The sequence below is a fragment of the Clinocottus analis genome, unplaced genomic scaffold (genome assembly GCF_023055335.1).
Source record: "Clinocottus analis isolate CAN_PGR_092001 unplaced genomic scaffold, fCliAna1.0.p SCAF_24, whole genome shotgun sequence".
Classification (NCBI taxonomy): Eukaryota; Metazoa; Chordata; class Actinopteri; order Perciformes; family Cottidae; genus Clinocottus; species Clinocottus analis.
The window spans coordinates 6,999,186-7,247,500 of record NW_027175976.1 but is presented as its reverse complement, the minus strand read 5'-3'; the positions used below and the strand labels follow the sequence as shown (position 1 = coordinate 7,247,500).

The following is a 248,315-nucleotide window of genomic DNA, read 5'->3' as shown; positions in this document are numbered from 1 at the left end:
CCGTCACCTTTTTTGACACGGGGGGGGCGGCGACGTGTTCGCCGCCGACGCACTTGGTCGCGATTAAGAAGAGCTGGATTGTTACAGCATTCTGTTGCTCAAAGACGTGGACTTTCCCCTCAATGAAGGGCGCAACCATATGAACATTTTGAGAAAACACGGTTGACTACGCACACACACACACACCCCCTCACACGCATACATACAGTATAAGCCCTTAATCTATGTGAACACACTCTTTGTTGCTGTCACTCAATGTCATTTAAGCAAGTATGAGCACCAAGTAACCAAGTCTTCCTCACTGTCCCTGCCTCTGCTTGACAGAGAGCGGTATGGTACAGACAATGCCACCTGCCAGTTTCAGTCACTATAATTATAGCTATCTGCTTGCAATGTGTGTGTGCGTGTGCGCGTGCGTGTGTGGGTGTGGGTGTGTGTGTGTGTCTTAGTATTCCAGTGGAGAAGAAGAAGGCATCATCTTTGTCACTGAGCCTGATTGGAGTCACGAGGGGGCGGTGTATGTGCGCGTGTGTGTGTGTGTGTGTGCCTTGGTCTTCCTGTATGCGTGTGTGTATGTGTGTGTGTGTGTGTGTGTGTGTGTGCATGCAGTGATTCCCTTCCCCTGCCCCAGCTGTCTCCTTAGCTTTAACAATAGGCCTGGTAACAAAGACGTGGCCTTCAGCCTCCGTCATGTGATACGAGTGGTCTGCAGCCTCTCAGTCAGATGACCCGGGCTATTGTCCTCTATGGGTGACACACACTTGCACACGCACACACACACACACACACACACACACACAGCACAGAACACACACCAATCCAAGGAAGCAAAGCACGCGTGTGAACCAACACACACAAACTGCAGTGTGCGGCGATACGAAGACACACACACACAAGCACATAGAAGAAAAAGGAGAAACACGCGCTCATGAGATAGTGAGAACACACACACACACACACACACACACACAGAGAGACGCAATCTCAGGACGCAGACCCTTCCTCTCGGTCACATGCAGTCGGAACAAAGAGAAACTTTATTGCCATTGTCTTGGTGACAGTGAGATCAGTGGCTGATTGACAAAAGAGCAGCTGAGAAAGGAAACATATTGCTGATGTCCTGGAGGAACCTCCAGGCTCCACTTCTACCTTCGATTTCACGCTGAAAAAAAGGCAGCTGGCCAAAGATGTGAAGCCGTGATGGAGAGATGGAATTATGTCTCTAAAATGGACGTTTCTGGAGCGACGGGGTGAAAGACTCCGAGATATATTTATGTGCGGTAGCAATGTAGAGGAGCAGAGATGAAAAGAGTCCCGCCTCCTTTCCTGAACAACTTCAGTAAAAACGATGTTGTATATTAACCGTTTGGTGGAAAGTCAAGGTCAAGGGTCAAAGGCCTGAGGTCAAGTCCAAGACGATGACAAGACGATGTCGCATTTGAACATTTTCTTCCGCAAAGCTGAGAGCAACTTCTTTCATTCGCCTCTTTATCAGATATTTAAATGTGGTGACCTTTTTATTTCTGACGTTCCTGTCAAAACTCAGGACTTGAAGGACTGAAGTTGAGTGAAAATCCTCTTTAATCTTCGGCTATCTTGTGCTCCACCACTCACGGAGCCTGTCACGCGAGCATCATCCGTTATCGTGTGTGTGGAAGCAGGAAACAGAAGCTGATGCTGCAGGAGCCCTCAGATAGACAGAGGGAACACACACACACACACACACACACACACACACACACACACACACACACAGTTGTGTGCTTGTGTCTGTGTGTGTGTGTGTAATTGGAGTTTCAAACCAAAACACCAATGTTTGGACACAAATTAAGGAGTGTCCTTTTGATGTGTGAATCGGTGTGTGTGTGTGTGTGTGTGTGTGTGAGTGTGACCTAACCAGAAAAGCCAGAGACGGCTCCGCCCCCTTTCCCCCCCAGATACATAGAGGTTAAAATCAGATCAGAATTCAAATAGAGATGGAAAACACATGAATTGTTCGGCCACGTGAGCGAGCTGAGCAGAGATTCCTTCCTTATTTATTTAATCACTCAAACAATCACGTCTATCTGCACAAAATAAAATGACACAAATGGACCAAATTATGAAGGAGAAAGATGAGTGAAAGAACTGTTCGTCATATTTTCCTGCCAGCGCGTGTGTGTGTGTGCGCGTGTGTGTGTGTGTGTGTGTGTGTGTGTGTGTGTGTGTGTGTGTGTGTGTGTGTGTGTGAGACGAAAGCCAGACCTGATAGGGAAAGAGAGGCAGAGTGAGAGAGGAGAGGAAAAAGGAAGCAGATGCTTGTGTGTTGGCACAAAAATGACCCGTCAGTCCACACAAACACAGACACACACACACACACACACACACACACACACAGGCGCCGTCCGCAGAAGGAGCAGTTGTCTCGATGATAGAAAAATACTCCTGACCAACAGCAAAGTGGACCTGGAGGCCACAGAGCAACGCGGCCTCCGAGTGAAACATCTGCAACCAAAGATTTGAAAATGATCAATAATGAAATGACAATAAACGAGACGTGAGCTTTAAAAAAAGAAAAAAAGAGCGATTTACAACACACTAAACCAGCGTAGACACACTTGAATAAATATTGTCAACGTCTCCGATGTTACTGGAGGGAAGGAGGGAGAAAGAGAAGGAACAACACACACACACACACACACACACACACACAGCCTCCTTCTGTTTGTACACCTTGAGAATCAAACATATGGTGTTTGTACAGTGCCTTCTTAAGAGCCTAGTGTGTGTATGTGTGTGCATGTGTGTGTGTGTGTTTCCTTTTGTGCGAGACGGCGGGTGAGGATGGAAAGGAAACAGAGCGCAAAGGCAGGTGGAGAGACGTAGGGAGAGGTGGGTGAAGTCACACCGCCCAGACGTCTCCATCCGCCGCTCGAGTGGAGGAGAAGAAAAAAAAGCAGTAATCCTTAAGGAGACAGGGGAGGAGGGGAGGGAAGGAGGGGAGGAGGCAGGTGGAGATGGGAGAGGGTCAAAGAGAAGAGAAGAAGGTGAGTAACTGTTGATAGAGAAGAGGGGAAGGTGAAGAAGAGGGGAGGAAAGAAGATTTAAGGAAGAAAAGAAGGCGTGAAGTCTGACTATAAATACGACAAACATAAAGTACGGCAGCATCTCTGACTCGCCACGAGACGCATTTTCTGAATGATGAGGGCCGACGTTCCACATGTAACTTAAGTCTGCGTTAAGTTTGATTCTATTTCGGACGCGTTAAAATGGGACAGTGTATTCAAAGAAGAAGTAACCTACTTACAAAGGACTCTCCTGTTGTCTAAAAATAAGTTTGAGTGCAACACTGCCCTTTGTGCTCGCGGTCCGCGCCGTAAGAAACGACTGAATTAGCAAAGCGGACGTCACTGTTGCTAAGTGCTCGGCTGCTTCCTGCCGATTGGTTTGCGTTCCTGCAGGTGGCGCTCTTCCGCGTGTCACTCGGACGGCGACATTGCCCGAAATGCTTCTGAGAACTTCTCACGCGTTTTCAGACGCTCGGGGAAGTTTTGCGACTTCCCACGCGACTGCGTTTCCAAGAAGAGACGGGGGAGAGAGGAGCCGACGAGGAGGACGATGAAGGGAGCGAGGGAGGATGAGAGGAAGGAGGGAGGGAGGATGAGAGGAAGGAGGGAGCGAGCGAGGGGCGTCCCAGTAGGCCTCTTTGTTGGGCAGCGATGTAGAGATTTACAGGCTCTTGTCCTTCTGTGTGTGTGCGTGTGTGTGTGTGTGTGTGTGTGTGTGTGTGTGTGTGTGTGTGTGTGTGTGTGCGTGTGTGTGTGTGTGAGAAGAGAAAGTAATTGAGCCTCCCTTCATCCAATATTTACCCACCAAACCGGAGCAATCATGCGAATTATGTTTACTGGGAACCAAGTGTCTTTCTTCCTCTTTATCTTGCTTTCCCTTTTCCACACTTTCCCCATTCCTCCCTCGCTCTCTCTCTCCTGGCAACTAGACACCATATCAAGATCCAAGCCAGGAGTAAATGACACACACGCGCGCGCGCGCGCGCACACACACACACACGCACACACGCAGGGGAAACAGGCCCATCTGTATTGATGATGGCCTAATTTAGATCTCTTTATTGGACTGATTTACGATAGCCAGACAAATCTGGGCATCTGGACGCAAGTGTGTGTCTGTATGTGCGTTTGTGTCTTTGTCCAGTCCAGCTGATACCCCGACCGGACGCACAATATCCTCCCTCCCCCCCCCCCCTGCTTCGATTTCGTTTCCTCTCCGGCGTCACAGTCCTGCGCGCCGGTGTAGCGATGGCGCGCGCCACCCTGAAACATTTCTCTTCTTTTTTTTTTTTTGAAACACAGCGATCATCATGCTGAACAAGGCAGAAACACTCCGGCGGCTCCGGGACAAGGTCACTGACTCTCTCCCCGTCTGTCTCGCTGTGTGTAGAGCTTTTTGTTTCGCAGCTCTTTGCGGTTGATATCTCAATATCTCAATCGCAAAAATAATTAAACGTAAGGGCGAGCATGAAGCAAGAGATTTCCCTCAATCAAGGGAACCAGATTGACGATGCTTCAATTTGGAGATTACACATATGGAGGGTGGAGTTCAAAGATGAGGAAAACTCACTTTAATTCACTAAAATGAGACTAATAGTTATGGGAAGACGTTAAAAGGAGTGGATGTGTCTTCTTTTTTTTACGCCAAAATGATCATTTGTGTATCAATTGTTCTCCAGAGTTCCCTTGAATCCTTGAAGAAAGTTGACTTTTCCTCTCATCGCTCCCCGCGAACAGAGAAAGAAAGCAAGGAGGAAGGTCTCGATCCATTGAAGTAAACTAAAAGCATATCTCCTCCGACGACACCTTGAAAAAAAATAAGATGTAGCACTTTAGTAGCACTTAAATGGCACTTACGTGCAGCACTTTGTAGTTTGGCTTTCTTGAGGAAATTGTACTTTCTTGATTCTTGTTGTTCTGAGTTTGTCCTCACGGCTGAATGCACTTATTGGAAGAAGCTTTGGATAAAAGCGCCGGCTAAATGAAGCGTAATGTCATGTAAATGGGGGCCGCTGTGTTTCAGGCGATTTAAATAGGCAGGTTTTAGCCAAGATGCATGTTGGGAAGTCGTGAGCACGAGACGAATGAACACTTTTTCGAAGATTATACTGCACGAGGTGTGCGAGAGTTTATAAACGGATATTCAACATCAAATATAAAAGTAAGAACAATAATTTAAGGTAACAGGAAGTGAGTGATTGAGAAAGAAATAATCCTTTTATGGGGAGAAGTATTCCTTTAAGATAAATTTGTACAACGAAAGGATGAAGGGAAGTAATTCAGGAGGGAGAGGACGCCTCAAAGACACATTTATCTTCAAGATCAAACACAGGTTTCAACTTTTATTTCTCCCAGTGGGCAAATTCACAGAAACTATTAAAAAAAAAAAAAAAAAAACGCCGCTTGACTTTGGGGATCTCTGTTTTTTTGTCCGGAGGTAAAACAAAAAAAGGTTTCAAATGTTACGGCGCCGGCTGAGGTTTAATGATCCAACATCTCAGAAGACAAACCAGCAGAGAGACGATCTTGTTTGATCTCAGTTAAGACGGTTGAACTTTGACCTCTCGGACCCGCAACAAGGGATCATCAGTGACATTTTATAAGCGCTCAGGTGTCGTTTCACCTCCAAATGAAGCGGTTCAGAGGATCTGGCATGTTTCCAACCCACCATGTATCTCCTGTAACGTTGAATCTTTGGTGTGTGTGTGTGTGTGTGTGTGTGTGTGTGTACAGTAGTGTCTATAGCAAGACAGTGACAGAGGGCCTCATTGAAATAACTGTGGTCTCAAGGGGCCGGCTAAAAAGAGAGAGAGGGTAGGTGAGGGGAGACAGAGTATATGAGAGTCCAGGGAATCATTTAGGCTCTGTGAGTGTGTGTGTGTGTGTGTGTGCGTGTGTGTGTGTGTGTGTGTGTGTGTGCATGTGTGTGTGTGGGGTGATTCATCCGTTCTGGTAGCGGCTAACCTTGGCTTGTCCTGCCATGCGTGACGGGGTTAGACCCAGACGGCACTCTGTCGTCCTCTAGGTGTGTTTGTGTGTGTGTGGGTGTGGGTGTGTGTGTGTGTGTGTGTGTGTGTGTGTGTGTGTGTGTGTGTGTGTGTGTGAGAGAGATAAAAGAGAGAGTTTGTTGGGGTTTATAGGAGCATGCACCTCGTCTGGAAGAGTCAGGCTCCTGTGTGCGCTTGTGTATGTGCGTGTGCGTGCGTGTGTGTGTGTGTGTGTGTGTGTGTGTGTGTGTGTGTGTGTGTGTGTGTGTGTGTGTGTGTGTGTGTGTGTGTGTGCATCTGCATGCAAGAAAAAGAGACAAAGAAGAAGAAAAAAGAGAGAGAGGTTGTTTCGTGTCTTTGTATGATCTTGCCCCCGGGAGAAAGGGCAGAAAAAAGAATGAAAAATGTGTGTGTGCCATTGTTCAGCTGTCAAACACACAGTATAAAACACACACACACACACACACACACACACACAGACACACACACACACACACACACATAAAGCCTTGTGATGACAGTATATTTATGCCTGCATGTGGAAAGGACAATTGGATCCCTGCAATCCCTTCATTCTTGTTTAAACTCTGCGACCCCCCACTTCACACACAGACACACACACACACACACACACAAACACACACACGCAGACGTACAAAGTGACAGATTCCAGACAACTGTTCACCTGCCATTGTCAAGGACTGAGTGTGTCATATGTCAATACATGTGTGAGCCTGCGTGTGCATAAGGAACTCCTGACACCAAACAAACGCACACACACACACACACACACACACACACGCACACACACACACACACACGCACACACACAGGGGGCTTTTAAGAAAGGGGAAGTAAATTTAGGGGAAGTTGACAGCTGAGGAAGAACTTGGTCCAGGAATAGTAATCTACATCACGGACACCTGAAACACACGAACACTTAACCAAAGTCTCGCTCGGTTTCAGTCACAGAATCACTTTTTCAGAAGCGACTCGTCTATATTTGAAGATTCAAACTGGGATTTTACACACAACCGAGTTCCTCCACAAAGAAGCACCACTTTAAAATCTCACTCTGATCAGAAGGGTCTTTAACGTAAGTCTGTCAGCATGAAAAAGCAGTAAAACGTGACTAAAAGAAACTTAGAAACCCAGTAAAAATGATTAATAGTGCGGCAGCTCTCGACAGAATATTGTGTTGCATCTAAAAAGTGTGTGTACTTATAGCGCTGTGTTGTGTTGTGCGATCCTGTGTGAAGTCGTCCCAGAATAGCTGCAGATTACTGAGCATGCTTTAGGAGTGAGATGCTCTCCAATCAAACGCTCGTACAGGAAGTAACAGAAAGAGGAAGCTGATTGAAACTTCCCCGTCAGCGCAGACAATCACATCCCGCTCTTCACTCACGACTTTTCCTTTTTTTTTTCTTTCTTTTTTCCGCCCTCAGGTTCCCGAACGGTTTCTGGAGGTTTCCCAGGTGACTCTCCGCGAGTTCTTCAACGCCATCGTGGCGGGGAAGGACGCCGACCCGTCCTGGAAGAAGGCCATCTACAAGGTGATCTGCAAGCTGGACAGCGAGGTTCCCGATGTGTTCAAATCCCCAAACTGCCTACAAGAACTCCTCCACGACTGAAGGAGCGAGGAGAAGAAAAAAACCCTCAGAGGGCCGAGAGGAGAGCGCGGGAGAACGTTTGACGTTCCCGACGCAGAGACTCGGGGTGGTTCTGCAAAAACTGCCCTCAAAATGTTTTATATAGAGAAGAAGAACGAGGCCGGGGGCTCGAACTCAGAGTCAAGTGGTGGGACTTTTATCAATGAAAGCAGACGCAGTGAGATTTGACTGAAAAGCTCCTCCGCCTCCTCTTTCTCCTCCGCTTCGCCGGGATGAGGAAGACGACGGATTCAATTCCTCGGGGGCGAACTCAAAATAAAGATGATAATATATTAAGAAAAAAAAAATCTTTTTATTGTGGATGTTTTTAAGTTACATGGACATTTTTGAGGAAAAAAAAAGGTGATGTTCCTGTATTTTTTTCTCCTTTGTATAAGCTTACTCTTCTATAAACCCTCAGTCACTTGCATAGATACAAACAAGCACACACACACACACACACACACACACACACACGCACACGCGCGCGCGCACACACACCTCTTGAATAGGAAAGCACAGTAGCGTTCCCAAATCCCCACCAGCTGGACATGAATAAACTTAGTTGTTGTTTATTTCCCTTCTTTTGTCCCCTCCTCTTTTGGCTCCTCCCTCTTCCTCTTTTGACTCCTCCCTCTTCCTCTTTTGGCTCCTCCCTCTTCAAACTGTTCTGAGACTTACTGGGTGTTTGTTTTGACCGTGTGGCGCTCCCTGCCCCACCCGCCCCTCTTGGATCATGTTGCATTCAGGCACCCAGAGCATCGAAGACAAACAAAAAATAATAAATAAATAAACATGCATTTCATTTAATAAATCTCAGATCTCGATACTGCCAATCAACGACAACAGATCACAGCATGTATGACATGCACTGCTGTCACAAGGCATTTAGGTCATTTATTTTCAATATTAACTTCTTTTGGACGCTTTTTTTGTCCATTATGTTTCTTATAAAAGACTAAAAGTCTCATTCACATCAATGTGTTGACAGTATTGTTTATAACAGCAACCAAACTATTAATAAGTTTCTCTCTGAATGATGCAAACGCAATAATAATCCTCCACGATGCATCTTTTATCTTTTCACGAATGGACTCAGACACTCGCACAGAGGATTTTTTAACACTTCTCTCAACACTTGATGATCAGACGTTCTTCAAATTGAATTTGTGGATTCAGAGTCGTCGAAATGTCCGATTTTCATAATACAAAATATGTTTTTCTCTTTGCTCTGGGAGGCCGAGGGGAGCAGCTGCAGCGGCCGGGTCACGTGTGAAGTGTTTAAGGTTTTAACAGCAGAAAAAAAAAAAGACATAGGACAAAAATGCTGATATTTGTAGCTTGTATAGATGTAACAATTACTCTGATATTGTTATTATTTATAATTGAAATAATTATTCCTATTAATGTTATTCTGATGATGATTATTATTATTAATGCTTGCTACAGATTTGACCAGTGGTTTTACTTATCGTTTATCCATCACACTGCAACATGAAATAAATTATTCTTTGAAAAAAATAAAAAAATGTTAAAAAAAAAAAGAAAAAAGTGTGCGATTCTGCTTCTCTGTTGTGTGTGTGTGTGTGCGCTCTGCGGAGGTGTGGAGGCCGTCGACCTGCAGAGAGTCGCCTTCGACCTAAGCGGTAACCAGGCAACGTGATGGCCGCTTCGCCTCGCTCGCCCCCCCCCCCCCTCCTCTCTCTCTCTCCGGGTTGTGTATAGGGGACATGTGATCCCTTGTTGTTGCTGATGAATTGAAAAGAGGAGCGCTGTGTGATTATTGTCAGCACAAAAGCCTCAAAAAGCTGCTGACGCCTAGATTAGCCAGTACAAAGACGCAGGGACAGACAAACACAAAAAGACATAGGTGCAGACTCACACTCGTACACACACACACACAAATAAAGGCACAGGGACGAGGCCCGTCTGCCCTCGTTGCCCTTCCATCCTTCTCCCTCCTCCACATGTCCTCTGCTCATCCTCCCCTTGCGTCCTCTCCTATCTCCTCCTTGCCTCCTTCCTCGTAGGTTTTTATTTCTGTCCTCCTCTCACACCACTTACCTCCCTAACACACACACACACACACACACACACACACACACACACACACACACACCATGCCCTCTGTGTGTTGGCGCCCAACACTAACTGGCATCACACAATGCCAACCAGCATCACCAGCATGAGATAAAGTGCCAGCACTCAATGTGTCTCCTCCTCTCTCATACAGGAGATGACAGCAGTGTGTGTAGAAGACATCTCTACACACGCGTGAGTGTGTGTGTGTGTGTGTGCTCAACCTCAAATACAATCCCAACAATGACACAGTGGCATTTATGTGGAATAATGCAAGATTCAAGTACAATTCATGTAAAGTCAGAGCGTGTGTTGTAATAATAATAATCCAGTTTACAAAAATAAAGGAAGTTACTCATTAAAAAAAAAGAGTTTTGTACAATTTTGTAACGAATCACACAAGAGCAACACTTGAAATGCTTTTTGTGATGCGCTCACAAGTCTCGTGGAAGCAAATCGACTGAAACCACTACTATACTATACACTATACTCCAAGAGGAGGTTTCAAAACTGTTATTGCGTAAGTTGGCCCTCAGGTTGGCCCTCAGGTAGTGTCCCTTTAAGAGCTCCAGGAGGCCTCCCACAGTGCAGGTGGAGAACAACAATTAAACGTCTGTAAAGTTTGTCTCTAAGTGCTTTGAGGAAAACAAAAGGCAGAATCATGATCATCTAGTGCAGCGGGCCTCCACTGCCAAAGCTGTTCATTAGAGCAGGGGAGGGGGGCTGAACAGGAGGTGGGGTCACACTTTGCTCTGTATGATCACACACACACACACACACACACACACATGCGTGCGTACACGCCGTCTGCCTGTGAAAGCACATCTGAGCAGCGTAACAATAAAACAGCTGTGTTTGTGTTGGCCCGCTGATTGTTTCGCTCTCAATCGCCGCGCCGTCGTACGCACAGACACACTCGCGCAGACGCGAGCGCACTCGCGCAGACACAAACACACTTATTGTCCTCCGAGATGGCGCGACGGCGATACATCTTGGGTAATGGCCGCTATTATCATGGAGTAGGGAGAGAGTTTATTACGGGGGGAAATGTCTCCTCAACACAACCCTGATAGCTGTAACTGTCTTCTCCGTGTTAACTGCTGCTAAATTGGACGGTGTGTGTGTGTGTGTGTGTGTTGGTGAATGTGTGTGTTCACATCCATATTGGTGGAAGGATGTGATGGCCCAGGATGAGGCACAACATTATGTATGTAGCTACAACAATAGCAATAATTGCTTCCTCGTTACCAAAGACTGCATTTTTTTTAATATAACTCGGCTTATTGGTTTGAAGAATAGTTACAGCGACTTGTTTTCATGCTGTTCATGTCTTTTTCTGTGTTTTTGTTCATAAGAAGCACGGCAAACGCACACAGTGTTGATAAAGATGGGCCTCGCCTTGTGTAATTTCACAGAGATGATGAGTTTGTGAGGAAAACTGAGACCGTTATTCTGCTTGATCATCAATAAATAATGTCAACGACGTGAATCTAAAATGACTCCAGGGTGAAGCAATCATTTTGTGTTGTTAAAAGTACTTTTTTGTTTGATTATTTGATGAGTTGATCTTGATTTGGAGTCACTTCCTGAGTCGAATCTTCTCTATGAGGATGTGCAGCTTTTCTTTTGCCTTTCATGAGGACGTAAAATATATTTTCGCTTCTGTGCTGGCGGCAAAACTTGATCATCTATTCTTAAGACATTTTACAGAAACATCTGGATTAATTGATAATCTGCTGTCTCCTGAACTTTTACAATGAATTATAAGCATGAAGGACAACATTTATGTCTTCATAAATAACTGTAAATAAAGGTAATGCAGTAGAAAAGTGCATTTATTTGCCTAGGCTTCCTGCACAGCAGCAGATTCAGTCCCGTCTCTCGTCGCTATTCAACATGGTTTTCATTGTGTTTTCCAGCTGTGTCGGTGTGTCTGACCTCAGTCTGACCTGTTGGGGAGGTGAACTCCGGTCCAATTATCACTCATTCAAACGCATCAGCTTTGAAAACATCGCTCAAATAAACGGCTGATTGAATCGGACCATCGCCGGCTGCAACGATCACCGTTAGCTTGTTGAAACAGACTTTAATCAGCCGGCGCTGCAGGTTTATTTGCATCGGTTCTTTAAGATGGCACCCAGGTGGATGAAGCTAATTGTTGTTTGGAGCAGCTGCCCCGACAGCGTTTTCACTTCCTTCTCGCAGCGCTCCGCATCCCTTCGTCTCTCTATCAGGTCACGCTCCCACTCCACCTATTTCCTTCTCTCACACACACTCCTACACAAAAATCTACCCTCCCCATCAATCTCTTTATGACAAAACACTTCTACGTGTCGTGGAGTTAGCATCTGTTCTCCGTTGAGTCGCACTATTCGTCCTGTTTCCACTGCATGTATCCATCTCTCCACCCATCCTGAAGTCAAAGAATCCATCCTTCCATCTTCTTTTCTCCTGCCTCCTAACTGATATCAATTTCCTCCTCCCTCCATCCCTCCTTCCATCAGCGGTCTGTTCGCTAATCAAACACCATCTGTCCTTCCATCCCCAACCTGTCAGGAACAGCTGCCAGCCGCTCTCTTAACAACACTTTTAACAACCCCGCCGCATCTTCCCCCGGCCCGCCGCCCACCGCACACCACCGGGGCGGATGTCTCCGATTGAGGGCCGCCGCCAATGCCGCCAATGCCGCCTCCTTTACGGGCCCGCGCCGACACAACAGACACATGTGCGACCAGCGTGCGTACAGAAGCATGTAGCGTAGCCGATCAGAGCGCATGAGGTGATCAGGGTGGAAGGAACTGAGCGTGAGAGCAGAGGGGAACAAAAGGAAAAAAGGGGAACCGTTAAAGTTTTGAACTTCGACTGGCCTCTGGTTGAACCGAAGCAGAGCCGTCAGGAGCCGGCAAAGAAAATGAAATCATTCCAGAGAAAGAGGAATAACGAGCTAGCAGAAGGTATAAACGGAGAGATAAAACAAAGGAGAGATGGCGCTCGGTAAACGAGTAGAAGTCTAAATAGTGATCAAGGGAAGAATCAGCCGCCTGCTCAAAAAAAGGGTTTGCAGCTAATGGTGGAGAGTAAAAGCTCCCAACACAAACACACAAGTACTGTACAATCACCACACACACACACACATGAGAATACAATCACCTTAAACTCACTCACACATGATAGTTTTCTCACACATTTAATACAATCATCCCTCACAGACACGCATCACAAATATAATCACTTACCAGTGCACGTTTACACACATATTTAATACAGTCGTCACACACACACACACACACACACACACACACACACAAACTGCACTGCTGTTGTCGAGAACATGCCAAGACATTTTCAAGTGTTATATCCTGAGGAACTTCCCCAACCAATCATTGGCACATGGGCCAGATGTTCACTGGTGCTTCAATGCAATGTTCTCCTGGCAAACACACACACACACACACACACACACACACACACACACACACACACACACACACACACACACACGGTGTGCAACACTGGCTGGCATCTTTTTCTCGCTCTCCCTTTACGCATATGAGCATTTGATATGAGCCCGAAATGCCAAGACTGCACTTTTTCATCACACAAAGGGGAAGGACAAGCAGTGTGGAGGGGAGGAAGAAATAAAGGAGGAGAGAGAGAAGCCAGAGACAAAATGAGAAAGGCGTGGAGGTAAAACGCTGGAACACGGGAGTCAGGAGGCCAACGGCAGTGGAGAGGAGAAGAAAGAGACCGCATGTGATAAAGACAAATGGCTGAACATCACATCATTAGTGAAAGCAGCAGCATCCTCGTGCCTCATCATGCCCCCTAGTGGGAGAGCTCACACCCGGCGTCGAGTGTGTGCGTGTCTGTAATGCATCTCCTTCCTGTTCCCTTTTAAATTAGTCAGTTATAGCACATAAAAACATTTCCCTACATGCTTGTCACAGAGCGCAGAGTCGCTGACAAACAGGAGGCGTTTTTTGAGAGAATCAGGCGCCAACTTCCAGTTCTGGAAAGTGAAGCCAATGCTGAACCTAAAGCTGCATTCTCTCTCCTGACCACCAGGGGGCGACTCCTCTGGTTGTATAGAAGTCTATGCTTCATGTGTTAAAGCTGCATTCTCTCTCCTGACCACCAGGGGGCGACTTCTCTGGTTGTATAGAAGTCTATGCTTCATGTGTTAAAGCTGCATTCTCTCTCCTGACCACCAGGGGGCGACTCCTCTGGTTGTATAGAAGTCTATGCTTCATGTGTTAAAGCTGCATTCTCTCTCCTGAGCACCAGGGGACGACTCCTCTGGTTGTATAGAAGTCTATGCTTCATGTGTTAAAGCTGCATTCTCTCTCCTGAGCACCAGGGGGCGACTCCTCTGGTTGTATAGAAGTCTATGCTTCATGTGTTAAAGCTGCATTCTCTCTCCTGACCATCAGGGGGCGACTCCTCTGGTTGTATAGAAGTCTATGCTTCATGTGTTAAAGCTGCATTGTCTCTCCTGACCACCAGGGGGCGACTCCTCTGGTTGTATAGAAGTCTATGCTTCATGTGTTAAAGCTGCATTCTCTCTCCTGACCACCAGGGGGCGACTCCTCTGGTTGTATAGAAGTCTATGCTTCATGTGTTAAAGCTGCATTCTCTCTCCTGACCACCAGGGGGCGACTCCTCTGGTTGTATAGAAGTCTATGCTTCATGTGTTAAAGCTGTAATCTCTAGTGAACATCACAGGGTGACTCTTCTGGTTGTATAGAAGTCAATAGAAAATGCCTTCTCGCTTGATGTATTCACTCAGTAAACATGAGTTTATGTTCTCAATGTCTGGTTTCAAGTCTTCTTCAATACAGCATGATGTTCATTTAGTAAGTTCGAGTCCATTTAGAGCCAAACAGACCATAACGTAAGCTTTAGGTGGTCGTCTATATCTTATGAAATATCTTATTCAGTGTTCGGTTGAACTTTGTCTCTTCTGGTTGCAAAAAATAACAAAAAACAAGATGGCGACAGACAGAATTCAGAGTATACAGTTCGTTGACTGAATGCGAAAAAAAGAGAAATTCAGCTTACGATTTAGCGGCGCGTTAACAATGCATCCTTTTATCCCCACTGCTTTAATTTAATAAACAAAAGTCTCTTCCAACTACAGAAGAAAAGAAAAGAAACAAGAATGGATTTATTCAAAGCTTCCTGTTTCTCGTTGCTTCAAATAATCCATTCAGGGAAAATAATGTTTTGAGGTCACCGTCATCTTTTGTTGCAGTCAATGCTCTTCAATGAATACCTGATACGCGTCGCTCAATAGGCGCGTAAAGTCATTAAAACAATTGTATTGTCAAACACCAAAGCAGTGAAAAACGCTGAAATATTACTCGCCAGTTTAGGAGGATTTCTTTCAGTGAGAGGAACATGCAATCAAAAGGCACTAATGTAGATTTCACATATTACCCGGCCTCATAAAACCTGGCATTAGCCACTAAAATCAAAGCTTTCAAACGTCATATTCATCAAAAGCATGTTTTTTTGTGTCCTGAGGGCAGCGACCGGACGCCCTGTGATGATATAATTCAACCAGCGGAGAGAGGAGACTTGTGGTGAGGAAATCAATACCGCCTCACACAGGGCGGATACAGGGGGCTCACACACACACACACACACACACACACACACACACACACACACAGACGCACGCTTACAGACGGACACACTCTCAGCATCGGCTCGGACACACATGCACTTGAGGGAGTGTGTCGGCCACGTGTCTCGTGTCCAATAAGGGCATTAAGTCCGTCAATAAGAGCCTTTCAAGAATAACAGGGGTTCTCTCAACTGACACACACACACACACACACACACACACACACACACACACACACACGGACTAACTTCCCCCTCTCACTTTGTCCTTTAACCAGACAGAAATGGAGTGCAGCTCGGGGCCGTTCCAATTTAATCCACATCACCTACCCCTCCTGACTCGCTCTTATGTTTCCTCCTCTCGTCGTCGCTCATCTTTTCTACTGTTAATTTATTTTGTGGAACCATGGATCAGCCCCCGTTTAATACCATAACGCATTATGAACATAGTTAAACTGCTTGTAGAACTGTGTAAATGTAGTTAGAAGCACTCATGAATATCCTTAATGCTCCAAATAATCACAGCACATTATGAGGCATTTCATAACGACGTGAAGTATCATAATGCTTCATAATCTCTGTTCACTCACCGGCAGCTTTATAGCGTTTTATAAGTCCCTATATGTCTTTTTTTAAATGCACTATAACCACTGTCATAATGCATTATAATGTGATTACATGATTAATAAAATTGTTTTGTGTTATTGCAGACTTTACTTGAAGCAAGAAAACACTCAGATTAACATATAATTAAATGATAATGCATAACAGGCATTAAAATGCATTAAAGAAAGATTATAATGTATAATAATAGTGAGTATGTTAATATTAGTCCATGTTTTCATTAGCAATTAGAAAATGCTTTGTAATGTGTTGTGATTATTGTTAACAAGCATTGTGAATATGTATCATGCTTATAGATTGAATAATACAGTGTCATAAGCGTATTATAACACATTATAGGTTCCTTTGAGACAAAGGCATCCTAAAATGGATCAGATTCCAGGAAGGAGTTGGCTTGACGAGTCTTATTTGATTCATTTCTATAATTGTTGAATGTGTTTAATGTAAGAAACTGGATTAAAAAAAATATTAAAGGGATTTCATGAAATACAAAATATAATTGAGCGTAAATGTTGAAAAGGCTGTATGAAAAAATCTGGGTAAACTTATACGGAACCTCGAGGGAGATAGGACCAACTAAATGAGAGGCAGTTTTGTTAATGCAAAAAGACGTATTTGGACCTGAAAAGAGCAGCGAGGTCTGGCCTCGGATACAATGGCGGCGGCTGAATATCCAGCGTCCTTGAGCGAGCCACCGAATCCAGTTCAGAGCCGCTGCTCTGAAAGAAGCCCAAAAGAAAAGAAGTAGCTCCCTTCATGGATGAAGAAAGCATCGCATCAGGAGAAGTTAATGTGATGGCGGACGGTAAAACAATATTTCAATGGAGGGAAGAAAAAGAAAATCCAATCAAAAGCGAAGCATTGTTGTAAAATAATAACCCATTTATGAAAACGTATCTTTAAATGTCAGAAATTCTGAGGTATTCTGGGTCAAACAACTTCAAATGCAGCACAGCCGCTGCTCAATGAGCGAGGCAACAATAGCCAATGCCAATTTTGACAAAGCTAGTAGCTGCGCTACCAAGTCGCTGCACAACCAAGTAGCGACACAACCAAGTAGCTACACAACCAAGATACAACCAAGTAGCTGCACAACTAAGTAGAGAGACAACCAAGTTGCTGCACAACCAAGTAGCGACACCACCAAGTAGCTACACAACCAAGATACAACCAAGTAGCTGCACAACTAAGATAAAACCAAGGAGCTGCACAACCAAGTAGCTACACAACCAAGTAGCTACACAACCAAGTAGCTGCACAACTAAGATACAACCAAGGAGCTGCACAACCAAGTAGCTACACAACCAAGTAGCTGCACAACAAGCTGCACAACCAAGTAGCTACACAACCAAGTAGCTACCAAGTAGCTGAACAACCAAATATCTACCAAGTAGCTACACATCAAGTAGCTGCACAACCAAGTTTTCTGATGCATTACAGAAATAATTCACCGGATGAAAACTGAATGAATCAATGGACTAAAGTAACGAGCAATAACTGCGCCGAGCGCGTCAGCTTCCATGGTTTGTGAGGACTGAACCTCATTCAGGCCTCATTTCATCCCTCTAGCTGCCGTTCAGAGACCGAAAGCAGCGTTTAGCGGAGGGGAACTCTTTCGGCAGCTCGTGCATGAATCATGTATGCGACTGAAGACAAAAATGTGGCACGAGGAACAGGTGTGTGTGTGTGTGTGTGTGTGTGTGTGTGTGTGTGTGTGTGTGTGTTTATATGTTCTGAGACTCTTAAGCTCAGTGTCTGCGTTGCCCTATTGTTAAGACCCCAGAGTGGGCCAAGGAATTTCATTTATCAAGAAATGGATAGGGTTCCTAGAAGAGCCCTCTTCAGACACACAAACACACACTATAAATAACCAAATGACACAGCGAGCAGAAGAGGAAGAGGCCGGTCGCGTTTGGATCGTAAGCATGCAGGCGTGACACTCGGAGGAAGAAAGAAACATGAAGTTCTTCATAAGTGACAAAAGAAGTCACACGGGAAGAATCTGAGGCCTCCCATGCACGTCTGACCACACACACACACACACACACACACACACACACACAGACTCGAAATAAGCTTGTGCGGTGCCTTTGAACAGGCAGTGGTCAAGGTTCACTGGCAGGTCAGCTCCACCGAACATGGAAAATGAAACACACACACACACACACACACACACAAAGACACTTGTGGACAGCTGTCAATCGGCAGCTAAGCAGGTCTGAGGTGAGGCGACGGGGCCGACGGAGAACAGCGGAGAGTTTTATTGGGGTTAAAGCGAGGTCGAGCTCTCGGGGTGGCACGTGAAACGATAAATCAGCGCGCCAAGTATCTCGCGTGTTTCGTGCGCGCAAACATCCTCGAGCACCCATTCTTTTTGCGGTTACTGACAGCGCTGTGACACGCTGAGGTACGGGAGAAAGATAAAAATAAAAGGCGGCACGGTAAGCGCGCCAGTCATTTTTTTGATGCGTTGTTTGGTTTGAAAAATGCCAGGTAATAATGACAAGTGCCCCGGAGGATGTTCGACGTTACATTACGTACGGTTGGACCTCTTTTCTATCACTTTCCAGCAAGTTTGTGACAAAAATCAGACAATAAAAAACAAGGATCTCTTGAAATGACGACACAAATTAATCAATTAGACGTTGTTTATCTGTAACAAGGGTTTTTTTCCTCCACTCAAAGCCTCTTTGCCAGGGCGTCACACTGTGGGCTGCATGTTCACATGAAATGCTCTTTTGCTGCCCCCTGCCTTTCCCTGCATATGAGCTGGAGAGAGAAAAGTCAGGGAGGGAGACCGAAAAGACGGGATCTAAGCCCCCAAATAAGGATAATGGAGCCAAACATATGATGGTAATGAAATGTGATGGAAATATTTGAAGGATTATGTTGCCGTGGCTTTATGGATTCGCCACAGATTATTACTCCGGCGGACTAGTGGAAAGAGAGTGGAATTGAATGTTAGACTGGGTCAAGTTGTTGACAGCTGGAGTTCTCGAAAAAAAACAAAAAAAAAACAGAAACTGGAGGTGTACGTTCTCTGAATAAAAGGAGAAGTGGAGCAGAGACTTCTCTCCAGACGATGGAGCCCTAAACTTGACCTCAGATGACCCTAATCTATCCGTCTGTGCAGATTAAAGCGATGGGGACAAAATTCAGAGTATGTAACTTGTAACTTCCTATCCAAAGTTACGGCTTCTTCAAGCGTGAGGCGTCTTCTGAATTTCACACTGAAGGAATACTTAATAATTCAGATTTTGGGACGTTGTCCCCCTAAATGCACTGGATGTGAGTGAAGGGATCTTGTCAGGATCATTTTTGCTGAACATAATACAACATGCAGTTATGTGGTGGACATCCAACCAAGTCTCCAAGGTGAAGACCATCACGAGCAAGAACACAAGCCGGGAATCACAAAGAAATAGTTTCAGAAATATAATCTGAAGTAAGCACTTGGTGACCTGAGGACATAATCTCCCCAAAGACCACTGGGTCTTCCTCTACTAATCCTACTCTTCCTCATCCTCTCTTGATCTTCAGACCACACACACACACACACACACACGGACACACACACTGCTTCCATCTATCAAAAGACATAAATACTCGGGTTAACTGGTGCTCATGGCTCCAAATGTCGGACTTGTTTTACTCAAATGATCTTGTAAAAGTATCTCTTTTCGCTCGCTTACTTTCCCTTTAAAAAGAAAAAAGGTACATTAAGACGATGAGCAGTTGGAGCGACATATTGACACCCTCCCCTGTCTCTTCTATTTGCAACAAAACAAGATGCCAGTGGCCAAAATGCAAGATGGCGGCGTGCAAAATACCGAAACTTTCGCAAAGAAAACTAAACTTGGCTTTGAACGAGTCATTTTGAGAACTAGTGAATCAACAAACGCTGCAGATAAAAGAAATGGGAGCTGATACAGAGAAGTTTGCACCATAACACACGAGCTTAAAGAACACACGGCGCCCAATCTGCCTTTAGAAAAGCTCCTCGGCTCTTCAGATGGTTGAAGAAGGAGAGCAATAACACAAACTGACAAACAAGATGGCCGCCGATGCGCGCCTAAATGGAGTGGATGGAGGTCCCGGCTAAGCCCGGCTGCGTTTCACCAGGGGAAGGTTTTCAGGGGACACGCCGAGCCGATATTCTCTGATTGAATGCAGGACCGCCCCCCCACTCTTTTGTCATTACAACAGTTTCTCCTTGAGAACTAAATCTACTTATGATTGTTTTTACGCGTCTTTCCTTATCATTTTCTTTAATTCAAAACGACAATCTGGACGTCGTAATCCATCATGGATTTAACATTTCCCCATACGCCGCGCCGCCCCTCCCGGAGCCAAATAATCGAAATGGTTTAGGACTCGGGGACCTGACTCAAGGGGGATAGAAAAGAAAGGCGGATGAAAAAGAAAAGGGGGAAGAGTGAACGGAGAACAGCAGAAATGGCAAAGAGAGAAGGGAGCCGGAGATGAAGAGACATGAGGGAGAGGAGGGGGAGGGGCGGGTTCAAAGAAGTCTCTTATTAATCAAGACAAGGAATAAAACCAGGTTGTAATATTCACAAATGGTGCCCGAGCTGTGTCCCCCCTCCCTTCCCCTTTTTGCCTTGATAGTATTAGGAAAAATGAAAACGAAATCTTTAGATTAGAAAGATTGTAAAAATTGAATTACGGCGGTCACGCGGGGGCCGAGTGGATGAGCGAGAGCCAAATCTTCATCTCGGACAGAGAGGACGGGGGAGAGGGGAGGGGTGAAAATGATGAAAAATGAAATAGGGTATATCTGGAGGGGGGAGTTGAAGGGAGGGAGGGAGGAGAGATAAGAAGTCGGGGTCATCACCTGTGTGATTCGGCCCGATTTTCTTTCAATCCCCCCAAATCCAACAATCAGTTTAAGCTTCTACCGCACGCCACCACACAGATGATTTGGGGTTTCTGAAGATATGACACTGCGTTATAATAATGTCTCTGTACATGAATACATATCCATCCGCTAGACAGCAAACAGGAAGCAAACACGTGGCGTTGACGCGGTGAGTCGACCGCCTGACGGGAGAACCCTGCACTTTTTCAAGCAAAATAAATGCATTAATTGTGGGGATTTGCTGCTTTTATCGGCATGTATCATTTTAAACTGAATGTCAATGGGTTTTAGACTTTTGGTAAAACAAAGAGAGACTCCTGAAGACTTCACCTTGTGCTCTGGGAAGTTGTGGAGGACATTTTTCTTCTTTCATAAACTAATCGAATGACAATTATCTACAAAAGTGTCTGAGCGTCGCTCAATTATATATATTACCCGTGAGTGAGTTAAGTGTTTTATTGTCTGTGTACTGAGTGTTTATAAGAACTGTATCACATTTATCTGAATAAGGCAAAGAGCAAAGGAATAACATGGCCGCCCCTCAAAATGCTTTCATTTAGATTATGTTCTTGTTTTAAATATATATATATATATATATATATATATATATATATATATAATTTAATTTTGCATAAAAAAGGAGCAATGAAAATAATCCAAGGATGCTTATACTTCACCTCACTTCACATATTACTCATTTCAGACTTGCTGTGTTTCCAAACAAATCAGAGACGAATGAAATGAACAAAAAGACTTTGACCAGATTTCTACTCTGGAGTGAAAAACCTCTTCAAGGAGAAATCCAGCAAAACAACACTTAATATTTCATATTTAAAAGGCTTGAAGACATTTATTCAAATGGATGTGTCTTAACAATTCAGTCCAATTCAAAGCAAAGACGAGCAGGAGTTTATCCTTGACCTCACGTGTCCTGCTGCTTTAAAACCCAACTCCTGTTTGAAGGCCAGCAGCGCCCTCTAGAGGCAGAACAGAGTGATGCGTGAGGGCTCAAACATACACACAGGACATTCATTTATTAATGTATTAATCTTCAGGCCCAAAATCACACAGCCCCAAAACCCAAAAATGAATAACCTGTTGTGTCAAAGACAATGTAATGTAGGAAGTTATGATCATATCTGATGTTTCACCACAGAAACGGTATCTTTTAAGTCCGTATATTTCTTTATGTGAGGGCTGTGCACTTATACAAAGAAAATAGAAGAGAAATAGAAACATAAACCCCAACAACGTAGCTAGGATTTTAATTTAAATAGCAAAAACCTTTTAATATATTTCTTATCTTGTTCCAAAAAAATGAAAACGACATAAAAAATAAGTCAAGTCCCATAGCCATGTCATGCTGGAGACACCTGTCAGACTGCTGTTTGGATCATTTCCCCTGAATGTTATTTTCATGACTGAAAAGTAAATTATGTCATTTGTGTCTTTGTGACATTTAAAACATGTACTTTTATGTTTTAACCATCAGTATGACGTTAGAAGGTTAAATCTCCTCCTGTTATATTTAGATAAAGTTGTATTTATTTCTTCTTGCAGTTCCTGGTCGTGCCCACCAGGTGTCCTCACAGTCCAACTGTTACTTCACACATAGGAGCATTACAATGGCCCCGAGCTACATTTCTTTAATTTGTCATTACATAACACGGTTACTGCGTTGATGTCTGACACAGTTAGCCCTAGACTGTTTATTGCAGGTAATCTGGGACTATGAAATGATCATTTTCCAGCATTATCATCCATAAACTGACAGATGTCGCCATCTAGCATCTGTCTGATTGCATCTTTTGTGTGTTTTTACAGAAACTTGCGAAGATCCTCATTACTGTTCTTTGTAATCACATTGCTGTGCTGCTGCATCTCATGAGAGAGAGAGAGAAAGAGAGAGAGAGAGGGGATTAAAGCTATAACCACCAGGGGCCCTCAGTGATCTGCAGTGATCCATCTCTGGAGCTGCCAGCACGCAGCTCAGTCCTGTTATTCACAATCAGCTGTGAGCGGATGCAAAAGCTATTCCTGTGTTTTGTCACGCAATCCCAGCAGCTATGTTCAGTGAGTTCTGTTTTGGGACGCCGCAGACGCCATTTCCAGGAGGCAGCGTCTGCAGGAATCACCGCGCGGCTGATTGATGCGCTCGGACTTCCTGCGAGCTCGTTGAGTGACAGCGGAAGCAAAGCCAACAATGAGCCATTACCGCATTTAATAAAGCATGACAGCTCCAAAATACACGGCTATTTCCATCAATGTCCGCTGGCTTTTTCATTCACTCTCCTCATTCATACCGAACGCTACAACATGTTGAGAGAGAGGACTCCAACAGCAGCAGGAGGGTGGGACGGGGACAGATTGGAAAAAGCTCAATCCTCATGCAAAAGACAGATTGTAGCTCCACCAGAGGGACGAGTGTTGTCAACATCACCAGTGGAAGTGGGTTCTGTCCCATCGGGCACTGAGACCTGCACGCAGGCTCTTATGTAACGGGCTGAGCGAGGCCTCGGGAGGCCACTCCAGCAGAAACACAAGGGGGAGTCGACCACAAACCACCTCATTCAGTGCTTTTCGCACGGATTTGAACCAGCAACCTCCCGGGCCACCGTCTGCTCTTTCCCGCTGCAGACCTGTCTGATTTATCGCTGTTTGCTCGGCGATGAGCGTTTCAATGATTCCTCCCCTGCAGGGCGTGGAAGCTGTAAACCCGGATTAATGGGTCATTAGGAATGTACCGTTTTTTTATCCTTCAAAACGAATAACGCTTTGAGTCCTCTCCGCACAGACTGAGAGAAAAAGAGATTTGTATGAAATTAATATATAAATAAATACATGATTCACTTGCACATACATGCAGAGAGCATTACAGGCATCTCAACTCATTTCAAGTGAGCAATAGTTTGAATTCAATGTGTTTTTTTCCTCTTTATGTTCTGCACTGACCTCAATAATAACTTCATGCATATGCATGTCCTGCTTCTCCAGCTGATATCATGTATTTTGTAAGTTTATGTAACCCAACTGGCTTTGTTCTTGTTTACTGTCTTTGGCTTTATTAAATGTTTGATGAGATAATGTCACTATTCAGCAGAAATATCATCCAAGTTGGATTATTATGGAACACACAATGGCGTTTAGGAGTGTGTTGGGATCTTCACAATCTCTCTAATAATCTACTCTTCTCATAAAGTCACATATTTTTCAGAATTACAGCAAATAAGTGCACAATTGAAAAGGATGATGTAATGCGACAGTATTCCTGTGGCGGTGAGACATGATCGATGCGGGGTGATGGATGGAGTCTGTACTTTAACGCACTGACACCAACAACATGAGCGGCTCATAAATCCAGAAGGTTCTCCGGGTTCAGATGCTGCAAAGAGGTCCTGAGGGACCGCCAAGATGGCCGCTCGCTGACAGCTTGCAGGAGAGTGCAAAATATCGCCGCGGCAATTAGTCAATTAGCCAGTTGAGAGATGATGAATCGTTTCTCCGGTTTCATCTTTTGTTACGATGTCAAATGTCCTATCTTAATGTTTTGAGCAGCAAACTGAAGACATATTAAATCATACTTTTTCCACCAGATGGAATAAAGAGAATGAAACAAGCAGCCCGAACTTACATAACACCAGTTTAGTGTTTCTAATACGATGAGGCGATGACACACATTCTCCTTTCTCCTGCTGTCCGTGGGGACCGACTGCAAACTACCAACCCGATGAACACACACTTCAATCCGCATCTGTGAACTCAAGATTTGAGATTGGATTCCTGCAGATCTCGTTAGTGTACAGACTTTTACAGCTCAACCTGCAACAGCGATAATAATCCCAGATTACCGCCCGGCGAAATGCATGCGTACTGCCCCTTTAAACGGCTGAAACTTGGCTTTTAAAACAACAGATCTTTTCTTCCATTGGCACCACCGAGCTCACACACACACACACATAAACACACACACACACACACACACACACACACACACACACGTAGGCACTTTGTATTTCCCTCACGTTTCCCGAGTCAGTCGTCGGTTTTGGAGAGTGTGAGAAAGAGAAAAGTGAAGAGGAGAGGGAGACCGAGTGTGTGTTTGTGGGGGGGTGAGGGGGGGTCTAACCAACTGGGAGATTGCATAACGCGATTAGACCGCAGGAATCTGAGAAAGAAGTCCTATTGTTCACAGCCATGTGAGGGAGCGAGAGACCATGTGACACCAGGTCAGAGGTCAAACACACAGGAGTGAGGCGGGGAGACGGACGGCGATGCCGGGGAGGAGGCGGGACGTCAACGTCCTCGGCCCTCCTCCTCCACCTCGTCTCCCTCAGAGAATCAGAAAGACCGTCCCTTCTTACTACCGAGACATCTCCCGACTACTTATCTCCTCGTTTATGGTTCTCGAAAAGGCCACTCCCGCTGGTAAAGTTAACCCCATTAAAAACCTCAACATCGGTCTCAAAGACGTCCAACCGGGCCCTAAAGAGCAGGCCGGACCCCACTGCGAGTCTGTACACCATCACCTCCTTATTATCCTGTTCCTGTCCTATTAGCTCCGAGACGGGCAACACAGCTCTAAAAAAAAGAGGTGAAAAAAATGAAGAAACAATTTCCCCATGGGGTGGGATATAATGGTTCCTTTGGTATGTGCATCTGTGTGTGTGTGTGTGTGTGTGTGTGTGTGTGGCCTTGGGTGAAGAGCAGCGGGATCCGACCTCCTCCGTCTATTAATAATTAAACTTTAATGGTCACTATAGCCTGCGAGCCTGAGAGAGGAGGGGGGGGGGGGGGGGGTTACGCCGCACAGCAGAGAGAGAAGAAGGGACCGTGAGAGGGATGCGACCACAACCGGCGACGGGGAATTAAATTAAAGACGGTCGATCAGAAAAAGTCGGCGCTCTTTCATGTCCTCCGCAAACACCCGACGCCTCCGCTGCAGCTCCGTCGGTCTTCTGCCGGCGTGAAGAGAAACACGATCGTCGACCGATAACAAAATGCAATCTGCACACAGCCTCCAGTCTGGTTTTGGATTTTATAAAAAGGGGCTTTCAAGTCCAACAGTGAACTTATTTCACCCGGGAAAAGCAAAGATTACCACTATCGAAGAAATGGAACAATAAAGTGTCCTGATACAGACGAAGAGCTGCAGCAAGCAGAATATTTTACAGATTAATGCAAGCAAATGTCAGAAAATAGACAAATGATGTATTTAAATGTTCTTTGTCAGTCCAAAACCTAAAGATATTGAGTTCAGTGTGATATAATCTCCGTATTTGAGGGCCCGAATCAACATTTTCAAACATTTTTGGATGAAAAAAAAGATACTTCAGTATCTAGTATCGAGATTAGTTGATTATGAAAATAGTTGGGGATTATTTTTCTGCCCATCTCAACTGTACGCGGACGTAGAGCTGGACGACCGGGACAAGGGAGGCCTCCTTATCAAGAACCATCAGAACAAAAACAAAAACAAAAAGTCAGTTTTCTCAAATGCTACGATGTGGAAGAGGAGCAGATCAAGGCCCAGAACAAAAGCAAACCACGGATCAGATGATGGGTGAGGCGATGCCAGCTCGCTTGACTCTGATGTGAAGCAGCCTATCTGGTCTCCTCCTCAGACCTCAGCTCATCTTAGCGTAACGCGCTCCGACAGCACGCGAGCTCATCGGCTGTGACGAGCCGGCCAAACTAAAAAGTCAAACTTCAAATGAAAGTTGCGCAACGGAAGACCGACAGTCCGTCTCCCTTCCCTCTTCATAAAACACAATCACATCGTGCAGAGATGTTGACAGGAAATCCCAGCGCACAGATTAAGTGACACTTCGGAGACAAAGCAGAACTAAGTACGAGGATCCGATTAGCGCGGGACGGTGTGACAGATGAAGCTGGAGAAAATATCTGAAGCGTCGTCCATCATCATGGTTTTCCGTTCACGTTAGACGAACCAGAGCCGCTGCACCGACTGTCCCATCATGCATCAGGTGGTCACATGACATGACACACGAGTGAAGGAGCAGGAAACGAGGGTCATTGCTTCACCTTGTTAGCATCTAAACACTGGAAGACATCATTTGAAAGGACATAAATGCCCCCCAAAAACGATATCTGGATATGTTGATAATCAATTTTCACGTTTTTCTTTGTTGTGTTTGAGCACTGGAGGGCGGGATTCACGGCGTTTTCCTCTGCGTCTCGGCCGTACAGCCGCAGCAGTGAAGCCAGACACGGCGAGGCGGCGCTCGAATTTATGATTTCATCAATCTGCTCCGGCTAGAGCCGACGTGAAAGACATCGCCGGCGGCGTTGTCGTCTGAATATCTCCGCTTCCGCTCGGCCTGGCTGCGGAAGAGGCCCCGTAATGGCCCCTCAGAAAGAACGTCACGTGTGTTTCCCCCCAGCAGAAATGAAAGTGCCTGTGCGACTTGTGAATAATTCATTCATAAAAAGAACGATCCTCAAGATGAGCGGCGAGCGGCACAAACTGCAGCTCTTTCTTTGGTTTTTGAGAAACTCTCTGAAGGCCAAACGCATTGTCACACGGGGAGCAAAGAAGAGTCGACGCTACGCAGACGTTTCTGTTTCAAAGGCATCGGGATTGTGTTGGAGGTTCACACAACAGGAATACAGCAGCACGCTCTCAGCCAACAGCTGACTCTTTAATGGGAGCCGGGGATGTTTTCACTTTGGCAGATTTACTTTTTCTAATGGCGGGTGTCTTGTTTTGGAAGGAAACTCTTCCCTTTAGAGCAGGACATTAGCCATCGGTAAATGGATTACATTTGGAAGGCATCTTCCCCGAGCAGACAGCTGGACAGCTCCGATGCTTCACTACACACACACAGACACACACACACACACACATTACAGCAGTCTAATAGTCTGTCTGCTGGGTGTTTTCCCGCTGATGACGGACTTTTCTTATTTTTTCCTTCATCGCGCTGTCGCTCCTCCTTTGCTGTCATTAATGATCCAACCTTAGGGACACACACACACACTCAGACTCACACACACACACACACACACACACACACACACTACATGCCGCAGCATCTTCCTTTGACTGCCTTTCACTGAACATAGACCACAGTGATACGAGGTATTTTACTCTTTTTGGAATATCATTATGTTGATTATGATCTAATAAATATTCAGCACTTTAAACTGCAACTCTAGATTCAACTTAAAACACGCCGCTTTCTTAATCGCTGCAAAGCAAGCGTGAAATGGGATCAATCAATAAATTGTTTAATCGCGTACACATGGAGTGTCAGGATCCAAGTGGGGCATAAAACACAGAAATATTACAGGCTATAACCCATTATTTCCATCTCAAATCATACTATTGAACACAGAGCTCCTGCGTCAAAGCACAGAGCACTTGACATCCAACCCGGGGACCAAACCCTGACAATTGGAGGTAATTCTTGAAATAAAACTTGATTTTCCCGCTGCCTCGCTGAGATGACGTGAACAGGTGATTGACTAGGTCTCAGTGCGCCGCATCCCTCGTTAACATGCCCATGAAAACGCTCTGGATGGATCGTCGCCTCACAAGCCACTGCTCGAATGCAAAAGTATTTTACCCTGCGGAGGAGAGGGGGGAGAGGCGGGTGAGTTAAAGTGAGAGCTGAAGCTGTGTGTTTGAGCAAAGGAAAAGGTGCACAATGCTGCAGAGACAGACGAAGGACGGGAGAGGTTGATGATGAAACGGAGTTTGGACTAAAAGCCCATATCATCACTACTTATTCACGAGGTTATGGCAACCGTCAACGCACCCATCCAAACAGAGCATGCGTTGAGGGATGCTGCAGTTTTATTGCCACTCTTCTGTTCTCTCAGCCCCTTTTAAAGAAGTCAGGAAAGTTTACTCAGAGGGAGTTGAAGCTGGAGTGATAATCAATGTTATTCACCATTTTGCCATCAGCTTGGTGCTCTGCAGTGCACCTCTGCAGAGAACAGCTCAATAAAACAACATTTCGCCCAAAAACAAACCACACTGACTCCTGACACTCCTACACTGGAATCAGCTGTTGTCATGAGCTTCTAGTACTATATACACACTGTATGCGTGTGTGCATATTACCCCATTTGAACCTTGGATTAATATGCAGTCTGTATCCGAGTGTGTTGATTGGATTAAGGAGAAGTGTATTTTAACACAGAACTCATTGTAATCAGCCGCACCACCTGCAGGCGGCCTCCTCTTTCCACCTCCAGCAAACCTGGCAAAAAGCTGTACATGAGGAGTCTCGTCGGCTCCGCCCACCTCATTTGCATAGCAGGATACAATCACAGCGCACGTGGAGTTGACGCTACGAGATCGCTTATTTATAGCAAGTGGAAGCGCAAAAGCCTGTGAACGGGAACATGCGTGTTTCTGCGTGTATCTACAAAACGTGCATCTCTGCATGCTCATGGCTGACTGTAGTGTGTTGCACTGTATGTGTGCGTGTTTGTGGGTCTGTGTGTGTGTGTGTGTTGTGTGATCAATAAGAGCTTAGATCTACAGCGGCAGGTAATCAGAGTGATTTATCTGTTAGAGAAACAATCAAAGGCGCATTGATCAGCTCTGTAAAATACACACATGGACATGCACACACAGACAGACACACACACACACACACACACACACACTCTCTCCATTGTGAGCCAGTACAGAACATGTACTTTATGTGCTGCAGTGGCTTCCATGTAATAATGCACACACACAACCTGAAGGTAACTCAGATGTTTACATACTGATGAGCAAAACATCTGTGTGCATGTGTGCATGTGTGTCTGTGTGTGTGTGTGTGTGTGTGTGTGTGTGTGTGTGTGTGTGTGTGTGTGTGTGTGTGTGTGTGTGTGTGTGTGTGTGTGTGTGTGAGAGAGAGAGAGAGACTCAGCTGCATCCTTCACTTTGCATTATATTTTTCATGCATCTATAATTCAGCCCACATGCATGCAGGGAAGGCGTCAGCTGGGGGAGGGAACGCTCGTTCTCCCTCGTTCATTCGGAGCGAACGAATGTGGAAGCACATACAAGATTTACAATATTATGCATCCGAGAGAGAGGGAGATGCTACGTTACAGCAAAATATTCATCTCATATCATCAGGCTGTCGGCACTGCTTTCCAGATCCAGAAGCACTCCTCTTCAATAACAGATTGCCCGCAGTCGTCTCTGAACATTAATATTTCATCAACACGTTCAGGATGTTGTTTTTTGGATCAGATTGAGAGAAATCAGAAGGAAAACTGCAGATGGAAACAGCCCAAAAAATGAAAAAACGACAACAAGAGTCTTCACTTTATCCCCGCCAGCAATGCACTGAGAAGAAAGATCCTTTTCTTTTGCTTTATTGAAGTAGAAGCCACGAGATCTAATTTACGATGCCGCATTAGGGAATGCAATCGACAAATCCTTGATATGCTTTTGGGAGAAAGAACTGCTCTATAAAAACAAATTACGAGAGCTAGATGAATGCATCAAAGACGATCAACAGTCACAATAACTGTATTGCTGTCTGCATGTATTTACATTTCCAAAATGTTGCACAAAGGGACCTTCAGACTCCATCTCTCTGAAATAATGTTACGCATTTTCAATTTTTACTGCTCATGAATAAGAATGGAATGCATGTGCTGTATGGTGCTGGTTGTATTGCTGGTTGTGTTGCTGGTTGTGTTGCTGGTTGTGTGCCATAAAATAGACAAAGAAGGAAGAGGAAGAAGAGGTGCGTACATTTACATTTCTTCCCTCCTGGAAGTTGATTACTTTCCTTGTGCACCGTCAGAAAGATGTTGACGATGACGTGGAAGAAGAAAAATGGATCCACAGGACCGAGGTGGCTGAATTCCCTTCTGAGATGGAAGAAGAAGAAGTTGGAGAGAGAGAGAGAGAGAGAGAGCAGCATGAGGACGAGCGTGTGTTCTGGGTTTGTTACAAGTTTCTGTCTGCCTCGGCGTCACCCCGCGAGGGGATTAATTAGCGTAATCAGACTGAAACTCTTTCACGCTTCTCCGAGGTGTTTCTGCGCGTGCGTTTGAAAATAAACAGCAGAGCGCCATCGTCGGGGAGCGAAACGCGGGAAAGGTTAGCCACGGTCAGACCAGGGATCTGATCAGAATCCTCATCATCTAATTTTGTGACAATATCATCCTTTAGTCGAGGGGGGAGGAAAAAATGTTCCAGGTGCAACAATTCGGATTTGCCGAAAAGGTTTCCTGAACACATCCGACACATAATCCCCACTCCCAGATTGAAAATGAAAAGCCACCACTGACGTTTCACGGTTTCATGGTTGTCGAGTTTGAAATGAACAACATATCTCGTAGATGCAGCGTCCTGTGCTTCTTTGCAGACATATCGATCACTCAAAAGAGATCAGCGAGAGGTTAATCAATAGAATGAACGTTTCGAAGGAGAACTCGTGGGTAAACACTGGAAACCGAAGCGTGTGAAGGGCGCTGCTCATAATCAAAATATGGATTCGATCTGGCGGTGTGGTAGTGAGGCTGCAATGGCCACGGTTCAGGAATGTCAATAAAACAAAAAGAGCCGTCTCTCCGACTCCACTTCTCGACGCCGGTTAATGACGACAGCCTCCATTTCGCCTCACATTCTCTCGGCCGATCTCTCTCCGCATAATGAAGAAGAGGGAAAACACTGCTTACGGGTGCGAGAGAAACACAGAGATCCCATTAACGGCCATTAGAGCGAACACTTATGTGGCACTTAATGGTCCTACTTCCTGCCCCGCTTCAGACGGTAACGATGGAGGTGAAGAAGGAGAGTCGTGATCGGAGAGAAAGAACGTCGACTGAAATGAGAAAGAGCAGCGACTCTTTCTTTAATTTCCAGGGCAATTACGAAACTAAAACCACCAGTGTGTCGTTCCATCAGCCTGAGCCAAACCGTTTTGCTCATTTCAGACATGTTTTTTTCAGAAATGGAGCTCATCTTCCATTGATTTGTCTCCCTCTCCTCCCTCTCTCACCCATCTCTCCCCTAATACCTCTCCATCATCCTGTCAGCTCCCCTCCCTCCTTCGCCCATGCACGTTCATTTTTCTCTCACTCTGCCATAGTTGTTGTTTTTTTTCGGCCTGGCACATTTTGCTTGTTTTCACGCCTCGCTTCCTCTTCCTCCTCCTCGACCTCGCCGCCGTAATCGTCTCATAGTGTCGCTGGCCGTCTTAATGCTGCTCTCCCTCTGATCCCCCTCTTTCATCCTCCCTCTCTCGCTCTCCCATTCACTTTATCCATCCATCTCTCCACCCCTTGTTATCTATTATTCATGAATCTGGTTCAGAGGGAAAAAGGGAATAAAGATGCATCTGCAGCTTCAAGAGGTCCTCTTTGCCAGCGTACGTGTGTGTGTGTGTGTGTGTGTGTGTGTGTGTGTGTGTGTGTGTGTGTGTGTGTGTGTGTGTGTGTGTGTGTGTGTGTGTGCGTGTGTTTGGCAGGACTTTTTACCGTTTTTGAGCAGAAAATACAGTTTGAACAATATTAATAAAGATGGTTAGACAATTTGGTACTAAGTTGGGTGATTAGGGGATGTTTTACACAGCATGAAAGCATGTTAGTCACACTAATAGCAAGAAATAATCAAACAGTACGCAAGATGTTTTATACCGAGGCGAATAAAGAGGAGGAACAAACAGTTAACGTACAAGGAGGATTTATTAAGACAGTAAATACTAGTTTTATTTTCTGTTTCCCTACTTTTATGTCTGTTTACCTCTCATGTCTGGGTGGAAGACAAACTGGACAGTTGTTCAGGCGTCTGGGCCTCTGGAGAGTTTGACAAGCAAAACCATAATATTGACTTTGGGCCGCTTCGCAGCAGCTAAATTAAACTCCGCAAGGAAAACGAAACCCGTCACAAAGAGATTACAGGAACAAATCCCAATTTTAAATATAATATTTAACTTCCTGCTGACGCAAACTACATGCAAAGCTTGTACAACAAAAGTAACACTGTAATTCACTTTATTAATGAAACAACAAGCAGCGAAGTTTGCACAAACCCCTTTTATTCTCGTCCCACACGTTCCTCTCCTCCGCTCTTTCCGTTTTTCCCTTCACAATAAAAGCCCCAGAAATCAGACATCAGAACACTGCTTCCCACAAAGCTGTTCAAACACGCAATATAATAACTTACAGTTATAACAAAACATGTCAAAACTATCCAACAAAACACACACTGCACACACAAGAGCACGAGCCGATCAGAACGAATGATATTAACTACTGTACAATACCGCAACTTTTTTTTCCTCATCTTTGACTTGTGCAGCTGGCGTGTGGATTATACATTTAGCCGCAGTAGCAGAGACATAACGTGCAAAATTCACGGCGGCGGCGGCGGCAGCGGCAGCGGCAGCAGCAGCGGCAGCAGCAGCAGCATACAGACTCACATCCACACAGCTTGGTGGGATCTATCAGCCAGCCTCCACTGCCGCTACAGCGCGGCTAGCCGAGCGGCAGGCGGCTAGCCGAGCGGCAGGCGGCTAGCCGAGCGGCAGGCGGCTAGCCGAGCGGCAGGCGGCTAGCCGAGCGGCAGGCGGCTAGCCGAGCGGCAGGCGGCTAGCCGAGCGGCAGGCGGCTAGCCGAGCGGCAGGCGGCTAGCCGAGCGGCAGGCGGCTAGCCGAGCGGCCGAGCTAGCCGAGCTGCCTCCAAACCACTAGAGGCCACTGCAACACAAAAACAACTACACAAAAAGCAGAAAAAAACAGTTGACTCACCCAATGTCGTTGTTGATCAACAACATCCTGATGTTGATCAATAACAGTTAGGAAGTGCTCTTCATGGACGCCAGTGAGGAACCTCTCCATAAGAAGAGGCATAAAGTCCAGTTCTACTCCTCCTTCAGCCAGTGAGTGTTAAAACACATAAAACACTAAACATAACTTCTATTATGTTTCAGCATGAACTCTTCCTAATTCAGCTTGGTAGCTTGCGGTTGTGTTGACAGAAGTAATTCTGGCAGGCTGACCAATCACAACGCATGTGAGTGGTCACGTGGGCTCTGTGACCAATCACAATAATGCAACATGATAGCAGATACTAAGGCTAGCTAGCTGGCAGTTAGCATGTCGTTTAACGCACGATTCCTGCATAGAGAAACAACAGGTGAAATCTGATTGGATGAGACAAGACAGGAGCGCTGACATGAGAATATAAGATAATAGGGAAAAATAATTGATACATTTAGTTTATTTGTGAAACACAATTTAATTATTTTATATATATATGTATTTATATATATATATTTATAATAAAAGTTGTATTATAAAACTTTGTGATTGTGTTTAGGCCAGCAGAGAAGGCTTCGCTGGCCCTGACGGCCCGCCACTGGTAATAATTCTCCATCTCAACATTGAAACTGTTACTTTAAGCCCGAGTGTCCCCTAAAACGGGATGGTGCTGATATAAAGTCACAAATAAATATAAGTATATATATATATATATATATATATATATATATATATATATATATATATATATATATATATATATATATATATATATATATCAGATTAAAGAGAGAAAAAAAAGGGCTTCAATAATAGACAATTCACATGTACATGCTCCATGTACAACTCAAACAATATTAAAAGATTACGATTATATTCATAATTCGCTATAAATGAGCTCTCGCGGCACGTTCTTGGACCAGAATTGTCGAAGCAAAAAGCAAATGGCATCGAATAAAAAAATACTCTCAAGAGCAACATGAAATCATTTCCAACAAGTAGACGGAGCCTTTGATAGATTATTATGCCGACTGTACCCGTGTTTGCATCCTGCAGGACTCGAGGCGGTTTCTGTCCCCCGTGACACAAACTGACACACACTCACGAGTCCGACCGCTTTCAAGTCGTTCATTCATTCAGCGACACACCATCTGCCAATACGATCTGCACAGACAGACTCTTTGATCAATACGACTGAGCGGCGCTGTAACTGCAGATTAAGCAGGATTGAGAGTGTGATGGACACACTCGGCAGAAACCTTCATTTTTTTGAAAGTTTTCTGTCAGCTGCACTGATTAAACAACTTTTTAATTATTTGTTAGGGGCTAGTGTAGTTTTAATTTGAACAAAAGTATTTTGTTAATTAAATCAATTAGTCCGGCCGTCAGCAGCTCCATTCTGTCCTTTTCCTGAAATAAAAATCCCGAAGTGTATAGCGTCTGTTTCATCTAACCTTTTAAGTATTATGTTCACTCTTGAGGCCGTTTGAAGCGGCTTCAAAAGGAGCACCAATCATTCTGCATTCGATCTATTCAAAGTGCCACGCGAATCTGCTTTTCAGTGGCTAAAAATAGCCGTCATTCTCAATGAGTGTCGGTAACGGCATAAATAAGCCAACCTTTGAAATGACTGAATAGAATTTAATTAAGTCGTGCGGGACAAACCAAGTCCGTCTTCAACCGATATACAGTCATTTTGTTTTGTAGCCAGGCGATGAATGAGGCAAAAACACTTTTATAATACGTGAGAGATAAGATTTATTGGGGCAGCTTCATCATTATTTAAAAACATTAAAGGCCACAATGCAGGACTACTGCCTCGTGCTGGTCTATAACTCTTATTTTAGGGCACTTTCAGGCCTTGAGCACACATTTGTAATCCAAATCTTCTCCGCCAACTGGTGCATATTTCCCAGAATGCCTTTGGGAAAGTTTGGCCACATCTCAATGCTGTATAAATGTTGACCTGCTTCTCTGAAATATGCTGCTTTATGGGTTTTCGGACATCAAGCTCTGCTCATCTCCTCACCCATCGGTCTCTTATGTTTTCTCATATTTCATATATCTTACAGCGCTAACATGCATATGTAAATACTCTACCCCTCTGCCTGAACTTACCGTCCTTTCCCAGGCGACGCTGTGCTTTCTGGTGCTGACCCCTTTGTCCGAAACTTCAGGTATAAAACATTTAGTTGTCAATTACAAATGTGTCGCAGACTGCCAACTCTGCCTTCTGTCGCTGTGATAACTCCAACGAAACTCACAGAAAACAGATGGCAGCGTTGGGAAAGGCAGGCGAGGCCATCTTCTATCGCACACTCAGTTGCCTAATTTGATTTTTCTCTGGCTCCCGGCCTCTATTAGGCCGTCCCACCAGGACCATCCATTTTGGATTTCTTTCAATATCTGTATCATCATCTTTCAGCCCCCTTATTGACTTGGTCGCAGGCCTAATCCTCATGTCTTGATCCTGAAAAGAAACACAGGAGTATTGAAAATAGTCTTGTTCCTCACCACATATGTTGATATTAATTAATAAAAGAATAATAAACTAACAGTAAGCAAGATATTGTGTTTCTTAACTGCTTGATTTTTCCCCTTCTAAAGTGAGAGCAATTACTTTCATTTAATAAATATGGACAGTATGCTAGTTTATATAACATCCATATGTTGTGAGAGCCTTGAGTCCATAAGATAAAATAAAATAAGCCTTTATTCGTCCCACCGTGGGGAAATTGCTAGATTACAGCAGCAAAAGACAAAAAGAAGTAACAGTCGTAAAACAGTGAACAATCCACAAAATGTTTCATTTTAAATGTATTTATATTGCACCAGTTGACGTAATTGAAGTGGTCAAAGTGGTTGTGTGAGGTGTTTTGTGAGCTCAGCTGCTTGTGCAGCCTGACAGCAGCAGGAAGGAAGGACTTCCCACACTGGGGAGGAGTCACGGTGTTGGTTTTTGTGCGTTTGTTCCTCGAGTCTGGATCAACTTCTCCCAAAGTACCAGACAACTTTAAGAATATTCTAGTTTGAAATGAGCCCACTCTGCACACAACGTTTCTTTTTTTTGTGGTTTGCAGAGCCCAAAATATTTGGCTCGATTCCCGCCGAAAGAAAAGGAAATGAAAATCCAGCATTCCCACCGGCTCTGTCACATCCTTAGACGAGGCGCCGGTACGACCTGAAGCCAGCGAAATGAAGTGAATTCATCAAAAGCAATCATTCACTGTTTCTGCACCGACTTAACAAGTCTACACGCCGAAGTCTGCTTTCTCAAACGGCGGCATGACTTTTCAATTTGGCGGAAGGCCGTCGAGTTGTTGTTGTTGTTGTTGTTGTGCCGTCGTCTGCGGAGAGACTCCAACTCGTTGAAGGCGTGTTTGCAAGCAGATTCAGCTCCATCAACTCGCAGGCTGAGGGAGGAAGACAGCGGGGAGGCGGTGGGGCGAGCGCTGACATAACGTTGCGAGGCAGGCGAGGCCTGCTGGGACTCCCATGATGCCTCTCGGTTCCTCGTACACACAGCGCTCACAGCTAGGTGAGGGCTGCCGCTATAAATAGCTCTCTCTCTCTCTCTCTCTCTCTCTCTCTCTCTCTCTCTCTGTACCCGCCACACCCGCCCACCGGGCTGCACACACTAACACACCCGTGCATAAATGTATGCGGCGGCACATGCGTGCATGCGAGCAGCCAGACGTGAACACAGGTAGCCGCACACTCGCACAGGGGGAATGATTTCCTCTCCTTCCTCTTCATCCCTTCATCCACGCCTCCCTTCCCCCTCTGGACGCCTCTCCATTGTGCTTTCTCTCACCCTCCATCTCCTCTTGGCAGCGCTGCTCCTTCTACTACTTATCATATGCTCCGTAGCAGATGGTGGATATGATAATTACCAAACAGTAAGCAAATTAAAAATGCTCTCTCTCTCCCTCTCCTTCTCTCTCTCCTTCTCTCTCTCCTCTCTCATATGCTTTGGCCACCTCTGACAGTCTGACAACCCTGGAGACAAAAATGAATGTCAGACGGACATTTCTCAGTGAGACACTTGCATGAGATAAAGATTAGAGATGTTTTATATCTCTTCATAATCACAGAACTGCAGCAGCTCTTAAACAAACCAAACCCCGTCTCAACAGACAGAATAATACATCCTCCCTTCCTTTCCCCTTTTTCCTTCCCTCCCTCCCTCCTTCCCCCCATGTCTCCTGATGTGCTCCTCCTCCTCTCCTTTGTTTCACTACTGTAATAACTGCCCTATGTTGTGGCCCTATGGTGATGTAATACCTGCAGCCATATAACTAACACATGCAGCTCCAATATTATTCATTTTAAGCAGAAATGCCAAAACTTATCTCATGAAAGCGTTTGCTGACGTTCTTATTCTTCTATGGTCGGCACGTTGCATATGTTTGGGTTTTGGTTCAGCAAATCTAAATTGAAATGTGTAAACTCGGGCCCACGTCAAACTTTCATGGCATTTTTGGGACCCTTGAATCAGCAGGTCAATCAACGAGGGGTCCTAAAGTAAAGCAGGAGTCGTCTGGTCACAGAAAAACTGATAAAGAAGAAGTTAAATCTTAATAGGTTTTAAAATATATTGCTACAGTGACCTCCAATGACATATATTTTGCAATGATTTACAGTAAATATTAGAGAGAAAGATAGATAGATAGTTTTTCATCCCCTGGGGTAAATGTGTTGATATTACAGATTTAGAGTAAATGGACACCTGCTAACAATCAGAAACACGTGTGTCTGTGTTGTGAAGATAAGAACAATAATCTGTCTTCACATGTACTGTTAAGAAAAATAAAATACAACCTTGGTGCTGGTCATCTTAAAAGTCAGAGCGTTTCATTTACTGTCATGAGATGCGTTTGCATGTGAGAATAACATATAGATCCTGTAAATGTGCATTCAAACGTGCGGACTTCCATGAACAGTGTGTCATAGTCGAGTTTCCACACACACACCTGTCTGCACCCTGGAGATGACAGACGCGCTACATCATCATTGCAACATAAATGATGGCGTCCATTAGCCTGGAGGTGTCACTCTGCCCCCAGACACATGCTTCCCACCAGCTCCTCCTCTTCCTGCTCTCCTCCTCTCTCGCACAGCCTCCGTGGACTCCTCCGACTCCTGCGGCTGGATTACGATTAATGAGGCCATCGTTCATAATTAAGGCAAAAAATAATGCCTCGTCTCCTCGCCCGTCTTCGCTGCGCTCCAATTTTAATGAAGCTCTGCGTGGAGTGAAGCGCACCGGCCGGGAAGAAAGATGGGTTTTTAAATCGCTCCCGCGGACATATTTGAAGATGGTTTCAGTTGAACAGACTCTCGCTGGAGCTTCGTGACACAAAGGCGGCAAACGGTAGCGCTTACGTCTGGAAGTGAGACTTCGGCCGACCTTTCAGCCTCCTATATTCTCTCCCCCGCCTCCTTTTCCTTCAGTCTGTATGGCTATATTTCATTATTACAGCTAACACAATGACTCTTTTGTCTCGTGTCAATCCCGAGGTGTGATGACGTCCCCCCCCCCCTCCCCCCCCTCCCCCCCCTCCCCCCTCCACCCCTCGGCCCTGTAACCATGACACATGAACACAGGAGACGTGGTGTGTGTGTGTGTTTGTGTGTGTTTGTGTGGTCCCCGCAGGCGGCCTGGCCTGTAAACCAACCGCTCATAAACACACATCTGTCTCCACACACACACACACACACACGCACACATAGTTAATGTGCACTCGGCAGCACCTGACGGATGGGGCCGGGTGAGTATTTATGACTGAACACGACCACGCAAAGAAAGAAAGAAAACCTCTGCGTGGACGTGAGAGTGATTGTGTGTAAATGGGATTTACACCCACTCAAATATATATAAACAATTAGCTTTCACACAAATATGAGCGCTGCCTGCCGCGCATGACGCAGCATCAGGACCATCAACATGCATTTTGTGTCTCTCATGTCAATTTGTAGAACTTTTAATAATATTCATACAAAAGGCTTTAAAGGAGCTAAATAACTAAAACATTTTAGAGTCAAACAATAAATCAATGAAACCAATAATTGAATGAATCAGCAACTTCTTTATTCCAAATGTTTTCCAAATACAGATGTGCGTGTGCAGATTTGCCGCGTTCCTCTTTCATGTGGTAATGTAATAAATCCTCTGCTTGCAGCTTCTCATTTGTTCATTTTTCAGATTTGAAGACATTAAAGGAAACAACAACAACGCTGAAGACTGTTCTGAACAAACTTCAACCAAAACAAATAAACAACGGAGCTTTAATGGAGATGAATTAACGCAATTAAAGTTTATGAGCGGGGGCTCGTGGATTTTACCTCTTTTTTTTTTCGAAAAGTTGAAGCCGTCTAGAGAGATGAGTTCATTATTTTTGATGAAAGAATTCAAAGATGCATTATGATTATTATTATTACCATGCAACACACGGGGCCGTCCCTTCTCCACATAGACCCACATCCTTCATCCCAGCCTCAGCATCCTCCTCTCCATCACCGACTCAGTGGGCTTTCGCTTCCTGTTACATGTGATCTTTGATCTGTTATCTGCTTCGGACCCCGCGATTGATATCAAGAAATGACGCTCAAATCTGATTTCATCTGGGCTCGCCCGGGCTCAAGTGGCCATTAAATCGTATTTTCTCATCCCCCCCGGTGGCCTCTAACCGAGTTTGCTGCCTACTACCAGGAACAAGACGGGTTTTCCCAAAACCTTAACCCTTAAAGCCGCTCGCACAGCAGCTGCACGCAGAATGACGACAGCTGAAAGCGACTCTAACGTGTCCATCGTGGATCACCTGAAGTAACACTTTACCTCCATTGTCTTCACTTGCTTTTACCATGTCACTAACTGAGCCCTTGCACTTGAGAAAACTACAGATGTTTTCATGCGCTGGTGGTTTTTCCGCAAGATGCCAAAAATACAATTGTTGAAAATCGTGTTTTAAAGGGAACAGCCGTGACGCTGCGTCACTTGATGCAGAAAACAATATAGAAAACACAATAAAGTGGCATTTCCTCCTCCCCAGATCTGATTCTTCGGGAGGTGACCGCTTGATAAAACATGGCCGCCGAGCAGAGGAGCATAGTTTCAGCCACAGTGGGCTGTTGTTGCCTGTTGGGGAGCGTTCTGCATAGTAATCACTGACGGGAACCCCGAAGCACAAAGACCTCAGAGGACAGAAGCAGGAGAGACAAACTGCTTCCTGTTGAACCCAATCGCCTGCATAGAAACACACCGCTTAGAGTCGATGCCAGCCTTAAACTCGTGCATGTTCTGCCTCCATGTATCACGTGCTTGGTTCGAATAAAAAAGCACGGAAGAAGCTACGTTTTATGGCACGTCGCTGTCGTCCTGCTGTGTCAATGAATGTCTCTCATGGAGCTTTAGACACAACGGGGGGGGGGGCAGTGTTTTTGGGCAAAATCAAACACCCGGCGCTTATAGAAACAAATCATATAAAACATCCATATTGTTTGAAGAGCGTTTGTTCTGCAGGTTCTGGTTCTACGCGTTCCCTGCTTTCCTCCTGCTCCTGGCTTTGTGTCCAGTCCAATAAGGACCACATTGTTTTGATGCCACCAGCATCACTACTGGCGAAATGCTCCACTACCACACACACTACACACACCACACACACTACACACACTACACACACACACACACACACACGTCTGCAGCAAAGAGCAGGCGTATCCATGTGTGTGTGAGAGTGTGTGTGAGACCTAGTTTGACCGTTTTTAAGGGCCGATGTGCGTGTCCACGTGTGTCGCTGTCTATCTGTGCCCAGTTGAACGCATGTGTGTGTGTGTGTGTGTGTGTGCGTGTGTGTGTGTGAAGTAGAGAAAGAGTTGGCCGAGGCAGTGGAAAATGTGCGAGCCAGAGACGATGACGTTGGCAGCGCGGAGAAGGACAAACTACTTCCTGAAACATCTATTCAACACTTTGACTAAACACTCTCCAGCAGACCTTCTTGCTCTCTCTCCGTCTTTCTTTGGCTCCGGACGTTCCTTTTTTTAACTCGTTGTGGTCAATAGGGAAGCGTAAAGTATAACCAAATAGAGGAAACAAGATTTTGCGGTTATAGATTTGCAGCAAAGAAACATGAAATGGTTGAAATCTCATTTGCCTCTCTTGGTGAAACCACATTGTTATGATTAACATGTCCAAAGAACACAAAGCGAACCCTCTGGCCTTCGATTAGAAACTATCATTTCAAACTAAACACCTTAATATTCAACTTTATACTGAATTTGGAAAAGAAAAAAAGCATCCGGACACTCAAATCTTTGCAAAAACCTGTGACCAGCGACCTTCTTCAAGATGAAGACAGGAAGCCTTGTGATCGTGTCTGGACGCGTTTTCCGTGTGTTTTATTTCCCATGAGCATGCATTAGTTCCTACATCGTACTTTGAACTGCACTAACCTATTATTCTTTGCCTCCAGTATCTCCAAGAGTCAAAGGATGATGAGGATGAACATGTTCTTACATTTTATTACTCCTGACTGTTGGGGGGGGGGGAAAGAGATCAGGACAAAAAGATTCCCTCAGGGAGCTCCACGTCCACCTGAGACGAGGCGCTGCAGAGCAAAACTACGTAATGAAACAATAATAAAGGTGGATACGCTGAGGCTACACGCCGGCTTACTCTGAGCTGTCACAACGATTATGATGTTCATGCTCCAAGGACACACACACACATGAACACACACACACACACAGAGATGCACACAACGGTCATGCTCATCATTCGCACGCTGCTGTAATCGCCCGATCCTTCCCAAAGCAGATGCCCCCCCGCAGCAGCTCAAACACCGGGATAAACACACACACACACACACACACGCACACACACACACACACACACACACACGCGCGTTGGGTTAGGTAATTAACAGTCTGTAGATCTAAGCTCGCTTTAATTTAATCAAACCAGCCAGCCTTTCATTTCATCCATGAGTTTGCGCAGCAATTTACACAACAAACACTTTTTTTTGTCATCTTTCTTCCGCTCCATTCATCTCAATTAACCGCAGATTTGACATTTTTATCAAACCCTTTTTTTTTTTTTTTTTCCTGTCGGGCGTCGGCTCTTCCTCTGAAGCCTTCATAATGAAACACTGCTGCGTCTCGTTTGCTTTCGCTGTGGGCAGACTGTGGGTGGAGACGGTTTGTTCGGGCTCCTGAGTTGACATCACTCACGGTTACTGACAGGAAATAGAAAAATCAAAATACATAAAACAAGGAAATTTAAAGCAACACTGCGTCATTACCCAGACCGCTAACAGCGTCAGACTGACACGATTAATAGTTCAAACGGTACTTATGCTAAATGTAAAATGGCCGAATAATTGGGCGGATATATTGTGCGCAACAACTAACCTGTTCCCTCTTGTGTTCGGGCGAAAGTCTTCCCCGGGGGCCCGAGTCCTGACTTCAAGTTCCAGGAGAAACCAACTGGAGGAAGCGGGGAAGTGAAGGGATGTCATTGCTTTGGTTGGTTAAATAAACTATGATTTTAAAGGGTACTTTAGTTATTCAAGGTATAAATGAGAGTACATTTCATTTTGGGGTTGGTACGAGGACGTAAATGTTTAGCGCACGTATTCTGGGGCGGAGAGACCGACCTGTTGAGGGGTGGTCTGATCCAATTAGTCCAACTCAGGCTCTTATAAGGGGCTTAATCTGTTTGCATCTGAACGCTTGGACTCCAGATCGTCTCATTTATCGTTCCTCGGTCATCGTAACGCTCCTGTATGATGAAGTCTGTATTCATTCTGCTGTGACAGGTAGATGCAAAACATCTAAATGACTCAGATGCAACACGCAATGTTTTATTATACGTTTAAATGAATAACCACAAACGTGTTCTTCTTCTTGACGGACCCGAGCGTGAAACCAACAGCTCGAGAGTCTTCAAAGAGTTGCGTTTCTTCGTCTTCTCCGACAACATAAAGTCAAGCTCATTAGCGCTCAGCGAGCCGGAAAACCTCACATCAAGTCATGACGCCACAAAATGAAAGGACCCAATTCAATTTCAAGGTTCTGCACGTCGACGGAGGACAAAATACATGTTAGTCTGTTTCAAAAGGCCGAAGCCATGACCCACGGCGACGTGTGGGCGGGTCTACAGACAGACTACCGGCGTCAACGCCGTCACGCTGAGGTACCGAGATGTGTGTGGAAACTAAAAGCAACAAGCGGCGCACGCGAGCCAGTCTCATCTCGTTCTAGTTCCTGGACGGTCCGTGGAGACCGGTGCCCTCTGAGTGTGCCCTAATTCAGCCCCACGCACGAGAGCCCATCACAGCCGTTACACACTGCAGCCCACAACTTCATCATTAGAGAGATTTCTTTTCACGCCACCGCAGTTCCTGTTTACTATTTCTACAGCTGTGACATGCTTTATTCATCTGTAAAGTTTCAGAACGTGTGCGCGTGTGTGCGTGTGTGTGTGTGTGTGTGTGTGTGTGTGTGTGTGTGTGTTGAGAGTAGACAGCTGCAGTCGGCCAAGACATAACTTCTGCCTGAGGCCAGCCTCCTGCCTCTTACCGAGAGAGAGGGAGAGATTGAGATTGAGAGAGAGAGAGAGAGAGAGAGGGAGAGAGAGAGAGAGAGAGAGAGAGAGAGAGAGCAATGGGGATGGAGGGAGGAAAAGAGTGCAAGAGGATGGAAAGAGGGAACACATTTCCGTAACTCGGGTCAGCCCTCAGGAGACTGAACCACGGAGAAAGCCACCCCCTCTGAAACACACACACACACACACACACACACACACACACAATGTCACACAAACAGTGACGCGGGGACAAGTGGCTGCTTCTTTGCTCTCGGACTCATTTTCTGGCTCGTTGGGTCCTTTTAGAGATGGTGGGCAGCAGCCGTTACACGAGTCGGCCTGTAAACTGGACGCTACGAAGTCATAAACGTCTATTTTATTGCGCTATTGCTTTTGGCTCGTGTCCGCGCACACCTCAGATAAACGGGGCGTGTGTCTCGGGGACATTCCCGTGTGGATTTGAACTCCTTCATGAAGTTCCACGGTGGCCATTTCAAAAGATGGAAACCTCTGTTTCTTCTGGGATAAAGACGCAAGAAGGCACGGACATTAAAGCCGCCGCCGCCGCCGCCGTCTGCTCCATTGACGCTAGCTTGGCCGCTAGCTACCCAGCTAACTCCACTGAGCAGTTTACGGCTGTGTCAATCTTTCTTATACGGCTGCAAATTCAATATATCAGGGCGCTTCCAGCCTGCAGAGGACATCCATGACCTCCTAGCAGGCTGAGGAGGATCTAAACAGGCCCACTGGAAATAGGATTATTCCAACAATCATCTCGTGAACCTCGAGGCTCCGAGAGAAGTCGGAAAACAGTTCAGGATAAAAAAATAAAATTTGCACAAATCACTCCAATCCAGTAACGTGTTTGACGTGTTAATTTGTGTTGTGAATTATTTGCACCAATATATGTGGTGGTGATGACGTTGGTTCGCTCAGACAGCGTGTGCTCGTGCCTGAGCTGGTGTGTGTCTCAGCATGTGGCATCCTGCCTTTATAAGGAGAGGAGACGGCTTTATCTCGCTGCGACGGGTGCAGAGGTGACGGCACGCTGAGCGCGGCTGTCTGCAGCGAGGCTCGTCCTCACCGGGAGACTGTTTTGTGAGTGAGCTGTAGAGGTCTCCAAGGCTTCATGCTAGGCTATGCTAACGGGCTGCAGCTCCACATCACATGGGCAGAGGGTTCACAAACTACTGACTTGGCTGCAGAAGGTGTCTGATGTGATCTGTTGAAAAGCACTCAGAGGAAAAACTAGTGAAGCTCATGACGGAGATTTTAAAGGCTTTTATTTTGTAATTCAACCTAACAATGTCTTGATTGTCTCCGGGTGACACGTTGAGGTGGTCTACGATCAATCTGAAGTGGAATTAGTTTCTAACTGTGTGTTGTAGACAATGCATCACACGTATAGTATGTATTCAAAGCAGAAAGTCTCATTTAAGTGGGATTTCCCTTCTAAAGCAGCTCGATGCTGTAAAGAGCAGCAGACTGCGATGCTACAATCCGTTTATGTTGATCATCGAAGACACAGGCCCTTATAAGGCCCGTTTCTGCAACAGCATTCATGTACAGGACATAAATGAATCACTCGGGGCTGAATAATGAACAAAAACTTTCATGCAGAAAAGTGGCGGCACCGGCTCCTGCTGCCAGCTCCAGAGTGAAGATATTAAAAACTGCGCTGCCATGTGCCATGTGCCGGGGACGGGGCAGGGAGCAGCGCAGCAGGCACCGCCGTGTGTGTGTGTGTGTGTGTGTGTGTGTTGTTGTTCTTCTTCATGAAGTCCACTGAAACCTGCTCGTCTGTTATTTATGGCGAGGTCACATCCTGGTGACCCGCCACGCGGGTCGGTAATGGACGTGATGATGTTAGAGAGGGTTCGACGATATCAAATCTCGTCCTCTTTATGTGATTATGTTCATAACATTAGACACAGTGGAGAGAGGGGCCGGGCTGCAACACAGGAAGAAGACTCGCCCTCGGTGCAGAGCGGTGCTTCAACACAGAGGAGCGGCGGCAGCAGAGGCACATCGAGGGGCCGGGGAAGCCATAACTGATGGAATATAGATGCTATCATCCGCCGCGTGACATGCAATGCATCATGGCGGCTGGTCAGAAACATGATGAAGCATAAAACTGAATGATGTCATAGGAATTTGCAGAGAAAAAGCATATTTGAAGGTCGTTGTGTCGCAAACGGGCAGAACTCGTCGTTCCTAAACACAACAACAGTCGTACAGAGTGGGTTTTATTTCGAGCTTGATAATGATCTCATCATCTCTGAAAGCTTTCTTGAAGATATCGACGGACCGCCGGAATCGCCACGAAGAGGCCGACAGTGCCGCGGACTCCGACTGTTTAAGCCAGGATGAGAAAACGTAACGCGGTCCAGGAAGTCCAGTCGGAGGAGGAGGAGGAGCAGCAGGTGTGTTCGGGGGGCGTCCCAAAGGCCCGCACGGCGTGGTTCAAGCATGGCGTCAGCATGCTGCAGGTGCGCGAGGGGAAGAGGCGTGACGTCACTTCCGCCTCAAGCGTCAATGAAGCGCCGTGACGCCATCGGCGAGGCCGATCGGCTCCCATGAATACCAGGACGGGACCGATCCGACACACACCGGTTTCCAACCGGGCACGAATGGAGAAAGAGATCAAAATGGCCGACGGCTCTTTTTCCGCGTCTCTTTCACCGCAGACTAACCCGGTCTGAAAGCAGCCAAGCGCCGCGGAGGACCGACGGGAGCCGAGTTACCGCCGCGTTGTCAGCACGCAAGCACATGTACAGAGCGAAGGCTTCTCACACACACACAGACCCACACACACACACACACACAGACACACACCAGAGATCAGAGTGTCAGAGCTGTCACCGGGGTCAGTCGGGAGACGTGCGATATCTTGACAGAAGTGAAGTGTTCACTGACACAGAAACACACGCAACACACTGAGGAGCCTCCCAGCCTGTCCCCGTCTGCCTGTGTGACAACGGGTGTGTGTGTGTGTGTGTGTTTAAGGATGTGTGTGTCCTTTCTGCTTGAAGGCCGCCGTACAGCTCCCAGCAGGAGAATGGAATTAAATCCTTGTATCTGTTTGTTTGTTTTCTTTATTTTTCAGATGATTTCAGCACGAATGGGGCTCTTCAAATCTCAACCTTTTTTTTTTTAATTTCCTGTTGCTTTTAAGTCTGGTGCTGCGTTTGAGGCTTGAGGACAGCAGCTGCGCCTCGAAATGTACATATTTCGAGCATAACATCAGTCCGAGATGTTCTGCGAGTGCAAGTGTCTCGACGCAGCGACAGTAGCGCACACGTGCTGTTGCACACACTGCAAACGGCGAGAAGATGTTCCCTTTAATGAGCCCCGGGACGCGTCCTCGCCTGCTGCACGAGGACGGAGGACAGGTGTCCACGTTGGGTCGTTTGCCAGTTATGATGTCGAAAAATGATGCAAAGTTGCAGAGGAACATGCGCAGGTTTGTCCTCGGTCTGCGAAACGTGTTTCCTGTTCTCAGAATCTGTCGTGATTTTGCTGCTGGATTGTCTTTGTAATGTCGTTTGTGCGTCATGTGAAGCGCTCCTGTCACCTTTAAGGTGATTAAAATAGTGATTTTTGGAAGTACTAGGACAATACAATATATATATATATATATATATATATATATATATATATATATATATATATTGTCTTAACCTATCGTGGCTTTAAATTGCTGTTGAAATTGTTTATCAGGTAAATTAGAAGGTGAAAAGTCCATATTGTAAAATAGCAGTAATATTTTAAAGTTGTCCACGCAGACTTTAAGTCATTAGATGTCTTTAAAGCTATTATTTATTCTTTGTTTTGTTTTTAAATACTTTACAGACAGACACAATCACATAATTGAACATAAAACAAGTTTTTGTGTGCACACGTCTATGTATTATTGCACAAGTGTGTATTTAGTTGTAACTCCTTCAAACATCACTGAAAGGGAGTAATTCCACTAACTCGAGTAGCTTTTCATCACCACTGGAGCTTTTGCTTTCTACTTTTTCTCTCTTGCTCTTTTTTCTCCAACACAAAGATCACACATGTGAAAGTGTTGGATTCATATTGACTCCTCTCTCTCTCTCTCTCTCTCTCTCTCTCTCTCTCTCTCTCTCTCTCTCTCTCTCTGTGCCATTTTAAGGTAGCCGACTGCTGAGTTTTTCGCTCTCCTCCCTGTGTGTGTGTGTGTGTGTGTGTGTGTGTGTGTGTGTGTGTGTGTGTGTGTGTGTGTGTGTGTGTGTTGGTATCTGGACTCGGCCGGCAGCGCGTGGGCGATCAGAGACCGCATGCAGTCGCTGCTTGAATCTCTCCGGCTTTCAGCGTGATGGATAGTGGGTCGGACGCAGCGGAGCCGCTCGGTAAACGCCCACCGTGTCCTCGGCCAATCAGAGCCGGGCCTGATGCTGCAGAGTTCACGTGAGGCTGCGGTCCATCGCGCTCAAGTTGCAGGATTGATTCCGACTAACTTCATGTTGTAAACAAGTCTGGGTTTGTTTGTGTTGGCGCAAATAAAAATGCTAAAAACGCCATCGAAGCAATTCATCACGAGTGTTTTATAGCAAAACAAACGTCGACGACAAATATACACAATATTGGTCTGAGCATACAATCTGCGCCGTCGGTCGCCCTCGCCAAGATGGCGTTGTTTATTATGTCAGGAGCTACAGAGGAGAGAGATGGATGCTAAATGTGTCTGCGGCCTCTAAGCTGATCGTCTGTCTGCAACAGATCAAACGCGACATGAAAAGATGTGTACAGGATGTTGGCATATTATATCAATGGTACGACTATCAAGCTGCAGCCCAACGTGTTCCTCTCTTCAGGTTAAAACATAAAAATATGATCAAGTATTTGACAGAAAACTTGGCAAAAGCTTTAAAAACACAATATATTAAAAGTTCTCTGATGTTTTCATGAACCAGAATATTCCTGCAGTAAAGTTTTTCTCCATAATCTGGACTGCAGGAGCTGCCGATGTGTTGCTTGAGAAAACAAAAGAAATCTGCTCTCCAGTCACAAGACACACACACAAAACACACAATAAATGAGCACAGGAAACGTTTGTGGGACCTGACTCGAGCGCATTTTTATTGAACGTTTACAACTGTTAAAAACATGTATAAAATTGGTCCTGTTTCAGAAACAAGGCACGCATAGTCATGTCGATGTTCAGTGTTCATGTCGTTATTAGCATTATCATTTATCAACATCATCATCAGCACGTTCCATCTCAGTATTTGTCTAATAGTAGTATCAAGCATTCCCTAATATAAAAACACGTTCCAATTTTTTTTCACAGAGGTTAAAATTGTATTTCCGAGCAGCAAGACAATATTCATGCAAAGACGGGAGTGGAGGAGAAGACGCGAGCTGACGGGACCGACGGGTCTTTAATAGTAGGTCTCCCGTTCCACCCAACCTGGACACGCAGGGGGAGAAAACAAACACACCCGCGGGATTCAGAGGCAACTGGATCATTATGCTTCATTAAAAAAGCATGCAAACACCGTATAATGAGAGGAGATTTAAGGAGAAAGAGGGGGGTAACAGCCTCACGGAAGGTAATTACCCACGAGGGAGAGGAGAGAGAGAACAGCAGAGATGCAGAGAGAAAGGCCGGGAAGAAGAAATGCGCAGAAAAACAACAGCAGAGGGAGAGAGAGAAGAAGAAGAAGAAGAAGAAGAAGAAGGAAAACACAGGAGAAGATAATAAAAGCACCGGGTTCTGGACTCACCTCCTGGGCTGCGTCTGAGGATCAGCTTACGGATTTCATCATAGATAAAGATGAGCAGGGAGTACGGGAAGGCGCAGAACCACCAGCTGGGCCTGGATCACACACACACACACACACACACACACACACACACACAACAAGAGATGAGAAACGTGATCCAGTGCCCCGGGCCTGGATGAGCAACGTGAAGTCCGGGGGAGTTTGCACGATTACAGAGCGGACTCCGTGTGCGCGGTGGATTGTGGGACTTCACGCCGACTCACTTGAGCGGGTACATCCTGAGGGCGACGTCCATGCCCGGGCAGTAGGAGAGGAAGGCGGCCAGGGCGGTCTCCTCGAACAGTCCGAAGATCAGGATCTTGTTCCTGAAACACACACACAGGTGGAGGAGGGAGGGGGAGGGGGGGCAATGAGGACTCGGATGTTTTGGGACATTTGAAAATCGGAGACATAAACAAGCCAAATCCAAAATGACCGAAAATAGCAACAACAACAAAAAACGCTCGACACTGAGCCAAGCGCGCTCTCTTCCGAACAGGAGGCGTGGCCTTCAAGTCGGCAGCGGGTTTGAGTGGCAGAGAGGAGACCGGGAGGAGTCAGATCTACACACACACACACACACACACACCGGCTGGTGCCTCTGCACTCACTTCATGCCCTGCTGGAAGACGGAGTTCCTCCTGGTCTTGCAGACGATCACGTCGGCCCACTGGACCACGACGATGCTGGCGAAGAAGGCCGTGTGGCAGGTGAACTCCACGATCTTCCTCTGCTCGTAAGTCTGGAGGGGGGGAAGCGCACGCGCGTCAGGGACGGTCCGGACCCGCCGGCCGGCGTCCGGACCGTCCCGCGAGCGGTACTGACCCACTGCTGCCCGTAGCTGTCCTCCAGGTCGTTCAGGTACCGGTTGTCCCAGTTCACCCGGATGCCCAGCAGGGTGGAGGGCAGGAAGCCATTTTCAGCCAAGATCACAAAGTAGGTGAAGAAACCCGCCAGCGCCTGGATCATACCTGCGGGGAGGAGAGGATTTTTTTTTCGGAGGGGGGGGGGGGGGGTTAATGTCGGAAATGACGCCGTTAATTAGAATTTGAAAGATCAATACATGATGAGGGAAACCAACTGGCCTTGAGGTCTTTTGGGGGAAATCTTATTAAATGAGGAAAGGGAATGACAGAACAATTTAATTCCGGTCTTTTGAGGACTAAACCATGTAATTAGATCAATAAGTAAATATATGCACGAGATTCACTCGTCTTCTGAGGGATTTGAGGCTTAATTCAAATGAAGACGATTGAATGTTGAAATTGTTCCGCTGAATAAACCACGAAGCCCCTCATTATATTATTATTAGTTCAAGATGCAACGACGAAGAAGGAGACAAAGCGCACTGTAGCAAGCGGCTCAAGACGCTTTAGGACGAGCTTAATCCTTGAATAACAATTCAAAAAAAAAGGTCAAACAAACTCTCCCTGGTTTTATTACCAAAGAGGGGAAAACCACAGGCAGAGACGCAGCTCGGTCACCACACACACACACACACACACACACACACGCACACACACACAATCAGTATGAGCCTATATTTGGTGCAGGCCTCTCCTGGTTATCTTGGACCACGCAGATGCTGAGCTGCAGAAGAATCACTCGGTACGTTTGGACTTCTAAAATGGAAAAGAGAGGCGAGCGGCCCGTTTACCGATCTGCCCGTAGGCGATGCTGATGAGCCTCTCGTTCACCAGCTTGTCCGTTTTGGGGTTTCTGGGCTGTCGCTTCATGATGTCGCTCTCCGCCGCTTCGTACGCCAGGGAGATGGCGGGGACCTGGGGGACGGGACACGGGCGCCATTTTGAAACTGCTAAGATGAAGTTAAGACGGCTAAGATGAAGATGGAGGTGGAAATTCAGCCTCTGATTCTAGATATGAGCCATTAAAATGTTGTATAAACTGAATAAATCCATATTGATGTGCATTTTTGCCTCAATAACTTGAGTTGTAACAAACGTTTGGATACTTTCACCACACAGAAAGGCAACTTTGTCGCCGCACATGAGAGCGTCCTCACCATGTCAGTCCCCAGGTCGATGCAGAGGATGGTGACGGTTCCCAGGGGCAGAGGGATGTTGGCGATGATGAAGAGGAGGAAGGGGGTGATCTCGGGGATGTTACTGGTCAGAGTGTAGGCGATGGACTTCTTCAAGTTGTCAAAGATCAGACGGCCTGATGGCGAAATTCAAAAGGTTAATATGAGCGAGGGCAAATCGAGCAGTGACACCGATGCTTCTCTGCATTTTCCACATTTCTGCAGGTTTAAGAAGTTAAGCCCGTCACCTTCTTCCACTCCGGTCACGATGGAGGCAAAGTTGTCGTCCAGCAGGATCATGTCGGCCGCCTGCTTGGACACGTCGGATCCAGAGATGCCCATGGCGACTCCGATGTCGGCCTTCTTCAGGGCGGGGGAGTCGTTCACGCCGTCGCCCGTCACGGCCACGATGGCGCCCTGCGGACACGGAGGAGAGCGGCGTTGAGGGAGAGACGTTGAGGGAGAGAGAATTAAAGCACGAGTGAAGATGAACTCTATTTTCCAAAAAAAAAAAAAAACTTGAGAGAAATCACTCCTGCGGTTGAGTGACATTTCCATTTTCTTTGCTCTTACTGTCACACACCAGGGGGTCATTTCGGGTGTCAGAAAGGTTTCAGGGCGGGTTTGCTCTACTTGACAGCGCAGACGGGCCGAGATAAAAGTGAGGAGGTGAAACCGAGCTGGTGTTCTGGAGAAAACATGATAATCAGAGGATTCTGCTGCATGCTGATGACACAGAGGGGATTTCCTTCAGAGGAAAAAAGGGGTTTTAAAATCATTCGGTATCTTTCCGGCTGCGCCAAAAAGCTATTTTTGCACGTGTCCAGATGAAGGTTTCTGCATGAAGACGAAGCTACACATGTACACACACACACACACACACACGTAAATCCTCATCTATAGTCATTGTGTAACTTAGCTGGCGGTCAGTGAGCAGGTTTTTGTTGATGGACAAAAAAGGTGAAAATACACTTGAATATAACCAAAAGTGATGGAGAGACATTTTCAATGTAATCTCAGTAATTCTCAGACTAAGTGTAATTAAGTTGTTGAGTTCATAACAGGAAATGTCCCCAACAGGTCCTCATTAAACCCCTCCCATGGGACACGCTGGAGCACATTGTGCTCATCAGATCTCAAGTTCTCCATCATTTCAGCAGAGATGCATCATGCCGTCAGGGGTTTTGGTAAAGATTAAAAAGGCCAAGACATGAAACGGACACTGTGTCAGAAGGATATCACGCTCGATGAGGCGATAATTAACAAAAACATTTATATATAAATAAATCCAGAGTCCAAGTCCAACACCAGACGAGAGTTCGCTCTGCCTACTGATTCCCTCGTGAATATTCATGCGAGGTCGCAGCGTGACAGACGCTGCGCTCCATTATTCTGCCAACTTCAGTCAGACCAAAGCAATAATCATAAATAAGCATCGAGGACGGGGATAATCTAATATGCAATCCAGCATTTACATGAAACGGCGTCGGCACACACGCTGCGTTTGTGTTCAAGTTTTCCAGTTTGGCTGCACGGACACACACCAACGCCTCTCTGTGTGTGTGTGTGTGTGTGTGTGTGTGTGTGTGTGTGTGTGTGTGTGTGTTCCTACCTGTCTCTGGCAGCCCTCCACAATGATCAGCTTCTGCTGCGGGGAGGTTCTGGCGAACACGATCTCGGTGTGGTACTTCAGGATGTCGTCCAGCTGCTCGGACGCCAGATCTTTCAGGTCCCCGCCGTGAACGACGCAGGCCTTGGCGTCTCTGGAAAGGGAACACGGAGGCGTTACAAAAAAAAAGGGGGACGCTGGAACGCAGTTGCACCAGATTCACCAGCAAAAAAAAAAAAAAAAAAAAAAGGGGGGCCCAGAACAGGCTCTTGGGGTGCTCCGGGTGTCTGCACCTTGGGTTGACTTCGTTGACGGGGATGTTCAGGCGGGCGGCGATGTCTTCCACGGTCTCGTTGCCTTCAGAGATGATGCCCACGCCCTTGGCGATGGCCTTGGCTGTGATGGGGTGGTCACCCGTCACCATGATGACCTAGGACGAGGGGAACATCGAGCCTGAGGATTGAACTCAAACTCTCCCGTCTACCAATATGAGGTAGAGGTGTATGAACGATAAAGGAACTGTCTAAATCGTGCATTCATATTGAACAGATCCGCTCCATTGTTTTATGGGCTGCACCTTGATCCCGGCGCTCCTGCATTTGCCGACGGCGTCGGGCACGGCGGCGCGAGGAGGGTCGATCATGGACATGAGGCCGATGAAGCACAGGTTCTCCGTGGGGAAGTTCACCTCCTCGGTGTCGAAAGCAAAGCCCTCTGGGAACTGGTCGTCGGGCAGGTTGAAGTGGCAGAAACCTGGAAGGGAGGCGAGAGAAAACGTCGCCCAAATGAAGCGATCTCGGCGCCGTTCGTCAGCTCCTTAAATCTCAAATCACCGGCTGCCGTCCGTCCTCACCCAGCACTCGCTCTCCCAGACCCCCCAGCTCCAGGTAGGCGTTCTGGAAAGCGTCCTTCATCTCGTCGTCCAGCGGCTGCTCCTTGCCGTGCAACAGGATGCTGGAGCAGCGGTCCAGAATCCTCTCTGGGGCGCCTTTCATCACCAGCAGGTGCTTGGACCCGGTTTCAGGTTGGCCGTCTTTGTGGACGGACAGCTGGGCGCACACGGGGAAGAGAAGAGTCAAAGCGTGTGCTGCAGAGCAGACGATGAACCGTGCATCGCTTTCTTGACCTTTAAGCGTTTTCAAAAATACTCGCGGAGGAAATAAAAACAGACAGATCATAGATATGAAGGGGAGTCTGTTTTCAACGATTAGCAAAATATCATGAGGAAAGGTCACAAAGGTTTTACTCGGAGGCTTCTTCTGAGATCATCTTCACTTTGTGGATTTACTGTCAAGGCGAGGAGGAAATAACAAGTCGTACAAGTCAAAGCGCAGGACATTCCCGCGCAATGGAACAAACACAACGGTGGGTTTTCGTGTATTAATGACGGACGACGCTGCCGTCTCGCCCCTCGTTCCGTACCTGGTACTTGTTCGTAGAGTTGAACGGGATCTCGGATATCTTGGGGCTTTTGTCTCTCATTTCCTGGACCGAGCCGCAGCACAGCTCGATACACTTCAGCAGAGCCGACTCCGAGGCGTCGCCGGCTACATCTCTCTGGACCGGGGAGAAGAGGAGGCCGTTAACCTCGATGAAAACGTCACCTTCAGTTACTCAAAAAAGCCTCTCGAGGACTCGAACGAGGACGTGACGCCACGCAGGGCTGAAGGAATTGAAAGTTATTTCCTCCAACCTTTTAAAGGAGTATTGTACGCACACCATCGTAAACCATCACACTTGGCCTTTGACGGAATAATCTCAAGCGTTATCGTCCTATTTCAGTGACTGTGGGTGCGTCGATGTTTTAGCATCGAGGCCTGCTAGCGTCAAACTTTGAATAAAAAGTGAATATTATTTGTGTATAGTTTTGCTTTTTCTGTCCCGTAACCGTCCGTTCAGCGTGGAGGCCGGCGAGAATAACATGTAGAATAAATGATACACGTGGATTTTTTTGGAGGTAAAATACTAAAAAAATAAAAAAAAAACAGCCAGTGGTGCAACTCCCTCGCTCAGTCGACCCGCTTTGCTGCGGTCCAGCCCAGAATAATGTGTAGTGAGAGTGAATGAATGGTAATTAGAGCCGTGATGCCACAGCCACAGTTACAGGTGATTAACACACACACACACACACACACACACACACACACACACACGCTAACAGGTTGTTAACACAGGGTGGAAACCAGAGACCGGGCTCCAAGGGAAGCCTGAGAGCCAAGAGACGTGCGTACATCTTTGTGTGTGTGTGTGTGTGTGTGTGTGTGTGTGTGTGTGTGTGTGTGTGTGTGAAACAACCCCGTGGTTACAACAGGTTTCCTCCAGGGAGAGAGGCGTAAGCTGGAAAACAAGCCCGCTGGGCTGAGGGGAAAACGTCTCCATGAAGTGTAGAAGCGTCACATTGAGATCCTCCAGAAGAGCTGAAGTCACATGACTGACGCTCGCTCAGGCTCCTGTGCTTAGTCGGTCCAACTTGTGATAAACTGACACAGTACAGAGTGTGTGCGCGACGTTGTTATTGTGCGTCGCCTCCCAGGAGGAGTTAGTGTGATTTGTACGAGTCTCTTGGACCTCATCAGATTCAAACACTTCTCTTCTCTTAAGCGCACTTGAACAGGTGCTGGCATGACTGGAAATGAAGTGAAGCCAATATCAGTACGAAATAAATAAATACAAAGAACAATAGTGAAGAGGAACACTTGTTTGGTCTTTTACAAACCGAACATTCAAAATGAGTCAGCTGGACAAATCCCGCCCACATCGTGAACCCACAAACTAAAGAGTAGAGAACAACTAATGGGATTTACTCACCAGAGAAGGAGAAACACAATACCGTCATTAATGTCGTGCGTGTCCTGCCTGTGTATGTGTGCAGTAGTCTTGTTTGGTGTGTATGCATTATGTGCCTCTAGTGTTTCATAAATACATCTCCAATGAATTAGTTTTGTGTTATTTAAAAAGGTATTTTCAGGCCGCCACGTAAAAAAAATAAAACTGTCCAGTGACAGCAGATGCAAATTAGCCTCTCTGGCTAACTCTGGCTCACTGACAGTTTCACTGTTGCTCAGTGAGCATTCGTCCCCGTGAAATAAACCCATAAATAAGACACCTTCAGGATGGGAAGGCCGGACTGCTCGGCCAGGAACACGGCGCGGTTACAGAGGCCGGCGACCCGGGACAGGGCGTTCCAGGTGGCGGAGCTCTTGTCGAAGGACGTCCCGCTCTGGTTCTCCGTGGTGTCGGCCTCGTGGATCTGGTTGTCGAACCACATGTGGGCCACGGTCATCCGGTTCTGGGTCAGGGTGCCGGTCTTGTCGGAGCAGATGGTGGAGGTGGAGCCCAGCGTCTCCACCGCCTCCAAGTTCTTCACCAGGCAGTTCTTCTTCGCCATGCGCTTGGCGGTCAGGGTCAGACACACCTGGAGACGGGAGAGAGAGGAAAAACTCAGTCTTTGCATCAATATAATCAGAAATGAGACTCGGGGGCGGAGATGCTGTTGGACTCACGGTGACGGTGGCGAGGAGACCTTCCGGCACGTTGGCCACGATGATGCCGATGAGGAAGATGACGGCCTCCAGCCAGCTGTACCCGAGGATGAGCGAGAGCACGAAGAAGGAGACGCCCAGGAAGACGGCCACGCCGGTGATGATGTGGATGAAGTGCTCGATCTCGATGGAAATCGGGGTGCGTCCCACTTCCAGGCCGGAGGCCAGCGTGGCGATGCGACCCATGACGGTGCGGTCTCCCGTGCTGATCACGATGCCGCGGGCAGTTCCTGGCGCCGGGACGGGGCGATTTCAGTTATTCAAGCACAGAGGGGTACAGACTTTAAAAAAAAAAAAGAAAAAAGGGTCGCGGCCCGTCTCGTACCTTCCACGCAGTTGGTGGAGAAGAAAGCGACGTTCCTGGTCTCCAGCGGGTTGTCGTTGGAGAAGTCCGGAGTACGAGTCTGAGGCTCGGATTCACCGGTCAGAGAGGAGTTGTCCACCTGGAGGAGGGAGAAGTACACCGTGAATATAACAATGGATGACGGAGCGGCTGATGGAGGAGCACGGGGAACAAAGGGGTGACGTGTAACTCTCGGGCCGTTGAGTTTAGTTCAGGCCTCAAAATAAGTCTTGTGAGATTTTAAAAAAAAGACTTTGGAGGTACGGACCTTGCAGCCGTGGGCGGAGATGATCCGCAGGTCGGCGGGGATCCGGTCTCCGCCCTTCACCTCCACCAGGTCACCGACCACCACCTCCTCGGCGTTGATGTTCTTCTTCTCGCCGTCGCGGAGGACCAGGGCTTGCTGCGAAGAGACATGACGGAGACGCGTTACGTAAAGACGGAGGGGGAACCGACGGGGGCTTCGTGTTCTGGCCGATTTTAGCCGCCGCCGCTAAACTAAACGGTTCGATGAGGGACGTGCGGGCACCTGCGGGACCAGGTTCTTGAAGGAGTCCATGATCTTGGAGCTCTTGGCCTCCTGGTAGTAGGAGAAGCAGCCGGTGATGATGACGACAGCCGAGAGCACGACGCCCAGGTACAACTGCGGAGCAAAGAGGACATTAAGAGGAGGGGCCGCCACCGTCGCTCTGCTGCCACGTCCACCACAAGGAACCTTTTCCTCACGTTGTCGTTGGCCGGCTCGTCCTCCATTGCGGCCTGGATACCGTACGCCAGGAAACAGAGGACGGCGCCGGTCCACAGGAGCATGGAGAACCCGCCGAACATCTGGAGGGGGGCGAGAGAAAGGACAGGCGTGAGCCGCTGAGCCCCACATGCAAGCGGGCGGCCGGACTGAAGCCGGCGAGAGCGCGCTCGCGTACCTGTTTGCAGAACTTCACCCACTCCGGGGTGGTGGGGGGAGGGGTGAGGGCGTTGGGCCCGTCGCGGATCAGGATCTCGGCGGCCTTCGCACTCGTCAAGCCCTGACGTGGAGAGAAGATGCGAGGGTTGACAACCACGTCTTAAAAGAGTTAACGTGTACGGGTTGACATTCGGGGCGGGGGGGGGAGAGATATCTTTATTTGCTTTTTCTTGTGGAGATTCAGACGAGAAGGTCGAGACATTTCATGTTGGTGCCGTGAATATGACGCCACGGCCGGCGGCGTGTTAGCGTAGCTTAGCACATAGACTGGGGGGAACAGCTAGCCTGGCGGACGCATAAAGTACGAGTCCTTGAGTTGAGCTCGATACCGTGGACGCTTTGATGTAACGGCTCTTCTAAAACAAAACAGCATGGCGATGTCTGAGCTTGTGTGACTCAAGTCAGTGTGACTTTCACGGCCGCAGGTTCAACACACTCAAACACACACGACGGAGCGCCGCCGCCGCCTCCTCGCCTCACTCACGTTGTTCAGGTCCGTTCCATATTTGCGGTTGAGCTCGTCGAGGGTCAGCTTGTGATCGTCCTGCGAGGACACACGGAGAAAAAGAAGGCGCGAGTTCAGTGTTTGTGTGCGCTTGCATGTGTGTATCCACATCACACGTGTGTGCGTGTGTGTGTGTGTGTGTGTGTGTTCAATAGGCCGGTGACATTCACAGCTCATTGTGTGCCGAGCTTTCATTTTCAAATGACCACCTTTCACGAGGTCGACAGAGGTAGGAGACCGAGGAGCCAACAAAGGAGGCAAGGGAGGAGGAGAAGGAGATGGAGGAGGAAGGATAAAAGGGAAATAATAAGGAGGGAGAGCAGAGGGAGATTGCGGGTGAGCGAGACATTGAGACAAGAAAAGCGTGAAATGAAGTGAAGGGGAGGAGAAAGTTGGGGAAAAAAGAGAGTTTCACATGAAAGGCGGATGGCGAGAAGAGGCACATGAAGGGAGGAGGGGCCGAGGGAGTGAAACCACCACACTAGAGGACGGGGTAGTGATCTAGGAAGCAGGAGACAATCAGAGGAAGAGCGCCTGAGGCCAGTGGAGAAGAGCGAAGCTGAGACACTCACCATATCCACCTCCTTCTTCAGTTCGTCCATATCCTTCTCTTTCTTCTTCCCCTTCGCCTTCTTCTTGCTGACCTGCTCCGAGGTGGCAGCCAGCTCATACTGCTCGCGTCCTTCCTGCAGACACCAAAGAGAGAAACATTGATGAGGGACACGCAACGCAGAGATGGAGACCAGGCCACATGGGCGCTCCGCCGATCCGCTGACATGTTTTAACTCGACTTTTATGGGCCTGAAGATGTAAAATGACCACGGTTAGTCAAGAAATATTCACATTTTGCAACACGGGCCTGCGTCACGTCCGATGAAGACTCAAAAAGGACTTTTTTTTTTTGTCACGTCGCATCTTTTTTTGGAGACTTTTGAGGCACCTCGGACCGGATAAGATGGCCGCGGCCAAGCGGAGAACCGAGGACGCTCTGTGGGCCGCAAAAGCGAAGAGGGAGACGAACTGCCGCTGACGGAGACAGACGAGGCCTCAGCTTCAGGTCGCGAGATCAGAAGTCCCGTCGGGCGAGCAGCGAGGGAAGGAGAAGGTCTTGGATCGCGTCCCCGTGGGTCCGGAGCCATCTGTCATCTCGACGGGGGATCCGCTCGTTCAGGCTTTTCTACAAATGCTTTTGTTTTAGTCTCAGCTCCAATCAGCTGATCTTGAATCCAGACTGAAAACTCTGTTATGTGTTGTTGTTTTTTTGGGGATTCTTGATTTCGATCACTCCCGGCTGCTTTTCACCGTCACTGAAGGGTTCAACGAAGAAGCCAAAGAAGGGAGGCGCGCACCTCCTTTGGACAGTTTGAAGATACGGTTCGTTTTCTCTTCTGGCGAGGCAGATAAGGCCCGAGGGTGAAAACAACCCTGAAGGCTGCCGCCGCGATAGCGAGGGCGAAGAAACAAAAACAACAGTCTCCACTCCTTCACCGGCTTCTCCCGAACGAAACCCCGACAATGAAGCGGCTCAGCCGGAGCCCCGAGGAGCGATAACCGCAGTCATTTACTGCTGATCGCACTCGGGGACATTTTGTTGATTTTCACTCCGACACAAATTCTCTCGCTGTCGGCGGGAAAAGATTTTAATTAAAACGGGATCTCACAGACACACGGGCACAATCCTTTATGTGTGTGTGTGTGTGTGTGTGTGTGTGATGCTCCTCTCACATGACTTCCTCTATGGTGTCATCAGCTGGGAGTGACTGCCAGTCTCGCTCCGCACACACATCCCTGGAGCAACAAAAGGTTGCGTCTTCCAGACGGCTGACGGCCAGGTGTGTGTGTGTGTGTGTGTGTTTGTGTGTGTGAGAGCCGGAGTGATGGAGAGCAGGTGAGACAGGGAGGAAGAAAGGGGACCAGAGACAAAGTGAAATTGTAAAGACGGGTGACTCTCACAGCTCAGCGCTTTGCGTCGTCTCCTACGCAACACTGAATAATTCCCCGGGTCAGTGTGTCAAAACACACACAACCTGACTTTATTCCGCCGCGGTGTCCTGACGGCCAGCGGAGCCACACACTGAAAAACTCTGATCATAAGGTTTAAACACAGACTTACATGAATGTAATGTCGTTGTACTGGACCACTGAGTCCTGCCGCGCGCCGACGTGTTGCACCGTGACAATGAAATGGCAACACAACGCTGCGTGCTCACAGTGAGTCCAGGGGCGGACGTCGAGCGGCGCACACGGACCGGAGGTGCGAGGCCGCCGGCCTCAAAGACGACAAACCGCTTGTCTGCAGCGGCCATTTTGGAAGCTGGGCCCTCCGTCATGGAAATATGCTAACTAATATTGTTTTTCTGCTGCGTTGGCCTTTTTTTTTTTTTTTTTTGTTGAAAGCTTCCCATGGAGTCACCGGAGCAGAGTGTGATCCCTGCACATGTTGTTATTGTTGCCCCCCCTCCTCCTCCTCCTCCTCCTCCTCCTCCTCCCCTCGGCCGGCCGGCGAAGCTGGGAAAACACGGAGCCTGGTTCTGGATCTCTGCGGCCAGATCTCACCCGCTGGACCCCCGAGGGCCCCCAGGGGGCCCATCTGGCCCGAGGCGAACCATTCACAAACAAGAGGTCTGGAGCACGAAGTCGGAGCGCAGGCTTTATGTGCGGCAGACGTGAAGCGGCGCTCTGTTCCAGCCTCTTTTGAAGTGGGCTCGCTTATGAGCTCAGTATTTTCAGATTTGCTACGCGAGTGGAAACAAAAGTATTTCCCTCCTCTTCTTCTTTTTTGTACATCAGGTTTCAGACGTGTCCTCAGTGAGTCACGGACTCAGAGACTCCGTGCACTACTGTGTGGTCTTCAAAGTCTTTTAAAACATGTTATATTAGAGACTGTAAACAGGAAACGATCATTAAAATATCTGTATTCAGTCTATCGGAGTCGTTTAAATGTTGTTTATTTGCTACAAGCCGTGACAGGTCGCTAGATGTTTAATAAAAAGCAAACTATTCAGAAATATAAAATATTCTACTTTTTTAAAGCCATGCATTTGAGAAAACAAAAACTGACGATGCAAAGACACTCTCGTCTGAAAATGTGCGCATTAAAAACGACGTCATTACTGAAGTGCAGCTCCTGAACACGATGAAGCATCGGAGGACGTCTCCCTGACTCGCTGCTCGGCGTCCTGAAGAGTTTGCACGCTGGTGCGGCCGGCACATCTGCGAGAGCCCCCCCCCAAAAAAAAAAACACCTGGCAGCTCAAGTGCACCACTTCAAGTTACCAAAATAAGAGCGGCGAGCACATGGCTCTGAGTCCATGACGTCAGAAAGCTGCCGTGCTGGGCTCGGGGCCGAAGAGGACACATTTCCTCTGAAAGGCCGCACGGCTGCGCTCAGGACGAGCGCAACCGAGCTGCTGATGACACGTCTCCGCCCTCGGTGTAATAAACCATGGATGTTCACACACTGTGCCAAGAGTTTAGTGCCATTAAAGCCCCAAAACGTTGCACTCGGCTGACATGTCGCCTCGCTTTTTTACCATTAGTTTGTGGCGCTCGGTGACTTCCGCCCTAATAATCCAGAAACATCTGCTCCGAGGGAGAGTCGTGCTTCACAGGACACTGCTGCGGGAGAGATGCTTTCAGAAGGTCACGCTGTCGTGACCCTTCTGCAGCACGGGTCCCGAAACTCTTTGAACATCCTTTTTGTGTTCTGCACCCGATGCATTCGAAATGGGCTTTTTTTGCTTTGTTTGTACGCGGCACTGTGTTCCACATGAAGACGACTTCCTCCAACAGGAGACGAGGAAGTAATCCCCCGACCTTAAAAGAGAAATATATATATATATATATCAAAAGTACGAGGCGGAACAAAGGGAAGAGGAGGGATGCTCGACAGCGATGATGTGGCAGATGAGAAACACACACACACACACACACACACACACAAACAGAAGCCTACTGGACACCGAACAATGGCCCTTTGTACCACTTCCATTAAATCCGCATCAAAAACACAAACAAAAGGCTCAAATCTTTCCATGAGACTGTTAAGACCACGAGCATGTGGGCCACTGTGTCCCACCGGCGCTGCATTGGTTTTTTCCCCCCCTTCGGGCCTAAATGGAGATTTGTGGGGGAGTTTCTGAAAATGGACCGACGGCCAAGAAGCAGAACTTGACTTTAACGCAGCTCGTTGCGGCGCGTTCGTGCGTTGGTCAGGACTCTCAGCTTCACGGGCTCGACCGGTGACGACAAGTCCAAGACCCCGATGCAGCAGAGCGGCGGGGGATGAAGCCTTTTCAACGTCGGTGAAGGAGACCTGAATGGAAAGGGAACCGGAACCGCGCGAAGAGAAAGACGAGAAGAGAAAAGCCCGGATTTGCGCGAGAACCGGACTCTGAGAAACCCTTCAGATCGTTGAATGAGCGATTCTCTCCGAGTAGCAATCAAACCCTGAAACAGGAGGCCTCTCCCTCCTCCCCCACAGGCCTCCACCCTCCACCCTCCACCCTCCCCGCCTGGCAGAACAACGACCTCCGGGCTCAAACCGACATCAGAAGAGAGCGTTCGGTCAAGCGGCCGCATATTTTAAAGCACACACTTTTTTTTTCTTCTTTTACAGGCCGGGTGAATTCCTCTGAACCCCCCCCCCCCCTCTCCCCCGAGTGCCAGCAGGGTTTTTTTAGCCAGATACACAAGCTGCTCATTCAACTGTGCCGACACACACATGCGCACACACACGTGCACTCTCCTGGGACTTTGCCCGGTTGCTACCAGCGACTATTGCCACACCTATCCATTCAGATCCGTGAATGGCCGGTCAAGTGCTGGAGCCCCTCCTCTTTCTGCCTCACGCCCCGCCTTCCCCTACTCCCTCATTTCCTCCTCCATTTCCACCCGGGTTTTCTCTCTCTCTCTCTCTCTCTCGCTCTCTCTCTCTGCTGTTGAAAGAGTGAAAAGAAAGTGTGTTAATTTACACACTGACATGTTTAACACTCCCTTCACGTCCTGAGCAACTTCCAGCAGAACAAAAGTGAATGAATGAATGAATGAATCAGTGTGTGTCCTTGTTGGAAACCTTTTTCTTTTTTTTCTTTTTTTAACAGCCAGCCAGAGTGACGCACAACACCGCCGACCTGCGAAATGTACAAGCCGCCACCGTCGAGCTCGTCGGTCACGTGACACACGTCTGGACTCAGTATCACAGACGCAGGCCCGTTGAACACGAGCGCGTCACAAACAAACGACAACTTCTTCAAAAAGCTTCGCGACCGCAGGATTTTCCTACCGATTATCCATTAGAAGACAACAAAGCCACGTCTCTGTTCCTCCCTCAAATATCAGACTGATAACATGAAGATCTATGGAAAGATCTTACATAATCCCCCCCCCCCCACGGATGTGGTTACGTAATTCTATACAAGGACTCTTTGTGATAAATTGCTCTCTAAATGGGGAAAAAAACAAGTCATTGAAGAGCTGAACAGGCAGCTCAGAGACGCTCTGGACTAGAATGAATGAACCAGTGAATCAAGCCCCGCCCCCTTCGCTTTCAGGCCTTTAGCCACACCTCCATGACATTAACTGGCTACAAGTTACAGCTAGAAGTTGCATCACTTCCTCCAACTTCCTGTTGTCACAATCACACAAACAAACGAGCCCGAGGTTCTGCTTTCATGTCCCGGAGCTGGTTTACGGCGTGACGTCCCTTCGGCTGCCGGGAAATGTCACATTTCCTCGTGGAAGAGAGTCGCATGGACGGCAGAGGGATGGGGGGGGGGGCGGTTCTGGAGTTGGATGTCTGCGATGCGACTGTTCCACTTCTGCAGAGCGACGCAGTGAAAGTTAAAAAGAGCCGTCAGGGAAAAACAAAACGCTCGGCTCAGAGCCGCTCCACCGGAGACAGAGAGAGAGAGGGAGAATTTCTGAAAGAGACAAGAGCGTCGGCGAAAAAAAAGCGAGGGATGAAAACACGGCACAACGACGAGGCGAAGGGAAAGAAAGGAGGGAAAGGAGGAGAGAGGGAGTTCGCTGTGTTCTGTCACAGACGAGAGGTGGCGTGTGACAAAAGCCCCGTTAATACAGAATGACTGCCGAGCGGAAAGAATGTTAAATCCCCAGAGAGGGAGAGAGGGAGGGAGGGAGGGAGGGAGAGAGAGAGGGAGAGAGAGAGGGACAGGGTCAGAGAGGAGGAAAACAGGTACAAACACAGAGAACAAGAGGGAAACAGACTGTAAAGAATGGATGTGAAGGTGGAGTGGGGGTGCCCCTTTGGCTGAGGTGAAAAGTGGCCGAGGGCTGACATGCCAGGTCAGCGCAGTGGGAGGAACAGTGTGTGTGTGTCTGTGTGTCTTTGTGTGTGTGTGGTTTGTGGTCGAGTGTTGCCATCTCCGGCCGCTAAAGAGATAAACCCTTCGTAGGGGAATTTACCGTCTGTTTTCTCCTGCTAAAGACGGGCGACGTGCAGCTTTTAGAAGCGGTGGCTCTTTATCGGCAGGTGAGACGCTGCCTGACCTCTGACCTCTGACCCCTCCCGGACGTCTGACCCCCCGCTGCGGGCCGTCAAACTGTGACGCGAGACCTGCAGACGGCTGCGAGGCGACGATCTGCAGAGGCAGCAGAGCATGTCTCTTAAAAGCAAACGCTGTTAGAAATGAGGCAATTAGGGGGAAAAGAGAGAACTGTTGATTCAGGTGAGATTATGAAATATTTAGTTGGACTCTCTCTCTCTCCCTCCCTCCCTCCCTCCCTCCCTCTCTCCCTCCCTCCTGTGGGTCTCCTGCGAGTCCGACAGCTGTCTCTGCAAATCCCGCTGTTTTATATGTTTTAACTTCCATATCTACGGCTTATCAAAGAAAAAAGAAAAAGAGATATTATCCACTAAAATACAGATAAACAAAGACATCTTTATTAAGCCACTCCCCCTTTTCCAAAGAATCCCTTCATCAGACTCCTCTCCATCACCCCTGGGAGCCAAGTTGCTCAATGGTGGCAATGCGGCAACTGGTGCCTCTTCGCTCTCCCTAATATGCCCCCCCCTCCCTCCCTCTCTTTCACCCCCACCTCCTCCCTCTTTGAAGCAATCAATCCCTCCTCTCGGCTCAGTCTCCCTCCTCCCCGACCGCTTATTGCCGTGTGCTGCCGACGTGATGAGAAAACACTGAGAAGCATGATGTCATGAGGGGAGAAAAACAAGACTCTTTTCATACCTGCGCTCACCCTCACTGCCCTGATGCCTCTCCATTACAACATCTTCTCCTCCTCCTCCTCCCCCTGCGTCTCCCCCCTCCCTCCCTCTGCACCATGGAGAGCTCTGTGGCGGCGATGAGCTCCTCCAAGTTCAGTTATTTGTTTGTGGCAGCACTGAATGTAAAAGAGGAAGAGGAGAGGACGACCAGAGGGGGGTGAGGGAAGGAGGGGAGGCGCGGTGGGGAAGAGGAGGGAGGTTGGATGGGGGCAGGGCATGGCTTTCATCACACATGGGGAGGAAAAGAAAATCTGCAGCAGCGAAGAAGAAGAAGAAGCGGAGGACTGTAAATGAGACGGTCATGGAGAACGAGGGGAACGGGAGCGAGACTGAATGAGCCATTCTGCTTCACATCTCCCGCCAGATCTCTCTCTCTATCTCCATCTTTCTCTCCCCCCCACCCTCCCTTTCTCTCCCTCCGTCCAACTCTCCATCCCTCGCAGGCTGAATCCATAATGAGTGTTTCTGTTGCGCAGCATGGTAGGGTGTGGCGACGACTGATATTTCATACACCGGGGGTTCAATTTCATCCCTTTCAATTTAAGTTTGGTGGAAAATCACAGAATCCATTTATGAGTCTGAATCGTCCTTTATTTTGACAGGACAGCCTCGAAAGAAAGCCTCTTGTCAAAATATCATACTAAATAGTGGCACTTTATGATAAATATGGCACGTGAATGAAATATTTAACAACATCAACCACAAGAAAAACCTTCGTCTGAAAGCAAAAGAAAAGATGGAGATCTTCCTACAAAGCCTGGAAAACCTTCCGTTGCAAAGATTAAAAACCACTTTCAGGCTATTTTCATGAAATATGATATATTCTAAATTAAATATGCATCTGTCAATGATGGATTACTGCTTTTTGGTGCTATTTATTTTATTTTTATGACATAATAACAAAGCTCTGAAATGTGGTGATAAAAAAAAGCTGTAAAAATACATTAAATTGACATTTTTATTTGGTTTATTCCTGAATTTCGGACCAACTAATTGACATTTATCACAATGCATTAATTCTAGTTTGGTCGTAAAAATAAATAAATAAAAAATAAAAAGTGTGAGTCTAAAAGCAGCCATACTTCTCCCTAAAAGGTGCGCAGATCTCATTTTAAAGATAACTTGGAGATACTCGGTCACAGAGCTCCAAAGCTCACAGCAGACAAAGAAGAAGACGAAGAAAAAGACGTAGAAGAAGAAGTCGTAGAAGAAGAAGACTTAGAATAATACGTAGAAGAAGAAAATCGTGGGCTGGACTTTTAACATGTCCTCCCACTGTTTAGCCATTAAAACCAGCGCACACAGCCGCTCCAAGGAAAAGTGACACACGAGAGGAGAAACATGTTTAAAAACGGTAAAACACTCCCGTTGCGTGAGGAAAGCCACCTCACATGTGAGGAAATAAAGAATACAAAACAAAAGAGCGCATGTTTTCATCTGTTTTGGGGGTTTACATTGGAGCAGAAGTAACGGTGAAATGACCCCCCCGGCACGCCGTTATTTTCGCCATTCACACGGGCTTTTCCTTCCGCGGCTAATTCCGTTACCCCCGGAAAACTTTGACAGTCCGGGCGCCTGAGAGCCTCCCGTTATGTAACCCGGTACCGAGCCGTCCGGAGCAGTGGAAACTTCTTTCCACGGACTTCTTCTTCTTCTTCTTCTTCTTCTTCTTCACCCCCTCCCCACCCCCCCCCTACACCTCCCTGCCAGACGCGAGGGCAACGCGGAAGTCCTCGCAGTACTTTTCACACAGCGGCGTCTTTTTGTGGCGAAAGAAAAACTTCACACATGTGAGTCTCCAGCTCCATCAGCATCGATGCGAGTAAACCACTTGTTTGAATGGTAAAGTTCAAATCCCGCTTCCCCCCCCCACGAGCCGCACATCTCCACATGAAAGCACATTAGTATCAGGAAAGAGAAACAAAGACAACGTTTATACTCACTCCTCGTCCCATGGTTGCTAAGATGTGGACTTAATTCTTCAAGTAAAAGTTGAGCAACGCGAGTCCACCTTAAAAAAACATGTGCACCATAAGATATTACAGCGAAATGATCTCCCTGGATGTGTCCCGTTATTTTTATTTTTTTTAATGTTTTTTAATTTTATTTTTTGGGGGGTCCAACAGAGCACGTGTCACTCCTCCAGGACACACATCCGAGCTCGCGAGCCGCCGCGCTGCTCCTCCGATACTTATAGACGGCGTTCCTTCCATTGTGACGTCGACGCCGTTTGCCATGGTAACCCCACGGATGGAGGCGGGGCGTTCTCCATTATTGGGCGTTCTTTTTCTCTCTTTCTCACACACACACACACGCACACACACACACACACACACACACACACACACACACACACACACACACACACACACACACACGCACATACACACAGCATGGATGGGTAACAAGATACACTGATTGGAATCGAATACAAATAGCTAAAGGATCAATAATTGAGATAATATTACAGGGAAACACAATGACATCATTGTAAATGAAACAGATTGAAAACAGCTTGAGAGAAATAACACACTATTACCTCCCCACAATACACAAAATAACATCTTGATGTTAATCTCTGTGTTGAATGTGACATCATGTTTTTATTTCCCTTAATTAAAGGAATATTTTAACATTTTAGGACACAGTTAGCTTAGCGTAGCACAGACTGGAAACAGCTATAAAACTGACTTATTAACGTGTTTGCATCTTTGTTTGTTTAATCTGAATTCAACAAAAGTATTTTTTTTAAAAATAAAAACAATTTCTCCTGCGGTGGTCTGGTTGCATGGCAACTGCTCCAAGCTTGGAAGAAAAAAAAGTTTTGGCATGATGCCAACATGTCGATTTAAAAAAAACAAAAAAACTTTACTTTTGTGCATATGCTTGAAACAAAGTGTGAGTGAGTGGAAGTGCTGATAGGTGTGTTTTGTACCCTTCCACACGCACACACACACCTCTGATGCGCTAATGACTCGGGGCGTTATTGACACACAGACAGTTGGCGGGGGCCCCCTTTCGATCCGGAGCCCTCTGGAAGTCTCCCTCTATAGCGGAGGGGCCCTGTACCTTGTTCCACCTGTCTTCACTGTTACTGGGGCTGCAAATACTTGCATCGCTGAACCCCTGCGAGCTCCAGGAAGTGCCCTGACCTCTCAGACCCCCTGTGGGGATGGAAGAAAGGATGAGGGAGGAGGGGGCTTCCATGCAGAGACCCCATTGATTGTCACATTAGCGCCACGCTAGCAGGTTTAGCTGTACTGTACCAGCTCCTTAACGCTTTTTATCCCACAACACAAATGAGAGATCAGGTCATCCCTGGAACCACAAACACCCAGCGACGCCGTCAAGGAGAGGAGGAGCCTCGCCTTACCTGCACCCCACCTTTCAAACCGCAGCAGCTAAACGTGAAAATCCCCCCCCCCCCCCTCTCCACCTCCATTGTTCTCCTCTCCTCTTCACCGGTGATCAGACAGGACGAGTTCACCTTTAGAGCGCTATCGCACCCCGACAGGTACACCGTGTCACTCACTGTCCAGCTCCCTGTGCGTTCTCACGGGCCGTATCGGTTATCAGAGCGCTCTCCACACCGACCGACAAGACTCGAGACGGAAGATTTCCCCCCCGAGGACCCTCTCCTCCGTCGAGAAAACGCTTTCGTGATAAAACACGATCACAAAGAACACGCGGAACAAACGAAGACCTGAGGTAAACAAACGGAACCACAGGTGGACCCGACTTCACAGACGGACACACAGCAACCAGCCCCGGCATCGTGGAGCAGTGTGTGTGCAGCTTACACACACACACACACACACACACACACACACACTTTCAACCACACGTGTGTGTGTAAGCTGCCACAACAAAGTATCCACAGCCTATGTTTTGTTTTGGTGGGAGCATTCATGTCCATGTGTGTGCGCGATCGTGTTGCCAGCGCCGCGCTAAAAATAGCCCAGATTTTATTTAGATGTTGGGAGGGAAAGAGAGAGAGAGAGAGAGTTGCCATAGCAACAGGCACGTTCAGGGGGCCCTGCATGTGAACGTTAGGATGAAGGTATGATGAAGTCTGTCTGCTGCCTCTTCCTCCTCCTCCATTCATCTCCACTGAACCACGTTATTATCGAGATGACAATTAATGGGAGGAATATGAACAAAAAGCGGCTTTCAGCTCACAATGGGATGATGAGCGACACGTCTCGGAAATACGCCGATATTGGCCGCTCTTTTGCTCTCCCATCACGTTACTCTCTCTCTCTCTCTCTCTCCTCCGCCCCTCTCACCAGCACCCTTTGCTGTAAAAGTCATCACCTGTGAACCCGCGGGAAGGGAAGGCGACCCGGATTGGCTGATTTCTCGCCGCGACGCTTTCTGGTCACATTCTGCCTGCGAGTGTCTCCTAAGTGTGTGTGAAGCAGGCCATCTGTGACCAGGTTGGTATGACGATGCTGTGTGCGCACACAGACACACATCAGAGGGGTTGAGGGGGAAGGGGGCGTTCATGATGACCAAGGTAAACACAAAGTGGATAGCGCTAGAGTGGGCTGAGTTCATTTTCACTGAGGGCCTCTTTGCATTCGCGGTCAACAAAGCGATCCATCGCTAACGCCATTGTGGCAGACTCTTGAGATCATGGACACACACACGCACACACACACACACACACACACACACACACACACTCATTCACACTGCTCTGACATGCTTTTCCTTAATATCTGTTTGGTAAAGAGAAAATCCAGGTTAAAAAAAGTGTCAGATAACACTGATTAATCAATCAATATCAACTGATTTTTATTGGGATCAGTCAATCAATCCCATTTGATTTAATTATCTGTTTTTTCTAGATGTTGTACGTCGTAGAAACGTCTAAAAAAAGCTCATAGGCTCTGCAAAGTGTGAATGTTTCTTTCTCTCTTCATCCGGTTGGTTTTATTCTGAATGTTTGTCCTCCCTCTCTGTGAAACAAACAGGACTCCAGAACTGAAGTTTAGGAACCGTTGAGGTGGATAATCCCACCGCACGGGTCACCGGTTCTGACTCACTGGTACACATCTATTAACCCTTGAAACAACATCCTGCATCAAATCCCTGAATAGCTGTTTTTAGCCTCCACGTGTCAAGAGAAGCCACGACAACAGACGTCTGAGCCAAAACAAGACAAATTCCCAACTAGCATCAGTGTACAATAATACGGAAATGTTTTATTGTGAACGACATATACATCAAAATATTCTTATTTCATCCATGCTTTGTGTTTTTCGAGGTCTGACCTCAACCGATATCAGACAAATATGTAACATGGCAGTAAATAACGATGAACCACTGACTGTGTGTTGACTCAATAGTATGTCTCCATCTCCACCCAACCTGAAAAACAAGAGAGACAGAGTGAGTGACAGGCTTTTTCGGGGAATGTTTCACCCTCACATTTGCAGTGTAAATTCTCCGCATTGGCTGGAGGATGACATCATCACCCACTCGTGTTGACTGACAAGTTCAAAGGGAAAAAAAACGGGATCTGGGAGTCTAGCGGGGATCACGCAAATGATGTCATCGGGCCTTACTTGTGACTAAAAACGATGATATCAAACGACACTGGGAGCTGTAGTTCGGGTTGCGTCATTGGATGTGTGGACAGTCACATCATTTAGCGTGGTGGCTATTATTGAGTCTATTTTTCCGTCTGAGCCCCGAGGTCACGTCGTATTTTTAGGTCCTGAAACACTCGGAATACTTATGAAACTCACTGGGAATGATGTGTTTGTGTACAGCAGAACTTGAGTTAGCAATGGTTTAAAAATAATCTTTGGGTCGCGCATGCGGTGGAAAACCTCTCTTTGTAAGACTGTTTGAGCACGTACACTGTCAACTAGGCTTTTTTTGGACCAACAGTTGGGCTTTTCTGTTTGCTCGTAGCGCGTTCTTCACCGTGGACGGGCAACAGGATGCTCACTGATCTGCGCTGCGGGGCTCAGATGCTAACAGACCCCCCCCAGCACTCTCCCACAGACGCAGCTGCGACAGAGCCGACCCCGCATGCAGGTTCTGCTGCAGCACCGTGGGTGGAACGAGGCACTAACAATGGCCGGGGTTGAGGGTTGAAATCCCCACCGGGGGCCTCGCCATCTGCCCGCAGTTCACTGGTCTGTGCGGAGGCGCGGTTGCAGGCAGGAACGGCCGACACGTGCGCCGGAAATAGACGCATCTTCGCGGCTCACGCTACAAGCTGCTCACTAGCGCTGACATCTAACACACCACTGCTTCTGCTCTCCGAGTTGCTCATCAACCTGGCATGGGCTTGCAATATCAGGAGGGGAGGAATAATCATCCATATCGCTATAACGGTCTTTTAATTATCTTATGGGCCAAGAAAAATAGCTTCGTCACGAGGCATTTTCAGCTTTAAAATGGTGCATTTAGCACAGAATCAGATTTAGCATTTGGAAAAAGTAAAGTACGTAGATAACCACGTGATCATCCCTCTACATTCAGTTCCAAATACAGAGAACAGAAGCACACATGTGACAAAAAAAAGGCCTTGGAGTCGGCCATTTCTTACCGCCTGGGTTGCGTCTGAGGATATATCTTCTGGCTTCATCGTACAGGAAGATGAGGAGGGAGTATGGGAAGGCACAGAACCACCAACATGGCCTGAGGTGTGACACAGACAGAGATGTGATGTTTCATTGATTCAATATTTGAGAAGCGAAGACAGAAACAAAAGAAAGATGAGACAGAAATGGGGACAAGTAGATAGAAAACAACTCCCAGACCGTAGGGAGAAGACAAGGTTATTCAAACATCAGCAATCACTCAAGAGGAGAAAGGTGAGTGGGCGGGTGAGAAGTTTGAAGAGACAGAGGAGATGAAAAGGTGGCCAGGAAGAAAGGAGAGAAGAGGAAGACGCAGAACAATAACGAGGAGAAGGAGACGAGGAGACTTCAGCTAATGATCTGCTTTCTGTTTTTTCTCTGTCGGGCAAATAATCTCATTAGTACGTTGCTGCTGCTTCATTCTGCCTCTGAAGTGGGAATTACCGGTGGCACTAGATAAAGTACACATTTCTTTAAAACAACATAATCAAGATGAAACAGCACTTCTTCATCGTGGGAACACAAGGGTAAACCACGTCACAGCACTGGCTGCACGGATTGACGAGAGGCTTCTGGGATACGCAGAGAATGCCAATAAATGAACAGAAAACAGGATTTCATGGATTAACACTTTAATAGGGATAAACTTAACGCACATTGTGCTTATGAATTCGCCTGTATGCATTAAAAGAAACATGGAAATTGTTTTAATTAGGGTAAATTCACCGTAATGAGTGAGCGAACGAAATCCTAGACAGAGTGTGTGTGTGTGTGTGTGTGTTTTACTCACTTGAGAGGGTACATTCTGAGAGCGATGTCCATGCCCGGACAATAGGACAGGAAGGCGGCCAGAGCCGTCTCCGCGAACAGCCCGAAGATGAGGATACGGTTCCTGAGAAGCGAAGAGTCACCACAGTTACAACATTTTTAATATGTATTAACCTTCATGATTTCACACTAACTCTAAGGAATACAATAAGTATAATTATTCTGTCAGAATTCCCTCTAAGATGAGTTTTTTTTATTGACTCTCATGACGATGGAAAGCCTCTCTCCAGAGACGAGCGACCGTCTGAGGAACTCATTACGCTTCGACAGCAGGGACCAGAGTCTAAATAAAGTGTTGGGGACATTTTACCCCCTAAAATGGCCCTGTTTGTTTTTTGCGGGCGGGGGGAGGGTGTACTTTCTCAAAGTACAGGGACTTGCATGGTGAAATTTGCAGAGATGGCCATCACTGATTGGTCAAACACACACGCCATCGCTTCTTCAACTCATGCAGCACCTCATGAATAAAACTGGAAGCACTCCATTGATTTAGGAGCATTTGAGGAAGAGGGGAGAGCTTTTCTCTTCGGTTTCCCAACTCATTTAGAAGCAGACGAGAAAAAAAAAGGGACGGCGAATACGTTCTAAAGGCACGAATAAATAACCGACAGACAATCGGCGGAGGATTTAGCCTTTTATTTTGCTCCTCATTACAAGGTGCATCATTAAGACTACGCGGCAGTAAATGTCGTTGCGAATCTAAGACGAAGTGCAGGCTGCGGAGGTGCTGCAATTTATTGTGTGAGGGAAATTCAAGTTTGTGCACGTACTTCATTCCCTGCTGCAGGATGGAGTTCCTCCTGGTCTTACAGATGATCAGATCGGCCCACTGGACGACCACAATACTGGCGAAGAAAGCCGTGTGACACGTGAACTCTACGATCTTTCTGCGCTCGTACGTCTGGTGGATAGATAAAAACACAAAGAAACGGTGAGCGCGAGTCCTCGAGTCCCAGAGTGATCGTTCGCTTTCGGCTCTTCATCACTCACCCACTGCTGTCCGTAGCTGTCTTCCAGGTCGTTGACCATTTTGTCGTCCCACAGCATTCTGATCCCCAGCAGGTCGTATGGGAGGAAGCCGTTTTCCGCCAGGATCACAAAGTATGTGAAGAACCCGGCTGTGGCCTGCATCATACCTGACGGAGAAGAAGAACTTTGAGGGGTCTGTTTTAGACGGAGCGCTGTCCTTCAAGGCTCCGCAACTGAGAAAAAAAGCACCAAATGACGAACAATCCTTTGCGTTTACCGATCTGCCCGTAGGCGATGCTGATGAGCCTCTCGTTCACCAGCTTGTCTGTTTTGGGGTTTCTGGGCTGTCGCTTCATGATGTCGCTCTCTGCTTCTTCATAAGCCAGGGAGATAGCAGGGACCTGGGACACACCAAAAAATAAAGAGGGTTAAGTATTTTTTCAGTTGCTTTTATCGCGACTTTTCTGTGAGAAGAAGGACGTCTGTCGTGCCGTCGCTCAAAGAGCTCACCATGTCAGTCCCCAGGTCGATGCAGAGGATGGTGACGGTTCCCAGGGGCAGAGGGATGTTGGCGATGATGAAGAGGAGGAAGGGGGAGATCTCGGGGATGTTACTGGTCAGAGTGTAGGCGATGGACTTCTTCAAGTTGTCAAAGATCAGACGGCCTGATGGCGAAATTCAAAAGGTTAATATGAGCGAGGGCAAATCGAGCAGTGACACAGATGCTTCTCTGCATTTTCCACATTTCTGCAGGTTTAAGAAGTTAAACCCGTCACCTTCTTCCACTCCGGTCACGATGGAGGCAAAGTTGTCGTCCAGCAGGATCATGTCAGCGGCCTGCTTGGACACGTCGGATCCAGAGATGCCCATGGCGACTCCGATGTCGGCCTTCTTCAGGGCGGGGGAGTCGTTCACGCCGTCGCCCGTCACGGCCACGATGGCGCCCTGCGGACACGGAGGAGAGCGGACTTCGGTTAAACGACAACCAAAATCGGATTTTTCTGGAAGCTTTTAACCCCAATTTGTGCCTGCGTATGTTTCTTAAATCCCCTGTGACGCTCACCTGTCTCTGGCAACCTTCCACAATGATGAGTTTCTGCTGCGGGGAGGTTCTGGCGAAGACGATCTCCGTGTGGTACTTCAGCACATCGTCCAGCAGCTCGGCGGTCATTTCTTTCAGCTCGCCGCCGTGGACCACACAGGCCTTGGCGTCCCTGGAGGAGAGATCACAGCAGCGTCAGGACAACAGCAGTTATCCCACATCCTGTTTCTGAGAGGAAAACTAGCGATGGGGTATAATCATGGAGGAACTCATGAGGAAACAGGAAGTTCCTTTAGAAAACAACCCGTGACTCAAATAATGGCATCATCAGCAAAAAGATCTCCACCAGAGCTTCACTTCAGACAATGAATACTGATGCAACATATTATCAGTCCCATGGTGCAGGAGAGTGTATTAGCCCCAGAAATAAAACATTATGCGTATGTTTTGTATATTTTTTTCACACGTTTATTGTCGATTTTTCTATTTTATTTACATTTCTCGACTGTTTCAGCCCTTGTGTTTATAATTTATCTTCCTATGTTCACCATCCTAATACTAAATGAGGACGAGTGTGTTCCTGCATGAGGATTCTTCCCACGGTGACAGTATTTTTAATGTATGGGTTTCGGGACATCACTGCAGCTGTGTACTGTGTACTCACCTGGGGTTGACTTCTGAGACTGGTACATTCAGGCGGGCGGCGATGTCTTCCACGGTCTCGTTGCCTTCAGAGATGATGCCCACGCCCTTAGCGATGGCCTTGGCTGTGATGGGGTGGTCACCTGTCACCATGATGACCTGAGGGAGAAGGCAAGTATGAACACCAGGATGCGGTCGTGTTTTTGGTCTTGAAATGACGCGCGCTTGCTGCACAAGTATAAAAAAAAAAAGGACTCACCTTGATCCCGGCGCTCCTGCATTTGCCGACGGCGTCGGGCACGGCGGCGCGAGGAGGGTCGATCATGGACATGAGGCCGATGAAGCACAGTTTATCCGTGGGGAAGTTCACCTCCTCGGTGTCGAAAGCAAAGCCCTCTGGGAACTGGTCGTCAGGCAGGTTGAAGTGGCAGAAACCTGAGTGAGGCCAGAAGAAGATGCTTCAACGCGTTAGCTTTCCTGCGCTGACATTTAAAAGACAAAAGGGTGGAGCTCTAGCATGGAGATGCGTCTCACCCAGCACTCTCTCTCCAAGTCCTCCCAGCTCAACGTAGGCGTTCTGGAAAGCGTCCTTCAACTCTTCGTCCAGGGCCTCCTCCTTGCCGTGCAACAGGATGCTGGAGCAGCGGTCCAGAATCCTCTCTGGGGCGCCTTTCATCACCAGCAGGTGCTTGGACTCTCCGGGAGTTGTGTTCTTGTGGACGGAGAGCTGTGGGGCAAGAGGAAGGCTGGATTTTAAACCCCATATTACACTGGATAGAACTGAAACCCAACCACTAGAGGGCGTAGATTGACATTTCCCCTCCATTAGGTTTTGGGGGATTTAAATCACCTGCACGGACAGGTTGAACAGATTTAGAGTCTGTGGGAAACTCTGTGGGTTGTTTACCTGGTATTTGTTGGTGGAGTTGAAGGGGATCTCAGCAACTTTGTCGTATTTGTCTCTCATGCCGCCAACAGATCCGCAGCACAGCTCGATGCACTTGAGCAAGGCTGCTTCGGAGGCGTCTCCGGCTACGTCTCTCTGTGGATTCAAGCAAAGCACAAAGAGTTGGATTACGTCTTTATTTACAATATAGTGCAAATGACAGAGATACTAAAAGGTTGCATACACAACAAAAGTTGTGTTTATGATTTGCGTCATACTATTTATTGTATATGTACAAGGCTCCAAAGGTTTATGAACGACAACAAATGTGTAGAAGAACAGAGCAGGTGGATAAAAGAGATGAATTCAGACCTTAAATTGCAATGATTCATTCCACAAAGAGACGCGATGAAAACAATCTCTTCCAAAACGATGCAGTTTCAGACAGAAATGCACACGCCAGTGCTCATTAAGGAATAAATCAATAGGCCTGTCTGGCCACTTTTTGCTATAGCTGCAGCTATATATTTCTAAAAGACCTTTAATTATGTTGAGAGTTTTTCATAAAGATTTGTAGTGCAGTCTGGCTGCATTTTGTTTCCCTCAAAGTTTCTTGCCAAGTCATATTGCCAAGTCGCCTCCCACACAGACACCGGGACTCGTCTGGGGACTGTATCAAATTTAACAAAATGTTTGAAGGAGGGAAAAAATATTCCATGAGGTGACGGGAGAAGATTTGTTTACAAGAGAAAGACAGCGATACCGTCCGCCGCTCTTGGATTAACTGAGACTCTTTTGCGGCGACCGAAATGATCGAATTAGAGCAAAATGTTTCAGAAGAGTTCTCGAAGGATATGAGCTTTTTTTTTCACCTTCAGGATGGGGACGTTGGTCTGCTCGGCCAGGAACACGGCGCGGTTACAGAGGCCGGCGATACGGGACAGGGCGTTCCAGGTGGCGGAGCTTTTGTCGAAGGAGGCACCGCTCTGGTTCTCCGTGGTGTCGGCCTCGTGGATCTGGTTGTCGAACCACATGTGGGCCACGGTCATCCGGTTCTGGGTCAGGGTGCCCGTCTTGTCGGAGCAGATGGTGGAGGTGGAGCCCAGCGTCTCCACCGCCTCCAAGTTCTTCACCAGGCAGTTCTTCTTCGCCATGCGCTTGGCGGTCAGGGTCAGACACACCTGGAGACGGGAGAGAGAGGAAAAAGCATTTCAGCTAATAATACTTCAGTCTTATTGGAAATGAGACTCGGGAGTCGGGGGGCGGAGATGCTGTTGGACTCACGGTGACGGTGGCGAGGAGACCTTCCGGCACGTTGGCCACGATGATGCCGATGAGGAAGATGACGGCCTCCAGCCAGCCGTACCCGAGGATGAGCGAGAGGATGAAGAAGGAGACGCCCAGGAAGACGGCCACGCCGGTGATGATGTGGATGAAGTGCTCGATCTCCTTGGCGATGGGAGTTTTGCCGCCGTCCAGACTGGACGCCAGGCTGGCGATGCGACCCATGACGGTGTGGTCTCCGGTGTTGATGACGACTCCTTTGGCGGTACCTGGGGAGAGCAACGGATCGTCTCCATGAGTCGCTCTTTCGCAACTTTCATTTGCGTCTCAATTGGACTTCAATCGGGGACTTCTGCGATGTCTCTCTGCTCGTGCTCGTACCTTCTACGCAGTTGGTGGAGAAGAAAGCGATGTTCCTGGTCTCCAGCGGGTTGTCGTTGGAGAAGTCCGGAGTACGACTCTGAGGCTCGGATTCACCGGTCAGAGAGGAGTTGTCCACCTGGAGGAGGGAGAAGTAGGAAACACCGAAGATAAGTGAGAGTGACAGGATACCTGCGGGACGACTTAATTAAAAAACTAATGACTGACATTGTTGTCGAGTGGGAAAATAGAAGATGACGCATATAAACTGCAATAAAACAAGTGAGGAACAAGTCGAGCAAGGCGAGAATAAACAACAGGAAGTAAGCTGATGCTTGACAACCGCACGTGGCTGTCAACAGACAGTTTGTCTTTCATCGCGATAGACTGAACTCGTAAATCATGAGTTATTATGTCTTCGTTTCCACTCGAGCGATGTTCATACTCCCAATCTATTAGGATGCATGCATATTTAATATCTAAAGTGCTGTTTTCAAGCCACTGCTCCAAACGTGAGATTAAAACGAGACTTTGAGGTACGGACCTTGCAGCCGTGGGCGGAGATGATTCGCAGGTCGGCGGGGATCCGGTCTCCGCCCTTCACCTCCACCAGGTCTCCGACCACCACCTCCTCGGCGTTGATGCTCTTCTTCTCGCCGTCACGGAGGACCAGGGCTTGCTGCGAAGAACAACGGGGAACTGTGTTTTCAGGTTTCAATTTTTCGTCACGGGATCAATACACACTTTCGTTCCAGACAGCGAGAGATTACACGCGATTAGTCGCGAGGAAAGCGAGGGGAGAAACTCACCTGTGGGACCAGGTTCTTGAAGGAGTCCATGATCTTGGAGCTCTTGGCCTCCTGGTAGTAGGAGAAGCAGCCGGTGATGATGACGACAGCGGAGAGCACGACGCCCAGGTACAACTGCAGGAGAGGAAAGAGTTATTCATCTTTCTGGGGGGGTTCACTTTCTATCTCACGCTATCAACGACGCTTACGTTATCGTTGGCCGGTTCGTCTTCTGCGGCGGCCTGGATACCGTACGCCAGGAAGCAGAGGACGGCCCCGATCCACAGCAGCATGGAGAAACCACCGAACAGCTGGAGGACGCCATAAAAACAAACACGTTTCAAGACGTTGCCGACCACAGACAAATTTGCATTTCTAAAATTTGACTACGCAAAGCAGGCTTGAGTGGCGCCTCCGGCTGATACTTTACAGATGAGAAGAAGTGACTCTGATACTTAACAGATGAGAAGAAGTGACTCTTACCTGTTTGCAGAACTTGACCCATTCAGGCGTTGTGGGGGGAGGCGTGAGGGCGTTGGGGCCGTCTCTCAAAAGGATCTCTTTTGCTCTGGCGTTGGAAAGACCCTGAAAAGAGACATAAAAAACAGGTTTGACAGAAGAAATAGCGAGTGTGAGCGGTCATGTCAGTGTAAACTCAGGAAAATAATAACAGAAAAACCTGCGAGTCCTGTTTTTTTTTGCTCCGTTACTGTTACTGCTCTGACAAGTTTCCATGAGTTTTATTTGCTCAACACATACCTCGCCATTACTCGAGGAGGTGGTGGATTTGAGTTTGGAACAAAAACCATCGGACACCACATCCAGTGGAATAAGGATCTCGGTAATCTCACAATTACAGCTTCCTCTTTGCACAAGTCTGTGTAATTAGAGAGCCAAACGTGCAGTGATAACAAAGGGAGACGAGAGAATCGGGCTGTATCTCTGCTATAAGGGAGCATACTGCAACGCGGTCGTGGCGATGTTTTTCTAGCAACAAAAAGGTGAAGAACTAAAAGTGAAGTGTGGCTGAAGATCTGCTTGGAGGAGGACCAGGAGTGCTGCAGTAAAGGAGTCCTAAAACCAGGAAATGAGTTCTCTTTTTCTGATTCCCTCGTCTCAAAAGTCACATTTTGGTTTAAATGTCTGTAATTAGCACACTCTTAACCGATTTAACATCTTCTTGCGTCAGTAAAGACCCTACCAGTGAATTCTGGAGCTTTTACAGGCGGTAACAAGTGGCTTAATGAGACTATAAAACGACATCACTCAGAACACGAGTCCGCCCTGAGCTCAGTGCCGGTGCCGTGAAGTCACGTGACGCTTCACAGCCCGTCGTTAGCGTTTTACTTCTGCTGATTGCTTCCAGTATCATGCACATGTGTTTTTTCCGCAGGGCTTATTTTCTGCAATAATCCAAATGGAGCATTCCCATTGGCTTTGAGTCGAAGGCGAACCGGCGCGACGCTAACTTCTGCGGTTGGCCGACAGGAATACGCAGTCAGTGCAGCGCTCTGTGGCGCCGGTGTGCCTGCCTGAATGAAGTCTTTGTTTGGGGTCAAACTCAGACAGATCAGATTTCTGAGGATAATCGGCATCAGTCGAGCATTTGGCCGGTGTGGGGCTCTGCTGGGTTGTGTAACGGGATTCTGCGTGACGGCGACCACGGTCCAAACATGGTAAATTACATTTTGCGTAGCAGTCCGAGTCCCACCCCTCCCCTCTTTTTCAGCACATATGTGACATTTTTTGATTCCTTAAAGGGCCAGTTCACTCTAAACACAACTTTTTCCTTTCCGCCTCTCGTGGTTCGCAGACACGCAATAGTTTGTGAGTCCATCTATGTTAATATTGTCCGTTGCATAGTGCAAATCCCAAACTATCTTCATGAACTGGGGATGGAGGGAGGAAAATATTGGTTGAACTGACCCATTAGAGTCATTTCCACACTAAATATCTTCATGTGAAAGTGCGTTTGACCTCAGTTTGTGCTGCCAGATCTTCCCTGGCCTCGGGCTTATCTGTGGCTCACACATCCTCAAAAACACACAAACACACACTCACCCTGGATAGGTCAGTTCCATATTTTCTGTGGAGTTCATCCAAGGTTAACTTGTGATCATCCTATGGAAAGAGGGAGAGAGAGAGAGAGAGATTGAGAGACATTTTTTGCAACGAGCTGAAAATCCCTGTCATTTTAAAACCCCGCAGGTATTATCTCCTTTGAGGATTAAACACGTGTCCCGTCAGGGCCTCCAGAGGGAACATAAAGATGACAAGGCAAAAATCTGAACGGGATTACGTATGCATGCCGGTCCATACAGTGCGAGGATTAGCCAAAAGCGGACATTCAAGTAAAACGAGAGTCGGCCGGTGATTGAAAACTCGCGGCCAAACACCGGCGCTAAGCCGCCATGAGCTCGGCTCATCCAGACAGTTTGCTGCGAGCAAACAGTCCTCCGAGCCCGAACGTCAACGTCAGTGGCGACAAAAGCAGTTTCTTTTGGATGATTACATCGGGGGGAAAGTGCTGTTTCGGGTAAGTAATTGATCGTAGAGTTTATCGTGTAGAAAAAGGGGGGTTCATCCGGTCGCAATCTCGTTATTTTAAAATGCAAATTCCAGCGGCTCTGCAAAGGAACAAACCAGAGAATCGAGCACATTCATGTGCCTACACTGTTTGTTGGATAACACCCACAGCGAGTGAGTGAATAGAGATTCTTGCAGCGTAATTTGTATGATCTGCAAAGATATCTGACTCCCACCTTGCATTTTTGGTCATACTGTGAGTATTGTGCAGGAGAGTGAAACACCCACAGTAGAGATGCCAATGGGTTTACGCACATACGTGACACATTTTCCAGTCCAATACATAATTTTTTCTCCCCCAGCGACTATTTTCCCATGAAATAAAAGCTGCACAAGACAAAATATACATCACATAGATGTAATTGTTGATGTTTTATAAGATTGAACCGTTCTATGAATGACGTTTGTCTAAAACCAGACGCTACAATTCCTGATAGACGGCCGCTTTGTTCCCAGTCGTTCGTCCAGCGTGAATGAATGAAGCATCAGTTCACGCCCCTCCCGCCGGTCCCATTGTGTGTTTACATTGCCCTCTCAAAGGTTTCACATCCACTGTTGGGTCCCGTTTGAAATCACACATTCACATCATGCTAAATTGTACACGGCGTCGTCGTCGCATGCAGTCTTCCTACCTTCACACTCTTAAACGACCTGGAGGAGAAAACGGTGCAGTTGTCGAGGTTTTGCATTATAATGAGCCAGAAAAGTACCGTGCCCAATGCGTAGAGGATAAAGTGTGATCACGAGTACCTCCTGACCAGAGAAAAGCATGTAAAATACACCAATGTGCCATCAGTGTCTGATTTAATAGAGAATATATACAATTTAGTTTATGAACGTCCACTTATATTTGATTGAATATGTATTCATTAATGTTACTTTAACATGTATTTAAAACCTCCAGGGCCAGAGCACTCAAACTCCACTTTATTCTACATTTGGCATTTTCTGTTGGACTTTGTCTCATTTTATAAAAATCCCTGGTTGCTATATGTTGCCATGGCAATATTCCGGCTGGACTTTGACGCCTGGGATAATTGCACAATAATGATTAACGTGTCGGCTCCATGGAGACACACCTTTGCACTTATGACAGTTTTACTCCTTTTCCCAAAACGCTATTGTTGTTAAACCGAGCTCCAGATCTGAAAACCTGGATCATTCATGTTTGAATCAAATAAAAACCTTTTTTTTCCCCGAAGACACGACGTCCACAGTCGGGACTCAGGAGACGCTCAAGACACCGAGCTGTTAATTGTAGTAAATGATATGCTAAGTTAAGGAGGTTATGGCGTGCTGGCGATACCGTTGCGATGGCATTGAGATGTCCTTCAGCGGCGGCAGACTTTGAGATCTAGTTAAGACGCGCCGAGGACAATAATCATTAATATGTCACCGAGATGGGAATTTTATTACCTAATAACCTACAGTACTCCGTGACCTGCTGAGTGACATTGGGAAGAGACTGTTGCCTAAAAGCTGCACTAATTAAAGAATTCATTATGAAACCAGGCAACGAGCCATCACTTTCAAATACTTGTGTTTTTTTTTTAAAAGTTACTTTACTTTGTAGACTCACAGCATCAGTCAACCTTCACTTGGTGACCTTGTGAAAGTCAAAGAGCAGCGTGCATCTAGAACACAGCACAACTACAGAAAACGGTTATTACGCCTTCATTAGCGTTATTATCGAGACATTTGAACAAGTTCACGTGCCTCTACTTTGGGCTTTGAGGTGAACTTGAGACCTGAATCATGCTCCTTGTGAGCTGACCTTGTGAAGGACACTATCCTCCAATATAGAAGAGGCTTTGTCCTCCACGAGACATGTAATGAAGTTTGTGGAGGAGCAGCTTCAAGAAGAGCAAATGTGAACAATTTGCTTTAATAAAAGGCCACCGAGTTAACGTACAGTGGGCGGTACGATGTCATTACTTCTTGCAATGTATTGGGGATGAACTTCATGCAAGAATGACTCGCTGACCTTGGGAAATGACCTCTGCCGGCCACAGATACAGGCCGAGGGGGGGGAGAAAGCTGACAAGAGTGGAAATTAGACAACTGTTCGACACAGGAAAACCACCTAAACCTCCACGCGTGCAACTTAACAACTCTGCACATTTTTGAGCCGACAGTGCAGCTGAGAGCGGTTTCGTATCTGCACGATTGTGTCTGGAGGTAACGGCACATGATCTGAGAGTCAGCAGCAGATTAATAGGTGTTTACCGGCTGCAGGAAAAAGGACTAGTTCGTATGCTTTGAGAAAGACAATAATGACAACAGAGCCTCGGCGTTGGAGACTAATCTAGATAAGCCTAACTTAGAAGTTAAGTGCAGCTGTGAACTCCGTAATAACATGTGACAGCACATGCAGGCGTGTAAGTAGCAATCTTCACGAAATACGGGACAGACAAGCTGCATCTCATGTGACTGGCCGCGAGGTCAAAGCCGAGGTTTGTCTCGGCCGTGACCGGCGCAACTTACAGTGGAGAGTGTTAACGCGGCCTGAAGAAAGCTGTCATTAAACATGAGGCAAACAATGTGCGCGAGAGGACAATGGTTGGTTCAACAAGGTCAACGCCTGCTCCTCCCGGCTTGATTTACAGCAGTTACAACACTTTTAAAAAGTTAAACATTGCCTAACAGAAATAGTGCTTATTCAGACAATGACTGACTGTTTTTTTCTAACTTTTCTTTGTGTACTCACCAGGTCAACTTCTTTCTTCAGCTCGTCCATATCCTTCTCCCCTTTCTTGCCTTTCTTGCCCCCGCCATCCGAGGTTGCCGCCAACTTGTACTCATCTTTCCCTCTCTGGATTGAAGAAAGTGAGAAAGAGCAAGCTTCGTGACAAGAGCGAGCACATGTGGGGAAGTTTTGCTCTCGAGCTTCCTCTTAAGTCGCGCCAGCCGGAGCGCGGAGCAGTGTCAACTTCTGCTGTTCAAACACGCTGTAAAAACGTGTGTTAATCATTGTTAGGAGGATTGTGAATGACTCTCATAAATATCCCCAATTTTGAAAAAAAAGAGAACTTTGAAGAGTTCCCGAGAACTGTGGACGGAAAAAAGTGAACGCATGCACAGCACATTTCGAAAGTAAGGCACAAAGGTGCCTTCGGGCTATTCACAACTGTCAAGCCGAAGCAAATAACGTGACAAAATCTTGCTCTGGTCTCAGAACTGAAAAGAAAAAACAGCTTAACCTCAAACCTAAAGACTCTAGAAAAGTCCAAAGCATGTGACACAGCTCCAATACTTACTCCCAGCCCCATGGTCGCAACGCAAGTCTGAGAACACTCAATCCAATTGTCTTTTTAAATTGCAACTTTCCTACTCCGCCTCTCTCTCTCGCTCTCTCTCTCACACTCTCTCTCTCTCTCTCTCCTGCTCTCTCTCTCCTGCTCTCTCTCTCTCTCTCTCTGACCTCAGTCCTCCGCACTCTCTAGAGCCGAGAAGATAGGCTGCTTTTCATAAGCATACCTTTATACCCACAACCGGCTCACCTGCGGAGGAGGAGTTTTGGGTGGGGGAGGTGGGTGGGGGAGGGGTGGAGGGGAGGTGGCTGGAGGGTGGGGGGGTTGGGAAGGGGTAAAACTGGACAGGTGAGGTAGTAGTGTGAGGAAGGGAGGGGGGGTATTGCAGGGAAAGGGAGGCAGTATGGTGGAGGAGGACTCCAGGAGAAAGGGGAGGGGTGACTCTTACTCAACTTCCCTGTTTTGTTCTCAGCGCTTCCGCTCCTCTTCTCTCTCTCTCTCTCTCTCTCTCTCTCTCTCTCTCTTTCTCTCTCTCTCTCTCATTCAGTCTCTCCCCTCAATCCATTCCTCCTTTTCCATTCAGCTTCACCGCGACCTTTACATGCAACAGGTGAGGTCGGTGGTTTGGAGAGCCAGACGTCCACGGCCCCGCAGAGCGAATCCCTCTGGCTCTGCCTCGTGTGTGCCAGGTTTACAGTACAAACAGGCGCGAACGAATGATGACAAAATAAAGTAAAATAGTGAGGGAATTGAATTAAAGGCAGTGAAAAGCGGAGCTTTTTAGGTGAAAGTCCAGCTTTGCGGGTGAGTAACTGCACAGGCGTTTGAATAACAAAGACGCAAAAAGAAAGGAGAAAAAAAAGGTGAGAAGCTGATTAAAACCTTTTTCCCAAGAACCCGTCGCTCATAGCCGAGATAACGGCAGGAATGCAAAGGGAGGAATCCTTCAGCCGTCTTTGTCTCTCTGAGGTCAATGTGCCCCGTAAGAAAACAGCCCTGTAATTGATTCTGAAGTCGTTCCCGCCTCATAAAACCTCGGACCTGAACGGGAACGTCTCTCGCAATGCTAAATGAGGTCGTTGACCCCCGACAGGATTAATATATGTTAATCAATCCGGAAAAAAATGCACGGAAAATCCGATTGGAGACCCAATTTGCGCTAAAGAGTTCAGTTCATTTGGGTTCCTCGTTCAAGCTTGAGCACGGCTCAGCCGCTGCTAAACCAGGAAATGGATATCAACGCTTGTTTAATTGGCCGAGCTGATCCACTATCAGGAACCCGGAGCCCCACCTCGGTGTTCCTGCGGCCGAGCAAAGCCATAAAGTTGAAGTGAGAGAGTGTTGAATGAACGACTGAGTTACGTGTCCTTGAGCAGACAATGGGATTTCTCAACTGGGGCCCAAATAATTATGGCCTGTATATTTGTGCAGGAGATCCACTAGACAAAGGCTTTATCTTTTATCTATGGCTGCCACCTGAGCCCGTGACCCTGAGGTCTCTTACAAAACCAAGAAGTGGCTTTCCTGTTCATTGAAACTTGCAGAGGAGGAGGAGAAGGAGGAGGAAGAGGAGGGCTTGTCCTTGCAGGCTGGCTGTCTGGCTGGAGGGGCCTGCTGGATGTGTTTGTAGTAAACTTCCTACTGTTTATAGTCACTAGACTACGCAGTGAGGAGGAGGGGGGTCGAGGGTGTGATAATACAAAGATGAGGGGAGAGAAAGGAGGAGGGGAGATTGTAAAATAGGAATTCTCATAAGCTGGAAATAAAAAAAATGTAAAAAGATAGACAGTGTGAGAGGCAGGGAGAAGTTTTTCGCCGCGTAATAATGGATGCGGCTCATCTCGCGGCGCGCAGCCAGTGTATTGAATTCAATTTGTTTCAAAATCCATTCACGAGGAGAAAGAGCCCTGTGATGTAAGAGACAGAGGAATGGAAGAAAGGTTGAGAAAACCCCTCAGGGGACAGTTCAACCCGAAAATAAAATAAAATCCATTTACCCCCTCCTCCACCGGCCCCCACGGGGCCGTGTAACCACTCAGATAACGTCGGTGTGGCTCGCCACGATACACGACAGACGCCCGTGGAAACTGGTTTGTGGTGCAGTTCGTTAGGATGCAAGCTAGCAACACGCGCTTCGCTGCCCATCGTGCGGCGCCGTAGGTGTGTGTGTGTGTGTGTCTGTGTGTGCTCACCCACTTTCAACACCTGTCTCTGCAACCTCACAATGACACACAGGACCACACCCTTCTATGCAAACACATTCACACACACACGCTTGTTGAGAGTGTTTACACTTTCGCTGGCGGGCTTTGTCGCCGAGCGCGTTTAAGTCTTTGGGAAAGCGACCTCCCACGCAGCGGCGGTGTCTCTCCATCTGCATCGATAAAAACCAAAGACGCAAACCGTAAATTGGGCCTAAGTGGCTCCCTCGAGGGTTTTTATGCGACTGACGGGGGTTTTGAGCTCCATAATTAATGCAGTGTACGTTCTTGTTTAACCCCAAACAATGCTCTGACACGCATGAACAGATCGGCAGCGGAGACGTCAACATGGCCTTTTGGGATGTCATTGTAGTGGGAGCACCAGGAGTAACGTGGATATTATCAGAGTCAACATATTAGTGAGTAAACTATCACTTGAAGGCCACATTAGGGCCAGATTCTGCAGGAGAACGGGCGCGCTGGAAGATAAAGTAAAGGGGCGGTTGACATATTTCCTGACCTTCCTCGAGACATTGATCATTAGATTTGGGGAGGTTGTGTCCTAAACCTCAGCAGATAACAGTATCTATTTGACTCACAGCTGAACACCACTAGCGGTGTGAGATTGTGTGTGTTTTTTTGTGGCAAACCGCCCTTTAACTAAGACATCGTACCGCTGTTTCTCTTTCTTCTGACATTTTTTTTACACCAGTGTCAGGCGTTATTGAGCAATAAAGTCATTATATTCCTTCTGGCTTCAGCTGGCTGAACAAAGTGTACATTTAAATGCTTCCCTTGGCTGAACGTGGCGCACTGTAAATGTTTCACTCGGCTGCAGGTTGCAGGTTGCCCTTGTAGTATTCAAACTGTCCTGAACTTTGCACCGGCTGTGACGTAGAGGCCTTTAAAAAAAAAAAAAAAAGTTTAATAATCAAACCGTTTGACAGAAGTAGCACTGATTGACACAGAGGAGACACAAATAAACACAGCTGGAGACGGTCGGCGTCTCTCCAGACGGATACATGACGATTCCAACGCCGCCGACAGAGATTACGTTGACACCAATAAGCTGTCTGAAGTTTATTTAGCAAAGATATAGATGAGTTTATGGATCCTGCTGGTCTTATGCTGAACATACAACTAGTTGCAAACATTTTCCATTGCGCAGAATTTTTTAATATTTTTAACTAACAACTCATTTCTTATCCCCTTTTTGGATTTCACTTCATTTTTGGCAGTGAAAAAAAAATCCACATGGTGGAGAATATTGGGAAAGACAGCAGCGCGGAAGTGAATAACAAATTCCGACCCACCCAGCCGCGTGTTCCTCATCTTACCGAGCTGCCAGAGTTCCCGCAGCACACATGCTGCATCGTCACAAGTTATTTAAACAAAGACGTACTTTGAATTCAAAGTATCACAAGGGGACGTTTTCTGGGGTTTCTCGCCGGAAAACGTGACTTTATTCGCGGCAAAGTGTCTTTTGACGGTGCACATCTGTCTCATACGGACCGTAAGATTTGTGGATTATTATTTTACCCACAAATCATTCAGGCCTTCATCCAACGATATTTCAGTTATGTCTTATATTGAATTGAGAGAAAAGCAGCAGGCGTGACCCAGCATCACTCCTCTGAAACTAAAGCTTTAAAAATAAATGACAACATTAACGTTAGTGCTATTACTGTCCTAAATTCTGGAGCGATGGCTGGTGGCACCTGCAATTCCCTTAAGAGCTTCTCTCTGACGCACACTTGTGTTATTGCCAGCTTAACGCTCGCCGGGGCCAACGCCGCCGTATTAAGCACGCCGGCAAACCAGTAATAGTTCCCTTTGGTCGGAGAGCCAAGAAACTTTAAGAGCATCACAGTTCCAGCTGCCCAAATAAAGACTTCACACACCTGCTCGAAATTCCCAGCCCAGGTGTTTGAGTCCGGCCGTTGACTCTTAGCGCTCAACATCAATCTCAATTCTGGAAACGGGATTTCACATTTCTTAATGTTCCTATGACGCAACACAACAAAAGAAAAGACGTCCTCGACCCCGAGAGTCCTCCTCGTCTGCTACTGTGGATGTCTGTGTCCTTCTTTTGGGAAAACACGTCGGAGGAAAGTGACAGAAAGTGAAGACGGTGCGCTCTCACTGAGACCGGCCGGCCTGACAAGGACAGAGGAGGAAAAACAAGTGGCCTCCTTGATCTCCTACCTCCTCTCCTTTGAAGATAAAGGAACAGGACTTAATGTGAAGAAATACAATGACAACATTAAGGAGTCAAACAGAAACTGGCTGAGTCCCATGACCTACTCACTCTGCATGGTTCCTTGAGGAAAAAAACACAAGTATTTGTCCTTCAAAGTAAAATTCACCACTGTAGAGTAGATTATGTTTCATATTGTTATTCAGTGGGTTTTATGTTCCATCTTATGTAATGCATTTAATGTCACATATTTCATCTTATTTTGATCTTTTATTGTCATCTTACTCTATCTTTTATAATGTGTTTCTTGTGGACTTTGTCTCAATGCTGTTAATGTTGTCAGTAAAGCACTTTGAATTATCGTGTTGCTGATATGATCATCATAGAGCACAGTGCCGATGACACATAACGACGCACTTTAGTGGAGATAAATCACACAGCGCTTTAAACTCACTGGGGAAGTTTAACTTTAGGTAAAGATGGAAAGGAAAAAAAACTTTTGACCAAAATAAAATAAATATTAGGTTTCTGGTTTGAAACAACGAATTAGAGATTGACAAAAAAATATATGGTCTGTCTCTTTAAAATCATTTAAAAATATATCCCTACTATTATGGCATCATTTTGGCGTTTCTATTAGGGAGCTTTCTTTCAGAAAATTAAAAAAAAAATCACAATTAGATTCAATGACAAATCCCAGGCTGCTCAGGGAAATTATAACTTCAGAAAACACATTTCTTTTCTGTGAATTCTGCAATTGATGGGCCTGAAAAACAAAAGACGAGACAGTAAATTGCACTTAAATTATCATAAGTACACAATAATTAGGAAAGATGACAACCAGGTCAGACTTTGCAAGAGAGAGGAAAAGAGACACACAGCAGAGTGTGATCTATTTATAGGTCCGAACATTTGCCAGAAACCCCGTTCCTTCCAGGCCGACTTGTATGAAAGAGAGAGCATGAAATTAGACTTTTACATCAAAGGAAAACTGCTGTTGAAGGAGTGATATCAAGGATCCGAATCAGCATCAACATCTGCAAGAGATTAGACAACAACAGCGAACATTACGGCATGTGTGTGTCATGGCAGAACTGCTCCGTGGTTTGGGTTAGTTCCTGCCGGATCACATTCCTCGTAGAGGCAAAGCGCCGGTGGCGAGCAAATTGGATTTGTATTCTAGTCACTTTCAACCTATGTGAGGATGAGAGGGATCCGATAATCGCTGAAAGATCTTTGCATCGTTCATTCAGACCACACACACACACACACTAGAGACCCTGCACATCCCTCTAATCTGGCGAAGGATTACAGCCGCAATTAGAGGAATGAGAAAGTGAGACGAAGGGAGGAAGGCAGAGACGGACGGGCCGGGTGAGAGATATGTTCTTCCCCATTTTAATTATAGTTATCAGTATTATTGTATTCCCAGACTGTTCAGGTCACCGTTAAAGCTGCAAGCAGGTATTTAAAAGACTTCTGCCACTATTAGGTCTTACTTGTCAATAAAATAAGTTATCAAACGCATGTTTTTGAGGGTTTTTCCTCTTTAAATGTATCCACAATCAAGGAAAAAGTGTTAAAATATCCTTAATTTGGTCACACGCAAATATCAGCTGCCTTAAAATATGAAATATTGTTTCACAAAGATAGTATTCATGCATGATGTGAGCAGCAGAAACACAAAAGGTGAATTATCTCAATATATCCCAGTGTTCAGTGTTTACTCTGCTGCAATATGTGTCTCTTAGCCGAAGCACAGGTATGACAAATACGACAAATATGAGAAATATCAGAGCAGAGTATTTACAAGCGCTCTGACACAGAACATCTCCTGTTGTGTGAAGCTACAGGCGACATTATCCAGAGTTCGACAAAAACCTGGAGATATATATATATATATATATATATATATATATATATATATATATATATATATATATATATATATATATATAAAATCCGGAAAAAAATATATCTTAAACTATAAAACGTCTTCATTCCACAAATAGATCAAAAGAAAGAACCACGTATCCCCTTTTCTAAACTAGCACATTTGTCCCTCTGCAGTGGAGAAGTAGAGCACATAGAAAAGGAGTGAAAGAGTGAATGAAAGGATAAAGAAAGAAAAGAGTGACTGTAGGCACTGCCAGCCTGGCTGATCCCAAAGCCTGGCAACGGCAACAAAGAGCCAGTGTCTCCGCTCACTCCGTGTCTCACACACTCGCGCATGAATACTGTACTGTGTGTCCACTGCGGCACACACACACACACACACACACACACACACACACACACAGACACAAAGGTTGCCCGTAGTCGCACACACTGAAATGACCCCCACGAATGTGAATATTATTTTTTTCCTTGTGAAAATCAGAAAAACTGCACCCAAAAAGGTTTTTCTGTGTTTTGAAGGTCAAAGGTCAACGGTCAAGGCGTTGAAAGTCTCCCTTGTGCTTCACGACACTGTCATCAAGAGAAATCAACGTCCACGGCTCGGGCCGTTCTGCTGAAGTGAGCGGCGTTAAGCGGTAACTTGTCATTATGAAAATGCCATAATTGTAAACACGCCGCCACTGGCTCATTTTGGTTTGGCCGCCAAAACAAAATGACTGATAATGGATGCTTTAATGGTTATAATTACACAACAACAAAAAGGTTTTGCCCGAAGCTGAAGAAGTTTATTGCTGAGTAAATTAGTTGTGTATAACAGCTCAAGCACTCAATTACCACATCAACATCAACACAATGTCGATAAGTCACAAGAAGTGAAATAAATGACCTAAATAAGTGTGACAACTGGAAAAAGTACAGTGTGTGAACCATGTGACATTCAAGCATGTTTGGAAATGCAACATAACTGAACACTTAGTCACTTCCTCCCTGTCAGCATCGAATGTCGTCTGAATCACAGCGGTGGGACTTTGTGTGCACTGAGTGAGCCTTTCAGAATAAAAGCCCTGCTGCCGGTAACTGCCATTCCCTGAGCAAAGCTGTTTTCACTTCCCTGACAGATCGCAGGACCTCTGCTCACTAACTGGGTCAAAGGTCACCGAGCCGGTGGAAAGCTTTCCTAACTAAAGATTTAATGGTTGACACATATAGATAAAGAGGATATTGAGAGAAAGATGTTTTTGCAGTGGACCAATAGTTGTGGTGTTCTTGTTTCCCTTTGAGTTTATTCCACACATATTCTACAAATTCTGCCTGAAATATTTGGTATTTTGGAGTGTGTGGAGGATAACGTAGCTACGCTGAAGGTTGTTTGAGGCTCCAGAAGCACAATGAGTAGTGGAAGTTAAAGAGAAAGAGACATATCGAAGAAGGGGGGGGGGGAGAGAGGTTTTCATCTTTCCACAAACATATGTCTCCCAGGTTCTTTGAAAGTTCGCCTGCTTTTCACTCGTTCTTCACGGCAGCTTCCTCACCTTCACATTCACCTCCACATCGCTGAGCTGAGAGAAGCTCAGAGCACAAGGGGGGGAGTCAAGACGAGTTGAAGTTGGAGAGGGAGGAGTCGGAGAGACAGGGGAGGAGACGAGGAAGAGGAGGAGTCCCCTCACATGACGCTACTGGCATGTCTGCTTGTCCTTGGAAAGGACACCGGCGTCTCACAACAAACGCGTTCTTTGTCCTTCTATCGGACCCAATCTGTCTCGCTCTGTCCTTCGTTTGTCCTTATCTGTCGCCCTGCGCTTCTGTCTTTGCACTTTGGCAAACTTTTTCATGCTGCTGAAAAGTTATGGAGTGACACAACGGAAGGATTTGTGTGCACGTGGCTGTGTGTGTGTGCTTGTGTGTGTGTGTGTCAGAGACGAGCGACAACCCCTTTGTACTTTGGAGTTTTCCGCTTTCTGCTCTACTGCAGTTATTGCGCAATAGGAGTTCATTCACACACACACACACACACACACACACGGACACCCACACACATACACCTCCCCCCACATTCCCTCTTCCTCTTCATTATCATAATCATGCTGTCACACACACACACACACACACACACACACACACACACAGACACACACACACACACACAGAATTCCTTTGCTGACTCCTCCCTTCAGTGAAGACTTTCTCCTGGGGCCCTCACAACTTTCCCTCATGGAAAACTACCAGTGCGCACAAAGACACACACACACACACACACACACACACACACACACACACACACACAGTGAGATCTGTGTTAACAGTGGACGGCACAGTAACGGGAGAATAGATGGAGAGAGAGAGAGAGAGAGAGAGAGAGAGGGAGAGAGAGAGAGAGAGAGAGAGAGAGAGAGAGAGAGAGAGAGAGAGAGAGATGTGATGAAAGAGGGAGAGAGAGTCTTTGATGGTATTAACAAAATCTGATGAAAATTTTAAAGCTCTCCAACTCTTCCACCCACACACACACACACGCATGACAACATAACAACTCATATTTACATTCCCAGCAGCCCTGGGAGACTACTAGACGGTGAGACAGACTCCCCTCCACCGTACCTGCTGTGGAAAGAGAGAGCGTAGTGGATCCAGAGCAACACCACCTCCCACTGGACTGATCCTCCACTGACCCGACTGAGCCGCGCAGGTGCTTTGCCACGTTCGGTTTCTAGGGAAATCTTCACTAAACTGTTGTTCAAGGTCAAAGTCCGAACAAGTTTTTGTCTTTTTTCGGTTAGAAAAGAAGATATCTGCCAAAACAAATGATGTTGTAATATTGTGGGATCCAACATCTGGCATGTGAGACTTTTCCTGACGAGACAAAATCATTTAGATTAATGCCATTTAGTGATGAATGTCCTTTAAAGTCCTTCCATCCTGCTGCTGTCAGACTGCACAACCAAACACTTAATACCACTTTTATCACTTTAACTGGTGCGGTATGAATATATTTAAAATACTTTTCATTCCGTCTGTATATATAATAGTGCCATTGTGGATAAATTTCTCCATTACTAATTTTATTACTGTTTTTACTGTTTATTTAAATTGCTGCTGCAATCCTGCACTTCCCCCACTGCGGGACTAATAAAGGATTCACTTATCTTATCCAACAATTATTGTGCTTTAGGTAGGACTTAATGTTCACACGGTAACGACTACTATCCAAGAAAAACTATTTATAATGAGCTTCATTGGTGCCCACAAATATGCAGAAGATGGCCCCGGCTTGCCACAAGAGGACTAATGCTCACATGGAGTGAAAACTGGTTTGCAGAGTGTGAAAAACCATTAGCATGTGTATTATGTTAAACGTCACAACTCTCTGAAACCAACGTGGACCTCCAGCCTTCACGTGTACAGTCGGAGGAGGAGGATCCGGCAGAAAGGTGAGCCGGCGTTTTGTTTGGTCACAAACAGCGAGCTGCTCTTGGATGCGGGTGCACACGTATGTTTCCACGCTGGAGCCACGGACTACACATGTGCACTCGACCGGACGACCCGCCGGGCTCAGCAGAATTCGACGCCCGAGCCAGAAAGCCGTTTCAAGAATGCAGGTGGAAAAAAAAGAAATGTGATGACGGATTTAAATATTGCAAATGCTTTTAAAAGAAGAAAAAGGTCCGATATGTTTTATTAACATGAAGTCAGCCGACACAGAAAGAGAAGATACTATTTTTAGACTATTATAATAAAAAAATGTCATGCTTCAGCGCAACATCCAGACACAATGATAGTTTTCATTGTACTAAATACATACATGCCATCCTTTCATCTCCTTCAGCATCAACGCACAGTGAGAAAGTGTCACGTTTGTGTATTTCTGCATGAACGCACACTCCATATTGATATGATTTCCCAGTGCACATACGTTTTAAGTCAACCGCGATGATGAAACACACGGTTCCTATGACACTTCATCGACGCTTTACATCTGGTGAACAGGGAAGTATGCTTCTTTTTACTCTGGCATGCTGAATTGCCCGGGCGGGCGGGAAGTAAAGGAAGAACTGCAGAGTTAGCATGAATATTTATGGCTCAAAATGCTTTATTTGTTTAGTTTTCTTTTTGCTTGTGTATTTAATAGTCAAAGTGAGCACTCTGCTGTTGAATACAGAAAGTACACACACTGAATAATGTAACTTTCTGTCATATTTCAGTCAGTTATTATCTTTTTGTCTGATATCAGCACTTTACTTTAATCCTTGCAGTTTCAAACGCAACGATTGCCCTATTTTTGACCAGAGTATTATGGATTGCTCGCTCTTCAAATTAATAATAAATTGATGTGGCTCAGAGGTTATATTTGAGGCCAATCTCAAAACAAAATTCTATGACGCTCCATTGTTGTGCTTGTTTACACGCTCCTAAACTGGTACATTTGTCTGACCTAAAAGAGAAAACCTTCATGTCTGCCCCCCTCACATGTCCCTCCCCGGGGCTGCGTACAAATCTCCAGCGAGGACAAACTAAAAAAGAAGACATCACAGCGCCGGAAAACACCGTTTTTTGATTGACAGCCGTGTGGACAGGAAACGCAACAGAGCACAGAGTTCATATCTATAAAGATTCTGCTTCAAAGAAATGTGATAGCAGAGGAAACATGCAACGCAGTGTATAGTCTCTCTGCGGCTTAACCACACAATGCACCCGGCAATCTAGATTAGTGACACACACACACACACACACACACACACACACACACTGATGTCCTCATGTCCCCTACAGACAACTCCTCTCATGATCAGATATCAAACTACAGTACAGTAATATTAGAAAATGACAAAAACACACACACACACACACACACACACACACACACAGCGAGTCTGATCGCTCGTGCAGGGATGTGCTGACAGAGGCCAGTGTTGCTTAGCAACAAAGTATCACGCACGATGAACAAGTGCATAGAGGTGCACTGTCCGTACTGCTGGCATGTGTGTGTGTGTGTGTGTGAAGGGAGGGAAAGTAGTAATAACGACTTGATAAAGAGGAGTGAGCGTTGGCGTGCAGCTGCATGCGAGAACTATAAATAAACTCGCAAATTAAAAGTGTGTCTGCGCCAAAGCGCCGGGATCCAAGTTCAAGCTGTCCATCCCTCCTTCACCTGACCTTTGCCTCCAGCCGTGCTCTCTGAGGAAAGTTCTTCTCCTTTGATTGCCGTGTGAAAAGCAACATGGAGGACAAACAGTCTCCACAGGACCCGAATTTTAAATTTGGCGATGGCGACACACACGAGGTGAGACTGAGGCTGCACCGAGCAAAAAGTAGAACATCACAAACCAGCTTCCTCGACATCAACGCGACTGTAACCTGTGAAAGAAGTGAATGAAATGAATGCAAAGGTAAGGATCGCATACTGAGGCTGATGTTCCTCCTCTCCCTGGTTTCTGGTTGAAGAAGTACAAGAAGGAGAGGATTTGTGCTGAAGGGGCCCTCAGGGGCTGGTCTTAACAAGGAGAGAGCAGATGGATTTCTAAAGCACGCACGCACACACACACGCGCGTAGAAATGGAAATGGATTTGCTCTGGGAGCCTCTAGGGGCCAATGTGACGCTGGATGCAAAGTCAAATATTTCGAGATCCCCTCTGAGCTTCTATTGCAGAGCAAAAAAAAAAAAGACAGCACTTACACCCCTGCTGGATCATCTCACTGGTCACACACACGAAAACAGCATGAGCATGGGTATGAATCTGAACGACAAAAACACACTCACACACACTTAACAGACACACACTTACACAAACACTTAACAGAGACACACACACAGAGTAGCATGGATTTCTCTCTGGAGCCAGAGGGACCGATCTTAGCCTCTTAATGATGACGGAGCCAGAGAGATGGATTTACTGTGGAGGGGAAGGAGGAGAGAGGGCGGCCCTGATGGACACACACACACCCACACACACATACTCATACACACACACACACACACACACACACACACACACAAAAAGCAGCAATGGATGTCTGTCCCTAAAATAAAATAAAAATCAATAACAGCCTTACTGAGGCACAAAAAGTCCATATGTTGTCTTTTCTCTCATCCTTTTATCTTCTACAATCATTCCATCAACACACACACACACACACACACACACACACACACACACACACACGCACACGCACAGACACCAGTCATCGATGACATTATAGCACACTCCCAAAGAGACCCTCCTGTTGGAGAGGAGCAAAAAAACACAGACACAACTCGCCATCTTAACCCCATTATTTAGTTGCCATGACAACCATCCACACCCCATCTACCAAGGATACCCATTCCAGCAGTACACCCTGTAACACACACACACACACACACACACACACACACACACACATGCACAGACACACAAACAAGACGGTGTGTGAGCAGTGTTTTAGGCAAAGAAGAAGGCAGTCGGTGTGACCAAGTTCATCCAGTGTGAGTGTGTGTGTGTGTGCGTGTGTGTGTGGGATTAAGGGCATCCGTACGATGGTGAGATTACCAACGAAAGAGCAAGATGTCATCAGCATCTGCCATCGCTCCATTTAACTTTGGATCCAGCAGTTTATTCATCGATCTGTCTGCTTTCTATTCTTAACGTTCATCATCAGATGTCTTGGTGAAACAATGACGTCGTTACATTTTCACTCAGATCGGCAGAAATGGGGGGAAAATTATATTTAGAGTGTAAATATGAGCATATTTAGGTAAACACGTTTCCAGCAGTGCGTGTATGTAAATAAAAAAACAGCTTTTCTAACACCTCTGCAGGTCTCAAAATACTAAAAGCAATCACAAAATATAAAGCTGCCATGACGTTTAACAATACAAAATGAATGACTTTACAGGACAAATTATATAAATGAGGGACCATTTGGGTCCTTTCATGAAGCAGGAGTTGCACCTGCTGTACATCCATATTCTGATGTATTCATTTTAATCTCTTCCCATCGGCCTTGACAATCAGATAAAACAAGAATATATTTGTGGATTACAGTCTGTTGCAGGTCAGCCGTTTCATCAAAGCCTCATTTTTCAATCTGATCATGGTCGGATTTGCAGGGCGCTTGAACGTTTTGAAGCCGAATATTTTCCTGTGGTTACTTGAGGGGAAGCGTTCACGTTTACGGCGGACTGCGAGGAGTGTTGAATGAGGAACATATAATAAGCAAACATCATTTCATATTGTGTCAAAGTATCAGCGAATCATGACAGAAAAGTAACATCTTGTGACATTTAATATTGATTATTTTTCTTCTTCTCTCTGCTGTTTCTCCACCTCATCCTCCATCTGTTTGTCTGCCTGTCACTCTTTTACACACTCTTGTGAATGAAGATTGACACACACACACACACACACACACACACAAACAGAGAGTCAGATCACACACACATAGCAGCAGCGCAGCATGTCGTATGGTGTGGGCAGCTGACATTTCACTGCAAGCAATCTGCCAGTCAGAGTTGGATGCACTTGCGCAAACACACACTCACACACTCACACACTCATACATGCAAATCTGGCCAGTAAATGAGGGATTTTTTTTCCCCCAGCACCAGGTTTACTCGATCGAGTGCACGTGTGCGCGGCGTTCTCATTACATAACACTTCATTCCCGGCGCTGACTTTCTGCCATTTAGTTATCTGTGTGTGCAGTGAATCACTGAGCTACCAGCAGCGGAGCGCGCACGTGCGGCCCGTTATGTAACGATCGAATCACCGCGTATAGTTTTGGTGAATCGCAGCTTGTAAACGAGCGGATCGTACAGACGTTTTGACGCCTGACATGTCGCGAACAAGTAACTAAAACGTTGGACGTGAAAGTTTTTGAGATTCTTATCTCACGGCGAGCTGGTACGAGTGTGCCGCGTCAGATTGAGCGGAGACTCCGGACCCCGGGTGCGAATGTATGACCTGTTTAAGGGATCAATAGCCAATATTAATACTTTTAGAAGTATATTAGCCTGTCATTTCATTGAGAGAGTCCAACATGATTGTGAAGTGTAATTAAAAAGCTTTTCAAATGCAAAACTGATGCAAATTAATTCAATCTAATTTATTCGTGTAAAACATAGGCTTGGTTAACAGCATATATATGTGTGTGTGTGTTTATACATGTGTATATAAATATACATATATGAAATAAAAAATAAACTATATATATATATATTTATATATATATATATCAGAAATAGAAACATATATATATATATATATATATATATATATATATTTATATCAGAAATACAAACTAATTGCATTTATTAGAAATAAAACAATTTTAATATATATATTTATTATTTTATTTCTGACGTTCATGCACTAACAGCAAGGCTTCACGTTCAACAACAAGTTTCTCTTCCTCCAGCGAGGTAACGGCTGGTCCCATTTACTGTCACACGGTCAAGTGGTGGGAAATATTAGGAGTGCTTATGAATGAGCAGAAAACACATGTAATCCCATGCATAATCTCCATTTACAAAAATTTAAAAGGAGGATTTTTGTGTCTAATCTGGTGGTGATGTGGGTTTAAGATATTTAATGGAGCTTGGTGAGAGGTCAATCAGAAAGAGTCCTCCATTCATTCCTCGCTCTCGGCTGTCATCTGATACTTCGTAACACACCAAGAATATTGACGGCATTCTGGTCTCTTTTTTTGTAAATTACAGCTGCTATACATGTATGAGAAGAACAAATGGAAAGACAGAGAAGACGCCGCAGGAGGAAGTCGTCCACTGTGGAGCTTTTTCCACCAGAGTGCCGCTGCAAATTTGCTATTTTGAGAATGAGTGTGTCTGCAAGTGACAGGTGTAAAGGTAACCATGGAAATCAGATAGCGGGAGCGGTGAAAGATGTTTTTAGAAACGGTCCTAATGAGAGAAGAAAACTATGATCAGTCCTGTCCCTCTCTCTCTCTCTCTCTCTCTCACTCACACACACACACACACACACACACACAGACATGGCAGGTGATCATTTATTTCCCTCCATTCTTTTTTTCCCATTAAATGGACCCCGACTGGTCGTTTTGATGTGTATTTGTGTGAATGTTGCTGAGTGCACTAATGAGCACAATGCCATGTGTGTCATAATAGTTAGCCACATAGTGTGTGAGTGTGTGTGTGAGTGTGTGAGTTATCTCTTCTCATCGGAGCTGCAAGAAGTGGGCCAACTTCATCTTTAATGAAACAGCGAGGAGGGGATTTCAGGAAATAAGGTAAAGATATAGTTAAAAAAAAATATAAAAATAATGATATATATGGTATAGTGACAATCTACAACTAGTGACCACCGTCCATAACGAAAAATATCTCAGCGAAATGTTTCAGACTTGAGCTGAGCTATCCATATCTTTACCCAGAAGTCAAACTGTCCACTTTGCTGTTGATCCACAGATAAAATTCTTACTATTAACCCGACCCACAGGATCTGTACCATCATCATCATCACCATCGTCTGATGGCAGAAATCCCAGATCTGGATCAAAGCACAGAAAATTGTTCAGATATTTTTGAGACAACCTGCCGATGAAACTTTATCACAACATATCTGTTCGAATAATCAATTCATTTGCTTTTATTCATATTGCATTTCACTGCTGTTTGTTTGTTTGTTTTTCTCTCTTCAAAATTCCCAATCACTGAGACGCATCTAATCAGTTTGGTCTCAGTTTGTCTTTGGATCTTTGAGAGGATCTGTGCGCTAACCCCCCGGGCCTTGCAGAATTACAAACACCAACACTGCTGGATGGGAGCGACGGCTTCAGTTCAGCAACCGACTGTCAGCATGGACGGTTAATAAATAATGCAACGGCACTGCGTGGCTGCGTGGCTTTATGTGGCTGAACACCGGCGTTACAAAGTGGGACTCAGCTGAGAGTTAAAAGGTGAATTGTATAATTACAAATTACTGATTCTGATCAGCAGACGTCTCGCCAGTGTGGGAGGGAATACGCGTTGAATGTAAAAACATGCTTGATGAAGGACGCCTGTGACGGGACTATTTTTACACGGAAAAGGAGGGAAAAACAACAACAACAGTGAATCAGTTGTCTCGTTCTCGAAGAAGAAGAAGAAGAAGAAGAAAGAAAAGTAACTGCCAAGGGTTCATGTGGAGGACACCTTTGCTCTCGCACACACACACACACACACACACACACACACACAAATCGACTGCCATGGTAACAGCAGCAGCATCCGGATGTGTGTCTTTGATAACCCTCGTCTATATGGCGCCGCAGGAATCAGTCCTAAAACTCAGAACTGAGTCAGCATGTTTGCTCTTCCTGTTCCCTCATAGGGAAGTCAATGGGTTTTTGGTTAGATGTCTGGAATATGGTCTGTGGTCATCGCAAGCTGAAGAGATTTTAACCGTCTTACCGATTGCATTTAAGCTTCAGAAATCATAAAAGTGGTGTTCATTTTCTTTCTGAACAAGATGTGGAAGTATCAGAAACGTTCGCTTGCCACAGAGCTTATACCTACAAAAGTGCAGCCGTATCTTATTGTCTGCATCTTGTCGTTACACTACAGTAGTAGTTACACACAATGCAGTGTGAACATTTATCCCTGCCTTTACCTCCGTTATTCTCTCTCTCTCTCTCTCTCTCTCTCTCTCTCTCTCTCTCACTCACCCTTGTTAGATAACCTGCCACTAATTAGAGCCGTCGGTTAATTAAGGCCAACTTACCGCATGGCCTTCTCAATGAGCAGCTGTGTGTGTGTGTGTGAGCACATGATTGACATGTGTTGGGGGTGTAGTTGAACACATGCTGCCCAATGGCACACGGATGTACGATCTCATACTGCTACATTTAGACACATACTGTCTGCTTTTAATCTACAACATAGTTCTTGTTTTGATGAGAAGAAGAAAATGAAAATGTTGCGTTGCTGCCGGCTGTCAGGGAAATGTGAGGCAAAGCGAGAACAGAAGCGAGAGAGGAAGTGAGAGTGTGAAAGAGTCAAAGGAGGCACGGTCAGCAGTCCACTGCAACTACTTACAGCAATGTGAAATGTAGTGAGACACGCAGATGGTCAGATTAATGCACCGCTTATTGTGTAACCAGGTTGTCACTTACAATGTTCGATGCAGGGCGTATAGATTGGGAGTGTGGCTTTACGTTGTAGTGATGTAATAAGTTACATTTGAGTATCATTATGGTATCAAGACTTTTACTTTGAGGCACGTATAACATCGAGACCAAATGTGTTAAAGAAATCAAATAAAACCCATGAGAGCTAGTCCCAAATCGCCCAAACTGTTTGACGCACTCGTACAATAGCTGTCTCTCTGAGCTTCACATGACGTGATGACGAGTAAAGAGGAGGAACTCAACTAGCAACGCGGCTTTGATGACGCATTGTCATCAAACATGAGGACGCATGAGGACGCATTAGAATGCATGAGACACATGAGGCTGCATGAGGACGCATCAGGATGCATGATGCATGAGGATTCACAAGAACGCATGAGGATGCATGAGGAAGCATTAAAGATTCAATGAAGACACATGAGGACAAATGCGGATGCATGAGGATGCATGAAGACACTTGAGGATGCATGAAGATGCATGAGGAAGAAAGGAAAACATATAAGGATGCATAAGGATGCATGAGGACACTTGAGGCTGCAATAAGATGCATAAGGATGCATGAGGATGCATGAGGACGCATAAGGATGCATGAGGACACACAAGGACGCATTTGTATATTTGACATTTGACAGCGATCAAAATATACAGCTACTCAAAACCATTTGCGACAATTTCCAGCAACTACTAGTATTAAACTTTCACGATGAGACAACACACAAAACTCCAGCTATAAAAAGGTATCTTGTAAACTTGAAACTGGATCGATTCACACTTCTTCAAAGAGTTAAGAGGACACAGTGCGGGACCCCTCTGTTCATCTATCTGCTGGGTTTTCTCATCAGGGAGCCCTTTTTTCACATGTTGCTCCACATCTGCTTGTGATCAGGAAAAGCAATGCAATATTTATCCAATGTAACATCTGACTCTCATTATTAAAACAAATAAAATATGGAGCTGAGTTAAAGGCCAAATCCCCAGACTGGAGTGTATCAGCTTTACGCAGCAGAACACAAAATACGGGTCTGAGTTTACACACAAAACAAACGGCTGAGAGCTTCAGAGGAAACGCTGGTCCGGCCCTGAGATCTTAACCTCGGTACTCTGGGATCAGTCTTCAGGAGCAACTGTTCAGCACATGTTAACACCAGAATAAATCTGAAATTTCAATTTCTGTTGCTCTGCAATCGCAGTCCAAATCATGGGAATGGAACATTTTGAAGGAGATGGGAAAACCAGAAGTGCTGTTTAAAGGTGGAGGTCCTTCAACCTCAAGGTCACATGTTTGATCTCCATGACAGTTAGATTGTCAAGGTCAGAATATAAAAGACTGAGGTCAGCTTGTATTATTGCTCTGTATTTGTATTATATTTCTCTCAAACACATTCATTGCTGCTTGCACTGCAGTTAAATCTGGGTCAAATGTAAAATGTGAGCTAAAATTATTCTCAAGGGATAATAATATAAATTTGAATAATAGTAAAAAAAAACGTCTCCTTGAACACATGCACTCCTTTATCTGCCTCGCACACATACACACAGATGTTGTTTATATTTAAGGAAAGCCCTCCTCCTGTCCTTCCCAGAATCCTTTGTTGTTTCTCCCAGCATGCTTGCAGGATGCAGGGAGAAGGAGGAGGAGCCAAAATGTCAGAGGTCACCAGACAGAAATGTTTGATCTGACTTTATTCTCTCTGCACGTCATCGACCACTTCTCTACTCCTTTTTCTTCCCAGTATACATTCAGTCAGTGATCAGGTTTGGGACGGGGAGATGTGTACGTGCGCTCTAACACGCGTCCTCAACTCTCTGGGGTCCTGAATAAATAAAAAAAGCCAGACTCTTCCCATTTCATAAGAAGCAATATCATGGTTTCAGCTCCTCCACAACACATTTTTTAAGAGAAGGTCTTCTGATTTCTCGACGATAAATGTAAGTTAAATTGTTTGTTGGGGTCACTGAAGACTTTTTTATCTAACCATATAATTCATATAAAACTTTAGAAGTTCGGAAGAGTTACAATAATCTAAATCTGGATGTTTTCAAAATCAGCAATTATGCATCGCTTATTCAGGGAGATCATAGGCCAAAGTTGAGACTCTCAAAAAGTGAAACCTCTTTAATCTATTTCCTTTTAATCCCCACAATTTGTGTTCAAGTTATTTGTCCTCTTAAAATGAATCTCTAGCTCCATCTAGTGGACTATATAGTGAAGGACCGTCACACCTGTACACATGCAGGACAAAGTCTGTGTGTCCGGGTCGACAGATCCTTCCAAGAAGCCTGCATACACTTTTGATATTGAAACCCAATCTCAGGACAAAGAGCATCCCGGGGTCTCTGATTCATGCGGTCATTGTACCCAACAGCTGCAGGCATGACTGCATGGATGAGAATGTCAGAGTACCAGCAGCCTTAAATGGCGGCACTAGTGTGGTGTGAGTCCTCCAAATGACTCCGATATTAATTTAGCGACACACAAGCTTGTTAGCGCCGGCTATGTGTTTCTTTTCACTTTTTTTTTTAAATGACTTAATATCAGTTCAAGGAAGTATGAGAGTACATCTGCGTTTGCCAAGCCCCCGGCCTCAAAGGGATCGGAGCGATGTGAGCGCCAGTGAAGGTCACATATCTGTGACGACACTTCGCACCGTGTGTCCGAAACACTCCGCTCGAGGAAGATAGCTACGAGAGCCGTTGTCTGAGAATGCAGGCCACGCGTGTCAACACCGGATTCAAATCTGCCGTGGTGGGATACTATTGTTAAATACTTAAAAATACAAATAAATATGTTAACGTAAATATCTTGACACATGCACAACTTGGAGGGGTGGCAGACATACATTTTAGTGAAGTAAATCGGGGGTCATATCAAGACTCTTCAGCATTTATTCAATCTCTGATTGATTTTTGTGTAAGACATGGCAGACTAAGCAGTATGAGATTTATTTATCCCATCCTTTTGTAAAATGCTGATTAAAACTGTTTCCTCACACCCTGATAGTTAGGATTTGACTTGCCAGATCCTTGACGCTTAAATGCTTCCAACACTTGGTCAAATATTTTCCTTATCAGTGTCCCATACGTCACTGAGAACAGCCTGAGCCGACACCTTTTTCTTTCTAATGCAGTTTAGAAAAACGTGTAGTAACTATCGTTGTTCCGGCCCATTCTCGAGCTCAAATCATTTACTAAAACTGATGCGACTCTCTAGTTTGACCTTATTTATGGGTCAGCATGACTCGAGGAGCTAAAGCAGGTGGGGTGTCCTCTCTCTTCGGGGGGGGCGGTTTAACTCTGGATGTCTGTTGAGCCGACGTGATCCACAGCAGAGCTCGTCCTCCCCTCTATCTTTAGTCGGCCACTGTCTGTGAATGGGGAGCCTAACTTTATCTGGACCTCTGTCATCGAAGCTGCTGGCTATATTTAGGCGGTAGCTTGCAGTGGCAGCAGCTGTGAAAGCATTTAACCCCCCCTCCCATTCCAACTCTCTCACTCTTTAGCTTGTTGGACAATGACAGTATCACAGCTGACGCATAAACCAGGCGCTCGGCTCAAACACTGTGGTCATTTCCCTCTGCCACCTACAACCCGCACGCCAAACCAAAATACCAGACACCTGTGACTACGGGGAATGGAAGATTTGCTTTTTCCTCTCTTGCTCTGACTCAGCGAAGAGGAGGTTTGCCAAATGTGAGCCAGAATCTACAAGACGAAGGCTTTGAGGACATGAAGAAAACCTCACATCAGTGGCAGGATGCTTTAAAGACAGCGGCTCATCTCGCGGTAAGTTTTTCAGAGCTATTTTCCAGTCAAGACGCGAGCATGGCCGTGATCCATGCTGTACAGACAGGACGACATGCGTGGTCCCTACGGCAATGGACGGTTAATGCCAAAAGGAAGATGGTGACAACATGAGGGAAACAAATGAGCCACATGAGAGGGATAACACTTTGCACCGGATACTTCATGATCAAAACACGATCAAGAAAGTGGCTGCAGACTATACAATTTAACTTCTATGTGGCATACGGTCGCTTGTCTTATTTTGGACAGACTACTTTATAAATACACTCTTCAGTGAGTTACAGCACCAGCTGAGGGATGAGCAAGAGCTGTTAGCGATTGCTCAAAACCTACTTTAATAAAGATAAGATAAGATAGTCCTTTTCCCTCAATGGGGAAATTACAGGATTACAACAGCCCTGATTCACAGTAAGTAGAGATAAAGATCAAGTAATATAAATACCACCAAGCATGCGATACACATCTTACTATGACAATGTATGATGAATATATGACAAAACATTCCTGCGTCGATTCATCTAAATCAGATTCCTGCTCATAAAATGTTACTTTTTAAAGCACAGTCCTAAAAAAAAAACACGTTCTCTTTCTCTTACAGCTTCTTCACCAGACATACAACGCTCTTACTGAGGCGATCCCTGAACAGAAGAAATTCCTTCATTGAAACCGCAGAGAGGCTGACTTCATCATGGATATCTTTGGAGGTGCTCCTCGTGTTTTGGGCTACCCCCGACCTGTGGCGGCACAATGCGGCTCCAACGCCACACTGAGGTGCCAAATCGGCGGGGACCCTCGTCCCGAAGTGATCTGGGAGCGTAAAAACATCCAGATCTTGTCTGATGGACACTACAAGCTCTCTGGGGACGGAAACGCTTACTTGCTGACCATTATTGGAGTAACTCTGCAGGATGCTGGCCAGTATATTTGCAAAGCCAAAAATAGCATCGGTGAAACCTATGCTGCGGCCTCCCTCAAAGTAGAAGGAGAGGCCCAGCTACAGGAAAGTTGTCAAACGCAATTAGGAGTTAATGGTATGCGGCAACCAATGAGAGGAAATGAGGAGCTTGAAGGACACCAGAATGGCTACAGCACAGTGACAAATGGGAAAGAAAATGGAGAGGAGCTGAATGGAGAGCACACGCAGAAGTTGATTGAAAAGCAAGAGGAGGTTGATTTCATATCAGATGATAGACCTCGATTCCTCATCAAGCCGCTCTCTTTGCGCGTGGATCGGGGAGAGGACGCCGCCTTCTCCTGCAAAATCTGGGGCACCCCTCTGCCCGAGGTGACGTGGGAGAAAGACGGGAAGAAGCTGAACGACATCTTCGAGAGCGCGCACTTCAGCGTGAGCAACCAAGAGGGCGGCTGGTTCCAACTCAAGATCTACGGGACGCGCATGCCAGACAAAGGCGTCTACACCTGCAAGGCCGCCAACTATTGTGGCGAGGCCCTGGCCGGCGCCGTCCTCCTTGTGGAGCGCGTGCCGGAGAGAGAGGAGAGTAACGGTCGTGCCGGAAGTCAAGGGTCGTTGAAGCACAGGGGCGGGAGGCTCAGTTTGTCGAGGGTCATCGAGGAGCCGCCCGTCAGAGCGTCTAAAGCCAAGAAGTTCGCGGTGGCAGAGGGGAAACATGCCAAGTTCCGCTGCTTCGTGACAGGGAAGCCCAAGCCAGAGATCATTTGGAAGAAAGACGGGGTTCCCCTGGAACCCGGGAGACGCCATCTGATATTTGAGGACAGAGAGGGTTACTACACGCTGAAGGTGCTGTACTGTAAAGTGCAAGATACAGGACTGTATGTGTGTGCGGCGTCGAACGCTCTCGGAAACACCCTCAGTGCGGTTCACCTGTCGGTCAAAGGTAGGACACGGCGCTCTGCTTTTGTGACTGCAGGATTTTCTCCATGTAAAAATGCTATATATTATTGTTTGAAATTACAATGGGCTGTTAGATGGATGGAAAACCAATGCAATTCTAAAAAACTATTTTAAAAAAACCTCAAAATGAACAAATTGTTGTGTCACTGATACATCCAACCACAAGCTGCACTTGTGCAGGCTAATTGCTGGTGTGCATTGTTGAAATGCGCCGCATCGCCTTGTAAAGTGGCTAATTATTTTGTCCTAATCCCTTCATAATGGACAGATAATTCCCGGGGTCAGATGCCTTTTCATGTGCTCAGCCCTGCACTGTGTCAGCTTCCTCTATTATTAGGCGTCTGCTTAGTCTTGGGGTCAACATTTCCATCCTTAATGTACTGATGATATAGAGTGGCATTACAGCAATGGAGCACGGCTTAAAAAAATGACTATGAAAAGATGTGTCTTAGTCAAAGCCCCACAAATCTCTGTAAACATGTCTGACGATATATATACTACTGTATCTATGATTGACAATTTTAGCCGACAACTACCCTACAGCTGAAAATCACCCACTATTTGAAAGTTGAACTGAAAACATCTGCACTTACCCATTTCCGTTGTTGTTTTTCAGGCCCAGCGGTGCGGTTCAGGCGTGCATTAAGAGATGTCGAGGTGAAGGAGCGGGACATCGCTGTGCTGGAGTGCGAAGTGCCCGATGAGTCAATCCCCTCCGCTTGGTACCTGGAGGACCAGCGGCTGATGCCCAGCAGCAAATATGGGATGGAGCAGAAAGGAGGCACGCGAAGACTGACAATCCACGATGTCGGGACGGACGACGATGGAGTGTATCTCTGTGAGATGCCAGACGGAGCAAAGAGCATCGCAGAGCTGTCAGTTAAAGGTAAAATGGACTGAATGTGGGTTTGTCGTGTTTTAGAGGGAAACTATTTACATTTTCCAGCAGTCAAGATTCAAATGTACACAAGTGATTCTCACTAATGCCAGCAAAATTGTAAAATACAAATAATTTTCCACTCACAGGTGATATTGTTCGTAAACTTCCCCGGAAGCTGGAGGTCCTGGAGGGTGAGAATGCCGTGTTCTGCGTGGAAGTAGAGAATGACGACATGGAGATACACTGGTTCAAAGATGGATTGAAGCTGCACGAGACTCACCAGACGATCCTCAAGTCTTTTGGCAAAACTCACATTCTGGTTTTTGTCAACGTGGCCTATCAGGACTCGGGGGTCGTGACCTTTGTCGCTGGGAGATCCAAGACCTCGTCGCGTCTCAAAGTCAAAGGTACATTAAGGAAACGCTAAAGAATTGGTTTGCAAAGATTTAAAGCTTTGAATTTTAGTTCATACCCATTAAATTCTTTGTCTTTTCCCGCTTTTAGCCACAAGACATTGCCCCCCTATCTGCCCCGTGGGAGTGAAAATGGATGTGGACCGACCCAACAGCACCCTGCTCACCTGGGTTCCGGCCCCAAACAGCCAGACCTCCACCCGATCTATCTTTGTCGTGGAGAGACAGGAAGTGGGCTCCCAAGAGTGGCAGAAGTGTTTCACCTCAGATAGCGCCACCTCAGCTGAGATCAACAGCGACAGTGTGCCGTGCGAAGGCGACTACCGGTTCCGTGTGTGTTGCATCAATAAGTACGGGCGGAGTGGCCATGTGGAGTTTCCTAAAGCTGTCCATCTGGGTGAGGAACTAGAAAAGTAGAATTGTATGTGTGTTCGATAGCAGACTGCCTTTAAACACACCCACAATGTTTCCATTTTCCTTAGTTCCTGGACCAAAGATCCTCAGTAGGCTCAAAGTCTGTGAGGTCGCGGAAGGAGAAGACGCTCACTTCTCCATCGAACTGTCCGCCCCGATGGTTGGAACCTGGTTTCTGAACAGCGCTCAACTGCAGCACAGCGGACGATTCGCAATACAACAATCCCAAACACAGCACTCGTTGCTTATCCGTGAAACTAGTGCAACAGAGGACACGGCAGAGGTCACATTCATAGCCAACGGAGTGCGGGATTCAGCGGTGCTCAGGGTTCAACGTACGTGTAGCCATCTGCTCCTCCTTTTATTTAGCATGTGATGGATGCGTTCCTTTGGAGTTTACTTTTTGTGTTTATTTCTTTGCAGCTGCTGTGGTCAAATTCAGTCCTCTGTCAGATTTAGACAGCAACAAGAAGGTGGACTTTAGTGACCCTATTGTTCTCTACTGTGAAGTCTCCCACCCCTTTGCCAAAGTCATCTGGTTCAAAGATGGCAAGGAGCTCCATGTGACCGATGGCCTCAACATCCAATCAGATGGGAACATGCGGAGGATTGTGATCCAATCATCTGACGCGTCTCACTCTGGAGTTTATTCATGCGAAACATCCGGAGATGTCATCAAATTCAACGTGGACGTTGCAGGTAAAAGGTTTTTGAAAAGATCGAGTACTCTGTCACTCGATCACATCGTATAACTATACAAATTGTGTAACTTTATATGAATGGCTATGTTTTTAGAACATTTTATTTTATAGTTTATATTAAGATGAATGCTACGCATTTAGACAAATGCTGCGCATCTCTGGTACCTTGTGTTCCAGCTGTTGATCCATCCCTCGCTCTCCCTAATTTTTCCAGGTCCCTCGGTGGAGTTCAGGCCCGTCCCAGAGGAGGAGCTCCATAAGAGCAGCATGGAGCTGGACCCCGTGGTTCTGCTCTGCCACGTCTCCACAGATGATGCCCAAGTCGTGTGGTAAGACGAGGAGGAGATAATTTATGATTTCTGATCACTTAAATCCATCTATACTTTGAGAGGCACTTTAAATGTCATTATTCTGTTTCTACATTATTATTTGAAACCCTGTGTGTAATTCAATGTGTTCCAGGTATAAGGACGGATGTGAAATCCAGCCCACTGACAACATCACTCTGCAGGCAGAGGGAAGCATGAGGAGGCTGATCATCCGCTCTGCAGAAACCTCTGATGCTGGCGGCTACACCTGCCAGGCAGGAAACAATAGCATGGAGTTCACCGTCAATGTCAGAGGTATAGAGGCCCGTCTCACTGCTGCCAAGTAATGTTTCAAGGCACATTGATTTTCTAGTCCAAAACATCTATCCTCTCACTTCCTCTCACTACAAACACAGAGCCTCCAGTGATGATTGTGGAACCTAAGGACGATATCGTGAAGGAGAGCTACATCTCAGAAGAGATCCACCTGCAGTGTGAGTTGTCTCGTACCAGAGGGAAGGTGCGGTGGTTCAAGGACGGCCAGGAGATAGAGGAAGACAACAACATTCAGCTGATAAGTGAGGGTCCTTACAGGAGGCTGACCATCCTCAGCGGCTCGGTGGAGGATAATGGAGAGTATGTCTGTGAGACGGATGGTGACTCTGTCTTTTTTCAGCTAAGTGTCAAGGGTAAGATTGAAATGTCCTTTTGTTTTTCTCTCACCTCTGATTACGTCATATATCTAACACAAATGTATTCATCCTCCTGCACCAGAGCCGCTGGTAAGATTTGTTTTCCCGAGTGAATCAGAGCTGGAACTGACTCATTTGGCCTCCGAGAGGTTGGAGCTCAGCTGTGAGATCTCTCAGGCGGACGCCCCGGTCCGGTGGTACAAAGACAGTCTGGAGGTAGAGGAAGGTCAGAACTTGATCCTGGAGGTGGATGGGCCCCGACGCCAGCTGGTTGTACCCATAACCACCGTGGACGACACAGGGGAGTATGTATGTGACACCGATGACGACTCTGTGGCTTTCCTGGTTACCATTTCAGGTAAGGAGAACTTTTGGGTAGATATAAGACTTTTTAATCATATTTTTATGGACTTTTATGGATTATTTCCTCTTTAATGACTTGATTCCCTTTCATTTAGAGCCATCAGTGACGCTTACTCGTCCGAAAAACACGCCAGATAAACTGGAGAGTTTTGCTGGCGAGCCGATCGTGCTGGAGATCGAGGTGTCCCGGTTAAGCGCTGAAGTCGTGTGGCGGCTGGATGGCAGAGAAGTAGAGGAGAGCAGTAACGTCACCATCACTGAGGATGGGCTCATCCATCGTCTGACCATCCACTGTCCCACCCCTGAGGATTCTGGGATATACACCTGCGACGCTGTCGATGACAAAATGGATTTCCAAGTTAAAGTTTCAGGTAATGAGGCAATGTCCGCTTTGGAGATGCTTCACGTCACAAAGACCGCCACGGTGTTATAACGTGATAATGTTATAATCATCAGAGCCTCCTGTGAAGATTCTGAGAAAGACAGAGATCAAGACACAGCTTAAATCCAGGATTTCTGATGACATTGTGCTGGAGTGCGAGCTCTCCAGGGCCAATGGCGTCACCAAATGGTTCAAGGACGACTGTCGCATCGAGGGTGATGAAAGGTTCTGCGAAGAGGAAGAAGGTGCTTTCCGCTCATTGGTCATCCTCAATGCTGAACTGGGAGACTCGGGAGAGTACTTCCTGGATGCCGGAGACGACAATGTCAGCTTCCGGGTTACGGTAGAAGGTAGAGTCACAGGAGTGAATTTTATTCATTAAATGATTTTGCTACAAAACTGTTCCTGAGATGAATCATCTCTTTCTTCCCATTTGCCTTAGAGCCTCCAGTGACAATTGTGGGCAACTCAGATGATCAGGATTACCAGGAGATGGTGGCAGGGGAAGACCTGATCCTGGCCTGTGAGGTGTCCCGCGAAAACGCCCCCGTCCAGTGGTACTGTAATGACAAGCTGCTGACCAGTGACCCCCGGACCTACATTGAGAGCTACGGCACGCTGAGGAAAATTATCATCTCAAATGTCCAGCCCTCAGATTCTGGGAAGTACGTGTGTGACGCTGTGGACGATAAGATGATCAGCGTTGTGAGGATTCAAGGTGAAGACTAACACCGATGTCTCCGGAGATATGATCATCAATATAATTACCTCATATTTATTTTTCTCCTGTTTCCCTTTTCCATCAAAGAGTCCGCAGTCACGTTTGTGAACAAGGAGCAAGACGTTGTCGTCACGGGTTATGAGGCGGAGGGCGTGACCTTGACGAGCTACGTGTCCAAGGAAAGCGCTCAGGTGCGTTGGCTGAAAGACTGGACGCCCGTTGAAGGCGAACGTACCCGAGCGCTCACGGAGGGCCACAAACGCACCCTAACCATCGAGCCTTTGAGGCGCTCCGACGCTGGGGAGTACACCTGCGATGTCGACACGGACCAGGTCCACTTCAGCTTGCTGGTGAAAGGTTAGAATTTCAGTTTCATCTTCTCATCTGATAAAAATATAAAACCTTTCAGTTTGCACTAAGAAGTAATATTCACTTTTTTCCCTTTCATGTCACAGAAATGAGGATCAAGTTCGTTCGGCCACTCCGAGACACGGTGGCCCACGCTGACGGCATGGTGACCCTTCGCTGTGAGGTGGGCAAGCCTAAAGCAGACGTCCAGTGGCTGAGGAACGGCGTGGAGTTGCTTCCGAGCAGGAGGTTCACAATCCGGGCGGACGGTGTTGAGCGAAGCTTGACCATTCACCGCTTAACCAGAGAAGATTCAGGGGAGTATGCCTGTGAGTCCAGAGATGACCGGACCGTGGCGGCGCTGAGAGTAGAGTGTAAGTATGCCCGTGCTCAGATTTGATGTCTTTTCTTCCGTGAGGTAGCAGGTTCATGAACCTCCTTGTGTCTCTTCAGTGCCTCGGGTGGTGGAGTTCCTCACAGAGCTCCACAACACCACTGTGCTTGAAGGCGAAGACGCCACCTTCAAGTGTGTGGTTTCCCCTGAGGATGTCCAGCTGCTCTGGCTCATGGATAATGAGGCCATCACCCTTGGCGATCGCTTCCAGGCAAACCACAACGGCCTGTGTCACACTTTGGTTATCAAGAAATGCCAGATGTTGGACTGTTCGAAGATTACAGCAGAGGCAGAGGGACAGATAAGCAAAGCCAGCCTTAAAGTTCAGGGTAAAGCCATTTAACGATAAAAAAGGATAAGTTGTATTACCAGAATTAACAGCAGTTCATCATAATATTTATTTCTGCCTCCCCTTATATTCAGAGGCTCAGGTCATGTTTACGAAGAAAATGGGGGCCGTCATGGGGGAAGAGTTTGGTGACGCCACCCTGGAGACAGAGATCAGCCTTGAGATGGGAGAGGTCCAGTGGATGAGGCAAGGCGTGGTCATCCAGCCCGGGCCACGACACACACTGGCCCAGAACGGCTGCAAACGCAGTCTGGTCATCCAAAACCTGAATCTGTCAGACCGGGGAACTTACCGCTGCGAGACTCTGCACGACCGGACGCAGGTCAAGCTCAATGTGGAACGTAAGTGGTCATAGGTGGGGTTTGAATGACATGTCGCCAGAGATGTTTTGACATGAATAGACCTTTTGCATGTTAGATAACAGGACCTATAGGTGGTTTATCAATTTGAAAAAGGTACCTCAAATGTGGGGACTTCTTCAAACATTACAATAAGCAGTAATAACTTTAGTTCAGGAGTCAGTCTGGCGTTCCACTTTGTCCGACACAGCTCAAGGTAACCAAAGGAGAGGACGAATCGTAGGTGCTTTTCCCTCTGTGTCAAAGTGTGAAAATGTACTAAGAATAGCAGCAGTGGAAAGGTTTTTGAAACCCAGCAATGCTGATATACAATAGTGTGCTGAATGGCACTGTGACGATGGAGCACCTGCAGGTGTTGTTTTTGTCATGTGATAAACTGAGCTGGGTCTATATTTGAAACACCTTTTGTTCTCCTTGAAACCCAGCGTTCTTTCGATGTACAGTGAAAGGGTTCGCGATGTCTTAAAGAAATGTGATTGTATTTAAAATGCTGATTCATATGATCTATTCTTCACATGCATTATTTGTAAATCTGATAGCATTCATAAGAAGAAGTGTACTGTATCTATAAAATAATCCTCATCCTCATATCCTCCCATCTAGCTCGTAAAATCGCCATCCGTCAAGGCCTAACGGACCAAGAAACCGTTGAACGAGAGACCGCCTCCTTTGAGGTGGAGCTCTCCCACACGGAAGTGGAGGGAATCTGGCAGAAGGACGGCATCCGGGTGAAACCGAACAACATGTGGCGGGTGAGCACCAACGGTCTCGTCCACAGCCTCACGCTGTCCAACCTCAGCCTGGAGGACACGGGCACCATCGTGTTCTCAGCTGAAGGGGTGCGCACATCTGCCAGGCTCACTGTCAAAGGTAAATATACACCCGTGAACTCCCTGAAGTGTTGGTAGTCTTTGATTTAGCCTAATTGATTTACCAGGTTGTTGATTTGTTGAACCCACAGAGACTCCGGTGTCCATCCTGAAGATGCTCAGCGACATCCGCGTGGAGGAGGAATTCCCAACCACTCTGGAGTGTGAATTCTCCAGACAAAACATCGATGTCAAATGGCTCAAGGTCTGTCTTGTCTTGACTGTGTTTTGACTCACTATAGAAAATGGCAGGATGTGACAGCGACATGTTTTATACCTCTGCTCCTTTGCTCCCATGAATCAGAACGGGACGGAGCTGAAGCCGGGGAACAACTGTCGGATCTACTCCATGGGCCGCAAGCGCTTCTGTCAGATCATGCAGTGCTGTCTGGCTGACTCTGGCACCTACACATGTGACACAGGGGAAATCAACACTTCCTGTTCACTGGAGGTTTATGGTGAGTATGCGAGTGTGTTGAGCTATTTTTTTTTATCTCCATCTCGAGGTTGCAAAGAAAAAGATGCGTGTTGTGTTTTTGCAAAATCAAAATCCCTTTTCTCACCTCCCAGAGCACAAGTTGGAGATATTGCACGGCTTGGAGGACCTTTACATTCAAGAGGACCAGAACGCTGTCTTCATGTGTGAGGTTTCTCTGGAGAATGTTCCTGGGGAGTGGTACAAAGACGGCCACAAGATCCGGCCCACGAGCACCATCAAGATCCGCACTGAAGGTCGGAAAAAGATTATTGATGGGACTGAATGAGTCTGTTCAGATGGAGAGGTTGACCTCTGGTGGCCATAGAACAAATAACAAGATCAGGGAAGGAGCAGAGAGCAAAGATATAGCGTGTATGATTAAAAATCAAAATATGAAAGAACGTAAAGTGTCTTATAAAGGTGTTTGACCACCTTGAGCCTCCGTAACAGCTTCAATTTAGATTCTACAAGTCTGTTGTTGTTCTCCTTCAGGGACCAAACACTTCCTGCTGATGTGTAACGTCAATGCTGAGGATGCTGGGGAAATACGCCTTGTAGCGCGGGATGTTGAATCCACAGCTTACTTAGAAGTAGAAGGCAAGTCCATTATTACCTCGAGCATGTCTACTTTTTTTCCCGAAGCTCACAGCTTGAAAATGTCCCGTGCGAAATCTTAAAACGTTTCCTTTAACTTCAGAACTTCCCGTTTCCATCGTGAAACCCCTGCGAGATCGAACAGCCCTGGAGAAACACCGCGTGATCCTGGAATGCACCGTCTCCACACCTCGCTCCAGCGCCGCCTGGTACAAGGGCAGCGAGGAGCTGGTCCCCTCAGATCGAGTGGAGATCCTGGCCGACGGATGCTCCCACAAACTGGTGATCCAGCAGGTGGCCGTGGAGGACGAGGGCACCTACAGCATCGAGGTCGGGGAGCACACGTGCAAAGCCAAACTGATGGTGGAAGGTACGTTGAGTTGGGAGCTAAGGACCTTTTAAGAAATGACTTCTCTCTTGTGTGTCTGACCACAATGACACTTTTCTCCCGCTGTGCAGCCCAAAGCCTCGTCATGGTCACAGAGCTGGAGGATGTGGAGGTAACTGAGCCCCAGCCTGCATCCTTCCAGTGCGAGGTGTCCGTCGCCATTAACAAGCCTCCCCTTTGGACTCTGAACGGGGACGCCCTTCAGCACGGCCCAGACGTCCGTCTGGAAGACCACGGGACGGTCCACAAACTTACCCTGAAACGCACCAGTGTGGACATGAGCGGGATGGTGAAGTTCACCATGGGCAAGGCCAAGAGCAGTGCCACGCTCAGTGTGACGGGAACTTAAGAGGGAAAGACAGAAAAGCAAGTGACTCTGAGACAGAAGAAAGAAACTGACTGAAAATAGGAATTCCCCATGTCATCAAAACCTCCATGTGTCCTGTTTGGACAACCAGCATCTCTCTATTCTTAATATATATATTAAATTGAGGGAATCCAGTGACAATGTGTTACTTCAGTCAAGTTAGTCCTTTTTTTTTTTACTGTGTAGTCTATATTTATTTGCTTGATAACAATTTCTAATTGACTTTACATTCTTGTATTCTGATGAAAATTCACCCAAATAAAACAGTTGTATAAATAAATGGCGTCAAATACATGTCATTTATGTTTTTTGAATAAAGACACAAGCAATTTTGTTATATCTATATACCAATGTTAAATAAACTGTTATAGTGTAACGTAAGAAATTGGATGAATTTACCTGGTAAAGCCCTCCAAATGCTCCGCTTGCCTCCTAAAGCCCGAGATATAAAAAAAAAGCACACACAAAAGGTGTATTTTGATGGAAAAGTGCTGTTGTTAACTGTAGGATGGAGAGCGGAGTGGCTAAGTTTTTTAGGTTAGCTAGGAATGTTAGGAAGCTGCTAAACTGGCTTAACGTCACCTCAACAAAATGCGTTTTAAACAAATTCAACACAAATGAAAAAAAACATTAAGGTGTTATAGCCTGTTTTAAATAGTTTTATAATGTTACACTAGTTGTAAATAATTTACAACTAGTTTTATAAAACGGTAGTCACGTTAAGCTAATTTACCGAGTTGAATGACCGACACTTCCGGTACGATTATTTCAGAAATAAGAGCATCACGTTGTTCTACAATATTCTCCTTTTGACTATTAGTAAAATATGGATACATTAACACAGAAGGGCTCAAATGCAGACATTATAATCTGTTCTTCATCTGCTGCTGCTTCTAGTGGCATAACAAAGAAAGTGTGAATACTATGTTTTTTGAATAAAGACACAAGCAATTGTGTTATATCTATATACCAATGTTAAAAAAAACTTGATATTTTGGCATAATTGCTATGATGTAACGTAAGAAATTGGATGAATTTACCTGGTATAGCCCTCCAAATGCTCCGCTTGCCTCCTAACGCCCTTTCACCCGTGATATACAAAAAAAGCTCACACAAAAAGTGTATTTTGATGGAAAAGTGCTGTTGCTAACTGTAGTATGAAGAGCGGAGTGGCTAAGTTTTTTAGGTTAGCTAGGAATGTTAGGAAGCTGCTAAACTGGCTTAACTCAACAAAATGCGTTTTTAAACAAATTCCACACAAATGAAAAAAAACATTAAGTTGTTATAGCCTATTTTAAATAGTTTTATAATGTTACACTAGTTGTAAATAATTTACAAGTAGTGTTATAAAACGATAGTCACGGTAAGCTAATTTACCGAGCTGAATGACCGACACTTCCGGTACGATTATTTAAAAAATAAGAGCCTCACGTTGTTCTACAATATTCTCCTTTTGACTATTAGTAAAATATGGATACATTAACACAGAAGGGCTCAAATGCAGACATTATAATCTGTTCTTCATCTGCTGCTGCTTCTAGTGGCATAACAAAGAAAGTGTGAATACTGACCCAAGGAAAAGGACAGTAAATCTGCTGAAGATGAACATTATTTTTCTCCCTTATTGAAATTGGTATTATTGCTCCACAAACACAAATCTGAATCCATCCATGTTTTATATTGATTCATTGACGTTCAGGAATAGTGTGCTCCACTATTGCATCATTAACAAATGAACAGGGGTTTTCTATTTTAACAACACACATATTTGCACCACAAGAGGATTTACCAAACTTTCACAGACGCTTCTTTCTTTGTTTGATTCCTTTTGAGAAGTATGGCTCAACATAAACAGCACCTCGACCGTCTTTCATTTAGAATTTATGGGGGGGGGGGGGAATTGCATTATTACATACAGTCCATATATAATTTGGTATGATAAAACAACAGGTCAAACATTAGGTTACATCTATTTAATCATGAGTACAGTAACATGAATATTCCATATATTAATGAACATTTGTTTGCTTTTTTTACTGTGCAAAACAAAATATACATATCTACTGAATGTGTAAGAAGTACAGTATCAGTGAATGGGCCCCGTACTGACAACACTTTATCCGTAATCAAATGACTTAACATTCCTATAAATACTCCTGCTTGCCAATGAATTCCTTAAAAAACGACAGTCATCGGCACTGGACCGAAAATGATGATGGCTTATGAAACACACCTATCAAAATAACGACCCTGTTATGTGTCTACAACAGTAAGATACGAACCTTTTAGTCATTTGCTGGCGCTTCTGATCCATATATTGCCTATAAATATATGAGGTAAACCACCAGGTCTTGCATGAACACAAAAAAAAACTAACTGTAGTTATTGTATCTGGGCACAGAACACGACAAGAAAACACTCATTTAGAAAAGAAATTGGCTAATTTGATTGAAACGAATTTGTTAAACATAGAAAAATAATGCAATAGCTGGATTTAATTGTCATCCCTGACTCATCACAAGCCTCTTCGGGCTCTTAGTCGAATCCACGGCGTTATTCTTCAGTCACACGGTATTGTCAACGCATGTGAGAGAGGGAACAAGAGGCCCGCTGCATCACCAACAATACGTTTTTAAAAGGGGAATCCCACCCTCGAGTCACCTTTTTCTTTTGACTTCTGCTGTTTTCCTACAATCCCAATTTTCTTGGCACCTTCGAAATAACAAAACCAATTTCAGTAGCAGTGTTTGAGGGCGGGGTTCTCTTTTAAATCTCACTTTTTGTTGTTGTCTACTCCCCGACACACAACCTTACACATCCCGAGTCCTCATGGCGGCCCTCCCTCCTCTTCCTCCTCTTCCTTCGACACACATTTCAATACAAAGTCCTGAAATGGTTTCCAGCCTATGTGTACCGCTTAGGGGAAGAAGAAAAAAAGAAAACAAGAATGAAAACGTTGTACTCTGAAGCTTATGAGACCCAAACTGACAAACCCAGCTTTAACCTTTTCATGCGTCACACAACTTTCTCCTACCATTTAAATGCAGTCTGTGAAAAATTCAAGTTTGTGTGAGTGTGTGTGTGTGTGACCACGTCCGATACACATAGCGGCTGATGGTTTCATGTTCATTTTAGTGTCTCGCTTGGCTTGTTTAAAAAAGGGCTCATTGTTTTTGGTTTGTACCAATTTCTGCTGAAAAAAATACACTTTTTGAAGTACATACGAACAGTCCCAAATAAAGATCCACATTTATGATCTAATGCTGTAAGCGCCGTTAAGTTTCCAAATTGTGCTAAAATCATTTTCCCCCCTTATGAAAGGGAGGACTGTACTTGTAAAGTGACAACCAATCATTTTGTTATTAGGGAATTTAACAACTTCTGTTCACTTTTTTTTTTCCTTTTCTTTTTTATCGGTTTAATCCGTAACACTGTCGCCATTATTTAAACTGAACTGATCACGCTCTAAAGAACTCTAAAATGACTCCCGGAGGCTCACAAGCTTTTTTTTTTTTTTTCTGCAGACAAACAGAGTGATAATTGACTAAATTAGGTCGTGTGGCAAAGTTATCGTTGAAAAGACATCTCCAGTACGCGTACAACCGTCGAAGTTCATTTTGCACGTAAATCTTTCCAGGATTTCGGTTCCACTTGCTTATCAAAACCTGCCTCTTGTGCAGAATCGGACCGGTGAATCCACGAGAAGTCCAGTACCCAGTCCGACTTCTTCTGCGAGCTCGGCGACGCCTCATCCGTCCATCCTTTCGTCCCGCGTGGAGCCGATGTGGGGAAAGCTACAAATGTCTGGGAGTTTCCCGTCCGGCGGTGGCGAGGCCGTTTTGAAGTCGCTGAAGACTCCCAAATAGGACGTTGGCTGTTGAGACCGGGAAGGTGGAGGCTCTGTGAAGCAGTCTGGTGGGGCGGAGAGAGCTGGAGGCGGGTGGCCTCGCTGGTGTGGGTGAATCCGGTTTGTTTGTTTTTCTTTGTACGCCGTTTTTGTTCCAGAGCTGAGATGAGAAGTCGAAGAAGAAGAAGAGAAAAAAAAAAAAAACGGCGTTAGCTCGCGGCCCCTTGGTGCTTGAGCACCGTGTAGACGTTATCCACTTTGCTCAGCCTCTCGAAGAAGGGGATGAGGTCCAGCAGCTCGGTGTCGGACATGTCGTCGAACCACGAGGCCACGGGCACCTGGAAGGAGACGCAAAATCATGAGCGACCAACACCAACGCCGCGGTTTATTTTTAGCGAACGAGTCCACGACTCTCTGTCCCGCCCAAAAGGCGCGGCCGACCGCGACTCGGGCCCGTCGCGTGCGACTCACCGCGTTGTCGGGGTGGAAGATGTAGGAGGCGGGGGAGTTGTCCACGATGATGACCTTGTTCAGGTCGCGGCCCAGCCGGCTCAGGTCCTTGACGTAGTTTCCTCGGTAGAAGACGCAGGACTCGCGGAACAGGCGGGAGCGGAAGGCGCCCCACTTGTCCAGGAGGTCGGAGACGGGGTCCGCGTACTGCGAAAAGGGAGACGCGGGCATGCGTTTCAATGGGCCGCGACCACATTACTTCACAAAATGAACGAAAAAAGGGAAGTCAGCGGACGAGAGGCTCGGTTGCGTGACGCCTTGCAGGGTTTCCCCTTTTTTGCTCTACTGCGACCGTAATGTGAATAATAAAAACACACACGAGAAGAAGATTCGGCTCTCTGACCTTGGCTAAACTGGCGGTGAACAGGACGCACTCGAACAGCTCTCCCATTCTCTTCAGGAACTCGTCGACGTGGGGCCGCTTCAGGACGTACACCTGGGAACACGCAGGGAATTTAAAAGCAACGCTTACGTTCGAGGAATAAAACATGTTTCTACAAACCGTATCGCTGCCGGAGAAACTACGACGCTTTGACATTATCTTTTGCAAACGATGCCTGAACAATTCAGGATTTGACATGTGGGGGCAGGAGGAGGGGTGGGGGGGTCAAAGAAGCTACGTGCATTATTCAACACATTTCAATGTCAGGCATTCAGGACTTGCTGAATCAAGGAAACACACTGGTATAGATCACAGACAGACAGGCATTTGGCTGCAAAAGTGAAACCCCGGGACTTGTTTCCTTGAAGTTCCTCCAGCGTTCCTCCTTCTGCGGCGGCGGCGGATGAGGGTAGCGTTCCTGAACCAAGTCATCCGGAATAGGCTGTGCTTGTCTGAACAAACCTATCCTGGATTACTTGAATCAGGCCCAGACCCACGGTGTGTCAAATCCCTTTAACGCGGACGGCAGCGACTGCGCTCGGCAATTTGAACCCCAAAGTGACAGTGCGAGTGGGAGCGCGGTGCCAACGTTACCTGGTGTACTGTTCCATCTATTTCCACGGGAATGATGAAGTCTGCATTGTTCACAGGCTGTTGGGAGTGACAGGGGAAACATATAGACGTCAACATGAGCAAGATCCAAATCCCCGAATCAGGACGAAGACAGTTTACGAGCAGGAGAGGAGACAAATCACGGCCTCTTACAGTGTAAAATATGTGGTATCATTGCAGGACACATGCAGCTCGAGACAGTGTGTGTGTGTGTGTGTGTACATGGAGGATGACGGATATGTCACCTGTCACCGTCAAGTTTATTTCGTATCTAACATACCGATCTAATGATGTAATGCGATCACAGGCGACGGCTTTGGGGTTGTCACGATCCCAAAATTATGACTTTGATACAATACCTGCCATAAATATCGTGATACTTACGGAACGGTACCAGAATTTGATACGATACCACAAATATGAAACAATACTAGTGTATTTATCTATAATAGTAATAAATAAAACATCTCTGTGGTTCCATTTTGACACCAGCTTTTTTGAACACCTAACAAATGGCATCAATATTAGCATTAGCCTACAGCAAGATAGTAATGAAAACGACATGAAGCCATCGTAGCAGTGATTGTACACGGCTATGTCGGCCTGCTGTCCGTATCTGACCAGATGACCACACAGTTCTTTTAATAAGCATGAGCAATTGTGTTGGAGCCTGAAAGGGAGTTGATGTACCGCGCAACATCACACACCTTGAAGGAGCTGTGCACCAACGTCTCATCCAGATCTATGACCACGCAGATCTTCCCCGAGTCTTTGGACTTCACCGGCGGCAGCAGCGGCTTCACCTGGATCTAAAGCAGAGGGGAAATCACATTTGACATCATTTTTCCTGTTGAACACAGGTGGTTTTGTTCTCGTTCTCCACTGCAGACAGATAACACACCTTGGAGACGGTGCCGTTCTCCTCCACCAGCAGGGGGGCGTTGTTGTTGACGGGTTGGGGTTGGGGCTGGTCTCGACACAGGCAGCAGAAGAGGCTGGAGAAGAGGCCTCTGCTCCTGGGCTTCTTGGAGGAGAGAGAGGGCGAGGAGCCTGCAGAGGAGGAGGAGGAGGAGGAGGAGGAGGAAGAGGAGGAGGTCAACAAGCTGCAGTCTCTTTGGGAGCATCCTTTCTATTCTTTGGTTCTGGCTTGTTCTTCACGTTCAATGTTTTATACAAGACAAAGAAGCAGCCCATCCTCTGATTTGAGAAGCTAAAACTAAATGAATTAGTGTCAACTTATAGATTAAACAAGATATTGTTCATACACAAATGGGTGTACAGATAATCCTGTTCGGTGTTGTCGTTAAAATACCTTCACAATCTGCAGCAAACCCTTAAAACAACGACACCAACCCTGCCATGAGCAGCTGTGAGTCTTTAAAAAAAAAAAGAAAAAGACAAAATATGTCGTTATAACTGCAGTTCAGGGATAATAACTCCCACACTGAGGACTCCATCTTGTCAGTGAATGTATGACAACAGTACAAAGTACATGCAGCAGCTTTCCTCACACTTCAGTCATGTGCACAAACCCTCCTGGAGACACGCGTCCCTGCCAAGAGCGCTTGCGTAACGCTCTGCTGTCAGCAGCAAACAGCAACAACCGTCGCAGCAGTTTAACAGGATTATACAGGCGTCATATGCACATCATGAGGACGGCGTATTCATAAACACTGATGACCAACTTCTGCACAATGCACGTAGCACGACATGTACGATATCTTTTGATTCCTTAGCTGTCAATGCAGATGTGGCTTTTTAAAGTGAACCCTTTTATGACACGACGATGCACATTGTACACAACGGGAAAATAAAAAAAAAACATCTGCAAAATGTTTTCCTCGTTGACTTATTGTTTAGTATTTAGTCGTCAATTTGAAACGTGCAGTGAATCAAAAGATGTTTTCAAGGAGGAAAGTGAGATAATTGGTTGTCTTTAATTGGATTATTTTCTTTTTTTAATGTACTTTTTGTGGCAAAGAGCAGTTTTTTTTTGGTTCACTCACGATGTCGTCATCTTTGAAAAGGTGAGCGGGATCACCTGGCGGACCGTGATGTCACGTGGAGGCGGGGTCTGGGACTTTAGGTTTTACTTTGTTCACTTGTTTGACCAGAGGCTCTTCAGGGATTCCCCCTGAAGTTTGTCAATGAGCCGAACTCCGATTGGTCCGTTTCCGCGTCCCCTGAATCTCTCGTCAACCCTCGCGCTACACTTTGTTTGGGCCTCTTTATGCTCCGTACTCCCTCTCTCTTGTGTGTCCGGACGTGACCGTGCTACCAACACACAAACCTCTGTTGTGCGTCTCCCTCGCCTCTTTCATTCGCTCCTCCGCCGCTTGTGGATTCAAACTCCGTCTGACCCCTGGGCGGCCTCTGTCGGAGCTCGGGCCAAAACAGGAAGAGGAAACAGACGGGTATCAGCGGAGGAAGCGACCTGCCATCGGGTTTTAGTGGAGCGGGAACGGGCTTGTGACACTATTCATCTGCTTTCAGGGTGTTAATCGGCAACTCATTCAACCTCATGGATGGCTGCGATCAATTCATTTGTGGCCTACTTCTCCAGACACCAACAAAAATAAATCACTCAAACAATAGAGGTTTGTAAACTTGTCACATCTTGGTGATGAAATGAACCTTCTTCGGTCCCTTACGTCCTCATCCATTTGTGCTCCATACTGCCTTCTTTCCTCTTTCCTCGTTCCTCGTGCCCTCGCTCCCTCCCTTGCGGCCGTATAATTTCCGGCGTTCACTCCCTTCTCCTTGTTTGTTCCCTCAAGTCTCCGCTAGCTTCAATATTCATGTTTTTCACACACTTCTTGACCAGAATAGAAATGAATAACTGGGTGCCGGCCACACAAAAAGGGGCTTCGTGGCGACGGCTGCGTTTCAGGCCTCGTCCAACTCATTTCACTCTGAAAAAACAGGCCATTGAAACAATTACCATTTTTTATTATGAGAGCCTTTTCAAATAGTACGATCGCACGTTTCCAGAGGCGCCTCCTTTCCAAAAGTTCACTTTGACCGGTTATTAAGTCTTAAAAAATAATCTGTACCTCTCAAACATTCTCGGTTCTATTTCAAATTTCCTCTTCTTTTTTTTTGGGGGGGGGCACATTTGTTTTGAGGTTCATAACTCTTACGCCGCAGCCAAACCACGTTGTGTGACACTCAACGGTGCAATGTGCGTCGTACGGTGAGAAACACGGCAGCACCCATCTCCAGTTCTCAAGCTGCCGTGTTCTCCTTCTCCTCACGTGCAAACGCGACGGAGACATAATTAGCATGTATATTGTTTAAGAAGTAGCAGCTCATTTTGCACTATTTTAAGTTGTGGTTTTTAACACATCTGGCTTCAAACCCAGATGAAACAACCGTCTGATGTATATTTGTGGGTGAAGTCTGTGACATCTGCTTCATTTCAAGCCGCTTTTCATTTTCACTCCTTCTATATATTAACACTTAATTACGTGAGGCAGGAAAACGCATGAGATGAAGTCCAATTTGTCGTATGCTAGAATACCAGAAGATTCAATGCGTGCGCTCAAATCCTAATTCCTAAAACAGAGACGCTCACATCCTTAATAAACAGTGAGAGCTGAGCTTCAGTCACATTGTGACCTCTAACTCAGCTGCCGCTATTTGCGTCAAGAAATCAACTTATTCTTCTGCGTCGAAGACTTTCACGTCGTCATAAAACTTTCAAAATGAATAATAAAAAGTGTGCGGGGAGAAGGAGCGGCTCCGTGCAGACCGACGGACCGCGATACCTCACAAGATGCTGACACCCGCCCGCTCGAGTGACACCCTGATGAGCGAGCGTGCACCAGCAGGGGCTGAGGCCTGCCGAGCGGAGCCCACACTGTTATTAGTGGTGGATGAGGAATTGACCTGACAGCAGCCCTTTTTAGAGGCGAGCGGGAAATGACAGCCACGCCAGCCGGTGATTGTGCGCCTATACTATGCAGTTCATGATGACCTAATGAATACAGATGTCATGATCTATATCTGTGCCTGTGTTTCCCGCCGGAGTGACAACAGTGACCGTCACAAGCTCGGGATGACGACGACTTTTCTGCCCTTTGACACAGTTTCTGGGCGCTCTCAAAAAGGGATTATGAAGAAATTGTTGGATTTCGACACTGCTTGTTTATACAAAACAAAATGCAGTCAGAGCGGCCATAATCAGCCGCAGTGATCTCAAATGACTGTGAATCAACACCTCGTGAAGTTGAGAAACATTCAAAAGCGAGCTATTCATTTGTGGACTTATTTTAAACATCTGTAGGCCTATATTTGACTTAAATTTGGACTTTTGGGCCTATTTATGACCCTGAAAAGCTTTTAAACCCTGCAGAGAACCCCAGCAGCGGGCTCTGTTTTGTGGAGAGTCTCTAAAATACAGAGAAACCAAAACTAAAAGAGCTCTTATGACTTGATGAAGCTCACCAGCTTTGGTTATCATGTCCGAATAGCTGGAGGCGGGACAAAGTAAACATGCTGTTTGGCACAGTGAGGGGACAGGGTTAGGTGAAAGACGAGGCTTGACACTTCAGCCACTCGTCATCCATCTCCCATATGTTTTTTTGTGTGTGTGTGGAAGCAAATGATACGCTTTTTAACTCCAAGAGTTGCTGCCTGACACAACGCAGGCTGGAAGTGACACCTGGCGTTGGCCTCCACGAGACCCAGTGGCAGCAGCTTCTCGGGGGAGGATGACTGACAGGTCACCAGATTGTTCAGTAACCTGCATTTACCCTCCAGATAGTCTCATCGATCTGTGCACAGGGGATGTCCAGAAGTGCAAGCGGGCTGATGAGCGGCCGTGTGAAACTGTGATTTCCGAAATGAAGCGTAGAACTTCTTCTTTATTTTAATATCAGTTCAGTGCTTCATTGAATGAAATGACAATTTCACGGGCCGGTCACTGAGTTGGGAAACAGAGGGGCCCTGTGATAAAGTAAACAGCACAAGGAGCCATGGCAGCGAGATAGAAGAGACTCGAGGTCACACAAAAACACACAGGAGGGGAAAGTAGAAGTTGATCATCATCCTGATGACAGTATTTAACATATCCATGTGCATACTTGTATGAGGCTGTAAAATGCACGACTATAATACACTAATATGATTTAAAGTGGGTTTGAGTCGACTAAAAGTAAGTATTATGGCTCTCTTGATACGTCATTTCCTTCATTTCCATCACAGGCCGAAGGGCCGCAGCCATAATCTATGCACAAGTGAGAGACCGGGACGGCTTCAGTGGTTTCCTACTTTCCCCCAGAGACTGATATTCACTAGTGTGCACAAGTTGTCGCAGCAAAGCAGATTAACGTGCTGGTTCCGAGTCGGCGGGACTAGTGAACTTAGACTCACGGAGCTCTGCAGAACTTCTTTCTTTTTTTTTTTTCAAGTGTGTATTATTTTTCTCAATAAAAAAGACACTTACCCCTCTCTCCCGCGGCTTTACTCCCCTCCTCATCCCGGCTGACTTGGGTGATTATTGAGGACGGGTTGTCCATCACATGCAGGTCTGGTCCGGAGTGGAAAATCTCACGTTTTTAAAGTTACAGACAGTTCGCTGACTCGGTGCATTAAAAAAAAACAAAAAAAAACTTTAACGTGGAGACAAACGAAGCCGCAGCGCTCCGGAAAACATCGCAACAAAGTCGCCTACAGCTCGGCCATTCCGCCGCGGAGGCTGCTTTTCCGCTACAAGTTTCAAGTCCTGGAAACTTCCAAAAACAACAACAACAACAAAACTCTTAGCCCGGGAGATAGCAACTTTGATTCAATATGGTGCTCAACTCCTACTCGCAATTTCAAGATACAAACACGGAGGTTTCAAGGCGTCCCATTTCACTTAAAGTGGCGCAGTGGGGAAAAGGCCGCGCGCAGCGACACTCCCTCTCTGGCGTCGGCGAGTTTGACGATGGTCCCTTAAAAGTTACTCCAAACTTAACTAGTAAACTACATATTACAGTCAGATATACAGCCCGGGACCGTGTTTAGCCATGCAGACACGCTGCAATGATTAAATGAACCATGTTATTGACTAACTATCTAACTTCACCACTCCTACTCCTGTGACATCTCCATTGCGCGAGACCGTGGACACGTTTCGCAGTATTTTCTACTTCCGGTCCGGCACGTGTGTGTATACGTGTGTCTGTACTACTGTGGTTGTTGCGTAATAATGGACAATATTAGAGAAAACTGTGGCCAACAGAAAAAAACTTTTTTAACTGGAGGAGCAGTAAAGAAACGCCCAGTTCGGGTCCCCTTGAAACCGCCTCGAGTCAGGGACCGTCGCACAATGGCCGGTTTATTTTTCCTCCTCCAAAATACAGTAGAAGGGTTAAAAATCTGCCGTTTCGGTGTAGTCAGAGTGTTATAGTTTGCAAAATACACACCTTTTGCATTTGTTTGTCATATTTTCTTTTCGAAGTGAGATGTGTTAATTCCTTTGCCATTATTGGAGTGTTTCTTTGCAGGAAAAGGTCATTGTTAGGCTTTCTCACCTTTTTTTAGTTGTTGCATTGAGTCATGCAGTTTGATTGTCTGTATCAACAGAAGGTAGTATGGATAACATCATATATCATGATATGGTAAACATACATAAGCATGCAATACTGCCAGAACGCAGTTCTGCTTATAGATTTGCAACGCTGTCTTTGACGTCAATGTTACGCAATCAGACATATTCAATTACAAAATGTCTAATGGTAGACACATTTATATTGTGTCATATTGCACAGGCTTATACTGTAATGCCACAAAATATCAACGTCATATTGACGTGAGAGGAGGTTTTTCATACTGTTAAGGAGTCTTTGTATCAATAGTTTATTACATACCTTCTCATAAAAACATCTTCAACCCCCTCCCGCTCCCACACATATAAACACCGCAAATTGGTACATTTATAAATCTTCAAACGTCCAAATTCATACAAAAAGGAACATTGTGATCGAGCAATACACAAGACGTTATATTATTACAAGGACTGCGTGCACCGTATGGATGCATGGACAAGATCCTTAACGCACCAATCACAAACACACTGTGTCTGGGAGCCAGTGCGCTGCTCAAGGACACATCAGAGGGCTTCCTGACATAGATTAACCGATGTCATGATGACAAAGGTTAAATGATTTTGCATTTAATTTAAGTCAAGATGGACCACATCCACACTTCAGCATCAGGGAAAGACTGCAATCCACTTGACGTGTGCCTGAGCAAGGCACCACACCCTTAATAGCCTGACCATGGGTCAAATGGCATACAGTAAAGGCAGCATGTCTGGGATAACTACAATTGCAGTATAAAAAGTCAAAATTAAAAAAGCAAGTGTATGTATTCCAATAGTTAATTAAACAGCCGTAACTCTGTGCACTCTGTGCCTTCTGGAGTGATTATTACAATATAAACGGCAACACAGGATGTCAAAAGTTATCTAGGTTTCAAGATATGTCTTCGCATATATCTACTACGGTCGATTTGGGATTATTTGGTGTTGCGTGAGGTCAACCTAAATATGCGCAGCGCTGCGCAAAGGAGGCGCCACATTGACGTCCACGAACACCACAACAACTCCCACAATCCACCGCGGTCATCCACACGTGGATCTTATACTGAAAGTGTCAGCCCCGAGGTGAGTAGCGTCACCGAGTTTAAAAACAAATGCTGTTTAACGTGTAACTGTGTCCTATTCGTCACAACTGTACATACTGCTGAATACGTTATCCTTGTTTTTAGCGAGTGTTACGTTAGCGTGACTTGTCGTAGCACAAGAGAGGACAAGTTGCTAAAGCTATCTTAGCATGTTAGCATGTGCTAAGCGTTAAAGCTAGTGAAGTGTTATTAAAGCAAACACCACTCAGCCTTACTTAGCAGCTAGAAGGACGTTGTATGATGGTGTTGTGACTCAATAGTTGTATATGTAGTATTAGTAAGAGTACTACGTGGTACCTGTTAAGTGTGTAATGTTAGCCAATTTAAAGACATTAAACTGTAGCTTAGCTAACTAGCTAGGTACGTTAGCAATGCTAGCTAACGTTAATTTGCTCCAGCTAACCATCAGCTCGTCTTTCGGTGCTACGTCACAAGTTTAAAAGGTAAATAAGTATTTCAAGAAATAATTTTCTTCATTTAAATAATAAAGCACGTCACATTATTTGCAGTATAACTTTTACGTTGGCAGATAATTCCTCATGTAAAATGTCAGGCTACGTCTTTTCGTTAACTTTAATATGATGTAGCGACTGGACGTCCAAGCACAACAACACGATTTAAGATGTTTTTACTGTCATAAGTACAGATTACAGTTAAATAGACAATGAAAAGCTTATTTTGCTCGGTCCTAAGGTAAAAAAAATAAGGCATAAAAATATAAAAGGTAGAACAGTATTACACAAAAATCTGATAATAGTATTGTTATGATAAATGTGACAAAATGTAATAGTATTGCTATGATAAATATGATAAGATTATTGCTCATTGTATCTTTATACAATATGCATTGTTTCAACAATGCAATTTGTGGGAAAGTTCCCGTGTTGATGGTATTTCTGGAGGACACTCTTGAGGTTGCGATGGTTAAAATCTTGTTTTGAAATGGCTATGACCCAACGTGATCAACGCAACGGTGTCTTTGTTGTTCCTTCAGATGGCGCTTCACCGTTTATCCCCGCTGTCCTCCGTGCCGCGCTGTGCTGCGCTGCTCTGTGACCCTGCGCCACAACCTCAGGCTGTCTGCGGTCCTGTTCAAGCGGGCCCAGGAGCTTGACCCCATCCAGAAACTGTTGCTGGACAAGATCCGGGACTACAACACCAAGAGCAAGTGAGTTGATGTCGTGCACCTCTTGTGTAGACTAACGTGAAATACATACTTTGAAAATGGAGATTGGGATCAAATAGGACACAAAATATACCTGGTAGCTCGACAAGGAAGAGAACATGTGTAGGAAGGTCTGCACGTTTTATGTGTGTTACATTTATATTTAATTACATTTCATTGGTTTCTCAGAACAGATACTTGTGTTAATGAACTGAAATATTCTTCTCATTGAGTGAGGAGTTTTTTTCTTTTATGTGACAGGAGGTTAAATAAAATGTTTTGTATACATGATATCATTTGATGAATAGAGACATACACATGGAACAGTTTACCTGGAAAGGAGCACAGATCATATGAAAGTAAACACTTTGGCTCTCCGTCTCTCTCTAACTATTTACATAAATTGGAGACACCGATATCCAGTTACACATCTGGCAAATAGCACAGTTTCTAAGCTATTATATGTTTTCCTAAAAGTGACACGATTGATTTTTCCTCGACCGTAACAATTAAATCATCAGCCGCAAACAAATAGTTCTTTCAGATATCGGCCCAGAATTTCACAATCGCTGCATCCCCAACAGATAGAAGCTCAGAGTGTCGTCTCTGGTGCAACATCTATATACAAACCTTCAAACGGCCGAGAAAAATGACAAGAGCTACTTTTGGGTTTCTTCAGCATATAAATGAATTTCAGTCCTCGCTGCTCAATCGTTTACATCTTCTTCTCATCTTTTGATGCTTTAGGTCATGCAGGTCTTCAGGTGGCATTGTGGATGCAGGACCGTCCTACCAGTGATATATATATATATCCCAGCTGTCCTCTGCGCCGCGAGCCTCACTGCAACCTCGGGCTGTCCGTGGTCCTCTTCAAGCCAGCCTGGACAAGATGTGGGACTACAACACCTAGAGCAAGTGAGTTGGTGTCGTGCACCTCTTGTTGTAGACACACATGAAATGTACATACTTTGAAAATAGAGATTAGGATTAAATGGGACACAAAATATACCTGGGCAGCTCGACTAGGAAGAGAACATGTGTGAAGGTCTGCGCGTTTTATTTTTGTTACATTTATATTTATCTTTTGATGTCTTAGGTCATGCAGGTCTTCTGGTGGCATTGTGGATGCAGGACCGTCCTACCAGAAGAACGTGTCTGAAGAGCTGCTGGAACTGCAGAGAGGCTCTATGGAGGAGGACACCTGGCCGAGTTTCCTGAGCTCCAATTTACAGGTGAGTTTTCAAGTATACACTTTTTTTTCATCCCCACAATTTTACTGTTTCCTCTCATAAATATATGTTCCTTTGCCACGAGAGAGACTCACTGTAATCTGGGTCTTTGTCTATATAGACTCAGACAAAGCCCCAGATTACAGTGAGTCTCTAGAATAAATATTTATGAGAGGGAACAGTAGAATTGTGTGTCCTGATTTTTAAGTGTCACTGTTTTGTCATTCTGTTTGAAATAGTTTTCTGGAAGCTTTAATCCTTGATCTTTGCTGTATTAATACATCTAGATGTAGCCAGTTGCTTCATATTGCTGTCGTCTAGCTGTGAAATGTAATTTCAAGTATTTGTGTTGTTGTACAACTGGAATGTGTCATTTCAAAACTTTGTGAATAACTATCTGTTCTCTTTTTATTTTCCAGAGCCGGAGGAAGCGGCAAATCTACATGTCACATGTAGATTTACATGTGGATCTACATGTCACATGCATATGTTGTATTTACTAAAAATATATTTTTAGTAAATACAACATATGCATGTGAACTGTAGATCCACATGTAAATCTACATGTCACATGTGGATCTACATTTTGTATGTAATAAAAAGGTGGAACCTGGATACTGTGTTTTTTTGTTGCTTTTTTCTGGTCTTTTTTTTCATGGGTCGAGCAATCAAAACTCATAACCCTCGCCGTATCTTTCTCTGGAAACCGGGGAGGAGGCTCATGCCTCTGACTCCCTTCGCGGATCATGATGGGGTTCACATCTGAGGCGCGAACCCGGGACCATGCGCTTGACCCAACGGGAGCTTTGTTACTGCGCCACCACTTCCCGCGGACTTGAACATGTTCTCTGCGCGTATTTGTCTTCTTCATTTGGGTGTTGAACCTAAAAGTACTGACCTGCATAAGAATTGAACCCACAACCTCCAGTCAGCAACACAGTTGTCTATCTCATCACACTATCAGCTCTGACCCTCATCAATGTTTTTCGGTAATACTTGTAATACTTCGGTAAGTTTGACTAGAGTACTTTTACTTTCGGTACTTTAAATGGTACATTTTGGTGGTAGTCATGTATTTTTACTTTAGGTTGTACCTCTATATTTCCCCCGTTGTATTACTAGTTGTATCTCTGTAAAAGTTATAACAACCTTTTCCACCACTGGTGGCTTGTGGAGTCTTAATCTGTAGAAATCATCATGTTGATTGGATTTTGTATCATTAACTGATTCTGCACATTAGTAGAAAAATATTTATCATGATAGATGAGTTTAAGTGTTCATGGAGAGTACGTCATGAATGTACTTTATTTTTCCATCATCTTTATTGTGATCGCAATAATAACTGCCAGCAGGTTTTTGAATAGAAAAATGTTTTATTACATTCAAGAAGTTTTTACTGTCACATGCACAGATAAAAGACAGTTATTCTTTACAATGAAGAGCTTATTTTGCTCGGTCTTCTAAACACACAATTACAATAAACTAAAGGTAAAAAAAAAAATAAGGCACAAAATAAAGACATGACAGTATTTCACAAAAATATGATAGTATTGCTATGATAATTATAAAATATAATAGTATTGCTTATTGTATCTTCATACACTATGCATTGCTACAACATAATTTGTGCTAAAGTTCCCGTGTTGATGGTGTTTCTGGAGGACTCTCTTGAGGTTGTGATGGTCGACATGGCCGGCAGCAGCAAACACAGCGTCCAGGTGTCCAGTCTCTTTACTGATGACGTCATGCAGCAGCAAACAGCGCCCGGTTGTCCAGTCTCTTTACTGATGACGTCATGCAGCAGCAAACAGCGCCCGGGTGTCCAGTCTCTTCTTTACTGATGACGTCATGCAGCAGCAAACAGCGCCCGGTTGTCCAGTCTCTTCTTTACTGATGACGTCATGCAGCAGCCCCGATGCCGTTGCGCAGTCCGCTCGTGGCGGGATGTAAACTGCCAGTATAAACACTGCACTGAACCCCCTTGACAAGTAGAAAGGTCTACACTTCACCAGCAACAGCTCAACACTAGTCGAGCAGTGAATTAGAATTTATAATATAAAAAAGTTTTATTACATAAACACCATTCAAATAAAACTCTGAATAAATCATTCACACTGTCTAAAAACAGACAGTTTGAGAAACAGTGGCACAAAAATATTAAGACAGAAAGAAGTAAGGAAAGTTCTTCACAAAAAAAGTGTGATCCATAGATATGACAAATTAAAAAGGCACAAGGTACATATATGTGTGTGTTAAGTTGCTATGTATTTTTTGTCAACTCTTGCCAACTTGACTGGCTGGTACATTTGAACCAAAGGACACACGGGACAACTCTTTCCAACAAAGCTCCAACTTTATTGTTTCTCTTATTGTTTCTCAATTGTTGGCTGGTTGGTCCATTTAGGTTGAAAACCTTCAAACACAAAAAAGCACAAAGTTATACAAACATGTAAATAAACCTTAAACAGTTTCCATGAACAAAATCAATAGTTACATTACCAGAGGCTTCTTTGTCTGTTCCACGAGTTGACTCCTCTTCTGTCTCAGCTGAAATGTTTGCTGTGAGACCTTCAATTCACAGCTGCTGCCACTTAAAGCAATCAGCAGCCTGCACTGGAGGTGCATTATGGGACTTGCAGTCTTTTCTTTTTCTCTTTTTTAACCTTTTGGCAAAGTATTGAAACTTGAACTCAACGGTGTGTGTGTATATATATATATATATATATATATATATATATATATATATATATATATATATATATATATATATATATATATATATATATATATATAAATATATAAATATATATATAAATATATATAAATATATATATATATATATATATATATATATACATATATATAAATAATTGGCTGGAGTGGCTTCCTGTTCACCTTCCTGGACCGTCTCCGTCTGTTTTCATGCACGAGTGTATGATATAACACATCTGTGGTTTTACGTCGTCACAAAGACCAGAAGGGTCCCAGTGTGTAAACAATCCACTGCATTCCACAACTCTGAAAGCAAATAACTTTTCCCAATTGTATCAATAGTTTATTACATACCTCCTCATAAAAACATCTTCAACCCCCTCCCGCTCCCACACATATAAACACCGCAAATTGGTACATTTATAAATCTCCAAACGTCCAAATTCATACAAAAAGGAACATTGTGATCGAGCAATACACAAGACGTTCTATTATTACAAGGACTGCGCGTACCGTATGGATGCATGGACAAGAACCTGAACGCATCCGCGTCGTTCGAAAGTTCAAATATTGCAGACAGACGTTTGTCAATCAATTGTGAATTATTACCACCGGAGACACATTTACAAGAGAAATATTTTGGATATCAATCCGATTTAGGCACTGACTGTGTGATCGTGACTGAAGCAACCTGACCGACCGACGGGCAATACTGAGAAACCACAGCTTTTCCATGTAAAATGTCAAATCTACATTACAGACTGCTTTTTCTTCTTCTCCATAGTTTATTACAGAGTTCAGTTTCAACCACAGAACATGAAGTTGTACCAAAAAATTTCTATCTCACCCTAAAATATTTCATTTTTAACGGCGTGAATCTGAACAGCAATCACAAACACACTCCTTATTTTTATCTTTTTTTCTTTTTTTGGCCTCGATGAGAATTCTAAAAGTGATTCAAAAATGCTCTCGCGCACACACACACACACACACACACACGCACACACGCACACAAATAAATTAACATGTAAAAAGTAAACGATTTCAAGAAGAAAGAAAAAAAAGAATATTTTTGGTTTTGAGTTTTAAAAACGTGTGAAAATGAAATGCAAAAATAATTTAGCAGCTTAAATCATGGTACATTCACATGAGTTGTTGAAACGAAAAGGCGGAAATGCGAATGGCACACATGGAGCCCAAAGTTTATCCAGAACCAAACAGTAATGTGCACTTTCAGAAGTCACAAGGTGCGATGGAAGGAAACCAAAGAGCGTCCTGCGTCCTCTCAAAGGATTTACAGTTTCAGAGCAGTTCTGAGCTCCTTCGGCCCGACCAACCCGTCGCGGCGTGGACTCGTCTTGTCTGTGGATACTCGCGCTCCATCCTCCACTGACATGGCTCTCACGGCGGATTCACAGAGGTGAAACTCGGCTCCCCGCCGCCGCCGCCTTACTTCGGTGCGGTGCCGGACGCCGGCGCGCTCTGGTAGGCGCGCAGCAGCACCTTGTGCTTGGTGGCGTCCTCCGTGCGGCGGCCCTGCTGCTCCACCAGGAACTCCTTGAGTCGGCTGGAGGGGAAGGTGAGCGTCTGCCTCCTCAGCTTCATCAGGTACGAGTCCTGCAGCCACGCCTGCGTGAAGCAGTCCCGTGTGGTCGGACGGGCCCTGGAAATACACACAGAATACACATGGGAATATAAAAATACACAAAGGAATACACGTAGGAATGTAGAAATACACAAAGGAATACACGTAGGAATATAGAAATACACATAGGAATACACATGGGAATGTAGAAATACACATTGAAATACATATAGGAATACACACAGGAATACACATGGGAATGTAGAAATACACACAGGAATACATATAGGAATACACACAGGAATACACATAGGAATACACACAGGAATATAGAAATACACATAGGAATACACATGGAAATGTAGAAATACACATTGAAATACACATAGGAATACACACTTGAATACACATAAAAATATTGAAATACACATGGGAATATCGAAAAACACACAGAAATACACATAGATTCCACATCAAAATGTAGAAATACAGTATGCATAGAACACATAAGAGTTTAGAAATACACATAAGAATACACATAGACATAAAGGAACACACAGGACTATATACATGAAGATAGGAATAAACATAGCAATACAACTGCACAGAGGGTCAGATGCTGGCGTGACTCACCACGGGTAGCTGCTCAGCATCTTCTTGAGGACGGCGGAGGCACTTTGGGACACGTTCGGGTAAAGTTTAGTGGGGTCAAACTTGGCGAACTGGATTTTGGATTCCACTTGCAGAGGATCTTTGTCTTCAAAGGGCAGTCGACCGCTCAGCCTGGTTGGAAGGACACGAAGACGAAACGGTGTTGAGCGGGACCGCTAACAATGTCACGCACATTCAAACAATACAAACGTGCCACATCTCATCCTCACATGATGAAGGTGACGACGCCGACGGTCCAAATATCCGAAGGCGGGCCAACCACTTCACCTTTGACCATCTCGGGAGCTTTGGGTCAAGAGGAGGAACATTTAGTACGGAGTTAAATCACCTTCAAAGGCCCGCGCGACACCAGGAAGCGAGTCCCGAGACGTTCCCGTCCTCACCCATGTACTCCAGGGTCCCGTCCCCCGGGTCCGAGCGCTTGAGGCTGAGGGGGTTGAAGCTCTGGGCGCTCCCGAAGTCCACGATCTTGACGGCGTTGAGGTTGGTCACCATGATGTTGTCGGGCTTCAGGTCCAGGTGGAGCACACGGCGGTTGTGGAGGTACTCCACCCCCTGGAGGATCTGCACCAGGTAGCCCACCACGTCGTCCTCGGAGTAGCGGAACCTGGCGAGAGCGAAGAGAGGCCGCGGGGTTCATAAACGCTTATTAATGACTGATGAAGATCTGCATTTCTGTGATTGGATTTATTGTTTAAAATGAATATTTGTGGAATCCCCCTCCATCCCATCGGCCTCAAACTATTTGCATACATTAATACAAAAATAAAACATAGATATTCAAGGTTAAATCAATGCAAATCATCTGAATCAAATTAAGCAGAAGTAGCTTTAATTTAAATGAATATTTTTGGATTTCCGTCCATCCAGTCGGCCATGTTTATACAAAAATAAAACATATAAATATTCAACCTTAATACAAATCATTCGTATAGTTTAACTGAACCACTGAATTAAATAAAGTATTTTTTATTAAAATGATTTTTTGGGGGGGAATTCCCTCCATCCAGTATGCCAGTATACATTAATATAAACATAAATATTCAACTTTAAATCAATAAAAACCATTGTCCTTCATTTAAATGAGTCCCTGTCGACTCTTAGCCAGCCTCTCAGTATGTGTGTGTGTGTGTGTGTGTGTGTGTGTGGCCTCCTACCTGTCGATGAGGCTGTACAGCAGCTCTTTGCCGGTGCAGTACTCGGCCACCAGCACCAGGTAGTGCGGCGTGACGTAGGCCTCGTGCAGCGCCATGACCTTCTCGTTGTGGAGCGACTTGAGGATCTCGTACTCCTTCAGGACCTGCGGCTTGTTCTCCTGGTTGTAGGAAACGATCTTCGCCATGTAGATTTTGCCCGTCGCGTTCTCGCGGCACTCTCGGACGACTCCGAAACGACCTCTGGCAAACGAAAAAAAGAAAGGAAAAACACACGTGAATGAAGGAGAAGATGCATGTTATCTTTGATCCAATATTTCATTTTTTATCAACGCCTTCCTCTTTTCAACAACCAGATCAGACCATATTAGGACATCTACATTACTCTTGTTCAGTATTAATTTGTATGATAACATTTTTCGAACCGAAGCCCTTAAAAAAGCCAAATGTTGGCGCTGACATTTAAATTAAATTTGAATATTGCAAGCCACACAAAAAAATCAGACAAAAACTGCATAAAAGCGCATAAAGGCAATACATAAAACGCAGGATTAATTAACTCTGTGCAGGTTTCATAGACCAGCATTAAATCCGCAGATTAAAATCCTCCTGCAGTATTAAAATGTAAAACATTTCATAACCCAGAAGAACGCACTTATTATGACCTCTCTCATCACATGATTTCTCACCTGGCTTTCTCCTCCAGGAAGGTGTAGGGCTTCTGCGGGACGCCCTGTCGCAGAGCGGTGGAGGGCGTCGTGCGTCCTGACGGGGTTCCCCTGCCGGCCCCGTCCCCGAAGGGGCTCAGGCTGGACGACTGGAGCACTTGTGGGGTGAAGGAGGTGGGGGTCGGGGTCACGCGGGCCGTGACGGCGGGGACGTACGTGGGCACGGAGGACGCGGCCGGTTTGATCGGCGTCGACGGCGGGGTCGCGAGAGCCGGGGGCGGGGCCGCCGGCGGGCTCTGGGTCATGGGGGACACCACGTTCACGGGACTCTGCGGTTTGGGGAGGACGAAGGGCGGAGGCGCCTTGACGGCGGGCGAAGAGGGATGAGAGGAGCTTATTATCGGAGCGGCTGCGGATGGCAGTTGGGGATCGGTTGCGGGGCTGGAAGGCGGAGAGGGCGGAGTTTTAAGAGGGGACGCATCGGCGGAGGAGGAGACGGCCGTGCTGGGAGCGTTGGTCTGGACTGGCTTCGACGGGGAGGCGGCGACTGGTTCGTGCGGAGCAGGGACTGTCTTTACGACGGCCATGGCGGGCGGAGCTCCTCCGGCTGAGGAAACAGAAACACGAGCTCAAACGGCTGCTTTCGCCCCGCCCACGCTGTGACCGAAGAACAACCCGGTGCAGTAGAACAATACCTGTGGAGTCCAGGCTGACGGGAGCAGAGGCGCTGCTGTACGGGCTCTGGCCGGCCTTGTTGATGCAGGCGACTCTGAACTTAAAAGCGCCCCCTGGTGGCAGGTCTGTGACATTGTAGTAGCAGTCCACCACTCCAGTGGCCACAGTAAGCCAGGTAGAGTCACCTGCAGCACAGAGGAAAACACATGAATGATCTCTATATGAAGTTATAACTGTGCATACTGCATATAAATGTATGATGAATGCAATTATGAAGAGAACAAAGACTTCCAGGAGAAAAAATTGTTGAATAAGTAAAAAGTAAAATCTTGTTTTGTTGCAGATGACACCTTGTAGTTCACATCGCGACCACCAGATGGCGAACAAGCACCGTGCACACAAGTACAAGTTTACTCTCGGCTATTTCTTGTGTTGGCGCGGGGAAAGAGCCCCGAGGCTAAATGTCAATCAGGCAGCGATACATTTCTTCTGCGAGGACGTGAGTCGGTGCAGCGCGGCAAAGAACCCGGCGAGGCGAAACAACGCAGGAAAGGGAATCGACCAGTCTGCTCCTGCGGGGCTTGTGCGACTGTATTTTCCATCCACCATATTACAACACAACGACAATGCATCATGCATTTAATGACGGATAAGAAGACTCGCCTTCTGTTTTTCGTTCCAGGGTGTAGCTGCACGGAGACTTGGTGTCCGCTGGCTTCCAGAGCACCAGCGCTGTGTTGTTGTAAGTCTGGGGCACTTCCGGGGTGCCGGGCCGTTTGGGAACACCTGCAAAAAGAGAACAACGTCGATGAGCGATGCAATGCGATGAAATGCGGTTAGAAAACCCGCACTGAGTGTGAAAATGTGAGATATTCTTGTGGTTTTTCTTCCTTTTTTGTTTTAGCCTCAAAGCATTGCACGTGGTGTGGTTTTAGGCTCGGTGTGGGTGTTGGCTCCACGACTGCGCGAGTTCTTCATAAAAGCCGCTGTTGTATAATTCAAGCGCTTCACATCGCGTCTGTAAAAGCAGTCGCTGATTCAGTGTATTGAAATGCCCCATTAAGATGAGACACCAACGAAGAAGAGACAAGAGCTGGATGTTCAAACGACCCAGGCGGCGGTGTGTGTTTTGCCGGAACACCAAAACCAATCTTGACACAGCGGCGTCGCTTAATTTAAAAAAAAAAAAAAAAAAAAGTATTTCCCATTAAGCCCGTGCAGCGGATGCAACAGCGGAGGCCGTGTGAGGTATTTGTCTCACATCGCACGATTGTCGAGGGGACACAAATAGCATCAGCGGTTGAGATTACGTCATCATAAATAAAATAGCACGCGCCCAGAAGCCGTGACGAATGAAGTTCGAATGGAATCGATTGCACTTCACGTCTGAGGAGCGCGTTTTCCTCTGAAAGCCTCAAACCTCTCATTCCTGAGCAGCCTGTTTCTTTACACACCATTAATACAACAGGCATGACTGGAGTCTTAAATATGATCTGCGGCAGGCGGTTACAAATCAGCGGAAGCGCCATGAATATGAGAAAAGCCCCCGAAAACCCATTAAGCCTGTAAAAGTTAATCTCTTGACGTTAATATTCATTACGACTGTATCAATATTCATTCCGTTCGTCCTGCAATTAAAATGCAATTATGTTAAATACATCCCATCATGAGGATAATTAGTGTCTGTCCATGAAAGGAGAAAGGAGCAGCTGTGCCTTGAGGAGAGCTGAAGAATCCCCATTTTTACCCCATTCTGCACAAAAACAACACACTTTCTGGGTAAAATCATCTTACACGCGATGGTCAGGGTGCAGGAGGTGGTGATGGTCGCGATGGGGTTGACGGCGACGCATTCGTAAACTCCCGCGTCCCTCCGGCTGGTCTTCATGATCATCAGGAGCTGCCTGCCGTCCGGATGGGACATCAGGTTGATCCGCTCATCCAGCTGCAGAGGTTTTCGATCTGGACGCACACACAGGACGCGGTTTTAGAAACCGGACACACACCAAAAAGAGACACACATCTCCACATCCCTTCAAGGCGTTAGGCGGCGTACCCATCGCCCACGAGATGTCTGGATGCGGGCTCCCGGCCGGCAGGCAGCTGAGCGTCACCGGCTCCCCCTCCAGCAGGACGTGGTCCTTCAGCTTGATGTGGAACACGGGGGCGAAGTCCGACGCCGAGCGGATGAACTGCTGGCTCCCCGACGCGCCCGCCTCTTTAGGGGCCGGATCCGCCTGCGAGGGCGTTTTGTCCTTCCTACCCCTCGTCAGACCCCACCGGTCCCACCGGGACCGCCGGTCCGTCTCCGAGGCGGCTTTTTCCGAATGGATGCTGGAGGCGGACCCGATGGATTCCTTGGAGGCGGTGGCGCCTGCGGTCTGTTTGGCCAGCTGATTCTCGGGGACGCCCATCCCTTTGAGGCCCCGCCCCTCGGATTGGGAATGGCGGTGGCGCGTGAACAGAGGCATCCTCTTCCCCTCCCCGCCCTCTTTCCTCTCCTCCGACTGACTGCGGCCCTTGGAGGCAGCTGCCGCCACTTTGTCCTCGAACTTGTGTCGCATTGCCAGCACGGGGGAGTCGGTGACTTTCTTCAGATCCTTCTGCAGCAGCTCCCTCTGACTCCCCCCGCCGTCCCGGTCCTTCCTCTCCTCGGACTGGGTCCTCATTTTGGCCGAGATGCCCGCCACCTTGGACTCGAACTTGCGCCTCATGGCCGAAACCGACGACTCGTCGGCTTTCCTCTGCTCCCTCTCGTCCGGCGGCCTCTGCGCTCCGGCGCCGCTCAGCTCCTTCGCGTCGAGGGACTTGCTGCGGCCGACGGACCAGGAAACTCTCTTGTTCACGGCGGCTTTCGGCGCATCCTGACGCTGCTCCTCTTTTGGCTTCTCCCCATTCTTCTCCACGGAGGCGGACCTCTTGGAGCGCAGGGAAAACCTCCCGATCAGACTGAAGCCCGTTTCGGCCTCATCCTCCCTTAAGTCCTGGACGGATTTGGATTTCTCCTGCAGTCCCTTTGGCAGCATTTCGAGCGGCGCCCCCCTCGCCCCCGGCCTGTACACCTCCTCGCCCGCCTCGCCGCCCTTCCGGTTCAGCACGGGGGATTTCTCCTCCGATTTGTTCCTGGTCAGCTTCCGGAGGCCGCGGGTCAAAGAGGACTCCCGCTTCCTGAACCTGGCTTCGAACACCTCCTCCGAGTCGATGTCCTTGATGTCCGTCCTCAGCACGGGGTGGCGCGGCGCGGCAGCCAGATCCGGGTTGGACGCGGCGGAAACGGAAGCCGGGGATCGATCCACCGGCGCCACTTTGGCGAACACCGCCGGGTGTTCGGGTAACGTGAGGCTTTCTGTGGACTTCGTGCCCGCGACAGCTTGGATGACACTCGCATACGCAGAGGAGGGCCGACTCAGCGCTTCATCTCCCTTCTTATCCTTCTCATTAATACAATTTTCTTTCTTTCCTTCCTCGTCATCATCATCATCCTCCTCTATCACAATGACGGGAGTGACAACAGAGGGCGATCTCATCTCTGACTGGGTTTCGGTCCTTTCCTCTGTGATCCCATCGCTGTTCTTCTCGTTCATACTTTGCGTATCCTCGCGCTCGCTCACATCCTTCCGTCGGTCCGACCTTCCTGCCGTCGGGAGTATGAAGGAAGTCTTCCGTGTCGGCGAGGCAGACGCGGACTCCGGCGCCCGCTCCGCGATGGCGGACATCGACGTGGCCTCCTGGAGCTTCTTCCCTTCGATGCAGCCGTCGCCCGCCGCCGGGATCTCCAAGGGGGCTCCGAACCGGCGGTGCAGGGGCATGGGCTCCGAGTCCCCCTGCGTGAAGGACGTGCTCTTGCGTAAAACTTTGGTCTTGGGCGCGGCGTCCTCGCCGGCGCTCTCCGAGGACGCCGCCCTGGCGAGCGGCGGCCCCGCTCTCGAGCGCCTCGTGTTGCGATCCAGGGACCCGGTGCGCCTCTCGTCCTCCATGCCGAGCGTTTCGAACAGAGGCCCCCGCAGGCCGCTCATCTTCTTGTCCACGCTCCCCCCCCTGAGCAGGCGCTGCCTCATCAGTTCCAGCTTGAGGGCGTAATCCTCCTGGCTCAGCTTCGCCGGCCCCGGGCTCGGGCTCCGATTGGGTAGTTCCATCGAAACGGCCTTTTTCAGGCTCTTGTTACTTTCTTCTGATTCCTTCTCTGCGTTTTCTTCTTCTGGGTCAATGTGGAGAAGCAGCGCTGAGTCAGCAGAGCTGCCTCTCCTCATCTTCGCCCTCCTGGCTTTTATCTGACTTTCCTCCTCCGCCTCCACGCTCGATTCTTTCTGAAGGGGCGCTTCTTTCGTCTTTTCCTCCTCAACTGGGGTTTCCTCCTCATTCCTCACGCCTTTATTAGCCCCTCCCCTCGCACCCGCCGTCTCCTCGTTGTCCCTTTTCCTCGTCCCGACGTCTTCGTCCCCGGGGATCTCGTTCAGCGAGACCCTGGACCCGGAGAAGACCATGGACAGCGGCATGGGAATGAAGGGAAGCTCATCCACGTCGGCGTCCGAGTCAGAGGACGAGGACGGCGGCGGGGAGCCTTCTTTTAAATGCCGGGCCACGGCGATGGAGACGTGTTTCGACGCCTCGTTCAAAAGCTCCGGGATGGAGCGCATCACCATCTTGGATTTGTAGCTGATGAGGGAACGCTGGAAAAAAAAAATAGAGTTCAATGTGGGTTTGCTTACTTCTCCTACTTTATCGGGAAAGTTTTACATCCTGGTACCTTTTAGAGGTTTAATTTAGGCCGAAATTGGTTCATTTAGTTCAGGAGTATAGAGATCATTCAATGGGAATCAGCCCCTGGTGCTGCAGACATTCATTTCCACATCATACACTCATGTTCAGTGGCTTACCTGCCATCGCCTTCGAGACAGAACTTGCTTCAGCTTCGCTGTGCTGATGCTCTTGTTCGTTGACGACTGCAAGACAAACATCAGCATGAACTTACACATTTCTGTCTGTATTTATAGCTTGATTTGTATTGATTTAATCCCTGAAACATGGTGAAAATATGTTGGGATGAATACAGCTGTACTCTAACGTGCCAATGACATTAAACAAGAATTCTGGATTTGGCTTCATCCAACGTCCAGATTTCTCCTTTGGGAATGTGTGCAAATTAGCACACATTTCATTTCAATGCTTCATGTGTTAAATTCAAAACATAAACTGTTCCACACAAAGAAAAAGGTCTTCATGTAAGGAATGAATTGGTTTCATGTTGATATCTATTTGATTTATTACATTTGACCCCATTCACCTGTGTTCCATGTATTTATCTAAAAGATAACTCACCTTGAACCAAGGATGACGGAGGCACTCGGTGGCACTCGGCCTCCTGGGAGATGAAAAATGAGGAAGGAGCGCGCTACCGTTAAAGGACATCCTGCTCGGTGAAAATATATATATATATATATGTACATATCTACATATGTTTATGTCACCACGATGCTTACAGTCGGTCCGCCACCAGAAGCTTGATGACGAATCCCTTGGCCTCTTTGCAGAGGTCGGCGAACATGCTCTCCTCAAACGCCACGTTGTAGTTACGGATGTTCAGGGCCGTCGCTCTGTCGTTCTCACCGGCAAAAGGAGACACGCCGGTCAGGCTGAAACAGAGCAAAGAAAGATATCTGTGCATGTTCTACGATGGTGAAACAAAGACATGGTCAGAGATGTGTACAACATACCAGAGGTACGTGATGACTCCGGCGGCCCTGTGGGGAGAGAAGCGACATAAAAAAAAAAGTTGAATTCTGTTGTGAGAGAACGAGGCGGCGGCCGCGGTGCGCCGTGACGCCGAAGAACAGGCGGCTCACCAGATGTCTGTGGCCGTGGAGACGGGGGTTTGGTTCACAATCTCCGGCGCGACGTACTCCGGCGTGCCGTATTTGCAGTAGCGCTCCTCGGAAGCCTCCAATCTGGCGGCGCTGCCAAAGTCACAGATGCGGATGAGGTCGCTGGCGGGACTCGCCATGAGGATGTTCTCCGGCTAAAGAGGAGGGGACGGAGGGGGAAGACGCCCGAAGAACAACGTGAGAGTCCTATAACAAAAAAAAAAAAGGATGCGAAAGGATTGAATTTGATGGACAGCTACCTTCACGTCAAGGTGGGCGATGTTTTTTTGGTGGAGGTAGCGGAGGCCTTCCAGGAGCTGCTGAAGGCTCCAGCGGATCTGCAGAGAGAACACAGCGTTACAGGGCGCGTTACATAATAATAGCGCAGTGCAGGCGGCGGGCGGGCGGGCGCGCACCAACCTCCAGCTCCTTCACGCTTGTTTTTTTGGCCATTCTTTCCAGCAGCTCCTCGTGACATCTTCACGCACAACAGTTGAGGATTTGAAAACACAGAGGGCTCGGCGGCACAGTCCGAGCCGGGTGTTGAGGTGCGCGGTGGGGAATGAATTATAAATGAGCAAAACTCCCACACATCCCCATCGCCGCTCGCTAATTCCACTCATCGGCAATGAGTCAGAGAGGAGGAGGAAGGGGGGGAAAAAAAGCTGTGCCGCGCTTCATTCATGCCTCCAGGGGAGCCGGGAAGACATTAGGATTAATGCTCTGGATCTTTCGTGTCCTTGAGATGCGTTTAAGAGCACTTTTGTTCGGCAATGTAGCAGATAAAAAGTAAAACAGCGCTGCAGGAGAGGTGGGGCCTTTTTTTGACTTCAAGAAATGAACATGTGAGCGACACGAAATGAGAACAACACCATGATGTTGTTACGCCTGAAAGGATACAGCTCCGTGATGAGCACCACCACACTCTTCTTCTCGAAGGCGTCGTGGAAGTATAGGATCCTCTCGTGGTCCAGCTCAGACAGCAGCTGCATCTCGGCGAGGGCCGCGGCTTTCCTCCGTCCGCCCGCCGAGATGAACTTGGCGGCGAACTCGGCCTTCCCCTTCTGCTGGATCACCCTCTTCACGTAGGAGAAGGCGCCCCTGCAACCGAACCGTGAACACATCGCTGCTTTAATACACACCGAAGGAGGAGTTTATGTTGTATTTTACAGCGCAGTAAAAGAAGAAGAAGAAGAAGAAGAAGAAGAAATGCAGTGCCACGGTCAAATCAGAAATTCCTGTTGAATCCTTTAATTTCACACCAGACGAGATAAAGAAAAAAGATACCAAGGAATTATTAGTTCTGCGATCGGGAGCGGTCTCGTCACAGGGCACAGATCAAACATGTAGTTATTAGAGCACGGCGGTCCGTTCCTGACCTCTGAGAACAGAACGTCTGGCAAAATAACATCAGCTTAAATGTCAACTGAAGGCTCTCTGCAGCTATAAAACGAAGGGAATAAAAATAGCTCGAAATGTACTCGAAGAAGAGGAGTATTCTGTGGATCTAAACAATTAATCACTGAGACTTTTGACCTTTTCCACCAATTAAATATTACAATATTCTTTTGCAAGAAGCAGCACTTCCAAAGGAGGAAAAGGGATGGCAAGAGTGTGCGGACACACACACACACACACACACACACATACACACACTCTCTCTCACCTCCCCAACTCTTTATGGATGTCGTAGTAATCCGTCAAACGCCTCATCTTCCTCAGAATGGATCCTTCGTCCTCCATTGGCTCTGCTGCTTCCTTTTGCTCTGCAGGGAGCAACAACACAGGCATTTCTTTATGTGTGTGTGTGTGTGTGTGTGTGTTTGGCTGTACACGTGTGCCAGCATAGCGACAGATGGTGTCATACGGTGGTCCTTTCCAATATGGTGTAGATTTAGAGGTGCAATTTTCACCAACAACCCGTCTCAATCTCAATCTCACCGAAAAGGTAAAGATGAAAAGCGAATAGAGAGGTTTGTTGGTGACCCCTGTTTGTAAAAGACCGTTAAGTCTCTCACCAAAAGAGATTAAGTATTCATCAGGAAAAGATGTTCCCTCCTCGTATCTTTAAATCCCTAGGAGGAGTATCTCCCTCCTCGTATCTTTCAATCTGAGAGGATTACAGACCTGTGTGAACTGTGAGTTCAGCTTTGCAGGAGTTGGAGCCGGCCAGGTTCTTGGCGGTGCAGGTGTACACACCCGAGTGTTCGGGGCGGGCGTTGAGGACGACCAGGGAATACTCGGGGTCGTCGTACACGAACGTGAAGTGGTTGCTCTCGGAGAGGCGCACGTCGTCCTGCAAACAGACCAGGCGATCGTGGTTTAACATAGTCTGAGATTACGCTAATAATCAAACTATCTCACCTTCTCCCACAGGATATCCGGGTCCGGTTTCCCTTCCACCACCACGGCCAGACGGGACGTCTCCCCGATGTGCACATCCACGTCCTCCATGATGGTTTCAAACTTGGGAGGCACTACGGAAGAAAGAAGGAAAGTGATTTTTAAGGGAGCTTAACTCAATTCACGATCCTTCACTTCCAAAAATAGCTCAAACTAAATTACACACAGCTCCTCGGTAAGTAGTAAGTTCTTAGGATGCGAGCTGAAATGCTCCATGTGTCACGTGGCGTTCCGCCTAAACCAGACAGACCTGCCATCGCCAGCTGAAGCGTGCAGAGGTCGCTGCCGAACTGGTTGCTGGCCGTGACCACGAGCTGCCCGAAGTCAGCGCTCCGGACTCTCTGCAGCTTCAGGGTGTGCTGATCGTCGTCCGGCATGCTCAGCTCATACATCCCGAGTCGGTTGACCAACACCACCCCTCTCCTACGGGGGGGAGACGGAGGCGAGACAGCAAAGATAAGTGGCGTGCGAGAACAGAAGCTTTTCCTCGGCTCCGCGGATGTGCTGGAGAACGTGAAGTGTTCCAATTCAATTAAAGCAAAGTGAGCCACTGCACAGCGGTGCTCCTCAGCCCTGCTCCACTGGATCTAGACTCCTGCTATTTTAATTGTAATCTGTAGAGGCTACGATAAGCCTGTTCCCTATATGTTTTATCTGAATCCATAAAAACTGTCCGTGATGAGACTGGAAATGGGATGAAACCCAGCGTGAGCTCCGGCTCCAGAGGGACTTCTTCTCTATTTCTTCCGTTTCCTTTTTGAAATCCTGGCGCTTCACTGCTTGTGTTATTTCTCTCTCAGCACACTATCCTTTCCATGCTAATGTCGGGCGAGAAGAGACAGAACTGACCTTTTCCAGGTGACGACTGCGTGCACGTGGTTCAGCGTGACGGTGATGCTCGCAGGTTGGTTCTCGACCACGTATATGACGTCAGGTTTGTCCAGGATGACCGGTGCTTTCCTCAAATAGGGTCCTACCGGGAGGCGCAACGGATATCAGGCATCAAAACACGACCTCTTTAGGAATAAAGTCACGCATCAAAAGCCCGTACACGCCTTGTTACCTCTGTCCAGCAGCTGCACCAGGTCCGTGGAGGGGGACGGCTTGCTCAGCATTTTCCCGGTGGACGTCAGGGTCCTGAAGGCGTAGCGGACTCCTTTGGACAGGGAGGTGGCGACGTAGTTTGTCTCCTTCAGGTTGGACGCCACGACGGACCACTGGATGGAGCCCAGAGGCTGCTGCTGGACCACGTACAGCAAGGAGCCGGCATCTACACACACACACACAAATAAAACCTTCGAGTCATTTCCCCCTGCGAGTGTTTCATTTAAACTTTGAAAGATAGACGCCTACCAAACGATGAGTCCAGCCTCTTTGGTCGCTTCCAGCTGAGGCTGATAGTTTTCCCCGTGATGGCCTCGATCACTGGCGGACCGTCAGGGGGGTCAGGAACGATATCTGTCCCCGAAATAAACACACAAATTGCGTCCACATCAAATGGAAAGATGTCGTGTCTCTCAGCGGCGGGCGTGAAACGCGAGGCCTCCGTCCGTACCTGTGACGTATAGGTGCGCATAGCAGGCGGCTTTGCCCAGCTTGTTGGCAATGACGGCCTTGTAGACGCCGCCGTGAGCGTGACAAGCGCTCCGGATGACCATGCTGTGGACATCCCTGTCTGGAGAAACAGACGCACAACTTTTCTCATTTACCCGTCATTCCCCTTTCCCCCCACAAAAAAAACAAAAACGCTTGCTTTGCCGTCGGGCTCTTTGCTCACGCTGGGTCATGTTGCGTTCTTCGCCGCTCTCGATGCGCTTGCCGTTGTGGTACCAGGCGATGGTCGGGTAGGGCAGGCCCGCCACTTTGCAGCTCAGCAGCGCCTCCTTGCCGGCGATCACCTCCGCGTCGGCCAGAGGCTTGACGAAGTCCGGCATGGTCCTCTTCTCCACCTCGCTCTCCAGCACTTCAGGCTCCTCAGGGATGGACGGCATCTTCTCCAACTTGGCCCTGAAGGAAGGAAGGAAGGAAGGAAGGAGGGAGGGGTCGAGTTTAGGAATCTGAGCACGAACACTGAGGCAAGCGCTGTCACTCCTTCAGAGAGATCTCTTTCTTTCTTGAAGCATTTGCCCTTGAAAACAACAATGTCGCCTCAGCTTGTTTCCCCTTTTCAAAAGCCTTTAAATGAATATGAACTCATGGATTCAATGGAGCCTCTTACAGGTGAGAAGAGACGGCGGCTCGGGGCTCTTGCATGTAGAGCTCGGCGGTGCATTCGGACGTCCCGTGACAGTTCTGAGCGACCGCGGTGTAGAAGCCCTCCGTGTCGCCGCTGACGCGGGCGATGACGAGCGAGTGCCGGCCGCCCTCTTGAAGCAGGCGGACGTTGTCGCTCTCCTCCACCGTCGCCTCTGAAAGAAAAACGTGGGAAAATTGGCGTGAAATGAGTTTTTCTTTCTTTCCGCTCGTCAAATATCAGACGCAGACGCCGGGGGATTCTTACCAAAGTGCAGCCACGTGACCCGAGGAGCAGGCGATCCGCTCACCTTGCAGTCAAAGCGGGCGCTGCGACCTTCGATGACCTCCAGGACGTCCAGCTTGCGGGTGAACAGAGGCTCCTTGGACGGGGCGACGCTCAGGGTCGCGCTCGAGGTCGACTCCTCTGTGAACAAAATGACGATTGCGTCTCAAGCGTTTTCAATTATTATTATTTTCGCCAAAAGTGTCTGCGGGTGTCACCTTTGGCAGTGCTGAGCTTGCAGGTGTACGTTCCGCTGTCGTCCTCGTGAACCGAATTGAGCAGCAGGCGGCACCTGCGAGACGAAAGAAGGCGGCTTTTCAGAATGAAACAGACGGTCATCGAACGCAACGGAAGAAAAAAAAAGTGCTCGACGCGTAAACGTCACCTCTTGCCATCAAAGTGCATTTTGCAGTTGAGCAGCGCCGGCTGGATCAGCTTCCCGTGCGAGAGCCAGTCCACGTCCACGTCCGGCGGCCCCGTCATGTGACACTCGAACGTGGCCGACTCTCCGGCCTTCACCGCCACCTCTTTCACCTCGCGGGTGATCCTCAGTGCCGCTTGTGCTGCCGACGCTGATCAAAAAAAAGAAATATGACACCGTATTTCCTCCTGACGTGATTAAAAAGACTCCGATTAAATTCCTCCTGACTCACCTTTGACCTCCACTCGGCACTCCGCCTCCTTGCACCCGTACTCGTTGATGATCTTGCAGACGTAAAGCCCGGCGTCCGCCCTCTGGGCCGAGACGATCCTCATCTCGCTGTCGCCGTCGCCCGTCTCTCTCGCGGCAAAGCGGCCCGCCGTCTTCACCGACACTCTGTCCTTCAACCTGGGGTCAACGCAAAGTGGCTGTCACAGTCCATTACACTCAGGTGTTTCACAGAGGGCCGTGTGTGTGTGTGTGTGTGTGTGTGTGTGAGACAGTAAGTGGTCTTGGTTGAGATAATGGCTTCAAGTGTCTGCAGTAAAGCTCTCAGGAGAGATTCCTCACCAGTACACCATGGGTTTGGGATGCCCGGCCACCTTCGCCGAGAGGACGACCTCTTGACCTTGAGTCACCTCCTGGTCACACGGCGCCACCTTTTGAGATAAATGACCACATATTTATGTGCAAAGACCTTCACGGGTTCTAGAGGAAAATGGATCTGCAGCTTTGATCATTATTTCCGTCAATGTTGCACGCAATTATGGACAACGTTTTGCAACAGCTTCTGACTAGTTTCTGCTTTTTTTAAGTTAAAGAAGTATTATATATTGGGGTTTGGATTGATGGTTGCTCAAAACAAGCATGTTCATTATGCCCCCTGAAGCAATGGGAAACGTTAAAGTAACGATGGATATTGAATATAAATGTCAGCTGTGGCTCTAATTCCAACATGAATGCAATTTTAAACGTATTCAAGCAATAAGTTAGCAAGAAAAATAAAGTTGACATGAATTTCTTCAGTGTGTTTAAGCGGGACAATCAAAGCCAAACTTCTGGATCACATCATGAATACGTCTATAGTTGTTCTCCACCCTCCTCCACCTCCTTTTGGGGACATATGTGTGCGTCGGTCCTAAAGATCAGCTCTGAGAAACAGATGTAGATGTTTGCGTCTGAGCCTCTCCTACCTGGAACGAGGGACTTTCTTTGAAGTGGACTCTTTTACCCACGGCAGTCGAATGCCGGAGCTCCATCGCCTCCTCCTGAAGGCTCGGATCCCGCTCGCCCGGCCGCGCCGGACTCCTGACGTCCGAGGCCCCGACTCGTTTCCCACAATGCATGTGGGCCGGCTCTGCGAGAAACAGAAAAGGCGATGTCGGGGGGGTCATGCATATAGTAGACTTCCAAACAGAGATCAGATGTATTTAAGTCACCTTCACAGGGCCTCATGAGAAAGAAATCCACTCGTAAATCTATGTAAGTACGGGCAAATCTCTCTGAAATCTGGTCAACATTGCAACAGGGCGGCTCTTTAAACATGACGATAGGAACAATCTGTCAGGGCGCGGATGTTTACAGTCTCCGCTCGCCTTTCTGGAGATGATTATCTTTGCCAGGAGGAGCAGTTGGCAACACGGCGTTAGAGACGAGTGGGCCGAGTGCACCCACATACGCTCGGGGGGCTCAGGGACCGCTCCGAAGTGACCGTAACTGAACAGATAATGAGTTAATCCCTTAATCCCTGACCCAATCATTCGCTTATTCCCACGGAGTTCCCGAGCAGACACTGCATCTGGACTCCTGGCAGCTTCCACTAAAAAGTCAGAATGAATTCACCGCTGGAGAGGTGAATATAAAACATCTCCACCCAACAGGAGCTCTCTTTAGACGCCTCTGCTCTCCTTTCCCTTTCTGCCTCGTCGCTTCCTCTTTTTTTTTCCTTTCTCCTCCCTGCTTTCTCCTTTTCTCTGTCGGAACCTGAAAGCCAGACATCTGGCAGAAGCAGATAGCGCTGTGAACAACTGAGAGTGGATAATATCCGTCCGTGGAAGAGAATTAAGACATGACTATGCCGACGAAGATGAAAATACCAAAAAGTGCTGCGTTTAAACTCAACAGGCAAAACAAAAAAAAAGAAGGAAATTGGCTCGTCCGCTTTAAGCTGCAGGTGAAAGAAGTCTTGTCCAGGTTTGTCCACATGCACATATGTAAATATAACCTTATTTAAAGCAATTAAGCACAAAACAAGACACACAAAAGACGTCAGATTCTTTGTGTTCAATAGGAAGGTATTGTGATGAATTGTCGCCACGCTGGCTTTAAAAGGAAAAACATGACAAAATAACCTACCTAGAGTCACATCTCTGAGCGGCGTCTGTGCACCAGAGGATAAGTCCCGGGAGTATTTACACGGACCTGCCAACTCTTACACAACTCACAGTCCACAACCCTTCCTCTCCTGCCTCATCCTCTCCTCTCCCTCTGCCTCCCCTTCATCGTCAAGTCTCACACAGATCTCACCACAGCATCGGAAAAGTTCAATCCTGCACGGGCTCATTTCACTTTTGAGATTGTTTTTTTTTGGGATGTATTTTTAAATCACACATACACACATCGAGGGCGGATCACCAAAGAGCGGCTCTGTTCCCCACTTCATCCAGCTGAGGTGACTCACATAATCCCCACAGCGCCGTGACAACTCTGTGTGTAGCGTGAAATCTTCGAGAGATGAAAAAAAACAAAAACGCCGTGATTAATCTCACAGTGGGACATAAAGCAGACCGCAATTACCCGAGAGAACAAGAGGGCGGCTAAAAATACTCCCGCCAGCGAAGACTCCGCCGGCCTAATATGGAAGCGCAGGCCCCCGAACGGCAGCAGAGCGGACGCTCGCGTCTGTTGACAGCGACCGGGGGGGAGAGTGCAGGTTGCATTTACACCGAGCTGATTTAACACTCTGGGAGCGGCGCGAGCTTTTCAATATAAACACACATCCGCCGCCGCCGGCACATTAATAACAATATCCATCTCTGCTCCTCCTTCTGAAGGCCGTGCCTGCCTTCAGGACTCGGGAGACCTTTTGTGTGACGAGGGCAGGTCCGCGTACTGGATCCCGCAAAAAAAAAAAAAAAAAGGGCGCCTGTTAAGGATGAATGGGTTGCCATGGTAACTGTCGCTGCGCGGAGGAGGAGGAGCCCCCCCCCCCCTCTCTCCTCCCGCCCTCCGGTCGGTCGGGATGCTGAGCTCCAGCGGGCCTTTGTAGTCGTTAAGACTGAATGTCAAGGCGGAGGAGGGCTGGCAGTGGATTAAAGCGATGGTGTGTGTGTGTGTGTGTGTGTGTGTGTGTGTGTGTGTAAACATGTATTTGAAGGGGAGCATCGTTTTCATGTCCGTCCTCATTTGCATTTTTGCGTTTGCATCCCTGTAAATGGGTTCGCGGCGGTGAGATCAACCAGATGTGCTTCCATCTCGTGCCCCCCCCACCCCCTCGTCTCACCTGATATCGTACACAGCATGTTCTCAGTCGTACCTGAAGGAGGCGGGCTCCCGGTGATGATGCATGTCGGCGTGACCTCCGAGCCGCTGGACGCCGTCGTGTCCACAAGAGTCCTCTTGAAGCTCGGGCCTCCAGCCGGCTCCTCGTCATCAGACGAGCGGCCTGGAAAACAAACCGGGTCGTGTGTCACCGCCCGTTTCCTGTTAGCTGCTTTCATTCATGGGTCGGGCCCCCCAGAACTACACAAGGGGTCCTTTCTTTTTTTAGGGGGCCCCCCCATGTGAGCATGATGGATACATGTTCTACTTTATTGTGTGATTTTAGTGCTTTTTCGTTAATTTGTTGTATTTTTTGGGGGGATTCTAAGTGACAGCAGGTATACTCGGCTTTCATGACTTTTTCAAGAGAACCTTTAAAAGCTTTAAGACCAAAGATCCATAAACAAAGGTGACATATTTCTATAAACTCTGAGCTGATGATTTAAATATCTCACAACCCCTCACATTAATCTAGGAGGTTAGGAGCCCCTCACTTCGGCTCATAGAGCTGAAGTGCTACTTTACGCACTTTAAAAAAGACGTTAGCTTATATGTTGGATTCTGAAAATCTGTAAAAAGACGGAGACAGCTCCTGCAGTGTGGATTTCTGACGGGCTACTTTGAGTGCGGCCCTTTTGGTCCAGCTCCGTTCAGGTCGCTCATGCAAAGCAGCAGCCACTCTAGTGTGAAATAGCTGGAGAGAGCTGTCAATCAAGGCAAACATACCCCAAAAAATAACCTTTGGAAATAAAAAAAAAAAGCCACCTAAAATGAACTCTGAGTGTTTCTGTCTTCATCTGCTTGTTTCAACCTCGCTTCCATATTTGTACACAGACGCTTATCAATAATCCAACATGTGCTACCTTCTTTCTTGCGATCCTTCCCCTCTTTCCTTCGGGTCTTGCTCCCGTCCGCAACACTTTCCGTCTCCATGGGTTCGTCCTCCAGCAGGATGGTGGGGACGTTCGCCCTCGTGGCCGGAGACGTCCGCCCCGCCTCCGCCTTCCTCCTTTTGGTGAGCGGGCTGACGGAGGGAGTGGGCGACGGGGCCAGCCGGGGCGGCTTGGGGGGGAACTGGGAACCCGGTTCCCTCACAGTCACGGGGGATGCTCTCTTCCCGCTGTGGGTGGAGGCTGCATGGTCCGCGGCTCTGTCGCCCGTCTTCGTGGACTCCGTCCTCAGATCTCTGGCGGGAGACGAGGACTTCAGCGCCGTGTTAGCCGGCGCGTCTTTCTCGGCTCCCGCGGAGCTTTGAAGAGTTTCCCTGTGTGCAAAGACAAGGGAAACTGTTACGCAACACGGAGTATCAATATTACATTTGGAGTCGTGTAAAACAGATATCATTCGTCCAGACTTGTTGACGAGAACAAGAAAAACACTGAAATATGTCATTTAAATTTTTTTTTAAATCACAGGTAATAATTGCATCCAAACCTGGTGATGCTTTTTCTCGTGGCTGTTGGCAAAGGTTGCCCTGGTAACTGGTTAACATGCGCCGTCTCCATGGCGACAGACATCTTGTCCTCGCTTCCCCGCGACGAGCCGTCGCCCGCCGGCGTCCTCTGTGAATCCGGCCGCGTCGCCGCGCTCCTCTCGGGCCTGCTCCTCGGAGCCGTGGCGTCCCCCAGGGCGCGCTCCCGGGCCTCCAGCTTCTTTAGCACCTGGGGAGGAATGGGCTCCAGCTTTCCGGCGCCCAGCCTCTCTTTCTGCGCCAGCTGCTCGGTGGAATACGCCTTCCTCAAGCTGGGCTTCCCCACCAGCCTCCTGATCCTCTGGAGCTCCTCGGCGAACTTGCTCTGGTAGCTCTGGACCTTCTGGGAGTAGCTCGTCTGGTCCTCCAGAGACGAGGCCCGCTGCTGCTTGAACGCCGCTCGCTTCTGCGGGACCCGGCCCCCGTCGGCGCCCTCGAACGCGAGGACCTTGTCGAAGATCTTGGGCGCCGCGCGAGCCAGTTCGGGCGTCATCGCGACGCTGTTCGCGCCCGACGCCTGCTCCGTTTTGGATGATTGGGGATCTGAAGGTTTGGTTTTATCCGGGTCTTGGATGCTGTTTTTGTGCGTACTGGGAGAAGACAGGGGCACACGGGAGTCGGCGGTTTGAGTCCTAGAGGGGTGAGGGGTTGAGGGGAAACGGAGGTGTGGCGTTAGAGCTCTGCTGCAGCCGCCGGAGGCGTTGGGAGAGAGATAAAGAAGCAGATGAACGTCCAATTGTGTCATTTTGTCTTTCCTATTCGCCAGTGAGTTCCTTTGTGTTTTGTCTGTGCTCTGACAGCGTGAAGGAACACGAATGAAACAACGTTGCCGACATATAAGATGTCAAACGCTCCTTCAGAACTTAATCTAACCGTGAAGTGGAGGACAACATATTCAGAAATTGTCGGCAATGTCACATCAACAAAAATGCAGATTCACAACATGGAAAAAAACAAACGCTCGCTGCTCTAAACTTGAAATACGAAAACATGCCTAAAAAAAGAAGGTGCGAATCTCATGATCATTCATTGGTGAGAACGTTCATGCTAATATTAGCTGGGCTCAAAGCCAGCAACCCATGCATGCCACAGCAAACCTATAACGATATGGTGTTAATCCAAAAGTGCGGGGCCGCTCTACAAAACATGCAGTGGCTAAAAAGAGTAATCACAGTTTTCCAGAAGTGCTGAATAATACATATTAGCATATTGTACCATCGTGTCCTCGCTAATGGCTTTAGGAAATATGAACAACGCTTCCTTCTCAAAGCGATCATGGTTAGATAGAAACCAAACCACACACAGCAATAAAAACAGAGTCGAAAGGAAAGTGTGACATCGAAATAAAAAAATGGGGGTTCACAAAGCTGTTTGGAAAAAAAAAGCTTGAATATATGAAATAAGAGTTAGAAAAAAGAGTCACTTATGTAACTTATAAGTCCATTTTTGCGAGTTGGGTCTATGTGGGGTGTGATGTCTTGTCTTATGTGTGCGATTTGGGGGGGTGTGGCCAGTCTTTTTTGTTTTTTAGTGGACTCCTAAAACTGAAAAGCCATGTGCTATAACGGCATGGAGAATGTCCTCCCTCTGTAGAGGCTGAACATGCTCCCGTAGTAGTCGCTGCCGACAGAAACACTTTCCTCTGAGCCCTGAACAGGCCGTGCCAGGTTAGCGTGAGACGCCCGGACCAGCGGTTCCACCCCCAGGTGACGGACGGGCGGGGCCCCCTCGGCGGGAGCCCCGCCCAGGGCTTGCCTGGCAGGGTTCGCGGGGTCCGGGTGGAGCCCCGGCGGGCGGGAGCCCAGAGCGCGGAGCTCTCGCTCCACCACGGGGTCGTAGGCTCCGGGGAGGGTGGCCCGGCGGTCCGAAGCGTCCGGGTTGTAGTCCATCATCCCGCCTCCCTCGCCTGGAGGGAGCAAAAAATGACACAAGCGGGAGTAAACGCTGAAGCCGTGGGTTGATTGCCGGGTGAGTGTTTACAGCAGCGGGACGCCATATGTGGGATTGAACCCAAAATAGACGGCAGGGCCCGTGTTTAATGTCACCCATTGATGTGTTTTTAACCCGGCTCTGGCAGAGCGCCGGTAGTTTAGATTATTTCACGGTGGGTTTTGGTCCGATAGAAGAGATATTGACCGAAAAGGTTCATTGTTATTCCTTTTTGTAAAGATGGATTGTGCGTATTACACTTTGAAGTCCAGTTGTGTTTCACGTCAAACCTTTAGTGAATTAAATATTGGAACACCTTTACACTCTGGGGGTAGCACTTTCATTTCCAGACTTTCTCCTTTGAGACCTTTTTAGTCATTAAAAAGCAGGGAAGAGGGCCAACTGTCTGTATTATGTATAAAACACCGCCGCTACATCCCAAAAAGAATGAACGATTCAGCAATAAAAAGAGCAAGAGTCCTGAGCTAGTAGAAAAGGATCGGGAAAAGCGGAGCGACATGCACTAAGCACAAAAAGGCAAAGCTGGATCAAGAGTCTATCGATCGAAACAGGAAATGAAACGGAGCGCATGAGGGCCATGTTGCACCACTTAGAGAGATCCTCCCCCCCGTCGCAAATCAGGTAATGATTGACATTTTAGTGATGAGCAAAGGAGACAGAAACGCACTGGCAGCGGAAAAAAAAAAGGAAAAAAAAACGAGCGGTCAGCATCTTCCTGTTAACGACGGAAACCTGGAAACGACAGCCTGCAGTCGCTAGCGCTAGCAAACTGTATCGGCTCCTCCTAAAGCAACGGAAACATCTCTTCCGAGGGGGAACATATTACACGCTTCGAGGCCTTGACGTGTCGAGCTTTAAAATCCACTTTTCCTTTTCCGTTGCGTCTCGGAGGGCAGAGTGGCAGGACGAGCTTCCGGTGTTTCGACACGAATGGAGGCATCGTCTTCACGAACAACCTGCTCTCATTTGCCCGCTGCATCCCGACAAAGGGCCTGCGGGAAGCTTTTCTTCTACCCTTTGTATGCAGCAGAGGAAACCAGGAGGCGGCGGGGTGATGCGTCACCTCGCCGCCTCCCTCATCTCGTATTCTCTTTCTGTCCGCGTCGTCGCTCGTCTCTGGAGGGACGCGAGGATACGGCAATAGTCAGAAAGTGCGAATGGCGTGCGCGACGAGCGGGGAGGGGGAGAATACTAAAATGTCTCCCCGGTGTCAATATGTCGGATCTATATTCAGACATCCTGCCGCCTGTTCGGGAGCCGAGCGGAGAGGCCTCCAACGCCACTCTGGCAAATGAGTAAATACTCTTTCAGCGGTTCCTCTGACCCGTGTAATGCTGACAGGGAAAGGCTCGTTAGGTTGGAACTGGGATATGCCAGGAGGGAAAGCGTTTTTGCACACATTTGCATTTTAGACGTTTGCATTAAGAGATCAGGAGGAAGTGGATTTACATTTCTTTGGCCCCTTTCTTGTGAAAATGAAACGAGATCTTTTAGGCAATGGGTGTCATATTAGACCGCTCTAAGTTCAGCAACAGCTTTGAACTTTGGTTTAACCTTTTGGAAAATCCTCCCGCGCCAATTTTAAGTCCCAACATGCCCCATTGAGACAATCTTTTGGCATAAAATCCGTAATTTCTCGATTTTTGAACTGAACGACACAGTTTTTTGACTGAAACTCCTTCCTAACAGGCCAAGACTTTGTTTTATTGTGATTTTTGTTACAGATTCAGATTCTTTAGGTCCTAACTTTTCCAAAAAGGTGTCTTATTGACCACTCCAGGAGGCATTTTTGGGGGAATCATCTTTTGCAGATATACATTTTTCCCCAAGACTTTGCTGAACAAATACATACAATAAACACAAGTATTGGAATCAATACTCAGTTTTCAACGGGTTAAAGATCGGCTGCAGTCATTTTAAGTCACACCGACAGGGACGTAATTTTGGATTAAAGGAAATGAATGAAAGACGTGTAATTATAGAAATATCGAAAATCATATGAAAACCGCAGGGCTGCTTTTCACGATTGATCAATCGGCTCATTCTCTTGGATAATATAATGTTTCGTACTGTTTATGAAATGTCAGAAAACAACTGTCCAAAGCATAGAAATAAACAAAAATGATAATAATTTTTTTTTAAAAAGAAGAAAAGTGGGAAATCAGCAAATCCTCACAGCTGGAAGAAGCAAACGCAGCGAAATAGCAGAATAATTGTTTCCACTAGTTCCTCTCGGTGTTCCCGCTCCCTGTGGAGCAGCGAGGAGCAGACCTGAGACAGGTTCGCTGCAGGAAGTAGGGCAGTGTGTCACGCCGCTGCACCGCGCCACGAGGGACTCATGCATTCTGCCCTGTCAGATTTTATCCAACGCATCTTTTAGGCCCGGCTGATAAATCAATCACTCCGCATTGAATCACATACCGTGTAAGTGTGTGTTTGGCAGCGCTGATAAATCACATTGACTATCGCCTCGTAAATAAGCTCTGAGGAGCTGCTGGATATGTGGACGCTGCAGCTTTTTGACAATAAAAAACACACATAAAGCTCAGCAAGCGCTTGGGTGAAATACCTGAAGGGCCTCTCCGTCCGGCCTTGTCTTGGTGCCTTCCGGGCCCTTCTTTGGTTTCCATCTGAGGCTCTGTGGTCTCATCCTCTGTGGTCTCAGAGTCTGCAACGAGGAGAAGTAGAGCACAGCCGATGAGTTAAGATGGAGGAAGGAAGGTGTAAACGCAGGAGAGAGAAGCTGAGGTGGAGGAGAGGAGGAGGCGGGAAACACAAACAACAGCGCCCGGGTGACAATGACATCTCACGTCGGCTTAGCGCCACAGAGTTTGATGGGTCCTTGAATGGGAACGGGACCCCAGAGTGGAACAAAATGGGTTTGAAGATGAAGCGTGACACGACGCCAGCGGCGGCGCACAGAAATACACGGCGGCTACATGGAGGAGCTACGTATAGATGCTCTGTCCTCGGGCCGGGAGCCGGTGGAGAAACAGCAGGCGGGGTTTAGTTTTCCTCCGTCAGACCGAAGGCTCCGTTCCTCTTATTCCTGTTTATGCGTTTCTATAAATACAACACCTGCTGAAATCATTGCTGGCACCCTTTGAAAAACACAGCACAGAGTTACAATTCAATGAAGCCCAAGAAGAGGACCAAATATAAAGAGAGAGGCTCTTTTTACATCAAGACTCCAAACCAAACTAAAACATGTCTGTCATACGTATGAGATGATCACTCCATCGCCTTTTCTGAGCATCTGTACAAGAGGAAACGACGTGAAGTGCAGTGAAGAGAAGTGATGTGTAGAAAGGAAGCAGAAAGACGGACTGGAGGAAACACATTTGATCGCATACGAGGAAACGTTCAAAAAGCAAAGACACATAAAATATGACGGCGTGCTGATGCCAGGAGGGAACTGATGTTAAAAACATGGAGAAAGCACAGCGATGGGGAAGCAACCAGAGATGCAGCGGGGGTCACATCCCCATCTCTGTGAGGGCAGGAGGGGGGAGGGGTCACATCGGCGGGAGGAGGGAGGAGATGGGAAGAAGAGAGAGAGAGTAAAGGTGAATCAAGACAGGCAGGTTTACCATAGCTTTGCTTTCGGCAGGAGCGGAAAACTTCACTTCCATAGTGGCAGCAAGAGAGGGCAGACGGGAGAGCACCGTTACTATGGAAACCAGCATCTCGCTCACCCACACGACCGATCCTCTTCGTGCCCATTAGAGTCTTTAAAAAACCAGCCGAACTGCTGGGCGGCCGACAGACACGTGTTAGAGAGCTCGCGGAGGCGGAGGAGGAGGTGGAGGAGGACGACGAACGCAACCGCAAAACAGGTCGCGGCTCATGGCGCCTCACGTGGACTCGAGGGCCCGGTGCGACGGGTCCGGAGGGTCGGCCTCGTGGCGGGAGAAGCCGGCGCGACGCGAACGATCGCCGCCGACTCGTCGCATTGCCGCATCTCCACCGCGGGCGCGGAGGGCCACCCGTCTGCGTCGACTGGCCTGGACGCGGTAATCACGAGGGGATGTGCATCACCGCGTGGAAATGTGAATATGATTTGGAGGCGAGTGCGCGAAAGTCTGAACTAATAATGTGACATCAATCATCGAGGCCGCGTATTATTCACTGGAGCGTTTTATGCAGAGAGGCGATGGCGTGATTAGGAAAATATTGCTTTGTGGGGGCGGATGTACGAGAATAAAAGCCACTGGGGAAGCAGCGAAAACACAACGACGACGACTCCACGCACATGTTCTACATGTGTTTGTACGGAGAGGAAGTTATGAGAGGGCTCGATCGAAGTGAAGGGCATGCTGTCGAAGGCCGGTTAAAATCACACATCTGCAGATTTTCCAACAGAGAAGAAGAAGAGACCACGGTGGAATGCAGTAGACGAGGTGTAAAGCTTATACCGACAACACACCATGGGTAAATCTGCCAAATGTCCGCGTGGAATGCCCAGTTCTCTGAAACGAGATACAAAAGTACAATGTATTATTCAGCAGCAAACACAGCCAGAGATTCAGTACAACACAAATCACTGTACAAGAAACTGAAAAGGTCCCTTTTGCACAAAAACCCTGTTGCTGTTACGTCGAAGGAGCAGAAGGCACGAAGACATGCGACCCAAAAGGTATGTAACATGTAGAGTGACTGCATGGCAAGCAACATTAGATATCATGATGACATATTCTTGTTGTTGTGTCACAAAATGATCCACAAACCCAAAGATCATCTCGTTTTTTTGGGTCTTTCTTCTTTGGATCTTTCTTCTAAGAAAAGCGACGCCGCTCATTCATTTGGTCTGGTTCAGTCCAAAAAAAACAACAACTTTCAAATCACTCAATTTCCTAGTTTTTGAACTCTAATTTCGTTTGAAGAGACAAATTCAAGAGGCCGTCGCATCAGGATAAGACACAGCGTGAGAGCTGATAAACGGACAACATTGAATCCCCTCCCCCTGGCCCGTGTGCGTCTCTGTCAAATGAAACCATAACCAACCCGACATTCTCTCGCAGCCGATGAAGCGGCCGGGTGAAACTGTCTGTCAATCGTCAGCAGGCGGAGTGGAGTGACTCACTGCTTTTGCGGCGGACGGGAGAGCAAAAGTAGCGACAAAATGTGCGAAATCAAATGACTCATTTCACACTCGTTTGCCCCCACGTCTGCCGCGCACCCTCTCCCCCCTTCCCCCCTCCTAAATTGGTTGCTTAACTGTTGCCTGGTGGAGGCGAGCCGTTTGAAGCTCCATCGGTGTCGTGATCTCCATCATCGTGGCCTCGAGGCATTCATATCAGCAAAAAAGCAAACTGATTTTTCTTTGTTGGAAAAACTGCATTTGGCAAAGACTTCCCATAATCCAACAAGCCCAGCAGCAGTACTCTGCTCACCAACGAGTCTCAAGAGGGTTGACGTGGATGCAGGACGGAGGGGAGAGGCTGAAGCGCCGTCACAGAGCAGCTTCCTCCTGAGCTTTGCTCCCTCTTGACTCTCCACCGAGCCGATAGCCCACTGACACACTTTCCATCTGCTCCCAATTTGGGAACGCTGTTCTGACCATTACTTATGCACGTTGACTAAAGCTGCCACGGCTTCCAAGGCGTGAGACGGATTTGGCGACACCGGACGGGGGGATGCAGGGGATTATTGTTCCCCCCTGTTTTTCAGCGTGTCAGCGAGACGATTTAAACAACTCCAATTCATTTTTCTACCTGGCAACCGGAGTTTTCCCCGGCTGACCTTCTTTGTTACGTTGTCCTGATTTGCCCTCAATTGTTTTTTGGGAACAGATAAAAGACAACAAAAGGTCGGAAACGGGGCATCTTTTGCTCTTTTGGCTTTTCCCAAACAGAACGCCGCTCGGTTGTAATCAATACACCCCTCCATAGAAAATATTTAAAAAATGTTTCTTTCACCAATATTACGTTACAAATCAAACACATTTGCGTCTGATTACCAGTTAAAGGGTGTGGCATGACATATCAGTGTGTGAAAACCTACTAATATCAGTGAAAAACAACCTGAATACAAGCACAACACATTCATGAATGTCTTTCTCTTTTTTAGAACGGAGCAAAACTCACCTGAAATCTCTTCTTGGACCAGATTTTCTTCATCTCTCGGCGAGGAGTGCGTCCCGTCAAGCGTGCACGATTACCTGTGGCATGAGCTCACAAAAACACCCCGACAACCCGAAAAAGCCCAGGGTGTGGCATCACCCCCCCCCCAAAAAAATGAATAAAGACAAAAAAAACAAGCAGGATTGAGCTGCCTTTTCGTGCGTGGGTGTGTTTAGTGAGATGGAGAATGGAGAGGAGATGCAAACAAGCCGGAGCCAGGTGTCTTTGTGTCTGAGCGCGTATCCGCTGATGTGAGCAGCATCCCTCCTCTCTGACGTAGACGTTGCCGTTAAAGGGGAAATTCTCAGCTGGCTCGTCCGACCCCCCCCCGCCTCCCCTTTTCCTCCCTTCCTCCCTCCGCCCGCTCCGCCTCCATCGAGAGCACGCTCAGTGCAAGAGGAGGTGGGGGGTTGCAAGTCTGAGCAGAAGGGGTGTGTTGTTCTTGATTGCGGTGATGAGAGTGGTGAATAAGAGGAGGAGGAGGAGGAGGTGGGAAAAGATGAGGAAGAAAACAACTGGCTTCAACAGAGCAGGATTTTCTTTTTGAGATGCGAGAAAAGAGAAAGATTGAAGCCAGAGAAAGAGTCAGAGAGAGACGGACAAAGAGAAGAGATGGAGAGGCAAGAGCTCGAGTGAGAGAGAGACGAGGCTGGAGGGGAAAAGATTCACGAGGGAGGAGAAGGAGGCAGAGATGACAGGACAGAGGGGATGAAATGTCCAGACGTTGAAGAGGGAGGGGAGGGGGCAGTGAAATATATCTCCATTTCCTCCAAACAAAAACAAACCCTCACATCACTCTCACACCCTCCACCTCTCAAGTCTATTCTTTGCTTTGCACGCCACGGGAGCCCATGTGCTTTCAATTATGGATCTATATTCCATGTCCGTTAGCTTTTACCGGCGGTCGGGTCGAGGTGACGCAGCCTTCGGGCCGCCGAAGGGCCATTTAGACTTCGAGAGCAAACATCCCACGACTGGATCACAGCGTGATGCGTGCTCCCTCTTCCAGGTACCTCACAATAACAACCATGTTCACCTAGGATCCATCTCACTGAGGATTCATCTCCCAGTCTAATAAACGGAGGGGGAAATAAAGCAAAAATGTTCATTTTCCAGAGCTCAACGTCTTTTTTTTGCCTCCCCATCAATAGAAAACTAAACTCCGCTGCAGTGATATACGACAGGAGCAGATTGCAGTCGATACGGCTCGCATGTGTTCCCCTCAATAAAACCTTATTGATATAATACTCAAATCCCTTTCTACACAGAGGCCTGTGGATTATAAACCACTCTCCTTCAGCGCGTCTGATTTGTCGAGCAGACGTGACGGGAATAGGAACCGCCTCCCTCGGCATCCTTCAAGACCTCGCCGTCTCCGAAACGCACTCTGACGGCGTTAATTCTTCTCTCGGACGCATCTGTTCTCCCCGCACACGCGCACAGGCCGAACCTCCGAGTAACAAACAGTCGCGCACAAAAACTCAGATGCGGTGGATTTTCACTTGTTATTTTAACAAGCCTCCCTCTATTCACCCTCGCCCGCCTCTCACTCCCTCCTCCGAACACCGAGAGGCAGAAAGTGCAGCGATCGATGCCCGGGCGCTCGGTGCGTGATGCGGGATACACGCCCCGAGGTAACGCTTTCCAAAACGCGCCCCCGGGATCGGTGAGCTCATCGTGACACAAGACTCCATGACCGTCGGCCGATGAGAGGGCGGGCACGGCGGCGACGCTTCCACTCGCTTGGAAAATATAACCTCATGGGGCCTCTGGCTGGCACATACAAATATCAGCCACTGAGGAAAGATAATTAGATTTCATCGCTGCATGTCATTTATCTTCCTCTGGATCTTGTTTCGTTTGACGGCTCTGGAGGCCGCTTTTTTTTTTTACTAAACCTGCCGGATGCACAGACTTGGCCACATTGACGTCTATCACAGCATCAGATACGCGTCTAATTTCACCAGCCCCATTTAACCTTTTGGAAACTATGCGCGACAATCCTCTCGCACCCATTTTAAGTCCCAGCATGCCCCATTCAGACAATCTTTTGGCATAAAATACATTGTTTTGCCATTTTTGAACCAAACGACACAGTATTTTTGGACTGAAACTCCTTCCTAACAGGCCAAGTCTTTGATTATTGTGATTGTTGTTACAGATTCTGATTCTTTAGGTCCTAATCTTTCCAAAAAGGCGTCTTATTGTTCACTCCAGAAGGCTTTTTTGGGGAATCTGGCTCATATCATGCTGGATGTTCATAGTTACGATCGAAATATCTTTTAAAAGTGATTTTTTTTTTGCAGATATAAATTCATAGAATAAACATAGGAAGCGAAATTTGGCATCTGCGAGAAATCATCGGCGACGAATGAACATTAAAAATGTTTCTTTCCCCGACAGGTGAAAAGCGGAGCGCGCCGTGGTTTCATTTCCTTAAAAACAACCATAGAGTCAGGAGACTTCACGGAGACCCATTGATTTTGTGACGGGGGGCTGCTTTCAGTGGAGCGGCCTTGATGGATGCCTTGCAGCCGTGCAGCTTCATCAGCAGCAAGTCTGGCAGAGCGTCTCTGCGATGGAGAGCAGATCCTGCTGCCGGTTACATCACACTGCTGCCCACATCCCACCAGAGCTTCCAAATTCATGCACCACCACTCCAGAGCTGCAAGCAGCCTTGTGTACGCTCATAAACCAAGCAGGAAGTCACGTTAAAATGTACAAAGACTTTGGAAAGCCAGCACCTAGAAACATATTGATACCCTACAATATTGGTCTCTCTGATGATAATCGGGCCTGATGATGCAATACGTAATAATCGTGCTGATTCTCGGCAACCGGCAACACCAGCGTCTGGCCTCCACTGGGGCATTTATCTGTTCTCTCCACTGTCAGAGTGATCATTTATTTCTATAATTATTTTGGATCTCTTCTGGTTTGGAAGCCATGCTCAAAAAAACGATGGTGTCCTTCATGAAATCCACAGAGTCCTCCCACATCGTACTCGCCCTTGGGCGGTAAACCACGGCTGAACTCGTGTTCGATGTTGTGCTTTTGTGTGCGAGCGTTGCACTACAAATACAAATGCGTGAAGAATATAGTAACCTTGGTTGCGTACGCATTTGAAAATCATTTTTGGGCGGCCGTTCATCCCAAACGGAAAGGAGGAAAAAACGCTCATGCAGCGGCGGCGTCTTCATTTGCCCCCCAAAACCCTTCAGAGGCAAATGTGGCCAATGTTGACAGTCACACTGCAACCCGATCCTACCAACTAATCCTCACCGAATCCCTGAGGGTTCCTGTGAATGACTGCGCAGCGGCGGGATGGAACACAAACACACTTTTTTGCCAGACCAAACACCGGGGCGCCGCCGCCGGCGCTCCCTTTTATATGTTGACTCAGCTGCCCCGCGAGGATAGAGCCCACCTCATTAATTGTAATCCACTTGAACGGAATATTTAGAGAATGCGAAAAATCATCAAGCAGCTACATGGGATTATTGCTGCCAGACAGACCGGGGCGATTGGAAACGGGCATCGAGTACCCGGTCGACGTTTGCAGAGAGAAAACTATTAAATGTCACATTTACATCCAAGTTTAACTGCCATCTTTGTTTCATTTAAAGGCCCATTTTGTACCGGCCCAAATACACACATCTGTCACATGTCATATATATTATTTGCATGTATTATTTCACTTAATAAAACATCTCACCAGGCCATTTTTGATTCATAGCACCAATGTAAACAAGCCAATTAAAGCATTCAGCGAACTCTCACATTTAGCTATGAGTCTCATGGCACTCTATGTATTTATACACCTGTAAATGAGTTTGGGGAGTCTGATTCCTAATCTTGTTATCTGGACTTTGTTCCCATCGGATCACGTAAAGGGGGCCTTCGAGGGGATTTCTGTAGTTTCTTCTCGTTTGAGAGAAAACAACAACACTCAGCTGCGTCTGTAGGCGCAGAACACACACTTACTGGATCCAATTAGGCAGCGGCCTTAAGTGTGTGACCTTGTTTTTCATTTCCATTACAGCTGTTTCCACTTAGTCAAGTCTGCGTTTGAGAGAGTCCCTGCCCCGGTGTGATCCTCCGCCATCGTAGTACATATTTTGCATCGACGCCAGCTCCCACTCACCTCTCTGCTTCTTGCTCCTCGGCCCCTTCTCGCCTTCCCTGGCGTTCCTCAACGCTCTCCGTGCGTCGAGCAGCTGCTTCCGGTACATTGCGCTCGTCTGGCTGGCTACTTCTGCCCCAAAGATCTTCTCCGATGTGCACAAGTCCTCCAGCGAGGCCTTTCCATTGAGACGAAGCACGGTCTCAAAACGACTCCAACGAGGCTGTTTCTCCCGGTTTCATCTTCTCCTAATATCACGTCTTAAGATGGCCGCTGGACCTTTTACCCCTTATCTTCCATACGTCTATCTTTTTGTTGCCCTCTCCCCCGTCTTCCCCCAGTCCTTCCTCCTTTGGACTGCCAATTTCAGCCGTCTATTTCCAGTCTTTCGTAGTACAACCCCTTCAGTTGTACTTTCCCTTTGCCCCCCCGCACTCATAGCAGGAGATTTAACACGCCGCAGACACAGAAACCAAACGACCTCTGTCGTCCTCTGTGGGTCACTCTGCTCGGACTCCAGGAAGCCGTGAATCTCCAGTACAGTGTTGTTATTACACCTTTATGGATCGGCTACAGCCGCACAGACATTACAGGTCTCATTCGCGAGTCTTGTTGCAAGTTTTAAAACAGCTCATTGCCCTGTTCAGTAGATCTGAGCCCTCATTGTGTCGACCGGTCACTGCTTTACAGAAAGGCAACGTAACACAATACAAAAATAGATATATCTTGATCTCTCCTTCCCCAACTTTCAGTTTCAGAAAAAAAACAGCATATGGTGTATAAATGTTGACTTAAGCCGATACAGTTAAATATATGTTGACTCAGGTTCAGGACACGCTCCATCACTCCCCTCCTCTCCTTCATCCATCCACCTTTACACTGCATCCCTCCCATCCATCCTTGCATCCTCAACCCATCTGTTTTTCAATTCTCTAATCCGTCTCTTATGGGGGGGAAGAGTGACAAAACACCCACACACCACCTCTTCAACCGTACGTATCTAGACTCCTCCTACTTTTTCACCCCCATCCATCCTCATCGTCCAATACTTCCCGAACAAAAATCTCTTAATACACAAAACGAAGAACACAGAAAGACAGATTTCTCATTAAAAAGGATGCATATACATCTACAGGCCATTGAAAGCTGAAGAAACAGGAACAGAATGCTGTTTTCTTTTGCTCTCCTATGTTGTTATGTTGTCCAGACCCTCAGGTTGGAAACCACTGCTTCTTCCATATTATCTTATCAGTAATTGTCTGGGACATTCATGCCCCTGTATGCGTCACAATAAGGACACCTGCTTTTGTAAAAAAGCTGAAAATACTTTGCTTCTTCCTTTAGAGCGCGCATCAAGATGCCTGACAGCGTGTTAATCAAAAGCTGCCCTCCAGAAGGTGACGTCAGTGAGGCGGTCTAGACGCGTGACACAGCACCACTGTGGTTTCTGGTTGGTCTGATCTCTCGGGGCGATATCTTAAAAGGGGACAGACCCGACTGGCCAACGGAGCGATGCTCAAAAGCTAAATCGCACAACGGACACGCGCACAGATACACGTCCCGCCGGCTGCGCGCGACGCACGCCCAGGCTCTCTTTCATCACCCTGACCACGATTGGGAGTGACAGCGCCGCGTCTTGACCGTGGCGAGGCTATAATTATCTGTGATGTCTGCTGGTGCAATCGGAGACGGGGCCCGGCGGCGTCCACACATCACTAGAGCGCGAGCCCCCCGGCCAGCACGGCACATACCGGGCCATAAATAACCAGCGGGAGAGAGAGAGGAGGAGAGATGGGGAAGAGGAGGGGGGGGAAGAGGTCAGGGAGATAGTGGCACTGCCATGATCCAGAAACTGCTTAAAATTGAGGACATAGTGCTGAAAAAACATGTGATTAATCTCGCAAAAGTGTTAAGAAACAAAGAGAAGTCCTAATCGAGCCACACATCTTCAAAAGCAAATATGCTCAGGAGCCACTGCTGATAATTAAACTGTCATGTCGTACATATGACATCCCTCTCACGCATCTTTACGCTTCATGAAGCCACGGGAGAGTCTACAGAATCCTAAGAAGGACGGCAAAGATTTAAGATCCCTCATTCTCAGGTGTATTCAAAATCAAATACTTAAGTCGCACGGCGACGCAGGGCATGGCTGCACCTGCAGATGTCTGGTTCATTTTGTATTGTTCCAGGATTTCCGTGGGTAAGACTGTGGAGGTTTTTGTTTTTAGAGAATGAGGTCTCAAGTAGGTTTGCATACAGCTCTGGAGCAGAGAGAAAGAAAGAGAGAGAGAGAGGATTAAGATTTAATATGAAAAGGGACAATGAATACGTTAAATAAAAGGGACCGATAGGACGCATGCCATCTTTTAGCGCCGCAAGATGAAGCTCATTGTGAACTTCAATCCAGCCGGACACAAAAGAGGAGACGGTGAGTGAAAAAAAGGTGAAGAGGATCAGAGAGGTGAGAAAAGAAATCGACGCCGGATTGCAGCGAAGAAGATCAAAACCGGTAGAGCGAGACATGGAGGTGCTGAGTGATATGCCAGCTGGACGCCGGGTGCCTGCTCATAGTGTGAGAGCTGACATGCGATCCTGACTGTCAACTTTCTCCACAACCAGACTGTGATCAGATCCAGCCTGCAAGGGGAGGATCCCTTCATTCTGTACCCGACGCAGAGCGATCTGTCACTCAAGTGGATGATGCATGATCAGCAGGATCTATACCAGCGACTGCGAGCTTCACATCCTTGTAAATGCAGTTGATGAGCTGGCTGGAAAAACATTTTCTGCTTATTAGGCCTTGAACAAAGTAGGAAATCACCACCCGATTAAATCTAGAGGTTTGGATGTACTTGACTGCCGTTTCAGAAGCTTCACACACACACACACACACACGCACACACAGGTGGCAAGATAAACGGAGGAATAATGGACAATCAGATCAAATCCATCACAGCTCAATGCTAAAAGTATCAAACGCATTGCAAAATGAATAAACAGCAGTAACTCAGAGTAAGTGCACGCTTTCAGAGTGATGAACTGCAGCATCTGGTGATTTTTTACAAAGGCTTGGACATGGGAAGTTCTCACACTTCCTGGCTTGAATTAGATGCAACACATTGGCATAGTGGGAATATTTCTACCAGCTGCACAAATTCCAGCTTCCTCAGTAAACACAACAAACAACAAGGAAAGATTCAGCTGTGCAGCTCGTAGAAAGCAAATGCAGGTGATGCTCCTCGCATCCAACGAGTCTCTATTTACAGCCACCAGCTCATTTGAAGCATCCCCCCCCCCAGTGCTGCTCTGCAGACATGGACAACATTGCCGCTGTCTGAGGATGAACGCACAGTCTTGGATCTACGATTGTTTTGTCTGGCCCCGACTAAACCAGCCGAGATCATGTAAAATGTGCTATCGGCCCATTTGAGGACCCGAAAGGGAAACTATTACCAAACATACGATAAAAGCTTTGACTTGGGGTTAAATGAAGATGTCTCCCTGTTGAAGAACGTTCCAGTTGCCTGTGATTACCTTCCCCGAGGTCCATAATGGCCAGGACGGCGCTGCAGCTTGCTTCTCCCAGCTCGTTGGTCGCCATGCACGTGTACAAGCCCGCGTCGCTCATGCGGCAGTCCCGGATCCACAGCCCGCCGGCGTCCTGGGCTTCGGACGGAGGCAGCGGCTCCTCGTTGTGGTACCAGGTCAGCGAAGGCTTGGGACACCCCGCCACCGACGCCCTCAGGCGGATGTCGCAGCCGGTTCCCACCGCGGCTTTGCGGAGTTTGCGGGTGAAAACCGGCGCCGCGGGTTCTTGCTCGGCGACGTCGGCATCCGGAGGAATCTGGTCCTCTGTAACTTTGGGCCTCTTGAGGCCGGGACCGTATCCGGGGGCGGCTGCCATCTCGGTTTCTGTCTCGCTTTTCTTTATCTGGCGATCGATTGGCCGATCAAGCTCTTCTCAATGACTCCATCGCCTCGGATATCTCTGGGCCCTCGGGGAGTGCAGAGGATGCTGGTCTGTTGCACTGGGGACTGTAACGAGCAGAGCAGATCCATGAGAATGACATCACAGTTATGTTTGGATACAGTCTCTGATCACAGACAGCTTGCTGGCGAACATGCTCGTCACATTCAATACACTCGTCCATTCATCCATTCATTCAAACGGCTTGAAACAGACATTGTTGTGACAAGCACTCTCTTGCAGTCATGTGAATAAAGACGTCCTCTCCGTAAAAACGACAGCATCGGTGTGCAAAACACTTTCTACGTTCAGTGAAGGGCCCTTCATCCACTGTGCAGGCCAGAGTCTACTCAAGCTGTGGAAACTGTTGCGTAATGTCTCGTGTTTCTCGCCCACTGAGAGAATTACTCAAGCGATATCACCCCCGGTATCACAGCTTTCGCTCCATGACAACACATTTTTAGCAAAACGTGCGTGACAAATTGTGCATATGGAATATATATATGTTAAAAAAGAAGTTTGATCCACACTGAGGGCTCATAGTTAAGGTGTGTCTGGCTCTTTTACTGGTTCCTGCATGTCCCAAAAAAACTCTTGACAGTTCCTAAGTAGTTTGGAGTCTTTTAATGTCAGTACTCAACGCGCTCTACGGACAGAAGTAGTCTGTGATGAAGAAGCTCCTGGTGAGATAGCAAGCGGTGTTTTGGAACGAAGTCAGAAGTCATAAAAGTCTTCAGGAGGTTTTTTTTCCTGCAAAAGAACTTCGACACTGAAGGCCGGGATTTGTTTTCCGAGCATCTCTTCTAATCGCTGCCACAATAAGTCACTGCTTTGTGTGTCTTTGTCCTCCTGCAAAAAATGAGGATTCAAAACGGCAATACACAGAATGCTTTGATTGTGGATCAAAGCAAAGAACTTGGATATGCTGCATATGCACATGGACGATATTCCGCTAAGAGTCACCGGAAATAGACTTTACCCGATAATAGAAAGAAATGCATCTTACCTCACTTTTGCCCTTAAAGACGAAAGGAATCCCTTTGGACATCCCCGCAAAGTCAGAGTTAAGGTAACAAGATCCATGGGGCAAAATATTTCATCTCAAATCATTTGCTGAAGTGTCTCTGCGTGTCCTTTGGCGAGATCGGGGTGCAGGTGTAAGTCCCTCCAGATCATGTAGCATTAGCAGCCGCGGCCGTGGCCCCTTTCAACAGCTTCTACAAGACACAGAGACAGAGAGAGAGAGAGACAGAGAGAGAGAGAGAGAGAGCGATCCTTTACCCGAAAGGTCATCCACTCAGGCCTCCTGCGCGACTGTCTTTTCACTACCTACAGTTGAGCATTTAAAAAAAACACACAGTCGACAAACCTGTTGAGCTTTTTACTCCTTACAGCAGCTCATGTTATATCTCTCTCTCTCTATCTATCTCTCTCTCCCCCCCCTCTCTCTCTCTCTCGCCCTCCTCCCCACAACTCCCTCAGGTTGGGAATGACAGCTGCACCACCAATAGGTCACATTTCTTGGGCTGCCATGTATAACCTACACACACACACACACACACACACATACACAGTCACAGACACACACACTCCCTTTTAGATAATGTTATCAACCAATGTGTGTGTGGGTGTGTGTGTGTGTAAGTGACGACATGTTGGCCGGTCCTCACTTTTTAGGAGCTTCAAAAGGTTTGAGGGTTTGGGTTCAGGCCTTTAGTTGATGGTTATGCGAGGGTCCTCACAAAGGTAGAAGTACAAGGTGTGTGTGCGTGTGTGTGTGTGTGTGTGTGTGTGTGTGTGTGTGTGTGTGTGTGTGTAAGACAGCGTGTGTGACAGTTGGAGTTGCTATAAAAAGAAGTCTAAGAATAAAGGCAGGACAGTGATTCACACAACTGTAGGGCAGTGATATAACAATACAGCGCGATGCCTAACACATTCATATTGGACGTTTGTGTTGCATGTGTTATATTTGTGCGTTTGTCTACACGTGTTGCTTTTACTTTTTAATTATTTTAACAGTGGCTAAAGAGCTAAATGTATTTACAAGAAGCTTCTATGTTTATTTTTCACCGCTGAGGCAGTTTTACATCCTGAAAACACATATTGTCGTCTACTTCTCGCTTGAATCCCTTTTTCCTTTCTCCAAACTAAAAGGATGATATTTATTCAGGGAGTGCAGTTCGTGGTCTCGGGGCCAATGGAGGCTCTGACATCTTGACAGCGCTGCAGCGGAGGAAGAGGCTTAGAGGAGGTTGAATTGTCGGTATTTGCTTTTGCATGTTTTCACAGTTTCCCCCAAGGAAAAGTGTGTTCAGTGTGTGTCTTTAATGAACTGTCGTACCCTGAGGTGTGTTGAAAGACAAAAAAGATCATCAATGAACTGCGCTTTGTCGTACAGCCAAAGGTCATCAAATATGATTATGTAACACGTGATGTCGTTATCCTGGATTTCTTTGATCTTTCGAGGGATGAAACAGAGTTTCTACCTCATTTCTCTCTCGACACACTTTGTCCCGCAATAAATGGACTTTCCATCGCGGCCGTTGGCTGTCAACCTTTCTACTTTTCAGCTAACTAAAAGATAATTGGTAGCACTTTATAATAACTACACACGATTTAGCTTTAGTTAAGCAAGAATAAACACTTCATTCCTCACTTATAAAGCCTTGATCCAACAGGAGCACTCATTAGGAAGCGATTCATGAACACAGTTATGAATGTTTTAGTCTTGATTAATAAGCTATTGTGCATTTTATGATTGGGTTGAGAAATGATGGATTCTACATATGTAAATTAAGAACTAAGGACTTATAAGATCATTTAAAAAGTGTTAGTAAATGATACAAAAAATGATTTAAATGTACTTTTTTGTGCATCTATATATATATATCGATATATCTATATATCGATATATATATATATATATATATATATATATATACACATACATACATACATATATATATATATATATATATATATATATATATATACACATACATACATACATACATATATATATATATATATATATATATATATATATATATATATACACACATACATACATACATACATACACACACACATACATACATACATACATATATATATATATATATGTATCTATATATATATATATATATACACACATATATATATACATATATACATATATCTAGATCTAGATCTCTCTCTCTCTCTCTCTCTCTCTCTCTCTCTCTCTCTCTCTCTCTCTCTCTCTCTCTCTCTCTCTCTCTCTCTCTCTCTCTCTCTCTCTCTCTCTCTCTCTCTCTCTCTCTCTCTCTCTCTCTCTCTCTCTATATATATATATATAAATATATAATACCATGATCACTCACTGGGGTTTTAGTATGGGAACATATTTTTTTTGGAGAATTCAAAACCTGTTAATAAATGTAACAGTCAGTACAGATCTGAACTGTCTGTAACATTCAGTACAGACAGTTCAGATCTGTATGTTGAGCCCTCGGGGATGTTTACTGACGGTTTGAAGGCCGTGCTCTTCCAGGGTCGGGGGCGTGCGCCTTTTAGGCAGATGAAGAAGAAATCGTATAAAACGCTGTGTTTTTCTGCGTATTAATCATCGTTCTCTACGAATGACAAGATGCTCTCCACCAAAGTGACCGTCATCGCCCGTGAGTACCCGACCTGTCGTGCTGGTTTTAACGGTCCTTATGGGGAATTAAATAACTTGGGACCAAATCATGTGACGTGGCCAGTTTATCTTATTAATTACATTTTAAACGCTTTATGTCTTTCAGTCCTGGCTGCGACTTTGTGCTTGACATCTGAAGGTAAATTATTCGGATCTCCTCCCTTTAATTACTTTTGTGCCTTTTAAACTTGATTTTACCACGTATTAAACTTAATCTAAATGTACTTATACTTTTTATCTCTTGTATACGGTATTCAATTTCCAGAAGAAGGCCAACTATGTTTTAAATGACAAGAATAAAGCAATAATTGAATGAAAAACTTGAAAAAGAAACATTTTTCCTGCTTTCTAATCCTGTCATTAATGTCCCTGAGATTCTTCTTGCAGCTTCGTTCATGTTGGGAACCTGTAAAGGTTTGAAGTATAAACACTAACTTACACAATACATTGCTGCAGGACTCCTCTACGATGTGTCGTGTCCTGGAGAAAACGGCGAGCTGCAATGCCGTGTGTATTTTACTGTTTATTAACCTTTCACATGAAATAAAATCCATTCATTGGCACCTTATTTCCTCTCTCTGGATTCACCCATCGTTAATGTTGCGATCTGTGTTTTGTGTACGTTCAGCTGCGGGACAAGTGATTGAAGTGGTTAAAATGAGCTCTGGCGTGAAGAGCGATGCCGACTGCGCTGACAGGAAGAAGCCCGCCAGGGTCTCCAATGAACACTCCTTGCATAATGGCATGAGATACTGGGTCCCGCTCATGTAAGTTATCCTTATGTTCACTTCCTTATAGTCGCTCCCTTTGTGGAGTAAAGAAATGGACTGCAAAGCAAAACCCGGCATGTTCATTTAAAAAATAATAGAATGTTGTTGTTTAAAAGATCCTCAAATAACTATTAGAGAGGAACAATACTCTTGACTGTGCAATATTTTGACCTTTTCCATTATTTTCCCAGCTGCAACAATCTGGAACGATGCCGGCTGCCCAAGCCCAACAAGAAGATGTTCGTGATCAGGAACTCACAAGACAACTTTGTTCAGATCGCCTACGTATGTCGAATGAGACTAGCTGGTGAGTGTTTTCGAGCAGTGCTGAGGGCCGGCTGACATGCAGCAGAATGTGTTGAAGAAGTCGAAGAATGCAAGCCAATATCTGACCTTCTCTCCCGGGGGTTTCACAGGGATGCAGACCGTTGCCGCATGCGAAAACCAAATTGCAGAGCTCAAGTGCGGTAGGGGAATGTGTCAATAATCCTCTTCTGATCTATTTTACTGTAAATGTATTCATACTTCAATCTTCAATTATGTAATCAAGACAATCTAAATGTTTAAATCTATACTTCCTGTGGACAATGGCCCTTTTTTTTGCAAAATAAGAGAATAAAAATATGGACTATATTACTTTAAAAGCCTGTTTTAAAGTTTATCATGACATTGTTGTGGCTTTATCATTTAAGTTGCATCAACTGTTGCCTGTGTTTCTGTGTCGCCCTCAGAAAGCGGACAAATTGAAATTGTGAGTGCCAAATTTGGGCGTTTCGACGAGAACACCTGCACTAAAAAGCCTTTGGGTTTGACCTTCTGCGGAAGTTTCTCAGCTGAAACACGCGTGAAAAACAAGTGTGTATTTGTTGAGGGAATATTCTTTGTACTGAATATATTATTATTTGTGTAAAACAAATAGTTGTTCATGAAGACTGGTTTTAAGTAACTCCTGCTTTTCTTATTTACCTTTCAGGTGCAACGGTCTTGAAGAGTGTTCAGTTGAAGCCAGCTCTCATGCTCTGGGACCTCCTACTCCCAACCGTGATGTTCCCATGTACCTCCTTGTGGATTTTATCTGCACATAATTGGGATAATAACCGGTTACGGCATTAATAATGTGGCTTTTTTTAAATTAGAAAACTAATTGTTTTTAAACAATTCATTTATTGGTTTCTTCCAAATGAGTGAAAATAATAATTGTGTCTTCTATTTTTTAAAGTCACATCTGACCAGTACAATAAATATGATGTACTAGTCAGTTCTGCTGTTTTGTTCTTTTTAAATGATTTCTTCAGACTTCCTGCAATTACAAATGAGGGATGTAAAAATGCAATTTTTCAACATATTGTCAATGTTGTTTTTCTCAAGGACATTTATCCACTATACAAAATAATAGCCTGTGCTCAAACAACCAGGATATGATGATTATAACCACAGAAAAACACATCTTTCCACATGTATGGAATGTTATATGGAGCTACTTTTCTGTTATTAGGGTGTTTTTGGGAGTTATTGGGACAAATGTTAAAAATCAGCGGAGCTGAATTATGCACAATTTAGAGTGAATAGTGTCTGTGCTGTGTTTTGGCCCAAATTGTCGTGAAACACACGTCTGGTGACGTAACGTTAGTATTGTAGCGCCCTCCTCTGGTCAACACAGCACGTTACAGGAGCTCAGGTCTGATAGTGAAGCGTCTCCATAACAACAGGGTCAGCTAATTGAGTTAGCTAGTAGCATGTCTCACACACACACTCATGTCGAGACCACACAAGTACAACCAGAAGTACACACAAGTGTTTTCTGCTTTTGTTCAGGAAAGACACTCCTGTAGTGTACTAGTGTTGCTACTCACGATGATGACGTCGTGTTTAAACGTCCCACGCGGCCATGACAGTGAGCCAGAGGACAAGAAGACCACGACCCTGGAACCGGAGAAGCTAAACACACTTTAGCCGTCATTCTTCTATATATGTCATCCTGTAGTTACTACCTTTGACCACAGTGGGCGCTGTTCAGCAGGTTACAGTCTCACTTTAAATTAATACATATATGAGTCAGGCATGAACATCGCTCACTTTTCAGCGAAATTCGCCGTTTTGAAACCAAAACAGGTGACCTACGTGAATCGTGTGGATTCGATGAGGGGGGGTGTTCAGTGAACTGCGAACAGATGATGCGCGTGCCAGAAGGGAGCGCGAGTGCATGGTAATATAATATGTCATGGTATATCTAAGTTAAGTTACTCAGAAGCTCTGTTGACTTAGACTTAGCTAACGTTAGCTCCAGCTTGATGAATTGAGTCATTGAACACAGCAGGAGAGAACGCGACGTTAGCCAGCGAGCTAACGCTCCGGTGGAAAGTTATTAGCTAACGCTTCCGTTAATGAGGAGGTAGATTCGGAGGTGAGGGGACTGAGGTGACCAGACGTCCGGATTTAGGCCGGACAGTCCGGGTGTTCAATGCCCTGTCTGGCGTCCGGCGCAGCATCAAGTCGGACGCGTAGTTGTCCTCCTTTTTGGAGCCGCGCGACCGCGCCAGCGTTTCTGAGATTGGACTCTGAGACGCGGAGAAAGGTTGATGTGATCATCTTCATAAAGAGGACATCTTTGATGTGACGTGTCGAGTCTTGGCCAATCAGCGTTAAGATGTCTCCAGCGGCCGTTTCTCAATACGCGATCTTCTCTGTACTTGTCAAGTATATATATATATATATATATATATATATATATATATATATATATATATATATTTATATATATATATATATATATATATATATATATTTATATATATATATATATATTTATATATATATATATATATATATATATATTTATATATATATATATATATATATATATATTTATATATATATATACAATATATATATTGTGTATATATATATATATATTTATATATATATATTCTTTTGAGTAAGGTGAATACCCCCCTTCCCCGTAATGTCCTTCTCACCTTTTTCACCCCTGACTCGTTTTCATGCCTGATGAGTGTATTTGGGTTAATTATGACTTGTTTGTTGCACATTGCTATTTTACCAAATATATTATAATAGTATACATATTTTACTAGTTTAATTTATATTTTAAACAAGTAAGTTAGCTCCACTTTAAGACATTCAACCTTTTCTCACAGTCTTTTAATAATAACTTCATTATCTCAAAAATAACTGTGGTTTGCAGGCAGGAGTGAAACACATAGGTTTCAGGAACAAACGAATGACAATAAACAGCAATGAGGTGGAAGACATAAAAGCAATAAAGCATAAAAGTCTTCATGTCATTGTTTTTGCCATAACAGCGCACGCTTCCTGTTCTGATAAAGACCATCAAATGCAATTGGTTGGTTCAAAACAAAGCGTCTGTGAACGTCTGGTCTTTGGCCTGTTGAATAGCTGATTAACTGTCCTCTGACAGAAACAAACTTTATGAAAAAATATTTCTGAGACGCATTCAAGGCCAGTCAGATAAAGAGGGCCTTCCCTTACAGTAGACAAAGACTTTTTGTTTAATGGGAAAAGCAGGTGTGTGTGTGTGAGATATTGCTGCTATGACAAAGTCAAAGTGTGCATCATCAACACTAAAACAGCTCGTACGAACTCAAACAGATATTTTTATTGTTATTGTGAAACATTTATTACTCGCCTACTGTTGAAGATATGCCATTTTATTAGACTTATTAGCAGGCACGTGCACAGATAGACCCCTAATGGTGCTCAAGCACCTGCCCTTTTGCCCTGGTTGAGAAAAGTGCCCTTTCTGCTGGAGCACGTTTTTTTCTTCATTCATGGTTATTTAAGAATAAGAATTACTTTATCTGTCATCAATTCCCCCCAAATGTGTTTTGATACCTGACGGGGCACTTTTTTGAGTTCTTGTGAGAGTTCCGCCTCGACATGCTCTGCGGAGCTCACAAGCCCCCCCCCCCCTCCCCCTCCGTCCTCCTCCTCCTCCTCCTCCTCCTCCTCCACGTAGTTTGACATCCTGGAAACATCCTGAAAACACATATTGTCGTCTACTTCTCGCTTGAATCCCTTTTTCCTTTCTCCAATAAAAAGGATGATATTTATTCAGGGAGTGCAGTTCGTGGTCTCGGGGCCAATGGAGGCTCTGACATCTTGACAGCGCTGCAGCGGAGGAAGAGGCTTAGCGTTGGTTGAATTGTCGGTATTTGCTTCTGCATGTTTTCACAGTTTCTCCCCACAAGAAAATAAATAAACTGTCGTACGCTGAGGTGTGTTGATTTCTTTGATCTTTCGAGGGATGAAACAGAGTTTCTACCTCATTTCTCTCTCGACACACTGTACATATTGCAAGCGTCCGTCTTTGTCCCGCAATAAATGGACTTTCCATCGCGGCCGTTGGCTGTCAACCTTTCTACTTTTTAGCTAACTGAAAGATAATATGTAGCAACATATGTTTTTGGAGAATTCAAAATCTGTTATTAAATGTAACATTCAGTACAGACTGTTCTGTTCGAGTCCTCGGGGATGTTTACTGACGGTTTGAAGGCCGTGCTCTTCCAGGGTCGGGGGTGTGCGCCTTTTAGGCAGATGAAGAAGAAATCGTATAAATCACGGTGTTTTTCTGCGTATTAATCATCGTTCTCTACGAATGACAAGATGGTCTCCACCAGAGTGACCGTCATCGCCCGTGAGTACCCGACCTGTCGTGCTGGTTTTAACGGTCCTTATGAGGAATTAAATAACTTGGGACCAAATCATGTGACGTGGCCAGTTTATCTTATTAATTAAACGCTTTATGTCTTTCAGTCCTGGCTGCAACTTTGTGCTTGATATCTGAAGGTAAATTATTCGGATCTCCTCCCTTTAATTACTTTTGTGCCTTTTAAACTTGATTTTACCACGTATTAAACTTAATCTAAATGTACTTATACTTTTTATCTCTTGTATACGGTATTCAATTTCCAGAAGAAGGCCAACTATGTTTTAAATGACAAGAATAAAGCAATGATTGGATGAAAAACTTGAAAAAGAAACATTTTTTCCTGCTTTCTAATCCTGTCATTAATGTCCCTGAGATTCTTCTTGCAGCTTCGTTCATGTTGGGAACCTGTAAAGGTTTGAAGTATAAACACTAACTTACACAATACATTGCTGCAGGACTCCTCTACGATGTGTCGTGTCCTGGAGAAAACGGCGAGCTGCAATGCCGTGTGTATTTTACTGTTTATTAACCTTTCACATGAAATAAAATCCATTCATTGGCACCTTATTTCCTCTCTCGGGATTCAGCCATCGTCAATGTTGCGATCTGTGTTTTGTGTACGTTCAGCTGCGGGACAAGTGATTGAAGTGGTTAAAATGAGCTCTGGCGTGAAGAGCGATGCCGACTGCGCTGACAGGAAGAAGCCCGCCAGGGTCTCCAATGAACACTCCTTGCATAATGGCATGAGATACTGGGTCCCGCTCATGTAAGTTATCCTTATGTTCACTTCCTTATAGTCGCTCCCTTTGTGGAGTAAAGAAATAGACTGCAAAGCAAAACCCGGTATGTTCATTTAAAAAATTATAGAATGTTGTTTAAAAGATCCTCAAATAACTATTAGAGAGGGACAATACTCTTGACTGTGCAATATTTTGACCTTTTCCATTATTTTCCCAGCTGCAACAATCTGGAACGATGCCGGCTGCCCAAGCCCAACAAGAAGATGTTCGTGATCAAGAACTCACAAGACAATTTTGTTCAGATCGACTACGTATGTCGAATGAGACTAGCTGGTGAGTGTTTTCGAGCAGTGCTGAGGGCCGGCTGACATGCAGCAGAATGTGTTGAAGAAGTCGAAGAATGCAAGCCAATATCTGACCTTCTTTCCCGGGGGTTTCACAGGGATGCAGACCGTTGCCGCATGCGAAAACCAAACTGCACGGATCAAGTGTGGTAGGGGAATGTGTCAATAATCCTCTTCGGATTTATTTTTTGCTGTAAATGTATTCATACTAATCTTCAATGATGTACTCAAGACAATCTAAATGTTTAAATCTATACTTCCTGTGGACAATGGCCCCTTTTTTGGCAAAATAAAATAAAAATATGGACTATATTACTTTAAAAGCCTGTTTTAAAGTTTATCATGACATTGTTGTGGCTTTATCATTTAAGTTGCATCAACTGTTGCCTGTTTTATGACATTTCGTCTTCTGTGTCGCCCTCAGAAAGCGGACAAATTGAAATTGTGAGTGCCAAATATGGGCGTTTCGACGAGAACATCTGCACTAAAGTGCCTTTGTGTTTGACCTTCTGCGGAAGTTTCTCAGCTGAAACACGCGTGAAAAACAAGTGTGTATTTATTGAGGGAATATTCTTTGTACTGAATATATCATTATTTGTGTAAAACAAATAGAGACTGAGTTCATCGAGACTGGTTTTAAGTAACTCCTGCTTTTCTTATTTACCTTTCAGGTGCGACGGTATTCAAAAGTGTACACTTAAAGCCAGCTCTCGTGCTCTGGGACCTCCTACTCCCAGCTATGATGTTCCCATGTACCTCCTTGTGGATTTTATCTGCAAATGATTGGAATAATAAATGGTTACGGCATTAATAATCTGTCTTTTTTAAGGAGAAAACTAATTGTTTTGAAACAATTCATCCATTGGTTTCTTCTAAATACATAGACAAAAAATATGCTGGAATGAATTATTAAAAGAGTGAAAATAATAATTGTGTCTTCTTCTATTTTTAAGTCACATCTGACCAGTACAATATATATGATGTACTAGTCAGTTCTGCTGTTTTGTTCTTTTTAAATGATTTCTTCAGACTTCCTGCAATTACAAATGAGGGATGTAAAAATGCAATTTTTCAACATATTGTCAATGTTGTTTTTCTCAAGGACATTTATCCACTATACAAAATAATAGCCTATGCTCAAACAACCAGGATATGATGATTATAACCACAGAAAAACACATCCTTCCACATGTATGGAATGTTATATGGAGCTACTTTTCTGTTATTAGGGTGTTTTTGGGAGTTATTGGGACAAATGTTAAAAATCAGCGGAGCTGAATTATGCACAATTTAGAGTGAATAGTGTCTGTGCTGTGTTTTGGCCCAAATTGTCGTGAAACACACGTCTGGTGACGTAACGTTAGTATTGTAGCGCCCTCCTCTGGTCAACACAGCACGTTACAGGAGCTCAGGTCTGATAGTGAAGCGTCTCCATAACAACAGGGTCAGCTAATTGAGAGTTAGCTTTTAGCATGTCACACACTAGCATGTCGACACCACACAAGTGCAACCAGAAGTACACACAAGTGTTTTCTGCTCTTGTCGTGTACAGGTGTTGCTACTCACGATGATGACGTCGTGTTTAAACGTCCCACGCGGCCATGACAGTGAGCCAGGGGACAAGAAGACCACGACCCTGGAACCGGAGAAGCTAAACACACTTTAGCCGTCATTCTTCTATATATGTCATCCTGTAGTTACTGCCTTTGACCACAGTGGGCGCTGTTCAGCAGGTTACAGTCTCACTTTAAATTAATACATATATGAGTGTATTTGGGTTAATTATGACTTGTTTGTTGCACATTGCTGTTTTACTAAATATATTATAATATTATACATATTTTACTATTTATATTTTAAACAAGCAAGTTAGCTCCACTTTAAGACGTTCAACCTTATTTCACAGTCTGTTGTTAATAACTTCATTATTATGTCAAAATATCTGTGGTTTGCAGGCAGGAGTGAAACACACGGGTTTCAGGAACAAACGGATGACAATAAACAGCAATGAGGTGGAAGACATAAAAGCAATAAAGCATAAAAGTCTTCATGTCGATGTTTTTGCCATAACAGCGCACGCTTCCTGTTCTGATGAAGACCATCAAATGCAATTGGTTGGTTCAAAACAAAGCGTCTGTGAACGTCTGGTCTTTGGCCTGTTAAATAGCTGATTAAATGTCCTCGGACAGAAACAAACTTTATGAAAAAATATTTCTGAGACGCATTCAAGGCCAGTCAGATAAAGAGGGCCTTCCCTTACAGTAGACAAAGACGTTTTGTTTAATGGGAAAAGCAGGTGTGTGTGTGTGAGATATGGCTGCTATGACGAAGTCAAAGTGTGCATCATCAACACTAAAACAGCTCGTACGAACTCAAACAGATCTTTTTATTAATATTGTGAAACATTTATGACCCGCCTACTGCTGAAGATATGCCATTTTATTAGACTTATTAGACTAATATGATCCATCAGACTTGACCTTTATAATCACTCCCGTCCATGCTTTACAATGACAATGTGACAGGTGAGCTTTGATGTCACACACTGTACATAAGGACTGCACACACACACACACACACACACACACACACACACACACACACACACACACACACACACACACACACACACACACACACACTGTACACAATATAATATGCGGACACATTCCCTCTATGCTGTGTGAAACAGCCACAGAATCAGTTCATGCAGCATCCCAACCGTCAAGGCCATCCTTTGCTATCTGCCACTTATGTGTTGGAAACAAAATGCGTTTTCTTGCAGACTTCACTCAGACTCAGATAGCTGCGGAGCCAAACAAATATGTGTGAGAAGAAGGAGAGTCACAGACGAGGATCACTTTTCTGAATCTACTTGGACCTCCATCTTCACAGAAAGGCTGTGCGTCACTGGAAAATTGCCAGACTTGTGTTGATACACCCAAAGGGGATTTCTCGTGCCCAACAGTGTCAGGTGGTGGCGTCCAGTGCAGTCATGGTGTCCTGCGCTCTCTTCATCGTGGGCCCTCTGTGGATCCACGTTATGACGCGAGCCTGCGGGGGAGAGGCGCTGTCCAGGGAAGCTGTGTTGTCCTGGTTCAGCCAGAGGATCCTGGACGGCCTCGGGCTGGAGGAGCCTCCTCTGACGGCTCCGCCAGAAGCGAGGCGCGCACCCCGGAGGGCCCCCGGGACGAGCAGGACGCCGTGGGTCACCCATCAAACCCGTCCGGCCCAGGACACAACCCAGATCATTCTCTTCCCCGGCTCTGGTGAGAAGCTTTGCTGCTTTTGTTTCGTCTCTTGACACACGAAACACTCGTTGCATGTTCACTCCAAACGCTTTTGGATCTTTAATTCAAAGGAGAAAGTGTGTTTATGTCGTGTTATAGAAAGGATTTCATTTTCTGGGGGCGAATTTGATTTTTAAGGACTGAAATTAAACACACAGAACTGCCCAAATTGTGTGAAAATTCCTAGTTTTGTTCTATGAGGTACTTGAGCACAAGACTAGAATAAAATGGAAGTGCTGGCATGAAGATTCCTGTTCCTTTAAAACCGCCTGGACTATGTAGTTTATCTTAATTTCACATATTTCAGACGGCAGTAAACTCACTATATTCAAGCTGCAGACACAAATGAAGCTGAATACTTGCACTGCATCATGCCATACAGGTCTTGCAAATAGATATGAGTGAGCAGGTGTCAGTACAATGGAAAAGCCCCTGTGTGTAGATTACAGCAGATTGGGAGAGCAATTTAAAAACCGTGTTCCTCGAACACAGATGTGTCACAAATAAACCACTGGAGGTCAGCAGAAACAAAAGTATTAAGTTATTCTCATGGCATGACTTCTTGTTTGTAAATCACAGTAAAAAAAAAAAAAAGTAGGACAATGAGGATGAAGCCTCAAACAACAAAGCAATAAACTTCCCGTCTGCTTTCCCGTCTCCCTTTGTCAGACTCAACCTGTGCCACGTCGGACTCGGCTCCTGGAGGGACCGCCGACAGCCACTTCACGTATTACTTCCATCCCTCCATGAACAACCTGGACACCCTGGTCACATCCGCTCACTTCTGGTTCTACGCGGGCGAGGGAGCCAACTCCTCCACCCAGCTGTTCATCCTCACCGCGGCGCGGCGGCTCCTCCGGGCGGCGGAGGCCGCGCCGGAGACGAGCTCGGACGGATGGAGCACCTACCACCTGGACCCGGGCCCGCTGGCCTCTGTGGCCGAGGGCCCCTTCATGCTCCAGGTCCGCTGTCCGGCCTGTCGGTGTCACAGCGACGAGCCGGACAAGACGCCCTTCCTCCACCTCCGCGCTCAGCCCCGCGGCCCCGTGCGCTCGCCGCGCCGCGCCCCCGTGACCATCCCCTGGTCTCTGACCGCCGTGGACCTGCTGCGGCGGCCCTCTCAGGAGGGACCCGAGCTCAGCGACTGCCTCAGGACAGAGATGGAGATCAGCTTCGAGGAGCTGGGCTGGGACAACTGGATCGTCCATCCAAAGCTGCTGACTTTCTCCTACTGCCACGGGAACTGCTCAGCCGGGGATCGAACCACCGCCATGCTGGGCATCACACAGTGCTGCGCTCCGGTCCCGGGGACCATGAAGTCCCTGAGGGTCACCACGACATCCGACGGCGGGTACTCGTTCAAGTACGAGACCTTGCCCAACATTATGCCCGAGGAGTGTACTTGTATCTGAACATGGGAGCTTAAAGGGCCAGTACACTCAAACAAAAAAAGGACATGGGTTCAGAACACGTCTGTGCTGAGGTTTTGAGATCAGTTTTTCCAGAAGTAATGTTTCATAAGCACAGATGGGAATATATTACACATATTTAACCTCTATTGTGTTATCATAAATGGTGTTGTGTTCATTGGTGTGATTCTGGCCTCTAGAGGGCAGTCTATGTCTACTTTTTACACCGCTTCCCATCACATCGTTACCTTGTTCAGTCTGACTTCTGCATTAAATCATTGATGTAAACACAAATAAATTCATGGTTTCATGTTTTTCGTCGTATTGACACAACGCTCAGCGACAGAAAGAGTCGAGTTCAAAGCAAAACGTTCAAATATATTTATTTCCTCTGAAGACAAAATAATCTCTACAGTTACAAAAACTACAAAACATAGAAGAAAAAAAAAGTTTTTAAACCATCGGCGAAATATCGTATTCAAAATGGAATGTCGTACCTTAACGCAAGTAGCAAAACTGGAAGTGAGATGATTACAAAAATACAGCATCAAGCTGCTCTTCGGCAATGCAATTTCATTATTTCAGCCAAAGATCATGAAGCCGTCTGAGAGACGATGAAAAAGTGTGAACTCGGTACGAACACGGAAAGCTATTGGTCCAAAGCCTCGCCATGAAGATTATACGTGTTTACACGGCACCGGGCTGCGTGTCAGCAGCCAACTGTCATCCTTTTTATTTTTATTTTTTACATTTTTTATTCCAGGATACATGAAAGCGTCCATGTTTCAGCTCACGGAGGGCTGGTGGTGCACGTCAAGGATGGAAAATATGTCTCACCAAAGAAGAATGTCAATTTAAAAAAAAAAAAAAAAAAAAAAAGACAAGGGTGGAATTTCATTGTTGACTGTAGCGCAGAAGACAGATGTTTCCAGCCGGTTAGCAAAAAAAAAAAAAAAAAAAGGCCACAAAATATGAAATTATTCTTTCAATTTCTGCACAGATGAACACTATGATGAATCATATTCAGAGAACATCATTTTCAGAGAAGAGATATACTAAACATCCAAGAGCCTGCTTTTCAGAAGTCGTGTGAAATCGCTTCCCTCCGAAACTAAAGCGTAAATATCTGGAATAGTAAAACATGGACTGGTGAAAGATATGGAGCGCTTCATATGAATTGATTGTACAAAAAAAAAAAAAAAAAAAAAATGATTCTTGGAAATCCCTTGGAACATTTCCTGTCAATAAAGAATTCAAGCATTTCCCAGGTAAACATTTTGGCCGATTAGAGCAAATAAACAGGCTTCAAAAACCCCGTCAAATATTTATGAAATGGTGGAGGAGGAACATCCAAAACGACATCAAATCTGTTCGACTTCAACACGACTCGTGTAGCGCGGGCCGAGCCGCCGCCGTCGCTCCAGAAGAGACGTTTGGGATTCTCCCTCCGAGGCCAGACGGACTCAAAAAAAGTACACTCGGGGCCAGAAGAGTTTTAAGCTTTTTTTTTTTTTCTTTTTCTATAATCCTTACAAAAGGTTCCGGGAGAGGACGAGGATTATTGGACAGCCGCAAAAAAACGCAGAGTGGGGCGGAGGAACAGGAGGCGGAGGCGACGTTTTTTTCCCCCTCCGCCGAAGGCACAGTGGAGGTTTGGACGCAGGTCAGCAAGCAGGAAGTGGAGATGGAGGCCGGCTTTCAAGTTTAGAGTCGTGGAGATGAACCGTTTGTCGCAATTCAGCTGGGTCAGCGTTTTTCTTCTTTCTTTTCCTGACTCACCTCGAATACTGAAAGGCATATTTCTCCCATCCACACACACGGGCACGCACACACACACACACACACACACAGACACACAGACTTTGGTCTCCCTCAGTGGTCTGACTGCTCTCCCATATGTGCACCCCCCCATGTGTAAGGCCAGGAGGAATGGGAGAACAGACGTCTGAGGCAGGAAGCACGTTCAGTCATGTATTCCTAGGAGACAAAACGGAGGAAGATTCAGCTTTGTTGTTGACTTAAAACCAGTACCGGGGTGGGTGACGAGGTGTTTCACTGACCTGAGGTCAGGCCTCATGGAAATAAATCAGAGGTATGTTGACAATAGAGCTGAAACAATAAATCAATGGACAGAATTATCTGCAACTATTGGGAGAATTGATTTAGCTGATTACTAGTTCAGAAATGTACTTTTGTATTTGTTCAAAGAAGGTTGGCGTTACTTTCTTTACCCCCCCGACAGTTTAGGGCGACCAGTCTTTTATAAAATTGCTCGTTTTGTTCACTCAACACAAAAAGCAAGAACGATTTTCCATTTTCAGTCCGACCAAAACACAAAACGTAGTAAATAAGGTCGTAAATCTTAAAAACTGGTGGATATTTGACTGAAATCACCAACTTTCCAGCTTGTTAATTGACTAATTTGTTCCTCCGCCACAGCAAAACCACATAAAACGGCCTGTAAAAACATTATTACGCAACCTGAACGTGTGCAAGTGTGCTCATTACCGTTCTCGCTCGCCTCTTCCTGCTTCTCCTGGGCGAAGTTGAGGCGGTTCTGCTCGACGGCCGTCTGCGCCGCCGCGTTGGCCTCGGAGCTGCTGCTTCGCGACGGGCTTCGCTCGTCCGCCTGGTAGGCCAGGTCCAGGTGCTGCTGGGCCAGCTTCAGGTGCCTCCTCAAGCGCTCCAGCTCCCGGGACGAGGGCCCCTCGTCCCCGAAGCTCTCGCGGCCGGAGTCGCCGACCGGCGAGTCCCTCAGGGCCCCCTTCAGCTTCTCCTTCTTCATGGTGGCGTGGTACCCCGGGGGCGCCGTGGCCATGGAGCGAGACGAGGACGACGGCGGCGGCGCCGGCGGCGGAGGGCCGCGGGAGCCGAGGGCCCGCCGGCGGAAGGTGTCGCGGATGCCGCTGACGCCCAAGTGGATGATTTCGAAGATGGTGAGGAGCAGGCAGAGGAAGGACACGACGTACATCACCACCAGGAAGACGGACTTCTCCGTGGGGCGCGACACGAAGCAGTCCACCGTGTGCGGGCACGGCGACTTGGTGCAGACGTAGAAGGGCATCACCTCGAAGCCGTAGAGGACGTACTGCCCGAAGAGGAAGGCCACCTCGAAGGACGTGCGCCAGAGCAGCTGGCAGACGTAGACCTTCATCAGGCCGTCGCGCGTGATCCGCCGCCGGCCGTCGTGCTTCTTCTCCGAGCCTTCTGAAAATGAAAAAAAAACACACAAAAAAAAAAACCACAGATCCGAGGGTCAAGGACGCGAGTTGGACACGGCTCGCGATCGCTACGCCGCGCCCTCGCCTTACTTTTCTCCGCCTTGTCGGGTTTGTCTTGTTCGATCTCCTCGGCGATCATGGGGTCTTCCTCGCCGTTGTCCTCGGCCTCCTCGTAGTCCCGCACGGCCCCGCGGCTGACGATGGGCATCCTCTTCTTCTGGCTGCGAGCCGGCCGGTACTCGCTGTCCTCCATGCGGGCGATCTTGTGCATGGCGAAGCCCAGGTACATGATGGTGGGGGTGGTGATCATGATCACCTGGGCAAAAAAAACAAAAAAAAACAAAACAGGACGACAACGCCCTCGGGTTTAAATCTCAACTACACCATCGCAGGCGACGGCGACGGCGCGCGGGCTCTTACCTGAAAGATCCAGAATCGGACGTGCGAGAGCGGCGCGAAGGCGTCGTAGCACACGTTCTCGCAGCCGGGCTGCTGCGTGTTGCACACGAACTTGCTCTGCTCGTCGTAGTAGATGGTCTCGCCGCCGACGGCCGTGAGCACGATGCGGAAGATGATGAGCACCATCAGCCAGATCTTCCCCACGAAGGTGGAGTGGTTGGAGATCTCGTCCAGCAGGCGCGTCAGGAAGCTCCAACTCATGGTGCCGAGATGACCGGGGAGCTAGCACCAGCTCTGCGAGGGAAACGCGGCAATAAACGCTGATGTCACCAGCAATTCAATACAGCATCAATGCGACGTGTGGGGTTTTTAAGTATTTTTTTTTTTACAACATTTAGTCGGCTCACACGGGAAAATTGGGACACGAATGATTTTATTCATGAAATGTTGAGCAACTTTTGGGATACATGTGTTGGCAATTTAACATGTCTTTAACCAAGCATTTTCAACCTCTCAAATTTGGACATTTGCCATTTCATTTTTGGTTTCCCGTGACGCCAAACCGAATATCTACGAGAACCAATATTGCCCGGACAACAAATCAGCTAACTATTCAAACTGAAAAGCCCCCAGAGGCAGAACTCAAACGCTCTTCGCTGAATTAATAGGAAGTGTACACATGCGTCAGGTTTACACATCAACACACTGATTAAAAGAATGCGAGAGCAAATGGAGGCATGCAAGGTAGACCTCAAACCGCAGGGCTCAGAAATAAACACAGCCACATGCTTTGTTGTAATCGGACACAGATCTCCCAGACATGCAGGTATCCGCGGCGCGCTAACGACACAACTCAAAAAGGATCCCCCCCCCCTCCCCTCCCGTCGGTGGGTTCGGTTCTCACAGCACCCTGAACCCGCTCGGCCTGAGCCGCTTCATCCAACATCAAAGTGCGGAGAGAGAGAGAGAGCCGCTTGTGAGACTAACGCCGTGCACGTGGTGAGGGAAAGAGTTTCCTCGCCCCGCTGCCAGAGGTTATCGCTTTAAGTTCTTTAGAAAGCACAGTTTGAGACCGTGACTTGGCCTTGACATGAAGAGGGGAACTTAGCAGGTGCTTTGTCAGGTCAGTGAACAGAACAAGAGAGGGGGGGGGGGGGGGGGGTCACGGATTATTTGCAGAAAAGCTCGACGACCCGAGTTCTGCAGGTTCATCGGAAACAAAAGCCTGACTTCAGATTGAACAAATATCAAGTTTCTTTCTCTAAATCCAGCCGAAAGAGTCGCCTCGAAGCCCATTCGAGCCCTGGGATTAAAATCAAGATTCGGCCCCATGCACATCAAATGGAGCCAAACGGCCTCCTTGCCTCTTGGTCCCCGCACCCGACTTTAAGAAAACAGGGTGTAGTTCAGAAAACAACCAGCATTTCATGACTCATTGGAACAGGACAAGGCCGCGGCCGTGACGAGCATCTGTAGACACGTCTGCTCGGATTACTGCCCTCGCTCGCCAGGTTACTAATCCGTTCCCTTCGCCGAGCCCTTCATCCATTTGGCACCTTCAGGTGGTTGTAGCCACGGCGAGGCTGGGCTTGCCTGAGCCCGACCAGGAAAGTATAACACGGCCGTCATGTTAAAAATACTCTCCGGGCTACGCCGAAAGCTATGAAAACATGTTCGGAGCTGGCTGGATCCAGATTCCAGACAAGGGAAAATTACAGGCCTCGAAAACACTTCTCCGATCTAAAAGTAAGTCGGAGACGTTCTCCTCGCCGCGTCGTATTCGGAAGAAGAAAGAGAGAAGAGAAGAAGAAAAAAAGGATTTCGAGACGGCCACCTTATCTCAGAGAAACCTCCCGCGTGGGAACGCAAGATTGTTTGAGAAGACAGACGGACTCTGTGACCCTGGAATAAAGGCTGGAGGTGGGAACACGTCCAGCTGCGAGGTGACATCTGTTTCAGCCACCATGTCATTATAAACCACACCTATGTGGAGTGAAACCTCCATGTGAGCTGCTCACACAGAACAAAAAGAGCAATTCTGACTCCCCAACGAGGCGGATTGTCCCTTTAAATACACAGAAACTCTTTGAGAAAGCACCCAATGGTCACATTCGACGTCCATCGGTGGTCAGACTGCTGTGGATTCATCAGTATAATCAAAACAGTTTGACCTCTAAGGAGTTCTACCTCCCTTTGTGCCAATTCTTTATCCGACTATAAACAAACTTATCACAATCTACACTTGCTAGAGACGCCTTGTCCTTGCAAACAGAGGTGAGAGAGAGTTCTCCATTTGGTTTTTTTGGACTTCCAAATACTCTTTTGTATATTTTTTACATTCTCAGAAGGGCAAAACTAATCCACGACACAAAGAGAAATTGCGCGTCGACTGTGTTTTACATGAACCGTCACAAGCACCATGATGCATTTCTTTGGCGTGGCCCTTCTGCCAGGAACTCAAAGAGTCGGCTCCTGGCTCCTTGGCAGGAGGGACGGACGGTTTGTGTAACTCCAGCGCTCGCGAGAGGGAACTTTGCATTCCCGGTGGTAGAAACCCGCGGACGGCAGGTGTGACCGCTCCAAACCGACGAGCTGGGCCCATGAAAGGTCACGAACAGAAAGAGGTTTAAGACCCCTCCTCTCGTTCCCCAGATGGACCCCATGTCCTCAGCCGGGACGCTTTTACAGCACCCCTTGTAAACACGCTGTAAAAAAAAAGCCTCTGGAAACAAAAGGAGGAAAACAAACAATCTGTTGGACTCTGTTGCTCAAGTAAATGAAAACTTTGTTGTTTTTGTTAATGCCACCCTCCCAACAACAAAAAAAAAAGAGCTAACCAAAGACAGCTTTCAAACAGTAGCTTATTTGCTCATGTGGGCTAAACCCAGCTCAACTGATTTAATGGCTTTTCTGCTCCAGGAGTCACTGGGCTCCAGGAGGAGATGGAGGGGGTTGGAGAGCTTTTTGGGCAAAGGATCTGGACAAAGCGAAGGCGAGCGGACATTCCTGCCTAACCAAAAGCAGAGAGCTGGGTTTTAGGGTTCAGGGAGCAGACAGAGGGCACACGAAAGCCCCACGCAGTCTGGGACACACGAACAACACCTACACACGTCAAGCCCTGCTCTTCTGTCCGCTCACCAGCACAAAAATACACTTTTTTGGACTTTACAAGACATCCAGAGGGAAACGAGAGTTCATCCACACAAGACTGGTTTCTCTTTTCTTTTTTTTTTCTCTGTTCCACATAAGCTGTAAAAAAAAAACACACACACACACAAGAAAAAAGTTGAAAGGGAGGTTTAAAAAGATGCTTTTGAAGGCTCTGAACACGCTTTTGCTGAGTCAGACGGAATTGTTTTGGAAATTGTGGCATTCCTGGAGGAAAACAAAGTGCTGCCAAGCTTCAGAGGGGAAACAATAATCCGGTGAGTTTAGAGGATGAAGCCATCATTTCAGAAGAGTCAGACACGAGCGGTTTGGAAAAGTTCAAAACCAGAAGAATTAGTCATTTACAAAAGGCAAAAAGGAAAATCACTGCAATGCTTTCAGTCTGCGGTGTGAGTTTATTTAGACATTCAGATGTGGCAGTTGGTTAAAGAAACCGGTTTGTTTGCTCCTATAACATCTGGAGGGGAACTAACGGGGACTTCTAACAAAAGGTTTACAGGTTACATGTTCCCCTTCAGAGCGTCAAAACCAAACCAAACCAAAAAATAAATAAATAAAAAAACAGGACTTTCGCAGCGACTCACCGCACTCTGGCACGCGCTATCCCAAATTGCGTTACGTGGAAGAAACCCCACTTGGCACGTCTCGTGCACTCTGCGCGCGGCACACAGCAGCCGGACGGCGAGGCGGCTCCACGGAGCTTTTCCCGGAGAAGCACAGAGAGACTGAAGTGTCGCAGCAACGCGCTCCGGCCGCAGGAACACCGACCCTCGATCCGCGTGGCTCCTCTCGGTCTCGCGCTCCCTCCTCGCGCGCCTAATTGCTCGAGCAGCTTTTCCTAATTAGCGCGCGCGCGCTCGCGTGGCTCCTGCGTTGCGTCCGCGTCCGAGGCAGGCAGTCTTTCAGTGGCTAAGCCCATTCAGCGCGCGTTGACCCCCATGTGTCGGGGTCCCGAACGAGAGGACAAAAGAACAGATCTGTGATTCCCGCAGGCTCCTGCTCTCCTCCTCCTCCTCCTCCTCCTCCTCCTCGCACCACCTCCACGTAACTCGGCCCCCATTCACGAAGAGAGGAGGCCCCTCGCCTGAAACCTGAGATCCCAGACTACCGTTCGGCCCTCCCGACGGAACTATGGGCATCCCATTATACGGTTTTCATAATATGATGCTGTGAAGTGTCACATTGAACCTCAGGTCTCCAGAGGGAGTTTAAAGACACCTCTGCTGCACCCTACACCTCCATTCAGCACATCCTCACGCTGCCCGGTGGATTAGAGGACAACCGTGTCTGTCTCTACAATATTTTACAGGGCATTTTATGGACGTGCTTTCCTTTTAAGAACTGTGAAAAGTTGCTTAGGTTTGCAGTCACTTCATCATCAGACGTCTCCGAATGCACGCACTCGTGTTCACGCAGCTGCCCTGCAATTCATCTGATGAATATGTGTGGTGTTTATTCGGCATTTTGACTGCAATACGTCGCAGAATTCAAAAGTTATTCCCGAGCTCCTCCCTGACGATGCATTGCATGCGTGTATTTCTGTGTGAAATGAGTGCACTGCCCCTTTAAACACTCCACGTCAGAAGATTTATGCTGTTAGAACAGTTTACATTCTTGTTTTGTTTTTTTTTTGTTGCTAAAAAGTACACCGAGTGCCACAACACCATAATCGAATCATTTGTCTTCCTGCTGAGGGCCCCGTGTTCTCCACAAGGCCCTCGGCTTGGCAGCCCACCGGCCTGACGGAGCGCTGCGTGACTGGTAGCTTTTAGACGACGGAGGCCCACCGTCCAAGAATTTGCTCGACTCGGGCGTTCAGCAAAACAACAGATCCCTCGCTGTCATGCACGGCGCAGCTGTAGCGCTCCCGACTTAACCAGAGGAGCCGAGATGTTTGGTGGAGGCTGTGGGAAGTCGAATCCGGCCAGATGTCTGCGCCGGGCCAAGTCTCCGTGGCTGCGTCCCAGCTCTCCTTCCAGTCGGCTCCAAGTCAGCCACGAACTCGTTCACCTGCGTCTCGTCGCCCCTCGCTTGGAGACAGACGCGCATCCTGCCATCTCCTGCCATCTGGAGCAGGATCCACTCTGAATGCACCGTCATGTGAGACTCGGCTTTGTATTACATGGCGGCGCGCTATAGCTGAGGAGGGGAAGGTGTGACAATTAGAGCTCCGGAGCTGAAAATATGACAATGGGATTATGCAATTTAACCCAAATGGAAACCTCTTGGGGCTCCACATTCCTCCCTCCACCCCTGCAGTGAATATATTAACTGCTTGAATGAGGCCAGGGCTCACTGGTAGAGTTTGGCCCACCTGCACGGCCTAAAGCCTTTCCTTACCAAAAGAACAAATGTTGTGGTTAACTTTTAGTATCTTACTCGATTGCTTATTTCCTTCCCCAGCCCCTCTCCACCGACATAAAACCCTGCGACATAAATCCATGGCGTGGAGCGGTTATGACTCATGGATGTTTTAAGGGTGAGTTTCTGGGCTCATTAATTTGATCATATTTTTTCGGCCAACAAACTAAAAGGCATCCTGGCAGCGTGCAGCAGGCTCTGAAGCATTTACAGAAAATACAACAGCAAACGGACAATCAACACATGGAGGATAATAAAATAATGAAATGGCATGGCGTAATATGGGCACGAGGAAAATGATCCCAGATGCCATATTAGAAACATAAAGCAGAATTAATGATGTACAATTTACTTCATTCTCCAGATCTTTTAAGTGCTTGTCCTCATTACTTTCATGTAAACTGCTTTTAGGCACTTACTTAATCCCGAACTTCACTCAAATAAAGAAAAACAGACACAGATATCATTAGGAGGAAACATAGAAAGTGCATTCGTAACTCATTTTGTCAAACAAATCCACAGCCCCGCTCCATCAAAGCAGCGTGCGCGAGGTGTGCATTCGACTTCTCCAACTCAAGCGCTTCATATTGTTGACTTATGCTCCGGATGAAATCCGAAAAATCCCGACAAAGGCCGCTGCAGCTGCAGCGCGTGAGCTCCTAACGTGAAAGCTTTGTCGCACACATCCCGTAATTCCTTTTGGATTTGTTCACCGTCATGTGTCAACAGAAACAGAGCCCCTCCCCCCCCCCTCCTCTCTTCTCGAGCGTCCTCACTTAAGTGTCTTCAGCCGCACTAGCTCCGAGGGCGCCCTCCTGCTCCTGACCTTTGACCTTCTTCAGCGGGGACAAGAAAGGGGAAAGTGGAAGCGCGGCTCAAGCACTAAAAGCTCTCTTGTTCTACCGTCGGGGTCAGATTCATGTGAAGAACATTAAAAGCAGGCGGCACAAAGCGAGTAAGTAGCCACCAGTCACTTGAGGGATTTTTTTTTGGGAGAGGGGGGGGAGGAGATCGGGGTCCAGCGGCCACGTGGGCGCAGCTGAAGGGGATCCAGGTCCCACGCATGTGTCCAGCACATGTCCATCACTGGTGGCTAAAGCAATATTTACACTGTGAAATTGGTTAAGGTACCTTTACACAGCTGAGCCGGGACTCAGACGGAGCTTTGCTTAAGGGAGGAGGGCTGTAACCAAACATCCCGGACTTCCTCTGCAGCTCTTTAAGCGTTAATTCAGCTCTTAAGTAATGCAGTAATTAAAGCCGATGAAGCACATTGCAGGAGCTAATATTTAGCACCGACAAAAGAGTCACTGGCATGTGGGAGGATTTTAAAATCATGACATTTACAAGTTTCTCCGGGTTGACAGTGGAGCTGAGTTGCCCTGCTGGAAGTGCAATTTGTTTTCTTCAATAATTCCCAGGGAGAAACACGGCCGTCCGGCTCTCTGTGACACACTGTTTGCAGTAAAGTGCAGTAAAGCTCAAACGGGACTTTTATTTCACTCTGTAAAAATAAATGTGGAGCCGTTCAAGTTTAAAAAAAAACAAAAAAGGAAACCACACAATAAACCCACAAACAAACACATTACTTTTTATATTCACTTATCCACGTTATACATCACAGTTATTCCCCTGCATTTATAGAAAAAATAAAAGACTTATTTATCTGCATGAACCCATATGAAAAGAATGCTAACACAAGAACTAAATTCACTTAAAGTGGTTAATTTAAATGAATCCCAGTGGCTGCGTACACAATGCACACTGCAGCAGAGGTGCTGTGTTACATTCACGTGAACAGAAGCGTCAGAAAACAAACAAAAACAAACTCCGGTTACAAATAAATACAAAGTTTCTCAACGTGTGAGGGACATGACTGCGGCTGTTCATCTTGGACAAGTTCACAGAGTTCTGGCGTCCGTTCCACCTCTCCAGGCCACGCGGCGCCGAGACGCATCACGAGACCCCGAATCGGGGAGTGAGGTGACCCTCGATGACCCCGGCCTCGAGCCTCGGCCTTTCAGACGCACCTCCGGGGCCCTCGTGGTTGAGCGCGTGATGTCCCGACACGCCGCAGCCTCAGACGGCGAGGAAAGGCTCCATCCAGCTTATGGAGAGGAGGAGGATGAAGAGGAGGAGGAGGGGGGAGATTTGGCATATTTTAGGCTCAGATCTTTTGTATTACGCCTAAAAAAAAACAACTTTAAAAAGGTGTATCTGTAAAGGAAACGAGGCACAAAGCCGGATGCTTTCTGGAGGACAAATAATTACGCAACCCGTGCTTTCACTGGCTCGTGCGCCACATGAATGAGTGCAGTCATCTCCACGTTGTCGGCCTAGGAGACGAAGAAAAGCACCGGGCGCGATAATGGGAGCGGGACTGAGTGCAGACAAACGCAACAAACATGTCACACGCGGACATAGAAACTCACAGGAGTGGGGGTTTCATGCCCGCCCTCCTTCATGCTGCTTTGTGTTGAGCTTCACTCCGAACATGGCCTCCCACTGCGCCCTGACCCAGGCCAGCAGACCCTGCAGCAGCTCGGCGCTCTCCGATCGCACGCACCACGTCTTCTCCTGCTTCACCGTCTGCGGGGGCAAAACATGAAAGTGCGGGAAATGAAACATGAAAGCAGGGAAACAACAACGACGGGGAGGGGGGGGAGGATTAGCTTAGCGCCCGAAAGCGATGTCCTGACCGACCTCGTCGTACAGCTTGATGTCCATCCTGCGCTGGTCTGACGGCCACAGCTGGACGGCGCTGACGCAGCTGATCGGGAGCGTCTCTAAAACCGTCACGCCGCCGCTGCTGCTGCTGCTGCTGCTCGGCGCCGGCTGTTCGTCCTCCGTCGGGCCGCCGGCGCTCTTCCTCCACTGGTGATCCTCCCTCAGCAGGTGCAGGGTTTCCCGGGTCGCCAGGACCGTCAGCGGCGTCCAGACGTCCTCTGAGAGGAGAGAAGTGAGGGGAAAACCTTCCATGATGCGCTTCAGATAAAGACGTGTTGGAGTGTTGATTTTAGCTGCTGATTTAGCACCGGAGAGAACAGTCATGAAACACAGGCGCAAAATGCTTAGCAAGGATCACTTTTAGTGTTATCTTTCACATCGGAAAGCTCTGTCTTCATCGGGGCGAGCGGAGGGAAGGGAAGGGGAGGAGGGGAAGGCAGATCTAGGCACGCTAAAAAATTACAGCACTTGAAATTCCTCAGCCGTGCACAGCCGCGTGTCGCCTGCAGCTCCCTCGACCGACCTCGTACCGCCGAGGCTGACGGCGAGGCCTCCTGCTCGAGCTCACCCGTCACTCAGTTCAGTCCCAACAACAAGATCTCTGTTCAGGTTAACACGGAGCCACAACATCCTCTCTTCCACATTTTCTGCATCAGATCGGTTAAATCCATGCCTTATGGGTTCCTCCAGCCCGTTAAAAAGGAACGTCTATGATCGAGCTTATTCTACATTTTCCCCTTGACCGCGAGCTAAATGAGTGAAATACAAATAAACATACATTTAGCGCCGCTATAAATCCAGAAAAAGATGACGGCGAGACAGCAGTGATTAGCATGAACAGCTCTGATCGTTGAACCTTCAGAAGCCCTCACACGAGACGTGTCGAGTCTTGAAATCTCGGGCGGGGGGAATGCTGATGGAAGCAGAACCCTCGACAGAGAGATATTTGGCGCCGAACAAAAAGGATCCTGAAAGTTTATGACGCGCCGTAAAGACCTCAATGTCTAGTCTTTTTGTTGGAGGATTGGTGGGGTTCGTCACCTTGCAGAACGAACGCCAGAATGTAGAAGAACTGCAGCTGGCCGTCCTCCACGTCTGCCTGGATGTCTTCACACACCAGAGGCCTAGCGGAGCAAAAGGAAAAAAAAAAATCAGTGACATTACATCCACATTTCAGCAGCGCGGTGCAGTTAAAACATTTTAAAAAGCGCAGACGCGGCGGGCTGACAGGTGCGAGTGACCACGACCGTCTCGGATGGAAGCACTTCGACATCGCGGGGCCCGTTTCACAGCCACTGTGACGCGGAGGTGATGATTCACATGATGACAGCTGACAGCGCTCGCATTGAGACAAAGTGAGAGACGAGAGGTGAGTGTTGTGAGCGTTTGGGACCAGGATGCGCTGATCTCCTCCCTCCTCTTGCTTTATGTCTATCGCTGAAGAGGAAATGAGCTGTTAATAATATTAATAAAGTTTGCCAGGGTTGTCCAAACGTCTACACAGGCGTCCACCAGACGACAGGCTCCTTTTTCATTTCCGGCTTTTGTGTTTTTTCCTGCCTCCTTCCAAGAGGAGAGGAGCTGCGAGCGAGGACGCGCCGCCACATGCGACTAATAAAAGAGCAGCTGTGCTCCACGTCGCTTTCAAACAGGATGGCTCCCATGTAAAGAAGTCTCACGTCGCTCCCTTGCCTCCTCCTCCGGGAGGGACTAAGATAGGAAAGGAGGCGAGGAAAGGAATTGTATAATTGAAACGTTTGCTTATCTGCTTTTTTTTTTGGGGCGGCTGATTTTGCACTTGTTCATGAGAAACACATTCCCCACCGAAATAAAATGCTCAATAACAGAACCGCATTCCTTTCCAGGGGACCGCTACCATCACGTCTCACCAAAACGGTGCTGAAAAACAACCGGAGGTGCTCGAAAACGACGCCACATGACACGCGGGGGTCGGGGGATTCGCAAAGCGCCACACGTGTTCCGACTTAAGATGCGGTTTAACAGTTCATTTAGCGGCGCAGTCTTACAAAAGAGAGCTGATTGTAATCAACTAAAGATGTGCCGCGCTGGAACTCCCTTTAACTCACACCTCCCAACCACATGCAAATGTGCAAAACACTGTTCAGACCACATCTTCCAGCATGCAAACAAATAAAAACAACAACAAAAAGATGTCGGGGGCCATGTTCTCGCTGCAGAGGAGCGTACCAGAGATGGTGCTGAGGGCTCAGCCTCGTGGTGGAGATGGACGTCAGCTTGCTGTCGGACTTGTGAGCCATCTCACGCACAACTCCTGAGGGAAGGGACACAAAACATATCATATTTATCACATCAAATTGTCTGTGAAGCCATAACTACGTGTACTTTAAAAGTAGTGTTTTTTCTCTTGCAGGGTAAACAGTCATCAACGTGTCGCGTAAAAAGGCCACAGAAAAGATAGAGTATCGCCCTGAAAAAATGTCACACCCAAAAACACAAAAGCCTGAACTCCATCTGAGACTTCTTCTTCTTCTTCTTCTTCTATTGTGAGAAAGCCAAAAGGTCTCTCGTTGCAGGGATAAGGTTTCTCCCTCGGTCCGTGGGATGAGAAAGCGTTTGGTGACACAAAGCGGGGTCACGCTCACATTCGCGGGTTGTAGCGTGTCATCGAGTGCGACAACAACACGGGGAGGGGGGGAGAGGGTATGTGAATAGATCGCACTCGGGGAGGATTTTAAAAAAAAAAGAAAAAGGGGGCCAATGAAACCCGGCCTCCCTCGACGCCCTTCTTCTGAAGGTTTTATCCGAGTTCAGCATCGCGACGACGACAATGGAAAGAAGCCGGACTCTTTCTGTGGCCGCTTCCTCCGGAGGGCTCGCGCTATCTCTCATGTTTGGATGAAGTCGTGTCAGATTCAGCTGATTCCTGAGCTCCAAGCGCTCCCAGTTGTAACCACATCCTCTCTCCTTCCCTCTCTCTCGCTCTCCTCCGTCATTCCAGTTGTGGTTTTTTCGACTTTGTCCACATGATGGGAGCCAGCTTGGACGATGGACTCGTTGTACTTCTCCTGACACAACATTACAGCTGTTTTTGGACAATAACAACTTTAAAAAGGACATGTACACATCATATGCTTTATGTGGAGGTGTTTAGCGATGTTTTTTTGGGGGGGGGGAGGGGATCTACCTGAACGCCAGCCGTCGGTTCGTGCGTTTTCACTCAATCTGGAATCGTTTCCAGCCGGGAAGAATACAATGCACGAAATGAGCCGTTTATGAATTTAGGCAGAAAGAAAGCGCTGGCGGAGGGGAAGCTAGAGAAAGAAGGAAAGAGATAAGAGAAAAAGCATGTGGAGGGAGAAGAAGAAGATAAAGTGGGAAATGCATCGAAAGTGTCACTTAACCCTCGACGGAGGACCACAACTGTCGTGACAGTTGTCGGTTTGTTACGCTGCTCTCTCGGCCGGGTTGCTTAGCTCCCACCAAGTTAAATCAAGAAGAAAGAAACTTTCTTTTTCTTTCTTTTTTTTTAAAAAGCACTGTACGAGATGCCGGAAGATTATATGCGAAAACAAGACTTTCATGTTCTTCCAAACGTCTTCTTGCTTGATTGTGTTTGAGTGAAAGCTGGACGCAAACCTGCTCAGACAGCAGCCGGAGGCAGGGAGTGGTGGAAAAAGTGCGACTGCTCTTCTAATCAGCATGTCTGTTTTCTGAATTTTACATTTTTTTGGCTCACGTGTGTGTGTGTGTGTGTCCTGAAATTGGTAATATGAAACAGTAGTTTCAATGGGGGGGGGGGGGGATACTTTCACAGGTCACACCGTCTGCTCCAAATGCCCTAAAACGTCGGAGTGTGTAGAACTGAGTGGCAATGCTTTTCCATAAGTTGTGTTCCTGTTTTTCCAAAAATTCATTTTCCATATTTTTCCAGACATTCCAGGCCGGAGCCCCCGTGTAATAAAAAGGTTTTCCTCTCGGCTGCTGGTCCTCCCTCGCCGAACCCTTGGTCTGGGCAGGATGTGCTCGGTCTGTGTGAACCGGGCGGCGAGGGGGGGGGGGGGCAGAGGTTTGCGTCACGTCGCACACGTGGTATCGTATTAGTTTGCGAGGGCTTTCTGTGGCACAATGCCCGTGAGAGGAACACGCTGTTCTAAAACCTGCCTCAGGGCTTCAACGGCACTCTACAAGGCAACAAAAAAACAAAAAAAAGTCGGTGTATATTGCAGCATCTTCCCCGAGACCGCCCCGAGGAAAGTGCTAAAAAAAAAAAAAACACAGTACGTTCAGTCAGAAAGAGCAGGATCATTAAATTAAACCTTTTATAACTTTTTCCATACATTAAAAACAGAATTTTTTCCACTTTGCCAGAGTTTCCTTTTACCTGTCAGGAGGCCAAAGAAGCGTTTGCAGCGGAGACTGTCCCGCACGAGGAGGGTGTAGGCCACGCCCCCAAACTCCATGTGGATGCTCTGCGACGCCAGGCCCACTTCCAGGTAGCTGAGCTCCACGATTGGGTGGCTGTCCCGCTTCTGCAGCCAATCAGAGAGCTGGCCCCTGCTGGGAGGGGGGAAAAAACGACGTTACGGGGGCGTGCAGGTCGATGGAGTCATCTCCGACACGCGGAAGGTGCGACATGCCAGAAATGCACTTTAATATGTTCGTCCCAGCCAAAAGTAGACTTATTAAAAATGATGCAGTCGCTGCATTTTTCGAGGATGAAGGAATACGGTTGAAACAAATTGTTTGGCTTCCCGCACAGTGTCACGATAACCGACGGTTAAGAATCACGGCAACTCTGCTCGCGTCGAACGGACAGACTTCTCCTCTGGACGAGAGAAGAAAAGCGTCTTTTTTTTTGTTTTTTAATATTCGCGTGACGGAGGGAGCGAGGAGGAGGAAAAAGACTCCGCGGTCTGCAAGACACTGTGAGGTCAATGTGTTCTCAAGATGTGACCCAGAAACCTGCGCAGGTTGTGCAATATAATCCACATGCTTCACGGAGAGCGTGTGGAAACGCACACCAGCATCAAGAGTCACGGTTGTTGACTGCCGAGCGGCGCCCTCTTTGGAGTCGCTGACCGCCTCCAGAAGGATTTCATTACATTGTCAACGCGTCGCGGCGATGGCTCGGCTTGAAAAACGTTCACGACGGGTCCGATTTAAGCGTGGATTCCTCTTGGTCGTGTGGGAATTAATCCCAAAAACACAGGAGCGACTCAAACACAATTCCCCGTATTTCCTTTATCGTGTAAAAGTGCTCGACTCACTGGGTTTCTGACGTCATTTCCAAGAAATAGAGGCGCTGGTTTGACACCACCAACAGCGAGGGAACCTGCCCCGGCTCCCCGAATTTGACAGCGGACATCTGAAAAAGGCACAGAGGAAGAGAAACATGACGGAAAGCAGGGGTAATAATTGTCGCCTGTCATGGATATTTTCTCCAAAATATAGCAAAAACGGTGCTCAGCGCAACAATGAGCATTAATGAACTATTAACAACCGTCGTCTCAGCGGTCACAAGCTCTGCGGTGGTTTCAAATCTTGCTTCATGTCCTTTTTAAAACAACACAGGAAGTAAAAGCACAAGTGAACCAGCGCGCTGCCTGTCACTGGATAAACACAACTCAGATGTTCCCAGCTGTGGTTCACTTGGTCCTGATCCAGGCCCAGGTGTCCGACAGAGGAAAGCAAGAGCGCTCCCAGGATGCAGTGCACATTAAAGAGTGAAGGGGCCGGGGCGTGGAATTGGTCAGAAAGAAGACGACCGAGGGCTCGAAAGCGCAGCTTGAAGGGCTGCAGGTCTTGAAACTGTCACCACCCATTTCAGCTGGAATGGACCATAAAAAGCAACATAAAAAACATTACACTGCTACATTTGTGCGGTCAGCCACAGGCCTCCATCACGTGCAACATTCGAGCAGAGTCGGAGACAATAACACGGCTTCCTGCCTTGACGTGCGCTCCAGTGAAGACTTGAAAGGGTTCAGAAAAGCCACTTTTCTCAATCTGCTTCGTATTGTGAGCAATGGGGTCCGACAGGAAAACATTATTCCCTGCCAAGGTTAGGAACATTTTGGTTGTTTCACGTGAGACATTTGGGAATCGCTGCTTGTTGTATAACAAAGCTCAGCTGGAAAATACAAAAGGGGGGATGTCACATGAGCTAGAGTTTAGGAACATTTTGAACTAAATGTGAAGAAGAGATGGTTTGTGTTGTCAAACCTGATCCAACCACACCCTGCCAGAGATTTAGTGTCAAACTTAACAAATAATCACTAAAGATGCAAAGAGTCAGATGGGAGAGTTAAACAGCTAGCTAGCTTAGCACAAAGACTGGAAACAGGGGGAAACAGCTAGCTTAAAAACGGGGGCAATAAATAAACAGCTGTCTCGTGATAAAACGCTCTTATTTCTGATGCTCACTCTTTAATTTATGAATAAACGAATACACTTCTGCGACTTTCACATGTGCTCGCCTCACTCATACACACCTTGAGGAAGGAGTGGAGCTCCTCTTCCTCCTCAAAGACCTCCACGTCCAGGAAGAGCTGCAGCCGGTGGTCCACCGCCTCGTAGTCCTCCGACAGCAGGTCCAAATCATCTGCGGACGCGCAAACGGTGCGTTAGCCTCGCAGTCGTTGGGTCCGACATGAAGTACGAGCTGAAGACGGCGTTGGGGGAGCCGTTAAAGCTCGCATCCGTCATCATTGATGCACGCGGCGGCGGCCCTCGCTAAACGGAAAGGACAAGGTCACGAATTTGGGGCTGGAACGCGGCGCAATACTCGCTGTGAAATGTTGTTGTCTACTTTATTTCGTCCCTCAAAATTATATCCTGCATTAAAAGTGACGTTCCTGGCAGCGGCGCGACGACTCGCATACTTCTTGGCCTTCATGAACGCGTGCACGGATCCTTTTTTACTGCAGCAGCCGGCAGCTTTCGGCCAACAGCTCTCGGAGCAGAAACATATTAAGGAGCAATAAATCCACCAATGAAACAGCACTGGAGGTTATTTGAAAACGGACGAACGGTTCCAGCTGATCACGAACGACAGGCTAAAACAAACCCAACACCGTCGTTTGGAGGGATCCGATTCAAAGAAAAACGGCTTTTAATCTGAGGAAAACGTTCCTTGTGGAGGTGAAAGGTGCACACACACACACACACAGTAATTCATCCTGAGACAAAGCTCTTCTTCAGTAAGATGAAAAAGGGCCTCTGCTCCACAACAATGGGCGCAGTGTGCCACTAAAAGATGCTATATTGAGCATCAGGCGTTGTGGTTTAGCGGCGACACAATGTTGGCACTGCAGAAAGATACAGAAAGCTGTCATTATGACGACTCAGCAGTCCGTCTCGTCGGCTTTCATTCTTCCTCCATCGCTTCCATCTGTCTTGTCGCACCGCGCGGTTCGTCTAAAAAACCGGCAGGCAGATGTCGGACGCCGTCACGGAGACACATTTCTGTGCCGCAAAATTCAAACACTTCTCACCTCAGACTCAAATACATCTTACGGGAAAGCCGCTCAGACCCGCACGCCACAGCTGATGAGTTTGACTCCGACCATGTGAACGGCATTTGGGCTTTCCTCCAACAGCCCGGTGTTATCCTGGATATAAAACATCTACGGCGGACACGATTTGTCTATTTAAGACAATCCAGTAATTGATTTGGTTCGTTTTCAAAATATGAGGATTTGCTACTTTACTCGGTTTTATTTTGGTGACAATAAAAGACATTTTTGGACTTTTGGTCAATCTTGACGATGTCATTGGCTGCGTTCCAATTACTTTAAGTACACACTGCAGCTGCCTTTACAAAGCACGTACTTTTTGCCTTCTGTGTGAATCCAATACCCTCTTGCTTATATATCTGATATCTGAATGCAATGTAAAACTCAATGCACTACATCACCAGCCAAAGTATGATGGACTACCTGTAGGGACGATATGGCCGCAAATTATAAAGCAGACAACATTGTTTTCAGTAGAATATAACGATTCCAGATAATATAACGATAAATATGACCCAGATAAACTGCCTGGTCCTGAGGGAAACCCCACAGTAACAACCCACCATTCGGGCTGGGCCTCCTTGCAGGTGGGGCTTGGATTTCCGGTGGAGTCCCCGTGGCGGTGTAGCGGTAGCTCCCCGCCAGGTCCTCCTGACTTTGGCGCCCCGCGCTGTAGGAGAGACCGGCGGCGGCGGCGGCGGCCTGGTCGTCCCCGGTGAAGAAGGAGCTTCCCTGAGCAGTGACGAAGGCGGCGTCTTCTGGAGATGCGGCGGCGTCGAGGATCGGACTGCTGCGAACACCGGCGTCTGCGTCCTCATCCTGCCGTGATGGAGATGGACCATAGAAATGATGAGAGTCCGGTTCAATCTTTTTTTCGGGGGAAATAAATTACAGCAACAGAGAAAACCGACCTTGGTGGCGCGGCGGGGGCTCTGGCCGTCCTCGCTCTCGGGCACGGATGAGCTCTGGATGGGCGTACTGCAGTAGGGGGTCGACTGGCCAGCCAGTTGGACCACGTGATCGCTACCACACTCTGGACAAAGATGACTGTCTCCTGGAAGAAAAAGTGGGGAAAAAAAACAGGAAGTTATTGCCAAAACGCTTCATACTAGTGTTGTTTAAAACATATCAACCGCTTACAACGGATAGGAGGTGCTCCCCCTTGTGGCCTCAATCGGCAAATGCAGTAAAAATGGTTATCGCGATAAAACGGTGATCTTTTTTAACTCGTAGTTTAAAATAACAGTTGAAGACAGTCGTATGAGGTAAATCTGAACTAACCAAAACATCAAAGTCACACAATACCACGAATAACTAACCCAAGGAGGCGGCGGTCGACCAACCCCCATGTTCTGAGAGGTGAAATTACAGTTTTTTTGGCGAGGGAATCCGATGCCTTTGAAGAGAGCGATATAAGTGCTTCAGTACCCGTCAGAAAGACATACAATATTCTAAATACAGCGAATACTGAGACTGACACTGATTCTTTTAGGCGTCTGAAATACATCTACAGTAGAACATTGATTCGCTCCATCTGCTGAAGATAAGCAATACGCTGACTACGCAGAACTACCTCACACAAACACACTTCAAAAACTCATGAATGGAGTAAAGTTACTTGTTAGTCTTCAATCAAATGAACAAGGTCCATTCTGTGTCCACATAATGTATGAACATGGACGGAAAGTCTGCACGCCTCCCTTCCGTCCTTCCTAACAAGTTTCACAAGAGGGAGAAACATTTGTTTGTATCTGCGGGGCATGTGTCACTGTAAGCCACAAGCAAACAAAGCCCACGTTCAGACGCGTGCACATGAAAAAGGTATTTATTGCCTGAAACACTAACAAAGGAGCGCGGTTCCAAGAGATCCCTCTAAACATCTGCCCAACAAAGCATGTGTGCGTGCTGCAGCAGGTCTTAATGTCGGGGTTGCGCTGCGAGCCGAGGGCTGTCTGCCGGAGCCAAGGGCATCATCTATACGCAGCTAACGGCTAACTACAGAGGTGGGAAGTCAGAGGAGCAATGAAAGACAGGAGATAACTCCTGGGACGGCAAAAGTTTGTTTTGGGAAAAGAATGCAGACCGAGCCGTCGACCAATGGGAGCCTGAGACACGGGGAGCAGTCGTGAAGTGCTTTGGCGTCAAATGATGATAAACATTTATTTCCTGGTCGCGTTAACGTGACGGCGCTCCAGGTGCAACGTGTGACCTTCTCTTTTTTTTAATCTTCTTATCTTTTTCAGCAACACACACACACACACACACACACACACACACACTGGAAATGCAGTTTTTTTAAATGGAGACAAATTAAAATGCATGGGGCAACTTTTTTTGGGGGGGTGTAAAGTTTGTGAGGCCGACTGTGACTCATCTGAGCGTGACTCAGTATGAGGGATGATAAATCAGAAAAAGGTTTCTCAGATTCAAGGCTGTGGTTGTGTGTGTGTGTGTGTGTGTCTCCGTGTGTGTGAGTGAGAGCGAGTGCATGTGTGTGTGTGTGTTTGATTCTTTGACAGACTGAGATTTAAACCAAACATCACGTTGCTTGGGCATGTTTTTCACCTATGAGCTCCGACGGCAAATATTTGTTTTTTAAGCGTTCTTTCATTTTCTTTCTCGACAGATTTCCCTCTACTCGGTGACGCTTTACTTCTGGTCAGTGACGGACGATCAAAAGCTCCCCGTTCTGTTCGTGCGTGTGTCTGTGTTGTGTTTGCCGTTTGTTGATTTGTTCCCCTGCCCGTGTAAACTCAGTAAATGCCTCTCGCAGCTTGCCAAAGTCTACAGATGAGAATTGATTTTTTTTCCTTCCCTCCTGTTGATCAATCGGCACCGACTCCACTAAATAAACACAAAAAGCAACAAAACAAAGAAAGGAAACAGAAAAAACAATGTGAAATGACCTGAACCACGCGAGTATTTCAAAGTGAAACCAGAGCGTTGCTCGACGGCTACCGTGAAGGCCGAGTCGCCGCTTCTCACCTCTGGTGTCGTCGCTGTCCTCCGTCGGCTCCTCCTCGTCTCGTTCTCCCGCCCCTCTCCTCCTCGCTCTCCCCCCCGCCGCCGCCTCCCCCTCCCGGCCGTCTCCCTTCGGCGTGAACTCTGACCCGCAGCGAAGGCACTGCAGGCGGACGCGGCGGGGGCGGAGCTCGGAGTTGCGCCGCTGGTTTTCCTCCGCCACGAGAGTCAGCACGTCGGTGAGAGCCTAGTCAGCGGAAAAAGAAGAAGAAGAAGAAAAAAAAGGCATGTTGTTTGGGATAGTTTGTTGAAAGGGAGCTTAGTGTGCACTAAACAAGTCCACCAACTGTCTGATGAACCAGCTAATGGATATTTTGGTCATAGAAAAAAAACGCACAAAGGCTATTTTCACGTTTAAAACTAACAAACTGTGGCAGCTTCTCAGAGGGCCAAAACTCTAGCTTGAGGAGTAAATCATATCTGGAAGTGTCGGCCATGAGGAGCAGCTACGGTGAACTGGGAGGTGTTTGTTGGGGTTTTTATCCTTCTCGCTCGAGCTGTGCGTCTGCTCATAAAACATAATTCGAGTCCCGAACACGCTCGATCCGAAGACAGGATGGAATTTGTCTCGGCTCCTCGTGTTAAAAGTACGCATGCGTGTTGCACAATCTGAGAGGACAAAAGTCGAGGGCAGTAAATGTGGAACAGAGTGTGCTGCTCGGCGCTGACGTCACGTTCGGGGGGGGAAAAAAAACAAAAGAGGCAACATAGCTTGAGTAAAGGGCAACCTGTGAGCATGACGGGACTCGTACAGGAGGCCGTGGGTGTTGTTCTCCTTCAGGTGGACGCGCATTGCGTCACTGTATTGACTTTGTGAGTGCGGAGATAAACATCTCCGGGTCCGAGCTGGCGCGTCGTCGGACAAGATCCGCGTTGTTAAATGTCCGTTCTGGAAAGGGAGTGAAGGAGAGAAGGACTCGCTGACCTGCAGTGCCTGCTGCGGGTCGTCATCCAGCAGGACGTAGCGCCGCCTCCTCTTCTCCCTGCTGATGTAGTCGAACTGAAGCTGCACAGCTGGAAGCATCTCCTCCGCCTCCTGAGAGGGAGACAATCAATCGGGTTAACGTCAATATCACAATCAACAATGCTTATCTAGCGAGCTATAAAAAGACATCTCGTGAACCACAGGGGACGGTTGCATGAAAACCCTCCCGTCTCGTTCTCCACTCCTCCACCCCTCCCGTCCTCTCACCCCGCGGGTCCAGGCAGCCTCTGTGCTCTCCACCCGAGCCAGGCTGCCGAGCTCCAGGCGGCATCTCTCCCGGCCGTGCTGCACGTCCACCTCCAGCAGCAGGCCCGGCTTGATGCGCAGGAACACCTCGCTCCTCCTGCGGTCGCTCCCCTCCGCATCTCCTTCCTCTCTGTCGGAGGAGACACCCACAAGGAGAGGGTGACACAGGTCCACTGACGACGGGAAAGAGAGGAGAACCTTCAGAGCCTTCCTGTGTCTCTGTGTCGTCGTTAGACAGATGTTTAACCACCCTACCTCCGAGATCCTCCTCCTCTTCTTCCTCCTCCTCTTCCTCCTCCTCCTCCTTGATGTCTTCGCTCTCTCCTCCAGCCGCCCTTTGGGCCTCTGGACCGGACCCAGGTGAGATCTCCACCGCGCCGTCCACCGCGCTGTCCTCCAGCGTGGACCGCGAGCTCGGCCCGGGCCACTGCAGGGTGGACTCCGTCTCCTCGTCTGCGTCCGCCGATGTCTCCCATCTGGGCTCGGGCGAGAGCAGCGGCGAAGTGAGGAGCTCCGGGACGTCCGGGGGCGGCGGAGGCGGCGGAGGAGGCGGAGGCGGCTGATGCTCGGGACCGGCGGACAGATGTGTGGCGGCGGCGTCGTCGAAGCCGTTGTGGAGGGGTTGACCCTGAGGAGGCGGCTGGTTTGTGTCGAGGGCGGAGGGGGAGGAGCCATCCAGATGATGTTGGTACCTCAGCCAGTCCTCTCCCAGCTGGTCTCTGAAGCTGGACATGCGCTCAATCTCCTGCTGGTGGGGGAGGACAACGCCTAGAGGAGGAACAACGGGTTTAAATCCATGGGTAAGACAATAGAGGTCGGAGAAGGAGGTGATATTAGAGGTTTGGGCGGACATGCTCTGAAAACGCACTCTGTGAGGAGGAACGCAGCCTGGGCTCGTAGTCCGTGTCGCTGGGCTCGGATATGCTGGCCCTCCGCACTCTCACCTTACCCTGAAACCCAAAATGAGACCAGCGAAGAGTTCAAATCCTCCTAAAACTCCAGTGGCTTTCAGAGAGTACGTCCACGTGTCCACGCACAACCAGTTCAAACACCTCACCTTGGATTTCTTCCTCCGAATGCGCGCCACTTCTCCGGCTGACATGCTGTCACTCAGCTCCCCGGCGCCGCTCGACACTTCCTGGTTGCTCCGTTCTGCTGCCGGGGGGTCGGGCTGCGGCTGGACGATCCGCTGGCCTGGTTTGGGCAGAACCTGCAGAAGAGATCGTTCAGCCACACACTTCACACGTTTATATGTTTATCTACACAGAGGTATCGGCTCGCCACACTGGGATTGGCGTGAATCAATTGAGAAACTTACTGATAACTCATAAGAGGAGAGCGAGGAACCGTCGAGTTTGAGCTGGAAGAAAATAACAAAAGAAAAAGTCTAAAAGTTATCTTTAGTTCATTGATAGAAAATGCTGTTTTCACCCTCTCAAAGATGTAGATTTTATTTTTTCTGTTGCATTTCATAATAAACTTACTATCAGGACATTTGAAGACATCACCTTTGACTTTGGTAACTTTGGAAGGACATTTATCATATTTTCTGACATTGTCTAGATGAAAGATGAGTCAATTAATCTAGAAAGCAACTGTCAGGTTCCTTGTAAAGTATATTTTTGGGTGCATTCTTCAAGGTTTTTTGTTTTTAAACTCACTTTTTATTTAGTTTTCATCATGGACTTTCAGACAGTCACATTCTTTGTCAATTTCAGTTGTATGTCTCGGTACACATGATATTCAGGTACAGTGTACAACACACAGAAAGAACAATCAACTTCAAATGGTAATCATTCCAAGAAAATAAAATAACAAAAAAAAAACAACAAAGATGGGGAAATAATGAAAGGAGGGGATAAATAAATACAAATTTAAATAAAATACTTAATTAAAATAGGCTGAAGAACCAATAATTGTCCAGTCCCACGTGTAGTATTGTGTGTGCTATACATGCCTTCCAGAGAAGATTGTGTATATGTGTGTACTGTATATGACCGAAATGCTCTCACTTACTCTATGCACAGAGGGCCAAACAGCATATAGTAAACACCTCATTGTAGTAATAATGCTGCGACAGGGCTCCATCCTTTACTAAATATAGGCTTCTGGAGCCTTAATGAATATGTGATTTGCTCCATTTGATAGATGCCCCATACTTTTTGGATCCATATATCGTATGTTGGGGGATCTGGTTTTAGCCATCTGGTGGTTATGCTCTTCAATGCTGCTGTGAGCAGTATGTTGAGGAGGTATTTTTTGCCCTTTCCGTCCAGGCCTTCAGGTTTCGCTCCCAATAATGCTACTGTGGAGTCTTGTTGGATGTCTTGTTGGAAGACCTCTTTGAGGGCTTCAAATACCTCCGTCCAGAACGTATTTAACTTAGCGCACAGCCAGAATATGTGTGTGTGATTGGCTATGCTTCCGCAATCCCGCCAACACAAGTTGGGATGTGTTGGGCCCATCTTGGCTGCTATGTCTGGAGTTCTGAAGAATCTGGTGATTATTTTCCATTTAAATTCCCTCCACGTGTTTGAGTTTGTAGCTCGGTGTGCCTCTGAGCATGTTTCCATCCCAGGTATTCTGATTCTTCAGGTTTGAAAGATGTCGAGCGAGAACGGTGACTCACTCTGAGGTTTGCGGCCTTCGGGGAGAGATGGCGGACGGTGCAGGTCCGGTGGGTCTTCTGGAAGTACAGCGGGTTGCCCTCCAGGTTCAGCTGAAAGAAGACATTATTAAAAACGCCACACCATCAGAAAACAACACACTGAACAAGACGCCGAAGAGAAATTGGACCCAATTGCTTCTGGCAATGTGGAGTTATGAAAAGACTTTGAGGCACAGTTTCTCCCGAGCTCAGCGGTATCTTTGTGTTCAGTTAAAAAGAGACTCAGGCTTTCCCTTAAAAGGAGGCGACTCTAACCCACAAGTCAAATTATGGGACAAATTCTAGTTATTGTCTGTTTAGATTAATTAAATCGAGGAGAAGCCATGGTGAGAGACCACGGCGTTCTACTTTTCTGTTGAAAATAGATGGATGACACTTTTTTTAATTGAATATTTTTTATCTTATCTTTTCTACTTGTGTGCCATCGATATGGTGAAACATACAACTCGAGTTTCAGGTGAAAACCAATAATAATCTGTTTAAAAGTTTTAAAAAAACAACATTTCACCCGACAGTGAGTCGTTCTCAAATACGTTTCGAAAATGTACATCGTCGACAAATGCCGCGTGTCCGCATGTGTTTACATACCGTGCTGAGGCAGTGCAGCAGGGACAGCGGGGCCAGCTGCGAGTGCTCCAGCAGCAGGTTGTAGGCCAGGTCTAAGTGCTGGAGCGAGGACAAATGCTCCACACCTGCTCGCTCAGACAGCACATACACACAGGGACACAGCGTCAGCCGCACAAAGTATGCAGCGGCGTCACAGAAACATGCAGCTCGGACGTGTAATGCAGTGGTTTTTAACCAGTAGTTATGCTGTATTATGCTACAATGTGACATTTTGTAACTTTTTTGGGTTGTTGGTGTGGATTTATTTGTCGTAAAAAATGTGCCGCTGCTCAAAAAAGCTTGAAAAACACTGGTCTAATTCACTCATCGAGCTCTTCTCCAGACAGATTGATCCCCGTGTGATGAGCGACAACAAGACAAAACAAACCGGAGGTCACGGCGTCCTCGCTCGACTTTACCGTTGATGGTCTCCAGTTCGTTGTTTCGCAGGACGAGTGAGCAGAGTTTGGCCCGGGCGCTCGGGCCCAGCGTCGGCGCCCTCTGCAGGCAGTTGTAGCCCAGGTTCAAGTGCTCCAGCTCACTCAGGGGCTGAGGAGAAGCAATGAGGAAATGAGACATGGCCGGGAGCCAAAACGAGGACGTGTCGCACACAGCAATTATATTCAAAGTTGACTCGTAATCAAACAAATAGAAACCTTGAGAAATTCAGCACACTCCTGAATCTTGTTATGGCTTAAATCTAAGGACTTCAGGACGTTCAGCAAACTCTGTGGAAGAAAGAGACGGTTGCGGTCAGGTGACGAGGACGTCAGCTCATAAGTCGGCGACGATGCGTCCGAGCGCGTCTCACCAGTGATTGGTCGAGGCAGACAATGGCGTTGTAGCTGAAGTTGAGCGTGTGCAGTTCCAGCCAAGGCAGCGCAGAGCTCAGGTCGCCTCCACACAGAGAAAGAAGCTCCTTGGAAAAACACACAGCCGTAAATCATTTTGACTTTTTTATGGCAAGACATGGGCTGAATACACTCCGTGACACTAAACACACCGCACATTGACAGTACCTCCAGGGAGTCGAGGCTCTTTGAACATGTGAAGACCTCCAACTGGGAGTAAACTCCTCGGAGTCCTTCGAGGCAGTGCGGAGGGACTCGCTTCAGCTGGTGAGGAGGAGAAACGAAGAGAAATATGAAATGGATCTTGTTTTCATTACGCGACGGAAACTGAGGAAGGAAATAAAAGACACTGATGCAAAGAAGTAGTGTGGTTATGGTTCAGACTCTACCTCCAAATATTTCAGAGACTTGAACGGGAAGATTTTCACCACAGAGTGAAGTTTCACGTCTGGCGGGTTGATGAGCTGCGTTCAACAATAAAGACACACAACACGCCACAAATGAAAACTCCAGCAGGGCGACAAGTAAATAGATGACAAATCTAACAAACACTTCATTTAAAATGGTAAGAAATTACGATAAATAAACATTTCTTTCAGTGTTCAACACGTGACCATAGTGCATTAATGAAGAATTACAGAAACAACATCATACACACACTAAATTGTCTTTTGGGAGTTTTCCATGAGGCCTTAGACATGGATATTAGAGACGTTTCAACAGTTCACGTGGAGAGTCTTAATTCCAGTGACCCCCAGCTGACCTTGAGGGAGATGGTCTTCTGCAGGACGTCAAACAGGAACTGCAGCTGCAGCAGGGACGCCGTGTCGGCGGGGTGGGAGGGCAACGCGAGGAAGCCATGCTGCTGGCTCCTGGACAGCAAGTACTGTTCAAACAGCCGCGTGAGCTGCTGCAAGCTGGCCGCCGGCAGGGTCAGAGTGCTGGTGCCGTCCAGCACCACGTCGCCTGGAGGCCGGAGAGACGAGTCATTTCACTCTCAGCCGGTACAATTTCAACCCCGGGAAAATTATAACTGGCGCTATTCTCAAATTACATGATCACGTGCTGTCTAATACATATCTAAAAAAAAAAAAATTCTCCTTGGAGATTAATAAAGTACTTTTCATTTCATTTCATTCATTCATTTTCATTTCATTCATATCTGGTGGACAGGTGCACAGAAAAAAATGATCATGCAAGGATAAACTCTGCTGACAGTGTGTGATTGTGTTTGTGTGTGTTTTTGCATAAGCAACAGGATACATGAATAAATAATGTAAGCGTTCCACTTTGTAAGCTTTCAAAACTCACTCAACAGATGAGACAAGCATGAGTTGACTATACAGTGGGTTGACTGTGGAAAACACCTCTTTTAAATCAAGTTAATTACCGCAGTGTGCTCACACTGTTAATAGTTAATTTATAGTTAACTTACCTTATCACTTAATATCAAACCCACTGTGAATTACACATACATATATTATGTAGCAGTCCAGATACATGCATGATATATGTATTATATTACAGTCTGTGTAACCTATTTGTTGGATATATGTATATTGTTAACATGTTTAAATGAATACACATTAAAATGACAAAAAGAGAAAGACTCACACGGGAAATCTGGAGCTATACATAGTCATAAATAACCTGAGTGAATACACCTGATGTTGTTTTGGTTGAGTCACAGTGTGACGTGCAGCCTTACGTCACCCTCACGGACGTGGTACTTCTATACATGTGTGGTACTTTTACATATAATCGTGGTATCGTGAGTCTGTGTGTTACACTGTACCTTCATTCCTGAGCAGTGTGGCCAAGCTGTGCACGAGGGAGGACTGGCCACTGTGCGGCGCAGCCATCCTGCAACACGGAGTAAACACAATATAACAGAATATAGTATTATACATCACTACACATGACGTTATATAATCTATACTAACCATACGTCATCATTACCATTGAAAAGAAGCATCGTACTTTAGCGGTTAACGTGAGCTCACCGACTTCCTGTTGGAGAAGAAACCAAAAAACGACGTACCTGCGCAGTGACGGACGGAAAGCAGAAGGCTGACATAAAGTGTAGCTTGGAGGAGGCAGTGCTAAAGCGTGTCCATGGTTGTGTGTGAGGAAAAGCGACGTCTAAGTGGCGTTTTCTGTGCTCCGCAGTACAGTTTTATGGCTTGTTGACATCTTCTTCCGTCACATGACAAGTTGGCTAACGCGACTACGGTGGCCGCGATGCACCAAAAAGTACAGTCACTCACTCACGATCTATATCTATATCTATATCTATATATATATATCTATATCTATATCTATATATATATATATATATATATATATATATATATATATATATATAATATATATATACATATATATATACATATATATATGTATATATATATGTATATATATACATATATATATGTATATATATACATATATATATACATATATATATACATATATATACACATATACACACATATATATATACATATATATATACACATATATATATATATATATATATATATATATATATATATATATATATATATGTCAACTGTCAAATGCGTATAATAAGTAAAAACAAGCACAAAGGTGTTTAGTTTGTCTATTGTTGGCTCTATTGGAGATGCATCACCTACTGCTTGATCACAAAGAGAAGAAACTAATATATTTATACTTTAAAAAAAAGGATAATATCAGTGTTTCCTCCGTCGTTGCTCAACAGCAGTGCTTAACAAATGTTATCTAATTTGAGAATATGTATGTAGACTGGACATAAAAATGCAACCTCATGTATTAGATGTCATCTCAAAATTACAGTTAAATGAGTAGATTTCTGTGCTGCTTATTTCAGTGAGCTGTGCTTGCGTAATTATTGCAGGTGTCCACTGGGTGGCGCACTTTAGCAAGGATCCCAGACTACACACTGCAGTGCAGACATGATATATAGTGCAAATAAAAACGTCAAATTGAGTCCTCCTTTGGACCAGCAACGACACGAAATCCAGCCAACCATACTATGCTAGAAAAGTGAGCAGCTGCAACATGCATGAAATATTCACATACAGTGTTTTGTTCTTTTATGCAACCGGAAGCATAGATATTTGTGTAAAGCCAAACGCAGCATTTCAAATGTTGAATGTATGGACTCGATAGGGCCCAGTTCTACATTTTTTTTAGCCTCAGAGTGCTTAAGATCCAAGCAGGAAAGCGCAGGCTTTGTGGTTTTAATAAATGGCAGCAGTCTAAATGCACCAACCTGAGTCGAATACCGCATCTGCCTGTTGGCAGCTGTTGGTCAAACCATATCCGAGTCATGGCACCAATAAAAAACAGAGCTGGGAAACTGGTTGGCCGAGGAGAGTGAGTGTAATTAATGCTAAGTTTGCATGGCTGAAGAAAAGTGCACTGATTTCTGAATAGAGCAGATTAAACCAAGTCCACAACGTCTCGTGGAAGTGATCGTAGAAAGACTGTAAATGCCCGTGAGATGCAGGAAAAACCGTCATGTCTGTGAATAGTGTAACGCTGACATCAGCATATAAGCAGGCCGAGCGCTTCAGCTTCTGGGCCGTAAACCCACGCATTAACTCGACACATTAGGAGTGCAGTTTTCAGGTCTTTATTCGGTTTGGTTGGGGGATACGTAACGCTGTGGCTCCGTAACAGATTCTTCAACAAAGATTTGCATGAGCAAAAAAAAAAAAAAAAAGCCCCAAAAACTTTCCTAATTGAACATGCATCACTTGTTGCTAGGCGGCAAACAAACACACTTACACTTGGGCACACACACATACAAAAAAAAAAAAACACGCACACACATAAGCATTTTTCCATTTGGGACTTGTGATGCGAACATTTCCATGTAAGGATTTATGTACTGCAATTTGGTAAACATTTCCATTCGGTGAGATGCTGCACATTGCACCACTTGGGTAACTGTGCATGAATGAAAGCTCGTTGGACACTTTTCTTACCCGTATGACCTCTTGCGGTCGGCCTATTGCGTTCGAGTGAAATAAAAAACGTTTCGCAGCACAATTTAGAACAGTTAGTTGAGGATATAAACATATAATCCAGCTGTTCCAATGCTGTGAGTTTGACTCCATTTCATGCCGGCCCACTCATCAGATGATGAATTACTTTTCAACCCCTCGACTTATTGCCTCTCGTTATCTCATCAGTAGTCCAAGCAAAGGGTGCCTTAATGAAGCATAATCAACGCCAAACACTGAACAGTGCACTCATTCATTATGAAACCCTGAAAAAGGAACATGAGGATGTCTTTAGGGACTCGTTTCAGTTGATAAGAAACCAGAATAGAGCCAAAAATACACTAATGCACCCAGTTGTGTTTGCTTTAGGAATATGCGTTTTGGATTTAGGGGCAGATGTGAAACATCGGCTTCAGCTTTGCGTCCTGACTTAAGTGGGTTTGCCGCCAGGCTGCTGCCGTTGTCTTCATTAATGTGTCTGTCAACAGCTATAACTCATACGAAGCGTCCATAACTGCTGTATAATGAACACTTGACATCCTCTCGTAATCACACATGAAGTGTTGTGATTTGGGCAGAAGGCCGGACAGAGCCTTGTGGACTCGCTGTACTCTAATTAAGAAGACGAGCTCTGGCTTACAAGCCGCGCTCGTATACTCGCTGCACTGTGCGAGTCCCCGGCGCATCGGTGATGCCATACCTTCCTCTATCAATGTGGAGTTTATCCAGAGTTTGTTTTCACAGCTCCATGGGGAGGAATTTAAGTAACTGACCTTGGTGGGGATGACTTTGCACACATGGGCAAATACCGCGGACCCGTTAGGCGTATTAGCTCGTGGCCGTCCTGCTGCTTTTCCACCCATGGTTTCATAAAATGACACATGAGGTTCTTTGTGCAAACAGCCCTCTGGGCATCCTCCTGCCTCAAACCCCTGAGATACAAGACAGCTTCCAATGTGCCCTTTCTCCCAAGGATGCAGATGGTGAATAGGGCCAAATAGCATTAAATAAGTAGGGGGGGGGGCACCCACAAAACAAAATAATCTGCATTTAAATCTGCGGAGTAAGATTACACATGCCACTTCTATTTCTGGGCCCTTGGACAAACACCGATTAGTCTACCGCACTGGACAGGGTTAATAGGAGCTTGTTCGGGAAGGTAAGCACGACACCTCAAGGCTCGGCCTCACAGATCGATAGGAAACATTGCTGGACACGTGCACAGTGGCATTACTGTGCACAGGCATAGAAGTCGGTAGCAGCCGGTACGTTTTAATTGAGTGTCAATGGACATGTCTGCCACGGCGGGGAGGTCTTTCCATGTCAGGAATGCGCCGCACATAGTCCTTTTGTTTGTTTGTTTATTTATTTATGCATTCTGGGAGTCGGGGTAGACTGATTGAAACAAACAGGCCACAGTACGTATGGCAATGCAGAGACTTCCAGCCAGGGAGCTGCAGCTCACTGCCCGGTTGTTTTGATACTGGAGCACCAGCTCCAGTTTCACATCGACTCCTGTTTCGATGAATTCTGTTGGGCAAAGCCGATTTATTTATAATTGACTCGAGGAAGTTCTTTTTCCCCTCGGCCACGAGGAGGTCAGGGGTCAGGGGCGGCCAGAGAAGATGACGATGACACGCTTTGATTTAATAGATGCATATGTGTATATTTGCAGTTCTATGTTCAGTCAAAACAAAGACTTTTAAATGTTTCAGTACTTATTTTAGAAAGTGAAAAGCCATGAGCAGCTGAAACTGGAGGCTAATGTTGGTCCTCATAATGCATCTCATTTAGAAGCACTATTCTCATTCTGGGCCAGCCAGCAATAAGAAAACGTCCAGAAAAGGGACACACGTTACTGTGATTTACCTCCAACGTTTCACCGGAGCAAAGATGTAGACATTTAACATTCAGAACGAAATCCCCCGTCCTCCACTATGAACACCCACATGTGGCCCCAAGAGCAAACCTGGGAATTTGTAGGACCCAGCAGACCTCCCAGCTCCAGGCTTCACCTGTTCCCATGCACATTTCTTCCCCTTTTTTTTTTTTTTTTTTTCTCTTTTCCTCCTCCACTTGGGATTGCCTTCTCTCGCCCCGTGATAATGACACAAAGCCTCGCGCCTCTAACAATGCTGTCGTACGCGTGCAGCGTGCTGGTCCTCTGCGCGTCCCTCGCCGGTGCCTCGCTGGCCGAGATGGTGTTCCGCTGCCCGGGCTGCACCGCGGAGCGCCAGGCGCTGTGCCCGAGGCTCACCGAGGCTTGCGCAGAGATCGTGCGCGAGCCGGGCTGCGGGTGCTGCCCCGTGTGCGCCCGGCTGGAGGGCGAGACGTGCGGCGTGTACACCCCGAGGTGCACCACCGGGCTGCGGTGCTACCCGACGCCCGACTCGGAGCTTCCTCTGGAGCAACTGGTGCAGGGCCAGGGGCAATGCCGGCGCAAAGTGGACACCGAGACGGCCACCTTCAGCCAGGAGCACCGGGAGCAAACCAGCGGTCAGTCTGTTTACTGGAAACCTGTGTTGTTTTTTTTCTTCTTCTTCTTCTTCTTCTTCTATTAATTTTTAATGACACTGTCTAGACTGCAGCCGGAGGAATAGTGTAGAGACATTTTGCACTGTCATGAAGGCTGAGCCCAAATCTGTGTCACCATTTTGCACAAGTGCAGAAGATTTATGTGATATCATGCATTCTGTTTCTGTTCCTGCAGTGCATCCTATAAACATTAATTGCGTAATTATGCGCCCATTTGGAGCCCGTTCATGCTCCTTACGCCATCAGGATTTAACCACAGACATCTGGAAGTTTGTGCTATCAGCACTTTGTTGCGTCTATTATGTTGCATTATGCATTTGAGGTGAGCTTTTTCTGACTTTCTTCGGCAGTAATGACCTATTTTCTGCCTGTTGCATAAGGTATTCTCTCCACTCATGGTAAAGTATGTGTTGCATTGACTTGTTTATGGTGTTGTGAATGTGCACGGGGAGAGAGAAACAAAAGGAACAGTCACTCTTTTCCAAGTTAACCTCAGATATGCTTCGAACAGCTGGAAGCTCGAGTCTCTCCCAGTATCCCCCCCATCTCCCCTCCCAAAAAAACAAGTGCCTTTAAAAGACTGTGACAGAGAACAAGGTGGCCTGCAGGATTCCCCGAAGTTACTCGCCGGGATCTTTGCAGCAAACATCACGGTATGGATGTTGACATTTCCACAGGGGAGTGGAGAGAAAGGAACAAAGCGAGACAGCGGGAGGAATGCAGCATTGATTAGAAAAGTGGACTTTAGGCTTTGACCAGAAATAGCTATAAAGCGGCGTTGACAGTGACTGCGTTGACGGGGTCGCGTACCTGGAAAAAACAAGCTGGACGCATGTGCAGCCGGATGACAATAAAGCTTCACGAGGCCTCGAGCCAGCACGGCTCATGTGGCTCGTGTTTAAACAAGGACAGGTCGCAGTGAGGAAGGAAAGTAAACCTCCTCATGAACTGGATGATTTTGAAGCAAACACACACACACAAATACCAGCCGCGGTGTGATTTCTACTCCTTTCCAAATCCGTGCTTTGTCAGAGTTTACCTCCAGACTGACACGTGTTTGTTTTGGCAGCGAACTCCGGAGGGAAACTGCCAGAGAGTAGTAGCCCCGCAGCTCTGCAAGGACTCTCCGGCACGCACCAAAAAATGCACCGCGACACGTTTGTGATTCACCGTCCACCTCCAGCGACTTGATTCCACAATGATGCAACGTCAAACAACAACAGCGGAGCGATAAAACAGGTGCGAGTTGCCGGGTTGCATTAGTGCGAGACAAGGGGGACAAAATGCACGAACGTCGTGTAAAAGGCGGCAATTTGTCCGCCGTCACTGATTTGATCTTCCTCAGGTTTGGCTCGGGCCGACGGCGCCGAGATTTAGCCAGATGTGACCAAGAAGGGGACGGAAGAGGGACCTCCGTCACCAGTGAGAGGTTGAGCTGAAAGTGTAGAGATGGATCAGGGTCACAAGATGGGAGAAACACATTGGTATCAACAGGAAGCGGCGGACGTTCTCCTCCTCGGTTTCCTTCACTCTCCGTTTCAGCCTCACAATAAGTGTTTGTCATGTAAAATAATACACGTATGCCGCCGGTTCTCCTGCTTTCCGTCCGGCCGAGTTGGAGACGACGCAGACTCCATTTCCTGTCGTAAATTCTTCTCCGATAACAAAAAAAAGAGGAAGCAATGAAATCTCGGCTCGCGGAGGCCGCCGGAAGATTGAGAGCAAACTTCTGGCCCCACGGCGTCTCCTTTGTTCCCGGAAGGAATCTGTAAACGACAGAAGAAACCCGGCTGATTATGACACGATAATGAAGTGGTTGTGTTTAGATGAGCAGGGGGGGGGGGGAAGCGGCCACTCTGGAGTGAATCTCAAAACCCTGGACAGAGAATCAAAGGGTGAAATATTGCAGCTGTTTTATTTGGATGTTCATACGCCTCAACATCCTGGCATCGTGCTCTCGCTCGATTGCATTTCTAATTTTATGTCCCGCACAAAAATAACACATGCCAAAAACATCTGACACTGAAATAGGATTGTGACGGCACTTCATGCGTTTTCACAAATTGGTTCGTCGTGAATGTAGCCGGAGCGACTTGCAGTGAAGGCAGCAGCTGGATCCCGGTGAACTCCTGGATCTGCACTACAAACAAGCACAGAGGTCAAAGGTCAGAGGTCAATAGTCTTAAGCCCCAAGAATGATGATGTCGGAGAAAAGACGGCGAGAGAAATCAGTCAGAGGGAAACGTAGGAGAGTTTATGGAAGATGCTAATTCCAGCACATCTATTTGCGTTGAACCCAAAGTATTTATTACATTTGTTCCACATTGCAGTTTAAGTAGTTGAAAAAGTAATGAAAAAGTATTTTTTTTTATCATAAAACTGATGAGATGTAGAGTTTCTTCTCAAAGCCACGAGGGAGTTTTGTTCTTGTTCTAGGAAATGGCCAAAATCAAGTGATTACAACATATTAGTACTTCAGAAAGGGACATTGCTTCATGGATTTCCAAGTAATCAACTTCCCAGAGTGCAGTCAAGTCTTGTTTAGCGCAGCAGGAAGTTTATCAGGCTTTGGCCTCGGTCGAAATCGACGATCAAGTTTGCTCTATCAAAAGTAAGCTGTTTGAAAGTGTAAGTGTGTGAGTGCGCAGTGTGTTACGAGCAAGAGGCAACACTCTGAAGCCGGGCTCGACTTGGATGGGAACATTTAGACATGTGGATCCCCCAGAACGTCTGAATTCAAAATATAAAATTGCATTTTTTTTTTTTTTTAAATCCTGCGCGCTCCGATTTCCTCCCTTCAGACCTCCAGCATGTGAGGTTTGTGTGTTTGTGTGTTTGCGTGTGTGTGTGCTGCACGATTGATTGCATGCACGTGTTACACTGCAGGCGGCGACGCGCAGGATTTGAGACAATAGATTCAAGAAAATAGATATTTTGCCAGGAAAGTTTGGACTTAATTGTGTGGAAGAAGTGTCTCAAATAATGTGCATATCTTTGAATAGATGAATATTGATGTTGAACTCTTAATCCAGATGTGTTCCAACATGTTGACATCGTTCCCCGTGAGTCAGATGTTTGCACACGTTGTTTATGCAACTTAATATCTGAAGTTATCACGGTATCTCATGGATTCAAACCGCCCGGACTCCTCCGTGATGGGGGGAAGCAGGAGGATTGAACGGGATAACGTCCTCATGAACCCAAGAACTGATTCAAATTGCAATATTTGAATAATACAATGCTGTATATTTGTATTTAAATTCCACATTTGGTCGATTTTGAGCTGAAATACCTCCCTTTTTCCAAACTAACACCCACGACTTTCCCACTAGCCTCTCTGTTTATGCCCGGTATCACTGGATATTCTCTTCCCCCCCCCCAAAAAAAGCCTTTCATCTGGATGGGCCTTTACGGTTGTGACTGGGATCAAACCGGCTGATTAACAAAGTCCAAACAGAGCCCGCGGTCGGCCGGTCGAGTGTCACATGATTGAGATTTGCAGCGAATTGGTCATTACTCCACAAAAAAAAGCTTTGGTTTCAGCGTCAATTCAACCCAAACTTCTCCCGATGGAGGCCGGACGTGCTGGAGGTGAAGAGAGGAAAGTGGAAAACTCCCGATCCGGTGGCTGAAATCACACTGTGAGCTCACGAGGGGCATTCCTGTGCACCTGCGGGGGATCCAGACGGCGACTGAAATAGCTCCCCGGTAATCCCAGGCTTCTCCAAAAGCAGGGGCGTTTTGTGCCATCACACCCATGCCAAGAATCTCCTCGTGCCTGCTGCGATCCAGAATAACTTCCCGCCCCCTTTTCTTTTCTTTTTCTTTTTTTTCCGGAGACAATGGTGATTGAAGACAATACCAACACTGTCTGGGGTAAAAAAAAAAAGGGCTCCATCCCCCTGGGCGCACGCAGGTGATAGAGGGATGATTGTCAGAAGGTCATCCAAGTTGTTGGGGTTCATCCTGCGGGCGACATGATTGGCGCTACCGCACGTCACAGCCAACACGTTCAGCAGGTTGAGATATTTCACTGAAACGTGGCGCTCGAGCGCTGACGGAGACGTCGCACTTTAGGGGACAGAGACGTGTCTCTGAATGCTTTTCTTCAAAGCCTCCTGAGTAGATGGACACAGGGTTTCGTATGTTTGTACCCTTGCGGGGTTTAAACTCTTAAGTAGTTGGTCAACTTATCGATTTTTATTGCAAACCCCTCCAGATCGAATGTTATTTAAATCCCAAGAAAAAGAGGCAGTGGAAAGTTTGGACGCTCGATGAACTTCTCTGGTCGCTCTTGCGGCCGTCGTCTGGTAAAAACAATCGTTCACAACCACGTGAGGTCATTTAAAGTTGTTGCCGCTCCGACTTGCGATCGACACGCGCCGACGCCGTCTCCCCCGGAGGCTCCGCCCCCTCTGATGACTGTGCGACGTGTCCCGGCTCGCCTCGCCCCGTGCACTCGTCGAGGTCCCGCGCGCTCGCCTCCCAGAGTTCACCCGGCAGGTGGAGAGCGAGATGCCTGGCCTCGGATGTGCACGTGCGTGCCAGAGCCTGTCCGGAGCCCGCCGCTAGATGACTGTTGCAGGCCAGAGCGCCTGGAAGGTAAACACATCTGCACTTTGCTGAGGTTGTGTTTTTCCAGGAAAGCGGTCCCACCGGGCCGCGCCACGGCCGGGCGGGCCGCAGATACTCTTCGCCGTTCCTTTCATCCACTTTGCATGTGGCACACGACCTATTTCACACCTCAGAGCAGCGGCCCTCACGGCCACATCGAGAAGACTTTTTGTTGTTTACTGGTTTCCACATTCCAACATTTGAAGGGATAGGTCACTTCTTGTCTGACTCAGGTATCTTTCCATGAAGGTGTAGCGACCGTTATGGATGTCTGTGGAGTCAAGCAGCAGCTCAACTTCACACTTTTTGCAGATGAAAGTATGAAATTACACTTTTTTTCCCCAATACAAAAAAAAGATGTCGCAACTAAAACACAAAGCAACAAGTTATACGAGTTATACCAGTTGTAAATGTATTCAGAAGAACTGCTCCATTTAAATTCAAGTAAATACTTTATTTATTTCAAGACCCTCCATATATGTTGAATTGTATTATTACCTTTTGATTCACATTTCCTTTCCTCCCTCGAAATAATATAAAACTACACGACCCGTTGAATTCAAATACCCAAATACGTTGAGTAAAAATGCTCCCACTGACGTCCACTAACGACAGCTAAGCTAACCGGTCCACATCCACGCGTTCGTCCAATAAAACCTCCCTCTCCTCCCTCTCCTCGCCCCGCGGCCAAGTCCTGGGCCATTTGCTCAGTTGACCAGAATCTGGACGATCAGACGTGACCCTTCTGGCCCGTAGGTGCCATCTGGGAATTCGACATGGATCAGATACGGAGAGAAAGCCTCTGGAGCCTTTGTGAGAGGATTAACTCAAGCAGCAGACTGGACAGTAGGCCTGCTGCTCTGTTGACACGGCTGATCCCGAGCCCACCGCTGTGGAACGGCTCGGCCTGCAGAGGCCTAGCGGCCCCTGAAAGTGGGGTCCTGACCCTCCGTGTGTGTGTGTGTGTGTGTGTGTGCGTTCTATGTGTGTGCGTGCGTCTCTACCGTGTATCTAAGTCTTCTATTTCCTCAGAAGACAGGCAGGGATGCTGTCGGGATTATGTAATGCGGCAAAACAAAAAAGCGCCCCGGCCGCTAATATTGTGTGTGCCGTGCGTTTATCCACACACACACACACACACACACACACAGACACACACATGCGTGGACACACCTGATTCCAGTTGACTTCTGCCCTTTTTTTAAAGGAAAGAAACCCAGCCTTCAAAGGAAAGCTGGAGAGAGAGAGAGAGAGAGAGAGAGAGAGAGAGAGAGAGAGAGAGAGAGAGCACGGCCGGAGCGTCACGAGGTCCAACAACACCAGATCTATCTGATGGCGAGCGGCGCCAGCACCTTGTTATTGCTCCGTTTGGAATTTCCTTTCTCCCCGTTCGCTCTCAGGCCTTTTGTAATCATATTCGACGAGCGGATGTCAAAGCGTACCTCTCGCAGAGCGCCGAGAATGCCTCTCCGGTCCGCCGACCGCCGCCGCCCGCCGCCGCCCGCCGCCGCCCGCCAGTAACACACACTCGCTCTCATTCTCAAGTCTCGCGCGTCGCCGCACCCGGCCGTTGCGTAACTGCGAGCGGTCCGCTCGCCCGGCCTCGCCGTTTGACCTCCTCCACCGTCTGTGCTTGTTTCCCTTCGTCCCGTGAGGCGCCAAAGTGAATTCCTGCATCCACGGAGCGCGCGCCCGACTGGAAATCAGGGGAAACAAACACTCGTCTTGACATATTTTCAAATGTATTTCGAACAAGCGAAACCGAGCTGAGACGTGATCGGTTTGTTTTGTTTTTCGCCGTCCTCGGCATTTTTTTTTGGGGGAGTCTGGAATCAGCTGCTTTGGAGTGACGCTCCTTTTCCACTCCCTCAACCCACGAAGTCGGCTCTGTTGTCAGAAACAACATGTTCAGTTGAACCTGACGGCCCCTCACATTGTTTGCGCCATCTGTTTGAAGAGAGGGGCTGTTTTTCCTTTTTTTGAAGGTTGATGTTTAACAAGACTCCAAGGAGAGAGGAGGCTGGAGGAGTCCCTCCATGGCCACGGGGACAGAACCAGGACATGCATTCGCTGCTTTTAGCTAATTATTTGTTCGTCAAGTGCCATTTACATAGATTTAAATCCACAAACTGGTCTTTTTTTTAATGTTGCAGAGCGACGGCAGGAGTTGTATGTGTGAGAATGGCATCCATGCAGTGGCTTTAAGCTAAGAAATCATTTATTTTCCCTTGTAACATCCTTTTAAAGCGTTCATACATTTAGCCGTTAGTTGAGAGGACCCCAAATCTTGACAAATTTCCCCCCCTGCACTTCTCTATTTGTCCCTAAAAGAACCTCATCGGCGAGGACCTCGAATCTGGTGTCGGACTCATCGTGACGTCTTCCAAACTCAAGCATCAGAGCAGTGCAAACGCACCACTGCTTTGTTCGTTTATCACCACGTTTAACATCTGCTCATGAAATTAAAATCACACCGGGTAAAGAGAGGGGGGGGGGGTGGGAAGCAACCACGAAAACCCGACTGTGACTAAACAGTTCAGCGGAGGCCAACTTTCTTGGAAAGCCCGCAAGCTTCTTCACGGCGCTGCATGAGGCTGCGTCGCTCTGGGAGAAAGGGGACGGGATCGTCGTGACTCACTGATTGTGCCGATGCGTTTGAGAGCACTTCGGCGGCGGGGTTTTGGACACTTCAGCCCCCGAAATGTCCGTTGTGACAAGGAGGAACAAAGGTCAATAAGACATATAAAAGCGTTGAGCTTTACACCCTGGAGGGTGCAGTTCAGAGCCATCATCAGGCGCAGTGGGAGGAACAGTGTTCTATATTTCCTTCCCATCCATCAACTAGACGACGAGTCCTCAAGGACAAGGAGACAGGACCCTCCTCGAGGAGCTAAGGGCTTTTAGAGCAAAGCAAGCCGTGAACTTTGCCGCTCTGACAAATGAGCTTCGCAACGTGAAGCTGACTTCGGCAGCGAGGACCACCGAGCGGCTCGGGGGGGGGGGGGAGGCGGTCAGAGAAAAGACGCTTTTAGCGGCCAACGTGTCCGTCAGAGCGTCCTCGAGTCGAGACGCTGTGTTTTAACAAGTGAACGTATCGACGCGGTAGAGTTGTGAGATTGAGATTTTGATGGATTTGTTTGACGTGGTCGTCTCCCCCCTCCCCCTCCCCCTCCCCCTCATCCTCTCTACAGGCGAGGCCGTGGAGCCGCCGCCGCCCGAAGAGGGCGGCAGCGAGATCCCGGCCGTCCGGAAGCCCAGCAAAGAGGCCACCTGGCTGGGCCCCAAGGAGAGCGCCGTGCGCCAGCACCGGCAGGAGATGAAGACCAAGATGAAGACCAACAAGGTGGAGGAGGTGAAGCCCGCGCGGCCCAAACAGGTGAGGGGCGAGCGGCAGGGAGAGCGCGTCGGACAGAGACCTCGGTAAAGAGCGTTTCCCCAAGAGGAGACACTCGCCGACTCCTCGCGCTGCCGAGGGAGGAAGAGGAGGCCGGTGTCGCCTCCCTCTGGTGCAGCAGCTGTTTGGCAGCTGCATTGAAAGGAGTTTGAGGATCACACAAAGTGCTTCAACAGTTGAATTCACTTCAGGAAATAATGACACCTCATGATAATAATCCCACGTCATGGCACAAAGAAAAGCCTTTTTTTCTTTCTCCTTCTAGTTTCTTCCAGCAACCACTTTAATCAAAAAAAAAAAGGCAGATATTAAATACACCTGACCCGCTCTGTAATCCGTGGCTGGGACTCTCTCGGGTGAACCCCGGGCATTTCGAACCGGCATCGTGATATTTTCCATCCGCCATTAAAAAAAAAGAAATCAGCGAAAAAGGTTATTGCTCAGCGAGAAACTGAGAAGTGTCTCAACAAGACATTTGGCCGTGTGGGATTGTGAGGTAAATCTGAGGTCACTGGCAAGAGTTGTTGTTCATTACTGGCAAGAAAACATGATTCATTTGCTCATTACAGAAAGCCCCTTAAGCTTTATTATGTGTGTGCGCCTTTTATGTGAGATTTTATGTAGCATGTCAAAAATGTGCTGATGCTCTACAAACACACCTTGGTGTTGATGAATGCATTTCTGCTGTGCGCGTGGATTTCACTTAACCTTTTAGAGCGGAGCAAAAAAAAATGAAATCTGATTTTTTTTTTTTTCCCCCAATGTTTCTTCAATATGAAAAGAAAACGATTGCGTATTCCCCCCCCCCCCCCAAAAAAACCCCTGTAATCTCTTTTTTTCCCCTCGCAGAAACCTGCTGACACGCGCCAAACGCCGCCACACGGGTGTGACCTAACGTAACCTTTGTTGTTGTTTTCAAAAGACTCAGTGTCAGCAGGAGCTGGACCAGATCCTGGAGCGGATATCCAAGATGCCCTTCAGAGATAACCGAGGTCCCCTGGAAGACCTGTACGCCCTGCACATCCCCAACTGTGACAAGAGGGGGCAGTATAATCTCAAACAGGTGACTGTGGGAAAAGAGGGTGCAGAAACGCATCGCGACCGATTTAAACAGCAACACGTGTCTCAAAAAGCATCTTGTTTTGAATGTATCCATTTAAACTGTGTATAACAAAGTGCATCTAAACAAAATGGGACACATAACTGGTTTGACGCGTGCTTTTGCACGACACACACGTGCATATTTAGTGCAGAGACGCGCAGAAATCAACCCAGCGTTTCATTTGCGTTGCAGTGCAAGATGTCCCTGCACGGTCAGAGGGGCGAGTGCTGGTGCGTGGACCCTCACACCGGACGTCCCATCCCGGCGGCGCCCACCGTGAGGGGAGACCCCAACTGCAGCCAGTACCTCAGAGATCTGGAGCCGGAGCTCCCCGACATGGACCAGATATAAAAGCGGCGTTCAAACTAAACTAACTGTAAAGTACTTGGGAACAAAAAGAAACATCTGAGTAAGCTATGTATTATCGTTTCGTGTGTGTGTGTGTGTGTGTGTGTGCGTGTGTGTGTCTAGTTCATTCGATGACTTGACGTTTGAAACGTTAACCACCTAAAAGGATTAAACGGTAGAATTGCTGCGTAGGATGTAACCGAGGATTATTCCTAGACGTAAAGAAGAGACGAGTCTCTCGGTCGTCGGTGTCGTTTGCTTTACTAATTGTGACTTTGCTCAGATTTGCTGTCTTCAGTGTTTCTGTTGTGTGTTGAGAAGTGAAGAAAGCCTTCAACACGCTTGTTTTTTTTTAGGTGTTTTCGTCGTCCTCGCTCGCAGACTACTGTTACGCCTCATTAACAGATAACGCTATTAAAGTGGTAATAAATCCAATGTGTGCCCTGCCTGCGTTTTTTTATTGATCTGAAGACACACTTTGAGTCTGCCGCAACTCCACGCAGGGTTATTTTTGAACATCAGCTCACGAGGCCGAAGGTTTTTTTTGGGGAAAATTCGTCAATAAGTCTGAAATCTCATGACGGAGACTTGAGATCATTCACTCGCTTCTTTCCACTTCTATCAAATCTCACGACGATGTCACAATTTGCGTCAGTCATTACTCTTCATCCACACAAATATCTGTACTTTAATTTAATGACGGTGCATCCAAATTGTTGAGTCATTTCAGTGAAAAAAAGAAGAAGAAAACGCTGACCTCATACACTGCTGGAGGGGAAGTCGGGGTCAGCAGGATGCATCATCTGGAGAGCATGAACATCTGTACATGTCCTGGTGGTCCACACGACACTTGTTGAGACCGGTGTGATGTTTAAAATGAACTAAAAGGACTCCCTTCCTTATTTATGATGACTGTGTGCCAAAACCAAGCACATTGAGCACAAAACTCTCTCTGTGCGCTAAATCTTTCAAAACACGCCTCACCTTTGGACGCGTCGCGATGAGAAACGTCTCCGCAGGCAGTTTCGCCTTTGACAGCAGATGGAAACAACCTGAGTGTCAAGGTCAGAGAGATAGCAGCCGCAGAGAAAACAACTGACTCAACAGAGTTCAAACAAAAGTGCAGTTGTGCGCTTTTTTTTTTTTTTTTTTGCGAGTACATGAACTTTATTTAAATAGTGATTTTTCATTACAAAAAAAAAATGAAATGACTACATCAATTACACGCCTGATAAATATTTCACCGTAATGTTCACATTAGTCTTTAAAAGAAAAACAAAAAACGAGATTCTGAAAAGCTCAAAGTGTCACTGAGAGAGAGAGAGAGAGAGAGAGAGAGAGAGAGAGAGAGAGAGAGAGAGAGAGAGAGAGAGAGAGAGAGAGAGAGAGAGAGACGTCTCAATGGGAGGAACTGGCTGTTCTCATTAGGAATGTCTGAGTTTACAAGAGTCGTTAAAAGAGCGTTGCGATGATAACAGCACAAAAAAAAAAAAGAAGAGATTTGGAGCAACATTGGAAATCGCAGAACAAAAATAAAGTGATAAAGTGATGCTCGCCAGCCAGCGCTCGGCTGAGAGATCTTTGTCGGCAATCGAAAACACAGAAAAACAACACAATCACTCGACGACGCGGCGAGTCCCACATGCAAACGACCATTCAAAGTGGCGTGGAGCAGAAAGGCACTTGGATTTACATAGAAACTCAGCGACCTTGCACCCTGATGCACCCTGATAGCAAGCCGCCGCCGCCGCCGGATTTGCCTGCGCGTTGGCGGCGAAGACGCTGCGAGTGGAAACATTAGCAACGCGGGGCCTTTGCATACCATTTGTGTGCTGGAGAAAGGAGACGCGACCACTAGCGCCGGCCCTCGTGAGAATTTAAACCAGAGCTTGTTGGAGTTGAGAACTATAAAGGGCATGGCACATACAGTACACACACACACACACACACACACACACTGTACATCCATTTACAAACAGAGGACGCAGTCAGATATCTATAAGCTCTGACAGCACGATACAGTATGTCAGTTTATGAGAGCTGCGTGACGTCAACGTCACATTGTGATTGCAGATGGAGGAGAATTATCATGTCTGACTGGTGCTAGGAGGTGGATTTTTTGGGGGGTATTTTACAGCGTTAGCTTCGTATTTAACGGACTAATGCGAGAGGGGAATCAGTCTGCTGGTCTCACGCGCCGTGAATACACGTTTTCTTAAAATGCTACGCTATTTCTGGGAGTGTGTTGTGTTCGCTGAACCAACGACGCTAGCTCTCGTGCTAATGAGTCCTGCGTGAAACGTTCCCTCTTTTCTTGTGCGGGGACAAAGTAGCCGGAAAGTGAAGATGCGTTCAGGGACATGAGGTTCAGAGGCAGGATTAATTGTTGGATATATGAACGAAATGCCTCTCACATCCGTACGCCCACTCACACCGGTGACAATTAATAAAACGTTGCTAGTTAAAGGGACGAGAAATAAGTGTTAATTCGTAGCCACATGGAAAATATGTCTTGTCTCCGAACTAAATTGAGCGATCAAAATACAACATATCAATATCATACAAATATATATATATATATATACTCCTCTATCTATGGATATAAAGAGGTGAGGTGTCAGCTAACCTCAGTACGGTCAGCGGGGAGCCACAGTTAAGACCTACATGTGAGAGCTTTTCAGTTCAGCTCCCCTTTAAAAACAACAAAAAGAAAAACACAGTCCATCACACCAGACCATACATAGAAGCATCTGTGCTATATTTTCCTGATTGGCGAGTCATGAAGTGTGCTAGCTTGATTGGCAGAACGTAAGCGCTTCCCTCCTCATTCGTTGCTGTTGCTACTGATGTCCAGCTCTTTGCACTGCAGGTCTCCTCCGGCGTAGTTGATGCCGGGGATCTTCACTCCGAAGCGGTCCACGCACCAGCAGATGCCCCTCCTGCGGCCGCGGGACGGCTTGCACTGCGGGGTGTAGAGTTACCGGAAATGTGTGTTTAAGCAGAAGCGATGTCTGACAGCGTGACACACACACACACAAAAAAAAGCCCTTTACACACCTGTTTGCGTTTGAAGAAGCCCTTCTTGTCACAGTTGGGGATGTACAGAGAGAGCGCCAAGACCCTGGAAGTGTCCTTCATGCTCTGAATGAGATTATCCAGCCTTCTCCCACAGGGGCCCTGAACACAGAAACACACACACACACACACACATACACGAAGGTGAGGGTTTGCATGGTCACGATGTGTTTGAAATGATTGAAGAAGAAGAAGAAAAAAAAGTAAAGAGGTAGCAAATACCTCCACTAATGAGCACTTTAGTCATTTGTTCACACCTCGTTGGTCGGTGTGAACGAGGCCCTGCAGGGCATCGCGGGCCGATTTGTCAGGACTGGTTTTCTTCGTAATGATAACGATGACGAGCTCTCGCTACTTACGAACTCGGGCTCCAGTTTGTCCAGGCTGGGCGGCGAGAAGTTCAGGTTGCTGGCGGGTCCCAGCCGGGCCAGCTGCTTCTTGCGGTCCTTGGCCTGCTTCATGGCGTGGGCCTTCCGGATGTGGTCCCTCGCGTACAGGGGCGCCTTGGTTTGGGGCTGCACGGACTCCGGGACGGGGAGCACGGCGTCGTCGTGGGATTCTCCGCCTGACGAGGGGAGGGGGGGGGAAATGGGAGGCGACGCGTCGTCGTTAAGGTTGCGCAATGTTTGAGGCCGTTTGCATTCATCAGCAGTTTGACTTTCTCGGGCCTTTAGTGAAGTTCTTGGCGCGTCGCCACCAACAACAGTCACCGTTAAACTGAAGGACACCATATCGCTCGTGTGCAATTCCAGGAATGTGCGTTGGATCACATGCATGGCCGTGCATGCACACGTACATGCTGTACATACGTGGCGCTACAAGTGGTGGGAAAAAAGGAAGAAAAGTCTCAGTGCCTGTGCACTACATTTAATAAATGAAGTCTCTGTCTTTTTTTTTTTTTTAAGCATGTCACAAATCACAAAGGATCCTTGGAAACTCTCCCTCTCAATGGCATATAAAGGACATGAACTATATTATTAGAAATAGACACAGCCACTGAAGCGAGAACATGAACGTGCAGCAAAAGTCCAGCTGCAGTTCGCTGCAGCTGGATTCACACATGATTACTATCATCAGAGGAAAAGTCTCTACCCCGCAATGCAGTCCGTAATTTAGACAGAAACTTTACAAATTACAGACGTGCATTAAATAACCAGGGATTCCAATTATTACAAACAACTTAATGTCCACGGGGTGTCATGTCAGTCCTGCAAAACAGGCCTTCAAAGTGTTTCCCCCGCTGCTTTTGAGAGACTCGAAAGGGTGGAAATGAAAAGCTCGGTGATGGAAACGCACCTCTTCGAGGAGTCCAAAGCTAAACCCGTGATTGCATTGGACAGCAGGTTCCAATCCAGTCGTCTCACGGCACCGCGTGCTGATTTCTCTGCAGCAGCTAACTGCTTATTTCGCTCCATGAGTGGCTCCCGGCCAGCTGCAGATTGGACGTGTTGACATACAGGACAACATAGCCTACATTTATGGCAAGACAGGTTGCCAGTTTAGGGTATATGTAGACCAGGGGTTTGAAAACTTTTATAGCATGTGACCTAAATGAGATATTTAGTCTCACCCTGGCACCCAGACCCATGAAAACATGCTATTACTTGTCATGTGGCAAGCCACCAGAAACAGCCGCAGCCCATTTTGGGTCCCAACCCCCGCAGGAACCCTCGCGTCCATGCATCTTTCACCCGCGCAAAAAAATACAGCTCTCTGCTACAGTTGCGGGGAGTCGCACACGGTCGCTCTCCCTCGTCCCACCTTCTTTATTCGCGCGACCACAGCGGCTGTGCCGAGGCCAGAATGCGTGGCTGTGACTTTCTGCCCCCCCACACCCCCCCAAAAAAGCCCTCCATACTGATATTTCACTTCATTTATAGCTTCAGACGTGCATTAGCCTTGTATGTGTGCTAAGCCGCAGCTGGCCCGTTCCCCTCTGCTGTGTCACGCACTTGTTTCCGTTCCATTTTTTTGGGGGCAGATTTGCAAATTCAGCTTATAAACCCCTCCGTTTGGGCACTGGCGTGATCGCTAAGCTACCGAGCTAACTGGGCAGGGAAACAAGGTCAAGGCCACGTTGCAAGTGACGCTTAAACCCCCCCCCCCCCCCCCCCGCACACTCCAGTGACGATGGTGATGATGATGTCATGCATCCACATAATGACAGCTTCTTGGAATAAAGCAAGAGATCCTCCACTTTCCTGCTGACACAGTTTTTTTTTTCCTCCTCCAGAGAACGCTGAGGCAGATCAGCAGCGAGCGTAAACCCCAATCAAGTCCTCACTTGCTAATCCTCCGGTTTGTCTAATCTGACCTGTGCTGATTGATCGCATCATTCGTTTCTTCTCGCTTCCTCTCCCCCTTTTCTCCTTGTTGGAGCTGCCGCATCCCTGCAGGTGTCAGTGTGTCCAGACGATGTTGCGGAGGAAGAACGCGACTTTCATGCTTCATGCACTTGCAAACATGACACAAGAAACCTGTTTTTTCATCTTTCATCCGGGTTGGAATGACAATTTACGCCATAATAACTGTGCATGCATATTGCACTCGTGGGAATTGTTCAAACGTACCGTGGAACTGTTTTGGGAACTGGCACTACCTTTTTTAAATGCACAGTATGCACGCATACGCATTAGTTCATCTTCTCCGGTGTCTTTGAAAAGTAATTTGTGTTCGTGGTGTGTATTTATCAGCGTGCATTTGGGTTTTGTTTAATGTATGTGTTGAGAAAGCGCCCAGCGGGAGATGTGGAGTTAATGGAGAAGCTGGCTGACGGGCAGACAGATGGGGGATCAGTAACCCACGCTCAGCCGGCATTCTGCTGAATCACTGCACAGCCTGGGCCTGCCTGCAGCGCCGGGATGTAGAGAGAGGGAGGGGGAGGGCGAGGGAGACAGATGAAGGGACCAGGGTGGGACCAAGAGGGGTGGGAGGGAGCAGAGGATAGTGTGGGAAAGCGTGGAAAAGGGGAAGAGGGGAGATGAAAAGAAGATTGGAGGTTTTTCTTTTTGATAATACAACAATTTCTCAGCTGCAGAGCTCGCTCTGGTGGAGTGAATGCACCGATAATCCAATGAACCAATACAGAATGAGCTGAAATAAGGTGAATTTGAATGGAACATTTCCATGACAGTATTTTTTTCCCCTGCCCTTTGTTACTGGACTGAAAAAACTGCGGTTCCCTGGCTTAGCTTTTACACAGCCAGTGAGGTTATTTATGTTTCCAGAGGAGCTTTCCTCCTTAAGCGAAGCTCCAATGTGCAGCAAAGTGAAGCCGAGCACAGGACGGGTGAAACCGTGGATGGGTTCGGTGGGGGGGGGAGGAGGGAGGAGAAGAATAGGAGTGCAAAAGATGAAGAGGGACAGTAGCCAGGCAGGGAAAGAGGAGAAGAGGCAGTGTGGTGGGAGAGAATAGAGAGACCGAGACATAAAAGGTTGCTTATAGGTGTGGGAAAAAAAAAAAAAGCAAACAGGTGGTGGATGAAGAAAAGTCGAGGTGTGCAGGGGGAACTGACAAAAGAAAGGTTACAAGACAAAAAGAAACTGTAGAGTCAGGGAAGAGGGAGAGCAACAATCTGATTTCACACCTTGAAGAGAGTGGGTGCAACGTTTCCCACACAGCGCAGACACAGTGACGGGTCCCTGCGCCGCCATTTAAAAGCAGCCAAAAAGGAGCCTCAGCAGAGCACCACCTGTAATTTTCTCCCTTGTTTTCTGCCGGGGGGCCTCCCCGAGGCGACGGGCCACTCATACGAAACCCGACTGATTTACGGCTCCCAGCCCCCACAAGGTCTATTCAAACCAAGATGACAGGTCGATCGAAGCTCGGCGCAGATTGTTGACAGAGTTCACGGGGTCAAGGCGCACAGGGGGCCTTTGAGTCGCGTGCCTCGGTAATGACAGCTGTCTGCCCGTCTTAGATGGGACGGTGAGTCGACTCCCGTCAGCCTCGCCGGCTCCTGGAGAGTCAGGAGGGCGCCGACACTCACTTCACCCTCTTTTCTTTCGCATCCCCCCCTCAAACTGTAGAAAACTCGTGCGTATTGGAGACCCGTTTCATGGTTTTATTTTTTGGACTGGAGGTCATTTCTCCATCTTTTTTTTTGTTTTTAAAATTCACCACTGCATCACCGGCTCAGTCTGTGTGCCACTTGAGGGCTTCGTTAAAATTCCTGCATTAACAAGAGAGGAGAAACATCTCTATCCAGCTGTTTGCTATTTCTGAGCCATTTCGGAGCGGCGGTTTATGACACACTTTCAGAATATGCAATATTTACACCAGCAGGGCTGACACAAAGTGAACCAGCGCTGCACATTTAGTGCAGTAATTAAAGCCCTGCAGTGCAACGTAACGAGGGGAGGATTTACACTAACTCTCGTGATTAAGACGTCTATTATTCCAGTTAATTAATGTTCCATTAGTGACCTGCTTAATCACAGCCTCTGTGCTCTGAATCAGTCATCTCTCCGCAGGCCTACCTTTGGACGGATTCAGCAGCTTGTACATCTTCTCGTTCCTGCACACGCCGCGGCCGTGCAGGAGCGCGTGCAGCGGCTTCTCCTCGCCGTTCTTGGGCAGGCAGCGGAGCCCGCGCGTGCACGGCCCCGTGTACACGCCGCACGGCTGGCCCTCTTCGAGCGCGCACGTCAGGCAGCAGCCGCAGCCGGGCTCCTTCACCAGCTGACAGCCCACCGGCACCGGCGGGCACATGGACTGGGCCTTCTGGTCGCACGGCTGGCACGGCACGTACGACGCGCCGCAGCCGGTAATGCTGAGCAGGGGGACCACCAGGAAGGACACGCTCAACAGCATGGCGCGCTTCTTGTCTTGGACTGCAGAGGATCAACTATGTCGCGTGCTGAATCCGTTTTTTTTTTTGTTGTTGTTGCAAAAAAAGAAAAAGACAATGAGGGGGGAGTTGCATCCACAGGTGCGTCGCGCGCTCAAGTCCCCAACAAATGTCAGTGCATCCGATGCTCGCAATCCACAAAGACAGACAGTCACTCTGCTGCTCCCACTGGGCTGCAGTCACAAATTAATAATAAAAAAAAAAGAACAAAATATCCAAACACAACAAATCTCTCCCTTCTGCGATGCCCCGGTGCCGTTTTTACGCGCGAGCTGATCGTCTCCAAACGAGAGATAAAACGCCTGATTCCCCCCGCTGTCAGTGCCTCTTGTAGGTTATTTAACCCGCGCGGGCTGAGAGCAAAATGTATAATCTGTGGCTTTGAGCTTGCCTTTTAAAAAAAGAAACTGCCAGAGGCGAAGCCTACAACGATGGGTATGTCAAACAACGTTTGGAGGGGGAGGCGCACTTGTCAACTCTGTGCGCTGCGATGCTGATTTCACAGGGCGGGTGCTGGCATGCCTCCAGATCTGCCAGATACGAGGCGATGCTCCTGAAGGAGACTGAATAAGAAGCAGTTTCTCCCTCTCTCTCTCTCTCTGCAGAGTGGCCATTTAGTATCCCTAAGCCTGGAGGACAACGTGTTTTCTTAGTGGAGTCGTTTCTGCTCAAGAAGAAAGGCAGATCACTTCTCACAAGCTCACTTCAAACGCGAATATTCTGGAAACTCCATTTAAATCGCTGATGAGGTTGTTTGAATTACAGCCAGTGGGCTCCCAAACCCATGCTGCTGGGTTTAGGAGAGGAAAGAAAAGCACTTTTAGTGTTTACAGACCTCTTGTGTAACAAGACTGGTGCCAGCAAGCACTAAGCAAGACAGAACAACTTGGCAGAAACAGAAGAAAATGTGACCTAATGCAACAGACTTCATGTCACATGCAATACAAACATATTTGTCTTGTTTAAAGAAAAACTATTTGGGCTTGACAAAACCGAGCGACTTGTTAAGATGGAGATGGACGGCGAGTAGATTCCTTTTCAAAGCTTTTATGGAGCACATTTCCACGGAGAGATGATGACTGACAACATATTTATTGGTCGGTGCGTTACTGGTCCCTAAATGCTCACTTAACTTCCTGCTCTTACTCAGACTGATGTCTCGAGAAAAAAAAAAGGGTTCATCCAAATAGGGAGGAAGGTTTTGGGAAACATTCATGATGCATAAATCCTCGTTTTATACTTGACCCCTCATCTCAGTGTTCAGATTTGGGCACCAACCTCCACAGTTTAACCTTATCTCCATCAAAATCTACTTGTTCGACAAGTATTCAAACATAAATCTCTCCTCGTTTGTATCCGAAAACGTATAACGGCACTAAACTATCAGACTTTTAAAGTGAAGGCTTGTGAAACTGCTCATATTATTCCCCTCAGATATCTTTGGGTTGCTCTCTTCCCACCAAAGTACTGTCGCTTTAAATATTTGTGCGATGCGGTCTTATCCACAACAAATGTGTTCTCCAATGATCTGCACAATCATCTGACCCCCTTTGACTCGGCGAGGTCAGTGTCCAGTGAGTGAAGTGGTCAGTGGAACAAAGCGCTCATAATTCACTTGATGTTTTGGCAGATAGCGATATATAATATCAGAGGATTGCAGAAGATCTGCGTGTTTTTGTTTTGAGTCTTCAGAGTTCACTTCATGCCTGTGACCCCGGCCATCTTGAGTGTTCACTTGTATTTCCCTCTTTGTTGACATCCTGTTGTTCTTCATCTTGGCTTTGCACTTCAAGTGGAGTGTTTGTGTCCGGTGATGGCTGAATCCAACGTCACTCAGTACTGAAACTGACCTTGAAAGACCCCCACGGATCAAAGCCTCCACTTCTTTGCCGCGTCGAGTTTCACTTCCTCTCCCGCCCCCCCCCCCCCCCCCCCCCCGTTCGTGAAATCTTTGTCGGCAAACTCTTTTCAGATCACTCGACCCCTGTTCGCCGCCGCCCTTGACCTTCGCGCCGCATCGGGTGTCAAGTGACGTCACAGGTGCCGGAAAGGTCAGCTCGGCGTCGCCCACGCACCTCTTTCATTTCCCCTTCGTCCGCCCGCCCGGCTCTGAAGAAAGAGCGCCATTCACATGGTGAACCTGCGTCTCTCACCGGTTCCATCGTCGCCCCGAGACTCTCCGACACGTTTTGTGGTGATTTATTACCCAGTGGCATTTTGGCAACGTTGATATCTTTTACATTTTGTTTTGTTTTCTGCAGATGTGGGCGGAGGAGGAGCTGTGGTCCGAGGGCTGCTACGGTTCATAAACCCCGACGCCGCGTCCCGCTAAGGTTGGGTTTCCTGCCTCGTTTGAGTCAGTTGGTGTATATGGGCCATATGATGCACAGCTGCTGGATGGAGCTGTTCTCCACGAAGGGGAATGGTTGGGGATTTCCCCCGGAAATTAAGTCCAGGACTAAACGGGAGGGTTTAATGCGTTGGATGCCTGTATTAACGACGCCTATAAAGCTCCTTTAGCAACACACTAGCTGCTCGGTCCGTTTAACCTTCGGCTAAGTATTGTTGGCACACAGCTTGCGTCTGTTCCACCGCTCTCATCCCAGCGTTACCATAACACTCCCAAAGGCCTCTTTCAGCTTTACTTCTTCCTTTTTTCCCCTCGAATGACTTTCTCTGTGCGAGCAATGCGCCAACACGAAGTCATGGTTCTTTGAGGGTCATGTGTGAACTCTGAACTTTAGCACTTAAAGGGCCAGTGTGAAGCAGAAACTGAGTAATATGTCGCTGAAGACATCTGCTGATGAAGCGCATGCGATGATTGAAAGCTCCAGAGCTACGACGTGAACAATGTGGTGAGAAATGTGTCTCAAACAACAAGCTGTTCATCACATGACAGAAGCATAACATCTCGGTGAAACCGACTGAATGCTGACCTCTGACCTCCCTGTGAAAACAAGCCAGTACGACAGCCATCTTACTCTCTCTGTACCCTCGCATCTTAACCGTCGACTGTCTTTTTCTTTTGAGACTGGACGTGCAAGTCAATCTTTAAGAAGTGTGTTCTCAATGAAACATTCAGAAGAAGTGACGCACACTTCATATATAGGATAGATAATATGGAAGCTGGATAAGTAAGAACGCTAGATTAGAAATACAGTTCAAGTCCTCCATCTTGTGCCCCTCTCATGTACGATTCTCCATCATTGTTCGTCTGCCTGTTTGTGCAGCTTTGTCTTCATATCCTGACCCACTTCATCCGCTGAAAGACGCCGAAGCTTCTGCGTCACTTCAGCAGCAACCTCCGCACAAAATGGTTTGGCAGCGGCGCTACAATCTACGGGAAACACGGCGTTTCTCTCTAGCGCCGGACCCTCGAACTAGCTAACATGCTGCGAGGTGCGCCAGACACTGGAATAAACCGTGTGAAAGATATCTTGAGAGCCTGTGCAGCGAGACGCTTTCTTGAAAGTAGTTTTCCTCCTGCTAAATGCTACCAGGTCAGTTTAGCTAGTTAGCATAGCTGACTTCCCCAATTGAAAATGTGTACTTCTAAGATCATGAACACCATTTGGCATCGGCTAAAAGTCTGCTTTCACATCTGTATCAGCGCTCCACATGTCACAAAGTAGCATGTAATGAAAAATATTTGATTGAATGTGGATGAAAATACATTATTATGAATCGGTGCAACATCTGTTTTGATGCAAGTGATTCATCCATCTTCTCTCAGCGCCTGAAACATCTGCTGGATGTGGACGTCTGATCGTCACATTTCTCAGCTAGCTTGTACAGGATTGGACGACGCCTGGAGCCAGGAAGAAGAATGTGCGGGCGACTTTCCAGAAAATAGATCGAGAAGTTATTTAGATTCAGTGAAGTTTATTCTAAATCCAGTGCGATAGCCCTCAGGGGATTTCGGCTGCGGTTTGGCTTGAAGCTGCTTCCCGTTATCACTCCAACTGTACACGGCTTGATGTGGATCAGCAGACGACTCGTCTTTGTGTGACTGATGTGCGCCACATGACACAGTCAGAGCTTACTGTAAGCGACAAAGCCGAGCAAACCGCTGGAAATGTGCTGAGGCAGCACGCGCCACCCTCCCCCATACACACACACACACACAGACACACACACACACACACACAGCCAGTTCCCAGAAGACTGTAAGCACTTGATTTTCAGAAACAATTAGAGACGCCTGCACTGGGTAAACTGGGGCGGAAACTCCAAACAATGCAAGTGTGTCTGCGTTTTGGCACGCAGGTGGCGCTTGTGGGTGTTGACCCCTGTTTGTTTCCCACAAGGCACGCTGGGAAGAAAATGACCGCGAAACACGGATTAATAAGATATACTGTATTTCCGAATGGCTCTTTAAGTGAAACGCGCTGTCATCTTCGTATGACTAATTGTCCCATGTGGCACAGGAAGTGGGTGAACAGCATGAGCAGCGTTCAGCGTCACCTCCAGAGAGTTAATCAAGGGAAAGTCCCAGGAAAAACACATGTCCGGGTCATGGCCAAACTGTCAGATTGCCATGTGGGGAAGTGAAGTGCGGCGGTGCCACATCAATGGCTGCACAGCATCAATGACGCTATCCGAATGAGAAAAACAACGTGCTCCAATAAAGAGATCTAATCTTGTGCCAATCCATATTTTTTGGCGAAAACAAAAAAGGTCTTTTACTGTAAACTCCCCCCGCCCCCTCCTTCTCCGGCTTTGTGTTGCTCTGATTCACAAACTCGTGAACATGACGCTGCACTTTTTATTTCCATGACGCGGCAACTGCAGTCACCGACACCAAATTACACATCGGGCGGCGCGTGTTTGGGAAACGGGAAACCGCAAATCAGCAGCGCGCCGCGATCGGCATGCACAACTATGGCGCAAAGGGAATAGGATGAGGAGGGGAGGGAGGCGGGGGGGATAAAAAAAAAAAGAAGCGGGCGTTCGAAGAGCGCCGCAGGCTGCAGGGTTCGCTGGAAGAGGAGCTTATAGGAAGCAGTACGTGAGATGGCAGATTGGCTAAAGCCATGTCAGCACATCTGTGTGGCCCTGGCAACGGCGGATCGGACAAAGGCAGATCATTGCATCCAGATGTTGGAAAAGCTTCGGAGTGTCTGTGCCACGGCCGACGCTGTTCAAAGAAACAAGTGCCTTTTTTTTTCCTCGACGAATTCGTGGAAGCCGAATATTCAAATCTGTCGGCAAATCGTCTGTCTTTTGTAAAGTGAGCTGCATTCAAATGACCTGCAGTGCAGACGCGTCGTGTCAGGTGGTCGTTCCCTCGCGGGGAACTCGGACTTGATCCGTGACAAGTACGCTTGCGCGCGGCGAGGACATCCACGTCAACCTCTTAACTCACGCTCTTATTTTCCCTCCGAGCATTGAACGCTGGCGAGCTAAATCCAGCAGCACCTGCAGCGAGGCACAGTGGGAAAACCAGCAAAACATTTCTTGGAAAACAGATTGAAACTGCTTTTGGCATCCTCGTTTCAGTCATCAGTCATTTGGAAACGCTCTCTCAGAATGTGCGGTTTCCTTCTCGTCTGCAGCGCGGCATGCAGAACATCTCCCAAGAAAATATGGATGGATTTGGCAAGCGGCGGCCCTCCGAGGAACCGTTTACGATTTACTGCGCCGAGGCTTCAGCCCTTGTTGTGGGCCCGAGCAGTTTGAACTCGTGGCCACGCTGTCCTCCGCTTTGTTGCTTTCCCTCCGGCGCGATGGTTAGCTTCTTCGCAAAAGGGGTCTTTCCCAGAATAAGTCCCACTGCGGTTTTCGGGGTCAGGGTGATTTGAAGAAGCTAAACTAAGTCCTGCTGGCCTCGCTTGAAGTCAGCGTGTCTAAGAAGAGCCAGAGAAGTGTTTCCTCCTGTTAGCGTCCTCTTCGCAAGACGCAGACGCAAACAGATGACGAGCTGCCGTCCACAAATAACATGGAGGATGAAAAGAGACATGAGCCGGTCCGCGTTCGGCCTCTTCTTTGTGGGTCTGTTGAGCTGCAACCGGATAACTTCAGGCACCAATATGTGTTGGCCGGGCTCCACTTCGGGCTCGATAATTCAAAATGATCGTGCGTAACGCAAAGTAAACATCTTGATTCTGTGCTTTCATGCGAGCGCCACAGAGCCGCTGCCATGAAGTGTGCAGATAATCACTCGCAATGAACAGCGTGATGTCAATTAACACCAATTTAAATGAGTTGCTCATCCCGAAGGAGCGAGACGTGAGTCTTTTGAGTGTTTCTGCTGGTTTGGATCGTACCTGTCAATCAATTCAACGGCCCCCGAGGCGACGTCTAATGGGGATGCCGATAAACGATACAGCGCCTCCATCTTTGAACGCGTCCCAATCACAAATAACCAGAGGCGGTGTCTTCACAGGGAGCGCAATAAAGCAACAGATTAATCAGGTTGGTTCCTGTCTCCATTAAACCGGGTAATTTTGTTCAAAATAGTTGAATCGTTTCTTGAAATTTGCTGACAAGGGAATGCTCACACGGTTCACTGCACCCTTCAATCAAGTAGTAAATATGTCAGGTGTGAAAGCCCATAAAGCAGCACCCCTAATTTAACCGTGTTGGGCTATAGCATGGCATTGTATAGGGGGCACGTCCTCCAGCTCGACTCAAAGAGAAGAATGTGAGTCAAATTGAAAGGCGTGCTTCGGGGCAGATGCTAAATGAAGCTCTCTGCCCCGACATACCCATGTCAGCATGTTGCTCCTTTCTTTCCACAAAGGCGTGCGTCTTCAAATTCAGATGCTTCGAATATTCAATCTGCAAAAAACGCAGTCGCCAAGGGGAGAAAAAAACAAAAAAGTGTTGGCATCGAACATTTCTGCAAAACCATGGATTCGAACGTCGCGTTCGGTCTGAGCCGGTGGCTTTTGTTGGACGTGACGTGGCACGAACGCTGCAGGGACCGTTGCAGGAAATGCATTATACTTGCAGGTTTTTGTTCGGCGAGAGAAAGAGAGGATGGAGATTCTTTTTTTAAGAGCTCAATACTCACAAATGTTCAATCGACGCCTCTGTGGGCTCGTCTCAACAGTGTGACACTGTTGGTAATTATCATCACAATGCAGGGCTTCATTTGATGATCCTGGCACAGTTTGGTAAGATAAGACATCAGGTAAGACGTCTCTGTCCTTGGGGATCCTGCATGTGAGAGGCCAAGGAGACCGGCATGATGACGAGAGAGACAGAGAGAGAGAGAGAGAGAGAGAGAGAGAGAGAGAGAGAGAGGAGTTTTCCGTGAGCGTTGCAGATTCCTATCAGAGGTGCTGAGCTTTGTCAGGTCCGCATTTTCGGATGCCAAGATACCGGGAGATTGCCCACTGATTAGACTCGTGGAAATGAGAACAAACCAAACAAACAAAAGCGACCTGTCTTCTCTTTCTGGTTTTGAGTTATCGGTTCCCCCCTCCCCAGCTGAAACCTGTCAAGTATCAGGTACGTGCAGTGCTTCCAAAAGGCAGCTTTTTCTTTTTTGGTGATCTGTGAGTCTCCGCCAGAGCCGTGTCTCTTTGCAAGACATGCGATACCGTAACAGGAGGGCATTGTCGTGGCTCGACCGAGTCAGGGGGAGTTCGGTTTTGGAGACAGGAACTCTCAAAACGGCGAGCGAGCGCACACACTCGCCGGTGAAAGAGAGACGCGCCGGCGTCTTGTGTTTCAGAAGCTCGCTTTCAGCTCGTGAGGTGATTCAAAGAGTGGAGCCACTTTCCAGAGAGAGAGTTGGCGTCGAAAAATGTGGAATACACGATACTCTGAAACCCCGACTTCTCCTTTTTACACTTCTGTAGCTGCAGTAGCTTTTAGCTTTTCTTTGTTAGCTTCCTTTGATGGAGTGAGACGGGAAGATCAATCCCAGTCTCAGCCTGAACAAAATCAAACTTTAGCTTTTTAAAAGGCGCCAAAGAACATTTCTTGATCATCTTTTGCTGTATTTACGGAAAATAAACCTCCTCCACATGTTCAATCTTCCACACATGCAACTTTTGAGGGGCTAGTTCCTCAACTCTCTCTCCCTCGATCCGTCAAGAGCTGAAAGACAACAGCCGGCACTCATCTGAAAAGAATAACAAGGCAAAACAAACCTTTCACTGAGCTGTCACTGACACGTCTTAATACCCACTACAGTCTTGATTTAATGACATGTCATACGTGCGGCCTGAGTCACTCTTCTTGGCGGAGACGAGGCTCTAACAATCACACGGGGGGAGTTGATGGAAATCTGTCAAGAGGGATGCACCTTTCCTCGCTCCTCACACAGAGCCGCTCTTGTTTTTGGCTGTAGCCGGATGCGTGTCGTGTGCACGCTGGTGTTTCGGGCCATTGTGCGAAGGGCTTATTCTTCACACAAGGTTTCTTCCACTTGCTAAACGCAGATAGCTGCGTCTACCTTCACGCCCTCGTGCATTGGAGACAGTCCTCGCCTCCGAAGCGTGCGTGAGACGTTTGCGTTCAGGCCTGAACTAATAGCTCGGGAGAGCTTTTTTGTTGTGGCGTATTTGCAAAGCGAGAGTCTTAAAGCCTTCCAGGATTACGGCTTTAGACAGTGGCATTTCTCTGGGATTACGCCGCACGTACTGCTCGTACTCGTCTTGATGCCGATCCAAGTAGAGCTCAAGACAAGTTAATAAAGCTGCTGACATCAGATGAGGCAGGAGATGTGAAGACGAGAGTTTCCCTTCACTTTCAATGTGTGTTGGTTCAAGATTGTCTTGTCGTGATGTATCAACTGCACTGAAGCTATGACTTTACAGATTTTCAGGTCTATTATTGGGGCTTTCTCCAGTCTAAAGGACTCTAAATCGCTGCAGGCGCCTGCAAATCGGGAAATCCTTTCTT

General features: G+C 47.0%; 14 protein-coding genes and 2 long non-coding RNA genes across 30 annotated transcripts in view; 7 read left to right on the top strand and 9 right to left on the bottom strand.

The window, feature by feature from the left end:
• The window catches only part of LOC137794269 (prospero homeobox protein 1-like), a 32,129-nt gene extending 22,953 nt beyond the window's left edge, over positions 1 to 9,176 (top strand). For both annotated transcript variants that reach the window (XM_068590996.1, XM_068590998.1), the window contains exon 7: positions 7,480 to 9,176. In XM_068590996.1, the coding sequence (XP_068447097.1) occupies positions 7,480 to 7,665 (186 nt within the window). In that variant the 3' untranslated portion in view covers positions 7,666 to 9,176. The remainder of the gene's footprint in view (positions 1 to 7,479) is intronic.
• The window catches only part of ccdc28a (coiled-coil domain containing 28A), a 142,844-nt gene extending 109,063 nt beyond the window's left edge, over positions 1 to 33,781 (bottom strand). The window contains exon 1 of the mRNA XM_068590520.1: positions 33,619 to 33,781. The gene's annotated coding sequence lies outside the window, so the exon portion shown is untranslated. The remainder of the gene's footprint in view (positions 1 to 33,618) is intronic.
• Positions 33,782 to 49,293: 15,512 nt separating this feature from the next.
• On the bottom strand, positions 49,294 to 68,432 carry LOC137793990 (sodium/potassium-transporting ATPase subunit alpha-1). The gene is made up of 23 exons (XM_068590499.1): positions 68,198 to 68,432; positions 59,584 to 59,697; positions 58,991 to 59,050; positions 58,466 to 58,567; positions 58,269 to 58,370; positions 58,072 to 58,185; positions 57,811 to 57,945; positions 57,525 to 57,642; positions 57,161 to 57,429; positions 56,764 to 57,072; positions 55,080 to 55,214; positions 54,511 to 54,706; positions 54,235 to 54,410; positions 53,951 to 54,087; positions 53,661 to 53,811; positions 52,297 to 52,465; positions 52,031 to 52,185; positions 51,665 to 51,788; positions 50,833 to 50,978; positions 50,619 to 50,749; positions 50,232 to 50,333; positions 49,969 to 50,060; positions 49,294 to 49,652 (listed from the first exon to the last, which is right to left on the bottom strand). Exons 1-23 carry the CDS (start codon positions 68,207 to 68,209, stop codon positions 49,624 to 49,626), a joined length of 3,078 nt encoding a protein of 1,025 aa, XP_068446600.1. The 5' UTR covers positions 68,210 to 68,432; the 3' UTR covers positions 49,294 to 49,623.
• A 674-nt stretch (positions 68,433 to 69,106) lies between these two features.
• LOC137793993 (uncharacterized) lies at positions 69,107 to 71,556 on the top strand. The gene is made up of 3 exons (XR_011078272.1): positions 69,107 to 69,962; positions 70,544 to 70,690; positions 71,231 to 71,556. It is a non-coding gene; the product is annotated as an uncharacterized lncRNA (long non-coding RNA).
• LOC137793988 (sodium/potassium-transporting ATPase subunit alpha-1) lies at positions 71,436 to 118,994 on the bottom strand. Of its 7 annotated transcripts, XM_068590495.1 has the most exons (26): positions 118,640 to 118,994; positions 117,999 to 118,031; positions 109,604 to 109,666; positions 109,173 to 109,415; positions 84,946 to 85,050; positions 81,714 to 81,773; positions 80,136 to 80,237; positions 79,862 to 79,963; positions 79,674 to 79,787; positions 79,409 to 79,543; positions 78,886 to 79,003; positions 78,505 to 78,773; positions 78,093 to 78,401; positions 77,242 to 77,376; positions 76,869 to 77,061; positions 76,594 to 76,769; positions 76,357 to 76,493; positions 75,714 to 75,864; positions 75,427 to 75,595; positions 75,161 to 75,315; positions 74,928 to 75,051; positions 74,672 to 74,817; positions 74,452 to 74,582; positions 73,644 to 73,745; positions 72,820 to 72,911; positions 71,436 to 71,627 (listed from the first exon to the last, which is right to left on the bottom strand). In XM_068590495.1, the coding sequence occupies exons 4-26, from the start codon at positions 109,251 to 109,253 to the stop codon at positions 71,599 to 71,601; spliced, it is 3,135 nt and encodes a 1,044-aa protein (XP_068446596.1). In that variant the 5' UTR covers positions 109,254 to 109,415; positions 109,604 to 109,666; positions 117,999 to 118,031; positions 118,640 to 118,994; the 3' UTR covers positions 71,436 to 71,598. The 7 variants fall into 7 exon arrangements, with proteins under 7 accessions (XP_068446596.1, XP_068446595.1, XP_068446594.1 ...); XM_068590494.1 differs by lacking the exon at positions 117,999 to 118,031; XM_068590493.1 differs by lacking the exon at positions 118,640 to 118,994 and having other exon boundaries at positions 117,999 to 118,353.
• On the top strand, positions 112,057 to 117,879 carry obsl1a (obscurin like cytoskeletal adaptor 1a). The gene is made up of 15 exons (XM_068590500.1): positions 112,057 to 112,345; positions 112,446 to 112,721; positions 112,807 to 113,082; positions 113,175 to 113,450; positions 113,541 to 113,810; positions 113,909 to 114,175; positions 114,255 to 114,524; positions 114,619 to 114,885; positions 115,507 to 115,773; positions 115,865 to 115,977; positions 116,077 to 116,230; positions 116,343 to 116,504; positions 116,743 to 116,847; positions 116,948 to 117,214; positions 117,304 to 117,879. Exons 2-15 carry the CDS (start codon positions 112,697 to 112,699, stop codon positions 117,579 to 117,581), a joined length of 2,997 nt encoding a protein of 998 aa, XP_068446601.1. The 5' UTR covers positions 112,057 to 112,345; positions 112,446 to 112,696; the 3' UTR covers positions 117,582 to 117,879.
• A 382-nt stretch (positions 118,995 to 119,376) lies between the features above and the next one.
• LOC137793992 (carboxy-terminal domain RNA polymerase II polypeptide A small phosphatase 1-like) lies at positions 119,377 to 128,753 on the bottom strand. The gene is made up of 7 exons (XM_068590501.1): positions 128,397 to 128,753; positions 123,852 to 124,000; positions 123,658 to 123,759; positions 122,933 to 122,989; positions 122,300 to 122,392; positions 121,918 to 122,103; positions 119,377 to 121,784 (listed from the first exon to the last, which is right to left on the bottom strand). Exons 1-7 carry the CDS (start codon positions 128,467 to 128,469, stop codon positions 121,656 to 121,658), a joined length of 789 nt encoding a protein of 262 aa, XP_068446602.1. The 5' UTR covers positions 128,470 to 128,753; the 3' UTR covers positions 119,377 to 121,655.
• A 6,596-nt stretch (positions 128,754 to 135,349) lies between these two features.
• LOC137793837 (uncharacterized) lies at positions 135,350 to 135,654 on the bottom strand. The gene is made up of 2 exons (XR_011078246.1): positions 135,515 to 135,654; positions 135,350 to 135,428 (listed from the first exon to the last, which is right to left on the bottom strand). It is a non-coding gene; the product is annotated as an uncharacterized lncRNA (long non-coding RNA).
• A 272-nt stretch (positions 135,655 to 135,926) lies between these two features.
• Positions 135,927 to 179,466, bottom strand: spega (striated muscle enriched protein kinase a). Of its 7 annotated transcripts, XM_068590442.1 has the most exons (44): positions 179,431 to 179,466; positions 179,163 to 179,232; positions 178,276 to 178,384; positions 173,867 to 174,077; positions 172,428 to 172,928; positions 161,215 to 161,313; positions 158,451 to 158,601; positions 156,659 to 157,327; positions 156,088 to 156,488; positions 155,220 to 155,348; positions 152,878 to 153,041; positions 152,255 to 152,343; positions 151,917 to 152,092; positions 151,649 to 151,835; positions 151,482 to 151,555; positions 151,246 to 151,404; positions 150,964 to 151,153; positions 150,523 to 150,752; positions 150,301 to 150,420; positions 150,099 to 150,203; positions 149,809 to 150,015; positions 149,595 to 149,718; positions 148,996 to 149,168; positions 148,707 to 148,819; positions 148,470 to 148,638; positions 148,009 to 148,108; positions 147,243 to 147,443; positions 146,763 to 146,820; positions 146,603 to 146,680; positions 146,325 to 146,497; positions 146,196 to 146,222; positions 145,962 to 146,114; positions 145,801 to 145,843; positions 145,359 to 145,424; positions 142,538 to 145,151; positions 142,276 to 142,443; positions 141,145 to 141,267; positions 140,502 to 140,666; positions 139,828 to 140,413; positions 139,142 to 139,381; positions 138,368 to 138,591; positions 138,194 to 138,269; positions 137,946 to 138,095; positions 135,927 to 137,390 (listed from the first exon to the last, which is right to left on the bottom strand). In XM_068590442.1, the coding sequence occupies exons 5-44, from the start codon at positions 172,795 to 172,797 to the stop codon at positions 137,177 to 137,179; spliced, it is 9,558 nt and encodes a 3,185-aa protein (XP_068446543.1). In that variant the 5' UTR covers positions 172,798 to 172,928; positions 173,867 to 174,077; positions 178,276 to 178,384; positions 179,163 to 179,232; positions 179,431 to 179,466; the 3' UTR covers positions 135,927 to 137,176. The 7 variants fall into 7 exon arrangements, with proteins under 7 accessions (XP_068446543.1, XP_068446544.1, XP_068446549.1 ...); XM_068590443.1 differs by lacking the exons at positions 178,276 to 178,384; positions 179,163 to 179,232; positions 179,431 to 179,466 and adding an exon at positions 174,230 to 174,288; XM_068590448.1 differs by lacking the exons at positions 172,428 to 172,928; positions 173,867 to 174,077; positions 178,276 to 178,384; positions 179,163 to 179,232; positions 179,431 to 179,466 and adding exons at positions 162,236 to 162,270; positions 163,061 to 163,114; positions 164,732 to 165,056 and having other exon boundaries at positions 135,928 to 137,390.
• On the top strand, positions 176,914 to 178,539 carry LOC137793963 (L-rhamnose-binding lectin SML-like). The gene is made up of 6 exons (XM_068590449.1): positions 176,914 to 177,046; positions 177,168 to 177,306; positions 177,501 to 177,616; positions 177,726 to 177,776; positions 178,041 to 178,164; positions 178,283 to 178,539. Exons 2-6 carry the CDS (start codon positions 177,197 to 177,199, stop codon positions 178,392 to 178,394), a joined length of 513 nt encoding a protein of 170 aa, XP_068446550.1. The 5' UTR covers positions 176,914 to 177,046; positions 177,168 to 177,196; the 3' UTR covers positions 178,395 to 178,539.
• Positions 179,467 to 181,878: 2,412 nt separating the features above from the next.
• Positions 181,879 to 184,010, top strand: LOC137794257 (L-rhamnose-binding lectin CSL3-like). The gene is made up of 8 exons (XM_068590983.1): positions 181,879 to 181,981; positions 182,101 to 182,133; positions 182,452 to 182,502; positions 182,624 to 182,762; positions 182,954 to 183,069; positions 183,179 to 183,229; positions 183,505 to 183,628; positions 183,752 to 184,010. Exons 1-8 carry the CDS (start codon positions 181,951 to 181,953, stop codon positions 183,861 to 183,863), a joined length of 657 nt encoding a protein of 218 aa, XP_068447084.1. The 5' UTR covers positions 181,879 to 181,950; the 3' UTR covers positions 183,864 to 184,010.
• Positions 184,011 to 185,850: 1,840 nt separating this feature from the next.
• inha (inhibin subunit alpha) lies at positions 185,851 to 188,077 on the top strand. The gene is made up of 2 exons (XM_068590981.1): positions 185,851 to 186,349; positions 187,040 to 188,077. Exons 1-2 carry the CDS (start codon positions 186,076 to 186,078, stop codon positions 187,780 to 187,782), a joined length of 1,017 nt encoding a protein of 338 aa, XP_068447082.1. The 5' UTR covers positions 185,851 to 186,075; the 3' UTR covers positions 187,783 to 188,077.
• Positions 188,078 to 188,176: 99 nt separating this feature from the next.
• On the bottom strand, positions 188,177 to 195,243 carry LOC137794253 (gap junction gamma-1 protein-like). Its single transcript, XM_068590980.1, has 5 exons — positions 195,152 to 195,243; positions 191,421 to 191,693; positions 191,091 to 191,316; positions 190,288 to 190,986; positions 188,177 to 189,756 (listed from the first exon to the last, which is right to left on the bottom strand). The coding sequence occupies exons 2-5, from the start codon at positions 191,658 to 191,660 to the stop codon at positions 189,743 to 189,745; spliced, it is 1,179 nt and encodes a 392-aa protein (XP_068447081.1). The 5' UTR covers positions 191,661 to 191,693; positions 195,152 to 195,243; the 3' UTR covers positions 188,177 to 189,742.
• A 3,264-nt stretch (positions 195,244 to 198,507) lies between these two features.
• stk11ip (serine/threonine kinase 11 interacting protein) lies at positions 198,508 to 217,739 on the bottom strand. 2 transcript variants are annotated; one of them, XM_068590979.1, is made up of 26 exons: positions 217,570 to 217,739; positions 217,324 to 217,391; positions 216,292 to 216,494; positions 215,918 to 215,992; positions 215,697 to 215,792; positions 215,489 to 215,596; positions 215,334 to 215,405; positions 215,097 to 215,226; positions 214,660 to 214,763; positions 214,033 to 214,122; positions 212,722 to 212,763; positions 212,461 to 212,613; positions 212,272 to 212,353; positions 211,659 to 212,171; positions 211,365 to 211,576; positions 211,098 to 211,208; positions 210,137 to 210,359; positions 208,063 to 208,205; positions 207,715 to 207,970; positions 206,129 to 206,238; positions 204,905 to 205,002; positions 204,019 to 204,194; positions 201,864 to 201,948; positions 200,697 to 200,779; positions 199,632 to 199,873; positions 198,508 to 199,517 (listed from the first exon to the last, which is right to left on the bottom strand). In XM_068590979.1, the coding sequence occupies exons 2-26, from the start codon at positions 217,388 to 217,390 to the stop codon at positions 199,374 to 199,376; spliced, it is 3,618 nt and encodes a 1,205-aa protein (XP_068447080.1). In that variant the 5' UTR covers position 217,391; positions 217,570 to 217,739; the 3' UTR covers positions 198,508 to 199,373. The 2 variants fall into 2 exon arrangements, 1 of the variants encoding a protein (XP_068447080.1); XR_011078288.1 differs by lacking the exons at positions 198,508 to 199,517; positions 199,632 to 199,873 and having other exon boundaries at positions 200,719 to 200,779; positions 201,864 to 203,894.
• Positions 217,740 to 221,617: 3,878 nt separating this feature from the next.
• On the top strand, positions 221,618 to 231,969 carry igfbp2a (insulin-like growth factor binding protein 2a). Its single transcript, XM_068590982.1, has 4 exons — positions 221,618 to 222,037; positions 229,882 to 230,066; positions 231,007 to 231,147; positions 231,379 to 231,969. Exons 1-4 carry the CDS (start codon positions 221,647 to 221,649, stop codon positions 231,535 to 231,537), a joined length of 876 nt encoding a protein of 291 aa, XP_068447083.1. The 5' UTR covers positions 221,618 to 221,646; the 3' UTR covers positions 231,538 to 231,969.
• A 785-nt stretch (positions 231,970 to 232,754) lies between these two features.
• Positions 232,755 to 239,853, bottom strand: igfbp5a (insulin-like growth factor binding protein 5a). The gene is made up of 4 exons (XM_068590437.1): positions 239,089 to 239,853; positions 234,969 to 235,174; positions 234,592 to 234,711; positions 232,755 to 234,496 (listed from the first exon to the last, which is right to left on the bottom strand). The coding sequence occupies exons 1-4, from the start codon at positions 239,420 to 239,422 to the stop codon at positions 234,359 to 234,361; spliced, it is 798 nt and encodes a 265-aa protein (XP_068446538.1). The 5' UTR covers positions 239,423 to 239,853; the 3' UTR covers positions 232,755 to 234,358.
• Positions 239,854 to 248,315: the final 8,462 nt, after the last annotated feature.

Excerpts from the sequence above, each read along its gene's own strand:
- LOC137793992 (XM_068590501.1), bottom strand. The coding sequence starts at position 128,469 with ATGGACAACCCGTCCTCAATAATCACCCAAGTCAGCCGGGATGAGGAG. Across the intron at positions 122,104-122,299 it reads TCACCGCCAGTTTAGCCAAG|TACGCGGACCCCGTCTCCGA; the intron begins GTCAGAGAGCCG and ends CCCTTTTCGCAG. Across the intron at positions 121,785-121,917 it reads TCTTCCACCCCGACAACGCG|GTGCCCGTGGCCTCGTGGTT; the intron begins GTGAGTCGCACG and ends GTCTCCTTCCAG.
- LOC137794253 (XM_068590980.1), bottom strand. The coding sequence starts at position 191,660 with ATGAGTTGGAGCTTCCTGACGCGCCTGCTGGACGAGATCTCCAACCAC. Across the intron at positions 191,317-191,420 it reads TCCGATTCTGGATCTTTCAG|GTGATCATGATCACCACCCC; the intron begins GTAAGAGCCCGC and ends TTTTTTGCCCAG. Across the intron at positions 190,987-191,090 it reads ACCCGACAAGGCGGAGAAAA|AAGGCTCGGAGAAGAAGCAC; the intron begins GTAAGGCGAGGG and ends TTTCATTTTCAG.
- LOC137793963 (XM_068590449.1), top strand. The coding sequence starts at position 177,197 with ATGAGCTCTGGCGTGAAGAGCGATGCCGACTGCGCTGACAGGAAGAAG. Across the intron at positions 177,617-177,725 it reads ATGTCGAATGAGACTAGCTG|GGATGCAGACCGTTGCCGCA; the intron begins GTGAGTGTTTTC and ends GGGGTTTCACAG. Across the intron at positions 178,165-178,282 it reads GAAACACGCGTGAAAAACAA|GTGCAACGGTCTTGAAGAGT; the intron begins GTGTGTATTTGT and ends TTTACCTTTCAG.
- obsl1a (XM_068590500.1), top strand. The coding sequence starts at position 112,697 with ATGGATTTCCAAGTTAAAGTTTCAG. Across the intron at positions 112,722-112,806 it reads TTTCCAAGTTAAAGTTTCAG|AGCCTCCTGTGAAGATTCTG; the intron begins GTAATGAGGCAA and ends TATAATCATCAG. Across the intron at positions 116,848-116,947 it reads AGCTTACTTAGAAGTAGAAG|AACTTCCCGTTTCCATCGTG; the intron begins GCAAGTCCATTA and ends CTTTAACTTCAG.
- stk11ip (XM_068590979.1), bottom strand. The coding sequence starts at position 217,390 with ATGGCTGCGCCGCACAGTGGCCAGTCCTCCCTCGTGCACAGCTTGGCC. Across the intron at positions 211,209-211,364 it reads AGGCTGCCTGGACCCGCGGG|GAGGCGGAGGAGATGCTTCC; the intron begins GTGAGAGGACGG and ends TCTCCCTCTCAG. Across the intron at positions 208,206-210,136 it reads GGACAGCGACGACACCAGAG|GAGACAGTCATCTTTGTCCA; the intron begins GTGAGAAGCGGC and ends TTTTTCTTCCAG.
- LOC137793988 (XM_068590490.1), bottom strand. The coding sequence starts at position 109,693 with ATGTCGTCATTCTCTACTTCCACGCAGAACACGGCATTCTCACCCTCC. Across the intron at positions 77,062-77,241 it reads ACTCCACCAACAAATACCAG|CTCTCCGTCCACAAGAACAC; the intron begins GTAAACAACCCA and ends CTTGCCCCACAG. Across the intron at positions 75,316-75,426 it reads CGTGACCGGAGTGGAAGAAG|GCCGTCTGATCTTTGACAAC; the intron begins GTGACGGGTTTA and ends TTTCGCCATCAG.
- igfbp5a (XM_068590437.1), bottom strand. The coding sequence starts at position 239,422 with ATGCTGTTGAGCGTGTCCTTCCTGGTGGTCCCCCTGCTCAGCATTACC. Across the intron at positions 235,175-239,088 it reads GCTGCTGAATCCGTCCAAAG|GCGGAGAATCCCACGACGAC; the intron begins GTAGGCCTGCGG and ends TCCCCTCGTCAG. Across the intron at positions 234,497-234,591 it reads GCTTCTTCAAACGCAAACAG|TGCAAGCCGTCCCGCGGCCG; the intron begins GTGTGTAAAGGG and ends TACACCCCGCAG.
- inha (XM_068590981.1), top strand. The coding sequence starts at position 186,076 with ATGGTGTCCTGCGCTCTCTTCATCGTGGGCCCTCTGTGGATCCACGTT. Across the intron at positions 186,350-187,039 it reads CATTCTCTTCCCCGGCTCTG|ACTCAACCTGTGCCACGTCG; the intron begins GTGAGAAGCTTT and ends TCCCTTTGTCAG.
- spega (XM_068590442.1), bottom strand. The coding sequence starts at position 172,797 with ATGGCAGCCGCCCCCGGATACGGTCCCGGCCTCAAGAGGCCCAAAGTT. Across the intron at positions 148,109-148,469 it reads TGAACTCACAGTTCACACAG|AGCAAAAGGAAGCAGCAGAG; the intron begins GTCTGTAATCCT and ends TGCTCCCTGCAG. Across the intron at positions 146,223-146,324 it reads TCCACGGCCACAGACATCTG|GGCCGCCGGAGTCATCACGT; the intron begins GTGAGCCGCCTG and ends CTCTCCCCACAG.
- igfbp2a (XM_068590982.1), top strand. The coding sequence starts at position 221,647 with ATGACACAAAGCCTCGCGCCTCTAACAATGCTGTCGTACGCGTGCAGC. Across the intron at positions 230,067-231,006 it reads AGCCCGCGCGGCCCAAACAG|ACTCAGTGTCAGCAGGAGCT; the intron begins GTGAGGGGCGAG and ends TGTTTTCAAAAG. Across the intron at positions 231,148-231,378 it reads GGCAGTATAATCTCAAACAG|TGCAAGATGTCCCTGCACGG; the intron begins GTGACTGTGGGA and ends TTTGCGTTGCAG.
- LOC137794257 (XM_068590983.1), top strand. The coding sequence starts at position 181,951 with ATGGTCTCCACCAGAGTGACCGTCATCGCCC. Across the intron at positions 181,982-182,100 it reads CAGAGTGACCGTCATCGCCC|TCCTGGCTGCAACTTTGTGC; the intron begins GTGAGTACCCGA and ends TATGTCTTTCAG. Across the intron at positions 182,503-182,623 it reads AAACGGCGAGCTGCAATGCC|CTGCGGGACAAGTGATTGAA; the intron begins GTGTGTATTTTA and ends GTGTACGTTCAG.
- LOC137793990 (XM_068590499.1), bottom strand. Across the intron at positions 58,371-58,465 it reads GGGTGAAGTTCTGCAAACAG|ATGTTCGGCGGGTTCTCCAT; the intron begins GTACGCGAGCGC and ends GCCCCCCTCCAG. Across the intron at positions 51,789-52,030 it reads TCGACCTGGGGACTGACATG|GTCCCCGCCATCTCCCTGGC; the intron begins GTGAGGACGCTC and ends CCCGTCCCCCAG.